At 52.1% G+C, this 277,706-nt stretch overlaps 10 protein-coding genes and 1 long non-coding RNA gene across 23 annotated transcripts in view; 3 read left to right on the plus strand and 8 right to left on the minus strand.

The window, feature by feature from the left end:
- Nucleotides 1-1,530: 1,530 nt before the first annotated feature.
- Nucleotides 1,531-12,539, minus strand: AIF1L (allograft inflammatory factor 1 like). 2 transcript variants are annotated; one of them, XM_068211222.1, is made up of 5 exons: nucleotides 12,391-12,539; nucleotides 7,860-7,926; nucleotides 4,854-4,895; nucleotides 3,527-3,689; nucleotides 1,531-1,866 (listed from the first exon to the last, which is right to left on the minus strand). In XM_068211222.1, the coding sequence occupies exons 1-5, from the start codon at nucleotides 12,466-12,468 to the stop codon at nucleotides 1,779-1,781; spliced, it is 438 nt and encodes a 145-aa protein (XP_068067323.1). In that variant the 5' UTR covers nucleotides 12,469-12,539; the 3' UTR covers nucleotides 1,531-1,778. The 2 variants fall into 2 exon arrangements, with proteins under 2 accessions (XP_068067323.1, XP_068067324.1); XM_068211223.1 differs by lacking the exon at nucleotides 7,860-7,926 and having other exon boundaries at nucleotides 12,391-12,415.
- Nucleotides 12,540-14,072: 1,533 nt separating this feature from the next.
- On the minus strand, nucleotides 14,073-32,244 carry LAMC3 (laminin subunit gamma 3). Of its 3 annotated transcripts, none has more exons than XM_068211226.1 (28): nucleotides 31,578-32,244; nucleotides 27,542-27,846; nucleotides 27,220-27,350; nucleotides 26,171-26,337; nucleotides 25,594-25,782; nucleotides 25,312-25,429; nucleotides 25,133-25,231; nucleotides 24,786-24,922; nucleotides 23,360-23,476; nucleotides 22,859-23,054; nucleotides 22,546-22,658; nucleotides 22,077-22,295; nucleotides 20,452-20,640; nucleotides 20,124-20,369; nucleotides 19,654-19,807; nucleotides 19,403-19,545; nucleotides 19,143-19,321; nucleotides 18,914-19,052; nucleotides 18,296-18,501; nucleotides 17,938-18,014; nucleotides 17,688-17,822; nucleotides 17,258-17,402; nucleotides 16,981-17,139; nucleotides 16,641-16,743; nucleotides 16,340-16,539; nucleotides 16,062-16,208; nucleotides 15,767-15,866; nucleotides 14,073-15,129 (listed from the first exon to the last, which is right to left on the minus strand). In XM_068211226.1, exons 1-28 carry the CDS (start codon nucleotides 31,948-31,950, stop codon nucleotides 14,885-14,887), a joined length of 4,731 nt encoding a protein of 1,576 aa, XP_068067327.1. In that variant the 5' UTR covers nucleotides 31,951-32,244; the 3' UTR covers nucleotides 14,073-14,884. The 3 variants fall into 3 exon arrangements, with proteins under 3 accessions (XP_068067327.1, XP_068067325.1, XP_068067326.1); XM_068211224.1 differs by having other exon boundaries at nucleotides 16,981-17,166; XM_068211225.1 differs by having other exon boundaries at nucleotides 16,981-17,142; nucleotides 31,578-32,243.
- A 12,073-nt stretch (nucleotides 32,245-44,317) lies between these two features.
- FIBCD1 (fibrinogen C domain containing 1) lies at nucleotides 44,318-60,146 on the plus strand. Its single transcript, XM_068211228.1, has 7 exons — nucleotides 44,318-44,529; nucleotides 49,373-49,849; nucleotides 50,744-50,903; nucleotides 51,606-51,742; nucleotides 56,712-56,808; nucleotides 57,008-57,187; nucleotides 57,435-60,146. The coding sequence occupies exons 1-7, from the start codon at nucleotides 44,458-44,460 to the stop codon at nucleotides 57,692-57,694; spliced, it is 1,383 nt and encodes a 460-aa protein (XP_068067329.1). The 5' UTR covers nucleotides 44,318-44,457; the 3' UTR covers nucleotides 57,695-60,146.
- Nucleotides 60,147-62,159: 2,013 nt separating this feature from the next.
- Nucleotides 62,160-62,546, plus strand: QRFP (pyroglutamylated RFamide peptide). The gene has a single exon (XM_068211098.1). It carries the CDS (start codon nucleotides 62,160-62,162, stop codon nucleotides 62,544-62,546), a length of 387 nt encoding a protein of 128 aa, XP_068067199.1.
- A 4,936-nt stretch (nucleotides 62,547-67,482) lies between these two features.
- Nucleotides 67,483-145,333, minus strand: ABL1 (ABL proto-oncogene 1, non-receptor tyrosine kinase). Of its 3 annotated transcripts, XM_068211229.1 has the most exons (12): nucleotides 144,278-145,333; nucleotides 116,831-116,896; nucleotides 90,175-90,348; nucleotides 89,138-89,433; nucleotides 83,785-84,057; nucleotides 79,861-79,945; nucleotides 79,320-79,497; nucleotides 76,972-77,156; nucleotides 74,688-74,840; nucleotides 73,962-74,051; nucleotides 73,499-73,663; nucleotides 67,483-71,151 (listed from the first exon to the last, which is right to left on the minus strand). In XM_068211229.1, exons 1-12 carry the CDS (start codon nucleotides 144,411-144,413, stop codon nucleotides 69,452-69,454), a joined length of 3,501 nt encoding a protein of 1,166 aa, XP_068067330.1. In that variant the 5' UTR covers nucleotides 144,414-145,333; the 3' UTR covers nucleotides 67,483-69,451. The 3 variants fall into 3 exon arrangements, with proteins under 3 accessions (XP_068067330.1, XP_068067331.1, XP_068067332.1); XM_068211230.1 differs by lacking the exon at nucleotides 116,831-116,896 and having other exon boundaries at nucleotides 144,278-145,332; XM_068211231.1 differs by lacking the exons at nucleotides 116,831-116,896; nucleotides 144,278-145,333 and adding an exon at nucleotides 99,503-99,979.
- Nucleotides 89,430-92,418, plus strand: LOC137486179 (uncharacterized). Its single transcript, XR_011005609.1, has 3 exons — nucleotides 89,430-89,772; nucleotides 90,879-91,013; nucleotides 92,355-92,418. It is a non-coding gene; the product is annotated as an uncharacterized lncRNA (long non-coding RNA).
- Nucleotides 145,334-150,379: 5,046 nt separating the features above from the next.
- On the minus strand, nucleotides 150,380-154,560 carry EXOSC2 (exosome component 2). Its single transcript, XM_068211232.1, has 9 exons — nucleotides 154,366-154,560; nucleotides 154,186-154,287; nucleotides 154,066-154,111; nucleotides 153,716-153,805; nucleotides 153,543-153,608; nucleotides 153,328-153,396; nucleotides 152,293-152,469; nucleotides 151,989-152,117; nucleotides 150,380-151,172 (listed from the first exon to the last, which is right to left on the minus strand). Exons 1-9 carry the CDS (start codon nucleotides 154,488-154,490, stop codon nucleotides 151,092-151,094), a joined length of 885 nt encoding a protein of 294 aa, XP_068067333.1. The 5' UTR covers nucleotides 154,491-154,560; the 3' UTR covers nucleotides 150,380-151,091.
- Nucleotides 154,561-156,107: 1,547 nt separating this feature from the next.
- PRDM12 (PR/SET domain 12) lies at nucleotides 156,108-163,722 on the minus strand. The gene is made up of 5 exons (XM_068211233.1): nucleotides 163,455-163,722; nucleotides 162,469-162,659; nucleotides 161,335-161,490; nucleotides 157,955-158,066; nucleotides 156,108-157,032 (listed from the first exon to the last, which is right to left on the minus strand). Exons 1-5 carry the CDS (start codon nucleotides 163,666-163,668, stop codon nucleotides 156,650-156,652), a joined length of 1,056 nt encoding a protein of 351 aa, XP_068067334.1. The 5' UTR covers nucleotides 163,669-163,722; the 3' UTR covers nucleotides 156,108-156,649.
- A 9,835-nt stretch (nucleotides 163,723-173,557) lies between these two features.
- FUBP3 (far upstream element binding protein 3) lies at nucleotides 173,558-213,108 on the minus strand. Of its 6 annotated transcripts, none has more exons than XM_068211236.1 (19): nucleotides 212,944-213,108; nucleotides 205,589-205,694; nucleotides 199,370-199,420; nucleotides 198,863-198,893; nucleotides 197,220-197,269; nucleotides 195,629-195,700; nucleotides 194,869-194,926; nucleotides 192,129-192,291; nucleotides 191,177-191,275; nucleotides 189,138-189,242; nucleotides 188,649-188,751; nucleotides 187,913-188,013; nucleotides 186,568-186,709; nucleotides 181,828-181,988; nucleotides 181,062-181,135; nucleotides 180,490-180,566; nucleotides 176,775-176,846; nucleotides 175,950-176,077; nucleotides 173,558-174,928 (listed from the first exon to the last, which is right to left on the minus strand). In XM_068211236.1, exons 1-19 carry the CDS (start codon nucleotides 213,034-213,036, stop codon nucleotides 174,920-174,922), a joined length of 1,695 nt encoding a protein of 564 aa, XP_068067337.1. In that variant the 5' UTR covers nucleotides 213,037-213,108; the 3' UTR covers nucleotides 173,558-174,919. The 6 variants fall into 6 exon arrangements, with proteins under 6 accessions (XP_068067337.1, XP_068067336.1, XP_068067339.1 ...); XM_068211235.1 differs by having other exon boundaries at nucleotides 198,863-198,896; XM_068211238.1 differs by lacking the exon at nucleotides 199,370-199,420.
- A 12,432-nt stretch (nucleotides 213,109-225,540) lies between these two features.
- Nucleotides 225,541-252,032, minus strand: ASS1 (argininosuccinate synthase 1). 3 transcript variants are annotated; one of them, XM_068211242.1, is made up of 15 exons: nucleotides 251,927-252,032; nucleotides 249,405-249,516; nucleotides 248,870-248,938; nucleotides 248,446-248,634; nucleotides 246,526-246,582; nucleotides 246,037-246,111; nucleotides 243,035-243,105; nucleotides 242,632-242,662; nucleotides 238,585-238,675; nucleotides 236,693-236,777; nucleotides 235,619-235,683; nucleotides 231,587-231,718; nucleotides 227,818-227,974; nucleotides 226,325-226,390; nucleotides 225,541-225,818 (listed from the first exon to the last, which is right to left on the minus strand). In XM_068211242.1, exons 2-15 carry the CDS (start codon nucleotides 249,510-249,512, stop codon nucleotides 225,764-225,766), a joined length of 1,251 nt encoding a protein of 416 aa, XP_068067343.1. In that variant the 5' UTR covers nucleotides 249,513-249,516; nucleotides 251,927-252,032; the 3' UTR covers nucleotides 225,541-225,763. The 3 variants fall into 3 exon arrangements, with proteins under 3 accessions (XP_068067343.1, XP_068067344.1, XP_068067342.1); XM_068211243.1 differs by lacking the exon at nucleotides 251,927-252,032 and adding an exon at nucleotides 250,143-250,263; XM_068211241.1 differs by lacking the exon at nucleotides 251,927-252,032 and adding an exon at nucleotides 249,795-249,926.
- Nucleotides 252,033-253,025: 993 nt separating this feature from the next.
- Nucleotides 253,026-277,706, minus strand: part of HMCN2 (hemicentin 2) — a 33,414-nt gene continuing 8,733 nt past the window's right edge. Inside the window, exons 18-79 of the mRNA XM_068211245.1 lie at nucleotides 277,624-277,706; nucleotides 277,205-277,349; nucleotides 276,967-277,079; nucleotides 276,554-276,710; nucleotides 276,211-276,373; nucleotides 274,778-274,905; nucleotides 274,550-274,658; nucleotides 274,100-274,269; nucleotides 273,421-273,516; nucleotides 273,135-273,311; nucleotides 271,985-272,104; nucleotides 271,660-271,821; nucleotides 271,169-271,450; nucleotides 270,440-270,607; nucleotides 270,166-270,279; nucleotides 269,904-269,990; nucleotides 269,219-269,404; nucleotides 268,653-268,820; nucleotides 268,158-268,271; nucleotides 267,913-268,055; nucleotides 267,609-267,759; nucleotides 267,166-267,384; nucleotides 266,824-266,937; nucleotides 266,571-266,758; nucleotides 266,292-266,388; nucleotides 265,868-266,029; nucleotides 265,359-265,472; nucleotides 265,120-265,251; nucleotides 264,487-264,630; nucleotides 264,227-264,386; nucleotides 263,780-263,904; nucleotides 263,513-263,696; nucleotides 263,265-263,362; nucleotides 262,714-262,986; nucleotides 262,425-262,615; nucleotides 262,268-262,349; nucleotides 261,888-262,024; nucleotides 261,628-261,769; nucleotides 261,296-261,443; nucleotides 260,924-261,051; nucleotides 260,640-260,796; nucleotides 260,418-260,539; nucleotides 260,019-260,183; nucleotides 259,825-259,932; nucleotides 259,613-259,747; nucleotides 259,189-259,323; nucleotides 258,887-259,071; nucleotides 258,383-258,596; nucleotides 258,085-258,219; nucleotides 257,815-258,005; nucleotides 257,646-257,727; nucleotides 257,249-257,518; nucleotides 256,362-256,511; nucleotides 256,011-256,148; nucleotides 255,755-255,870; nucleotides 255,421-255,658; nucleotides 255,243-255,305; nucleotides 255,021-255,149; nucleotides 254,600-254,920; nucleotides 254,262-254,381; nucleotides 253,900-254,026; nucleotides 253,026-253,788 (exon numbers count right to left, since the gene is read on the minus strand). The exon at nucleotides 277,624-277,706 is cut by the window's right edge and continues 42 nt beyond it. Coding sequence (XP_068067346.1) covers nucleotides 253,446-253,788; nucleotides 253,900-254,026; nucleotides 254,262-254,381; nucleotides 254,600-254,920; nucleotides 255,021-255,149; nucleotides 255,243-255,305; nucleotides 255,421-255,658; nucleotides 255,755-255,870; nucleotides 256,011-256,148; nucleotides 256,362-256,511; nucleotides 257,249-257,518; nucleotides 257,646-257,727; nucleotides 257,815-258,005; nucleotides 258,085-258,219; nucleotides 258,383-258,596; nucleotides 258,887-259,071; nucleotides 259,189-259,323; nucleotides 259,613-259,747; nucleotides 259,825-259,932; nucleotides 260,019-260,183; nucleotides 260,418-260,539; nucleotides 260,640-260,796; nucleotides 260,924-261,051; nucleotides 261,296-261,443; nucleotides 261,628-261,769; nucleotides 261,888-262,024; nucleotides 262,268-262,349; nucleotides 262,425-262,615; nucleotides 262,714-262,986; nucleotides 263,265-263,362; nucleotides 263,513-263,696; nucleotides 263,780-263,904; nucleotides 264,227-264,386; nucleotides 264,487-264,630; nucleotides 265,120-265,251; nucleotides 265,359-265,472; nucleotides 265,868-266,029; nucleotides 266,292-266,388; nucleotides 266,571-266,758; nucleotides 266,824-266,937; nucleotides 267,166-267,384; nucleotides 267,609-267,759; nucleotides 267,913-268,055; nucleotides 268,158-268,271; nucleotides 268,653-268,820; nucleotides 269,219-269,404; nucleotides 269,904-269,990; nucleotides 270,166-270,279; nucleotides 270,440-270,607; nucleotides 271,169-271,450; nucleotides 271,660-271,821; nucleotides 271,985-272,104; nucleotides 273,135-273,311; nucleotides 273,421-273,516; nucleotides 274,100-274,269; nucleotides 274,550-274,658; nucleotides 274,778-274,905; nucleotides 276,211-276,373; nucleotides 276,554-276,710; nucleotides 276,967-277,079; nucleotides 277,205-277,349; nucleotides 277,624-277,706 — 9,518 coding nt within the window. The 3' untranslated portion in view covers nucleotides 253,026-253,445. The remainder of the gene's footprint in view (nucleotides 253,789-253,899; nucleotides 254,027-254,261; nucleotides 254,382-254,599; nucleotides 254,921-255,020; nucleotides 255,150-255,242; nucleotides 255,306-255,420; nucleotides 255,659-255,754; nucleotides 255,871-256,010; nucleotides 256,149-256,361; nucleotides 256,512-257,248; nucleotides 257,519-257,645; nucleotides 257,728-257,814; nucleotides 258,006-258,084; nucleotides 258,220-258,382; nucleotides 258,597-258,886; nucleotides 259,072-259,188; nucleotides 259,324-259,612; nucleotides 259,748-259,824; nucleotides 259,933-260,018; nucleotides 260,184-260,417; nucleotides 260,540-260,639; nucleotides 260,797-260,923; nucleotides 261,052-261,295; nucleotides 261,444-261,627; nucleotides 261,770-261,887; nucleotides 262,025-262,267; nucleotides 262,350-262,424; nucleotides 262,616-262,713; nucleotides 262,987-263,264; nucleotides 263,363-263,512; nucleotides 263,697-263,779; nucleotides 263,905-264,226; nucleotides 264,387-264,486; nucleotides 264,631-265,119; nucleotides 265,252-265,358; nucleotides 265,473-265,867; nucleotides 266,030-266,291; nucleotides 266,389-266,570; nucleotides 266,759-266,823; nucleotides 266,938-267,165; nucleotides 267,385-267,608; nucleotides 267,760-267,912; nucleotides 268,056-268,157; nucleotides 268,272-268,652; nucleotides 268,821-269,218; nucleotides 269,405-269,903; nucleotides 269,991-270,165; nucleotides 270,280-270,439; nucleotides 270,608-271,168; nucleotides 271,451-271,659; nucleotides 271,822-271,984; nucleotides 272,105-273,134; nucleotides 273,312-273,420; nucleotides 273,517-274,099; nucleotides 274,270-274,549; nucleotides 274,659-274,777; nucleotides 274,906-276,210; nucleotides 276,374-276,553; nucleotides 276,711-276,966; nucleotides 277,080-277,204; nucleotides 277,350-277,623) is intronic.

Consider the following 277,706-nt stretch of genomic DNA (forward strand, 5'->3'; position numbering starts at 1 on the left):
TCTCCCCTTTTGATAATTCACATCAGACAAGAACCTTGGGCAATTGCTTCAAGAAGAGAGAGAACAATAAAAAAAATACCTCCTTCAAGAGAAGCATTGCAAGTGCCTGCTCTCTTAAGGAATAAACAAGTTATTCCTTAAAACAAGCACCTGCTCTTTTTTAGTAAGCAAAAAAGAAAGAGCCAGCTTTCAGGAGGTGGCCTCTGTATTTCATCACACAAACTCCATGGCTTTCACTCAGTCATTACTGATAAAGATCAGATCAAGACAGTCCCAACCTATCTCCAGGATCTGTTTAAGGGTTTATATTAACAGACCTGGAAACCAGCTCCCTTAATCTTCAACCAGTCATATGGACCAAGCTTCAGTGGTGATAACAGTAAACACTGACACGCTGTGTAGCTTCAAAAGATTTATTTTCAGTCCTTGAAGTAGACTGGTGCTGCTTTTGCTCATAATTTTTCTCTCCGTTACAGTTTTGGTTTTCACACAAACAGTGGTGAGAATGTTTTTGTTGCTTTTTTAAAAAAATTATTTAAAAGTGCAGCCTTTGGCAGGAACAATCAGCCTAGTAGAGTTAATAATTTGTATTTCCTTTAAAAAAATGTACTTACTAAAGAATGATTTTTAAAAAGTTAAAAGCTGTCAAGAATATTTAAGAAAAGTGTAGGGAAAGGCCAAAGAGCAAACACCTGGATTCCAGAAACTGTGTATGGAACAAAAATCACCACAGTACCCAGAGTGTGGATAGCACAGTCCCAGCTCATATTCCATATTTACAGCCCTTCTTATTTTGCAGATTTTAGGGCTTATCCATCAGGGAAATGGATAGGCCCAGGGGACCAGGCTGAAACACATACAGGGAGGTCTGCAAAAATCAGAGGGACAGAGAAGCTGCCTGAGGACAGATCCTCATCTGCAACTGCTCTGGCCGGGCTCAGTTTGGTGACTCAGTTTCCTTTCACCTGGAGGTTTCACTTGCCCCAGGAATCCTGTGGGGCTGCAAAGGCATCACAGCTTGTTTCTGGACTCCATGGATGGGACAGACAATCACCTGCCCAGAGGTTACACTCCTGGTCGGACTCAAGTCGTGATTTATCAGGAAGGGGGGTCCCCAAGGTGGCATTAACCATCCTCACTTGCAGTGGCTGGTGTTGGACCCCGAGATCTGCCCGCAGGATGAGCCCCCCGAGCAGACAGAAACTGTCCCCACTCCAATCTGCGCAGGCAGATCTCTGTGTCCAAGCACATTCCCACATTCCCCATATGATCAAGCAGATGTGGGAGCCTGATTTGCATTTTGGGGAGGTCAGGAGGGGAAGAACTAAGTCCAAAGTAGGAACAGGAGGATGGAGCAGAGAAGGCACTTATTTCTTTGCACCCAAGAAGCCGCTCTCAGGGGCTTTGTCCATGTCTGGCAGTAGGGACCATTAGGAACCTGTCATGGCAAGCACAGCTCTGAATCCATACGCTGGGAACAAAGTAGCTCCTCGTCTGAGAAATGCAGGAAGGGCAGAAGAAAGAGTAAAATCACACAATATTTTTTGTTCTTTTTGGTCTCACATTACACTTGGTGCTACAGCTTCTGTCTAACAGATCAAGTTGGCTAAGGGATGCAGCAGAAAGACACGAGTTGGGGGTCTCCAGCTTCCCTTGCTGTTCCTCTAAGGCAGGTTAGCTGAAAACTAGGACTGTCCACAGTAAAGAGTAACAAAGCACAGGTAACCTCAGTTACAGACCAGCAAAGCAAACAGTGCCCATTTTACAGCCTGTCCTCTTCAAGGGAGGCTGGCTATGTCTCTCTCTGGAGGTGGACCTGAAGGTTTTGGGTTGCTTTCATTGGCTTTTCCTTCAAACATCATGACCCTGCAAAACAAAACAGATATTACCAATTTTTAAAAAAGCAAATGTATATTTATCCATCATTGGGGGTGGCATTCTCTGCTGAAAAAGAGCATCTGGCTCCTCTACAAAGAGCAGATAATTAACAAAGCAGAGAAAGCCAACAGAGGGCAGTGCTGCCAGGCTGGCTTTTCCAGCAGCTACCAGGAGTGGGTTCCCAAAGTCTCTGCCGGTTTTCCTCTCAGAGCCCAGAGGATTAGCGCATTTTATTTAGACAGCCACTTCCGAAATCCCCTGGGCACACACTGCATGCCAAGTGTTCCTGATGCGTAAAAGCAAATACCACTCCTGGCCCACCTTGCACATAACCACACAACAGAACACTCAGAAGCCAACACCGAGCAAGCAACAGCAATTACAGCCAGGGGAGAGAGCAAAAACAAGGAGCAAGGCACTGGCTGTAGGAATCTCAAGCATTTTGCAACCACTAGCACTGTGTTCCTCCCTGAGGACTGCAGCTACGCTGGGAATGCCAGCTGCCTCGATGGATCAAAGGGCTGCACTGCTCTTAGGACGAGTTTTGCATTTCTGCCCCTGCTCTACAGGGTCCAACAGACAATGGGGTGTCTGTTAGCAAGAGAAGGGACCTGTTTGTGAAAGCTGCTGCAGTTGGGAGGAGGGATGGAAGATACAGGATAGGCTGCAGGCTCAGTCTGGTTCTGTGGAGAAAAAGGAGGAGCAGGGATGTCAGAAGACTGTGTCTGCTTGGAAGACAAGCATCACAACAGAGACACAGCTCACAGTGGGGAGAATCTGCCAGCAAACATGTCCCAGCTTAGAGAAACCACGTGAGAGGTGGGTGCAAGATCCTTCCTCCCAACCTGTCGGGAAAGCTGGCTGTGTTTCTAAAGCTGCCTTCAAAAAGGGGTAAGGAGGACGGAGAGGATCAGCTCCTATTCATGGCGGTTTCAGACACAAAAGCACGGCCAGCCTCTGAGCTGTGAAAGGAAATGCCAGCCTTCAACGGGATGGAGATGGAGCCAAGCAAGTGTTTGGAAGCCATTTGTTAGAGCAGCACTTTCAGAGCCCTGTTGAGAGGGCAGAGGGGGCCGTGGGAGGCTAGTGCTGGCATCCTGTACCACAGAAAACCTCTCCCAGCATGAGCCAGCTGTTTTAAGCATGTGTCCCACCTCCATCTACTGCCCATCCCTCCAAGATCAGGCAGGGACAGAGCATCCTGTGGGAAACAGGAGCCAGCACTACTGGTGCTGGCAGGACCATCATTCACTCAAGTCCTGCCACCATCCACAGGGCAAGTTTGTGTCCCCAGAGCCAGCAGGATCCTCAGGGAAGAGACGGGAAGAAGTCCTGCAGTGCTGAATGCCTGCACGCCCTAAGGAAAGGAGGGGGACGGCTCCCATGGAGCACGTGTGAGGAAGCCTGTGCTAACACACAGCAGGCAGCTCTGCTGGGAGCACTTGCCACTGCTCAGCCTCCACCCGAGCTTACACACCCTCTCACGGCACCTTGCAGCCTCCCCTGCACAAGGGTCCTCATCTCCCTCCATGAACACTGAGTGTGCACAGCTCCAGCTCCACCAGACAGAACAGCTTGTGCTTCCCAGCTTCCCACCAGAGCAGCTCGGGTGCTGCTGCTCTCCCCAGCTCCATCCCGGGACACTCACAGTTTCAGCACAGCAGAGCGTTTCCCAAGCATCACGTTGACAAAGTCCTGGTACGAGATGGTGTCGCTGACCCCTCCGGTCACCTCAGAGATCATCCTCTTCAGTTCTAGGTGGGTCTTCGGAGCCCCCAGCTTCTCCATCATCCTTTTGACAGACATCAAATCTACAAGAGCAATCACTGCTGTCAAGGGGTGGCCCCACTGAGCACAACCCTAGGGACAGAGCCATGAGTTCCCACCTGAGACCACCTCACCTGTGGACTCTGTGGCTGACAGCATTAAGCTGTTGCCAAAAGCCACAAGAAGCCTTCCAGCACAGCTCATTGCCACTCTGCCCAGTACAGAGCATCACTTCCCAGTTGGGCAGCTCAAGACAAAAGTATCACACGCTCAGAGAAGAGGGACAACTCCAAGTGCTCCAGAGACACTTGTGGGGACAGTGCTCTCTAGCGCAGATTGTGTTGCCAAGAATCACAAGGATGGGGAGGAGGGAAGCAACACCGGGGTTAAAGCTGGAGACAAACAAGCTGTGGGGAGCAGACGCCCCTGCCCATCGCCGCAGGACATTTCCTCCCTTTGCACTGCTGCCTGCTGAGACCTGCGGCCCCTTCCCTCCCGGAAGCCCTGAGTCAGGCCTCTTCAGCTCCCCACAGGCTTCACTTCAGCTGGAAGCCTTGTGGAGGAGGGGAACAGAGGCAGCCGCCTCCTGGAAGGGCACAGTGCACAAGTGATTATACTTCAGTGTCAGCTCCAGGCCTGCAGGAGGCTGGAACTTTATGTAACTGGTGCTTTCTGAACCCAAAGCAGGGCTGCTCAGCTGAGCCAGACTCACACCCAAGTCTTTTGCTTCTCTCTGCTCCCTTCCTTGCAAAGCAAAGAGCTTCTCTGCACCAGAAGTGCTCATGGATTTATACAGCTCCTGCCTCAAGCCAGGCAAGCCCTAGGACTGTCCAAGCCATGCAGCTTCCCAGCTCTGAATTCCCAGCTCTGCAGTAGAGGATTGAGAAGAAGGCCTCAGTGGAGAAAAAGGGAGAAGAAAAAAAAGCATTTAGAGCAGAAAGAAGTGGAGGAGATAAACAGAACTTCAGGAGAATAGCACTGAGAAGAGCTTAGATCTTGAAATAGGCAAGGAGAGACTGAGGAAGCTGAGAGGCAGGGGCTGGAGAGCCAAGGAAGCCCCTGGCTGGCAATCAAGATACAAGCAGGGCTGGACATAGGAAAAGCCCACAAATTTTCCTCCTCAACACCATGAATGCAGAGGGAAGCAGCAGATTCAGCAGCAGACAGGCTGTGGCTCTTCCAGCCCAGCATCCTTCAGAATCACTCACCAATTTCGCCTTGGTTGTTCAGGTCAAACTCCATGTATTTCTCTGGAAGAGACAGAATTAAGTTACCAGGACTCTAGAGCAGGAGGGTGTGCAGGGCTTTGGAGCACTGCCTGCTTACAGCACTGAAATAAAGCATTTGGTGATAAGATTGATATACTGCTGAATGCAAAGTTCAGAGGGGGGACCATCTCAAGGCCTGGTTTTAGCACTCTTATCTCAACTCTAGGGCTCTAGAGTTAAGTTCTCGGTAATTGTGGCTGCTTTCATTTAAGCTGAAGGAAAACACTGGCATGAGAACAAGGTATCAGCTGGCTATGAACAGCATTAAAAGGTTTCCAGCCAGAAAAACAAAGCTCTGGAACAGGCTCCCAGAAGGAGTAGCAAGGAAAACAAACCCCTGAGCACTCCTGAGATGAAGCTTGATCGGATTAGAAGGGGGATTAAATGACGCAGTTGCCTGCAATAATGAGGGACAGACTCCACAGTGCTCCCGTCACTGTGCTCACTCCCAGAGCAGCACCTGCCAGGAGAGATGCTCAAGGACCACATCAAGAGGGCGAAGCCAAGAACATGCCTGGGCACAGTGATGCTGGAGTAGGTTGTTTGCCCTTCCAGCCTGCTGTCAAACACTGCTGACTTGAGCAACTCCAGTATTGTCAGAGAGAGGCAGAGCCTGCTCCAGAAGGTCTGGTTAGCTTTGCAGGACCAAAACTTGCATGCTGTAACAGGCAGAGCACTGATTTGAGTTAGAAAATTCAGGAATTCAGTCCTGTGCAGCTTCTGCCCTTTGAAGTGGCACACCTGAGCTTCCTACACACCCCCCACCTCTTGATAGCTGTTCCCCATTTAGACTTTAAGCTCTTCAGGCAAGGATTTGTCTGTCTTACAGACCATACAGCTCCCAGCACCACAGGGGGCCCCCCATCACCTCAGCTCTACTAAATGGAAAGAGCAAGATGCCTGCTGGCCCCATCCATCCATGCTGAGCTGGAGAAATCACCCTGCAGTGAGCACTCGCTCACCACAACAGCCTTGGAGGACTCAAATTAACCAAGCCCTTCCAGACTGCTGTTTTGCCCCAGGAAGGAAAATGGAAAAGACCTTTTGCCTCTGCTCTGGGGACACCAGCAGGCATATGAGCATGAACACAGAAGTGGTAGGCTAATTTAAGGAGCCAAAGTGAAGAGTGGTTATTTCACACATCAGAGTCTTCCCAGGACCTGTGCTTCCAAGGGAAATTCTTGGGTTAACTGGACTGATGGGCAGGAGGCAAAGGACTGGCTTGGCTTCACCTGGGTCTCAGCCCATGGATTACTGCTGCCATGAGCTGACCAGGACAGAATATAGAAATACCATGTACAAACCAAAGCTGTTCATGCTTCAGGCTGGAGTAAATGTCTCCCTTCAAGCATCAAGCAACTGATTCTAGAAGAATTTGGGGCTGTAATGCACATGTTTAGGGGCTAGAGTGATGCTTGATGTGGGACTGCCTCTCCAGAATGACCTTGTGCATTTTAACTGCCACCTCCCTTACCAGGATCAGGCACCCCTGCATATGCATGGGGCACAAACCCTGCTCTGCCATGTCCATGCCCAGCCCATGTTTTCTTTTCTTCTGAGCTGACACTTAGCCAACAGTGAAGAGAACAGAAGCAGCTTTACATCAGCCTCAGCTCACACATTTGTGTTTCCCTCCCACCCCAGCAGCAGGGATATAGCGGGGCAAAAACCATGCATGGTCCCTCCCTCAGAAATACGTTTACACAAACACTGCTTGGGGGCTCCATCTTTGCCTCCCCCAGGCTGGGAGGGGGAAGTGGGAAGGGCAGCAGAGAAGAAATATTCCCCCCATCATCACACAATGAGCTGATTGTTGGGGGAGCTGGAGGAGGCCTCGGAGAGAGGGACAGGCCACGGAGACAAACTCACGAGGCAGCAGGAAGAGATGCCAAAGGCTCTCGTTACAGGGAATTCTGCGCCTGTGACCTACAGTTGCAATGTTTGAAGAGCCCCAATTGTGATGGGAAAAAATAATGCGGGGCTGCAGCCAAAAGCCAAAGCTACACAAAAGGCAACACAAAGAGATCGGGGAGCACAGGAGGTTCCTCTGTGCCCAGCAGTGTAAGGGATCACAAAACGCCAGCCAGCTTCTTCCTTGCTGGATTGCAAAGCCAAAATTCAAAGGGAAATAGCAGACAGTGTCTAAAAGGGAAGCAAGGTCAGGTTTTATTTGCTTAGAGCCAGGCTGAGCACAAGCCTCGAGGCAGTGTGACGCAGGCATGTTTTCCCAACTGCCTTCAGCCACTGCTTGGAAAGAAAGTGGGTACACCAGAATAACCCTGCCAGATCTTGTCCTGTAACCAGCTTGGGGACAAGCTCCAGAGGACTCCAGGCTTTTGAACTGTTTCTCTATCCCCCATCCCAGCAAAAGGCCCAAACCTAAGCCCTAGATCTGCTGACCCACTGGAGTCAGGCTTTGGCCAGAACTAGACACATCAGTGCTGTGTTCCCTCTGCTGTTAAGGGGCTGGGAAAGGACTAAAGAAACCTTTGGAGAGAGAAAGTCCCCAACTCCTCCAGAAAGCAGCTGACACTTCTGCTTTGTGGAATGAGGCCCTCCTACTTCCTGGGAAAAAAAAAATAGAGTCCAGCTATTGCATGGTCCATTATGCCAGTTAGCTTGCTGACAGAAACCATCCTCCTTTGCTGCTCCCCAGAGTTTTGCCCACACAGCAGGTTTTGCAGTAACAGCAGCTGCCAGGCAGGATGTCTTTAGGGTGACATGTCTCTGCCCTGCAAGCAGGAGAAGCACAAAGGCTTTTGTGGAAAAAACCTCTCCAGAGAGTTTCACCAAGTCCCACAAGCAAGGGGGAAGGCATCCATGCCAGCTCAGTCACTTGTATTTGGCAGAGAATCTCAGGCTGGTGAGATCCAAGGGCTGAGGAAAATAATCTGGTTCAGAGCAAACAGTAAGGCTCAAAGGACAGGGCGGCCCTCCAGTTCTCACCTTTGAACACCGCCAACTTCTCCTCCAGGTCTTTTTCATCACTGAACTTTGGGTCACAGAGAAACTCCTAAAAACAGAAAAGAAAAAAAAAATATCCTCAAGGTTAAAGATGCAAAGGAAAACACCCTAGAGGGCACCTCCAAAGGCAGCATTAGCCAGAAGATTCTCAATTCCCAGAGAGTCACAGCTGGGCAGCAGCACCAGGAGACTTGAAAATGGGCTGAATCCCTCCACACCTTGTCATTAACATTCCAGTGCAAGGGGAATCCCTCTGATGTTTCAGATTTCCCACCAGCAGCTTGAGGGAGGACTGGACCCCACCTGCCTTTGGAATAACTGCATGAAAGCCCCTGTTCTTGCTCACACAAAGTTTCAGCTCCCCACATCTCTGCTTAAGCACACTTAGCATGTGGATTGGGCACTTATTTCCAGCAAGGGCTCCTAGTCCTTGCAAAAAGCACTCTTATCTGAGATTTCAAACTCTTAGATAAACTCAGAGGGCTTGCAAATAGAGCAGGCAAAGTTTGCAGAATGTCATATGCCCAAAAGGACGGGTATTTTGGGCTTAGGAACTCTCTTACACCAAATATCCATTTTCTCCCTCTACCCTGCTCAGGTTGGAGGGCCTGAATCACTTCTGGTCACTTGTCCCTAGCCCCACCTCAAAAACCTTCAGATACCCAAGAGAACAGACCACAACATGCACATCCAGCTCTTCTGCTGTGCCCTGCCAGCAACACTCCCCACAGCTGTGAGCAGCAGGGCCTTGCTCCTGTCCCTGCCTTCCCACACCGCCCAGCTCCAGCCCAGCACAGCCTAATGACTTGATCTGTGTTCAGCAACAACTCCACATTCTTCAGTGTAGAAATCATTAACATCTGCACAGTTTATGCATGGCCTGTCCAGGACAAACCCCTCGAGGGGTTTAGTGGATGGAGGGCTGAGGCTGTTCCCTACTCTGGGAATGTGTTCCTCACCACTGCTCCCCATGCTCATGGGGAAAGCAGGAGTGGGTCACCAAGAGCCTTGTGTGCTGATCACTGTTGGTAATCCTAATCCTGCTCCTGTGCTCTGGGTCCCACACACTTGGAACTCTCCCTCCTTCCTCACTGGGACAGGGGAGCTTGGACTGCTCAGGGAATCCTCAAATCTTCACTGCCAGTTAACCACTGCTATGGCAAGTCTTTTCCCTGCAGCTGAACTAGAGTTTTGTAGGAAGCCCACTAGGACAGAAGTGACTGCCACCCCCTCCTTCTACCCCAGAAACTCCACATGGGACACCAGAGACTTTGGCCACAAAGCCAGTGTGACACTGGCTTCCCTCATCACCATGGTCACCTACTCATATTGAGAGCTGTGGTGAAAAGCAGCATTTCCAGTTCCTTCCTTTGCTCTCCTTTGCAAACTCAGTTTCATTTAGCTCAGTTATTTCTACCCAGGGGTATCATTTACCAGCCCAACACAAAGGGCCTAATTCAGCTTCAAGACTTGGGCCCAGGCAGCAGCAGGAGTGACCAGAGTAATGTGACCTGCTGCCATCACCACTGAACAGCCTCTGGAGAAGGCAAACATCACTGACAGCCAAAACACCTCCTGGCCACTAGGTCACAGCTTCATTCCTGCCCTGCAGGAGCAGTGAGCAGCTTCCACATCCCAGCAGGACAGGGGATGTGAGGGCAGAGCACAGCATCTCTCTGGGAGCAAGAAGCAGCACAGAAATGGTGAAGACGGAAGGGAATGCATCCATACGTGACGGCTGAGGGACACATGCCCGGGAGCCCACCAGCCCCTGGCAGCGTGACACAAGAGCAGCACAGGTGACACTGCACACAGGATTAGGACTCAGTTCCCTTGTGTTTCAACTGGAGGGGGGCTGGAGAGCCCACCAGCACCACAGCTCTGCTCCAGGTGAAAGGAAGCAACAAGGGGCTGTATTTGAAAGGCATTCCACTCTCCACATTGTGTGTGAGCTGGGCTGTGACTGTGATAAGGAAAACACTCACAATGGCACACAGGAATTCAGTCCCCAGGGCCTGTGACTCAAATTCAGAGTGGCTGAAGTTCCTCCTAGAGCTCTTTGCTTAAGTTCCCATTTTAAGGGGCATGTTCTATTAATAAGAACTACTTTAAAAGGCTCTCCCCCCCTCCTGCCCTGAACAGCCTTTCTTGAGCTGTTGAGAGACTTTTCTAAGCCAATAAACTCAGTCAGACAAGTCCCAGCTACCTGCAACACAACCCGAGCAAAGCCAGATCCATCCTTGCTCCCCAAAAAGGTGACTCCAACTGGCAGGCCAAGCTCTCACTGGGATGTTTAAATGCTGAATGCCAGCCACCCTGCCTGCAGGGGCTGGGAATGGCTGAGGGATGCTCGTGCCTGCCCTTGATGGGAGAAGCAGGCACCTGCTCTCTAACAGGCTGAATTCTTTCCACACAGCCCAGCGCATTAGAGGGTAAAACAAGGTTGAAACTAATCTGTGCTGGATTAGACCTGCCACCTTGATGCACGAGGCTGGACAATGTGATTGCATTGCCCGAAAAGAGGGGAACAACCAAGAGGGGAGCCCAGAAGAGTGGTTCAGGCTGGAAGAGAGAAGCCAGCACTAGGACTCAGCTATCCCTCAGCGACACACGTGCACTCAGTCTACTGCCTGCCAAACCCATATCCCAGAGAGAGCTCTGGGGTAGAAACCAGCCAGGAAAACAGGGCTGGAGGGAGCTAAGTGTTAGGATGAGACAATGAGATTAAGCCTGATAGGAATTTGGCCTGATAGGTTTTATTAGGAGCACTTGACTGTTTTACAGCCTTAGGGCTCTTCAGTGCTGGGGAAACCCCCTCCTTGGCTCCAGCCACAGTATCAGCCCAAGTTTCTGTATCAGCTATTTGTCAGGGAGGTGTGAGGCTGCTTGCTGCACTCCCCCATTGCCACATGGAGCTGGCAAAGCACAGCAGCGTGGGGGTTGCTGCCCAGAGCACATTGGCTTCTGAGGATCCATGGGTATCTGCCACCCGTGCTATCTGCAGCTTGGTTTTGAGCTGCTCAAACCCCATCTCGTAGCGCTGAGCCAGCACACAGGGCAGCAAGGATGCAAACAAGCAGCCCTGTCAGTGGGAAGTCACGCAGCTTGTTTAATTTTTGTCACCCAAACCTCAGCCAACGAAAAGGCCAGAAGTGATGTCAGCTTAGGGAAGAGATAGGGACCTATCCCCTGCGTGGGAACAGCCCCGAGCCTTGGGACACAGCAGTGGCACACCCCCAGCATCCCAGAGAGCACAGCTTCCCAGACTCAGCCCTACAGCTCCTACCAGCTTAAGGATCATGTATCCACCTTGCGCCTTTGTGATGCTGGAGGGCTCTGGGAAAGCAGAAACTGCAGCAGTAGGTACAACACAGTCCCTTGATCTTCAGCCTAAGGGCCAACACCATCTTGGCTAGGGGAGGTATGTTAGACCCATCTGCACGCCTTGGTGCAGGGTGTGCTGTGCCTGCCTTCCAGCAGCAGGTTACAAAGGCTCCTTTTTAACCAAGTGCTCTTATTCTACACCTTATGCCATGACATCTCTTTTCCCACTCTTATTCTGCAGCACATCCTAATTTCTAGTTAATGGAGTAATTTCTAATGACTTAATTCCCTCTCCAGTGACCTAAACTTCACCTCTGCTGTCTCACTGGAGGAGCATATTGCTACTTTTCAGAGCTTAGTCAGTGTGACAACAAGGTGAGCCCATCTCCTCCGGGCTCTCATCTTGTACAGCGATTTGATTTCTGCACTTGTAACACCAAGGTGCCACTAACTAAAGGAGCACCTAGAAGTGCTAGAAATCCCAGCACTGTTTGCTTCAAGGTTAAAACCTTCTTTACACCCTCAGAACTGCTCTTAGCTGGGAGGGATGCCAACACAACTGCCCCCACAACCATGCCAAGCAAGGGACGGGGTAAGCCTGAAGCTCGGGGGAGAGGACCTTGCCTGACCCTGGCATGAAGGGCACGAAGCCCAGTGCACTTCGCACTAATCCAGGAGGTTCCATTCCCCCTGCCCGAGGCTTGTGGGACGTCCAACCATCCTGGGCAACCCATTCAGCCGCCGTAACGAAAAGCTAGGAAGGCTGCAGTCAGCTCTGAGCAGCAGAAACTTCTCAATCCGGGAAGAAAAAGTTGAAGCGCTTGATACAGCAGAGGGGAGGTTGAAGTCCTCCAGGAGAACAATAGTTCCCATTCTTGCTGGAGCACGTTCCCAAAGGGAATGTCATAGCAGCCAGCCCCCGGGCGCCCACCAGCCCCTCGGACCCGCCGATGTGCGATGCACGGAGAGGAAAGAACCGCCTGAGAGGGCAATACCAGCGGATGGAGAGCGATCCCCGTAGAAACCCCGCTTCCTCCTCCGGCCGGATCCCCTCTCCAAAGGAGATTGGGCAGAGGGGTCGGCAGCTCCTCCTGCACCCACCACCCCCCTCCTCCTCCTCTTGCCCCGCCCGCCGCAGCCCCCTCCCCACTCCCCGCGGGGTCGGGTCGGGAGGCGGCCCCAGCCCCACCTTGTTGATCTCCTCCAGCCGCCCGTCCTGCGGGGCCCTCCGCAGCCCCCCGCCGCTCGGCCGGCGCGGAGCCGCCATCGCACCGAGCCACCCCGCGCCCGCCGCCGCCTTAAATAGGGGCGGGCAGGGCCGGGCCGGGCCCTCCGCCCCCCGCCCTTAACCCATTCCCCGCCCCAGCGGGCGGGTGGCGGAGCCCTTGTGCCCCGCGCCGGGAGGGCAGCGTGGTACCCGCGGTGGGCTCGAGGTGCCGAGCACGGGGGGAGGCACCGCCGCCTCTGGGCTTCCCGCAGGAGGGAAGGGACCCGCTCCCTCTGCCCGCACCGACCGCCGGGCGCGACTCCGGGACACCGGGGATCGCTCCGGAGCTGCCCTGGGAGCGGCGTGGCTCCGCCGGTACCGGCGGCAGAGGGACAGGGACGGGACGGTACAGCCGCTTCCAGGCGCTGGATAAACCCTGGAGTGCGAGCAGCGGGAAAAGGGACGGGCCGAGGGACAGTCGCGGCCGAGGTGATGTCCCGGCCATGCGTGTCCCGGCCAGGGTCACACGCCCTCGCGGTGTCAGCCTGACACCTCATGTTAAAATCATGTACTAACGTGGGGTTTAGTGGGAATTTTCAGACATATTCCCCTCACCACCCCAAATGCAGCCGCATTTCAACCCCTGCTCTTTAAAAGCAGCAAACTCGGGTACAGTGTGTTCTGCTGCTGCCACACACCCTGGATGGACAGCTGTGTGTTATATTAAGAATTTTTAATGGATACAGCTCTAGGCAGGTGGCACCACAGAGTTCCAGGAAGAGCAGGAGGCAGCGTGAACCACATCTTCAGCAGCAGGCACACAGCAGAGGCTTGACATTTCTGTAAGAGCAGCAAATTTGTGTGTTCACTGGAGATGTATAATTGTCCTCCCAGAGAGACAGTAAGTGGCCACGGCTCCCTGCCTCTGGCCAAGCCGGATCACGCTGTGCTCTCACCGTTCCATGGTTTTGCTTTCCCAGAGCTGTCCTTGGGCAGCAGCAGGGGAGCCCCTGCCATCACACCCCCACAGCACTGCAGCTCTGGCACCCCACTCCTTGGGCAGCTTTTGTGCAGAATTAGAAGGGTGATGCTTTGTTCTCAGTAGGAGAATCCTGTGTTCCTTCCAGGCCACTGGACCCACCAGAGATGTTGCTGGGGGAATTCAACATCGATGGCAGCAATTTTACATAAATTACACAAGACTTTAGCAAACCTGATTTGCAGCACTGTGAGCAGAAAAAACATAGGTAAAACCGGTTAAAAATGAAGCAAGCACCAGCCTGGGGACTAGTTTCTGGTCTCATGGGAATGACTTCAGCTACCTGGAGTCACGGCACAGCCAGCACAAGGTGGGCTGAGCCAGGACCTGGCTTGTTCTGCAGCCCAGCCCACATGGGAGCACAGGGGAACATAAATGCCTTTCCTTTAAAGGCAATACAGCCACTGACCTCTGCCACCCCGTGGGAGTGACACAGGCAGGAGCGGGTGTCCAGCTGTTCCCCATCCAGCCCACACTGGCTGCACAGCCTGCGGCCATCAGCCAGCTCCTCTCTAGTGGGGCACAGGTGCTCATGTGGGGCTGTGGGTGCTGCTGCTCTGACACCTCCCTTGACGACATCTCTGCCACCCAGCCCCTGGGACTGGCTGGTTTATAGCCAGTGGCTATAAACTGGCTGGTTTATACGCCTGGTGACATTCGGTGAGCCAAGCAGAGCTGGCTGTGTCTTTGTCTTACCCTGGAGCAAGGGAACAGCAAGACCTGAGTTCCTCTCATACTGAAGCAGGCTGAGGATGTCCCCACCTGCCTTTCAGGAACTGGGTGAGGATCCATCTTTGTTTGGTTTTTGCACATTAATTTAGCCCTCCCTGCTGTGAACTCCCTTCCCTTGGGAAGCAGGCAAGCTGTGTGCCCTCCAGCGAGCAGCTCTCTGCCTGGCTTCACCAGGATTCCTCTCTGCACCTCTGTGACCACAGCCCATGAGCATGACACTGCAGGGTGCTGTGCAGCAGGACCAGCTTCCAGCACGTGTGAGAGCCTCTCTCTTCTCCTGGGGCAGGAGGGAGTGCCGGGCAGTACAGCTTGGGTACATTGCATACTTGGTTAGCTGTGCCTGCCCAGTGCGCCGTGCTGCGATGGGAAAGGAGGGATGGAGGAGACCTGTGAGGATTCTTTGTTCACTCTGCAGTGAGAGACCAACCCTGGAATGGCTCCATATCCTGCACAGACACATCGGTGGCCCTGGTAGGTGCGTGTTCCCCCATGCCAAGGACAGAGGTGGTGGCTGGAGTCATGCTGCAGAGTGCTGGAGACATGGAGCCTGAACGGGTGTGGAAAAGGACCAGGGGTGTGATACTGTACGGAGGGCAGTGTGAGGAGCGGTGGGAGGGATTGATGCTGGTGAATGCAGTGTCCTTCCCTCTGCCATTCCCTGTGCAGGATGGGCACAGAGGGCACGTGGCAGCAGCCAGCGACCTGTCACTTCAAGCAGCTCTCAGGGAGGCTCCGCAAAATGTCCTCCAAGTTCTGCTTGTCAGCCCGGATCTCAGCCAAGTCGCTCTCAAATGCTTGGATCTTCTCCTGCTGCTGTGCTGCCTCCTGCTGCAGCCGGCTGAGCTGGCTGGCCAGGGGACCCGGCGTGGCCAGGCGCAGCCACAGCTGCTCCAGCTGCAGCCTCCCCGCGCTCAGCACTGCGTCCACCTCCGTGTCCTGCTCCAGGTTACCTGGGCAAGGGGGGAGAGGACATGGATGAGAGCAGAGAGGTGGACAGGAGATGTTCTGGATGTACTCCGTGGCACCAGACAAACTATAGGGAGCGGGTGCAGCAGGGCATGGAGGCCTTGCAGCTTCTCACTGATCACAGATAAGAAAATGGAACCGTGGCTCCAGGCAGGGCCTGGGCACTTCTCACTCTTATAAATGGGTCATGGTTTCCACCCTTTTGCAAAATTTCTTGGATACAAGAGTCCTGGAATGCTCAGAAATAAACCCGCGTGATAAAAACATGAGCTGGAGCAAGACCAACCAGCAACAAGGAGCAAAGCCAGTCTAGCACAGCCCCCTGTTCCAAAGGGACCTTTGCCAGCCTTGCTCCTCCTGAGGATCCCAAGAGAGATCAGTGTACCCAGAGGAGACATGAGCACACAAATTCAGCAAGCCCCAATTCGTTCTTCATGAGGTTTTCCTCCAGACATGAGCCTTACAAAAGCCTTGCTGAGACCATGGATGATCTGAGCCAAAGAGCACCCAGCTCAGCCTGGATGGCCATCAAGCAGGAGAACCAGTGAGCAGGAGAGCCCTGGCCCCCAAGAGCCCAGCCCTTTCCCTGGAACCTGCACCCCATTTCCCACCAGGTCTCACCTAGGCTGTTCAGCAGGTTGTTCAGGGTCTCTATGTCTGACATGAGCGAGCCCCGGGCTTCCTGGAGACTTTTTGCCATCTCACTCACCTCTGACCCCACCTTCCAACAGAGACAGACACCCAGATCAGGGACATCATTGACCCAAGGGATGGTAGGGAAGATCCCAGGAGCATCCCCAAGGTGTTACCCCGACAGTGGAGCTCCCAAGCCGGGTTGTTTCCCATGCTTTGGGCTGTGGGCAAAGCTGCTTCCATGCTCTGGAGGACACAGCCTGCCCAAGGGAACCCAACTGACCTGCTGTGCTTCCTCCAGGTCTCCTCTGAGCTTCTCAGCAATGTGCTCCTGCCGGGAGAGCTCCCACTGGGTCTCATTGGCACGTGTGGCGAGCTGGCTGGCATATTTGAGGGCCTGTTTGCTCTCCTGCAGCACAGCCCGCGCCCTCTGCAAAGGGACAGAGATGGGAACAGTCACCTGGGGACACGCAGCCCTGTTTGCAGCAGCCTAGGCTCTGTAGGTGACAGATGTCAGCCTGGCCATGCCCAGCAGCTCCACCCCAATCCCTCAGCTCAGACCTTGGCGCTCTCCTCAGAGACTTGCTCAGCCTCCCCAGCTGTCCTCTGGGCTGCAGTGGAGATGGACAGGGAGTTTCCCAGCATCTTCTCTGCCTGTTTAATCTTCCTCTGAGCATCCACCATCACTCTGTCCCTCACAGTGGCCATCCTCCTCCTCAGGGCAGCCTGACTCTTCTGATGCCCCAGCACCTTCTTCATGCCTATAGGAGCAACCTGGCCATCACCAAACTGTCCACTTCTCTTGTTGTCACCTGGTGAGAGCCAGGTTGTGGCTGGAGATGCTCTGACTGGTGCATTTTACCTTCCAAGCTGGCCAGGAGGGACTTGGCATCGGAGAGCACAGCTTTTCCTCGGGAGACAGCCATGGTGGCCATGTCATGGGCAGAGCCAGCCTGGTCCTGCAGCTGGAGAGGAGAAGAGAGGAGGAATGAGGCTGGGGTGCGGGTGAAGAGCTGCACCCAACTGGAAAATGTGGGGTTCAACCTTCTCCTGTTTGGCAGGCAAGATCCTAGGGACATCTGGGAGCCCAAGGGAAGATGTCTTCCAAAACATCCTCTCCCAGCTCCCTTGCTGCAGGCACATTCCCTCCAGTTGCTGGAGCAGCAGGGATGGGGCTCCCCATTCCTGTGAGCAGCAATTACCTGCTTGAAGCTCTGAGTCCTTTGCAGCTCCAGGTGCAATCCAGCTGCCAGTGTGCGGGATGCCTCCACAGCCTGCTGAGCCAACAGCTCCTGGGCTGCTGCTGCCTGCTCCAGCACTGCCAGCTCCTGTTCCAGGTCTCTAGCCTGCATTGGCAGCACCTGCTGCAGGATCAGGAGTGCCAAAGGCTCCATGAGATCATCTCCCAGCTCAGGAGGCGGCACTGGTAAAGCAGGAGGTAGGGATGCCAGCAGGAGCTGTAGCTTGGGTGCTGCTCACCTGCCCCAGAGCAGCCACCTGCAAAAGTCTCTCAGCCAGGTCAGCATGTGCCTGTTCCACGGCTGTCACAGCTCTCCTGGCCTTCACTGCCATCTCTGCCATGCCAGCACCCAGCTCCTCCTGTGCCCGCTGGATTTCCTCATACCTACACGGACAGGACACTCCTGTCAGCTGGGGCCCTCTGGTCCCTTGAAGGATGAAGAGGACAGCTTGGCCCTGGACATGGATATAGCAGGAAATTCTGGGGGCTTTTCCTGAACCCGCCCCCAGCATGAAGCACTCTGTCCCTGTGCTTTACAGCACTGCTGTGCAATGAGTTTGAAGGTGCTCAGCATATGCCTGTTGGGCAGCTGCCAAATCACCACGACCAAGTCCTATAACAGGGACCTGGCCAGAGGAAAGGGGCTGTGGTGCCCTGGCAGCCCCTCACCCAGCCTCCAGTTCGTGCTGCACGTCCCGTGTCGCGTTCCCCTCCAGCAGGTCCCGCAGGAGCTCGGAGCTGGCGTTGGAGGCACGCAGTGCTCTCCTGACCACGGCCTCCACCTGTGCCATGGAGTCTCTGTGGCTGCAAGGACAAGGACACCCAGACAGAGGGAATCAGGATTGGCCTCCTGGCAAAGGAGTGGGCCCCCTGCACCCCCAGCTGGGCTGACAGCTTCCTCTGCCTGTTTAAATCTTACCTCTTGGACAGAGCCTGAGCCTCTAGTGCCCAGTGGCTCCAGTTTGTGGGCTGCTGTGGGATTTCCTGGGGAATTTCCTTGGAATGCAAACAGCAGAGCTGAGACCCTTGCAGGGAGCAGGCACCCCTGGACCCTGCCAGCCCAGCACCACCAAGAACCTCCCAAAGGGCTAGAGCAAGGAAAGTATCTCCTCTTGATTCAGCTGCAAGGAGGGTTATACCCACACGGACCCCAGGCTTTCCCGCTCCCCCACTCTGCTGGTCACATCCCACCCCAACAGTCCTGGGAGGCACATCCCAGTGCCCCCCAGGATTGCCACCACCCCCCTCAGGAGTCCAGGGCCACTGAGAGCCCCCACCGTGGTAGCCAGGGTGTCTGCAGCGTGCAGGATCTCCTGCTGTGCTGACTGCAGCACGGCCCCGATCTCTGAGAGCAGGGTGCAGGTCTTGGGGGGTCCATGGTCAGAGCATCTGGTGGCCTGGCTGGCATTGGTGAGACGGCCTTGTGCAGTGTTCAGTGCCCCTGCCAGCTGCCCCACCTGTACCAAGAGGGTGGCCCAGGCACCTGTGGGCAGCACAAGCATCTCGTTGCCCATTGGGGTTGTTTGGAGCTTCCTGCTTCCCTGTGGAGCTGCCCCATGCCCCAGCCCCTGCCTAACATCTATTAATGAAAGGGGAATACAGTTCCTCTGGGTGCTCAGGAGGGACCCAGGAATTCAGCACCCAAAGGGTACCCATGTGTTGGTGCCCAGCCCCCCGTAATGCCCATCACTGCCTGCTCCAAGACCTCAGTGGTGTGAGCATCCTGCAGTGCTCTGTCCTCCCAAAAATGCATGTCCCCTCCACTGCCCTCCCTCCGGGTCACACCACACTGAGGCCAGCGCTCACCTGAGCCCTCCCTGCACCCACCCAGCATGTCACAGCACCCTGAGGGAGCAGAGGGTGAAATAGGTGGAAGGAAGGAGAGTCCCCTGTACCTCTCAGGAGATGTGGGCTGGGCAGCCCATCTCCACGGGGTGCATCTCCCAGCATGGCAGACTGGCCCGGGTGGGCATCACAGCCTGGCTTCTGCAGCCATTCCTCCATCTCCTGCAGCCTGGCCTTCAGGCGGTCAGCCTGCGGGCAGGACACGGGGGGACATGGGGGGACAGTGAGGCACTGCAGGGGTGGGGTGCTGTGCCTGCCTCAGCAGTGCACAGGCTGTACCTGGTCCTTCACCAGCCCGTAGCAGGCAGGACACTGCTGGCAGCGGGAGCTCAGTGGGTCAAGGAAGAAGTTGGCCTGGCAGCGGTCACACTTGTAGCCCACGAAGCCAGGGTGGCAGAGGCAGGTGCTGTTCTCGTGGCACTGCGGGGTGATGGAGCCCAGCGGGGAGCAGTTGCAGGCTGCAGTGGTGGCAGAAAGGCATCACACTGTGGCTGCCAGCCCTGCTTTAGGGACAAAGATGCAGTGCCCATTCCCATTACCTCGGCAGCCCCTGGCAGAGAAGCCAAAGAAGCCGTGCTGGCATTGATCACATTTCTTCCCTGTGACACCAGGTTGGCAGGAGCACTGCCCCGTCAGCACGTGGCACCTGCTCTCCCGCGACCCTGTTGGGTGGCACTCACAGCTGGCATGAGAAGTGGAGGGTCATGAGCAGGCAATTAACACAGAGAGCAGAGCTGGGAACATGGAGCCACTGCTGTCCCCTGGCAGCCCCATGCCATGCCCCACATACCTCTTGCACCCCACGGTGGGCTCCAGGCCATAGTAGCCGGGCTGGCACTGCCCACAGGCTCTGCCTGTCACGTGTGGGAGGCAGTGGCACTGGCCCGTGCCAGGATCGCAGCCTTCCAGCCTCGGGTCTGAGCCACTGGGGTTGCAATCACAAGCTATGGGAGACAAAATAACCCTTAAATCCCAGCATGGGGCTGGTGGATTGGGCTGCAGGAATGGTGCACTGGGACTGAGCTCCTGACAACGTGGAGAGCCACGTTCCCCCATCAGCCAGGGCTCCAAAGAGTCCCTGCAGGCCGGAGTATCTCTGGGGAAGGATGGCAGTGGAGCAAGAGGGCAAAGGGGAACACGGAGGGGTAACCTGGACTATCCATCAGCCCCTAAACCTGCTGGACATTCCCTTCCACCCTCTGCCTTCACTGCTGGGAGGATTTTGGCTGCAAGTGAGCTCTGCCCAGGGGCTGTACATACGTGCACACTTCCCAGCAGGGCTGGGAGCCAGCGCATCTCCGTAGAAGCCCGGCCGGCACCTCTCGCAGTGGTCGCCCATGGTGTTGTACAGGCAGCGCAGGCATCGGCCAGACACGGGGTCACAGTTCCCCACGGCATTGGGATCCACGTTCCCGTGGCACTGGCAGGGCTCACAGGGATGCACGGGACCTCTCTGCCCCAGGGGGTCCCCGAAAAACCCATCATCACACAGCTCACAGCGTTTTCCTGGGGAAGGTGGAAAGGTGGGGAGGATCCAGCCGTGCCCACGCTGCCCACAGCCCCTGTGCCCAGCCACCCCCAGGCTCACCTCTCTGCCCCGGGGGGCAGTGGGTGCAGACCACCTCCCCACTGCTGGGCACCTCGGTGCAGGGCGAGCGGCCGGGGCAGGGGCAGGGCTTGCAATCATCAGAGCGCCCTACGAAGGGGTTGCCGTAAAAGCCGGGGCTGCAGCGCTCGCAGGAGGGACCCTCTGTGTTGTGCAAGCACTGGCAGTGCCCTGCGGGGAGGAAAATGGAGCTGAGGGTCTGCGAAAACCCAAGCCCGAATAGCAGCAGGGACTGCGGGAGGGATAGAGAGCCCAGCGCTGAGCGTGGCAAGAGGAATGTGCAGCTCCTAGCGAGGGGTTGCACGTCTCCAACCAGTAGTCGGGACATTTTCCCTCCTTGCCCTGTCTTTGGTCGAGGGAGAAGGTTTTGGAGAGGGAGAAAGTTTTGGAGAGGACACGGAGGCCACAGCGACACAGGGACGAGGCAGCGCTGGCACAGACAGCACCATCAGCGTGTGCGGAGGCTGCCGGCGCCTGCCGTAATCCACAACACATTTCTGAGTGTCGAGGCGCGTCCTTTCCAGCCCGGCTTGGAAAACACAAGCAGCCGGCCCGGCACCCACCGGGCAGCATCTCCCCCAGAGCGAGCCGAGCCGGTGAGTCAGCCTTCCGAAATCGGCTGTGAGGAGGAGAGGGAGGAAGAGGAGGAAGAGTGCTCAAGGAACCCCCCACCTCCAGGCAGATGCTCTGCTTCACTGGAGAGAGAGGAGTCGGGGAGGATTTTCCCCCATGTGTTGTGGGGTCGGGTCATACCAGGAAGGCTGCGCAGGAGGGGGTGTTATTCCATTTTCCCCACATCCAGGCAGAGTCAGACGATGGAAAATAGAGAAAAAGCGGGTGGCAGGAAGAAGTGGAAAAACAAACTAAAGGAAGTGCGCAGGCTGGCAGCGCCCAGGCCGGAACATCAAAAGTCTGGCCCCATCCCTGGGGATTGTGCAGTCGGCGGCGCCAGCCCCGGCTCTGCGGGATGAGGGCGGGTTTGCAGAGCTGCCGCTGTGTTTTCGTGGGCAGGGCAGGGGCATTCGCCGAGCACTCTGCCTCCTCCAGCCCTCTCCATCCCTGCCGTACATCATTATTACTCCCCACTGAGGAGAGCCAGCCACCGAGGGGTTGGGCTGGCAGCACAAGAGCTGGCTCCTCTGGTGTCTTTCTTCAAGCCCAGCACCTCTGTGTTTTCCTGCTTTTTTCTCTGCTCAGGTTAACTCTCAGTTTGCAGATTCCAGAGCTGCACCCAGTCCTGCTCTTCTCATCGAGCGGTGAAGCTGCCTGTGAGACTCAGCCTAGCAAAACCCTCTCTGCTGCCCTGGCCCCTGCTCCCCCACTCCTCTGAAGACCAGCACCCTTCCCTTCTCCTCCTTTGAGGTCATAAAGTGTAATGAAAAATGCTCCTCTAATTATAAATTACCACCATTATTGCACTTCATTAATAATCTCTACCTTTGCAGTTATTAACCCTGTCCCTAGAACCACCCAAGCAATTCAACTTGCAAATTTTGGGAACCACAAGCTCACCAATGGTTCCCAGCTTCCCTCAGAACAAGCAAAGGCATGGATTTGTCACCCACGCATGGAGCAACAGGTGAGTGGCGGGGCCGGGGGGTGCACACCTGTGAGGGGGTGGCAGTCCCCGTGCTGGTTGCAGGTGCAGGGCACGCAGCTGACGAAGGGGCCGCCAAATGGGATCTCCCTCTTGAATCCAGGTGCGCAGGACTGGCAGAACTGCCCGGTGTATCCCATGGGACACGTGCACTCCTCCACCCAGCCCGCCCGTGTGCCTGGCCCGGGGCGAGCAGATGTGAGCTGGACCTCGCTCAGGGACAGCCTGCCTGTGAGAGGGAAGAGTGGTGTGGGACTGGGATGGTACATCCCCTGCTCTGCTCTGAAATGCTCCAGACAGGCACAGGAGACCCCAAAATACCTCCTTAAGAGCTCAGGGGTGTTCACAGAGAGGAGGCAGCCCCTGCCCCAAAACACCCCCTTACAATCCCTCTCGTCCTCGACAACCTGATGCTGCTTCGATGTCTCCAGTCCCTCCCCAGCCTGGTCCCCATGGGGATGTTCTGTGGAGCCACCCACCTCTCACGGGGCCGCGGCTCACGCGGAGGCGGAGGGAGGTCAGGTTGGAGAGCAGGCGCTGGAAGCTGAAGGCCGACAGCAAAGGTTCCGCACCCTCCTCTGCCTCGTGCAGCCTGTTGGAGAGGGAGTGGGGGAGGCAGGACAGGGCCAGCCTGAGCCAGCTGCTGCAGGACAGCTCGGCTCCTGGCTGCGACCCGGGCACAGCGCAGTTAAATCCTCAAGGTGGGGCAGAGAGCACTAAAGGGCAGCCCAGACAAATCAGGCACTGAGCCCTAAACCCCACTGAGGCTCCCCAAAACTCCATGATGGGTACCTGAAGGTGACAGCCTGCTTTCCATGCTGGAGCTGGCTCTTGCTGCTGGACATGATGATCTCCATCCCCTCGCCCTCCAGGAGCAGCTGGACCTGGAGCAGGGGCACCCCAGTTTCTGTTCTTGTCCCATTCTCCACTCCCAGCAGCAGGGACAGGAGCTGCCCATAACTGAGGCGCTGGTTCTGCAGAAACTTCTCTGTGAGGGGAGAGAGGAGCACAGTCTGTAGGACATGAAGGCACCAGCCCTGCCAGGACTGCCAGTGCAGTCCTATTCCCACCACCATCATCAGGAGCCACAGTCACCCTCCTAGAGTGATGCCAGCTCCAGCCTGCCCTCCTGGGGTCCTGGTCCACTGTTCCAATACCCCCCACTGTCTTCTGCTACAGAAACACGCTCAGCTCTGGAATGGAGCCCAGTGCCTCCTGCACCAGCAGTGGGACGAGAGCACCAGGGGTTCCTCACGGCAGAGCAGCCCCCCAGGGACCCAGCACACACAGTACCTGGCGCAAGAAAATCCACAGACTCCTCTCCATCCCACTCGGTGATGATCTCCCGGCCAGCCCAGCGCAGAGGCAGGTCTGTGGTGCCTGGAGCTGTGGCAGCCCAGCCCTCCAGCCCTGTGTGACAGGGTACAGTGACAGGGCACAGCTAAGGGAGCCGTGAGTCCCTGCCTGCACAGCACCAGCAGGGTGCTGCTTTCAAGGGCTCTGTCTCTCCTCCTAACACTCTCTCGAGTCTTGGAAGGGGCCAGCACTTTGTAACACCCTGCTCCACTTGGGCTCTGTGTTCTCATGCACTGGAGGGTGGCCTTAACCACCCCCCAACTATTTATTTTCTTAGATTTGGAGGAAATTATTATCTTTAAACTTTTGCCCCCTGCCTGTGCTGCCACTCTAACATTACTGTGGGCTGGTGAGCACAGGAAGCCTGAGAAGAAATGCTGGAGAAGCCCAGAACAGACAGGGCATAGTTGCATTAAGTTGGTTTCCTTAAGAAACCAGTTAAGCTCCCCCCCACTCTGCAGAGTTGGTTATTTCTTCCAGCCCTGCAGGACAAACACTTGGAAATCTCTCAAGTGGGCTGTGCTCTGTTATCAAATCATCCCTGGTTTACACTTTCGCCCAGTTTAAGAAAATTCCATCTGATCCCCCTCTACTGTGGACTGGGGTATGTTTTGGTGAGAGGGGAGTTAGGAGGGTGCTGTGGCTGCATCTCAGCTCAGAAACTGCCAAACCAGTCCCCAAAGGAGCAGCCCCAAATTGGCTGTGTGAAGGGTGGAAAAAAAGACACAGTTTAAAGCCTGGCTCAGTTTCAAGGCCGTGGAAGACATTCCAGCAGCACAGCAATTGGCAATTACGATCCACCCGTGCCTGGCGCATTCGTATCCATCTGGGAACAGGCGAGGCAGAGCGGGGTGCCCGCCGTGGGTGCCCGTTCCTGCGGTGTCCCCGCAGGGGGCTGCACACGCCGGCATGCGCGGCAGATGGCAGGGTTTCCCCGAGCATCCCGCACGCATCCAGCCCTGCCAGCAGCCGGGCAAAAGCACCACATCCCGCCCATCCGACAGGGATTTTTTTTCTCTTTCTGGGCTGATCTTTAATGCTCCTGCAGCCCCTGGTGTGGTGGAATGCACATGCCTGACCCCACAGCGCTCCCTGAGCCATGCACAGCCCCAGGAGCAGGTTGGCTCGGGGGAGTCACGGACACCCCGTCCCCGTGGAGCTGAGGGCAGAAGCTGAGGTTTAACAGTAAAACGGGGGCAAGCCAGAGAAAACCCTCTCCACACATCACCACCAGTTAGCTCCAAAGGGAGGCGCTCAGCCCCGAAGAGGGACATTCATCCACATCCTTCCCAAACATTTTTGGCTGAAATTGGCAGAACAGTGCCCTCCGTTTCACCTGGGGCTGGGGGGAGGGGGTCGTTACCTTGGCTGAAGTCGGAGCGGATGCAGGTCTCCTCGTAGCCATCTGCCGCCCTGCAGGCGCTGGAGTGGCCGTAACAGAAGCAGCTCGTGCAGCCGGTGGGGTTGTGGGGCTGCAGGTTAAACCAGCCCGGCTGGCACCTGGACACGGGGAGGAGACAGGAGTATGTGGCACAGAGCAGGCAGAGCTGCAGGGAACCACGGCAGTGTCTCCGTGTGGGACACTGGTGACAGCTCCTTGTGAGCCCAGTCCCAGTGGTCCAGAGGAATGCAGCCCCACAGCCCTGCCACCAAGTCCAAGACTGGAAAGGGACAATGTTCCTGTCCCCATGCCAGGGCGACGGTGCTCACCTGTTGCACAAGTACCCCTCCACCCTCTCTTTGCACGTGCAGTGCCCCGTGTTGGGGTCGCAGGTGCCCACGCTGCCCGCGGGGTCACAGGTGCAGGGTCTGGGTGGGGTGAGATACAGGCAGGAGGTGAGCCCCGGTTCCATCCCTCTGCTCCTGCCCGGGGCTGGGTTCCTCCTCACCTGCAGCCGCCTTCGCTGAGGCTGTGGTAGCCGTCCTTGCAGCGCTCACACTTCCAGCCCGTCACGTTGGCTTTGCAGACGCAGGTCCCCGAGCTGTCGCACTGGGGCTGCAGGGAACCTGCGGGGACAACCTGAGGCTCAGCCCCAGCCGGGGAGAGACACAGGACGGGGAAGATGGGGAAACCCCGAGCAAAAGAGAATCCACCAAAACCATCCCTCCCAGCAAACTCCGGCTGGGGCAGCAGCAGATTTGCAGCCGGAGCCTGGCACAGCCCCACGCACCTGCGGGGTGGCAGTGGCAGGGCTGGCAGGCTCCCTGCGGCTCCCAGCGGTAGTAGTTCTGCCTGCAGCTCTCGCAGTGGGGCCCGGCCGTGTTGTCGCGGCAGTTGCGGCAGTGTCCCCCGTGCCCGCTGCGCCGGAACAGCTCCCGGTCGTAGAAGCACTCCTCGGAGCGGCCGCTGCAGTTGCAAGCTGGGGGAGAGGCGGGAGGATGGGTGGACACCTGACGGGCACTGGAGGTTACGGCAACCTCCTGTGGGGTCGGAGGAGCCAGAGGGACGCCTTGGCTCAGCAGCGAGAGCTTTCGGCGGTGCTTCTGCCCTTGGAAGTAGAGGTGGGTGCAGCACAATGCACGGAGCAGATGGCTGCACTCGGGGAGTAAAGGGAATGGGAATACCCTGGGGTAAAGGGAATGAGGTGCCGCTGTGAAGAGGAGCCCCGGGGTACAAATCCTCCCTCCTCCGCAAAATGGAGGAGGTGCAGGAAGGGCAGGAGGTGCCAGATGAGCTGATGCAGCACCAGCGCAGCCCATCAGGGCCAGCCACCGCTGTGGCCACGGAGCCACGCGGGGGATACTCACGGAGGCACTCATTGGCAGCCTCGGCCGTGCCCCGCGCCCAGGGCCGGTCCTGGTAGAAGGGCTGGCAGCGCTCGCAGTCGGTGCCGGCCGTGCGGTGCTGGCACACGCACACCATCTGCCCGGCCTCGTCCGGCGCGCACTCGCTGGCGTGGCCGTTGCATTTGCACCTGCGGCGAGACCCCGGCGCGGGGGAGCTGCTCTGAGCACCGCTGTGGGCGGCAGCAGCAGCGGGACGGTGCCCGGGCGGTGCGGTGTGTGACCCTGCTACTGGGCTGGCTGTGGGGTGAGAGCAGCTCAGGCTGTGCTGGCCTTGAGGCCGCCCGTCGTGCTCCCGAGGCTCTCCCAGCCTGGCCAGTCGGGAGGTCACACGCCGAGGATGGCCCGTGCTAACCAGCTCCAGCTGCTGTCCCCGGAGGTGGGACAACAGCTACAGGTCTGCTGGCCGGCTGGGAGCTGTCCCAGCCCTGCTGCCTGGGACAGACAGCTCTCTCCGTGATGGGGAAATGTCCCACTTCCCCCAGCTGGGGAAGGGCATGTGCAGCACAGCCCGCGGGCAGCACCAAGTGGGTGCCACCTGCATCTCTATCCCACATCTGCTGCCCTTTCCTGCTGGCAGCTGTTCCAGCTTCGCTGCCTGTGGTCATGCTTGACCCCAAGCTCCTCCAGCAGCCTCTGCAGCTTCAGGTCATCTTTCCACTAGAACCCCATGGCTCCCCTTTTGCAGTGCCCTGGAACCATCAGGGTCACAGGAGGAGCAGCATGTGCCCCAGTGTCATTAGAAGCCATTGGGCTAGGAGGGAACAAAGCAAATACAGCTGGTGGCACTTGGAGTGGGCTAGTGGGGAAAAGACAATGTTTCTGCACAGCTGGGAGGTCTCCAGGTTTAATCACCCATCTCTGCACTTCCAGCTCCGGTTTACACATGGAGCAAGCCACATCTGATTGGTTTGCCCCAAAATCACAATTAAGACAACACTGAGGTGGGGAGCAGCTGCCTCAGTCCCACAGCCCCAAGAAGATCCCCATATTTCTGCCTGGCTGCTCCTCACCTGCCACCAACAGAGAAGTCAGATATGGCATAGTAGTATGACTGCAACACCTTGGGGTCCTTGAAGATGTCGTCCCCAAATGTGTTGAGCCGGTTCAAGGAGATGAGCAGGTCAGTGACTGTCACCCACTCCTGCAGGGGACATGGGGAAGCAACCTTGGTAGAGAGGTCTGGGCCACCAGCTCCCACCCCAACCGGGACACATCCTGCAGCTTTTCAAGCCGGGATGCAGCGCATTGCCAGCGTTTTTACCCCAGCTGGGTGCAATAATGCCCTTGATCCCAAGGCTCCATGCACCACGCCCCCTCCCACCCTGGTGGCACCTGCAGCGCGGGGCTTCCATCAAAATTGTAGGCGCTGGGCCGTCCCTCCAGGGTGGAGAAGGCCACGTTGCCCCCACTCAGCGGGGAGATGTCGCTGAACTCGTCGCTGCAGAAGGCCACCTGCTCGTCCTCGCCCGGCCGCAGGTACTGCCGTGGCCGCTTCCCGTAGGTCTTCTGGCAGGACGCGCTGTAGAACTGGAAGGGCACCCAGGGCCCCTCGGCGCGGCTGCGCTTGTAGATGGCGAAGCTCTCAGGGCGGCTGGTGTGGAACTTCAGCCGCACGTAGGTGATCTCGTAGGCTTTGCCTGGGGACAGACCCACCATGCTGCGACCCTCTGCCGGCCACCCGATGGGCACCACAGCCTGGATTACCCCAACAGCATCCTGCGGCACCCATCGTAGCTAAAAATGGACAGATCCCCACCATCACCCAGCTGCCCTCAACCAGCTCCTCCTTGGTGCAGCCCAAACCCTGTCCAGGTCCAAGCTGGCTCTCACCCCAATGCAAGGCCCATCCCTTGTGTGGCTGCACTGGGTGGGTTGCATGGAGAGAACTGCCCAAAGAGCAGTTCCAAATCCAGGCTCTATCCAGCAGCTGTGGGGGAGAGTTAGGCCCGCAGCACTGAAAGCATCCCCAGGGCAGTGGTGCTTTAGGGATGGAGAGTTGGAAAGGGTCAAGGTCAATCCCTTCCCAGGGAGCTGCATGCCAGGACCTGGCATCACTTCCATGTTTGCTGGGATGAAGACAAAGAGAGGCCACCAATCCTTGGGGCGTCCGGCAAGCTCTGAAAGAGCTTGAAAGAATTAGCAGAAAGGAAAAGAGAAAACACCAAAGTGAACATCAGACCCATTTAATTGCCAGAGATGAAGGACCAGCTCAAAGCCCGAATTGCTCCATAACAGCACCACTCCTGACAGCACAAAACAATTAGCTGCAAGGTTTTGGCTTTATTTGAAAAGATAATGAGTTGGGAATGTTAGAGGGGTTATTCCAGGACTAGGAAAACAAGCCTTTAATTGGGCCCATATGAATACTGTCGCGTATGTGCTGCGACTTTGCTGCGGGGGAGCCGAGGCAGCCGGCTACCAGCGCTGGGAAAAGCAGCTGCATCCCATCAGGGATGCAGGAAGCGCCCGGCAGAGCGCCTGGAGAGGGGGACAGACCCACTCCTAGCCCACCCGGAGGTGAGGAGGGCCAAGAAGGGGCTGCAGCTGGGCTGTCCCACCCTTGCCTTGTGCTTCTCCCCTCCCCCTGGGACCGCTCCGGGCTGGTGACGGCGGGGGTGCCCCTGTCCTGCACCGCGTCCAGGGGGGACGCCTGCCAGGCGCCGCTTCCCAGACAGCGCGGTCCCAAGGGGGTTGTCTACCAAAAGAGCGAGGTCGGGGCCGTCACCTCCCAGAGCAGTTTCCTCTGGGAGAGGAAGGGAAGGCAGGGCTGTGTCAATAAACTGCCCCTGCCCCAAGTGGCCCCATGCAAGGGGAGGGGATGGCCACACTGGGGGAGCCCCAGTTTGGTGCCTCCAGCTGGGGTGGAGGAGATTCACTTTTCTGAGGAATTTTCATGAGAGGAGAAATTTGGCTGATTAAAAAGCCTGTCTGAGAATTTTCATGTGCTTTTCCCAGACAGGCTTTTTAATCAGCCAGTTTCTCCTAAGGGGAAAAAAAAAAATCCAGAAAATAAACCAGGTTGGTTGTCTCCTCTTTGCTGCTCAGGTGTGACATGTCCCAAAGCCAGATGTGCTGCTGGACAGTGATGCTGGGAAGGGTGCACAGACAGCACCAGGACCCCTGGGTGCTCTCTCAGCTGTGCTGTCATTTGAATAAAGTGTGCACCTGCCTCCCCCTGAGCCCAAACTGCAGCTTGTACTGCTCTGGGGCTCCAAGAAGAGAATTCTGGAGAGGAGGAAAGGAACATGTGGGACAGTCATGTCACCTACATGTCCTGTCATCTCTAGTCCCACAGGAAAATCAGAGTCAGAGTCACAGACACAGATAGTGCCTGATCTAGACACTCCGAAATGAGCCTTTGGCATTCAGATTGCTTCCTGAGGAGCCCTGGTGTCTATTGCCTTTGCAAGCCGCAGATATTTTGGGTTCCTTCCTGACATCTGACAGGGCAAATACAAGAGCTGTGGACACTTGGGATGATCGACCAGATGCAAGCCCACTGCACCATAACAGCATGGCTGGAACCTCACAGGGAGAAGAGATTTAAAGGAGCATAATCTAATTAACGCCAATCAACAACATGCAGGTAAACACGGGTCTTGTCCAAGTCATCCCATGTCTTATTTAATAAGCTCCCCAGGCAACCACGCTGGAGAACTTACAAGAGGTGTGACTGAGCAAGACAGGCAGGCTAGGAGGGCACACTACATGGGATGAAAATCCCAATTATTTGGTAGAGCTCAGGAGCAAGGACTCAGTCCAGGGTGCATTCCAGGGGACAGCAGGGGCCAGTTGGGCTTTTCCTGCTTAACCCTAGTGAAAACAGTAAGGCAGCAATAAAAACATCTGTGGCTGGGACAAGAACAGGGCCTGGCAACTGTGGGAAAGGTCAGACAATGATGTGCCAAGCACCAAGATGGTACTTTTTAGCATGGCAAGGTAAAAGAGCCATGCAGGTAGAAGGGTACAATGGCAGAGGATGCTCCAGCTCACGAAGGGCTATAGGGACAGGCTGGAAGATGAGCTCAGTGCAATGCTTTAGTCCTGGCTGTGTTAACAGAGACAGTCAGAGCAGGGCAATCACAGGCACTGGACTCCACTGGAAACCCGAGTATGGGGCCCAAGAAGAGCCACAGAGGAGCCAGAAAAGAGCTGGAAGAAGGACAGAGAATGGGAAGAGAGCCCCGGGGCATGCAGAGCCCGCACATGTCGCTGTGCCGAGCTGGGACCGGTGGCCACAAAGTCGCCGGCAGCAGCTGGCTCAGCCACACAGGCTGCATTCGGGTGGTCTGTGCCCCGGGTCACCCACCAACGGATGCGGGACAATCTGACAGCCTGCGTTAGGTGGACAAGAGGCCGGCAAATCCCCTCTGTCAGGGCTGGCAGGAGCAGGGAGTGAGGATGGCAGACTCCTCCGGCAGCGCTCCTCGTGCCCGGCGGGGAGCCCGGCCCCAGCCCGGGCACAGGACCAGATGTCCGCCCGCTGGCAGGGGGCTGGGAAAGCAGCGACCTCCACCGAGCCGGGCAGCTCCCCCGTCACTGCCGGGGCAGGCACGGACCCTCCACCGTCACCCCGACCACGCTGGGTCCCACCAGCAGGGCTCGGTGCCGCACCGACACTCAGATGTCCCCTCACCAGCTCCAGCCGCAGCCCCGCCACTACCCGCCTTCGGCATGCAGATGGCAGGAGACTGCAGAGAATGAAGATTTTACAGCGCTGGCCAACAGCCAGGAGAGTTTAGATGGCAGGAAAATGTTATAAAACCTTTTTAAAATGCCAGGCATGCCCCTTGGGTTTAAGTACCCTCCAAGTAGGCGGCTCGCACGGTATTTAAAACACAGAGGGTCGATGCCAGCTGGGGAAACCTACTGGGGTTGCACGGTGTGTCTGGAGCTCGGCACCCTGAGACATACCAGGCACCCTGAGCAACGCAAGGGGGTGAAACAGGAGGGGCTTGGCACCCATGGTAGTCACCCTCCCCGGGCAAGGCTCTCCCAGGATAGGAACCATCTGCCTTATGCTCCGCAGGCTTCCAAAATCAGTGAAAAAAAAAAAAAAAAAGCAGTCCAGGGTGAAGGGGGGAGCAGGCACTCCCGGCACGGCTGGCTGGGTCGCAGCACAGACAGGCACAGCTCCTGGCATCCTGGGGCTCGGCTGACGGACGGGGCAGACCCTCCCCGAGTCCTTTCAATGCTTTTCAGAGAGCAGCTCCCTCCATACACCCCCCAGAAAGCCCAGGGGAGGGTCCTGTACTTAAACCAGCACTGGCAGCAAGAGCTCCAGGGAGCAGGAGCACCCACCCTGATCCCGATGCACCCGCAGCCGCTGCCCTGCCCCGACACCGCCAGGGCTCCTGCTGGCACTTACCCAGGTGCAGGGTGATGTTGACGGAGTTGGGGTACTGGATGCCAAAGGCCATGGACTGGCTCTGCCACCAGGTGCTCTCCTCCTGGCTGTGGAAGTCGGTGAGGAAGGAGGCGTTGTGGTGGCGCCGGGGGTCGGTGGCGTCGCAGCGGTGGCACAGGGCGCTGGCGTGCTGGGCGCCCATGTGCAGGCAATAATCCTCCGGGGGCGACCCGCACGTGTTGGTGGCCTGGACGGCCCGGCCGAAGGCGGCGTTCTCGAAGACGGGCATGCAGCGGCGGGGCTGGCCCCGAGGGTCCCAGCAGGGGGACGAGCCCCCCAGCCCCAGCCCCAGCCCCAGCAGGGCCAGCAGGCAGAGCCCGGGAGGCCGTGCCATGCCGCGGCTCGCCTGGGCGGACTCTGAGCCTCCTCCGGATGGCAGGGCGGCAGCAGGAGGGACGGAACGGGATGGGACGGGACGGGGTGGGATGGGATGGGATGGGACGTGTCCCCCTACCCGGCACCTCCTCTCGCTCCGAGGTCCATCTTGTGGAAGCTGCTGGGAATGTCGAAGTATATGAGGCAGAGCTGTGGAGTTTGGGATCCCCGCAGGACATCCTAGTCCCCAGACCGTGGGGATGGGACCATGCAGTGCTCCATCCCCAAAACAATTCCATCGCTTTGTGGATTGGGGATTTGCATCTTCAGCTGCGTGGGCATAGCTGAGCTTCTCCATTCCTCAGCCCTGGGAATGAGCTTATGGTGCCTTACATGAGGCTTTTTCCTTCAATTGGTAGGGGTCACCACTATTTTTGCAGCCCCAAAATCAAGAAGGGTTTAGGGAAAGGCTTTGAAACAGATTCACTTTGAAGCACCTTTTCCCCGCACTGATTTATGGGGGGCATTGACTGCTCTCCCACTTACACCAGCCTGCCTGGGTTGTGGGTCTGTGACACCTCAACTCCTCCACACCAGCACCCTCGAGTGGGGGTCCCATCCCTGCCGGTTGCCACGAGCCAGCCCAGTCCTCTGGACCCAAGTGAGGGCACATTCCTGTGGAGGCATCTCCACGGGGTGGCAAAACCAGATCATCACCAGACCTCATTAGCAGCTCGCAGCTAATGCTAATTATAGTCTGTGCCAGGAGAATCCCTCTGGGGACCATGGCACCCTCTAGATTTGACCCGTGGTGGCAGGAGGGTGACAGCAAACAGGGAGAGAGGCAGCCTGGCACGATGCCATGCCCCTGGGCAAACCCTGACCCACACCTCACAGGGGCTGTATTTGCAAAAGTGGGATGCACAGGGGAGCTCTGCCTCTGACCCCCACACCACTTCACTGAGCTGCCCACAGGGGCTCTGGAAACTTAGTACTCATTTATAATTTAAGCTCCCTTCCTACCCCTTCCCTTCTACTCTTATTTATTTTATTCTCCTTCCCCGTACACACTGCGGGAGAAGCACCAGAGGGGAGCTGTGAATCAGAGTCCTGGGCAGCAGCTCCCGCAGCAGCGCCGTTTCAAAGGCCCATTATCATATATTGACCCAGGCTCTGACAGCCAGAGCCAGCTCCTCTGGGAAGGCGGAATTTCCCAGCATCCAGGAGCTGTGCAGCAGCTGCCTGGGAGTGGGCGGCCAGTGGGAAACCCACTGTCAACCTCCAGGGCGAAAGAGAAGGGTTTGCAGCTCAATAATTGCCCCGCGCGTTTCCACCACTGGTTTTAATGGGATTTGCATCCTGCAGAGGTGAGGTTTTCCATGTGTTTTGCTTTTCCCGTGGTACTGAGGCTGTAAGCTCTGGACAGGAGATAGAATCATAAAATACTCTGACTTGGAAGAGACCCAAAAGCATAATCGAGCCCAACTCTTAAATGAATGACCCATATGGGGATTGAACCTGTGACCTTGGCACTATTAACACCATGCCCTAGCCAAATCTTTTGTGTCAAGGGTTTGCCTCCTCCTCCTTGGGATGCAACTCACATCCCTGAGAGGATTTGCCTGCCCCTGTTACAGAGGGGTGCACATTAGAGAGTGATGACAGCACACAACCAGGGCTCAGGGTGCTGATGAGTATCCCAGTCTCACCTCCTCCTCCAGCACAGCCCACTGGGCGTGAGGGGATGGCCCACGGGGCCAGAGCTCGATGGGAATTGGTGGTGACACTGCTGTGCTCAGCAGTGGGGATGCTGCAGCTGGGGTGGGAACTCCACATTCCCAGATGGATTCAGCTGTACCCCCGTCTGGATAAGCCAGGCTCCTGCCAGGTGGTGGGCACAAGTTTGCTCCTTGCCCAAGGAGATGCCCTACACTTGCTGTGGTCCACTGGTAACAAAGCCCAACCTCACCTGAAGTCCTCTGTACCTGGAGAGACTTCACCCAATGCTCCAGGACTTTGATCCAAGCACTTCAGGGATGTGGTGACCAAGGCTGTGATGACACCAACCTGTCCAGGAGCCTTCTTCTGCCCCAACACAGACCTGGGACCCTGCAAGGGTTAAAAGCCGTGGAGGCGGAGAGGAGAAAATGTTCTTCTGATTTGCTTAATGAACGTTAATTAAGAAGACAGAAGATAGCAGATTCCTTCAGGGTAGAGATGAAAGGCCCGTTAATTAAATCTGGAGAGCAGGAACAGGGCCAACTGATCCTCCTCCTGATCAGACCTGACAAGGCAGGCGCGGGGCAGGAGCGAGGTGTGCCAGATCCCACAGCCCCTCATGTCCCACAGCCCAGCTCCAGGCTGCCAGCACGGCCAGGTTTTGACAGGGTGCGTGGGACTGGGTGCCACTTACCTGCCTCCAGCACCCGTGAGGCTGAGGGTGGCCCCATCCACCCCCTGGAGCTGGGGTGAGAGCTGTGTCACTGCCCCAGGCTCCACTGCACTCCTAGAGTGGTTCTGAGAAAGGGACACCCCTTAGTTTCCAGCAGGACCTTCTCCCAAAGGGATGAGCTGACCTTGCTGGTGGAGGGGAAACACAGGATGGCCAGGTCCATCCTGAGGAAGAGGAAGAAGAAGGTTTGGTCACCAAGCTTGGTGGTTTGCCCCAAGTCCCACCATCCACAGGAGCTGGCCACAGGTTACATGGGAGAGGGTCAGGAAGGCACTGACCACCACCTTGTGCCATGGAGGGACAGGCCTCTGAGATGGACACCTGCCTGTGCTTCAGCACACACACTGCCTCACCTTCCTGGAACAGGCAGCTCCTACCACCAGTGATTTGCCAAAAATGGCTTTTCTGCCTGTAGCTGAGACCTGGGGCACAGTAACAGGATTCTGCTGGCAGCCTGCTGCCTCCATGCTCTCCTCCAGCTTTCAGCACAGGCTTATTTTTAAAAGCAGAGCAGTTGAGCATCCCAAATCACAGCCCAAAACCCACAGCAGTCCTACCTGGCCTTCCCTGACACTGTGTCCAGTTCTCTCTCCCACTGCATCCCTCGTCCTGGGACTGGAGCAGGGGTTGGAGGCAGGCTGAGCTGCGGGATGCCACGAGCATTTCAATGAGCACAGAACATGCTCTGCCGCTCTCCCAGCACACACAGCCCTGTGAGGGGGGACAGCTGGGGTGACAGGGTGCTCCTTGTCACAAACAGCAGCCCCTTGGGCAGAGAGCAGGCAAGGGCAGCTGCCAGCGCACCCCCCAGCTCTGCTGACCACGGAGTGAAGACCCCATCTTCAGTGTAGTGGCAAACTGAACCTGCAGTGTAAATAACGGCTGGAGCATCTCTCGTGTGCACTGGCTTATTTTGTAAACCTGAACTTTGCAAAATGTCACAAAATGGAGAAACGAGAGGCCTGGGATGAGTAAATCTCTATTAGAAATTCCCTGGGATGGCAGCAGTCATGTTCTCGCTCAATGATGGCACATTCCAGCTCAGCCCGGCTTGGGGAGCGGGGTCGCGCGTGGCGCTGATTGCGGAAAGTATTTAATTAACACTGCCGTAAATGCAGCGCCGGAGATGCCAGGCAGACCACGGCGGGCCACAATGCTGCTGAGCTGCAGGAAGTTTTGCCAAGGCTGACAGGAGATGAGGGAGGCCAGAGAAAATCCAGTAGATTTTGCTCCCTGCTTTGCCACAGCCCTCAAGGGGCAAGGGGAGGATGGGACAGTAACACTGTCAGGATGTCCCCTGAGCAAGAAGGCTCCACCGTCAGTGCCCAGACGAGTGGGGAAACCCCATAACGGGTAAAGGAGCTCTCTCCCAAAGCAATTGTCAGGACACACATCACCGTCCTCTTCCCCGATGCACAAATGGTCTAAAGTCACCTTTTCAGAGATAATCATTCCCAAATTCTCTCAATACCTGGCAGACAGTGAAAATAGGAACATCTCAGCTTCACTCGTGCATGACCACAAGCTCATCATCTCACTGATGAGCTGAACTACTCCAGATCTGACCCAACTCAAGGACACGGGGTGACAGCCAAGCCGTCACTGTCCCCAGGACACACATTTCACCCATTGCATTGGGCTCAGGAGGTCGGGGACCATGGCAGGAGGAAGCGCCAGGTCAGAGCAGGACCAGCCAGTTTCAGGCACAGCCAAAAAGGACCTTTTCTCGCCCGAGCTCATCAGCAGCTTAATGACACTGGCTAAAAAGCTTCAGAGTCCCTAATCGCTCATCATATTACGGCTGCTCACAAGTGAGGCCAACCAGTACAAACCTCCTTGAAGCCTTTCTAATTAACGAGCAGAGGCTTAGGCTCTCCCAGCCCAAAAGCAGGATCTCAGCTAAAACCAGCAGCCTCCTGTTAGCCCCAGTTCCCTTGGTAAACCCCTTTAATGGGCTTGTCAGCATCACCTGAGGCCACCTCATGGGCTAACAAGGCACATCTGTCTGTGTGTTCCCCCCTGCCTCTCTGCTGTGGATGGGGAGATGTCCGTCCGTCCATCCATCCATCCATCCATCCATCCATCCATCCATCCATCCATCCATCCATCCCCACGGTGGCAGGAGCCATGGCATGTTCCTGCCATGGCTGTCCCTAATCCTCTGCTGGATCCCTGGATATGTCCCTTGCCTACCCCATCCATGAGGTGCTGGATTTCCCCTTCACCAGGAGGGAGGGTGACAGCTGAGCAGGAGCAGATGCCACCAGATGGTCACCACAATGAGACACCCAGCTAAACCAGTAACTGGGAGGACACTGGAGCCCCTCATTTGCTGTGTGACTCCCTGTACTGGTCCCAAGGGGACTGAGCTCAGAATGGTGGCACTGAGCTGCTGCCCACAAAGCCGCCAGGACCTTTGCAGCACTGGAGCGCCTGCACTGGCACTGCCACAAAGGTTTGTGGCCACAGCCACAGCCTGGGCTGTCCCCTGAGAGTGGCTGAGCACTCACACCTCATCACAGAGATTGTTTCTCAGGGGGCTTTGGAAAATCAGGCTCGGAAAGCACTTAAGAACTTTTTAAGCCTGCTTTCCCACAGCCCCCCAGAGCCAGTGATGAGTGGTGAGTGCTCAGCCACTCTGCCAGGGGCTGCCTCCCCCCTCCCTCCCACTCCCATCAATCAGAGGTGCCCCAATATGCTCTGTGACAAATAAAAGTTGTGATACCTTTGACTTTAAAGTAGGAGAAATAACTCCTCTGTAACGTGATCTACCGTGTCTTTATATCCCCAAGCGTGTCGCCCTGGACTGGGGCTGGGGCTCTGATTTAATATTCTCATGGAAACCGGTGCCCTCATCCAATTACCACGGGGATTTCGGTGCAGGCAGCAGCTGAGCCACCGATAGCCCCCGGCACGGGAATGAGCCCCACAGGGGACCAGGCCCACGGTGACCTCACCGGGGTCATCCCAAAAGTGCTGCAGGAGGTCCCGAGTTAATTTGGCACTCCCAGATAGCGGCTGTGCCAAGGACTGGGTTAGACTGGGAAGCACTGGTGGGAACTGGGAGAGCAAAGGAAAAACAAAGCCTCGCTCCAGGCGGCGGCAGAGAGCTCTGTGGGAAGCATCCCTGGAGATTTCCACTTACCGCCGGAATAAAATCCTTCTGCTTCGAACTGGAATGCCTGCTGCTCTGCATCCCCCTCCAGCCACGGAGGCTGGATGCTCCCTGGTAATCCTGCATCATTTATTTTCATTGGCTGACAGAAAAAAGTGCCGTCAGAAAAGCGATGTTAGCTATGCGGGCTGGCATAGAAAATGTTGCTTTAATTGTATTTTATTTGGCAATAAGAAAAGAGAAGCAAGAACAAACCCTCGAGATATCCCCTCTCTCCCCCCATTTAAAATTTCAATTTGGTAATTTTATGACAATGTTTCTGATAAAACCCAACAAAGCACATTAAAGTGAGAGAAGTGATTTATCCTTTTCAGTGGCACGTGATCTTTGGATACATTTCCCAGCCTATATATATTGACAGTTAAAAAAACCAAAACCCAAACAAACTTGTTTGGCTTTTTTTCCATGTCAGCTGTTATTTTTCAACCATAAACCCTACTATTTTACTATTTTATTTTAAACCCCACCAGCCCTGGTCTCCTGCTTTCTGATCTCTAAAGGCAAAACCAGGGAAGCATTGGACATCCCATCTGAAAAAACCATCATGGAGCAGCCCCACTTCCTTCAGCCCAGGCCTGGCCATCACACCATGTCCTGCTGTGATTTTACACTTTCAAGACCATTTTCTTTGAAAATTTCCCTTCCATCCTATCCTCAAAGAAACTGTGTCATTGATTTACTGTTGAAATTGGAGGAAGAGGCTGGCTCGTGCTCAGCCTCTCCTGATGCCGATGCCAGCTGGGAGCTGCACGGGCTGGCCATAATTTGGGGGTTCCCTGACCTTTTCCCAGCATCTCCACAAGTCAGGAGGATAAAACCTTCAAAACGAACGTGACATTTAGAAACCAAACCACCAATACATAAACCTGAGGTTTTCTCTGTGCCACCTGGAATCAAACACTCTGAGTCTTGGCTAACCAGCCCTGTTCTCCCACCCAGCCAAGCATCCTGAGCTTCCTTCCAGCATCCTGCAGATTTATTTGTTGCATAAATCCCTGCTCCCACCCAAGTGTGGCAGCGACGCCTGCAAAGCACCGGGTGTTCCACACAGCGTGGGGGGGGCTTGGGAAGGGGTTAATGGGTGGGCACAGGCAGAGCTGGGGAGTTGCTAGGAGACTTGGGGCTTTGGGATGCTGGATGTGATGCTCAGCCAATGGAGAAGTCCTCTGAGGAGTAAATCTGCTAATTTGGGCATCGTTGGGGGCTAGGGGTGGATGTGGGTGCTGAGCGGAGCTGACCCTGACCCCCTCCTCGCAGCCCCACACTGATGCTTCCCCATCCTGCTCCTGTGGTTTTGATTAAACCGCTGAATTAATCTCGCAATAAACTCAGCTGCTATTGTAGTTTGCTTTGGGATTCATCATCGCTTTCACAGCAAATACAGCAATTAAACAGAGAGGTCTTGGTAGCTCAGGAGGGAAAGCTGGGCTCCCCCAGGCTGATGTTTGGGATTGGGGTACCCAGGTCCCCCCGGGTTAGTTTTCACCAGCCCAAAGCCCTTTCTGGAGGCTGCTGAGAGCAAGGGGAGCTGGAGGAGGCACCACTGCCCCCCCTCACCTGCATATGCTCCTCCAGATGGCCCAGGCTGCTGCTCTCCATGTGGGAAAAGGTTTTAAATTAAAATCTTCCCTGTGTTTTTTGGCGATTTTTGGCTGGATTTCTTTCCCCTGATTTTCCAGCTCTCCAGCCCATTTGCCATCATTAAGTGCAGATGGAGTGGCAGCACGGTGGAGTTGGGTGGGTGGGCACAGGGGGGTCTCCAGCCAGGGCTTAGACCCACAGAGACAGCTGTGCACCCCACAGTGAGCCCCTCTCAGGCTGGGGTCAGCCCTATCTCTCCACAGCCCTCCTTGGCTGTCAGGAAACTGATTTGTTCCTTTCTGGAGATCCCTGCCGACCCCCACAACCAGCCCCTCTCATCAGCACCAAGGTCCCCTTGTGACCGTCCCCTGCCCTGCCAAAAGGGCAGGAGAGCTCCTTCAGAAGCCCAGCACTCTGGATATCCATCCCAGTGGGGTCTGACCTGGCTCTGTTCCAAACCAGAACCTTTTCCAACCCATCAGCTGCTCATGTTGACCCTCTCACCAAGTGCAGAGATGGGATGGGACAAGAGAGAGGGATGGGATGGGATGGGATGGGATGGGATAGGATGGGATGGGATGGGATAGGATGGGATGGGATGGATGCAGCTTTCCTGCTATCCATAAGCCTGGCAGAGGAGCAAGACACACACCAGGGCAGGATCCGGCCCCTCCAGGGACTCTGGGATGCCAACTTTTCACAGAAACAGCGGATTACAGCACATCAGCTCCAATCAATACTCTGCCGTGGCAGAAAGCAAAGGGAAAAGAGGAACAAAAAGAGGTTTCTCATTTGCGGGGGATTTGGGGCTTTTGTTGTGTTTGGAGGGAGGAGGGGAAAAAAAGCTTGAGAAAGGGCTGGGAGGGAAGAGCAGCACTCACCCCTCTGAGACACTGCTGCAGGGGGGGAGCCTCTGAAACACTCGGGGTGCCAGGGAGAGCATGTGGGCATGGGGTGGCATTGGGATGGGAGCAGGGTGGGCGTGGGGTGCTCCATCTCCACCTGGCACAGAGGGTTCCATTCTTTCCTCCCCAGACCATGGCATCTGCAGAAAAAGGGGCAAAAGTGGAGGATAGGGTTTGGCAGAGGGGAGAGAGGAGAAAAGAGGCTCAGTCCTGGTCTGGTCCTGCTGAGATCCTCACAAAGTACAACCAAGCTTGGGGATGCTCTAGACAAAATGGGGGCATTAAAGGAGGGTTTTTGGAAACCCAAATATCTTGCAGGGAGAAGAACAGACATGATGCCACTGACCCCGTGTGGGCGGCAGCCCAAGACCTCTTTGTGGGTGGTTTGTCTCATTGTCTGAGCCATCGATTCCTGCCATGGAAGAAAGGCCCTGACACAGCGAGCGGTGTCCTGCCGTGTCACTCAGCGATGGACAGAGCACTCAGCCCTTGGGAGAGAAGCTCCTTCCCTGGCAGCCAAAACGGCCCTTCCTGCTGAACGAGGGGGACAGGGGAGCCTGCACAGGGCAGTGCTGGGAACAGGAGCTGGGGACACCTTGGGCTGCCCTGCTCCTCTGTTGTAGATGTCGGTGAACCCAATGGGAAGAATGATGATGTCTGACTTATTTCGGAAGGCTGAATGAATTTATTATAATTATGCTATGATACATTAATATACTACATAAAAGAGGATACTAAAAACTACATGCTACTCTGTCTATCTTAACTAACTCACCTCACAACTCATGACCCTGTTCTCCAGAATCCAGACACAGGTGGATCTCATTGGCCATCAGGCCCAAACAATCCACCGTGATCCAACCAGGCATTCGCTCTAGGTAAACAATTCTCCAAACACATTCCACAAGAGAAAAACAAGCAGCAGAAATAGAAATTGTTTTCTCTTTCACTTCTCTCTGTGCACCTTTATAAAAATCTTGAGAGAGAGAGAAATGTGCTTGCTACACTCCTCTGCAGGGACCCCCACGGCAGCCAAACTCCCAGCAGGGAGAGCAGCCAGCGGGGACCCGGGCGGGCTTTTGTCACTCCGGGCCAGTGGCCTGGTGAAGGACCAGCGAAGGACCATCCGGGCACCGCAGCTCTCTCCCACGGCTGCTTGGGATGAGGCTCACGCGCCTCCTCTGCATTCTGCGCTCTCGCCGGCGCGGGGACGAAGAGCTTTGAAGGAGCTGCCCTTTCATTATTAATATGATGATGATGTCTGACGCCGTGCATGTGCAGCGACGGCTCTGCCTCCCCTGGCTCCCTGCCAAGGAAAGCACACGCTGTTCCCGGGGGAGGGCTCGGTGTGTCCCCCCCCTCCCCAGCCCTTCCCCAGCCCCGGCACCGTGTCCCGGACAGTCCTGCCCCGCACAGCCCCTCTCTGGGCTGGACCCACGGGACATCGGCGTTCTCAACGGCTCTGGCACCCTGGGGATGCACACCTGAGCACAAGGACGGTAAAGTGCCACCCTCTTGTCCCACTCTCTGTAGTGTCCTGTCCCCACGGGGCGCACAGCGCTGACCCGCGCCCAGCCTCTGCCCGACACCCCACTGCAACTCTGCTCGCTGTCTTGGACCACAACGTAGAAGAGAGTGTCTGAAATGTTTTAAAAGACTCTGTTTAGCGCTTGGGTCTGATCCTGTGTTGCTTCAGTCGTTTTCTTCCCCCAGGCCAAGCCGGGACCCGGGGGCAGTGCGGGCAGAGCCGGCTTCGGGAGGGGAATCGCTGCCTGGAGCCGCAACTCCCAGCAGGACCCGCAGCCTCCCGGCATCCTCACATCAAACCTCTCCCCGTTTTTGCCCTCGGGCCACAGCCTGAGACATGAATCATCCTCTCCGATGCCTATCGATCCGGGCTGGGCTGCTGGCAGAGCCCCCTCGTCACCCCCTCCCCTGTTAGCCCGGGGGGAGGGTCTGTGCCCATCATCGGTGCTCGGCCACCACCGTGTGCCCAAGACAAGGTGCAGCCTGAGCACCCAATCCCTCCCGACACAGCCTGTGGAGCTGGGCCCAGGGCTGTGGGTCTCAGCTGGCCGTGGATGCCCCTTCCAATGTCCCAGTTCCACAGCTACAGCCGGACCCTATGACAGGTAACAGGAGGTGACACAGCTCAACGTAAGTCAGTGATGAGCCAGGCCAGTGTCCCTGCTGGCCCCTGGTCCGGGCAGGGCTCACCCTGAGCATCACTCAAGCTCCCAAAAACACGGACCCCTCTGCCAGGGTGGCAACCTCCATCCCGCTCACCGCATTGCTTGGAGACCGGCAACTGGGGCAGCGCTGGGACCGAGCCGGACCCCGCACCCTCGCAGGCACCCCTGTGTCAGGGTGCGGTGGGGACACCCCACACATGGCAGGGCTGCGAGGGGCCAGCCCTGCTGGCACAGCCCGGCCAGCGGGCTCCCAGGCATCCCATCCTGCACCACCTCCACGATTCGGCTGTGGCTTATGTCAAGGTATGTTGGATTGCAAATGAACCGTCAGCCCGCTGCACGGTCCCGGCTCCATCTGCAGAAAATGAGTTGCTGGACTTGGAGAGTGTCCAGTTGTGCAGCTCGGCGTGCCTAACGCCCAGGGCTGACAAGCCACTGAATCACTCCTCCCCGCGCTGCCAGGCCACATGAAGCCAAGATGCATTTCTTTTTAATGATAAGTTTTTATTGTTTGGAGTTCAGCTTAAACTGCTTCCCGGGGGCCAGCGCCTCCTGCTTCCAGCACGGGCGAGTGGAGCGGGGAGCTGAGCCCGGCTGGTGTGGGCACACAGAGCACCAGTGGAACGAGCTGGCCGGTCTCGGCTGCAAAGGGAAGTCCTTGAAAACCGTCCATGGGGAAGGAGCTGGGCTGCCAGCCACGAGCATCGCCCGGTAAATCCACACAAAACATCTCTGCAGCCAAAGGCAGGATTTGCACCTGGCCGGGAGACAATGCACACACCCCACACACACACAGGTACCGACGGCTTGAGGCAGCGCCTGTGCTCCCCTCCCCGCCCCAGAGAGCTCTTGGGGAATATTTGCCAGCCCATCATGCATCCAGCTGTTCCCAAAATAGGGCGTGTGCCCTGGAGAGAAGCTGCTTAAACCCTGAGTCCACCACACACGCAACCTGCCACCCCTGTGTCACACCTGCCCCCACAGGCAGGCAGCTCCCACCCCAGTGAAGCCACATGGGAGCTGCTGGGAGGTCGCGACCGGGGCTGAGCTCCAGGGACAGAGACCCGGAGGGGTTTGGGGGGTGCCGCCTGCCCAGGGGACAGCCTCATGCTGCAGGACAAGGGGCTGCAGGGCTGCCCCGGAGGTTTCCCAGGGGATTCTCAGCCTGGAGAGAGAACTCAGCCTCCCCCCAGCCGGATTGAAGCAGCGCTGAGCCATCGCTGCTCTCACGATGCTCCTCTGAACCTCTCAGCAACGCTCCTGCCCGCAGGTCAGACAAGTGGCAAATAAAAGATTTACGGGAGGTGCGGCAAAGCTATGGGAAGGAAAACCACATCCACACGGGAGTGGTGGCCCATCAGGCCGGGAGGGAGCCCTGGCACGCAGGGCCAGCACCACGGCTTTGGGCTGGGAACGCTGGGGCTTGGGCATCGCTGTGACCCTGGAGGGGGTGGGAGCGGCTGCTGCCTCGCCCCGCCAGCAGCAGCTTCCCAGAGCGCGCTGGGATTTGCTCAGAGAGCCTCCCAGCACTTTGGCTACCCTTGGGCACAAAGGCTGGGGGGGTGGCGATGGCAATGCCACCCTCTCCGCCTCCCCCGCCCAGCACCCTGCCCATCTCTGCCCACCGATGGGACTGAGCCTCACCAGCTTGGGGTGTTCCACTGGAGGCTGTAGGGGCGTATCTCTGGGAAGGGGGTGAGCGGGTTCCGGGGGCACCCCCCGCTCTCCCTCCCGGGCCCCTGCGGCACCCCTGATCCCGCTGGTACCAGCCCCTGCCTTACCTGCTGCAGCTCCTCCAGCTGCGCTGCCACATCTGGGCAGCTGCGGAGCCCGGGGCTGGAGGGGGGGGTGGTTCGGCTCCGGGTCCGGAATGATTGGGGCGACCGGGGGGCGGCGGGCGGTGCTGGGGGGGGCGGGGAGATCCCCCAGGGCATCACCGGGCGGGGTGCCCGGAGCGGGGCCGGGGGAGCCCCGGGGGGGATCGGGGCGGGCGGGGAGGGAAGATCCACCCCCGTGTCCGTGCCCGTGTCCTCCCTCCCTCCTCTTCCTCCCTCCCTCCTCCTCCTCCTCCTCCTCCTCCTCCGCCGCCGCCGCCGCCGCCCGTCCTCCGCCGCGGCCAGCCGGGCAGCGCGGGCGGGCCGGGGGCTGCGCCGCCGGGGAGGAGGTTTGGGGGGGCTTGTGGGGGTCCGGGCACTTACTTGGGCTGGAAGTTGGCGGCGCGATGGGGAACGAGCGTTGGAAAACCGTGGGAGGAGCCTCGCAACTTGAGGATGGGCAGCAGGAGAAATCACAGGTACGGGGCGGGGGGCGAGGGGGGCAGGGGGGGGTCAACCAGCCCGGGGGTCCCAGCGACCCCCCAGTGTCCCCAGCGAGCTTTTCTCCCGACGAACCCCAGCGTGGCGAGCTGCCCCCCTGTCCCCCCCCCGTGCTGCCCCCCGGGCTGCACCTCCTCACCCCCTCCCAATTAATGTGTTTATTAACCTGCGGCCAGGGCTCCCTCCCAGCCCCGGGGCTGCCCCGGCCGGGCAGCGGGCGATGCTCCGGGGCTGCCACACGCCTCTGCTGAACCGCTACACGCTCTAAACTGCTTAAATAACCCTTTAAAAGGGATTTGGGCATCTCAGCTCCGCGCTGCAGCCGGAGCCATCCCTCCCGGTTCGGAGGCTCCCGGCCGCTCGACCGGCTCCTAACGTCCAGGAGCCCCGCTGGGTTTTGGGGGGAGGCCGGCGTTGCGGCGGGGTGCGGTGGAGCGGCGGCAGAGCCTGCGGTGACACGCGGGGGATCCGGCACGTGCCGGAGCCTGTTTGCACATCCCGCTGCACGTGTGCCAGCTCCGCCAGCCCGGCGTGGCCGGCCGCCAGCCACCGGGCACGGCCGAGCAGGGAGGCAGCCCGAGAAACCCAGGACGGTTCGGCTTGGAAGGGGCATTAAAGATTACCCAGTCGCAACCCCCCTGCCACGGGCAGGGACACCTTCCACTAGATCAGGTTGCTCAAACCCCCATCCAGCCTGGCCCTGGACACTTGTAGGGATAGGCACCGGCATGGATGCACGCTGAGCGCGGGCAGGGTGGGAAGAAGGAGTGCGGACTATGGGCAAACGTGTCTGCGAAGAGCTGGAGGACAGCAAATCTCCAGCGAGCCTGTGAGTGAAGGGAAGGGGCCGAGAGCTGGCAGTGCTGCCCTACCTCGGAGCCCAGGAGCTGGGCAAGGCTAGGGGGAGCAGCCGTGAGACACGCTCGACCCCAGGTCCGCCACTTTCCTGTCCCCTGACACCCGCAGCAAGGCAAGAGAGGGGCTTCTGCCTGACTTCTCCCTTCCGCGCCTCACTGGAGAGGGGCTGCGCAGCCCGGGAGACCCCTGACCCCCCGAGAGGCAGATCAGCCTGCCCTTCCCTCCCTGGAGAGCTCCCTCCCTGTGCACAGCCCCTGCATGCAGGGATTCGGGCAGTGCCATCCGTTCGGAGCTGCCATCCCCCCGGTTTTGCGGCCCCGAGGGCGACTCGGGCAGGATGCATCCAGCCCCACCGCCCGTGGGGGGCTGGACAACGCAGCGCGGAGCTGGATGGTTCACGGTGGGTTTCAAAGGATGCACAGAGTTTGCCGTGCAGCCGGTGCTGCGGTCCCAGCTCCCGCAAGCTCCGGTGGAATCCCATCCCAGCCCGCCTGCGTGCTCACCCACAGAGCGCTCGCCATCCTTCCCGTCCTCTCTCCTCTCCTCTTCCCCATCCGCAGAGTGTGGCGTGCCGTGGGAGCGGTCGCAGGCAGGCTCTGGGTGACGGAGGAGAGCAGGAAAACGGGAGCGGGATTCAGTTCACCCGCTCCGTGCCCGCGGGGAGCGCGGGCGGCGCCTGGGACACAGCCCCGGCCCAGGGCGAGGGGACGGGGGCTGCGGCCCCCAGCCAGGCGGAGCAGCAGGGCGGGATGGGCAGCGAGGGTGGAGAGGGACGGAGCAGTGGAACAGAGCAAGGATGCAAACTGAGCTGCTCAGGCAGCTCTGAATGAGCGATAGCTTCGGGGTGGGGGACGGACCCTCGCTGCCCTGGGGCGTCTGCAGCGCTGGGTGGACCCGGGCAGGGAGGTGCTGGTACCTGGACTAAAGTTTGCACCAGCAGCTGAGCCTGGGTGATGCAAACCACAGTGTCCACTTGCCTGGGAAGCAGAGCACAGGTTCTGGTTCGTCCCTGGCTGAGGGCACAGCCCAGGGGCAGAGCAGCCCGGCTGCAGGACCGCTGCCTCCCATCCCACAGCAGCGCTTGTCTGCTGAGCTGGAGAGGAGCAGGGATTTTGGCAGGAGCAAAGGGGACCTCCTCATCTCAAAGCATCTCCCAGGGCAGAGCTCAACCTCTCCTGCCACGACTCTCCATCCATGCTCTCCAGGGACCACCCACCTCTGGGTGCCCTGGGGACAAGCCAGTTGGTGTCCTTCCCGTCCCACAGGCTGCATGTGCTGGAGCTGCTTGTCCCCATCCCTGAACAGCCAGTCTGGCTGGCTGAGTGGGCTGGGGGCTGATTCGAGGGTCCTGAGGGTTCCAGAGCTGCTCACAAAGTGTGGCTGGGTCACCAAGGACCCAGCCCCCATGGGTGACCAAGCGTAGATCTACTGCCTGTGCCAGTGCAGGGCTTGGACAGCCCGACTCACCAGGGACACAACCATCCCTTAGGTCCTACCTGAAGGCCCCTCCCAGTCTCCAGAGCAGGTTTGCAAGTGAAGATCTGCTCATCCCAAGCACCACTCAGTTTCACAGCTTCTGCTCTCCTTAGGAAGGAGACACTGGGACCTCCAGCCCAATGGATATCCCCAGGGGAACATCGATAACCAGGGCAGGGGGATGTCTTACGGCTGTCCAAAAGTCTTGGCAAGAATTCCAGGAGCTTGAGGCCATGGAACAGACAGCAGGAACCCTAGGGATCATGAGAGCTGTGGTCATGGTGAGGCAGGAGCGTGTGGCAGGGGGTATCTGCAGGGTCCCATACCAGAGCTGGGCACGCTGCTGCAGTGCTGCTTTGCTGGAGGGGCTTGGGGGGACCCCCACTCCAGTTTGGAGTGCTGCTGGTGCCACTGGCTGAGTTTGCCTCCTCTCCCCACTGCAGGTTGCCAGGTAACACAACCTGCCAGCAAAATGCCGTGGGACTCCTGAAGCTGCCGCCACTCAGGATCTTGCAGTCGCAAGCAGAGGGGATCACTTTGGAAGGGGATTGGCCCCCAGTTCCTGTTGCCAGAGGGAGGGCAGTGATTCTGGGGCTTGAAGGCTGGAAAACAGCTGGATACAGCTCCCAGTGTGGTGGTACACCTGGGCAGAGCTGCAAGATTTTGGTGTGTTACAGCCCAGCTGGGATTTGTGTGCTGGGATTTGTGGGATTTCCCAGCCGGGAAGTGGAGCCTCGTTCATTCTGTTCTGGGAGCTCTCATTGCCCAGAGGGGACCCTCGGGCTCTGCAGCTCCTCCATGTGCCCCTCCAGCTGGGCATGGCAGCATCGTGGGGAGCAGCAGCAGCAGCGCGGGAGGGCACAAAGTCCTGGAGATGAGGGTGCTGTCACAGCCAGGACAACCACAGGGACAGGGTCCCTGCTCACCCTGTAGATCCCAAACCACCAGACATTGGCCCTTGGTCAGCAGCCATCCCTCCTGTCACTTCTGTGCTTGCAGGGTGCTGAGAGGCCCAGCTAAGCCCAGGTCCTGGGTGTCCACACAAGGATCTGAGCAATGGGCATCTCCCACCTCTGCCTGCCACCATCCTGCTGCTCCTGGGTGTCCCCGGTGCCCCCAAGTCAGGGCTCTGTGTCTGCACACACCAGGCAAACTCCTCAACCCCCTGCTTGCCCAGAGTTTCCCTTATTGCCTTTGACATCTCCTTTTAACCTGTGCCAAGGGGCTGAGCCTGGGGTTGTCTCCTCACAGAGCTCCCTGCAGGTGGCTTCCCAGTCAGTCCAGTGCTGTTTGCATCTGCAGCCTCACTCCATGGAGAGGGGGAGGAACCCAGAGCATACCCGGGGGCTGGTGGGGCATCCCCAGCCCCCCAGCCAGCCCCGCTGCAGCTGGGGTCACCTTAATGCAAATGGTTGTGTGAGATGGAATGAAATGAAGGGTGCTTGAAGGAAGGTGTCACTCCAGATAGATGTGCACGGGAGGGGACAGGGCCTGGGAAATCTTTGCAGATGCAGCAATTTTCCCCTCGTTTCTGGGGAAAATAGTCTTTGTCTCTCTGAATCTGCAGTTTGCTGCCAGCCCTGCAATTCCTTGTGACAGCTGCGGCCAGGGTCAGGGGAAAATCACAGCCTCTGTCCTGCAGGTGTAACGAGCAGGGGAGGTGGAGGGAGACCAGGAGCCGATGGGATTGGGGCGCAGCTCACCCGCTCTGCACTGACTGTGCTGGCACTTCAGGCTTTGCAGGGAGAAAAGGCTCTTGGTGGGCATGGAGCAGGTCCCACGGGCTGAGCTGATGGGTCTGAACAGCAGCAGAGCTGCCAGAGGGTCTGGGGGGGTCAGAGACCTTTCCCACAGCAACTCTCCCTTGCCGGGAGGCTCTGGGACGGATCCAAAGGCTTTGGGAGCAGCTCTGCCCTCTCCAGCAGGAAATGAGGTGACAAGGGAGATGAAGATAAGTTGCCTGCCATAGCTGAGAGCTGCCCTCTGCAGAGCAGGTCCCCACGATACTCAGGGCAACGTGACCCCAGCACTGACCCACAGCTACCCTTGCTGCTCTTCCTGCGGTCCCTGCTGTGAGGGACACGATGTGTTTTCCCTTCTTCTCCCCACGTTTGTGCCCTGAGCAGCAGGGAGCCCCCCACACATCTCCCGGGGAGCCAGGGCTGCTCCAGCCGAGGATCACTGCTGTAAATAAAACATGCCAGCGGGAGCCGGCGGCTGCCGTGCCTTCGCTCTCGTTATTATTTCATACCCCGCTCCCAGGCGGGCTTGGCTGCTCTGCTCGCTCGGTGTTCGCCCGTGGCCTCTGTGTCCCTGCCAGAGCCGCAGGGCTCCCTGGGGTCCCCACCCTCCCTCCTCTGCCGCCACCCACCCCCACGGCCAATGTCATTGCCAGACCCCAAAGCCCGTGCAGAGCCTACCTCTGGGGTGAAGGGGATGGGGCTGTCCAGAGGGGTGCTGATGGCGTGTCTGTGTCTCTGCCCGCAGAGGATGAGCTGTGGCTACATCCTGTGCACCGTCCTGCTCTCGGTGGCCGTGCTCCTGGCGGTGACAGTCACGGGAGCCATCCTCTTCATGAACCACTACCACACGCCCGTCACCGAGTCGCCCCCTGTCATCAGCACCAACCCCGAGGAGGCCAACGCGCTGGTGACCATCGAGAAAGCCGACAGCTCCCGCATCAACATCTTCATCGACCCCAACTGCCCCAGCGCTGCCGGCACCCTGGGCCGCATGGAGGGGCTGCAGACCTCCCTGCTGCGCGCCGTCACCGACCACGACGCCGAGGCCAAGGCCACCAAGAGTCAGCAGAAGGCCCTGCTGGTCACCGTGGCGGACGAGGTGGCCAAGCTGCTGACCCACGCCGTGCAGCTGCGTGCCGACTGCGACGGCCTCAAGAAGGGGCACAGCGCCATGGGGCAGGAGCTCAGCAACCTGCAGGGAGAGCAGGGCAGGCTCATCCAGGTGAGCCGGGGCTGGCAGTGCCAGGCAGGGCTCCCTGGGGATGGAACTCCCTGTCCCAATGTCCCTGGGGGCTTGGCTGCTCGCAGCCCCTGCCCACAGCATCCAGGGAAGAGCTCTAGGAGAAGGAGCTGAGGTTGAAGGCGAGTGCTTGGGAATTGGAAGCTGGGAAGTCTCTCTGCCAAACCACCCCAGTGCCAGTGAGCCAGGTGTGCAGCCTCCCACACTGTGGGTGTCCCAGTTCCAGGTCCAGTTTCAGAGCTCCAGTCAGAGCCAAGCACAACACAGAACCTTTCCAAGGGCAGTTCATGCAGCAATCAGTCCCCTCTCTTTACAGTCCCCAAAATCTCCCAGCCAATGAGCTGTTTGAAATGCTTACCTGAGTATGCCAGGGGTCTGCCAGGTGTCGTAGCAAGATCCAGGGCATGGCTGGGTGTTCCATGCCTGACCCTTCTGGTACTCAACTCCCTCTGCCCAGAGCTGCTTGTTTCTCGCTGCTTCGCTTCTCTCCCCATCCTGATGCTCTGCCACAGCCACCTTGTGTCACTGTCCCAGCCTGGGTCACCTCAGGGAACGATAAGAGCTGGCGGCTGCCTCAGGACACGGCTATTCCTGCCGCCTCCGTCATCCTGTCCTTTGCCCAGAGATGCTCTTTATCCCATGGGATTGCAGCACCAATGCACCCAGGTTTGGGGATTTCTCCTCCCTGGTGCTTATCTGGACCCTGACCCCTGCCAAAAAGCAACAGAGATGTTTAATGGGATCTGCTGTGGATTTATGTCCCCACCAGCCCATACCCTGGCATTGCTGAGCAGAGTGGTCAAGGGGCTGGGATGCGGAAGGGATTTAACCATTTAACCACAATTCAGTGTCCCCCTGTGTGTGCCCTGCCCACAGCTGCTCTCAGAGAGCCAGACCAACATGGCTCGGCTGGTGAGCTCTGTCAGTGACGTCCTGGACACGCTGCAGAAGGAGCGCGGTGGGGCCCGGCCCCGGCTCAAGGCTGACCTGCAGCGAGCTCCGGCCAGGGGAGCACGGCCCCGGGGCTGCTCCAACGGTGAGTGCCATCCCTGCCGGTCCCTGGGGAGAGGGATGTGCCTGGGGCCGCTCCTGGGAGGGAGAAACCACCCAGCATGGGGCGAACCATCCTGGAGAAGGGATTTAATACAGTGCAGGGGCTGCCAAGGAGGTGGAGAAGGAGGGAGATGGAAAGGTGTGTCCTGGAAGGCGGAGTTCTCACCGTGCAGCTCCCAGTTGTCCATAAACCAGCCCAAGAGCCCCTTCACACCCCTGCAAACCCATCTGCTCCCACAGAGGGTAGCAGGGACACAGGCAGAGCATTCACCTCCATCGGGTGTGGAGGGTGGCCCTGCATGGATAAACAGTCACATTCCTCAGCCTTGGGTTGAGATGCAGCTGAGTGAGCCTGTCCTGGAGCTGGGAGCACGTGCCCACAGCCTCCCTGGGCACCGGCTCCCCCTTGTCCCCATCTGGGTCCCAGCTCACCCTTGCCATCTCACAGGGACATGAGGTCAGTCCCTGCCAGCTGCTGGGGAGTCCCCACGGTGGTGGCATCCCCCTTGGCACTGCTCGCCCTGAGCATCGGAGGAGAAGGGAGGGAAAGAGCAAAGTAGCACCAAGCTGGCAACTAGAGCTGGAAGCAAGGCTGGGAGCCTGGAAGAAATGGCAAGACATTAAATTAGACCATTAATTAACCAGCTTTCCCCTCGTCCCACCCCATCCCAATGGCACGCTGCAGGCTCCCGGCCCCGAGACTGCTTTGACGTCTATGCGAGTGGACAGCAGGAGGATGGCATTTACTCCATCTTCCCCACCCACTACCCTGACGGCTTCCAGGTCTACTGTGACATGACAACGGACGGGGGCGGCTGGACGGTGAGCTGCCACCGAGCTGGGGACACTGGGTGATAGCACCACTGGCCACGGGCTGGCCCTGTGCCGGGCTGCGGGGCGTGGGAGATGTCACTTTGGACACTTGGAGGTGTCATCAGGAGAGGCAATACATGCCAAGGGGGCCTGGCTGTGCACCCAGAGCTTCCCAGTGGTGCCAGGCAGAACCCTGAGCTGGAGCCCAGTGCCTGCCCTGGACTGGGGAGCGTGGCCGGAGCTGGAGGGGCTTTCAGGCAGGGAGTTGGATGCCACCTCTGGAATTCGTCCTTCTCAGCAGGGCACAGTGTGGTCGGGGCACAGTGTGGCTGTGCTTTCCTCGTGGACCCAGTGAGGTGGTGCTGGGGTTCAGGGCAGACCCCAAACCCGCACGTTTGGCCTCATCTAAGGCCGGGGTGCCTGGGGCACCTCGGGTGCTCTGCTGATTCACTCCCTGTCCGATTCACTCTGCCACGGCGGCCGCGATGAGCCCGTAATCCCGGCAATGGGGGTGGGGAGCAGGGGCTGGGGGACACGGCTCTGCCAGCCCCCAGCCTGCAGCCCCCCACTGCCCCAGGGAGCAGATGGGTGTAAGCAGCTCCCCCTACCCTGGAGGGCACCACTTGGCGTGCCAGTAGGACAGAGAGGGGGTCCCAGGAGGTGGTGGGGTCTCACCAGGAGGGGTGGGCAGGCAGCCTCTGCCCTGAGGACACGCTGGGTGAGCCGAGCTGGCCAGCACCCCTCCAGCTGGGTGCTCTAGGAAACAAATCCCCACGATCTGATTCCCCTAAGCAGCTTTGAACAGGGCCAGGAGGGAGCTTAGCCCCCCTGCCCTCAGGGGCTGATGAGCCTTCGACCTCTGAGAGCCCACCCTGGGCAGGAGGAACCTGTGGTGTCCGGGTGGCTGGCATCTGCAGCTCCAGTGGGGAAACTGAGGCACATCACAGCCAGGGACCTCAGTTCTCGGGGGCCTACAGAGGGGAGAGGGGGACCCTTCTGGCTCCCCAAGGTGCGGAGGGTCCTTGCAAACCCCATGCACAGTCTGTACAGCCTCCACCAGCCCCAGCCAAGCCTGAAGAGCAGCCCAAGGTGATTAGCGAGACGCTCAGAGGCTTATTTAAAGCTGCTGCAGGCGGGAGGGCTCGGGCTGGGCTGGGGAGGGGGCACAGTGAGTGATTCTAAGCCCAGCAGCACCGGGAGGGTCTGGGACTGGAGTGGCACAGACACCTCGGCTCTGCCCTGTCGTGATGGGGCCAGGAGCCAAACCAGGCGTTGGATCCCAGCGACCCAGAGACAGCCAGAGCTGGGCTGAGGGTGCACACCCCGGGTTCTTGGGGCTGCTCTGCAGCAGAGGGTCCCAAACGTGCCTCCTGTCCCTTGGGTGCAGGGATTGTCTCAGCCATCTCCGGGGGCTGGGGGTGTGGGGGCACTGGCTGATCCAGGCTCCAGGTAAGCCATGGCACAGCTGGGTGCCGTGGGGCAGAGCCTGGGAAATTTCCCTTCCCTTCCCTTCCCTTCCCTTCCCTTCCCTTCCCTTCCCTTCCCTTCCCTTCCCTTCCCTTCCCTTCCCTTCCCTTCCCTTCCCTTCCCTTCCCTTCCCTTCCCTTCCCTTCCCTTCCTCTCCTCCTCTCTGGAGCGATTACTCCTGACATTTGGGTTTATTTGCATGTGGGTGGGTGGGTGGAAGCGATGGCAGCAGCTGAATCAATTTTGACTCGGGAGCTTGGGAGCTGCTGAGCTCAGCTTTAGGCTGCCTGGACAGCTCAGAGGCCATGGGGACGGGGGCAGGGGGACGAGTTCAGGACCTCGCTGTCCCCAAAGCATGATCCACAGAGGCAGCTCCCTGTCCCCGTCCTGGGGAAGGCTGAGCAAGGCACGGCTGTTTTGTGCCCCCTGGGTCCAGCCCACCAGCAGCGGGGCCACGTTTGCTGCTGCTGGGGATGTGGATCCGGGACAGTGCCCACCGGTGCTGATGGGAGCATCTGTATCCTGTGCCCAGCCCTGCCTGGGATTGCAGTGAGTGCCCTGTGACTGCCCAGCCCAGCTCTGCCCCTGACACTCGCCTCTGGCTCTTTCTTAAAGTGATAATGGCATGCTAGAGGTTAAGGGAGGCTCAGCATCACAGGAGGGCTCAAAAAGTTGTCTTTTCATATGATGTTGTCTTCAGAATGTCTTTGGAAATGCCCCACACTCCTCCCAGTGCCCCCGAGCCTCCATTGCTCCTCATTTGGGGCAAAATCCCCTGGGATCAGCACCTCAGCTCCATGAGCAGCAGTGCTCTGTGTGCCTCAGCATCACCTCCATGTACAGTGTGTGCTGGGAAATGGTGGGAAAGCCAAAGAATGCAGAAGAAAGGGCTGTGCCAGCAGGATGAGGGCTGTGGTGACATAAAGTGACAGCTTCCAGCTTCAGGGGTACCTGCTGTGCTGGGACACTGGTGGGGACAGCCTCACCAGCCTGTTCATCCCCCGCTGGAGGGGTCCTGGAGAGGGACGGGCCTGAGCAGACACTGGGCATTGACACTGGGCTGGGGTAAACCACAGGCAGGGGCTGAGAGGAGCCACAGGAACACGTTCTGTTCCCACAGGAGGTGGCTTATGTGTCACCACAAACAGGGACAAGACAATTCTGCTGGCAGGGCCAGGCAGGAGCAGCTCCTGGGACGGGCAGTGCTGCCAGCTGTGGTGCTCACAGGCTGTCCCACGGGACTGGCTCTGCACTGCTCAGAGCTTTCTCCCTGGCTGAGCCCAAAGATGGTCTCCCTGCTGTGACAGGGCTCAGAGGACACCTTGGGGACAGGGCTGTGGGGTCTCTGCCACAGCTGCCAAAACTGGACCAGGAGCCTGAGCTCTGTGGTGGTGGAGAAGATGTGGCTGAGCATGTCCCCAGACTGGGCGTTTCAAGCCCACCAGGAGTTTGGTGGAGCTGAGGGAGAGGAAGCTGCCATGGCAGGCACAGGTGGGTGCTCCCACTTTTCTCTGCTTTTAACCCACTTTTCTGGGTTTGTGGCTTTGCAGGAGCCTGTCCCTGCCTCACAGGGGCAACTGGAGGAGGCAGAGAATGAGGGAGATAAATATTTCAGCCTTGCCTTTAAAGAAAGGAGGGAAATCCTTTTTGCTTAAGAGGGGGGTGATGCATATTTGATGAGGAGGAAAAGAGCAGCGAGGCAGGGCTGGGAGCACGATGAGCCTGCGGGTCACTGGTGCACCCAGCATTCCCAGCACTCCCAGAGGGTGATCAGGAGGCTCCCACAGCTCTGCCTGCACGTGGTGGGCGCACAGAAGAGGCACAGAAGGGACAGTGCATGAGAGATGATGAGGATGGAGCAGGAGACTTGGGAGGACACAGGATCTCCAGCACTCACCAGCAACCGACCTGGTTTCAAGCCCCCTTGGGACTGAGCCTGGTGGGCAGTGGGGCTCTGAAGGCTTCACCTGGGGTGATTCCTGAGCCGTGTCAAGGCTCAGGCAGTGAAGCCCTGTCCCACTCGCTTCCCCGGGCACCACTCAGGCAATTGGCCTGTTTACAACTGTGGGTCAAAGCCGATTAAGAGGCAGCCCTGGTGCTGCAGCCACCGCCTTCCTCACACGCCAGCGACGGAGCCGATGGTGGCTGGGGAAAATCAGCTTCGGGCCCCTGTCCAGCCACGCTGTCCCCCTTTCCCAGCAAGCCTGAAGAAAGCCCCTTTAAATGGGCTTAACCACAGCTTCTCAAGTGCTCAACGCGGGGATAAAAATTAAGGCTCTAATTCTAGAAGGTAAGTACAGCAGGATCAGAGCTGTGCCATGCCGAGGAGTGTGCCGGAGCCTCGGCCAGCACACCCAGCCCCAAAAATGCCCATCTGTGGAAGGGCAAACAGTGAGAGGTTCACAAGGTGGTTCAGCTTCACATGCCAGGATGAAACCCTGTGCGGGAGGGCAGAAGCAGCCAGGGGGAGCAAAGCATGGTGACTTTCCAGCCGACTTCAGGGCTCATCCACATTCCCCAGTCCTGGGATGCTGGAAGCTCGGCTCGGCAGCACAGCCCAGCTCTGAAGATGGGGTGCTCTGGCCCCTGGGCTGCCAGAGCCTGGGAGGGTTCTGCCTAAATCACCGAGCGCCCCAGCTGTCCCCACCACGGCCTCGGGAGCGCAGAGCTTGGAGGGAGTGGGGCAGGCTTGCTCAGCCAACTTTAATGCAATTAATCCAGGGCTGGAGGCTTAATTAAGTTCAAATGGTCGGGCATGAAGCAGCATTTTCTGGATCGCTGTCAATAAATCAAACCCAAAACTATGGATAAAAGGGGATGAAACACGCAGGGCACACGCGCTGATGAGCAGATGGGAGAGGAAAAGGGAAAGGCTCCGAGCAGAAAAGCTGCGTTGAGCCCTGGGATCTGGCTGGGATCTGGGGGCTCTGCAGGGGTCAGGGCACTCAGTGCCCTACAGTTAATTTCTCTGGGAGACTGATGAGGCTGTCACAGAGATGATGTTTTATAATGGGGCGCCTGCCCAGGAAAGCAAGGAGATCCAGGAGGAAGAAATCAGCCCCGCTGGGTTTTTACACGGTTCTGAGCACCCACGGTTGGAAGGAGAGCTCACAGCGAGCCGGGCAGCCCCTGCTGCAGGACAGACCTTGGGTCGTGCCCTCCGTGTCTCTGCTCCCATGTGCAGGAGCAGTTGTAGGGTGTCCCGCTCCAGGGACGCCCGACAACTTCCCAAGGAGCTTCAGGTTTCCTGAGCTCTGCTCACATTTCAGACAGAGGATCCTGTGAAGGGCTTTACCTGAACCGGCTCACCCACCCCTAGGATCGAGCATTTCCCCGGGGAGCTCTCCCCAGCATCCCAGTGTAATCACTGAGCCGACAGGGTTTAATTTGTGCCGGTGTCTAATTAGGCAGTGGCAGGGAGAGCTGGGCAGCACGGTGGGGAGCGGAGGGGCTGCCTGGGGCACGCAGGCTGGGAGCAGCCCCACAGCTGATGCTCTTTGTGTGTCCCCAGGTGTTCCAGCGGCGGGAGGACGGCTCTGTGAACTTTTTCCGTGGCTGGGAAGCCTACAGGGACGGCTTCGGGAAGCTGACAGGAGAGCACTGGTTAGGTGTGTGGGGCTGGCAGTGCTCCGTCCTGGGCAGGCTGGCAAAGCCTGCGCTTCCCTGGGGAGGTCGGGGGTTTCTTTGTGATGGAGGGGACACTGAGGCCCCCCCTGCACAGCACCCATGTCCTGAGAGTGATGGTCTGGACCCCCGGGCACCCCATCCCCACCGGGTGCCCACACTCACCCCCTTTCCCTCTGCCAGGGCTGAAGAGGATCCACCTGCTGACGGTGCAGGGCAGCTACGAGCTCCGCATCGACCTGGAGGACTTTGACAACGGCACCGCCTTCGCCCACTATGGCAGCTTCGGCGTGGGGCTCTTCTCTGTGGACCCCGAGGAGGACGGGTACCCCATCACCATCGCCGACTACTCAGGGACAGCAGGTAGGGCAGCGGGATGGGGGCACACACGTGGGCCCATGGGCACCAAGCCCCCTTGCTGGGCTGTTCCAGTGTCCTCTGGCAGCAGCACTGGCTGCATCCCTGCGGCCTCGGGGAGCTGGAGGCGGGGAAAGGTTGGGCATCTGCTGGAGGAGCCCCACTGTAGGATCCCCACTGGGGTGCCCAGGGGAGCCCCACGGGGCAGGGCAGGGCAGGAAGTGCCCATCAGGACTCCTTTCCCCTGGGACAGGTGACTCCTTCCTGAAGCACAACGGGATGAAGTTCACCACCAAGGACCTGGACAACGACCACTCGGAGAACAACTGCGCCGCTTTCTACCACGGCGCCTGGTGGTACCGCAACTGCCACACCTCCAACCTCAACGGGCAGTACCTCAAGGGCCACCACAGCTCCTACGCCGACGGCATCGAGTGGTCCTCCTGGACCGGCTGGCAGTATTCCCTCAAGTTCACCGAGATGAAGATCCGGCCCATCCGGGAGGAGAATTAGCTGATGGCATCAGCCCCCCCACACCGTGCCCAGTCCCCTGCCCTTCCCCAGCACCCTGCAGACCCACTCCCTCAGCTGCCATCCTCCCCATCCTCTCTGAGGGCTCGCCCACCTCTGAGGGGCCCCTGGGGAGCATCTGCTGCCAGTGAGGGTGACTTTGGCTCCTGGGCACCCACAGATGTTGCCAGACCTTTGCTTCCCACTGCCGTGGCTCCCCTGCAGCCAGAACGGGTGTCCTGGCCAGAGTGTGACCCACGGCCTGCGCTTGTGGCTGGGGCAGAGAGGATGCAGGTATTTGGGCAGAGGTGCCCAGCAGGGTCCTGCAAGGAAGGAAAAGAGCTGCCTGGAGGGAAGGAAGGAAGGAGGGAGGGAGGTATGCAGCAGCCCAGGCAGGCTGAGCACCTCTAGCCACCTCTGCTCTGGGCACTGACACCTGGCAGTGGGCTTGCCAAGCTGGCAAGGGATTGGGGGCACCTGTCATGGGGAACTGCAGGCCCCCAAAACCCCCAGGACTGGGATGAGGCTGCTGCTTCACAGCTCCAGCTCCCCCATGGTGCTACTGGTGATGGGGAGGGCTCAGCTGGGTCAGCCTGACCGTGCCAGCAATTCCTTCTCTGGACTGCAGAACGCTCTCCTCTGCCCCTGCAGGAGCAACGCAGCTGGGGAGGGATGACCACCAGCTCCTTAGTCCCCTTTGTCCCTGTCCTGACTCCTGGAGCCTCTCAGCAGGTCAGGACACCCCAAAGTGAGCCAGATCAGCGCTGCAAGGACGCACACCCAGAACCGAGCACGGCATGGAGCTGTTTAGGCAGTGCTGGGGACACAGGGAGCACAACAAGGAACAGGAGGAGGCAAGGAAGGCTCACTTCCCAACACAGCTCTGCCTGCATTTCACAGCCCCTCCCTCCCAACTAGACTCACTCAGATTCACATCGGACTTTTGCCATCCAAAAGCTGCGACCTTTCCCCAGACCCTTCGGGCAGCTCAGCCACATCTCCCAGTGAGCCCCCTCTGCTCGCTGCTGGCCTGGGCACCCACGTTCATTTTCACCCCGGCTGAGCTGCGGCACTGGCTCGGCACCTGCAGATATCCAAAGCCTTTCATTTCCTCAAATCCCGTTAAGGTTTTGCAAAAAAGAAGCCCCGAGTGGTGCTTAGCATCTGCAGGGCCCTGATAACCGGGCAGCAGCAGCAGCAGCTGGCCCAAGCAGGAGCTGCCATGGGCTGTGGGACTGATGTCTCCTGCTGGCTCCCTGGAAGGACTCAAATGGGGGATTTTGTCAAAAAAAAAAAAAAATATGAGAACCAAATGTGAGCAGGCTCTGGACCGAGAGGAGACGGGACACACGGAACCCTGCCACCTTTTACATCATTCTCTGCCTTCTCTGCCTGTGCTACAACACAGCCCTGCCCCAAGAAACACCATCAGAGAGATGGAGGGACTGAGGAGGGGAGGAAAACTGCCCCTGTCTCCATTTCCAGGGGAGCTTAAGGCACGGGGAGATCAAAGGCTCATCTTCCCAACTGTGCCAGGTTTGTACTTCCCTCTGAGATTCTTCTTTTTTTAAGCCTTCCCCACCCCGCATCTTGTGCTGGACAAGATCTCTCACCTGCTGGGTGAGTGGCTGTCTGCCTGCCTGACAGAGAAATGCACAAACGATGCATTGGGATCACCACAGCTTTTTACTCTGCCAGAGAGATTCTTCAGAGCCCTCAGGTGAGGATGAGCTCTGAGTGAAGGGCACTCAGCTCCACGCACTCCATCCATGCCCAGAGCAGCTGGTCAGGCCGGCTTTCTGGAACGATGGGAACTGGGGGAACTCAGCAGTGGCATTTCATCAGCACAAGAGCAGGAGCCCTGACAGCTTCCAAGGCGCTTCCTGTATTCCACTGAGCCTTTCTGGAAAGGATCCTGCTGGCACCCATATTTACTTTTCGATAGTTATTTTGGTGGGTTAGCTGTAGCTGGGTTTTCTGCTGCTTTGGGCAGGAATGCACATGGAACCATGTGCTGGGTGGGAAGGCTCATCCCCCCCAGACCCCTCCACTGGTGTTCTGCCCTGCCAGGGAGGGGACATTGTACGTTGGTTTATTGGTAGCACATCCTTGTGTAACTGCCTGTGTCTCCCAGGACCCCCCAGAGATTTGTTTTGATTTGCACGAGAGGTATTTAATCCATGCCAAGACGCAGGATTTCCCAGGATTATTCCCAAGAGCTCACGCATTGCTCCGTGGCCCTGGATTAGGTTAAACCCATCCGTGGTGACACCTGCCTGGAAAGGGGTGGGCAGGGGTGACCGGGGGTCTGGGATGTGGCCATGGACCTTCCCAGAGAAGCCCTGGGCCAGGCCGTGGTGTGTAGCAGTGCTGTGAAGTCTAGGTCGTGTGTGAGTGTGTCCAACGCTGTACATGTGGACTTTCTAAACTCCTTAATAAAAGGATCTCATCGTTACCCACCGTGTGACAGCCGTGACAGCGCGGGGACACGGCCGGAGGGACCAGCTGTGGTGACAGCAAAGGGAGTGACACTGAATCACTGCAGCTCCTCGCCGTGCTGGGGGATGGCTCCTTCCCTGTGCCAGGCTCATGGCATCCTTGGGAACTCACCCACCACACTGAAACCACCCAGCAAAACAAGAGCTGGGGAGACACAGGGGGCTGAGGAGCCTTCCCAGGGCTCCAGCCCAAAACCAGGCCCTGCAAGACCTTGGGGTGGCCCCAGGACTGGGACTGGGAGGGTGGCAGATGTCTGTGCCAAGGGGACCTGCTCTGATGGACAGAGCACTGAGCGATGCCCCCAGTCCCTCCCTGCTGCCCACTGCCACAGCCCAGGACAGACCTGGAGGGGACAGCAGGGTGCCTCGGGGACCACGTTCCAGCACTGGTGCCTGTGTGTGTTGACCAGGGAGGGTGGGAGCACGTGGGCATGTCCATGTGGGGCCAGGCCCTGGGCAGGTTTGGGGGTGCAGGGGTCTCCAGTGGTGCCTGTGCGCACAAACGGATGGGTGGGACCCCCAACAGCTGCACACAAGGACATACCAGCCAGATGAGGGGGACACACTTGTGGCCCCAGATGAGACCCTCCATCCCAGCAGCATCCCTGACAGCTGCCAGGGACACAAGGCCAGCTCCCAGCTGCTCCTCCACACGAGGTGGCGCGTTAATGAGCGATGTTGCTGTGTTCCCATTGTGGCAGCTCCACCAGCTCCTGTCCCCTCCCCGAGGATCCCACCCTCCTCTCTCTGTGGCCGCATGCCCAAGGGGTGACATGGCAATCAGCACTCGTGGCTATTTAATGGCCCAGGGCGGGCTGGCCACTCATCTGGACACAGGGCGGGCAGAGAGGTGCCAGGGCTGGCAGCACTGGGCAGCACCGAGGTGCAGAGGTAAGTGACCGGTGTCCGTGTGTCTGTCTGTCCGTCCCTGCCTTACACCCATGCCTCGACGGGCAGCACAGCCGAGGAGGAGTCAAAGGCTGGTGGGAAGCAGCTGAGGACCCACCAGCACCCCCAGACCCCAGGATGGGACTCAGCAATTTGGCTCCATGACGGGCAAGGGGGTGGGAAAAGGGAGAAAGCAGAACAGAGACAAGGTGTGAAAAAGGTAGGGGTGAAGCCCGAAGTGAAACCTCCTGGCTAAGGGGTGTTAGGAAGGGCAGGCAGGGGCTTGAGTGTACCTGGCTCTGGTGCAGGAGTGAGAAACAGCCCCCTTGGGCAAGTGTGGAGCGGACAGCCTGGCCCCCAGCACCTGCAGCAGCTTCTAAGGCAATATCTCCAGATAATAATAATAATAATAATAATAATAATAATAATAATAATAATAATAATAATAATACAACCCGTTTCCTCTTTCTGAGCCTTTGTGGGAGGAGGAAGGGAGGCCGAGCAGCCCTGTCCCTGCTGAGGGTCACCCCCTGCCTGCGGCACCGCACGAGGCTCAGGACTTCACTCCCTTCTGCTCTGCTCAGACCCCTCTCCAGAGCAGCTCCGAGCCCCATCAAGCACAGGGATAAAGCCGAGCACCTTCCTCTGCCCCTGTGCCACCCAGGCACAGCGGGCAGGAGCCGCTCGTGGTGATGCTCCCGCCGTGCCTCCAAGAGCAGCGGGCAGCTCCGGAGCCCATCGCCCTGCCCGGCTCTCAGCCCCCAGCCCTGCATTCGGCTGGAAGCAGCGGAGCAGCTGCCAGGCTGCAATTTGTGAGCGCGGACCTGCTGCCCATGCAGGGCAGCAGCTCTCAAGGAGGCAGGGGGGAGCTCAGACCCTCTCTGGGGCTGGGTGCTGGTGTGGAGGCTGCAGAAGGAGCAGTGGGAGCTCGGGGGGTTCGAGCAGGGGCGGCAGGGCTGGTTTGGGGGTGCTGCAGCGGGGATGGGGAACTGCCCGGGGCGGCCCGTGCTGCTGCCTCAGCCGCTGCCCGAGGATGCTCGCTGCTCCACTGACACTCCTTCCCCTTCCTGTGCTTCCCCCAGATGAGAGCACCCTACTCGCTGTCCTGCCTCTTCCTCCTGAGCCTGGGAGCCTGCTTCCCTGCCGGCGAGCGGTGGGAGCCGGGAGACCCCGGGGAAGCGGCTCTGCTCGGTCCCGGCTGGCAAACGGCGGCGGAGGGCCGGGGTCCCGGCTGGAGGGCAGGGGCACAGCGGAGGAGAAGCCAGGAGCTGGATGCGCTGCTGAGCATCGCCCGGGAGCTGCGGGGATACGGCACGGCCGGGGCCGAGCAGCGGCCGGGCGGGCGAGGGGGCCCCGAGCTGCTGCCCATGGGAGGGGAGAAGCGCAGCGGCACCCTGGGGAACCTGGCAGAGGAGCTCAACGGCTACAACAGGAAAAAAGGGGGCTTCACCTTCCGCTTTGGGAGATGAGAGCTTGGACTCGATTCCTCACCTCCTGCGGGTCACCCTGTCCCGTCCTTCCCCTCCGTCTCACCTGGGCTTGCTCGGACAGAAGGGTATTGGGGGGTTTTGCTGCTGGGGTTGCCTTGGGGAGGGGGGGACGCTGCGTTTGCTCCACTCCAGCTCTGCTCTAGATCTCCCATCCCTGTTCCCGTCCGATGCAACGGAAGAAGAGGAGGGTGCCTTAAGGAGAAATCACCAAATCCCTTCCCTGATCACACACAGCTTTTGCTGGGGCACAGGGAGAGGGCCTGGTGCTGGGTCTCCAGCGCTGACTGAGAGCAGGGGTGGCACAACGGGACGGGCAGTGCCAGTAGGGCCAGGCAGCAAGGCTGGAGGGTTACAGCAGGATAGGTGTGGTGCTGATAGTCCCCAGAGACTGTCTGCAGTCCAGGGCCAGCCGTCAGGGAGGAGAGGGTCCCTCAGAGCTCTCCACAGAGCTGCTGCTCTCCTGCCTATTAAGGAAAAGTCCCTCGGGCAGCAAATTCTGCTTGGTGTCAAGATGCCTCTTACACGAGGCAGCTCCTGCCTGCAAAACCAGGACAGAGCAGCAGGGTTCGAGAAAATCTTGTCCTTAGCAACCCCTGGTGTGAGCACAGAAGCCTGCCCTGGCACCACCAGCCCTGCCACAGCCCCACCGCCCTGCTCATGTCCCAGACTCCTCACCAGGGCAAGATAGTGATGCCTGACCTTCAACGTCCTTGTCACCACCCCAGCTCCTGCTGACAGCCTGGCCCTTCCCAATCCCTTCCTGGCCTTGTCACCACCTAATCCCAGCTGTAGCTCCTGTAGAACTTGGGTGCAGAAGGACTGAAACAAGAACTTCTGCACCTACCAGGACCACTGAGAGGTGCTCAGTGTCACTGGTGCTCCAGGCACCAGTGGTGCAGCTTTGGGAACCATTAGCCCCAAAAGCCAGCACAGGAAGAGCCCCACTGCCCAGCCACTGCCTTCCCCTCTTTTGGGCAGATTTAGCTCTGCCAATCCCAGTGTTTTCTCTGTGCCTGCCAGAGGTACCAGCAATCAGAGCTCTAACTACCTGCTGCAGGCGCTAACAGCAACTTACACACTGAGCCACTGCTGATATTTCATTGTAGGCACAAAAATGAGCCTGGAGATGATTTGCAAGCGCTGAATTGCACCCTCAAAAATCAGAGACCGTGGCAGGACTTGGCTGGGGGAGTAAAAAGATTTTAAAGAAACCTAAATCAGGCTGCAAGAGGTGCATTGTAATATCCATCAAGCAGACAGACCACTTAATGCAGTGCTGCGTGAGCCGTTCTGGCAGCAGGAGCAGTGACTGTGGCTGAATGGAGGAGCTGGAACCCAGGGGAAAACAGTCGTGGGAGAGCAGGTCCAGGAAGCAATGGAGGCACAGGACCAGGCTCATCCAGGTCTGCAGGGACACAGTCAATGCCAGGGTTTGGCCCTCAGGAGTGGACGGCGATGGCTGCGAAGGTGAGGATGGGCATCTCCTTCCCCTGCAGCCCTGAGCGTCTCGCACTGGGGAGCCCAGCAGCGACGGCTGACGGCTGAGCCTGCACAGACCCGCACCCCAGGCACCCCCAAACCCATCTCCATCCCTCCCCATTCCTGCCCCACCAAAGGCCCCCTGTTTGGATCGGGACGCAGGCGCTGCGCTCGCATCACGCAGCGGAGACGGAGCTTTATCGATGTTTCTATGGCAACGACTTCCCCCTACCCCTTTCTTTGGAGTGTTCAAACCATCAATAAACATGCACTGATCAATTTTACCCTGCCCTGGAGTCGGGGGGAGGGATGGAAGGGAGGAAGGGGGAAGAGTTTTGGAGTAACTCTGGGTTAGTGAGGGCCGGTAAATCCCCGGCTTTGCTGTGATGGATCATTGCAGGGGAAAGTGGCACTGACTGCTGCAGGAAGGGAAAGGAAACCTGCTGGGCAGTGCTGCGGGGATGCCTGGGCTCCTGCACTCAAGTCCCAGAGAGGAACAGGCTCAGAACAGCCTCATAAAAGCTCTCAGATAACGAGGCTTTGATTGATGTGCAATAACCTCTGTAGAACTCACTGAAAATTGGAGCACTTACCTGGCAGGTGGGACAGAGTTGGGCTCAGCTCCCACGCCTCAGGGCTCCTTGATGGGCAACTTGGTGCCAGCAGGGCAATGCCATCACTCTCCTCACCCTCTGCCAGGAAAGGGGCTCCTGCCAGGCTGTGATATGGGGCAGGTGAGGGGCCATGGCATCCCTGAACTCCCCTGAGCACACCTCAGGGTGCCTGGGAAGAGGCAGCATTCCAGGCTCTTGATTACTGCTCCTTGGTGATTAATGCTGGGGAGGGGAGGTAAAAGTGAATGGAAAATAACTGCCAGGATCCTGGGGGTGTGGCTGGGAGGAAGGAGGGGGAACATGCCAAGAATGACCCCTGAGGGGCTGGAAAGCCCACCTCTGCACACTGGATATGCTATCTCCCACCCAGCTCCCATAGGAAGCTACACCTCTGCCCAGTTCCTCTCCTCCTGATGCGGGGAGCAGCCCCCGAGGGGACACCCAGATCCGGAACATCTCTGGGAGGTGGAGAGCTCAGAACCCAGCCACCCACCAATCCATAAGGAGTTGGCTCAAACAGGCCCTGGATTCCTCTACCCGTGGCCAGTGGACCGAGACAGCAGCGCAGGCATTGCCACCACTGCTGGGATTGTCCATGAGACACCCTGCTAACCCTCCCTGCCCAGGCACAACCCTTGGTCCTCCCCTGGCCTCTGCTCGTCGGCTCCTCGCCCATGGGCTGCCCCTCACTGTTCCCCCACCCCAGACAGAGCTGCAGCACTACCAACACACACGACAGGAACAGCAAATCCCAGAAACCCAAAGGAACCTCTGCAGAGGAAGAGCCTGGATTAATTGCATCCCAGGGACTCATGAAGGGGCTCTGCGTATCATAACTGGGTCATGCAGGCTGCAGGAGCACAGGTGGGACCTTTACAGCAGAATAGATGCTAGGACAAACACAGAACCCTCAGCGAGGGGGTGATTGCTGGGAAATCGTTCAGCACGGCCTGGTTTGCAGGTCAGCTTTCTGCTGAGCTGGATCTACCACTGAGCAGCACCACCAGGGAGGACAGCTCTGAGCTCGGCCTCAGCACTGAAATGACTGAGGGCTGTCCCTCACCCACAGCTTCAGGGGCATTGGCACTGCCAAGGCATCAGGACTGACCAGGAATTGACCCAGGAGCATCACTCTCAGCAGCCCACCCAGGCCAGGTCTCACCCTCGGACAAAGAGTGTGTCCCACTCTGCTGCCAGCCTGCTTTTAGATGCACAGGTGATGACAGGAACCCTCTCCTCAGAGATGACACCGTGCTTAGGTGCATTTTCTTCTATTTCCAATTGTGGAAGGATGAATGTCAGCCAAGGGAGACGCTGTGGGCTGTCCCTGACCATCCTGGGGGACAGGCAGTGGTCTGGCACACCTGAAAACACCACTGGCCCAGCCAGGCCATCACACCAGCCTGACCATAAAAACTCGGAGTTTGTAAGAAAAAGAGTCAGCATAAAACACTGACCACATTTTACATCTCGTGACAAGCAACTTCTCAACAAAAAGCAAGACGACATTAAAGGAAAACTTAAAAGAGTGAACATTGTAATTTCAAAGACACGAAAACCAAAACAAAACCACAAACACAGCTGTTTTTCCCCCAGAGCACTCTCACTTTCAAGCTCAATAGCCTTGAAAATTGGAGCAATCAAACTGTTAAATGCATCGATCTGTTAAATCAACTCCTACTGTACTCAGCTAAATTTAGCCTTTAATCCCCTCTCTCTCACTCCCAACACCAAAGATCCAGGGGCTTTCCCCAGCCAGGTCAACCAGCCTCTGCCTTCCCACGACACCATGGACCGGTCCCTAAGCCAGCAAGGGATGGAAATCACCAGGAGTGATAACATTTAGGGGCAGGTGAAGCTTCTCCATCTTCCCTCAGGCCACAGCTACTCACCATATTCAAGTCTGGACGCTGACCTTTGCCAGGGTGTTGGTCAGTCCCACCCAGGACTCCCAGGGTGCTGCGGCCCCGCTCACTGCAGACCCCTTTGCTGTGCCTGTGCCTTGCCAAGTGCAGGCCATTCATTTTCTTTCTATTCACCAGTGCATCCTCCTGCTTCTCCTTCACCTTCTTCAGCCTCACCAGCAGCCCAATGCAGTTGCTGTGACAGCAGGCCAAGGTTTCCCACCAGCCTTGTGCCCCCAGCCCAGATCCCGGTGCCAGGACCCACAGATTTCACCAGGGACTTACTGAGGGGATTAGAAATGCAGAGAACTGGCTTACAACCCTAAAACATCATTGTGGAACTGTGGGAGCTCAGGCACACCACACACTGCCACCTGCCCTTGCTTCCTTCTCATCCTTTTTTAGTCTTTAGCCTCTTCATTAATCAAAGCAGTGGCTGGTTTTAGAGGCTGCTCAGTACCTGGAAACGTCGCCCCCACCTCAAGTTTTACTAGAAAGGCTGAAGAGAAACAGAAAAGAAGAATAAGCAACCAGAAATGACAGAGGGAACTGTATGAGGAGAGAAACTCATGGGTCATTTCATAGCAGAGGAGGAGGAGGAAAACACAACAGCAGCTGAATTATAGAACACAAACTATTAACAGAGGAAAAGTTTAGTCAAATCTCTGATATAAATCTCCTTGAGGACAACAGCAGAGAAGGGGTGATGACACAGTCTTACTCTGTGCATCTCTTTTCTCTCCTGACTTTTCAGAGCCAGATCAAAGGAACATGGGAAGGGGCTGCTGGCCTGGCTCTGACCATCCCACTGTGCTGAAGGGTCACAATGAACCACCCAAACAGGGAACTCCTGGTTTTGGATCAGGAGTCTTAGGGGAGTCAACTGACTTGGAAAAGCCTCACCAACAGACAAACAAAGAGTTTTCCTCAACATTGATTTATTTTTAAATATACTAGGCAAGAGAGACTGGAATAAAAAACAAATCAAAAAAATGGAAATAGAGAAAGAGAGAAGAATTGAAAGTCATGTACAAAAACAATCTGTACTGGACTAAATTAAAGGGGAAATGACCCCCTTAAGTATCACAGAGATGAAGGACAGAGCTATTTACACACTGTAAAAAAGACAAGTCTACAAAAGTGTGTAATAACAAGATACAAATGTATAATATAGTGGCACAATATGTTATCAAAGTAAAAACAGTACCTCCAGGAAAGAGACAATTCAAGGGTTGGGTTTTTTCTTACAATTTTAAAGGCAGCCTGTGGCAGAAGTGTGTATTTTCTTTTGAACATTTGTCACATGTTAAGTCATGGCTGTTTGTGAGGGTGAGAAGTGGCATGAACACACATGAGTGAACTACTAGAAATCATATACAAAACAAACAGTTCCAAAGAGAACAGCATAAAATACAATTGAAGGCAATTAGTGTTTAAGATACACAAGAGGGGTCACGAGTTACAGGGGAACAGAAAATGGGAAACGTGTTTTTCTCCTGGTTGGAACTGTTAAGAGGAGTTAAATTGCACTGTTAATAGCCCTAAACTTTGTTCTTTCACTAGTGCCATGAGTCACAATTAGTTCCCAGCATCAACTGAGAAGGTCACAGGACCTTGGCAAGGAAGGCCAGGAGTCTTGCTGTCAGGATGTTGTGGCAGTTTCCTCGGGAGATGCACCCCAGAGAGATGTCTGCAGTCTCCACAGATCCTTGTTTGATGCTGGATGGAACCATGCTGGCATGAAGGCAGGACTGCTTTTAACCCCGGAGTACTGGCACTGGAGCTCCTCTCAGGGGGTTCCAGTGGCACAGAAGAGCAGGCACCACAGCCCCCCAAAGGGGGCTCTGCAGGAGAGGGCTCTGCCCTCTGCAGGAGGGCAGGGGCCAGGCTCCATCTCCCTTCACAAAACAAACTGCTGGAAATTCAACTGCAGACACAGCAGCTCTCACCCACTGCCATGTGCAGGCTCAGCCAGAACAGCTGCTGGAGGCACAGTGGTGCCTCAGAACTCACCCCGAGCCAGCTCTTCCCACCGCCATCCTCCCACCTGCAACCCCCACCCCGAAGACCAGCCTGATTCGTGTCAGACATCACCAGAGTGCCACATCCTCCTCCAGACCTTCTCCAGGCCCGTTCTGTTGCCGAGGGAGATCCACAAAAAGGCTTCTGGGCTGTGACATCAGCAGGTGCTGCCTCCAACACTGGAGCTCAACAACACTGAGAAACTACTGAAAACACAGAAAGGAAGGGTAGCAGGTGGAATCAGAGGAAGAATTTGGGCAATCATCACTTGTAGCATACTGTCATTAAAAAACCTTACATTAATAATTTCCCCCCCTTCCCTCCCAAGCACCAAATCTGTTGCATTAGTGTCAGGTAAATGTCAGACTTGGTCCAGGTCCATGTGCTGGGCAAACTCTCCCAAGAAATGCAGTGGGTATATTGCTATCCAAACACTCATCCTCATGTACAGGAGGGCAGAGGGGGGGACAAAAATGCAGTACAAAGTCCTCCTGAGGAGGATGTCATCTCAGTGTCCACCAGTCTGGCTTCAGTCTCAACGGTTTGTCCAGAACAATAAAATATTAATAAAAAGGCATGGTGTGACATCAGCATTTAGACTTGTAGTCCACAAGGCAAGAACTCCACAGATAAGACGATTACAAGTATATGAAACACAGGGAATCTGAGTTCAGAGGGTGGGAAGTGAACCCAGCCCTGCCCTTTGGAGCTGGGGCGTCCATTCACAGTCTGCGTCCTTGGCACAGCCCTCACCCGAACGCCCCGCTCCTTTGTCAGTCCACACGTTACTCTCTCCACAGCTGGCTTTGGCCCATTGTGATTGATTGACTGATTCACTTGTTAAGTTTTTCAGCCTGGTTTCTTGCTACCTCTGAACAATGTCGCTGATTTCTTTCACCGAGCTGAGCAGTTTGCTAAAGTCCTGGGTGGCCGCAGGGCCGCTGCCGGCGGTCGCGGGGCAGATCTGAAGCTCCCGTAGGTTGTTCTCCAGCTTATTGATGGCCTCCCGAAAGGCAAATTTGTTCCTCATCTGCTGAATGGAGTCCACGTAGCTCACGCAGAAGGTGTAGAGGTTCTTGCCAGCCTCCAGGACGGCGCTGTGGCTGGCCATTTGCTCAGAGTTCTTGCTGATGGCGAGCCGTAGAGCCTCGGTGCTTTCCAACACCACCCCTTTGGTGATGGTGCCACTGGCAATCCTCTCCGGGGGCTGCCGGGTCTTCCGCAGTGAGACCCTGGTGGATATGAGGGGGATGAAGGCTGTGGATGACGTCTGGTCCCCGCCTGGGGCAGAGGGTATGGATGAGGAAGAGGCAGCTGGGGGTGCTGTGCTCAGCAGCAGCTTTGTAGAGGACTGTGGCTTTGGTACAGAGGGGATCCCCAGCTTTTTCACACCTTCCCCTGACTGGTTTGGCTTGACAGCATCACTGCTTGCAGCCTCTCCAACCTGAGTCAACTGTTTGGATTTCGGCCCAGACACCACATCTGCTGCTGCTTCATGGCTGGGACTGTGAGAAACCTTCCCAGGCTTGGCAATGGAGGATGAAGACAGTGGGAGAGGAGGGGCTGGTTTCAGCTTCGATAGCTTCCCTTTGTCCTTCCCTGCCGACTCTGAGGTCTGCTTGAGCCTCCTCAGGCGTGGCTCCTCAGAGGAAGCTTTGCTGGCCCCCACAAACGCAGCAGGGTTGGGTTTGGTGGCAGAACCTTGGTCCATCATCACAGTGGTACCTAAGGCACTGGATTTGACTCCATCATCCTTGTGGAGCCCGCTGGAGGAAGGAGGGGCAGCAGGCTGCCTACGGCCAAGTTTTGGTGTCAGGGTGGGAGGACTGGAACCAGGGCTTGACTCTGCATCTTTGAACACATCATCAGCAGTCTCTTCATTCTTCTTAAGCAGCCGTGGAGGAGGGGTCACTGTTCCCCTGACAGCAATGTCAGCCTTGGCCTCGTTCGCCCGCTTCCGAGGCAATGCTGGCTTCTCGCTTTTGTGGCCCCCGAAAGTGGAGGAATCAAACTGGCGTCCCGTGGACTGCAAATCTCGAGGCAGAGTCACGGATTTCCACTCTGTGTCCTTCGCTCCATGGGGCACACAGGAGGCTGAGCAGGACCTCAAGAAACGCTTGCTGGAGTTGGAACTGCTCTCCTCCTCACCAGCCACCCCTCGACTGCTGCTCATCGTGCTGGACTTCTTCCGTAAGTGGGGAGATAAGAACCCAGAGTTCCCAGCCACAACCCCGTTGGTGACACCAGCCCCATTGCTCGGGCTCTGGAACTTGGAGGGCTCAGCTGTGTCTGCAGGGGGGGCAATGAAAGCTCCGTTGCCAGCATCCTTACACTCCTCCTCCCCGCCCGCCCTGCGCTCCGAGTGTCCGTCCATCTCCCTGAAGGAGCTGCTCCGTTTCGGAGGGGTAGGGGCAGTCTTCTTCTTCTTCTTGATCAGGGCACTGAAGAGGTTGTGCTTTTTGTCTTTTGGAAGCAGCCGCTCATCTTCATTCAAACTGCTCTCCAGGGCCACCCTCTCCTTCCGTGGGAGCAAGGGAGAAACAGCAGGTTCGTGATCCAGGAGGTCTGCAAGGGAAAAGGAAAGTTTTCTGAGCATTGCTCAAAGAGCCAGAATAACCCATTTTCTTACAGGATCAAACCAGTGCAGCACCTCCAAAAGGTGCAGGTTCTCTAAACAGACACAACTTCAGAGCAGAAATAAAGCAAGCGCAGCCACACTCAAGCCTAGACTAAACGTGGTCCATGATCCTGCATCCATTCATTCCTGAGGTGGCTGCCAAACTACCTTCCCTGTGGGTTTCTGACTGGAAGAGCAACATACAAACACTACGTGTTTGTGTTCAGATTCGGTTCCTCACATCTGGAGATTTGTCTAAACTTCACACTGTGAAGAAGATAAATAGGAAGAAGCCTCTGCTTTAGTCCCTGTGCTATTGCTGTCTTTTGAATCGCTGACCCTCTGAATTAATAAGGCACCTCTGTAACCCACCTCCATCCCCAGGCTCCTCGTTCATTTTCCTGATGTCATCCTTTGTGGGGACTGTTTCATGAGCAGAAATGGAGATCAAGATATGACACTTCAGGTTGTACCACTGTGAAGATGCTCAGCTTTGTACAGCAACAGAGAAAAGGGGCAGTGCCAGCCTCCTTCAGCAGCACTGCTGCAGAGGGAAGCAATGGGGTGACCCTCTCTCCACTTACAAGCAGTACTTAAAAATGAATAATGGTTTATAATAAATTCATAGAGAGTCCTGAAGGTCTCTGTGTTTGACTGACAGAGGGGCTCGTTCCTGGGCCAGGCACTCCAATGGCATTCTAATCCAAAGGAGGAATGCCTGCAGGGCAGCATATACATTTACAGCTTGACTAGGCAGCAAGAAGGGAGATGAAGCACAGTCATAAGGAAGGATGCTTCTTAGTCACAAATTGGTGATCATCATGCTATGGGTAGGATTTTGGCTGAGGAATGGATTTTGGTTGAGGGGAGTGAATTTGAAAAAAAAAAAAATTTGTGTATTTTGAGAGAAATGTTTGAGGACATGTTTGCACAGGAACACTGCAGTTGCACCATTCCTATGGGAATCAGGGGGACCTGGACAGCCAGAAGAGCCAGACCATGGCCTTACTGAGTACAGACACAGTAGATGTGCAGAAATCCAGAAAAAACTAGCAGCTTGCACTAAGGATCAGCTTCCAGCTGCTGGACTTGCTATGGAAACACTGACAATTGGAAGGGAAACTGCAATAAAACTTTATCATGAAAAAATTTCTTCCACAGTAAAGAATGAAATTATTCCCAGCATAATGTTAAAATCATATTATGCCTGCTGTACTTTAATTTCTCAAAGCTCTCAAGTATTTAAATGAAATTATTTTAACTTCAAAAGCTTGTAATAATAGGCAATTATATTTCCTATATATGGTAAATAACCTTCCTTCCTGAGTCACTGATACTTTCTTTTTCCAACATTTTAAATCCCCTCATTTTCCCCTCCCTCTGCCCTGATGTACTTTGGTTACTGAAACATGTACCACTGGGTGAATCTGACATTACACAAAAGAGGTCAGTCACATCAATGGTCAGAAGAGGCAGCCTCAACAGGAGCTGGAAAAAACCCCACTGCATTTCATTTTACATTCTTGTTTTTCAAGCATAGTGCTAGACACAAATCTCCTGTACTCATTCAGCCTTTTACCACTGCTTTTATTACCTTGGAATGGAAGGTAAGTGCCTGAAAAAACTGATTGGAAGTTTAATTTTATGGAAGAGTCTGTAAATACCTTTTTGTCCCTTGCTGAAATTATATTTGGTGCCTGCCAAGAGTAATACTCTTCTGTGCTGCAAGCACAAATCTGGTAGGATGGAACAGTGAAGAAACCTCCCTTATGAGGCTTGCTAAACCCAAGCTATCACCCTGCTTTAAATTATGCAGTGTGGTAGTGTAAAGTGGCTTGAACACAGCAGATTACCCAACACTCAGATGCAGTGGGAGATCCCACTGATAGCTCCTGCCAGGGAATGGGAAGAGGATATAATCAGAGAGCTCTGTGCTCAGGCTCTGGTCTTTAGGGAGCTGCAGGCAACAGCCATTAAGTTAAAAGAACTCCAAGGGCTTCTCTAAGCAACAGCAGGGAGATCACCAGTCCCTCAGCCAGTTAAGGACTCACACTCCCAGCTGCTGTGTATATCTGGCTCCAGAATTAACAACCCACCTTTGCAAAAACTAATAAAAGGAGTTCTGGACCCAGGACAGCAAACTCAGCAGCCTGTCACCCAGAAACACAGCCCTGGTACAGAGAGATGGCACCTATGATTAGGCACAGCTTTGCCTACGTGAGGGCCTGGAGCTAGATGTGCATTTTGTTTCCCCCTGTATTTCCTGAAGGAATAATGACTTTAATTAAAACCTACCACATTCCCCCTGGCCTCGAGCATGTGCAGTCTCCAAGCCCTCGTTGGCATCTTTGCTTTCGGCAGCTCTCCTCGATGTTCGCGTTTTGGTTGGCAACTCTGGGGCTTGCAGGAAATTGCTCACGACACTCCTCATGCCCTTCTTTCCCAATTCCTTCTCCACCTCTGCAATGCACAGAAGAAAAACAATCACTGCAATCAACTGAAGATAAAAAACTATCGCTCTGTTCGGAATTAACAGCACAAAAGAAAAGCAAACAACACAAAACTGGGGTTCCTTGGAGTTGTTCAGCCATTTGGCCCTTTAAAATGAAATCTCTGCCCAGAAAAAAATAACCTCATGTACACAAATATCTGACTGAGTTTCACTGCAAAGCAGTCTATGAATAACAGCAGAGTTAAGGATGCAGTCAGCCCTTTCCTCACCCCTGGAATTGCTGGTCCAAGGGGGACCCAGACCTACCATCAGATATGCTGGATTCCTGAAACATCGTTTCAAAGGCCTGATGGATCTCAGCAAAGGATGGTCTGTCAGAAGGACTCCACTGCCAGCCTGGAAAAAAGCACACCACCACTCAAATCTTCCCTCCAGCAGCAGACACTCAGTACCCTGCACCAGGAGGAGCCAGAAATCACAGTTCCCTTCCAATACACTGAGATAAAATACTGACATGAAAATCTGATTTACAGGGTGCTGAGTGTCTGCAACCACTTTGGCTCAGTGACAGCGGCAGACACCCAGCATTCCCTAAATCAGGTTTTGGTGTCAGTGTGTGACAGTAGGTGCTGAGCACTGCTGGGGAAGAGTGCAGGGCACTGAGTCACATACCAAAAGGCCACAGTGAAGAGTCACAGTCAGTCCTGCAAAAAGCCAAATGAAGCTCCTGCTTCATCCCTGGAGCACAAGCTTTTCTTTAAGTTGCCAGGAAAAAGGAGACAAAGGAAGCATTGAGATCCACAACAAATCTCCTCTCTGGGCCTGTGGGCTCCCAGTAGAGATGAACAGCTGGTTTCATAGCATGTTCATCCTCTAGAAAAAACAGTTTTAACCAAACACTTCCACAGAGCACTGCACCTTCCCTGATACTGGCAGGGGGTTCTCATGCCTTGTGGTACATAGCCAGACCCCTGCACTTTTATTGCACCCTTGCAGAGCTAAAAAGCATGTGCAGGGCTAAGAAACACTTACATGCTCTCATGAGCTCATAAACTTTCTCAGGACAGCCTTCAGGACGCTCCATACGATAGTCCTTCTCCAACAGCTCATAGACTTGAGACAGGTCAATCCCAGGGTAAGGGGACATACCATAGGTTGCAATTTCCCACAGCAGAACACCAAAGGCTGCAGTAGAGCAGGAGAGAGAAGAAAAAAAAAAAAAAAAAAAAGAGAGAGGAAAAAAAATCAATAAGCTTTGTTTTCTTCTTGAATTTGAGAGGATGTTTAGTGGGAGTCATCACTAAACAGTGCTGCACACTTAGACCAGCCCTGGGTGGCTCAGATCCCATGCTCAGCAGCAGCTTAAATGTTAAAGAAGCGTAACAAGCCTCTCCGTCAGCACAGACAAGTCTCCTGCGATATGACAGGGTAGAATTAGACTAATTTTCAATGTATCAGTTGTCTCAAACCTGAACGCCTTGAGATCCTTCAAGTCCTATTAGAGGCACAATTAAGAGACTTCACAGTGGATTAGCTGAAACTGCTTCACTGCTGCACTGCAGTTGCTCCCTCAGTGCGACAGCTCCTCTCATTTGCAACCTCTCCCTGGAGGACTCGCACATTTTAATAGCTCAGTGTTTTTGGGGTGCCCTTGTTTAGCTGCAGTGTGGTCTGGAAGGGGAATCTGGGAGGCAGCAGTGAGAGGAAAGTTTCAGCAGTTGCTACCAATGAGATACGGTGAGGGTGAGACATTTTGGGCCCAGGGAAAGCTGAATAGGAAAAGGGAGAGCACAAAAAGGGTCTTGGAACAGGCATTCAAGTGGCAGCAGTCAGTGGGGATGCAGGTCAGCAGCAGGGTCAGGCAGCTAACCCAGGAGTCAGGCACACAGAATAAACCCAACACCAGTTCAACAACCTGCATGTAATTAGTTCAGTCACCCTATTCTGTTCTTAACCTGAAGAGAAAGCGATTACAATTCTGCATAAGTAAGGAAATCACATCACATTACATGGCAACGCCACCAAGGGCAATTTACATTAGACATTTCTGTGCACAATTTTCTTTGATTGCTGTCTTGAGGCACTGAGGTGAAAACATCTAAACCCTGGCGTGCCCAGCAGCAGCCCTGGCCTCCGGGGACAGCTGATCTCTGATGAGATCCCAAAGTCCACTGCCCCAGCTCTGCTTCCCGAGGTTATTAACCCTAAATAAAGATACCCCACATTCCTTTGGGATCTTTTCTCCCCCGTGCACTCTGCTATTGAAAGCACCAGGGATCCTGCAGCCACCACAACAGTACAGCAACATCCTAAGACTGTGGCAGACACTCAACAGCCAACACCACACGGAAACACAAAGCAGCAGGAACACCTTGGTCAGCAATCACATACTCCTTGGAAGGCTGTTTTGGCTTTTCCTCCTCCATCTACAAAACATTTTACATCAGCCATCTACCTAAAAGTTTCTTCAACATTAAACCTTTCTCTGCACATTTCCCCTCTAAACTGCAGAAAACTTCACCTCTGCTTCACTTCTCTCTGTTGGTTTATACATAGAAAATGCTCAGGATATCATTTTTCCAAGTGCCTTTGGGACCACATTCCACAAACTTCTATCTCATGTCACTGGGCACTTTTGAGAATTTGACCAACAGCTATTGTAGAGATATAAAATCCAAAGAAACGTACTGATAAAAGTACAATGAGATTTTCTGTGGTCAGATTTGATACAATATAGCTCAATTTAGCTAAGTCTACTCTTATCACCAGCACTTCAGGGCTCTTCAATAACCATTTGTCATCAAATTTTCCCTCTGCTTCTCCTCATCTCATTCCAAAGATTATTCCTTTAAAATGCAGAAAGACGAGCTTGGAGCTATCACTAGACAGATACACACTTTTTTTTTTTCCCCTAACATAAAATGAACCTAAAAAGATTCTTTACTCCTTAAAGTACTTAGAAAGTTTTTGGCTATATAATAATGTATCACTTCATAGTCCTATGCCAGAACTCCGTCAAGGCAGTAGCACTGGTGCTCTTCAGTCCCATTTCATACATTTCTTTTAACATTACACTACCCTTTACTTTTCATATTTGCCAACAACTCAAATATATAAAATCAGGTGGGCATTCTCTGTGCTCTGCTGAGACTGCCCAAGCAGAGATTAGTTCCTGCACTCTTGACAAGCTCACAGAACATTGTGGCTCAAACCAGGGAACCTCCTGCTCCCTCCTGAATGTTCCACAACAGCCTCATTTCACAGCTCTGGAAAAGAAGACTATCATCTGCATTAATTTGCCCATGCAAATTCTTACCCCAGACGTCGGATTTGATGGAGAACTTGTTGTAGGCCAGGCTTTCTGGTGCAGTCCACTTGATAGGGAATTTTGCTCCGGCATGGGCTGTGTAGGTGTCACCCGTCATTAACCTGCTCAGGCCAAAGTCTGCCACCTTCACCAAGTGGTTCTCCCCTACAAGGCAGTTCCTGGCAGCAAGGTCCCTAAAAAGAAGACCAAAAATAGGCAATGAGAAGTCTTTACCATCTCACTTTTAGTGATAGCAAGGAAGCCTGCTGTTCCCGAAGAAACCTGGGCCTGTGTGATTATTTTGATCCAAATATTACACAGAAATTCTGGAGTTACATGCACACACACAAGAAGGAAAGTTATTTTCCATTCCGTCTTCGTAAGACTGTCATCCGAATTTTTTTTTTCCTTCTAATTTGAAGTGAGAGCTTCAAGAAGCCCCCTCACTTTCAATAAAAGCTGCCACCCTCAGGATAAAAATATTTCAAAGAAATGTCAGTGCTCAACTTATCAATAGCTGGGGATGAGCACTGAATAAACTGAGTTTCAATTCCTCACTTCTTGCCCACTTCTGCAGCACTTCAGTCACCCCAGCCAACACCAGTTGTTCTCCAGAACTCCTTTTCCAGTCCTTGCTTAAGCACCAGGATGAGCTCTCAGCCCTGCTCTTCCTCCTCCCAGGTGTACCACCTTTCACAACACAACCTGTTCACAACCAGCATTTGGCCTTTGCAAACCTGCTGGAGCCTCTGCTATCAGTGCTGGCATTTTCAAAGGACTGGGCAAGAAGCAGATTTAACTTTTTCTCCACATTCTTTTTTTTCCACCACTGGCCTCACCCTGGCAGGTGAGAGATGTGCACGTTGTATTTGTGACTTCCCTGGCTTGTACATGCTGTTTGCATCCTTGGAAATGCTTCAGGAGGATAAAAATGTAAAGCACAGAAGCACATTTCTCCTAATATTAGGTTTTGTTAAAAACACTTTTCCAGATTATGTCACATTGAACTAAAAATTGATTGTGCCAGGAAGCTCCTGTGAGATCTTTAGATATGAGGCAGACACTGCTGTTTCTTGTTGCTTGTTCTGCTCAACTGGAATAAATTAAAAAACAGAAAAAAGTACATCTTACTGGATGCCCATTTAAATTTCATAGTGTTTTTGAATGTACCTTCTTATCAATGCTGATTACTACAATGTCTATCTAAATAAAAGCTCCTCTCCATAATCAAATTCCTCCTCCTTCCTGATTCATTAAATGAGGTCAGAGCCCAGCATTTGAATCCATGGATGTGAATTGTGACAACACTCCTCAAGTAATTGGGTAGGTGGTTATGGGGGTGGCTGATAAGGAAAAATGCTACTATTTATTTTAGATAAATGGGTCATCAAAAGTAAGAGGAAATTAAATGAATGGCAGAGAAGACAAATGAGATTCACACAAAGGAGTTTTTAAAGTTTACTTCCTGTGGGCTGAAGGGACAAAATCCTTTCAACAGAGCAAATCAAAGGCTGGAAATTTTAATTGGCAGCATCACTGTTCAATTTATTGACCGATAGCAGCATTTAACCAGGCCTTTCAAGCAGCAAAGGCAACTCATGGCTTAGAAGAGCACCTAGAACTTTACACACGATCTTCATATTTGTCTCCATGAAAAAAAACACATGCTAATTCCATATTCCAGTTAATTGGGCAGGAAAGGTCACGCTACGACACTGAGAGCATCTTGTACAAAGCTCAGGCACTCTCGAGCCCTGGCGCAGGATGTGTCATTACATTGCCAGGAGCCCATTTCTGCAGACAAGGAACGCAAAGCTCCAGCCATAATTGCAGCACACTTTAAAGGTCAGAGTCCCTGAGACTTTAAAGACAGCAGAGATGCTTATTAAAGTGAATACACAATCTGGACAATAGCATGGAACAATCCCTGCAGTGGAAAACAAAGTGAACCTAACAAGAAAGAACGGGGGCTGGGGCGGTGCTCGGAGGGCGATTCTGCTGCGGGGACCTGCACACATCCAGCATCACCAACTGCAGCTGGTTTGAAAGGCTGTTAGAAACAAGGAAGTGGCTTATCTGATCCATTAAAAGTCCATTACTTTGGCTTAAATTCACATTTCAGGCCTTGCCCAAAACATTTAAGTACTCATGTGTCTTTCACCTGCATCTACTTCAAAGGCAAGAGAAAAACCCTGAGAGAAAACCCATCCTTTAGACAGGTTAATAGACTGTGCCAGATTTGCACTAGTGTGTTAAATACATGACACCAATCAATGCCGTGATAGACCGAAAGGGAGGAAAACACATCAAGGATTATTCTGTGCTGAAGATTCAAGGGTGTTCACTGTCCTTCCTACCTGTGGATGAAGTTTTTCTTCTCCAGGTACTCCATGGCTGAAGAGATCTGAGTTGCCATGTACAGCAGCACCACAGCATTCACCTCCTGCCTGTTACACTCCCGCAGGTAATCCAGCAGGTTCCCATACGTCATGAACTCTGTGATGATGTAGAAAGGAGGTTCCCGTGTGCACACCCCTGGGGAACAACGTAAAGTTGACAGTGAATGTTGGAGAATATCAGTGAATCTTCAAGTTTCATCCTCGAAGGCAATTTCTACCTCCAGAAGGCAGAAAAATGGGGCTCGTGGAAAGAATGGATTCTGCTTGGAAGTGGTTAATAGAGGAGCTTAATTTTCTGCTTCAGCCCCTGGCAAATTAAACATTAGGGAGACGAGATCATTAAAAATCATGTATTAGTGGTACAAATTGTGAATTTTGCCAGACAATAAGTGTCTGTATTTAAAGCCTTGGTATGGTAAGCAGCTTATCTGCTCCTTAACATCCATATCACTGCACAAGGGTTTAGTTCAAATCCCTCTGCTTGGTATTTATCACTTACCTAATAATTGCACCAAGTTCGGATGCTTGATCTCCTTCATTACTGCAGCTTCTTTCAAGAACTCTTCCACCTCCATGGTATCCTCCTGCAGAACAATGGCAAAGCTTTGGCAAAGGCAGTGTACACAAAGGAGAAACAGATTTTTGTATGAGGACACAAAAAGAACTGCAAACTGACGCCACAGTTCTCACACAGTAATTTTTCCCCGTAGCCACAACACAAAGCCAGGGAGTTACAAACATTAATTTTTTGTATGATTTTAAAAATATATATTTTTGTCATTTTCATACTAGCTGAGCTTGCTGGGGCAAGAAAATCCATATCCCTTTTGTGAAGGGTTTCTCACAGAGCGCTTGGGAGCTGAAAAGGAAAATCAAGCTTGTTCCTAACAGAAAGAAAAAATAACATGAAATAAAAAAGTACCGAAAAGGAACAAGAACGAACATAAAAGAAAGGATACACCACAATCAAATGCTTGAGAGGCTGCTGAAAGGCAGGCCCTTGTGTTCACTGAGCAGGTACAAGAAATCCCCTCTCCAAGTCAGGGAGGCACAACCGATGGCAGCCATGATGTGACTGAAAACCTAAGGTTTCACAGATTCATTTCTGGCATTTAGAGCCTGACCCACGACGTATCCATTCTGGGTAGACGTGTCACTACCAATTTGTTGGGCACCATAAAGTTGGTTTGGCACAGCACAAAACCAAGGAAGATACAATCTTGCTCAAAAGACATATTTTTCTGAAGCAGATACGCCCCAAATGGCCGGAAGGTCATTTCAAAGTGGTGCAAAAATACAGATCTATTCCTAAAGCAATGTTTCTTTCTATATCCATATTTTTTTCAATGATGGATTAATGTTGACAGGCTACATGGACAAAGTGTTTTAGGGAAGGATTGGAAAGGATTTACTGCTGCTGGTGAGAACGATAACAGTGGGCTGCCACTGTGAGATCCAGCCAGCTCCCTGCTCTGCACTTAGCACTGAGAACATTTTTCCAAGACTTCCATTCAATCATTTACTATTCATTGCCAATTAGCTTGATTGACAGCTGCGATTTGCTCAACACACTGTCAAAACTAATAGTCCAAAGGTCCTTGTGAGCAGAACCTTAAACTATTCTCTTTGGCAAAGGAAACTGGGTTAATAATCCAGGTTGCAAAATTATCCTAAATGTGCCTTTGTCCTATTCATGCTACACAAACCTTGGAAGGTTTGTCCTTTGCATAGCTGCTCCACAGTTTGAAATTTCTTACCTCTCAGTGACCATATTAATAGGAAGGACACATACAGAGAACCACTGTAGCAATGACCTCTCTGCAAATCTGATCTCGTGGAAAGGACCAAGCTTTAACTGGCTTCCAGCTCTCACTATACTAAACCATGGCAGAAATAAAACAGTTTTGGCTGTCCAGCATTTTCCCAGCACAGCACAGGGCCATGCCATGGCATTAAGGGACACCAGGGTTACGTGCTGCCTAATTTAAAACACAGGCTTCTCTGCCAGGGAAAAAATAAAGGAGAGAGGAAAAAAAAAAAAAAAAAAAACAACAAAAGAAAAAGTAGAAGGAGTCCTAGGGGCAGCAGAGCTGAGGTGAGCAGTAAGAAATGTGCTGAGCTGACCAGCTCACAGCAGCTCAGCCATTAAATGGCCCTCAGAAGAACCAGCTGTGGCCAGAGCCACAACCGGATGCACTTGGTCCACTGCAGGTCACAGAGCTCCGTGCCCCTGCAGCCACTGCCTCGTGCTCCTGTCCAATTTGAGGGCAAAAACACAAATTCAGAGCGTGTCATGTTATAACAGCCCCTGATAGGTACTGTGTCCTGTGCAACTCACAGAGCTGCCAGGGATGGATTTTAACAGGCAACATCTCATAACCAAAACATGGTCTTGCCCTCTCCAGTTAAGCACTGAGGAACAGCGTGTGCTGCTTCCATCGCTTCTTCTCCAGTTCTGTGCCAGCCATGAGCTATCTTTAGACACTTGACAGAAAACTGAACAACAAATGGGTGTTCATAAGCATCATTATTCAAAAAGATACTGGAAGGACTTTTTTCCTCCTCTCCCTTTTAGTCTTTGCTCTCCCTTTATCTTTCTTATAGAGATATCTGAGGTAGAGGGGGAAGGAGTAAGAAGAATCATACAAAGTTTTGAAAAACGTTCTCTCAAAGGAAAATAAAATGAGTCATCCAAAGATTCAGGCAGAAGCTGCAAAAGGCTTGTTTTTCCCAGTAGAAATGGGATATAAATGTGATTTTAAAATGTTTCCCAAAACTTTGAAGAAAGCTGTAATCCCACCTGTCAGGCAGTAGACTAATGGATTTAAAGAAGGTGGATTATAAATTTGCTTTTAAGGATGGTTTTAGCGTACATAATTGCAGGTTGAAGTGTTTCTCAACTCTCTTCCTGGTTGTTCTTACACTCCCCAGTGGAACATGCTGCTCCATACTACATTATGAACCACTTTTAGTCATGTTTCATTAAATATTTATTTATTTGAAATAGCCATGGTCTGTATTAAGGTTTCTCCTTTGCACAAACAGATTTGATGGGATAACATGCAGCTTGTCTTTGTTGATGGGTTTTAGGGAGAAGAGAATGAAAGCAACAACTTCAGCTTGGAGCAAGATGGGAAGTCTGAAAGCATCAGGAATCCTCACACTGCAACCAGCAGCAGGAAGATGTTACTGCAAGCCGTGCTGCAGGGAAAAGCTGAGCTCTCCTCAGTGTGAGCAGGTGTTTTGCTGAACCTGGTCACATCCCAGCTCACCTGCACCGCGGCGCTCCCAGCAATCCCGAGCAGGGACAACACTAGATGTCACTCGCTCCCTGTGCAAGCTGCACTTGGACTCCCCCGCCGGGAGCAGCAGCAGGAACCTCCAGAGTACAGAAAAGGCCAAAATGAAAATACTTTCTGCAGCCATGACAACCCAGAAGTACTGAGGCAGCCGCTGCTCAGAGAGCGAGGAAGAAATATTTTCCCCAAATCAAGGAAAAGTTCTTCCCCTCATATTGAAGCATCTACAAATTCTCTCCACTTCAAAATTTCCATTGCAAAAAAACCAAAAAGAAACAAACGAAACCCTCGGTTCTGTTTGTTTCTGCAAGACCAAACCACGTCCCCATTCGAGGAGAGAGAACATGGTGTCAAGTTTGCATAAACTCCTATTAAGCAATCAAATGCAATGCGTGCAGATGGTGCCAAAAGATCTCAAGACAGTTTTATAAACATAGATGAATTAAGAAATGACCTTATGAACTCACAGAGCACTATTTGCATTTCAAGAGACAAGGAAACTAAGACGCAGAAATCAGGGAGCAGAGCCAGAAACAGAACTGATTATCCAGTTCTTCATTAAAGCCACTTATGAATTTTAATATACCTTAGCTTGCATACCATTTTTCCTCCTCTTGTGTCTTTTGATAAGAAGCAGCTGTGAACAGTTGCTTAAGACTTCCAGGTACACAGGGAGCTTGTCTTTTGGGAAAGATGCCACATAAGACAGAAAATCAAAACATGGAAAGCCTCCCTCAAGCACAACCTTTGAATTTTATGCTGACTGACTCACAATCCACAGTTTTCTTTAATACACCAGCTTGTGCTGGTGTGAAATGCATCCGTGAAGAGCTCACCTTTACCACACCCTGAACACGAGACACCGCGGCACTGCTTACTTTTCTAAGGTTTCATCCATTCTCCAGTAAAAATTGTGCTGTTAACATCCTCCTTTGTTTAGATACGAGTGTTATCAGTATCACATAAAGTGTAAGAGGATCAAACTCTTAAAAATACTCCATTTCCAGCCTAGAGCACTCAAAGGGAGGGCCACCACCAACACAAACACAACTAGAACCGAAGGCAGGCAGCCAGCCTGAACACGCTCCCAGCTGAATGGGGAATGCTCAGAGATTGAGTCCTACCTTGAGAGTTTTCACAGCCACTGTCAGGTTGTACTTCTTCCAGACTCCTTCATACACCTCTCCATACTGGCCTCCACCCAGCTTGTGCTTCATGGTGATGTCGGTGCGCTCGATCTCCCACTTGTCGTAGTTGGGGGACACGCCGTAGATGGTGGGCTTGTTGCGCTTGGGGGCCGGGTAGTGCAGCGTGGTGATGAGCCCATCTGCCACGGTGGAGTGGTGATGGACCAGCTCTGCCAAGGTGTTGAAGCGGCTCTCTGAAGACACATAGAGCTGGGAACCAAAGGGGAAGGGAAAAGCTCGTTCAGGTAATGCCCCTCAGAGAGCTCGTACACAGGAACTGCATCACAGAATTGTGAAAGCCAAGTGTGGTGTTGCCTCTACTTGAGCCATGGAACTGTGAGCTCCAGAAGCTCTGTAACCAGCTCCAGAGCCCAGAACAATCAATGCACACATGGGAAAGGCATGGATTCAGGAGAAAATTACATGCACTTTGCCAAAACAACAGGGCAGAAATGGTTGCAAATAGCACTAGAATGGCATGCTGTTGCTTGAGATGTCTTTTTTCAAAAGTCTGGTCAGTGGGACATTTCCTGGAGAGTATGGAGGGGTTGTCACCCTCAGCGTCTTGACTTCACTATTACTGTTTTGGTTATGACGGTTTCATCTGCCTAAATTCTCCCTGAAGCATCACTGGCACAACAGAGTTTTCCCTGCTTTAGGCCTGAGCTTCTGCAGAGGTTTAGCAGGAAGGCAGGAGCTGGTTTGCTCCATCCCTGTGAAGGGCACTGATCGATAGCACAGAAGGAAAATCATTACCGCTGAATGAAAGCCTGCTGCGAGGCACGATAACCCATATTTGTTACCTTCTTAACATTTATACAGAAGATCCATTTTAAGCCTAAAATCCTGCTAAAGATAACAGACAACTGACTCCCTCCCACCAGAGCAGTGTTTCCAGTTTTCATCCTCAAGCCCAGTCTTCTGCCAGGCAAAGTGAAAAAACCTAGAAATTTAATTATTTGAAAAGTGCTGGTTACACCTGAAGGAGACAGGGAGAAATCTTTGTATCAACATGCATTTTGCATCATAGTCTAGGCTATAACACAGAAGATGGAAGAGCTCCATTTCTCACAAAGGATCAAGGTTTGGCAAGGGACAAGCTTGAAGGAAGAGCAGCACCATATTAGGCCACCCAAATTCCTGTCCCCTCCACACAGAGCTAGTCTTACAGCTCACATCACATGCCAAGAGCTATGATCAAACTTCCCAAATGCTTCTGACATGCTGGATGTACACTCAACAGTTTCTGCATGTGCACTAGCCACCTGTTTGGGATTTCAGGAGGCTGGGAAGTTGATGGGGCTGCCAGGCATCCAAAAATCCCAGACTTAGGGTAAAATTCTGCTTCTTCCACCTAGACAGAATATTTGGATGGAAAAAGAAAATCCATCTGTGAAGCTCCAACAATAAGAGAGTATCACCAACAAAAAAGGGAGCTGCGTGTGCAATAGAAAAAAATGTTTGCAGGAAGGGACAAAACCACCCTCAAACTTGATTAGTCTTTTTAATGAAGACTGAAAAATAATGGCAACCTCCTGGGGAGCTTGTTCACAACTCTCTACCAGAATGAATCAGATATTCTTTTGAAATCTCATTTCAACACTATGGCTAAAAAATCCCCCTCAAACAAAAAACCCTACAAAAACCTACAACACTTTTCATGATCAAACAGATGCAATCACCTTAAAACCAGATGTTCTCAGAACAGAAAAGTGACAACATAAGAGGCTGTTACACCTGCTTGGTGTGAGTGACCAAGCATTAGCCAGTACAACCACAGCTGAGAACAAGCTATGCCTGCTTGGGAACGACTTGAAGTACTTGCAGTGGTATGAGCAGTTCCCATGTTACACTGAGAATTAACATCTAAAAATATGGATGTAGAAAAAGCTGAACTCCAGGATTACTTGGAAGTATTAGAGAGGCATGGAGAAGGAAGCTCCCCCATGGTTTTATGACAAGTTATATATCATGAAAATTAGAGATATCTGTATTTAGTGTGACAGATTGTAAGATCCTGTTACAGAAGGAGAAGGAAGCTAAATAAATGGCCAAAGATTTCAGAGAAAAGCTGTAGCAGATGAGGACAGAACAGGACTGCCCTGTCCAGGCCACAAGAACAACACTCCATGCCTTAACACTCGTGAAGTTTTCCATTTACATTAAGATAAATGTCCACCAGTAAATGTGTTTAATCTGTAGGCAGATGTTTTTTCTAACCTCTCACTGAAAACCATGTGGTGCTACTGACTTGTACTGTCGCAGAGGTAACAGACCCAGCACCTGAGTTTTGTAGGGACTCAAGTTTGCTTCCTGGCTATGTTGTTGACACATTCTTTGGTCAATTTTTGTTTAGCAAACAAACCATAAACACCAGTCCTTTTTCAAGAGGCTCTGCTTGCACAAATGGGCTGCTCATCTGCACTTCTGCCACCACACCACATCTCTTTTTCCTGGCTGGGGTATTTTGTACAGGTGGTTAAACTGGCCCATGCTAACCTCAGCACATCCTGAATCCAGTGGCACTCCTGCTCCCCCCACTCAGCAGACAAAACTGAATATCCACACCAAAAAATCCAAGATGATTCAAATCTGCATCCAATTCAGTCACTGGAGGCTCCAGGAGACTCAAGCAGGACCCCAGTCCTGTTTCCTTCCTGCTGAGGACAGCAGGATTTGAAGAACTGGCTGGACAAGGCTATTTATTCTGTTGGGTTTCTCAATAGGTTTTCCCTCAAGTACTATCAAGTCAGGAAAACCAAGTCCTCTGTACCATGGAAGTGGTTTACCAGATGACTGGCTGCACTGTGCCAGCCAAATCAAGAAAGGTCACTTTTAATACCTTAAAAAAACCCCAACCAACAAAACAAAACATTAGAGGATGGTCCAAAATGGTATGACCCATTAAAGTGGGATATAAAGAAAAAATTCCCAGAGGAATTTTTTTGAAGTTGATGAATGCCAATGCATTCAATATCATTTGTATTAAAATTAAGATGTACAAACCTCTGATCTCTCTAGTCCCTTCAATTTTCCCCCAGGAAAAAGTCTGGGTAAGGCTTTGAAATGCAGGACACACCACTGTGCTGAGCAGCAGCTGCTCCACATGCTTCTCTAATACCTCTTTCTCCCAAAGTGTGTTCTGTCAAGCACAGGATATGATCCCACCAAAGCCATTCATCCTTACTGCAGCACTGGGAGATATTAAATTCCCTGGACATGTTGACTAAGGATACAGCAGGCTGGGAGGGCCCCAGGTGCTCAGGGCAGTGAAGGTAAGAGCTTTCATGCAGCACGGCCATGATCTGCTGCGAAGCCGGTAATAAATAGAGCGCGACACGAGCAGCTCAGAGCGGGACCTGCTCCAGCAGCCTCCATTCTGCAGAGGGACAAACAGGGATATTGGCTGTTTCTCATCCCAGCTCCTCAGCTTTGACAGCCAGGGACAGGGTTCTGGAAGAGCACAGTGTCCCCAGCCCAGCAGCACATCTGCCGCTAAGATGTCGCAATTCACTGCCCGGCTCGTTAACGCAAATTGAAACCGATGAGGTTTAACACGCCAGGCTGCGAACTGTAGCACATGATGCATGGACATGGCAAACTGCCCCTCCTGCAGGGATGCTGGCACTTGGCACAGCATCAGGAAGACTGTGGCTACCTCTCTGCTTGATCCTACAATGCCCAAAAGCCACAGGTCTTGGTCACTGCTGCTGCTCAACTTTGTATTTCCAAGTAGCATGAGCTGCAGATCTCCTTTAGTGAATTGTTCCAACCTGCATTTTTTCTCAAAAACACCAATGCAAGCAACTTTGTGGAAAACGAACAGTTAACCTGGCTAACACAGACCTGAATGGATTACTGGAGTTCTGCAGAACTGTTTTTCTGGGATAAAAACAGCTCTGCTAGGATGAAAGACTTCATATGCCAAACTCTATTAGAGCTCAAATGGAGAACATGTGCTATCTCCTCACGGACACATGCTTATTTACACCAACCCAAGGAGCCTTCGGTTCAAAACGTTCACATGTGAGCGCTGCTCATCTGCCAGCATCTATGGGAATAGAAGGAATATCCTCTACAGAGACAGGAGGAGGAATGATATTCCAGACTGCCATGTAGTCCTTCAAGTATGGTGCATGTCAGCACTTCACAGAGCTGATGCTGACCACAGAGTGTGTTTCCATGGGAGGGAGAAGGAAGAATCAAAATGCCGTAAGTTGGAAATATGTTGCCTTAAATAACATGGTCAGAACTGTCTCAATTACAACCCATTTGCTAAAGCAGACAAAAAAATATTTCATCGCTGAATAAAATCTGGTTATCTTATTGGAGGTTTTAGAGTGCTGAGTCTGATCAATAGGAAACACGGTGTACTGGTTCCCTGTATTTTCATACTAAAGATTTTGCTGCCAGTATTGCTGTAAAAAGAGTAAAGCTCTCACAGGACAAAGGAAAATTGGGCACAGTGGGCTGCTGCTATACTTGATTACTTTTATTTTCTTATTTTGAAGAAATCTAATGGCATTGAATCTGTCATCTATTAGATGCTGGCAAGAAGAGCCTCAGCAGCCATGCTCCAGACCCACACTTCGACTTCTGCACAGGATCTAAAGAGACACTGCTTAAAATAGATTTGTTGAAAAACAACATTTTCCAAATTCCAATGCCAGTAGCAATGTTTCCATGAAATCAAAACAAAAACCTGTGGAAAACTACACTTTTATGCTAACATTCCTCTGCAGCATCCACAAAGCACAGCATTGCACCACTGCTACAGCACACAACAATCTAGGGAAAAAATGAAGGAACTGGGGACAAAGCCCATATAAAAGTGAAAGTGCCTACCCGTCTCCAATGATCGCGCTGAAATACTGTAGAGAAATCAAAACAGTAGTTAAAAATACTGCAGAATACCTCAGAAAGCATTCTGTCCCTAATATTTATAAGATTATTAGCAACAGGCGATGACTTTTCTGATTTGACAGTCAGGGATTATCTTTTGAACATAAGGGACAACAATTCTCAGAATCTCTTATTAACGATCTATTTGATTCTGCTCTGATCTAACTCTACTATTTTCTCCCTTAAAGAAAGGGATATAATGTTCCTGCTGATCCGTATTACACGGTTTGCTAAAGGAACAGAATCGTTTTGTCCCAGCCATGTCAGAATCTCACAGTTTACTGTAACCACAGACGACGAGCCCTGTGACCAGAGCTCAGAACCGCTCCTTTCGCGTGCTACTGCTCCACCAAGTACCCCAGCAAGGATTGCACAGCCTGGAGCCTACCTTGCCGTCGGAGGCAGTGTTGATCCTGTAGTGGTAGACCCTGCCCTCGTAGCGCAGGGAGATGGATCTCTGGCCGGGGCTGCTCTCGCTCTCCCGCACCAGGAAGCTGCCGTTGATGCCGCTGCTCAGCAGGTACTCGGCGGCGTTCCGCGACACCGGCCCGTGGTACCACGAGTGCTTCTCCAAGCTGTTCACGGGCGTGATGTAATTGCTGGGGACCCAGCCCTGCCCGTTCTTGGTCTGCGCCTCGCACCACTCCCCATTGTGATTGTAGCCCAGCACGCGGAGCTTTTCACCTTGGGGAAAAGAAAATGGATTTAGGCACGGCAAGCCTGGGAGTTGAGGACAAAGGTAAGTTCTTTCTGCCTAACAGATCATTAAATAATCTCCTATAAGAATAGGTATCTGACTCAGCAGGGAGCATGTGTTTCTCTTCAAGCTTGAGTGGACCTCTCTAAGCCAAATAAAGTCACATGCTTCAGATTTTTAGGCTCTCCTGCAGTTCTGCACCAGCTCCAATACTGCTCAAGTTTAAAAAATGAATCCAGCAAATTTTATTTGAACTGAGTTGGCTTGTTGGAGCTAGGAAAGAACTGGAGTGGATAAACAATAAAAAAATAATTTCAATTAGGAAGGTAAGTAGATGTGACTTGGAGTACATACAGTGTTTTCTTTCTCAATCCTTCTGGTCCTTATATCTGTACAGTCATTTTTCAAACAGGGACTGTGTTTTGAGAACTGTGAAAATAAGAGGCCAGCCTCCAAAATCAGCTTAGCTTAATTTCTCAGTTCAAATTCTTGATCCTAATGGAGAATTTAGTTTTGACAAACGGTTTCTTGCCCAATGCAATAAAAAAAAAACAGTTATCACCTTTAAAATGGTCATGACTTTGTGAAATATTTGTATTTGTTTAAGATGATTTCCCACAGTAAAAAACATTCCATAGGGTTTGGTGTAAAACTTAATTATTTCACAGCGACTTTCCTTCCTACACCTTCTCCCACACTCCCAGTGGAATTCTGGCCAGTGACCTTACCTTTAGTTATGCTGAGAGTGTTGTCCCCACTTGCCACAAAATCATACAGTGCAACAAAGAGGTGGGGGTCATTTTCACTAGGGCAGGAGAGAAGGTTTTCCTTGGAGTTCCAGCGAGCTGCTTCACTCAGACCCTGCGGCTCAAAGTCTGACACTACCGGTCTCTGAAGGGCTTCTGGAGGAGAAAGAGGAAGAGAAAAGAAAAAGCAGGTTCATTTTGGCTGATAAAAGCCATCTGGCCAACCCACACACTCTGACTTTCTAAGCTGCATTGTTTCAGGACACGTGTGCTCCTCGTGCGTCAGAGGATATGGACAGTGCCTTAATGCAGATCTCCTGCCACACAGGCAAGACATTCTTGTTCCAGAGCTGTCCCCAGTCCTCCCAGAGCCCCCAGCTCCTGTCTCTCATGAAATACAGGAAAGGGAAAGCCCCTCTCCATCCCTCCAGTAAATGCAGCTCACGTAGGCTGTTTGCTGCCTGTAAATCCTTTGGCTCACACCTAAGTGCTGGAATGGTTAGATTTGAAAACAAACCCAAGACCTTTAAAAGGTAAATCCCTTAATTATCCTATAAATGAAATGGCTAGAACATGCAGCAAATGGAGCCATTTATAAGACATGGTGAGATTTATAAGACATGGTATTTAAGAAGGAGTTAGGTCTTTCTGGTCTTCACAGTTTTTTAAATAATTTCTTATTTGAGGACAAGGCAGTATTTTTTTGTTGTCCTCCCTCCTGCCCATCACTCAAACCACAGCAGTGCTGAGCATACTTCTACATTTTTAGGAACCCTAAGACAACTCCAAAGACAGAGATTCCTGAAAACTGAGCTTTACAGGTGAGCAAAAACCAACCTTCAAAGTTTTTTATACACTGCAGCACATTAGGCATGCAATATTCAGTAAGTATCAGGCAAGTCCCAATACACCAGGGAATTTTAGTGCAGTTGTTCCTGCAAATCCTTCACTTTGGAGCATGACTGTGGAGTTTGGAGCAGAAATGTTCCAGATAGTTGTGCCCCCTCACTCTTTAACACGCTACCCCCAGATGTGCTGGCAGCACCATGCCTGACTGTACTGGCACAGGGCCAGAACAATAAGTTGTGAAACTTTGTATTTTGAAGGGTCATTCTCCATCTGGATGAGTTTGTTGAGCGAGGTCACAGAGTTGCACACAAACCACTGCGTCAGTGCGGCTCTGGGGACAGGAAACACGGCACTGTCACAGCAGCCCCTTGCCCCATGGAACTGCCCTTCATTACACAGCACCAGCCCCTGTTTGCTGAACCTCTCTTCTGCACAGACAGGGCTTTGGACACAGAAATTCCATGCCAAGCGTTTCCTAGACTGTCAGGTCACCTGGGAGCACAGAACTCTTTTTATACCTGCAATACTCAGTAGCATTGTGCTGCTATACAGATGCAATCCTGTCAAAGCATGGTTTTAACACTACTGTTTGTTTGGCCTGGAAATTCAGTATAAGCTGCGCCAGTAAACCAGTGAAGAACTGATGCAACTGGCATCAGAAAAGGCATGGAAGTTTAGTGCAGACTGGGACATGCCCAAAATATGTTCCCAGTGGGGAAATGCTAAAAAAAAAAATCCCACCAACCCCCCCAAAATTCAACCCCACAAATCATAACAATACACATTATTTTCTTGTATCATTTTTGATAGTGAAAGTGCAAATAGTAGTGGTGGCCACTATTCACCCAAAGGCAATCTGGCATCCTTGATGTGTTGGTCAGGTGACCACTGGTAAAGGCTCTCTGGGTGGTTATTTATGTACATGAGTATTACTATATTTGTTGGAAAATGTATATGATGTATGTGAGCAAAATAGCAAATACAGACACTGCTGGGTCTGCTTTCCTAGCCAAACTGTAACTGCAGGGAGATATATTTCCACAGTGAATCAAAGCAGTTAAACAATTCCGATTTCTAAATGATTCCACCGTCAGAAAAAGTGGTAGTGTGTTGGGGGTTATCTTAAAGCACCTTGACATCCTGGCTTCCTCTACCTGTATCCTGCAGAATATATTTTAATAGCCTGGGTTTCCCTCAGGAGTGACAATGAGACAAGAAACAGAAAATTCACTTTCAGAAATTAAGCTATAATCATTTTACCATGAAAACACTTTGATCCTGTCAAGCCCATTAAGCTCCCTTATCAAACACAGGGCACTACAGTGATGGGAGATACTCCAAGGAGTTAAACCATCAGTGAACACCTGGAACGGACAGCAGAGCTGCAAGGGGCAGACACAACCTCAGCAAGCAGCAAGCAGCAATGCTGTGAGGCTCTCCCCCAAATATGGGACAAACCAGCACTCGCTGCTCCGTGGGATGGACCATAACCTCCGTTAGGAAGGAAAATGCCTCCCACATGGGGCACTAATTCGACAGGAAGGCAGGAAATCCAAGGCAGGCTCCTCTCCAACTCCAGCACATCGCAGCCCAGTGAGGATGGCTCAGGCACAAACAGGGATGGCGATGCGGGAGCAAAGCCAAGCGCTCCACAAGAATCCCTCCCTCGTGCCCAGGCTGTGGCGAGGCTGGGACTGACTCATTACACATGGATGCCAAGGTATGTGCTTCGATTCAGCTGTGAGACAACACCGTGCCAGTGCCAACAACACCCACGAGTGCGGTACGGAGTCGGGGAAGGCTGGCTTTGCTCGATGGCATTCCTACAGACACCCACTCAGTGATAACACCTGCAAAACCAAGGACCCGCAAGAGCAAGGGCTGTTAAACACACACACGAGAATCTGCTAGGCTGGAAAACCACACCGGTCTCCCAGTGAAACCAGAGGATGCTTCAGACACCCTCTGTCTCTTCCAGTTTGACTCTCCTGTGCAGCCACAGGCACCCCAACAGAGGTGAGGGCTGTGTGTGAACATGCTGAGCAGGAGAGCACGATGGAGACATGCCAGACAACTCTTGGGCTGAGGGGGGCTGGTTTTTCCAGAAGGTAGGAACCCCAAGTTAAGAACTGGGGTGGGGAAGGTGGTGAATGAAGCTTGAAGAGTGTCCAGAAAGGGAGGATGAGGCCCTGAGTCAACACAGAGAAGAGTGTAAAGGAAAGAGCAGAATTGTGGTGACCCGAGTGTAGCTTGATAGACCGTGACAAAACACACTTTTAAAGGTCTGGGCCCCAGGAGGAGACTGTCAGCAGACTGAGGACACAAAACCATGAAGTGAGAGAAGCAGACAGGACATGTCCATCTGGGAGCCACGTACAGCCGGCTGTCAGCAGCGTTTATCCCTCTGAGCTATTCTCCAGCAAATCTGCCCAGACATTCCAGTCCTTCAGAGCAGGAATTAGACATTGCTGTTCCTACATATTGAGAGTCTTTTTCAACACACAGCTTCTTCACCTCCTACTGCTGGTTTTAACTACAATTTTACAGCGCTGCTGAGATCTTCAGTGGGCCAGATTCCTCCTAATAAATCAGCCTGGCTGCTGTACCTACAGGAGGCCATCCTGGCACGGCGATGGGGCAGGAAGCGAGCGTAATTCAATCTGTTATCGCTGCGCTGTCATTCCTTCCACACATCCACTTTGTCTTGTGCTGCATCCCAGCAAGGCTGCAATTTATTACTCTGATCATACCGTGCTCTGGATAACACCTGGGTTCCTGACAGGAGTCCTAAAGCAGTACTGTAATTCAGTTCTCCACTAACAACTAAATGATGACTCTTAATTAAAGTGGTGCAGACTTTGAAATAAGACAACAGCAGCTTGTATTTTGAGGCATTAGCCATAAGAATGTCATCATTTCCTCCCTAAATTAAGTTTTTCCCAGTAGGTATTTATGCTTGCACACTAAAAGGTTTCGTAAGTGTAACTATCTCCTACTCGTTACTGTTCATACAGAGCCATGAATCACTGTTAGGGGCTGTGTGAGAACTCTCAGATATGAACAATTCTGGTCTAGATCAACGCAACTGAATTTCCCTCCCAATGTAAGGGAAGGGCTGGAAAACAGGCAGGAGCACAGAATTACACTTGGCTCCTCCAGAGCTGACTGCGAGGCAGTCCCGAGGGAAGGAGGAGACCTCCTGTCTCCCTACAAAACAAACATCCTGTGGGCTTACAAACTGTGCTGGCATTTTTTCCACAAGGTTTGTAGAGCAAGGGAGTGCAGAACACATCTAGCAATCTCTTTGGGGACACAGCCTATGCCACCTAAGCCTTCTCCTTTCCCTACATTCTCTCTACTCTCCTTTTCCCCTGGAAGAAATTATGATAAATGGCAGAATAGCAAGGCAGAGTTAATATTTCCAAATGTTTCTGACTCTGAGCACATATGATGGAGCAGCTGCCTCTCTGTCTCAATATTCTTCCTTAGTGGCCCTCACAGATTCCCTATGCCTGATGGAATATGGATTTAAATATAAAATTAAAGGACCTGTAAAGCAGATCTTTCGAAAAAGAAGGAGGGATTCATGTTTTATTTCAGACTCATCCCCCTAGTGAAATCAGGCTCAGCCTCTCTCCTTACCCACTCACTGCACAGCCCAGGCCACAGACCCTTCTGCAACAATGGCAATTGCTGGTTTTCCTGCTCTTGGCTGATATTTGGGAAGTCCACCTCCTTAGAGCCAGCATGAGGATAAATACCCCTTTTTAAACGTTGTGTGTTTATACACAGAGAAGAAGTAGTGCAGAAACTGATCCAGCCCCACTCCCCTGAGCTGGGCAGCCTCCCCAGCTGTGCTGCCCTATTTCCCCTTCCCAGCGAGGCACCCTCCTCCTGCTGTGCTCCCTTCACAAGGACACCAGGAATCTCCAGTGCTCCAAATACCGAACACCAAGACTTTCGGATGCCAGCACGAGAACAAAGGCACTCATGGCTCTGGCTGCATTGTCCAGGCTCAAAGAGACCCCCACAGTCAAATGCAGTGTTGGATCTTGTCTGAGCACCCCGGTGATGTGGCATCTCCTACTCCTCCAAGAGATTATTCCATAATTTTGGGGCTTTTTCAGTTTTTTATTTTGTTGGTGGTTGTTTTGTTGGGTTTTTCTTCAAGTTCACTCTTATACAGACCTGCAGGTTCTACCTGAGCTCATTCACTGAGTTTATTCCATTTATAACCCCTTAGTGACATGGCAAACATCATCTTTCTCCAGCCAGCTAATCACAGCTGTAGATGGATGGAATGGAACAGTGGGTATGGCAAAAATTTGAATTTTACTCCCAAATCTGCCACTGAGTTCTGCCTGACCTTAGACAATAAAGTCTGGGAGAGGAAGAGGAAAGAGTAACTAGATTCAAGTGAACTTCAATGACACTTCAGTATTTCTGACAACTTCACTTTTATAGCTTTTGGTTTTGTTTCCTTCCTGAAGGAGCAGAAGTAGGGAAGTCTGCCTGATTCTGAGCCCTGGGCAGGGAAAGCACCAAGCAAGAATCATCAAGATTTACTGTTATATTCCCTTGTTTTATTAAGCAGCCCCACACAAAGCTCAGGGAAGGACTGACATATCTGTGGATGATCACTTTTAAGTCTGAAACCAGTTACAACTTTTCCTATTAAATGATAATCCTTTCCCTCACCACACCCCATGGGAAACTGTAGCAAGCAGCATCAACCAGATTTTTGAACAAATAAGAACCACTAGAACAAGCACATAACAAAGAAGCCACTACAAAGCCAGAAACGTGGATAACAGCAAGAACTCTACTGAGTAGTGCTAGATGAGAGGCCATGAGGTGAAGAGCAGAAAATAGCCAAGGAAGAGAGGAAACAAACACAAGGGAGGCAGCAACTCCAGGTTAATGCATTTTCTCTCCCTAGCAGGGTGACCAAAGCCCTGCCTGCTGATCCCAGTGACATTGGGGCAGAAGAGTCACTGTGCTGCCAATTTAGGTCTGGCTTAACATGTGCCCAAATGCATTACAAAAATCCCTCTCCAGGAACAGGGCAATGGGTACAAGCTGCCACTCCTCCCCAGGCTCGTCTACTCTAGCTGCAACAAGACAAGCTAAAAGAAATAAATTAGGAAGAGTGGGGGAAAAAAAAAAAGTCAGTCTGACAGCTGGCAGGACAGGAGTCTTTTCAGTTAGAAAACAAAAGGACTTCACTAGTGTCCCCAAAATGTTTTATTTTTTAAACTTCACAGAGAACGCTGACAGGTTTTAAGCAAGGCTTTTGCTTTTCAGTGGTAGAGCCAAGCCCAAAAAGGCAGCAAGACTATTCCAGCCCCTATTTGGGACATGGACACATTCTGTTTTCCTGATCAGATTGGCAGCAGTACTCGCTGTGCCTCTTCCCTTCTACTCTTTACCCTTTCTTGGTGTGAAGTGGGTGAGGAATTATTCACTTTGGCAAAGGCAGACAGGAGAAAGTAGATGAGAGAAATTCAAATCTGTCACATTTTAAAATAATATTTACTAGTGGGAACAGAAATGAGGGCAAAGAAATGTCCAGCTCAAACATCAATATGAAAACTGAATCATTGTTAGAACCAGTTTGAACTTATTTTTGATCAAGTTAAGAGAAGATTTCAGCTTTTTCAGGGAGCAGGACAGTCTGCCCTTGCACAGCAGCACACAGCCATGGGCCACAGCACCTGCCAGCCCTCCACACCACACACAGAGCATCTCCAAACAACCCTCGTTCCTGCAAACTAACAGAGCATAAAAGCCTTTCAGAAGGGACCACCATGAAAAGAAAACCACATTTCTGATTACTTGGTTGAAGGACACTTACACCTACACAAGTGTCTGACACCAATCAGCCTTACAGCAAATCCAGACTCAGCATAATATTCTCCAAAAGTGTGTTTAAAAATACAACAAACAGACTTGATTTTGTTCCATCCCATGCTATTCATCAACCAAGAACTGAATTATTTCTGTTAACATATGAATACAAAAATAAAGAATTAAGTAAAATTTCATCTATCCTCCTGGCTGCAACTGGTTTTCCAAGCACCTAATGGACCCTTCAGCCTTTAAGCACTTATGTTTAAGGTTTCCCAGTCTACTACAGTAAAGAAACTTTCAGCTTTCCATGCAACTAAAATAACAACAGCAGAGTTAAATCCTCCAGTGATATCACCATCATCTCATTTATTCTTTCAGAAGCTTCACAGAGGCTGTGGGATGTGCATGGAAATGGACTGGCCATCACAGGCTGTTCACAGGGATCCAGGAGCAACGATCCAGAGTTTCTGACCCTTGACACAACCCTGCCCCTTTCTCGTGATCTGCCAAGCTTAAAATAACAAATCCATACGTAAAAACTTGTTACATTCTTAAGGGCAACACAAGCAAATGGATTTCACTTGTGCTCTTGGAATTCAAGAGTTTGGGACAAGCCACCACCATTCTTTTGGATGAGTCCTCAACGATTATTTCAACCTCATATTAATGTTTATAAGAAAGCTGCCCAGGAAGACACTGAACTTTACAAAGGAGTAACAGAAAATCCTGCTTTTTTAAACTTCTTTTTCCTCAGATGAGTATCTCACCCTGCCCTCCAGGAGTTCCCCAATCAATTATGGAGCTTCTGGGCTGTCTATGTCACAATTACCACAATAAGGTTGCAGTTGCCACATTTGTACACCTTTAACATCCGCTCTGACACTGGCTTTGGGTTTGCCCCATGCTGAGCTGAGACGCGAGACTGAGCTACCTTGAGATCGAGTAAAAGTCATTTCAACACACATTTCTCATTCCATCATAAAAAGCAAATATACAGCCACAGACTCAGGGAAGCAGAAGGTGGAAATACTACAATATTAATTGTGTCCAAAGTTCTTAACTCATACTGCCTATACATCCAAGTCAAACTATGCTCTAATCCTATTATGAAACTGCATTGCAAATTGGGGAGGGGGGGAGTGGTTGTAACGATCACAAAAGAGAAAACTTGCAAAAAGAGTCAGGGCAACACCCTTGTAACATCATCCTTCAGCATTCGTTTCTGCAGAGGGAAATGAGGCCCCAGATGCTCTGCCTGCTCTCCCAGGGCTGTGTTGAAAGATCCAGCAGCACAGACAGGAGGCCCAGCACAGCTTGGGGCTCCTTCTCTGTACACACCCTGAGCAATACCAGAGGCAGGGGACACAGACAGAGGCTTTGTATACTTAAAAGATTGCAGAAGAATTCAGACACATAAAAACATCAAAATTATTCATGCATCTGCCCACCATTTGGTTTCTGAAACTTTAAATAAGCAGAAAAAGTCCTCTGAACACTGTTCTTTGATTTTAGAGAACAGAAAATTCCTCAGAGTCACTGAATGTATCCAATAAATAGACTCTTGATCCAAAACTTCTTCAAGTGAGTTTGCCACGAGCAGCCATTTGTAGATTTTGAGATTCCTAACCCATGAATTTCCGAGGGCCATTTCTGCACTGAATATTTGAGAGCTGAGCAACAGCAACTTGCGATAGGCCCCTGGAAATCAGCTGCTGCCTTCCGTGCCTCTGATTTGATGAGTTAGCACGGTCCCCCTGGCAGGAGGATTATTTTTACTGAAACAACATCCAGCAACACAAAAGAAGTTGAAGGAGCCTGGACCTGTGGGATGGACACAGCCCTGGGAGTGCAGCAAAGAGGCTGAACGGAGGGACCACGACGCTGTTCCAGGCAGGGTGTGAAGCCAAGTCAGGGTGAAAATCTTTCTTGAGGTCACGCCAAGCAAGACCTCAGCCCAAAGTCCCCCCCCACCCAGCGCACTGCCTCTGTCGCTCAAGCTTTCCATCCAAACCAGTTGAGTCCATATGTTTAACATCTCACTGTCGACAAGTAACCACGGGTCTGACTCAAAAGTCACTTTTTAAAAGCAAACATGCAAGAAAATTCAGTTAAACGAATGCCTGTGGAAAGCACACTAAGAAGGGGGATAACCAAAATTGACCAAGGCGTTATGTATTAAGACACGCTGAAAATATTTTACCGATGGACTCATCTAAATTTTCTTGTTGAGTGTGGCGTTGGGTTTTTTCACGTCCAAAATAAGGAAGATTTCCCCCCCGCCCCCCGGAAAAAAAAAAAATAAAGCTGAGGCCTGAAGACAGGGATTTGTTTATGAGCTCGGCAATAAGATCACTTGACATTTTACAACCATAAATGGTAGAGCCGCGCTCCCTCTGTAACTGCATTAATGAAAGGCACCTGGGTCCGCACGCCGCCGACAGCGCTCGCTTCTTCACCCCCGCACGGGAAAGCCCAGCCTGAACCTGGCCAGCTCCAAACATCCCCCCAAACCTGGCCCCAGCTTGCAGCGGAGGGATAAAACTCGTGTCCGGGATGGTGCCGATGGGATGGGGTTGAGCACGTCCCGACCCCGCTCCCTGTGGATACTCACCTTCCAGGTAGCAGCTGGAGGAGGAGGAAAGCCCCTTCTTCGATTTGCAACCCACCAATTTCAAGCAAATCTCCAACATTTTCATTTGTTAGAGTTTGGCTTCGGCTGTCTGTTTTCCCTTCCCCCCCCCCTCCCTTCAGCTTCTTCTATGTGGAATTATCCGTTAGAAGTCTAAAAAAAAAAAAAAACAAAAAAGTCTAAAAAGATCCGGTAAAAGTCTAAAAAAAGTCTAAAACAACATATCCAGGAGAAGCCTAAAACAAAATATCCAGGAAAATTCGACGAAATCCAGCGCTCCGAAACGCATTACAAGGGCGAGCCTGAGAGGCGGAAAATGCAGGGGCCCCGCACCTCCTCTCCCGGGGAGTTAACTCCAGCCATCTTCCCTCCTTCCCAACTCTTTTGGCGGGAGAGAGAGGAAGGGAGGCGGGGGATGGGGGGGAGAATAAAAGAAAAAAGAATACAAGCGGTAAGAAGAAAAAAAAAAAAAAAGAAAGAAAAAAAAGTGAAGCCAACTAAGTTGGGCAGAGTCAGCGGTGCCGGCCGTGCGCGGCAGCCGCCGGGCGCTGCTGGGGCTCCGCTGCCAACAAAGGGCCCCTCACTCCGCCGCCGGCCTCCATGACATCAGGCATCCAGCAACGCCCTCGCTCCTTAACCTCCTCCTGCCTGCGCCTCTCCCAGCGCCGCGGAGGCCGAGGGGGAAGCCAAGAGGTTTGGGGAAGCGGAGGAAAGGCGCGATGCGGGCGCGGCCGAGCCGGCGGGGAAGCGCGGGCGCTCGGCAAAGGCTCCAAAGCGCGTCATTTCACAGCCCATTACGGGGCTGTTCAAACACCGCGCCGGCAGCGGGGACAGGCAACCCGAGAGCGATGCCCATTTGTAACCCGGCACAAAACCGGCGGGGGAGCTGCAGCTCCTGCCCAGGGATCCTGTCTTAGCATCTCTGCGCTAATTGCAGGCACAGGGATTCAGGTTTCGGCTAATGCGGTTACTGCTGCTCCTCTGGCACAAGGGCCCGAAAGTTTTCATTCTCACACTACCTACTATTCTTTTCCCCTGCATGTTTCTCAAGGCTACACACCAATTAATGCTCTCTGCTTAAGCATTTTAATAGATTGTTTTCTGGCATTATTGCGTGTGTCCCATTTAAACAAACATCATTTTTGTTATATATATTTTGTTATGTATCTACCTACCTATCTCTCTCTCTAAAGGAGATAGCATATGGGGTATGTATACAACTGCGGTTGTATAAATTTCCACTCAAAATTCCACTCCAGTATTTCCACTCAAAAATCCCTTTTCACCTCCCAAAGCTTGGGGTGCTTTTGCTGCTTGGAGCAAGAGTTACTCAAGGGTGCAGAGTTCATTAGGGGTGGAAAACACAGAGCTTGGGGAAAAGCTAGGAAGCTGATCCCAGCACAAACCACGCTACAGCATGAGGAGCCCTTGGTGTGTCACACACAGAGTCAACAGAGCAGCAAGTCTTCATTTTTGTCCCTGAAAACTTGCCTTCACATCTGACAGTTTATTTTGGCAAGGTTTCTGACTAGTGCTTGTGCTCTTTTGCCCTCCAACGTTTTCGAACATTGAATACTTTAGGGGAAACTCTGCATGCTTCCAGCATCTGAGGTCTGTGCCTCCGAAACAGCAAACATTGCCCAGACTCTTTAAACATTATTTTACAGCATCACTTTGCCTCAGTATTCTGATCCATGGGGTAAAAACATGAAAGACAGCTGGGAAAAAAATCCTTTATCTCTCAACCCATACTGAACTGCAATAAGAGCATTTGCCTTTTTTTTTTTTTAACTACCACAAGTCACATTTCTAGCAAAGAAATAACAGTAAGGACAGTGTGATGTTGTTCACAGTGCTTTCACCTTTTTCTCAGAAAACATGAACATGGATATTCCCATTTAATACACCAGAAAGCAGGCAGAGAACTTCAGCATTTCCACAATTCAGACAGTTCAGCAAAGAGCTGAGCCTCCCATCCCCACTGCTGGCAGTCTGCATGGACATTGGGAAAACAACAATACAGTTCTCCCCACACTATCCCATCCTCTCTCCACTTCTGGAGAATTTCTATTTTATGGAAGCACCAGAGTTTAAGAGAAACCAACATCTATCTACTTGTTCCTTGCCTGCTTAACAGGGAACTTGTGTGCAACTGCACTGGGGGACAAAAAAAAAAACAGGAAAAAAAGAGGAGTTAAACACAGATTTGGAGGAGAAAGGTTACATAAATCACAGGAGGAGCTCAGTCCTCACGTGTTTCAGCCCAGTGTCTTGTTTAGGGAACCAGGATGAAATGAGGTTTTAAGAGCAGACCAAGCATCCTGCATGCAACTTCTTTTCCATGAGACGAGCATTCCCATCCCTATCCCGCTTCTCCTGCAGCTGTAGGAACACAGAATCCCCAAAGCATTCCCTGCAGTACAAAGGCTGCCCCCCATGAACACCACCCAGCCTTTACAATTAAGGTTAATACAAAGAGTGCCGGCAGAATTAATGCGGATTACATTTCTGATGAACTCCTGGGGTTCTTATTCCTGAAGAAGAATGCCTCATCTCAAATTAAATTAACCCGCTTGCAGAAGAACCTCACTGTAGGAGAAGCACATCCACTTGGGGAGTGAAACACAAAGAGCTATCCGGGATAACTTCCTCTGTAGATAAACAAATTAATTCCCTTTATGCTTCCAGGCAGACACGCTTGTGTGGTCCCTGTGCTACAAACATCATCCTTCAACGTTTCCTCTTCTGTGTCATGGCAAACTGGGCTGTAAATACTTTGAGCAAATACCCTCTGCCATTCCTGAATGCCATGAAATTAACTGGTGATACAGAAATAAAAGTCATACTGGTAAGTGTCACACAACCTCTGCCACTCTTACTGCTGTCAGCTATTAATCCCTCACATTTGTTTGTCATATACACAGCTTAGAACAAGATCAGTCACGAAACGTGTGCAGATTTCTGGACTACAGTGACTGATGCAACCTTCAACTCAGGCTCTCTGCTGCAGAATAGCAAAACAATTTGGTTGGGAGCAGGCTCAGAAGGTCTCCAGCTCCAGCTCCTGCTCAGAGGGAGGCTATCTCCCTACATCAGGATTTTCCAGGCTCTATGCAGGGAAACTTTAACCTAGTCTGCTGGGCAGTTAAACACTCTTTATCCTCTCATACCTACCCAGTTTTGCCTTATTCCAAGTTTTAAGTGTGGCTTCTCCTCCTTTTGCTGTGCACCTCTGAGAAGAGTCTTTCCAGCCACCAGTGGGGTGGTTATGAAAGCTCTGGGACCCCTTCCACCCCCTCTCTCCCTTGGCCCTGGGGGGCAGTGCTGGCTCCAAGCCCCCGCCAGGCTCCCTCCAGGGTCTCGGCATCTGCTACAGGGGAAGGAGCTCCAGATGTGGTTTCACAAGAGCCAAAAAGAGGGAAATAATCACTTCCCTCGACCTGCTGGCTCTGCTCTCATTAATGCAATCCAGTATCCATTAGCCTTTATTGTTCATGCTCCTACAAGAGCATAAGCCTATTTAGCCAACGGCCTTTGTGTTTGAGCTGCTTCTAGCAGACAGATATTTATTCTTTACATTCTTAATGTTACCCAGAATTTGAGGACAGATTTTTATCCACACACAGAGAATGATCACACACACACATGACAGCAGCAGCAAAATGACTGGACTCCATGAACAGAAAGTGAGTTTTGGCATGATCTCACGTGTTAGCAGCTGGAGTGAATTTTGTTGCGATACTGTTAAAAACAGCTTGAGTGTTTGTCACCCATTTAAAATCTGAGCTTAATTTTGTTTTAAAATCCTCTTCTGAAACACGGAAAGTTAACAGAGTTTCAAGAACCAAAGTGTGGGCATTTTTTGATAGGCACATTCAGCTTATTTGGGATGGGAAATGTCACTTGAATTAGAAGTATCACAAACTAGTGATTAAAGCAAAGGAGTAAAGAAGTGTGCCAGAAAAAGAGTAAATTCTTGCTTACAGTTAAAGTTACCTCTTATCATTCTTATCTATAAATGCAGTTGAGAATTTCCCCACAGGTGATAAAGACTCAGTGCCAGCTGTAAAACAGCTTTTTGTCTCTGGAGCAACAAAATGTAGAATCACATAATTTATGAGATGCATTTTTCTTAGTAAGTGGTAAGATTATATGTGATTTGGCACATTCCTAGGTCACTGTTTTTAGGATTAAAAACGCCCATGCCACAGAACACTCCCATGCTACACAGCTCTCTTCTGATGGCATTTTTCACATAGTAGAATAACACATCCTAACACTATTACCTGATAAAAAATGTGTGTGTGTGTGTGTACGTAAATAATCAAAAAAGCTGATGTTGAAATCCATGAATGACCACAGCATGTGCTACAGATGCAGCTGTAAGAAAGATGGGCTTTGATCCGATAGCAAATGCAGCATCCCTGTTTTCCTGGGGGTTCCTGCTTTGTCTGACAGGTTCCAGTTTTCCTTTGGATTTTCAGATCCTCCACTGTTAAACAACTTCATCCACTCTTAGACACAAAGTGCCAAACATTTGGGAAGACAGTGCTATCTATCAGACAGAGAGGACTAGCAGCTGTCAAATCCCGGCTACACAACTCTACCTTCCTGGCACGTGCAGCACAAAAACTCTGGTGGAGTCTTGTAGAGCTGTTTGCAGTGAATACAACTTCAGTGAGTCGAGCATGATGTGTCATGAGAGCTTTGTTATGGTAGAGAAATTCCTCCTGCCAAAGAAAGCATGGCAGAAAGCGAGCCCAAGGTTGGCAGGGTTAGAGGTGAGCGCACATCCCACACCCAGGCACCTCAGATTTAAACAACTGCCTCCTGAGTCGATCACCTCTTAGTCTCAAGTGATTGTTCAGACACCTTGTAGCTACTCCAAAGGACAAGTGAAAACAAGTCTTCCAGGATACTCCAGGATTCTTCACTTCCTTGGCTATGAAAGCACTACACAAGAAGGCAATGACATTTGGGATTTATTTGTAAAATCTGCCATGTAATGAGGAGAGGGTGAGAAAAGTCCTTGCTGGTGTTTTCACACAGAATGTTCTCTACATCAGCCTGGTAAGATCTCCAAGTGAGATTCTCCACAGGAGAAAGCCCAAGCAACCAGGATACTGAGGGATCTACAACTACCACTTATTTGGTGAGCTCTAGGAATCCCACTGGCATTAGGAATGCACACCCAGATAAACAGGGCTCAAGTGGTTTTACCACTCTGCCCAGATGAACCTTTGTGCCAGAGATGTGTGTAAATGCCAGCCTTTCTCCGCCACTGCCCTAACTCAGAACCACTCCACCAGTGCTGCCAGTGTCTCTCTTCCGGATTTTTACATAGAAACCTCTGTCTCTCCTTTTCCAATTCACACACAAAACATTTTTAGAGACCACTGTTCTACCTTCCTGTTTAAGCTCTTCTCAAGATCCAGCTGACATGTTTACAACAGCTAGTTAAAACAGCATGTTAAAAACAAAAGCCTCTTGCTACTACTATGACCATTCTACAATAGGTATTATTGTAAATAAAATAAAAAAAAAAAAACCAAAGTCAAGTAAACACCTGAGGGCAAAGAGTGTTTTTCTTCCTTCAGTCACCATCCAGCACAGCTGGAATAGCCCTGCAAGAGCACTGTACATACAGGGAGATATTAAACACTTCTGGTACTTGGACTTACTAAGTCCCTCTCTCATCAGTAGAAACTTCAAAAAAACCAAGAAAAGCCAGGTTACAAAAAGTCCACTGTACACATCAACAGAAAAGGCAAGGATTCTGCAATAAAGGATGTGCATTTGTTGGTTTTTCTCCTCGATTTAACAGATGTTTGTTATTTGCAATTTTCATGAGTGAAGGAGGTGCCTGGGAAGTGGTGGGATTTCAGAGATGGAATGTTCAACTATTTGAAATTCCTTTCAAGCAACAGAGCAGAATCCTTATTTTTTTAAGGTAGTAACAATACAGAAGGTACTACTAAATTCCTGCAATGGTGATATGTATTCACTGTACTCGTGTAAAAACACAAGACGGATCATGAGCTCCGCAGGGAATTGCTTGGAGTATTATCATTTGAAGCCTGCAAGGTTAAATTCGAGTCCAAAGGGGCTCATCACCCACCACTGAAAAAGTTTTGGGCCTCTTCCACTGAACACTTACTTTATGAAACATCTGCAGTCAAAGAAAAAAAAAAAAGCACAGAAACTTCTTGCATTTTCAGATCTGAAAAAAAATAGTAGTGTACCTTAAAGACACAAAAATGGCATAAATTCCTACTGACTATTAATGACTGAACTTCCATTGTCCAGGCAGTTTATTAAGGTTGCGAAAGAGGGAGCAGGGACTGGAAGTTCCTGTGCATTAGGTAGAATTCCATCAGTTTAGGGATCTTGCTGATCTTCAGTATCTTCTGCCAGCCCAGGGAAGGGAGGAATCACAGACAGCCAGGACACAACCAGAAAACATACATGCTTGGAAAGGACCAGCAAACAAATTTTAGAGAAATATCTTTGCCAAATACTGACTCAGATCATGAGTGGGAGCATTTCCGTATTTCTTTTAAATGAAAAGGCAAGGAGATGCAGATGAGAAAGTCAAGGTAAGAGAAGAGGTTAAAACGAGGAGCTCAGAGGTGATGACTTTGTGGGCTTTTCTTGTGTAAGTCCGAGCACGTCCGCAGGAAGAGCCAGAGGGACCAGTGAGCAGGGCTTAGTCCTGGCAGTAACTAAGTGGTTAATTTCTTCCATTCAAGAGCTGGAAAATCTGCCAAAGCAGAAGAGCAGGCCTCGGAGATCAAGTTACACATGAGGAGGGGGTGGAAGGGGAGAAGAAGAAAAGAAAACAAGTATTACTGAACCATTGCCGCATGAGACCCAGCGGGGATTAGGAGAACACGGAGGAGGAGAGGTTTATCCAGGGCTGGCTGTAAACACAAACCCAATCCATGCCCGCACCTCGCCAGTCCTGAGCCCCGGTCAATGTGGAAAACCTTCTGGGCATCAGCTGTGGAATTCCAGTGATGGGACCAGCTGGATCTCCTTTCTCCTGCTGGCTCTCCCCACCCAGGCAAAGTGGTTGTGCTGCATTTTCTCTCCCAGCTGGAGAGTTAAGGCTGCGGCAGGGATCTATGGATGTGTCCTGCTGCTGCCACAGGTGTGGGAATCACCAAAGGACTTGAAAAGCAAATGGATAAAAGCCACACAGAACAAATAATGATGCACAAATAAACAAATAATCCATCAAACCGAGGAGCAATTCAATTCCTTTGCCTTGAAGTTGATCACACAAAGGGGGTCTCGCAGCAGCATTAACATTTTCACAGCCCTTTCGGGGCAGGTGAAGGGTTCCCTTCCATCATTTCTCTACCCACTCACGTAAGCTTTTTCAGCACTGAATTCAGCAAAGATTATCCTAATTTACTGAAATGCAGAAAATTTCAAGTAACACACGCACACAGCCACCGGAGAATAGGATAAATTTGATTGCAGAGATCATTTTTCTCTAGGGATCTAATATTTGACAGTTAGTGCCTTTGAACACTATCAATATCAATGGGTAGAAACCCTCACAGCATACAGATATTTTGACACAGAAATGAGTGTGCTTTTTTTATCTTCTTTCAAATTAATTTTTTTTAAAAACCAAGAAAAAAAAAACATCAAAAACCCAACCCAAAGCCCCAAACTCCAGCGCCTTCTGCCCAGGAATTCCAGACGTCACTAATTCATCCACAGGGGAATACATATTATTTTGAGAAAGTAGTAGAAGCCCTTTGTAACTATAGAAATAAAAAAGCATCCATATAAGCATAAAATCCACTATATAAAGCCATCTACAGTCACTTGATTTGAATTACTCTACTTATCCATGCTCAGCCTCCCTTAGATGTGCAAGTGTTTGGTGCTCCTTAGCACTAATTGCTTATTATTCCCAGTGTAAGAAAGTAAATATATGCTCCCAGAAAAGAAAAGCTTCCAGTTAATTAGAACTGCCTGCAGCAATGGTTCCCTCCAAACAGTTCAGCATTTTATTTTGTCAGGACACAATATAAGAAGTTTTAAGAGTCCTGCTGGGACTATGACGTAAAGGCAGGACCAGTATTTTTTCCTGTGAAGACTGGGGCTGACAGGAAGAAACTTCAGACAGAAATAAGCTACTTCACCATGAGGAAAGGCAAAAGCAAAATGTATATATACATCTTTGTCCTGGTCCAAGTGAACAGGGATGCAGGAAAAGGGTCTCTAATTTACTCATGCACTGCTGAGCACAGTCGGATGCAGTTCAAGTGCTAAACTCTCACAAAGGTTGAAGACTATTTTCCAATTCCTAAACATAAAAACACATTGAAAGAAGCATTTTAATTTGGATTTTTTTTTAAGCTAGGGAACATTCTCCCTAGGTTGCACCATTAAGACAAAGCAAAAGACTGATGCTGAATTCATAAGGGGCAAAAGTTATTAATCTAAGCTCTTTCAGGATGATTTTTTTTTGGTATGCTTAATCATGCTTGTCATATCTGAATATAGATTTAGAAAATGGTACGAGACTGTACAATACCTCTGCATATTTTCTGCCTTTCCAGGCACAAGTGGAAAGATAAAGGAAGGTGTAAAAAAAAAAAAAATGAGTGCTACTGATCTCCAGTAACCCCAGAAGTTCCTTTCTATTCACTCCCTCTTTACCTGCCCATCATTAATCAGAGCCATTCCCAGAGCAGATATGTTACATGTGGTCTGAGCTGATTCTGTCTGCTCACATACCAGACAGAAAATAGGGAGAAGTGCCAAGTATCAAGGAGTAACAGCCGCTGGCATCCTCCAAGCCATCCCACCCTGCTCCAAAGGGTGAGCTAGACATTTCTGTCATGTCAGGCTCAGCTGAGTCACTTCACTGTTCAGGGAGAGAAAAGGATCTTGAGGATGTGCACAAATATTTAAACAAACAAACACAAAACTAAAAGACCTGTGACTGCTCTGAAAAGTTGCACAATGGAGCAGCAGGGTGGGAAGCAGGAAAGTGCTACAGACAAACACTGAGATGAGTTGGGAAGAAATCCTGCTGACACGGAGTAAGGGGTCTTCAGCCAGTTAACCCCATCTAAACACAGAGTGCCTCAGTCCCAGCTTTCCTGCCTTCTCCCTCTTGCTGGCACTGGTGCTCACCAACCATGTGGTGACCCAGCTCAAGAATGTCAAGAGTCTCCTCAGTGTACACAAATAACAGTGCTGGCATCATGAGGGGGCCAGCAAAGCTGTTCCTCAATTCAAAATACTGAGTAAACCATCTGTATTGACAAGTTGTATAAACAGCTTAATCTTACCAACCTTTCCTACTGAGACAGCTACAAACAAATCCCAAAGAAACAAATACATGAATATAGAACTGGAGCAGCTATAGATGGACTTCATCAATCATTCAGAGACCCTAAAACAGACCACAGTTATTCCATGCTGGGAGACGTGCTTCCACCTGAAATGGAAGTACTTCATCCAGCCTCGAGTAACTGGCTGCACTCCAGTCTGGATCAGGGAATGCAATGCCTCAAATTCCTAGAGAGCTGACAGATACCCAGATATGCAGCAGTGCAGCAATACAGACAAGAGTCCCAGAAAACACAGCTTGGTGAGAAACCTTCTGGAGTAAGAAGTTCCTCTGCAGCTCCACTCTACGCCTCTCCTGATTCTGGGGCTGTTCCATGAAGTTCCAGACAGAAGATAGCACAACTCTGTAATTTAACTCACAGCTTTTCCTACTTCTCACTGATTGCCAGTCCATTCTGAGGTCTCATGCCAGCGATATACAAGTTCCTCTGCCTGCCCAGCCATATTCAGTTACTACAAGAATAAAAACTAAAAAACAGTGACCTAACAAAAGCAGCCTGGAACGTGAGAGAAGGAAGACTCTGGCTTGAACTAACATCAGGCGGGAATACCCAGAGCAAAAATCACTGAACTGGTTTTTGTTAGGCCACACATCCTGATTTCCTCCCTTCCTTGGTGCAGCTCAGTCTTTGCACGTCCAGCATGACCAGAGGATTTTCAGATGGTGAAAGAGCTGCTGTGTTCTCCTAATCCCTCCCTCCCACACGTACAGCAGCCAGGGTGCCAGGAGAACCCATTTTAAAACTAATCTCAAAGTAGAGGAACATTCATAGAAAGAATCAGGACTAGAAATCTTCAGCAGCTCTGGAGTCAAGGGGGATGAAGCAAGGGCAGTGCATGGACAATAGAGGATATTGAAGAGGTGACATAAAAGGATTTTAAGCCACGTAACACACTATTTATAAAATGGAAAAACCCCATAGAACATGTATCTCTCATTTTTTAATTCTACCTGAAGTGTCTATAATGGACATCAGAAGGTCACTGGGAGGATTAGCAGGTTATTGTTTTGGAAAGACAGCTTGGGTCACTTCTACTTACACTGTCACCCCCGAAGTAGGGCCTGGATTTTAAGAAAAAAAAATAATTTTAGGAAAAAAAAAGAAATAAATAAGGGAAAATAAGGGAAAATTAACTATTCTGCTTCATCATATGAATTGACATGCCATAATTTTATTTCCAATTCTTCTTTAGATTTCTCCAATCACTGTGGATAAACAATTACCAGACTCGGCATCTCCATTTTTTTTTCCCCATTTTTTGTAACTACTACAAGCTTTCAAACTACAAATCAGGTCCCAGCCTCAGGACCCACTGCTAGCAGGTACTACACGAATGTGAAACATTCAGTAACACACCCAACACACCAACTTCCACCTTAGAAACCACACTTCTCATGTACTTCAAGGGCACTCACGTTCTTTCCATCAAGTGGGGCTGCCTCTCGTGGCTGTGGCACAGGGCAGGATTTTAAGACTCCTGAGATGGGATCTGAGGGAGGCTTTTCACAGCTCACTCAGGGTGTGCTCAGTATCACCAACACACCCGGCACCACCTGCGAAATGTCTGCACATGCAGAAATTCTAACAGACATGAAAAGGAGATAGTTCCAAGTACAACAGACAATTTTTTCTCCCCTTGCATAGAAACACTTTGTTTGCATCCAAGAGAAAGGAGGTTTTCATGTGTTGGAGCACCAAGAAGCCTATCCTGGGAGGAAAACCAGGTATCCCAGTTGAAAAGCTGTTCCACAGAAATGTGCTGGGACTCCCTGGGGTCTCAGCACAGACAGAGGAGTAACAGAAGCTCAGGGAGCTCGACAGCCTGAGGACAAAAGTGCTCCAAACCACTTCAGTCTTGAAAGCTTGAGGAGTCAACATCGTATTAATCGGAAAATACAAAGGCTTCCACAAATGCCTGTGAACACTGATTACTGCCCTTTTCTGAATCCACTCTCTTCAAGCTTCTTATAATATCATAAGAAAAAGCAAACATGAACAGCAATGAGGAACAGCCTATTCTGAAACCACTTCCAGGAACAGGGATTGTTTAAACAAAATACATTAAGTGAAACCATATGTATTAAGGGTCAAACGCCATCTGAGGCTGAATGTGCAAAAAATAGCCATTTTACAAAATTTGGGCAATTATCTCTTTGTTGTTTTTGTTTTTAATATGAATAATCAGTGTGTCGGAGGTGTTACCAAGGGGGCAAAGCTTGAGGAAGGAATTTAACTCCGCAGCTCCCAAGCTGATGGTGCCAAGAAAATATTCCTGTTAATCCTGGTGCTACCCTCTCCCAGCGTGCTGGGAGGAAGGTTTGCTCAATCCCATGTACAGAGCATCCTCTCCCCAAGCAGTGAGGGGTCCAGGGCAGGGGTCTGGCCTTGGATTGCTCCCCACAGGAGGGTCCTCGTCCTGCTGCCAGACAGTCACTTGATCTGAATCACAAGGGATGCTGCTTTCACAAGACTTGCTGGCAAAAGAGAGGTGACAGAAGAGGCTCAGAGAGGGAAAAATAAGGCAATTTAAAGCTGCAGAGCCATGAAAGATGTGTTTTAAGTCATTTCAGCATGGAGCACTAGTGCTGGAACTCAGAGGGATTCAAAGATGGTTGACCATTGCTAAGGATAAATACTAAGCTAAAATATTCTACATTTATGTGGAGCCTATAAATGGGCATCTTGTATGAGACTGACACATTGTACTGTTTCAAATACACGTTGATCCTTTCCCACCCTAAATCCATCCAACTTATCTGAAACTTTAATCAGAGCAACAGGGGAACCTCAGTGCCTCAAAGCAAAGGGAACAGAGCAGATCTTGGGCACTAAGCTCCCCCAAAGCAAAGGGAATGGAGCAAATCTTGGACACTAAGCTCCTCAAGTATTTATTTAATATAAAGTGCGAACTGGTATCACTATACGAAGGGGTAAAGTGCCACGGAGGGAAACCTGCCCTCAAAGATCCTGCTCGTTGCAACAGCTAGATCTGAGTATGGTCTTAGTCACCTGCTGTGGATTTGATAACATCCAATTAAGTGCAGAAATATTTCCGTATTCATCACTAGTGAAGTCAGACTGCAATCAAATGTTGCAGCTGCAAAGGCTAAAGCTCATTAATCATTTTTTCTGGAAGCCAAGAAGGATGATGATGGAAGGGAAAACTACGATTCATTTGTTTTCAACAAAACTGCCAGCAAGAAGGCCAAAAGAATACCAATTTCTAATTTTTTAAAATTAATATTTACAAGCTAGTATGTTCATGCCTGCCAGCTCTTTAAGTGGACAAGTATTTAATGGATCCAACATAAATGTATATGCCAGTTATCAGAAGGCAAATTGCACAGCTATGATGTAATGAAATAGCTTTGCTTTATGGGAAGGAGGTGACAGGTTTGAAATATGGCTTTAGGTGTAAAAAAAAAAATAGATTTTTCACAGAAGCCACCAAACTGTAATACAATTACTTGCCTAAGTCTAAAATTTTATAGAAATTTAAATTCAACTTTAAAGATATAAATGAATCATCAATTTGCGTTAGGATGGCTGGGGAACCATATCACTCTTCAATCAGCATGAACTAATGAAGCTTTCCTGGTCTGAATAAAACAGCTAAACCGAAGTGCTGAGGTGCATACACATCACAGTCACAAAATGCTTTTATGTTCTTGATAATAAAGTGTCAGAACAGCTCTGAGGGAGCCCAGGGACTGAACTGCCCCTGCTCAAAAAAAGCCAAATGAATGAGAAAAGCCATGTTTTCTCAGTTTTCTTCATTCCTGGCTCTCCAGAAACTCTTTTTTTCTTTATTTACAGAAAAGTCACTCTGGAGGTTCATCTTACCTGTAAAGGGCCATCTTGCTTTGATGCCTCTTACCCTGCCCTGCTCAGATAAACCAACAAAGTTCAGCACCTCAAGTTACTTGGTCCCAGCAGGGAAAGAGCCTTCCTGGAGGGGAGATTTTTTAGGATTTTTTGCTGTGCTCTACTACCTCTGCTGGGAGGAACAGCCTCGTTCTGCTGGTCTGGTAAATGAGGAAAATGGGCTGTCAGTTCTGAACAGAACCAATAGGAAATATATAAGCACAAAACACTGTCTTTGACTTCCCTGCTAGGCCACTTTCCCTCTTTTCTTTGTACTTTTTCCTTCCAGAAACAGACCATAAAGATGAATTCATCTGTGGGTTTGAATGGTTCACACCCCTGAAAGCTTTGAAATTAAACAACCAACACACTAACAGTACCATGACAGACCTTGGCTATTCCATCTACGACAGGAACCAAAAGCATTTTAAGGAGAGTACACCTAATCTCTGAAATGCCCTGCTGTGGATCACTGCTGGGTTTGGAGGAAGGAGGGATCCCATATCCACTTTGTCTAGCTGTAGGTGGACACAAAGAGGAAGAGCGGCATGCACTGACAGCAAACCTCCCCATGGTGGTGACACGGCCCAGCGAGGACCTGGGCACGTCCTTACAAGCCACACTGGGTTCTGTGACAGGACCTGGGGCATCTCCTGGGCCAGATGAGCTGGGCCAAGAGCAATCCCAACACAGCTGCACTGCAGCAACACACAGCTCGTAATGCTGTGGAAATCATCCCAAATCTGAAGGCGGTTGAAAATGTTAAGGAAAAGGAGGAGTAGGGGCCAAACCAAGAGGCTGCCCCCACCTTCCTTCCTGTCCATCCCCATAAGTTATTCATTAACATACCAAAATACACATATCAATAAAGAATTCATGGAGATTCTCTGAATACCAAATTACTGAGCATAATGACAAGGAGAACTTGCTTAACACCCTCTTCCAGTTCCACACCCTGTCCCGGGTGGATCACTCATAAAGCTCCACTTGTATTTTACAGCAGCAAAGTCCTTCCTGAACCCCTTCCTCACCAGTGCCTCTGATGAGTGCAGACTATCTCTAAACAGAGCAGCAGCCACAAATGCTGTATCTTTAAATCCATCCCCATTTCATTTTCCAAGTTTCTGTTTGAGCCGTTACAGCTCCCTCAGGACTCCACTGACTCACTGCATTTTCTGGATGACGCAAGCATGCTCTTCTGCACAGCTTCAAAACAGGCTCCAAACATTTCCAGGCAGAAAGTGGCCACCAAAGAACCATGGAAATTAGGTGTTCTTACTGAGCAGGCATCACTCCATGAAGCAGGGGGCAAACTTCAGTTCCTATCCTTACTGCAAACAGATTAATCACTGGCACTTCTTCCCAGGAATACTTCTAGGAAAGCATAAGTTTCCACTCTGAATCCTGTGGAAAATATTTTGGTCCCGACAGAACACCTACGAACACTGGTCCACCACTTCCTCTGACCCATCCATCTCTGCCTCTATTCCCATGGGATTGCAGTTCCAGCTATATTATTGAGTGCAAACCTCTGCTCTCAAGCTGCACCCTATTTAAAGCACCCTCAAAATTCAAAATCACACTAATTTTTCCCAGCTGATTCCCAGTTTCTTAGTTTTATTTTCCCAGCAAGGGCAGGCAGGTAAAAGAAGAGAAAATCTATTCTAGGAGGGAACGTTTAAGGAACACTCCAACAGGTTAAGCAACCTGAAACCACCATGGGGAGACATGCATGCAAAAAACACTGGATTGGGAAAAGCATTTTCCATGACTCAAAACTGAACTCTGTTTCTCTTCCTTCCTTCACTCAGCTCTTTGTGTTCTCCCAATTACTGCAAGTCAGCAAACAGCCCTTTTATGTACTTTTTTTTTCATACAGGAATGGTAACAAAAGCAAAATAAACACTGGGATTCTGACTGATGTTTGCAGCTTGACAGCAAAGGCAGCTGAAAAATTCTGGTTTCTGCTTGTAGCCTTCAGCTTTTATCCTCTCTGAAAGATTTCACCACGATAAGAGAACTGGAAGTGACATTAAAATGTAAAACTAAATAATGAAGTGGAGAACAAATTCAGAGGGAAAGATGAGTGTCTTGTTTTGTCATCTCCACTAATGTTGGTAACACACATCTTGGGGAAAAGGCCTCCTTGCTGGAGAGCCTGCTCATTCCATTCAAGCCAAGTTAAGGAAGGTAAATGTCTAAGACAAACCTGTTCACACATCACTCTCTAGAGCAGAAAGGCAAAAGCCTTTTGCTAGCAGAGGGTTCCTGATTCCTGCCTCACAGGGAGCACCTAACATTCACTTCCTCACACGGCAGAGTAACGTGTTATCACAAACACTGCAATATCTGAAACCAAGAATATGGAGCACATGAGGAGCTTGGAGCCACCAGGAGAAGAGCAGGCAGCAGAACTGGAGCATGTAGGTGCTAAGAAGTGCAGGATGGCTTCACATGAGCCAAGAGTTCAGAAATAAGTGCCATGGTTCCATTCCTACTCCAAAACAAGGACTTGGAGGGCACCTGCAAAACTTGCTTTAATCCTTATTGTCAGTCATTCATAAAAAGGCATACGAAGCTTCACATTCTCTGTGCAGAAATGGGAGTTTTATGTTGAACCATATGTGAAAAAGATATCTAGTGTTAATATATGCAAACAACTTTATTTAGATATAGATTTTTTAATTAGTATTTGCACTGTCTTGGAAAGAGGATTGAGGATCCTGCCAGTTCTTAACAAAAAGAGCAGATTTTCTGAAGAGGCGAACACACTCTGTTTTACAAACTGTGAACTGAAAATTGCATACAAGGAATGCTTTTGCTCACAATCAAATTGCTGGTCATTTATCACATTTCTACAGCTAACTAAATTTCTTTCTCTAATTTTTTTTGTGTCTTCTGGTTCACTCTTAAAGCAACAGAGGAAAAAAAATGAGCCAGAGTCTTGAGGTGGGATTAATGCATTGGTGTAGGAAATTGGCAAACTTCTAAACTGCTTGAAAGCTCTTTTCTTCCAATCAGACTCAATTGGCAACCCATGAACCAAGGACACGCTAAGGACAGCGATTAGAAAAGCGTCAGGAATTATGATTCAGAGAGGTGAATCACCAGCAGCTCCCCTGGGGGGTGAATTTGGGATAAGCATACCCAAACTGCAGCCCTATGCCAGATTACACAACCCAGGGCAGCAAGCACAGGATCGTTTACTTGGAGACAGAACTCAGGTCCTCGTTCCCAATCCTCTCCCGGCGGAACAGCACACGGCGCCTGCTGCTCTCGCTGGGCTGTTTCCACTTGCAGCCTGAGGTTTCTCCTGCCCAAAGCCCACACACCAGCACAGCCCCACTGCCAAGCACGCCACAGAGCCCTGGCATGGAAGTTGGACTTGATCTTCTCAAGAGCTGCTTGTTATTCAACAGCCACAGATCAGCCAGCTTCACACTCTGACTTCACATGGGAAGAGAGGCAGTGGTCTGTTTAATCCTGGTGTGCTCCGCTCCACTCTTTCCATTCTAGGCTTTACCTTCAGACAGCACAGGCTGTAAGCGTCCCAATACTTCTACCTATAGCAAAAGCACATCCCAAACTCAGCACTAGGCCAAATAATCCATAACACTTTCAGGAAGTTCATTTTGTTCCATGGGAGGCTCTCTGCGTTTTTATGAGTGTGCTTTGAATCACGGGTGTGCAAACAGGGAGAGAAATTCTGCAGCCCATATTTGAAGATAGGCGATGGCTTTTTTTGCTTAAGTAGAAACAGTGGAATTTGGCCTGCAGTGCTTCATCCAAGCAGCCATCTGATCTCATGACTAAGTGCATGCAGAGCAATGGGGGTGGTGGGGAGGAAGAGATGCAGGAAGATGAAGCTCTTCTAGTAAACATGTGAGCTGTCTGGAATCAAGGCTGTGCTATTAAAATGAAGCCACTGCTGATTTTCCAGTATCTTTCCCTCTGTTTATCTCAGTTGCCATGGCTCTCACTTGAATCATCTGCACAAATTGCATACACATGTCCCAGGCCACATTATTTCCACTCTCTCCACAGCTCCAGATCAACTTTCACTCACCTGGCAGCTGCTCGTGCCAAGCAGTGTCATCGTGGCCAGCGATGGAGCACTGTTTCACAGACACCCCTAGTTGGAAAATGATGGCAGTTACTTCAAAAAGGCTGATTAATATTTCAGGAATTGCAGAAAAAGGAGAGAACTCAGAAAAAACGGCCTCATGCTATCCTTCATGACCTGGGTTCCAAGAGAGTTGAGTCTCCAGTGTTGACACAACCAAGAGCTCTTCTGGGGCAGCTGGAGCAGGCCAGCTTTGAGCTGCTGAAGCTGCTCCCCTGCTCCTCCAGTGTATGAGTGAGGTTGAAAGGAATGGAGTCAAAATTCATCTCCCTAGCACATCAAGCTAACTAAATAATCCAGTATATTGTCCTCTGGCTATTGTTCTGTGCCATTTGTCCCAAACTAATGACTTACACGATCCAAAAGCAGGTACCAGACTATGGACAGAGGGTCAGACACTTGGTGCTCTCAGAAATACACTGTATTGTGTTGGAAACTCAGAGCTTAGCAAGGTAACCCTAAAGCATCCTTACACCTGCAGTAAGAAAGATGTATTTTCTGGAAGTTTCTCTTTGCATCAAAGAACAGAAGGGAACCATGCCCTGCCTTAAACGCAGAGCATAAAAACCAAGCTGTACCACTGCTGCCATGTCAAAATTGTGAATACAGGAGATTTCTGCCCCCGCCTCCCACTTACATCCTTTCCAGACCATTAAGAATCAGAAGGCGAGAGCTGAGGCTGTCTGAAAGCAGCAGCTGAGGCAGCACTGCAGACAGGATCCTCTGCCCAGACAGAGGATCTACTGCTGCTGGAGACAGAAAGACGGCTTCGAGAGACTGCTGTCCTCCTGTGTCAGACACAGACAGCAGACACCCACACCACCGGGACAGGCTGCTGCAGCTCAGGTTGCACAAAAACAAGTATCCCTCAGAGTTTGTCTTGGGAATGACTTTTTGTCTGGAACTGAGCAAGATGGAAACATAAGGGGATTGCTGTCGTGGTTCCAGAAGTCTGATTTCTCCTGCTCACCTGCCCTCAGTTAAGGGAAATCTTGCTCGCCCAGCCAGTGCTGAGCAAGTACCTGCAGTCACACAGCTCAGAAACAGCTCTGAGGTATCATGGTGCTGAAAATGGAAAATCATTTTCTTTAGCATCAATGTTCCCACCCTGGGAATTTAATAAACAAGCAAAATATGGCAAGAAAACTTCCACTGTAATGTTTAATCGAAACACTGTAATGTTTTAATCAATGTCTGCATTAAGTGAGGAGCAGGCCCAATGTCAAAATCTCTCTGTTGCCTTCAGCAACTCCATTAAGCGGGTTTATTCTAGAGGAAACTGGCCTTTACCAGGTTTTCTTTCTGTTTTATAATCCTGGGATATAGCTGCAAATTAATAAAAGAACCACTAAAAGGGACATGGTTTGGTTGTGGCCTTGGCAGCACAGGGTTAACAGTTGCACTTGATCTTGGAGGGCTTTTCCAACCTCAACAATTCTATAATTCTGTGAAAAGCACTAGTGCTTTGACTTTACTGGGTGCTTCCACAATTCTGCACTGAACTGAACACAGCACAAATTATCTCACTTTGCAGCACACCAGATTTCAGAACCTAAGAAAATTGATCCCAAATTCTTGAGATTACTGATTTGCTTCAGGACTATAGCTACTAGAAAGGTTCTCCTGGCACCAGCAGCATGAAATCCACTGAAATAGCTTAATACTAGATGGGTTCATGAATGTTTCAACAGGCAAAGTGTTGCCATAGAGCAGCACAAAAAGAGCAAACCTAATTTTTTATTTTATTCTACTGCTCTGAATTTCTGGGAGAACTTTGCCAGATTTGAATGGAAAGAGAAGATAAAGTGGAATGATTCAACGAAGATATTCTGTGGTCAGTCCAGTACAACATAAATGCTCATCTGACCAGCTTCTGCTGTGCAGGAAGATTGACAGATGAGCCTTCCCTGCTTCTCCCTCTATTCCTGGATTAAATTTGGCTGCAAGTTATTAGTTATGGACCAGCTACCACGCAGACACTATGCAGGAAACCTGCCTGAAACATATTTTCTTCACTTGAAAGAAGTCCAGCTAACAGATTGACTGTCTAGAATAAATTAGCAAAAACCTCACCAGCACCAGGATTGTGCCTTTCCATGGAAAGATGAGCAGCATGGCCTGAACAGCCTTTAAGATGCTGCTCACAAGGTGTGAACGTATGGATATGTGTCACCCATGGTGACACCCTGAGACACATTGCAGTGATGGAGACCTGCCATCTACTGCTCCACAAGAAAGCCCTACCAGCACGTGATATTCCAGGGAGTGATATAATGAGAAGTGATAACCTGGTATTTAGAGCAAACTGGCATTGAGAAGCTGAATCCCTGCACTTTCCTTCACATGCAAATAAATCCCTGTAGCCCAGCCTTCTTTACTCTGAGATTTGCTGTGGAGAAACACACTCTGGTCAGTTGAGCTCAAGCCTCCCCTTTAGTGGTGATGATTTTATTTTAAAAGACTGTCACCAAGTGGCAGAGCTCCGAACGGCTGCACGGGGTCAGCAGAGCTGCAAACACACCATCAGCTGGAGCAAGAGAACCAAAAATCCACTGTCCCGAGACATCTCAGCACACTGAGGGGACTGTCAGGCTAGATCATGCAACTAAATCAAAAAAAGCCATGGGAAGAAAAAATTATCTTGGAAGGAAACTTCAAATACTGTGAGGTTTGTTCTGTCAGTATAAAAACCGGTAGATTCAGTTTTTGATTCTTCCCTTTGAAGCACAAAAATCACTGACAACAAAGCCTGATGACACTGTTTCATGTGAAACAGCCACCTTGGGGGCTGTAAAACAAAAAGAAGGAAAGACACAGCCTCCCACTTTAATCTGCAGTTTGAGTCAAAATGCAATGTTTTATACCTGACATGAAGTAATGCAAGTTATTTTTAACTATTATACTTAGTGTTTTCCCAAAGCACTACAAAAAGGCAATTTTTAAGAGTACATACATCTACGCAAAGCAGGCATTTGAGGATTCATCTATTAATCAAGCTGGAGCCTGGCTGGTGGAGCTGTTAGCAAACTGCATTACCACTGCACCCACAGGGATGGGAGACTCCTCAGCTGCACCAGGCACATTGTGATCCATATAGGAAGTACAGGATCGATTTGTTTAATCCCAAACCTGTGAGCAGCCATCTGTACTACAACAGTAGCCAGGCTGTGCTTTTTGTTACTCCTCCAAGCAAAACGCCAGAGTTTCTCTTTTAAATTGCTGTTAATCTTAATTCATTTGAAGATGCCGATTTCTCTACATGTAACTGAAGGTGAGTGAAGACAGGGAAGGGCATTGGCAGGAACCACCAAGATTTACATCAACAACAACAACCAATCTTTGTGGGTTACTGCTGATATACAGACTACATCCAGAGAGCAGAAACCATCAGAGCACAATGATGGAGCAAGTGATACCTAAGCAGTCTCTTGACAACTGCTGTCAGTGCTTTAGAAAGAGCTTTGATGCACCATCATTAAAGCTACATCAGCTCTCTGGGTCTAAACCTGCAGCAAATCACAGAATATTCTGGATTGGAAGGGACCTATAAGGGTCATCAAGCCCTGAAGCTTAGAGATAATTTAGGCTACCTGTGTCTGCTTTCCTGTTAGAAACTTGTTAGTTCTAGTTTATCTGGGGAGTAAACCAAGTGAGTTTACATGGAATTTTCTTTGTACTCTCTATTCATTACCCAGAAATCTAAAACAGTGTTAAAGACATGGGAAGATTTTCAAGAGTAAATTGGAGGTAGTGACTTTCTTGCAAGCCTCCCAACACACAGCTGATGTTTACTTAGGCCTGCTATAGGGTTTTCTCTTCAATCAACGAAGTTTCCAGTCTCTCAGAACTTACAGAAGTTTGTCACATTTCCATCTTCTGTTCCAGGCTGGAATGTCCAGCTGCAATGGGCCTGGATTCACCAGCCACCCACAAAGGAATTGCTCTCAACAGTACAAAGAGAAGACGGTGCCACATTTCCTCTGCAACTGACAGTGTAGTTAAAAACAGCATCACCTGAGAGAGGAAAACATCAAATCTGCAAACTGGAGTCTGTGCTTCTGCTGTAGCTGCACAATGCAGTGAAAAGCACAGTCTGCAGCCTGGTATTCTTACAGCACAACACACCTCCATGCCAGGGCTGAACACAGGTCGATTTAGCTGCCCCTTGGCTGCTTCCAACTGGAGTTGGCTGGCACAGCCACAGGGAACCCATCAGACCCACACTCCAGGGCACTGACACAGACAGGGACATCTGCGGATTCGGGACGTTGGGAGCACCAAAGAACCCAACTCGTCCCACAGAACCCACAAAACAATGATTCCGCTTTACTAATTGCTCTACTCTAGATCTCAAAAACAATGCAAAATAAACAGCTGCCAGCCACTCCCTGAAATAACCCATCATTTCCACCATCTTCCTATCTCTCTCAAAAAAATAAATCCTTCTGCCACAGCAAACTGATCTGCAGGCTTTACAGCTCCTGGAGGAAATCTTGCCTCATGCCTAGAGACCTTTAGAAAAGCACTGGCAGCGGAATAAATTATTTATAGTACTATTTCTGACAATACCATCTCCATAAATGATACAAGATTGAAGGGTTTAAAAATGTGTGCATGTGGCATAGGGCCCAAAGATGTGTCTAACAGAAGTATTGATTAACTCGATTTCTACAGACTCTGTAAACAGTCTGATGAAAACAGAAACTGCAAGTAGATTTTTTTCCCCTTTACTGTAAAGTAGGACAAAGCAATCACCCCACCCATTCAAACTAAGCCAAATAAAAGTGGTTTTGGACATTTACAAAATTATTTTCTCTTTAAAGCAATCCAATCTACATGTTGTTTACCTGATTCTAATTCACTACTTATTCCATTTCCCCAGAATAACTCAGGCAGTTGAGGCTTCTGGCTTGAAGCAAGGTTCCCGCTGTTTACTTAGGTTTTCCAGCTGGGTTGAATGATATGCAAAGAGGTCTGAGGACTTGCTGGAGGTCACACAGAGAGGAAAGTCAGTTGGCTCCGCTGGCATAATAGCCCTGCACTTTTACAGCTCCCAGGACTTTGCTCTAAGCACCAGGCTAACCTTCTCATCAAAAGATACTAAATCTGTTCTCAACATTTCAAATATTCCCCGGTTCTTAGGAAAAGGCACTTCCCTCCATAAAGAGTTTGAAGCAACCCTGCTAAAGGGCATGATGAAGATCTGAAGACACTGAGTGCACATGCTCACAATTAGAAAATTCACGGGAAACTGCCACTGTCGAGTTTTCCATTTTCAACAGCAGAATTTCAAACTTACTTAGGCAAGCAATATCGAAGAAAGGAAACTGCAGGGGATGTTTAAATAGAGCCTCCCTAAATATTTTGTTTAAAGGAACTATTTTCATTTTGGCTAGGATTTATAGGGTGAAGCATCCCAGGCAATCCATAATGGCCATAACCATTCAATTCATCCATTCTGGACTTCCTGCACAGCCAAGGACAATCCAATGAATTCCCTGATGCCTCTGATCCTGCAGAGCCACAAGGAAGGTAGGGAGTACACCCTGAGGTTTTCTCACCCCTACAATTCCACCAGGATAAACTGCTCTGCTAAGCAGCTCTGGAGCACTGGAATGGCTGCAGAGCTTTTGATTTGTGATATTTGGTGGTGGTGTCCCAGAGCAGCACCAGGGACACCAACCACTGGAAGAGCAATCCACCTCTCTTGTGCCACTGTCAATGTGCTTGACATAAACAACCCCCTCTGAAATACTGACAAGACAAAAGCAAGGGCTGTAAACTCCTATTTGAACACAGCACTGACACTAAGAGAGATTAACAATGATATTTTGAAGAAAAGGCATTTTGCTAGCAATTCAACACCCACTCCCATCCATTGGGGCAGAACCATTACAATCCATTCTCCAAGAACTGCAGGGCCCTCCAGCAAAAGACCTTCCACTTCATTGTTTCACCCCAATAGGCCTCCTGCCCTTCAACATTTATACTTCTGCCATCTAAAACCCACTTAATTTCACTTCCAAGCTCTTCAAATTCATGCCCTGATGTTCCTCAGCTCCTCTTCTCTTCCATCCCAGAATAATTCAAGCATCTGTACTTCTGAGATCTGCTCTGCCAGCTCAGCTGTTCTAATGCCCTCTGGCTCCAGCGTGGATCCTCAGCCCTTTCTTTTTCTCCTCCAGTGCCCCCATATTGCATCAGCTCCCATTTCTCAGTTTAGTATTCTTTAAACTTTCTTCTTCTTTTCAACCTTCACAGTTTATTCTCTTTATTTTCTCCCAGCGTTCCTCACTCTATTCTCCTAACGGACATCTCCAATTAAACCTTAATTATATCTCGTACCAGCAGCAGCTCTCAGGCTGATGAGCACGCTCTAGAAGAAAACCCAAGGCAAAAGGTCTTGCCTGTTAGACGCTTTGCTGTAATCCAAAGGTCACACGTACAGACACATAACCCAGTAATTTACACTTACCCCAGCATTACAGATTTCTTTTCCTGCTCAAATTACTTTGGAAGAGGTTACCCTACCCTTAACAAGGTTAAGTATCTTTGCATGGTTGAAGACTGCACACGTCTAAAGTTTGGCAAGCTGTGTTGCTGGGACAGCAGTGCTGGCTGGCTGGTTTAGTCACAGGATGACTTTTCTAGGTGCCATCCCCTCCTGTCCCAGCATTCCTGCTGTGCCATGGTGGGCTCAGACCCTGAGCTGGTCTCTAGGCTCCAGGCACACAGTTAAGCAGGATTCAAGTCTGGCTCTGGGGTTACCACCGTTCTCCAGCCTGACCATGAACCAGCCAGGACAGGGGGTGGGGATGGAGAAGCCAAGTTATGCCAGGAATGAGCCCGGGGAATGCAGCAGAGGTCACATTGCAGAGCGGGTACCGACACATGCCGCTCGTTCCGGCCCGCAGCTCGCTGGAACTCCTGGATGGAGGGCTCTCCCAAAGCCTGGGAAACTGGCAGTGGGCGATGACCTGCACCCACTGGATCCTCATCCTGCTTAGCATATGCCAAATACAATAAGATGCATTAAGGCAAGTCTTTGCTCTACCCAGCGCATGATGTGATTGGCAGAATAACCTTTTTTGCCCCTCTAATTCTGCTGATAGTATGTAATTCTGTCCATCCCTTTAGCCTTAGCCAAATATTTATGTCAAGCTGGGAAAAAAATGCCAGGCACAGAGCAGGAGGCGGAGGGAAAGCAATCTAGAAAAGGCTTATAAACCAATTTCAGTGCATAAAAGAACTCACTTCTCTGCAGTCACACTCAGATTAACAATCAGGTCCCTATGCTGGCCATTCCTTTTTTTAATTAACCTTCAACAGTTTAAACAGCCCAAGACAACACTATTAGATGATCAATAAACCTAGGTGCTAATTCCATACACACAACACAAATGTTTTCCTGGGTTCGGAGAAAACCTCAGTTGCTTGTTAGACACAGCAACTGCCTGGTAGTGGGGGGCAGATGGACCTTAAAGTACTAATGATCCCACACACTCATGGACACTCCAGCCTGCCTGAACTGCATTCAATTCTTCAGTCACACTGCTGCTCCCAGGCAGGGATCTAACACATACATCACTTTTAACACTTAGCCGTTCTGGTTGAATGGGAAAATTCATTATTCATTTAATTCTAAGTAACAGCCAAATGGCCCAATCATCAGCAGAGTGCCCCAATGCTGTGCCAACACAGACGAGGAACAGCTTCTCTCTGATGCAAAGGGCTCAGCGCTGTAGCTCTTGGGGTAAGAAAATGCCATAATTTTCTTAGGAGCTTCAAAAGCAAAAGCAAAGCCATAAATTATTTTCTAATTGTTTAGCAGTGAACAAAGGCAAAATGGGCCTGCTGTGTCACAACTCTTCCAAAGGCGCACGTGAATAAACAGGACTGCTGGAAGCCTAACAAACTGACAGCCCATCCCAGGGAATACAAAGAGGAATGTATGCCTAAACACTGTCTTTCAGCAAGACTGTAATCAAAGGAAAAAGAAGCATGTATGATAAGAAAGATTCCTGGTGGTTCTGGCACAGTAATTATTCTCTATGTAATTGGGAAGTTTGGAAACACTTGACTACGCTGTTCTGATGGCATACTTTCAAAAAACACTAAAAACCCAAATGGAGTAGTTCAAACAGCAAACAAGGCCCCAAAGCAGTTACTAAACCAAAGCACTACAGACTGACAAGGAAAAAACCCTGCACACTTCTTCACATCTTCTGCACTATGAATGAAGAGAAAATGGAAGCCTGTACAGATACGTGGTATTAGCCTGTCCACGGGACACAGGTATAACTATTACAAGTTGAAATACTCAGCTTGCTTTTATGAAGGAGTCAAACAAAAGGGTAGAGAGGGGTGCTCCAGCTGCACATCTCAGCAGGGACAGGACTAGGCAATGTGACACCACCAGGTAGTGTGGCCCTGTGAGGAGCCCAGGAGGTCTGCACTTGATGGCTTTGAAACTGATCCATAAGCTCTGCTAGGTTTACAGGAAATCAAAGAGGCAGAAAGATCATGGAAACAGGAAAAAAAAATCAGGAAGAGCAATAATACCAGTCAAAACAAGTGAGTAATAGAAAGAGAGGAGGATAAACTGGCCTTCTTCCTAGACAAGTAGGAAGATCTTGGGGAAAATCTTCTTAGAACTATGGGAGTACCATTTCAAAATCCTACCAAAAGATAGCATGTCCTGGGAAAATGATGTTCTCCTTACAAGAAGATGAATCCAATCAAAATTGCTCCTGAAAACCCAGGCAGGGATCATGGGGCACTCCTGTACTGCCCATCAGCTCTCCCTAGGGACAGCTGCCTGCAGGGAAAGGATTTACCTTGGTACAAATCACCTGTGCAAAGGAAAGGCAGCACAGGCTATGCACACAGGGTTTGGGGTTAAATACAAGTTAATACTGTTTATCTGAACCAGGCTAGAGGCAGCTGTTGGATATAATGAGATTGTGACGGAAAGAAATGCACAGCCTGAACTTCTAAGCCATAAAACTGAGCTAAGCCAACAATTCATTAGTTACTTTTCTTTAAACTGGTGGGGGGGGATAAATATCTACTGAAATGTGAGCTAGGTATTTCTCAGATGCATGGGAATAAAATCTCCTGCAAGGTATTATTAATGCTTATTATGTAGGTTGGTACAACATCGTTTATCACTGGCTATCTTCAACAGGCTCGACACCCCAGGCTGAATTAGCCTGGAGTTTTCCAAAAAACAAAACATGAGGGTGGCACAGCCTGAAGGGGATCTCCCCAGGCAGAGCTGTGCCACTGCTCCAGCAGTGAAGTCTGCAGGCTGGCACTCTACAGATTGACACCCACAAAGCCCTCAGAATGCCTCCACATGCAGGAGTATATCGGTGAAAGGAAAAGAAATGCATGCAGCCCCTTTCATCAGTCATGTTGACAAATCAGAAATAACTCAAGATATCTTAATTACAAACCCCAAAATTCACTTTTGTGGTTCTCTGGGAGTTGTCGGAAGGCAATCAATCCTTCAAGAGAAAGGAATGAGCTGGTTCAGGTTCTTAGAGATGGTAAAGGGGCCACAAATGCTGATTTTAAGGCGATAAAAACATTTTAATTAATCATTCCTAAGAACATTTTTTTTTCCTACAGTGTTATTTTATTTTAAAGATGTTTGCTGTCCTGTAATAACTGAAATAAAGAGATCGCCCTGAATTTTCCCACTAGCACCCACAAGCCCTCAAGTAGCTATTCCAAACCATACAACTGAGTTATTAAACCAACAGTCACAGCACATTTAAGAGCTTCTTGCATAAAAGCCCTACTGAAGGCAGTTCTGCAGGGGGACCCTGCATGTTGACCCCAGGCAGACGTGGCTTCCCTGGCCTGAAATGGAGAGGTCTGGCATAAAAAGGTGTTTTGTCCAGGAGGCAGAGAAACCCCCCCACCCAAAACACACCTCCCACAAACAGCCCTACATCAGCCAGCTTTGTACCAGCAGTGCTTTAAGGCATTCACAGAGTGAAACAGCCATAGGAAAGCCTGCTCAAGCCTCCCTAGAGCAAAAAGGGATTCCAGACGCCCAGGAAAGAGCTAATATAAACTGTAAAACTAATTTCAGCTTCGAACAGAGAGATGGCCCTTCTCTATCTCTCTAATTGAGCAGGAGAGCAGCCACCGGGGCAGGAGAGGAACCCTGCTCTTGTGCTCCCAGAGAAAGGTAATGACAGGATGGCAGAGCCTTTCTATCGGCTCCCCAGACTGCCAGAGCACCATTCATCAGGAGAACGGGCCAGGAGAACAATCAGAAATCCATTAGCAAGCTGCGGCTCCGCCTCAGCTCCTGATCAAATGTCACAGCGCTGAATGGCTTCTGTTGCTCCAGAGGACAGAAGGAGCAGGGAATTGTTCCAAGGCGATAAAGATATTATTACAAATTTTAGCTTATGTTACAATTATTAGCTTATATACGAAGGGCAAGCATTTGCAATCTACGTTGTGCCTTTAAGCAAGTCTCTCAAATCCGGGACAAAAGCTTCCAAAGTAATTAAAATGGAAAGAGATCTCCTCCAGTAGCAGCAACTGGCACCACAAGGAAAGCAGTGGGGGAGAAGGAAAAGCTGGAGGTGGAGGGAGCATTGCTGGATGGATGTGATCCGTGCTTTTACTGCCTCTATCCAGCGGTATTGCAACTAGGATGCAGAAATACCTAGGAAACTTACAAGAAATAGCAGCGTTGGTAATTCTTGCTATTGACTAGCAGGGGAGTGACCCCACAGGAATAAATCAGCTCATCAGCAGCGTTTCACCCTGCTCTTCTGCAGGTTCAGTCCTGCTCTAAGGAACACTTCACTGTCCACCTATCACAGCAGGAGACAGAGCCAAAAACAATCAGCTCAAAATCTACCCGAGTTATTTCTTCCTTCAGATGAAGGGTGGTCATCAGGCCATTTAAAAAGCAATGCAAATAACCAGGTTCATAAATACGTTTATCCATTAAGGAGTCTGCACCATGTCTCTGCAATGTTATTTACATGTCTGAAAGCTGCTATCCAAGCTATTATCCAGCACAGAGACTAGAAAAAGATATTCTGTGTGTATTAGCAGCATATTGAAATGATTTCTGCAGATTCTTTCCATTCAGATACTGTTGATGCTTGAAATATAATGAGGGGTCTTAAACAGGAAACTTGCATTTATACTATAAGCAGGGAAAAAGCAATAATTAAAAAAAAATAGGAATTCTCCAGTGCAAATATTTCCAATTGCAAACTGATTCTCATTATCATTCATCTGCCAGAAAACCAAATTAAAATATCAATCAAATGTAGTGATCCAGGTAAAAGTCTTAGACTGCATCTCTGGTTCAATAACTGCAATTATTGTGTCACTGTTCTCAACTCGTTGAGCTTCTCAAATGAGATCAGAAATGACTACAGAAAAATAAAAAAAAAAACAACAAAATCTCAAAAAAATCTCTCATCCACAAGACCTGAATTACATTTCAACAATGACATTTTTGTCTCCAAAACAGGTAACAGCAAAATGAAAACAAGGTTGTCAGCACTGCCAATATGAAACATTAGGAAACATTAGCCATAAAAACTGCTACTGTAGAGTTTTGATTTGCTTTATTTACTAGAACTTTTCTTTTTTTTTCCAAAAGAGAATCAGTCTGAGGCTTTGAAGTGTGTGAAAATGACGAGTCAGTATCAGATCCTGGAGGAGGAAAGGCTGCTGAGCACAGCTGAGAGACACTTACTGTGACACTGCAAGCCCACCGTGGGTACAGTGTTTGTTTTACACCAGGGTACGGAGCTGTCACGAGTTACACACAGGAGCAGATCTTAAAGCTCTGCTTGTTTTCCACCAAGACAAGAGGAAATGCATACCCAGCAAAAGAGCACTTGGATCCACATGAGTCCCAGCAACTTTCCTTCATCTGCGTGGATCAGATCACACACATAAAAATTAAAATACTGTCAAATAATGGAAAGTACTAGAACTAGTGGCAAAACTCTTCCTGTAATGTGCAACTCCAGGTCTGTCTGTAGTCCCGGTGCTTTACAAGTTGAGATTTCCTAAGGAAATTCCCTACAGCAATGCCTCCAATATTATCTTTATTCTGGAAAAGCCATTTAGGGGTACTCAGACTCTGATCTCTCCTATGGCAACTGTCAGCTGAGCATCAATCTCCTTTAAAACAACAGTTAAGAACCAATGGAGGAGGGATGATTTCCTTACTGGCACAAGGTCTGTGTTTGCCCCATAGCCCATCCTGGCAGGGATCAGCCATCACAGGCATCCAAGGACTCTGGTGTGGCTGCTACCAGATGAGATGAGCTATTAGTAATGGCCCAGTTCCTACAGGACAGATGTCCTCCCTGCAGTCCATAAGCACAGCCATCAGCCTTGCTGACAGCATCAGCAGCTGGGGAAGTAGGCAGGACACACCAAAATGCCCTTTCTCTCCCTAAAATGCCCAGAACCCTTCCCACGGCACCATAACCACGCTCTCACTGTCACTGCCTGTAGATCTTCAGGGACTCTTCTGCCAGGGGTATCAAACCGACAACTTTTGAAGTGCTACGTTCATGTAAATAAGTAGTTTTTCTAAGAACGAATTAGTTGAGCATATTCTATGAAGTTATTTCATTTGTTTTTGCTCCTGTTCATTTATTCCAATCTGCTGCACCTTCCCTTGGAGAGGTTATTAAACGCTCTGCTAATGGGCACCAGCACTCGTTTAATTCTTTCTAATGAACGTATGAGTGAGTAGCGGAAGCTATTATGTAGGGCTTAATAAAGGGCGGGAAGGAATTTCCTAAAATTTATTGCCACAGGCTGCTGCTTGAAGATAAAATAAATGGTAATTGCCTGGAACAGGAAAGAGGAGGATGATAAAATGTCCCCAGACATGAGGTAAAAAAAATACCAAATGCTCCGAACCAAAATCTCAAAGCCCAAAGGATCATGAAGGCAAGATGGCCTCCTCCAGCTTCAGCTTTTTGATAATCCTTAAGACTTTTCCTTTGAATAGGGATGCTGAAGGATGAACTCGATCTCAGCTGGAATGGTTCTTTTATGACATAGAAAAGACATATATAAAAAAAATGCATTAATTCTGACTGCATCTTATGAAAAAAATATCTGTAGGAAAGAGACAATGTAGAGCAAATGGAAGGACAATGTTTCTGGACTATTGAGTCCAGCAATACAATCTTCCCTAAAATACAGGCTTTGCAGAATGGAGGAGACACACATAACATTTTGCTACAATTATGTTCTTTCTTTCCCATTGCTGTGTTGGTCAGGGTTCATGGAAGAAGAGAAATTGCTGAGACGTAAACCTGTGCATTGTTTCTTCAATTTCTGCGACTGTTTGTTAAAAGAAATAAAAATCTACAGGCTGGATGAGAAAAAACATCTGAACTGGACGTCCCAAGTGTCTGTCCTGCTCCAAAGTGCTGCAATCACACTGCCAACCTCCCAGCAAGCTCCAGGTCAGGCCTCAACAACTGGCAAGAACAAAGTGGAAATCTAAGTCCCATCCCCTGTAATTGCCATGTAGGAGAAAAACACAGGTTTTCAAAACAAAGCTTCTTGTTATAGCTCACAACAACCTCCTGTCCACATAATCCTTCAGGCTTCATTCAGACAGCATGATCCAGTCATACAGATGAGTTTGGCTAAAAGCTTTGATCCATGTCATCAAGAAAGCTAAAAAGCAAGTATCCCAAGAACAAGCTTGATTTTCTGGTTCCACTGAGCTGTTGGAGGTGGAATTTTGCACCTTAGAGACTGCAAAAACTGCTCTCTACCATCAGGCTGTTCAGGAGTTGCACCAACTTGCATGTTTAAAATTACAGAAGCAGTGATCAATAGTTCAAGGGTCGCAGGCTGTGGTGGGAAAGGAAAGCAGGGATGTTTGGATGTCACCTTATTCCAAATGCCACCAGCCTTTCAAGTCCAGATGTCCCAAAAAGGACACTGCCAATCTCTAAGGACCATCTTCCCAAAATGCAGCAAGAAAGAACAAGTATAGAAAGATGCCAAAATATCAATTTGAGTGGGCAAAGCAGACATCTCCTTTTACTTAAAGGGGCAGAAAGAAAGAAATACTATTTTCAATAGCAAGATAATATAGCCAAGAACTTCAAAGCTGACCTGAGAAGAAAAGCAAGATTAGGTTTGCTCTTTTTTGCTGCTTTGGGCAGACAAAGCCCCTCTCTGAACACCACTGTTTTTCATGCCAGCTTTGACCATCTTAAAACCAGGAAAAAAAGAGGATAAAACCCAATTTTTCTTTCTTAAATCCTTGGCAGGTCACCTGCAGGAGCAGGCCAACAGCTTTTCCAGCAAGCAGTAAGAAATTATTACTTCCTTTCTAAACAAGGATTTCAGTTGCTTCAGTTCAACAGCAGGATTTCCATAGTCTTACACAATACAAAGCAATCACTCAACCTGCAAGAGCATCCAATTTGAAAATGGAGAGTTGTTTCTCCAAGAGAAAAAGCAACAATTTGATAGAGACATAGAAAGCTAACAGCAACCAACCCCCCAAAATAATAAAAACAAATAATAATAAACAGCTTTCGCACACTGGAAGACAAAAGGTGAGCAGTTGCAAGATGAGTGTAAAATATCAGGGATATACAACACAGATTTTCAAAGGATCAAATTTGGGTGGCTATAGGATAGGCATCTACTAGAGGCACTATCCAGGAAGAGTTTAATCTTCCCCCACTCCAATGAATAAATCAAAGCCAAATAAACATGCACAGCATTCCATGTTGGCATCAATACCTCTACAAAAGGCAGAGCTTCCAATTTAAACCAGCAAACACAAAATATTCCATCTCTGAGGACCTCCAAGCACTTCTACACTTTCAACCCTCTTCCCCTCCTATGAAGAAATCTTATTACCGATTTATATGGATTACAGAGCAAGAAGTTGCAGCTTTTTGATGATAAAGTACATGAAGATAAAGGATCTGGTTTTGACTAAGGAACAATCCAAGCAGGTACTTGTTAACTATCTGTGATGCTTTTCCCTGCTACAAGGAATAACACAGGACTTCATCTGCCTCAGCACCAGTGCATCCCTGGAATCACTGCCTGCACAAACCTCAATTACCCAGCCTGAAAATATACGTTTTACTTATCCAAGGACAAGCCAGCACGGAGGAGAAATGATTGGAAAAAAATCTCAATTATTCTTTGCAACGTAACATTGATGTCAGATGCAAAGAACAAAGCTGCTTTTCCTCCTGTATTATTTGGTCTGGTTTTGGTAGCACCTCGCTACTGTGAGCAAGGGCCAGATGTGGGAGGAAGAGTGGAGGTGGCACAAGGAAAAGCAGGATCCTAAGTCCCTGTTGTGGTTTATCTGCGGTGTCACAGTAACAGGAGCTCTGTCACCCAGGCTGGCTCGCAGCCGCCCCCGCAGCAGGAGGTGGCACAAGAGCCCCAGAGAAGCCGTGAACATTTCCATGGCTCTCCTCCCCCATCCCTGCTATCTGCTTCTGCTTTTACTTGTGCATCTCATAAAACACCCCCAGGCCAACCCCTGGCAAGGCCAGCTCCTCAAGCCAAAGCTTCATAAAACGTCCCAGGTATGATCCCAGGCTAAAAGCAATTCCCTCACCACAGCTGCAAACCTTGGATGCTCGCTCAGATTGACATGTCAGTCCCTGAAATCAAGAGTCATGATTTGTACTCCAGAGGAGTGATTTGTACTCCAGAGGAGTCAGAAGCGCTGCATGGCACAAGGAGGTGAATTCCAACATCTCTGGCTTGTTTGGACAGGAGCTGCATTCACACAGCTCGGCCCCACCACAATATGGAGTCAAGGTGTAGGTGCACTGACAGAACTCCTCAGCAAAAGCTCTCTCACAGGCCTCCTCCACCCCTTTTTTGCCTAGAGTATTACACTCTGATTGGTTTTTTAAATACCTTTTTTAATGGGGAGAGAGGCACAAGGGGAAACATCCTACATAATCTAACCCAGTTTGTTGTAGTCTAAAAGAAATCCATTTGTTCAGCTTTGCATTCAGCATCCTTGTGATAATATTTTTTAATAGCACTGCTTATTTGGATCCATTTTAAATAAATCATAATTTGGTTACAAATCAGGAATGCACTCTGCAATTGCCTTTTGAGTGTGAGTCCTCTCAGGTAAGACCTCACTCTGCAGAGCTCCCCTGGACTCATCCCTTATGGACACCTCCACATGGCTGACCAAGGGTGCAAACAGAACACACTGCAGCAAGATAGAGAACTCAAATCCAAGTGTGATTGTGCAAGACTATAGTAAAGAGTTCTTGCAGTAGAAGCACCTTTACTTGCACAGGGTTAGTTTTACTCCTAAAAATTTTAGAAGTTACTACATTTTTAAAATTCAGCTGCTAGCAATTCCAAATTGAGAATCATAAAAAGTACTGTATTAATAATTGAAATGTAAAATGCCTGTTTGATTCACTCCAGCCCTCAGTCCCCCTCCCTGCAGGGCTTGTTTGCCTTAGGGGAGCATTTCACAAGCAGCACATCAACTTTCTGAAACACGACTTCAGCAGATGAAAGCCTCGTAACCACAGAAGAGCCACCTTCCTTCTAAATCTGGAATTTTAAAAACTGTGATATCCATGGAGCAGTTTAAAGGTAGAACGGCCAAGACATTTCAGCTCAACCAAGCACCTTGGCTACCGCATGGTGTAGTTTTTTTGGAAGTGGCTGAGTGGTGATCTCCCCATTTCAGCCACAACATCCACCCTTTATCTCTGGGCAGACAAAGTTCTGCCACCGCCGCGTGACTCAGGGCTCTGGGGTGACGAGGCGCCCTCAGCACTGGGTGATTCAAGAGTGTCCATGGCCATGAAATGTGTCTCATTCCAGGGGCTGCACATCATCCCACTCCCTGTCCTGCTGAAGCCCACCACTTCCTAATTTGGGAACGCTGCAGAGATGACGGAGATGTCTGAGCTGCAAAGCAATGGCTCTGCTGGTGTCTGAGACTTTCACCTCAGTGTTTTTAATGCCTCTCTGGTTAGGCAGGACTAAATGATGTGGGCATGGCCAACACAATGCAATATTCACTTTTTTGGAGAAAAGCAGCCCAAGTTAGCAAATCAGAGCAAAAACACCTCACTGGATTTGTGCTACTTATTCCTCCTACGAGTGGAATGCAAATATTTCAGGTTAACATTTCATGGTTCTTTGAATCTTTACCTGATAATAAATGCAGGGCTGTTCTATTTTCATTTAATGTTTTTCAAATCCTGTGTTTTTAACCACAATTACAAAGCCATGCTGCTGCTCAGTGAAGTTCCCAATTCCTCTCAGGAGAGGTCGGCTTATCAACATTGCAGCAGGTCTTCAGTGAAATGTCATGCACTGCCTTTGCTTTGCAGAGGCAAAACTGCAGTCACCAAGATGATTATATTAGCATTTCAAGCTAGCATTTGCCTCCAAAAATCACACCTTTATTATTCTAATTTTTCCTTTTGCTTGGCTCAAAATATTACCTACTTACAAGGTAGCTCAGTACATTTTGCTAACTAGGATTTGCTTCAGGATTTGGCCTTCTCCAGACTCAGTGCTACTGCAAGTCCAGAATTAACTCCCAGATTATGTCTCCAAGTTGTATTTTACAAGCACAACAACCCACACCACATCTGGTGGTGTACCTGTGGTCATGAAAAGCCTTTTTTATCCCACTTTTCAGCAAGAGCAAGGTTAAAACCACCAGCAGTTCTCACAGTGAGGGCTAAATTAGACTGAAGTTTCCCCAACACTTTCTTTTTCCCAATGACATGGAATTTGAAAGGTTGAGCAATACTTACACTGTCTGATGTGATCACCTCATAACAATGATTACTACTTAATACCTGAAACATGATAGCACCTTGACATCCACCCTCAGCGTGGGAGGCACTATTTAGACATAACAGACAATCTGCAGAGCCCAGGGAAATTACAGCTTCTATATGAACATCAACAGTATCAAATGATGGGAAGAGCTTTGTGTTCCCTCCAGTTCATTTCCTGTAAAGGACATCTATTTTCTATTAAATAGCTGCACGTTGAGGAAAAAAAAAAAAAAAGAATGTATATAGCAAACACATTTAGTGCAATCCATCAATAAGTCTTGTAGGAAGTAATGGTTTGATTGCAGAGACTTTTAAATGCAGCTTCTTATCCATCCAGCTAAATATATTAAAGAAGAAACAACAGCTTGGCATTTATTCAAAACTTTTCATTTGAGCTTTCCTAAGTTATTTGCAAGCATTAAGGTGTAGCCAGACAACAACAGCTCTAATAGCTGTTCCAGTAATTCAGGCTAAAATGGGATACAGTTTTTAAATGAACATTATGTGTTGTCAGACTTATATCAGGAATGAAAAGAACTTGGAGCAAATAAAAATAATAAAAATAAAACCTCATTCACACATCCATATTTATAGCTTAAACTATTTTGCTAGATGCACTAAATCTTCTTCGTTATTATAAAATTCTCTCACCCAAAACAGATTTGAGTAAAATAGAGTATTACTAGATTACAGCTTTGCTTTTGTAAGCATTGTTATGACTTCATAACAATTTAACTCCACCGTTACCTCTGTGAGAGCAATTCTGTCATTCAGACAACACCAACTGTGTAAATAAGTGTCACAGGCTGAATTTGTTTCCAGATATTCCCTGAGCATCCTTGCCATAAAAAGCTTATGTTCACAAATGTTGAACTCAATGCTACAAGAGGATTTAGCAAATCAGTTTCTATACTATGAGGAATCTAATATTTAATATTAATATTAGGAAAGGATTTATATTTTTTTAAAGTCACTGCAGCACAACAAAAGAAGCAGGGGAATTAGACCAATTGCAGAAGACATCAATGAGTGAAAAGGAATGCAGAACTATTTCTTTTCTTTTTTAAACACAGAACGGGCTGAAATGGAGCTTGAGAAGATGTGGGAGCAAGATTTTCCCATTAACAGTGAAAGCAAATATCACCTACTAAGCTTTTTTCCATCAGCAACACAAAGATTACAGGTTCTAGTAGAATCTAAAAAGACCTGACAGCCACTATTTCTGAAATCCACAGTTGTCACTTCTGACCCTGGTTCTCACCATTAAACTTTTGTTCATTTCCAAGACGATTCTCACTGCAGGGATTGTTTTAATCAGAGAAGTTAGTGAAGAGTCACAGAAGACATCTGGTGGCCAGTGCCCCAAATGACAATTTCATTTGCTTTACACCTTTGAAATAAACCTTAAATTTTAATTAAGTAAATAATTTTAAACACTTTAAATTAATTAAATAATTTCACTCACAAAAACCCAAGTGAAAACAGTTGTGTTTACTGCACAGCAGCCCTGTGACATCCCTCTGTGGTCAGGAACTGAGAACTTGGGAACAGCCCCACACCAGGTATGTTAAATGAGGCTGAACCTAACAAGCAGCCTTTGAATTTAGGCAACTCGAACACAAATGACACAGCAAACATCTCCTGAAAGCCTGAGGAATTTCCTATTTAAAGTTTCCATGTCCTTATCCCACTGCCATTCACACATTCAGCCTCTGGAAAAACAACCTCGTTTATTCTGGGAACACACACACAAAGAAAAGGCCATGAAACAGCCATCAGTTCCCCCAGGTGTGGTGTGGCAGGAGATCAGCTCACTGACAGAGCCCATGTGAGTGTGTTTTGGATTCTGGATGTGCAGAGCAAGTGAAATTTCCTCCTCTGCAGCATCAGCTTGACGGGAAGCACAGGGAACAAGCCCAGGTCACTCTGTACTTCCAGTAGAGATGGACATTGGACAGGGAACAAACAGCAGGTCAGACAGCGGGGGAATCCTGTCCTCCAGCGAGCCTTGCCATCCAAAACCCAGGTATTTAACAGGCAGCAGAGTATGTAATTCAATATAGTCTTCATTACACATTATTCCCAGTTTCTGAGGCCATCACTCCCTCTTTGATGCAAATGTGGAGTGCAAACCACAGCAGACGAAGGTCCAGCTTTTTACTATTTCATGAGCTCTAAGGAGAGACTGGAGCAAATAACATTTGCTACTGCTCAGACAGCACTTCAAAGGAGGAATCTACAGGGAGGCAGACTGGACACAGCTCAGGCCCTGGGAAGACGTGGCAGGAATAAGGTAGGAACTGAAGTCAGCCCAAATGATAAATGCACCAGAATGCCTTAGAAAAGCAGCACTAATGGATAAGCAGCTTCTCAAGGCAGGCAACATGTAGCAATATTGATTCTTTAATACACACAATGAAACCAAAGTCTTAATGATTAATAATCTGTTGTGAAACTCTATTCATTAGGTAAAAACAGTGCTCAGAAATGACACAACATAAATCAGGCAGTCTCCTCACTCATGAAAGAATGATGAGCTTGCTCGCATCCATGTAAATTAGCAGCAATCACTCTGCATAAAAGCAAGCTCCTGCTTTTCACAACCCAGCTGGTAACAGCCAGGAAAAAAATGCTGGGGAAAAAGAAAACACACATGAAAAAAACCCTAAATCTAATTTCAACACTAATTTCAGAGAGTACTTAAGCAAAAACTAAAGCAAGCTGGTGTTCAGAACACACAAGGAAATGTGTAGAAAGGGACTCCTCCCAGAGCACAACACACCATTTTAGCAGAATTATATCAAATTTTGCCATAAGTGTGATGAAACTTCCAGCCATCTCACAAAAATTTATGCTTAATATCTAAGTGCAACACTGGCATTAAACACAGAAATTTAAAGAAAGACCAGAGTTAAGAACTAACTAAGAACTAATTTAGTTAAAAACTAAGGAAAGACATTGCCTTAGGCAGCTTTACTCACTAAAACTGAATGTTCATTACCTTTTTACCCAAGAATCCTCCTTAAACCAATTAAATGGACACTCTGGCAAGCTGATTAATAACCTCTACAAAGTGTTTAGATTGATCTTCAATCAACATAGAGCAGAGTAAGAGCTGACTGATAAAAGAGTCACAGAAGCAAAGAAGCAAGAATCCCTCTCGCTTCTGCTGGAACTGCTCTGATGTTCCTACAGCAAAGGACTTCTGGGATTCACAACAGACCTTTTATGAGCAGACTAACTCCTTCTCACAAGAATGGCACAGCGTGGCTGAACTGAGAGAACGCTGCTGGGTGCAGACACTGGTGCTGCTCACACAGCTCTTAATAGCCACTGCAGAGAGAAGGCAGCCCCTTCCCCCTGCCTAAGGATAAGGAAAGCAAAGTCCATCTGCAAAAATACTCCAGAAGGTCACTAGTGTTTCAAACACTTCCTTTAGTCTTTGTAAATGCAAATCAGAGTGTTTTATACAGCTGAAAGAGATGGCACCTGCAACACACCCAATGTCCACCCACACAGTACCACAGCCATCCAGGTTTTAAACCTTACAGGGTGCATCAAGTACACGGATGGAGCTGCAGGAATGTCCTGGCAATGCTGAAATATTCCAAACAGCCTGAAACTCACGGCAGGGTGCTCTGAACCTTTAGTGAACACAACACTGGTATCAGCCAGGTGTTAAGAGCTGGACTAAGTCCTGCAGCTCTGCATCCCCACTGCCTGATGTCAGCTAAAAGCATTCCTCACTTGGCACCTGCCAAGGCTCTGGTTACACTCCCATCCACACCAGGGCTATCAAAACACTCTCCCAATTATTTCTTGTCTGCTTTATCACAGTTCCTACAAGCACAGATGGAAACCCATCCCTGTTGTTCCAAGGCACAACCCAACAGCATCACCACCCTAAAGTGACAGTCAACAGGGCAAGACTTTCCAAAGCCATTTTCACCTTTCTGCACCCTCATGATTTGCCACAGAGCCTAACACTGAGTGCACCAGGGATGAAACTCAGAACTCTCAGCAACAGGACTGTGTCAACTCCTCACTTTCAAGCTTAAGACTTAAACTTTCCAATGTAAAATACTGCGAGTTTGATGGTAAATATTGAAGTTTGCTGAAAGAGATGATCGCCTACAAGGGAAGATTTCTATCCTAATACCCTGTAGCCTTCTCTTGCCTCCCTGTCCTGATTTCCTACCACAGCCTTCCTATTAAAATTTGTAAATAGGAATGCAGAACTAGCATAATCTGTTAATGAAAGTCTGGCATATGAGCAACTGATACCTATTTGTCATGAAGGAGATCAACTGCTTAAACATGGCAAGTTATCAAAGATTAGTCAGTGCACAAAACAGAACTGCTTTTGCCCAGGAAAGGGATTAGCCTTTCCCCATCATCATCATCATCCACCTCGGCCTGTGGAAAAGCAGTTTAGAAAGTCTTAGGTCTCTTTCCATACATATTCCAACCATAGATCAAGTTTTGTGGAAGAGCTTCTTAGCATAACCTAGTAGTATTTGATAATTGGAACAAGAAAAAAAAATACAGCAACTGATTTTTATGATGAAAAGGGATACAGTCAGAGGCAGTAAACAAATCTGCATTCAGCATGCAGCAGATGTCAGCATTAACCAGGCTAATACTGAGTGAAGTTGGATTCATAAGCAATGATCCCAAAAGCTGGAGATAAGTCTCTCCTAATAGAGATGGAAATTGAAATTTGGGAGCTGCCAAATCTCCAGCCTAACAACAAAGAAAGTTTTGTCAGTTCAGAATGAAAACCTGAAATACTGAAGGCAGACTAAAAAATGGCTTCCAATTAGGCCGGTGCTAATGATCCAGTTTCAGGTGAATGGTCTAAAGTGGAGTCAGGAGTAATAAAGCAGTTTCTTTGAAGTCTCAGGTTTTGCAGTTGGTGAAGCAGAGATAAAGTATAAAAATTCCCTGAGGTACAATGGAAAGAGATAAATGGAGGGGGTTTAAGTACATGGGTTTGAAGAAACAGTTCTAGTATGGAAGGAGTCTCATTTAAATCATTTCCATGTATGGGCAATTGATTAGCTAATAAATGTATATTGCATATAAGGAAGACATATTGAGCTCCCCTGTAGGATAAAGGATAATGAGTACAAAAATCAGACCTTGAAGATAATCTTGTTCCAAAACCCTGCCATGGGCAGGGACACCTTCCACTACCCCAAGTTGCTCCAAGCCCTGTCCAGCCTGGCCTTGGACACTTCCAGGGATCCAGGGGCAGCCACAGCTTCTTTGGGAACCTGTGCCAAGGCCTGCCCACCCGCACAGGGAAGGAATTATTCTGTATATCTAATCTACCCTCGGTTTGAAGCCATTCCCTGTGTCCTGTCACCCTTGTCCAAAGTCCCTCTCCAGCTCTCTTGGAGCCCCTTTAGGCACTGGAAGGAGCTCTGAGCTCTACCTGGAGCTCCCTCTGAGATGAACACCCCCAGCTGTCTCCAGAGCACGAGGGCTCCAGCCCTTGGAGTATCTCCATGGTCTTTGGACTCTTTCCAACAGCTCCATGTCCTTCCCATGCTGGAGACAGCACTGCAGGTGGCATCTCAGCACAGTGGGGTAGAGGGGGGAGAATCTCCCCCCTTGCCCTGCTGCTCACACTGTGGGATGAGCCCAGGATATGCTTAGAACTGATTATAACGTAATTTACTCATTTTCACAAGTACTTGAAACATGAAACTTAACAGCATAAAACAAGATAGATTATTAAACATATAGACCCTTAACATTTATTTTTAATTGATAATGTAGGAAATGGTACTTTTAATTGTTGGGATTTTTCCTCACAGTGAATTGTATAGGGCACATCTCCAACTGGCAGCTGTGGCAAGCTGGTGCTATAGATCCATTTTGCACAATTGCTTCCTAATTAAAGCAGTAAAACTTTCAGCACCCTTGTAAGAAAAAGAATTCAGATCTAATATGACAGAGACTGTAGTTGGCTGACTTCAACTATATTCAGCACTAAATGTTTAAGAAAAATGGATCAAGTTCTGCACTTTATCTCTCTTTACAAATGAGGTAAACAGCTCATTTAAGCTTCCCTATCACTCACCTGCTGGAAGGGAAACTCTAAGGCCACATTTTATCACTATGAAAGACTATGAAAAGGCCATTTTTGTTTGAGTGCTTTATCAATCTCTTCCTCATCTCAGCATCACGTATGTAATGATTAGAGTTCATTTTTTAAGACTTCAAGCGCTGCTTTTGCTTGAAGATACTGTTCTACCAACATGCTTTAGGGGATCTGCTCATCATTCAGCACAGCAACACCTCCACAAGACAGTCAGAGAAGGTGTGGTGTTTGCCAATCGCTCCAGTCAGCTCCTGCCAACTGTGGGATCACAGCTGAGCCCTCTGAGAACACACCTTTCTTTTCAGAAAGTTTGAGTTTTGTCGAAATTAACATTCTGGAAAGGCACAAGATACACTAGTGTGCAAATTTCAAGGTGCACTGACAGTGTCTTTCCCCTTAACTGTCTACTGGCCACACTTTTTTCTCAGCTGGATAGCCCCAAAAAGCAGTCACTATAGACTCAATTCTCACCACGAAAAGCAGAGAGAAAGAAGCAAACTTTGCCTTTATAATTCCTCTCAAGTTCAAGCTTGCAAGCAAACTGTGAGCTGGAGTAATCTGCATCAGAGTGAAATTTGTAAAATCCCAGCAAGGGCTACTCTGCTGCCCAGGGTAACGACACGAGCATGAACTCCAGCTTGTAAAACACCCTCAGTGGGGAAAGTAACAGCACAAAGAGAGAAGCCCAAAACTTGCCCATAGATTACTTTTTTCCCCCTTAAGGCACTCCTCAATTGTCAGCTCATGACAAAATTTAGAGCCTTTCTGCATTATTCTCACAGAACATTTGAGTACCAGCAGAGTTGATTTCTGGCCAGTTGCCTCCTTGGCTTTTCAGAAGCCTCTCGATGCGTTGCTTTGGGTGCTACGGAGAGTGCGACGACTGAGAAACAGAATTGCTTTCCTGAAAGTTTTGCCTTACACTGTTAGTATCTGATAATATTCACTAACCCTTTCAGCCAAAACTTGGTACCACTGAAACAATCCAGATCTTTCACTAAGTGCCTGCTGAAGGAGCCTCAGTAGAACTTCTCAGGTAATGGTCCCACCAAAACAAGATCATTAATACCTTTATAAAAACATAATCCTTCTGTTTGTTTTATCATGGGCTTTAATACACAAGAACTTCAGACAAGTACATTTAAGAATTCACCTGTCTCTAGGGGTTTAAGTGGCCCACCATGGAGTTTCTCCTTAAGCATTTCTTAGTTATGAAAAGCCAGAAACACAATTTTCCTGGGGCAAACCAGTTCCCACAGTGCAACAGAGAAACCAGATGCAGTGTTTGGTATTTAGAAGAAACTGTGTAATGATGTACTGAAAGGGAAAGGTGCAAATATTTAAGCCCTGAAAAAAAACACCAATCTTATTTTTGTGAACTACAGCCCATAGCACAATAACTGAATAGGACTGAAGGCATGAAATACTGATCTGTTCATTAATTATAAAGTATGTCAGTCTATGTATTTCAAAGGCAAATTACTGAAAGGAAAAGGAAGAACTTTCTAAAATATACTTTGCTCCCTCTTAATTTGTCCAGATTTTTAATATGTCATTTTTCAGGACAGGAGCAGCCCAAACTCAGAAGAGAGCTGAATAAACAACAGTGGTACTGCCTTCTACTGCCAGGACTTGGAAGAACCTTTTCATCCACTCAAAGGAAGAAACTTTTCCTCATGAGTATAAGCGAGGCTGATCTTTTGCAGTTCTCTCAACAGATGTCCTAGCCCTGATGTCCCCTTTCAAGTTTATTCTTTTCTAAATCAAGACACCAAGGTCTCTCGTGGACATATGGCACATGGACATTAGAGATGCCATTTTTCCTCGTGAATGTGCTGGGATCTGCTGACCTCAGGTCACACTGGCAAGAAGTTACCATCTGCCTATTGCTGTTAAGATGATCAAAAAAGAACGTTTCTGGCTTTTCTGCCACAGCAGAACACCAAAGGGACTAAGAACATGGTATTGCTTGCAGCAAGTGCTCTGGCTGTATCTCAACTGACCTTGAAACTCTGTCCCAAGTAGTAAAAGCAGGAACCAAACTGGGGGTGGAGGAGAGGGTATATCACAGGACTGAAAGCAAGGCAAAATCCAGCAGCAGGTTTAACATCAGAGAGCCAAGTTTGCCCTGATATTCTCTAACCTTCCCTTAACTACCTCAAGTTTCTTCAGTGCACAAACATTGTATGGGAAAATAAAACACTGAAGTAACTCAAAACAGTATTTCAGCAGGGCAGTACAAACATGGGATCTCTGTGTGTTTGTTGAACACTGCAGAGAATTCCTTGGGCCCTTCTAGAAACACAGAATGAGAAAAAGTTAGAAAGCAAAACCCTCGAAATGTAAGAACAAATCAAAACTTTTCCTCTAACTAGATTGTGTTCTCAGACAGCAAATATTTCAATTTTTAGTTCTATAAACATTACAGATGCAGTTTTGTTTTGTTCACAGATAAACTTCCTCTACAGGACAAAACTGTTGCAGAAGCTTTGTCAAAATCACATTCTCCAGCCAAAGACAGCAGCCAGCAGCACGTCACCTCAAAGAACATTAGAATTTTAAAAGTGTTGTGCAAAACCAAGGATTACTCCAGAGTTTAAGCAAAAACAATTAATTTCTGCACCTCACTTCAGTAGGGATGCCTTCGGTTTACAGTTTCTTTGGTTTTGGGAGGGGGATGTTTGGTTGGTTTTTGTTGTTTAAGGAAGAATTTGATGCAGTCATCCAATCTGAGTCCTTCTGAGGACTATTGAGTTTTTAATTTGGCTTCTTTCCTGAGATTCTGAACTCCCCCCATACTTTGGGCAGCAAGTGACAAAAGAAGGCCAGTGACAAGGTTGCTCTACCCCAAACTTTAGGCCTCTAGCACTTCAATCCATCACAGCACAGGATGAAGGTTTAACCAGCTCTGAGAAACTACTAAGCAAAGGTGTTTTAAATGCCACAACAAATTCTTTTCACAACAGCAGTAAGCTCACAAACTTTCCAAAATAAGGGTTTTTTTTCCCTTCCAAGTAGCAAAGTCCCTTCAGTAAAGATAATTAAAGAACACCTGTCACTGACCACAGCATCACCACTGGCTGAGGCTGGTTTGAATAATGACACAGACACCTCAAAAAGGATCAAACATTTTCCTAGATTTCAAACCAGAACATAACCAAGGCAGAAATGAGAAACTTGTACAATGTTAAAAAGTTACTTCCTTGCATTTCACCTCTAGCTGTACAATAACCTCACCCCAGGTTTCAAGCAATCTGAACCATGTATTTTCTTAATATACAATCACAGAAGATTTGCATTAAGCAGCAAGGGAAAGAAAACAAGACTTCCATAAAGCACATGTCTGTATCTGCTACATGGTCCTGGATAAATCCATATTATATGTAGCTCAGCAAACCAAAATTAAACCAAATACCAAGAGAAACTTCTCACCATGTTCCACGAAGACGTTGCAGTGTGGGCCCGCATGCCTGGATGACTCCTTCTTCCCTGCTCCTTTGATGAAGTGCAGGGCAGGCAGACTTGGCCTCCTTTGGTCCCCAAGAACTTTTCCAGGCTGCTGCCCCATAAAGTAACTATGGGCAGCCTTTCCCAGGACGAGAAGTTTTCGAAGAAGTCCGTGATCCCTGATCTTCCAGGCTGGGAAGGAGTTTTGAAGGAGAAGGTATTTAGGTGGGTGCACTGGCTGCACTCACAGTGGGATAAAGTCACTTGAGGTCAAGAATTAAGACAAATTCCTCCAATTCTCCTGAAGACAGCAACAAGGCTCCTTAGGTGACTTTATGAAAAAAAAAAAAAAAAAAAAGAAAAAAAAACCAAACAAACAAAACAAACGAGTAGAAGTTCCAACCGCTCAGCAATGACCAAGCATTACCAAAGTTTCAAGTTGCCATATGTAGTGTGTCTTCCACCGGGTAAAGGAGAATTAATTAGTTCATCTCACAAGCAAGAAACCACACATGGGCTCACCCAGGGCAGGAAACAGCCATTCCCACCACAACTAGTGTCAAGGTTTCTTTTTTTTTTCCTCCTTTTCTTTTGCATAGCATTGAGTTGGCGAAGGCCAAAGAGCCACGGATTTGGCTTCAAGTATCGCTGAAGTCCAGCAGGGTCAGGTGCGCTGGAACCATGTCAGCTCTCCAGGCGAAGCAGCAGCTCCGGGTGGGCTCCGCACGCTCCCTGGGCTGCAGGGATGGGACGGGGGCTCCTCGGTCACCGGGCTTCGGCTCCTTCCACCGCCGCTACCTCGGGGCCGGGGGGCCCGCCGGGGCCATGGCGGCGTCGGAGCAGCGCTGGGGCGGCCGGGCCGGCGCCCCGTGCCCGCTGCCTCAGGCGGAGCCGGGCGCGGGGCTGCGAGGCCGGGGAGCTCCGGGAGGCCGGTTCCTGCCCAGCGGCCGGGCCAGGGCAGGCGGGGGGGACCGCGCCGGCCGCATCCCCGGGCGGCGGCAGCGGGGCCGGGCGGGCGGAGCGGGGCGAGGGGCCGCGGGTACCCCGGGGCTGCGGGACTGGCGGGGGGCGGCAGAGGCGGCGAGGGAGATCCCGGAACCCCCGGGCCGGCGGGCGGGCGGTCACATCCCCTTCCGGCCCCTCCTCCTCCGCCGCCCCCGCCTCCCGCCCGGCGCTGCCCGATCCCGGCCCCGCTCCCGGCTCCGGGGACCGGCCGGCCGGCGGAGGGCCGCGGGGAGTTCCCGGGAGAAGCCTCTGAGGAGCGTGGCCGGCAGGGCGAGGGAGGGGATCCTCCCTTTACGCTGCCCTGGTGAGGCACACCTGGAGTGCTGTGCCCAGTGCTGGGCACCTCAGGACGAGATGGACGAGGAGCTGCTGGAGAGGGTCCTGCGGAGGGCGCCCAGAGGATTTGCGGCTGGAGCGTGTCTCCGATGAGGAGACGCTGCGGAGCCGGGCCGGGTTAGTCTGGAGAAGGGAAGGCTGAGAGGGGATCTCTGCAATCCATGTCAGTATCTCCCCGGCGTGTCCGAGGATGGTGCCAGGCTCTCTTCAGTGGTGCCCGGTGACGGGATGAGGAGCAATGGCCATAAACTAAAACACCAGAAGTTTCCTCCATCATGAGGAAGAACTTCTTTAGGTTGAGGGTGGCAGAGCTCTGGAACAGATGCCCAGAAAGGGCGTGGACTCTCCCATTCTAGGGATATTCCAAAGCCACCTGGGCACGTTCCTGTGTTACCTGCTCCAGGTGACCCTGCCCTGGCAGGGGAGTTGGACAGGCTGATCTCCAGAGATTCCATCCGACCCCAACTAATCTATGATTCTGTGAAAAAAAACCTGTGAAAAGGCCCAAAAAACTCATGTGAAATCCCTTACCCTTTAAAAGGGCCAGCCAAGTTGTTTTCCCACAGATCTGACCCTGCAGGGGTCTCAGAGCCTCTGGCCAGCTCTGGATCCTGGATGCTTGCAGAGATGGACAGGGAAGAAGAGATCCTTACTGGCTGAGCTGTGTGTACAGCCAGGAATCTGTCACCCTGCTTGCACAAAGGACTTCACTTCCTTATGAATGCTCTCAGCATACACAGACCTCGATACCAAAACCAGCCATAGAGTCCAGTGACAATTGAAAAAATATTTTATTGACCTGTTTTTGTGCACCATTTGGTACAAAGATGGATTTAAAGTCCTGAATTCTTCAGCAGGCACTGAGAGTTCCCTGAGCTAAAGAGCAGACCACGGTGCTGAAGATATTTAGTTTTTCATACATTCTCCAGTTCACCTTGGGAATATAAGAGGGTCAAGGCAGCAGCTTGAGGTCAGAGTGTTTTGGTCAAAGGTCTGTGGTTGCTCCCACTCGACAACAGGAGAACACACAATTGCAGTTCTGTGCCGTAGCCTCCTGTTCAGGGCAACCATCTGGACACAGAGCAGCTTGTTTATACTGACTCCTCCCTTGTGACAAATCCAAACACACTCCATGTCTCCTATGCCATATTCAAGGTCTGTGGCAGACCTGCATTTTTCATCTTCTAACAATAGCATCCAAAATGTAGCACTTCATACAGCCCTGCGGGATCCTCCATCTCTGCTGTGCCAGGCTGCTCCTGCATCACTAATTCTTAGTTAGGAGACTGAGCTCAAACCATTTCTATTGGATTTCTCCATCAATTGCTCAGTTTGCAGATACTGAGACTGGTTGTGCTGCACACACGCCCACACAGGAGAGAGAAATTCTCATGCTGAGACAAATCCAGGGTCACATCTGTTGAACTCTGCAGAATTTCTCCAGGTTTATCTCAGTAATGGAGATCAGCTCCTCACCAGGATGATACAACCACTGCTCAGCTCCCACAGATTGAAGGAAAGTGAGGAAATGAAGCTGTCAGCACAGGCCAAGCAGCCCAAGAGAAATTTGTTACAAAACCCAATACTCTCTTCTGGGTCTGACTGGAGCATCCTGGATAATCTCTCTTACCGTGGCAGGGCTGAAGCAGAGTAAACTCCAGAAGACAACCACAATAGTCAGAAAAACCTTCACCAAATTAAGCAGAAGTCATTGTAAATATGCAGGACCTCATAGAATCACAGAACTGTTTGGGTTGGAAGGGACCCTAAAGACCATCATGTTCCACCCCCTGCCACAGGCAGGGACATCTACTAGACCAGGTTGCTCCAAGCCCCATCCAACCTGTCCTTGAACACTTCCAGGGCTGTGCTGTGGACAGTACAGGTTGTAAATATGCTCTTCCCTGGTTTGCCTGAGATCTGTGCAGATGAATGCATTTACTTTTTATTTAACAGACCAGGTGAGTTTATCATTCAGGCCAACAGGCAGTTATTCCTTCTGATGCTGTGCAATCATAAGCAGCAAAGTGGGGCAGGTTCTTTGCCAGCAGTTCCCAGCCTTCCACTCAGCAGTTTCTCCAAAAGCATTTCCTGTTTCCCAGGGCACTGCTGTAGTTAATGTGGGACAATACACAGGCAGATGAGTCAGCTGGTCACTCCCAAATGTCATAGCAGGAGATACCTGCCTTCTTCCCCTTCCTGAAGGGTGTTACATGTTCTGGACCCAACCCTGCTGCCAGTTTTTGTGAACATGACTCTCATGTTAAACTTGGAAGCTGCCCAGTAGATTCAGAAATTGTTAGAGAAGACAGAGACAGAAAGTGGTGTGAATACAGAATAAGTGAAAAAAAAAAAAAAAAGCTACAGAGTGTTTTTTTCAGTCAAGCCTGTGTACATCCTACCATTTTTTTTTTGCAAAGAGATATGTCAGTACTTTTTCTGTTTACCTCCCATTAAGTGTGGGTTCTCACCCAACAGCTGCAGTGACATTTTCTCCATAACAATATCTTTAAAACTCAACCTCTTCACCAAATAATAAAACTTAGCATGTTAATTAACAGTCCTCAGGAACCTGAGAGAACCATTTCAAGATGTCTCTAATCTCAGTGGGATTTCAGTCTCTTCTCAGGTCTGTGCAAAGCTTTTTATTTGTACCACTCTCAGCTGAACAGCAAAACTGCACGGATGGTACAGAAGTAATGCAATAAGCAGCAGTAATTGGATTAATAACCCATTAGCACAAATTTAAAATCTCAGTGGTTATTCCTAGGAGAAAAGGAATTCTTCCTATTAGTATGTGAACACTGGCCCCAAGAAACAAGAAAATTCTTTTTGCAGATGAGTGATGTTGTGTTCTCATTCCTACAGGCAACACTCACCAGCAAGGGAACTAGTTACCAACTCCATTTCTGAGCACAACTGCACCATGTATTAACCCTGGAGGAGGCAACCCAGGAGGTGCTACAGCTGCTTTACAGTGTCAGACACTGGTGAACAAAGAAATTAGGTTGGGCTGAGCTGTTTTAATGCCTGCATGGGCCTTTTAGTTCCCCATATAAAAATGAACACTTATTAGGTTTTTACCACCCTGTTTTCAACTACTTTTTTTTTTTTTTCTTAAACCAGAGAAGCCATAGTTTCTTCCCTTTCACCCTTCCTGCTTAGAAGTTGCCCAGCAAAATCTCACAGACTATTTCAAGAATTTAAGGGGACACTGCTGTTGCTGGCTTGTTATTACCTGCTGCTGCAGAGCTGTGCTGGATGGGAACTGCCAGCAATGATCTTGCTGAATCCATGTTACAGAATTTAGGTCTTGGCACAGCACTGGCTGAATGTGGAGAGATCAGTAATTACCCCTCATGGTCACTGGGGAAAATACTGAGAACTTTGGTTCCCTCCCATCAGGAAAGATCCACAACCAAACCTCAGCAGCTGGTGTTCTTGGGTTTAAAAACAAAAGTACCAGGTATTCAGGAGTAAGGGAACTGGTTAAGTCACATGCCCCCCGCCCCCCATTTAACACATCATTAATGCCAAAATATCAGGAATCCTGCAGCAAGCAGGAGGAATCAGAAAGCCGAGAGCTAAAGCAGTCCAGATCTTGAGTTGTTTTTTAGCAGAAATCCCTGAATCTCCCCCTGTGGTAACAAGATAAACAGCTGCTAAATTACAGCATTGGTGGGGGGAAAAGTACTTTAAATGCAGATTGCTAAAGCTTTTTGAACCAGTCTTGTCCATGGAGGTGTTATGTGGCTACCAGCAGCCTCATGCAGACCTGAAAGTGTCAGCATCAAGCCTTGGTTTTCAAATTCCCCCAGTCATCTTGAGGATGTGATTGTTGCGACACTTTGTAGGAAATCCCCTTAAAACTCAAAAATAACAATTCCCAGGTCTTATGTGGAGCATTCCAGTGATACCCCCGACAAGTTCAGTACTATTCTCAGAAGCAGCACGGGCAGTCGTGCAGAAGCAGAACGGATTAGCCATGTCCTTGCTTGTCCTTAGCCCCATTATGCTTTAGGATTTGGGCAGCAGCGCTGGTGGCAGCCGTCCAGGCCCTGCTGTTTGGCAGGGCAGCGAGGCGGAGCTGCTGGCCAAGGGAAGTGCCACAAACGCGATCCAAAGGTGCCATCTAGTGCCTGCTCGGGACCACAGGGAAAGCAGCCCAAGCAACGAAGGGGATTTCTAGAGTGCGAATTTGCAACGTGCAGTTGGATTCAGGGACAACTGGGATAGGTGTTTTATCATCCTTTTTAAGAATTACAGTGCTGTGGTGCGAGGATATATTTGCAATACAAATAGAATACATATATAATAAAGCAGCTGTAATATAGCACCCGGAGCTGAGAGGATTCTCCAGGGAAAGCCTCACTTTCTTCACAGAGAACGTGACTGACTGCCTGCCAACACTTGGCTCAACATGTCCACCTCTAACCACCGGCCTGAAGATCTTCACCAGTGTCATACTGGGCTCCCTGTCATCCCCCAGTCACCTCTGCTTGACTCCAAGGGATCCTGCAGGGAGGCAGTGCTTGGAAAGCCACTTTGAACACCAGGCAATCCTTACAGAGGACCCTGTAAGGGCTGAAGAGGAAGGTCAAGTCCTGCTGGGATGAAGGGCAACAACTAGAAGAGAAATAAGACAGTGTAACCATTCCAAGTGTCCTAGCACAAGGAAACTTGAGCCAACCACAGCTCTTAAGCTAGGCTAAAAACAAGCCAATGCACACGCTGCTGAAGGACTGATTTGTTTCAAAAAATTTATTGAAATGTAAAATACCTAATACAAAACCATATTGGTGCCTCCTCAGAAGAGAAGCTCACCTCTCAGGCATAAAAAAAAAGACCAGTAGGATACACACAAACCAGGACATTGTTTGTCCACAGCTCCTGGCTCATATGGACAGAGACAGCCACATCCCATCTCATACCCCTGAGACATTCAAGTCATCAACAGCCAGACCCAAACTGTGGTTAGCAAGGCTGTGGATACTCCTGTTCTCTAAACACATGTGCCTGGATTTACATTCTTAAAAACAAGGGCTCTCAGTCAGGGGACAGACTGGCAGATCTGTTTCACAAGTAAATTAAAATCCAAATCATCTTCTGGGGAGAGAGAAACATCACAAAGCAAATCCCTTCCTCTCTGTCATTCTGCACAAAGTTCTGGGGCATTAGACACAGCAACAGGTATTAGGAGACATGTCCCAGTTGCATCTGATCTTTATAAAGGTCAGATATCAATTTTTCAGGCCGTTGCACTAAAAGGCTATTGTACTTAAGTACTACTTTGTACTAAAAGGACACAGGAGATATCCTAGGAGTGAGGAATTTTGGTGGTTTCTGAAGTGTGGAATGAATGTTGGGGACTAGAACACTGAAAAAGAACATATAATACTGAGAATCAAAGCTGCCATGCTGGGATTTCAAATGACTGCTCCTGGCCATGTGCCCTATCCTATCCCTCCGAATCCAGCAGCCTCTGTCGAGCTTCCAGAACGATCTCCTCTGTCACCTCTGGTTTGAGAATGTCCTTGATCTGCAGTGGAAAGAAGAGCAATATGAGCACCAGGAATCAACAACTACTTCTGCCCTCTGTGGGAAGACAAAGGTCCCTGACACATGGCAGCAACCAGCAAGGGAGTTTAGTGGGTTGTGGTGAAAATAGACCTATGGCAGAGGGTCCAAGGCATAATTAACTTTGCCAGTTGTGGATTCTTACAGAGACCAGAGGAAATCAAAGGAGAGGCTACTAACCCTCCTCATCTTCCCTGAAGGCCACACACTGTATTTGGGAAGGGCACAGTTATACTTCAAAAGAACACCTCATTGGAAATGCAAGCAGAATTCAGATCTTATTTATTTCTGGGAAGAGAATTGCCCTTGATTGTGCTGGCAGGAATCACAGTGAAAAGCTGTACAGCAAGAGGTCAAAGGGAGGCAGTCTTCCAGAGTGCAGGATGTGGATACAGACATGAGCCTGCTCTCTGTACAATACATGACATTTACTTTTTCATTGCTTCATAAAATGCACTGTACCCTCATACAATGCCAAATTTAATACTTTTCACAGGAATTAAAGGGTCCATAATCCCAGCAAGGGATACACAACATCTATCAAAAAAGGGACTGATCTCTCTTTAGGAATAGTTAGACTTTGCCAGAGGCAGAACCTTTCAAACTATTCCTTGAAACTGTGCAAATAACTTATGTTGTGCAGAAGAGGAGAGTTCATACTGTCACTCACTACAGGATGCTTTGGTAAGATGAAAGGAAACTCTGACTTCAGCAGCAACTGATGCAGCCTTTCTGTTCCCTCCCCTCAGTGTGGAATGAACACTACTGGTTCCTGTACCTGATGAGGAAGGGATGCTTCATAGCAATACAGGATGCTGGTGTCAAAGAGCATAATCTTGTGAGTAACCAGAGCCATGATGCAGTTTCGGAGCCGTGAGATCACCTCCCGGTCAGACAAGGGAACTGGCTGAGGAAGGACAGAGTAAAAGGGATGAATGCACAGGGAAATAATGCAAGTAAAAAAGCCTTGCTGTGAACCTAACACAAGATCCTGAAAGTCTCAGGTTACTCATGTGCCTCTGACTATGTCAGACTAAAAACCTTCACTGGCAGAAGAAGGCTCACGTTCCCTGAACACTCACCTCCAAGTTGGCCGTGTAGCCTCCGGCCTCGTCATCCTTCTGCTCCGGAGTTGGGTAGATCCAGATGAAGCCATTGTTGCCAAGGATCACGGATGCACCACAGGGCAGGTCATGGAAATGAGTCTTCTGGCGTTTCACAAGGGAGGGAGAGACCTGAACCAGCACACCCTGGGCAAGCTGGAGAGCAAACCACGAGGCTCAGTGTGAGAGACATCATGACCCGCCACAGATAACACCAAGTCACTGATACACTCTCACTCCATTCCTGGCCTAGGAACAACTCTGTTTTAACACCTTTTCCTGTGAAACAGTGAATATAAAACCTGCCTGCCTCTGGGAGCGCTGGCAGGATTAGCTAATGCCTGTGCAGCCCTTTGAAGATGAAGAATACTCTAAGTGCTTAGCACAAATGTTAATAATATCTTGATCGTAACTACACATCAACCATCCCTGCAGAAAAATGAGGAGTCAGAGGCCCAATTTAGCAGAACACTTTCTCTGGTAATCCAATCACTGTCCTTCACCCTTTGTGCAATAAGCACACTTCCCTTTCATCTTTTAAGTGCTAATACCCTTGGTCTGGTAATCCCAAACTGCAGCCTACGCTCCAACGGCCCCTTGGCTTATTTCAATGCACAAAACCAGAGATAAATGCCAACTGTGTAAAGCCTAAAATAGAGCCCTGGGGAGAGGAACAAGTCACAGGGGCAACAGCCAGCAGAAGAGGAGTGAGGAGATCTCTCCCCAGGATTTAAATCCCAAGTGGCTAGTGGGGGAAACAGAACTAGCAGGCTGAAACTGTGGACAGGGAGAGCAGTGGATCAAAGGGCAACTCAAGGACACCTCCTTTGCTTCAGGGAAACTCTGCTTGGTGGTCCCATGGAAGAGCTGAGAGTCTTCCTGTCCTGCAGGAATGGGTTATAACAACATCCTGCTCTACTTCAGAGCTTTTCTCTTAAAAAAGCCTCCAAAAAGCCTTATACAAGTCAGCTGGTGCAGAATTATCCCAGGATCAAGGGCTTTGGAATAACTCACCTTCCCATACTTCAGACTCCGGGTGTGCAGCGATACAGCCCCATCAGAAAATATAGACTGGACTTCTGCCTGTCGGTGCCACTTAAGGAAACAGGGTCCCTAGGGCTGCCCAGTGCCACCCCAGCATAGCTCTCACCCCCAGCCTGGCCAGCCAAGCTCTCCCTGTTCTTCCCATGCCCTTGGCTCTTCTGGCAATGGGAGCAGCAGAAGGATACACTGATGAGATCCCCTTCCTGCAGGTAGTCCCTCATTGCAAGCTCATCTTCTGCTGATTTCCTTCTCTGAAACATCACAAGAAAAGTTACGTGTATCCCAGAACGAGAAAACATCCATCATTGTGGGGGACCTTGAGAAGCCATGCAAAACACAACCAGCATGCAAAACTCACCAGCTCCCCACCAGGTAAATTTATAGATGACAGCAACAGGACTGAATCCAGCCTGGAATTTGTTTCCACTTTCCATCGCTTCTGCTGAACCTAAGGGGAAAAAAAAGCACCCAAACTTACAGGTACACACTCAAAAACTGAATGGGAGCTGCAGCTCACCGAGCTGCAGGAGGGGACAGCTCTGCTGGCTTCTTCCAGCCTCCTCCCGGTTAAAATCCACACGCTCCCAGCACCCTGCGCAGGGACACTGATGTGCGTCAGCGTTTTGGGATCCCGGGAAGCGCTTGGAGTCGGACTGAGCCACGACCACCCTCCTCCTCCACGGCACCGCGACAAACACGGGGCTTTACCTCCGTAATCCTGCCGACCACGATGTCGCCGATCTCGCCGTTGTACCTGCACGGAGAGCGGCGGTCACACACCTCACCGTGCCGAGCCGGGCCCCGCCGCCGGCCCGCGCCCGCGCTCACCTGGCCTTCAGCGCCCTGACACACACCAGCTTGTTCACCCTCTCCACCACGCCGGCCACCGAGGCGATCAGCTTGTCGTCCTCCACATAAGTGCCGTGGCCCCTGCGGAGAGACAGCGGCTACCACCTAAGCACAGCCCGAAGCCGCGCCGCCGCGCCGCCGCCGCGCCGCTGCCCGCACCTCATGTATCCCGTGTCCGTGGTGATCGTGTCCCCCGGTGCCACCAGGTGCTTCTCGCCGCCCCGGGGCGCGCTGGAATCCAGGGGCGCGCGGGCCGCCGGCAGCCTCATGGTGACCGCCGCCATCTTGGCCCCGCCGCACGCGCCTTCCGCCCGCCATGTTGGCTGCTGGCGAAAGCGCGCCTGAGGGCGCGGGCGCCGCCATCTTGAGTGAGGGCGGCAGGGGCGGTGACTGGGCAGCCATGTTTGTTCCTGGCAGCGAAGGGCCTCTCGGGCTTCGTTCCGGTGGAGCCCAAGGGAGGCCGCGGCCATCTTTAGTGCGGGCACGCCTCCCCCGGCAGTGACCCGCTCCCTCAGAACCCGCCTGGCAAACGCGGGGGTCGCCACGGGCCTGCCCCGGGGCTCACCGGGCCCCAGAGCCCGGGCCCGGCTGCAGTGCTGCGGGTCGAGGCGAGGAGCAGCACCCCCAGTTCGGGTGCCCCTCACACAAGGTGTCCCCCTGAGGGCCATCCTCTGACGCCCTCCCCAGATGGCCGGTGCTCACGCTTTGGCTAAAACATCCCCGCGGGACTCGGGACTGAGCCCTTCCCCTCGGCGGAGCTGTGCCAGCACGAACCGATACATGGAAAAGTTTCATCTGTTCAAGTACCGGTTAGTGTCTCAGGGCTGAGGAAACGCCACGGGAAAAGCAGCCCGCGGTGACCGTCAGCAAAGAGAGTCGCTTCCTTCCAGCAGGGCTTGCACCTGTACCCATCACGGCCGAAATGTGGGCCCTAATTCATGGAATGTGTCAAAGGATGTCAAGTAGCTGTGGCTTCAAAGAGGGACTCTACAAGTTCACAAGAACAGGGACTGGCACGGTGGAATCAGTACATACCACCCACTCCAGAGTGAGCCAGCCCTTACCCCAGCTTCCAGACCAGAACAAAAAGGCTTTTTTTAGCCAAAACCTGTTTTTTTTTTCCCCTCCCAGGTGCACTTTTTGGTCCAACAGATGACACCACATCTCCTCATTCACAGATTGTTGTGGTAGGTAAGACCTTCGCTCATCCCAATACCCACATCCTTCCCCTGGCACATAAAATAAAGCTCTCCATGCAGTCCCTCTTCTAAATGATAAATGTTCCAAGTAATTTTTATTTAGAATACAAGAGAGGTACAAATGTATTTACACTGTGTACATATACAATCAAATAATATATAATATCAAAGTCTTGTAAATAATGTTTACATAAATATTTACAAAGTTAAAGTGACAGGTTTTTTTTTTTTATGTTGTTTTTGTTTATTTTCTTCTGGAAGTGAAACACGGTTTGTGAGGACTTTATACATCTCAGACTTATAATTAATATTAGAATACCTTCTTTTAAAATTTATGATACACAGCCCTCCTCCGCAGTGTGGGGACTCCAGAGGGCGCTTAGAGTTGTCCTTGGGGACAGGGACAGAGCTGGCCCGGGGACAGGTTTTCTCTGTCCCCAGAGGGCAGTAGCTGTTCCAACCAAAATGTTCCCTCACAGCTGGGAAAGGGATGGGGAGAAGAGCTGCCAGTGCTGGAACAGGCACAGCCTGGCAGAGCTCAGGGTCCCCACACAACCTGCCTGTGGATGGGCATTCCCAGCTGGCGCGGTGTCCCCGCGGCACGTGGCCTGTCCCCTCTGCCCACAGCACGGCTTGGAGCGGTGACAGGCCCCACTAGAGCGCTCTGGCTGGAGCAGGGCGGGCAGAGGCGGCTCGGGTGCACGAAGATGCGAATGTTCACTAACTCGGGGCTCCCGAGGAGGGAAAGGTGTCCCTTGGAAGGAGCCACCGGGACCAAAGCCACTCCCAGGGCAAACAGGTGTGACTGCGGTGGCCACATCAGGGCTGTGCCAACCTTTCAGTGGGGCACATGTCTGCTAGAGCAGAGGAGGACGGATCAGAGGAATTTTTCTTTCTACCAAATTATCTGTAAAATCCTCCATGACTCCTCCAGGCCCAGCTTTTCGGCTCTCCCAGTCCTCCCCCAGTGCGCTGGCAAACCCACACAGGACATCCCACTGCATCCCTTCTCCCCTGCCAACCCCAGCGACCACCAGCCACATCTCCCTGGGGATGATCCCCCACAACTCAGCTGCAGAGCCGGGGGTTCCCCTCCTGCCGACCCCCTGCAGTCAGCGATGCCCAAAAACAACCCAACACTACTCCGAGACACAAAGCAGCTCAGCCAAGGGTCACCCCCCCTGTTCATTGCATGTCTCAGCATCAGTCTTTGCTGTCCCAAATCCTGCTGCCGTACCGGGGCTTCACAGCACCATGGTGGGGATGTGATGGGCCAGGGAGGCAGGGTGGGGCACGGGCAGGGCAGGCGAGTGGGCCTGCAGGGAGGCATTGGGGGGCCGGTGGCGGGCACTTTTCTGGTGCGCCCGCAGCCCTGCGAGCTGTGAATAGGCACTTTGGCAAACCTGGCACTTGTAGGGCCGCTCGCCCGTGTGCAAGCGGACGTGGTTGCGGAGGGTGGAGGACTGGCTGAAGCGGCGGTTGCAGAAGCGGCACACGAAGGGCTTGTCCAGGGTGTGGATGCGCATGTGGGAGCGCAGGTTGCTGCGGGAGTTGAAGCCGCGGTGGCAGATCACGCAGCGCATGCGCCCCGTCGTGCTGGCCCCCGTCTCCACCGCGTGGAAATCCTCTGGGGACGACAGGAGATAGTCAGGCGCTGCCCTCCAGCACAGCAGCTCACCCCACCCCAAGTCCCTGGGGTGCTGGGTGCTCTGGAAAGCCCCCAGTGCCTTCTTGCTGGCTCCCTGCTGCTGAGGTCACCTATCCTGGGCAAACTGGCATCCAGGCTGGCTCTTAGGATTTTGGGATGCAGCCAGTGCTGGGAATGAGCAGCCAGATTTAGTTGAGGGGAATGTTCAAGCTGAGCTGAATGAATCCCTTATAAATGGACACAAAACCAGTTTTCTTCTCCCTGGGCTGCAGTAGAGCTGGAGGAGGTGGGTGCAGGAACTCTCAGGAACCCCCAGTCACACTGTCCAGCCCCTGCCCCAGTCCCAGCTTCTCCCCTCGCTCTGCTGGGCTCAGACATGGCTCTCTCAGAGTGGCAAGCAGAGTCAGGGAGCACAGAAGTGGCTCCAAACACAGCCTGAGCTCTGCTGTACCACAGAGAAGCACCTCAGGGAGCCACTGAGACAAGCGGAGAGCAGAAGCTCAAGGAGAGAAAGCCCTCCTGTGTTGGTGATTAAGATCCCTTAAATGCAGAGTGGGAGTGTAGAGGCTGCATCCCCTTGGTGTTTCACTGAGTGTTGGGGCTGCCTTGCACTCACACCCTGCGCTGCTCCTCCCTGCCTGGCTGGGTCAGGCAGCAACTGCCAGCGCCCCACCAGCAACAGCTGCGGGCAAGCTGGCCTGGAGGCATCGCCCTGAATGACTGAGGATCTGCTCAAGCTGTGTGAATCATTTCATAGTCCCTGTGCTTGTCCACAGAGAACTGGGATATCTGACGTACCACTGGGATGTCCCTGCCTTGTGCCCGCCCAACAGCCTCAGAGCTGGGCACAGGGTGAACAGGCAGGGGTGCTGCACCCCTGGCTCTTTCTGATGTTACCTACCATGTTTGTTCTTCTTCTGCTCCTCTTCCAGCCCTGGCACACCTGGGATGCCCAGGAAGGTGTTGTGGGAGTTCCCATACCAGACCAGCAGCTCTTGGTCTGGAGGAATCATCTAGAAAGAGAGATAAAGAAAGGGTTGTTGGGAGGGGCGATGAACATCCATCCCTGTGCTGATCCATTCAGACCTACTCTGGCTGTGCCCCATTTCTGTGAGATCCTGATGCCATCTGGGACCTGCCAGCTGACCCCAACACCCACAGGCGGGCACAGAACAGCCCAGGATGTAGCACTGGAGGTGATGGCACAGCTCAGCACCAGCACAAACCACTCCAGGCTCTCCCCCAGGCTGGGATACAAGCATATGGGACATGGAGCCCCCGCTCAGGACTCCAGCAGAGCATTTTATCTTTGGACAGAGCCATCAGTACCCTCCAGCTGCAGGGCACAGCAGCACCTCCCACCCACCCCTGCTGGGGCTGATTTTAGAAGGTGGAAATGCAGATCTGCCAGCAAAGGGCTCATCAGCCTGCGGAGCAGAGGAGAGCTCGGAGCTGCTGTCAGAGACCGTGGCTCAGATGTGAAACGCTGCTTATATCCCCACCAAAGCTGCAGTGCCTGCAACAGCCCAAGGACAGCTGCAGGAGCAGGGCAGGGGTTTTGCATCATCCACGCTCCCGTTTCCCTGCAGTGATGGCACTTCTCCTGTCCCTGCTGTTCCTGTTCTGTTCCTGCATGGCCGGGGCAAGCGGCCAGGAAACGCTGCTCAAGGCTCCCCTCGTGCAGCAGCCGTGGCTGGAAAGATGGATCCTCTCAGACCAGTTCAAACAGCACTAATAACATCTTTTTTTTTTTTTAATTATGTGTTTTCCCTAGCAGTCCCTACTGTTAAGTATCTGATTAATAAATAGGAATGTCCTGTGTTTTGGAGGATCGTTTTTCTGTACACTGAGCATGTTAGATCCAAGTAAAGCATCATCCACATGAAACACAGATGCTAAGTTCAATCACCTCAGCATTGAAAATATGTTGAATTTAAAGCATCTGAAATCAATAGGAATTTGACTTCATATCTTTGTCCATCTGCATAAAGACCTCACTGGGCTGCAGAGGAGGAATTTGGGAGGCAAAGGAAGCTGATATCCTTTTGCATCCCAAGCTGATGACACTATTTACTCTTAACAGAAAAATTAGTCATTTTTAATACAAGCAAATAAAATATTGCTGAAAGGATAAAACAAACTACATGGGTGCATACATGGGTGTGTTTTTTTTTCTGCTGAAGCTGCTGCAGCCACACCAGCAGCAGGTGAGCACCCATGTGCATACATCCCAAAGCAAATTCAAATTGCCCCCCAGGAATCCTGTGGCCTTCACATCAAAGGCCAAAACTTTCTGCCTTTGCTTTATTTTCCAGCAGCAGCAACTTGGTATTGCTGAGAAAGAGGATGGGAAAAACAAATCAGCAAATAAGTGCAGGAACAGGCAAAATGCATTAAAATATCTAAGGTAAATAGGAAAAAAAAGCACCAAATCAGTCTGGTTTTTTGGCATGTAGGTGAGAAATGCATCCAAAGAGATGGATTCCCTGGCTGGGAATCCCCCAGGGCAGGTAGGGGATGGAGGGTGACAATGGCTATGCATGGACACCTCTGGTGCTGAGCAGGGCAGCAGGTTGGTGTGTGCATGCCCTGCCGAGCTTCGGGAGCAGTGTGACAGCAGGGACCCTTCATACCCACCTCCTCCCACACATCACTTGGGGTTCAGCACTCTCAACATCTCAAATTCACTGCTTGTGCCAAGGGAATTAAATTCATCCTGCTCCACTGCTCACTGCTTCAGCCCCTGGAGCAAGCCTACAGCTGGATCATGGCTGTACCCAAATATTCGCTCACCCACCTCCTTGTCTGTGCCTGCACAAGGTGTAAAAAACACAGCTGTGTTCCTAATTACACCATGGCTGCCTGGAATTATTTTACTTATTTGCATAATTTAAGAACAGTAGTAAAAAGTACTTAAGATGCTGTCACAACAGGCACAGCTGCCTACAGGAATATCAGGTCTTAAAACCAGAAACACCTGAAGCCTGTTGTCCAGCATGAGAACAGCAGGGAAGTGCTTGGAGCTCATGGGAAAGGTGGCAGAGCCCAAAGGGTACACAGGACTCTCCAGCAGGAGGAGAGAATATCTGATCCTCTTCCTACCCACCTATTCTCCTTTGCCACCCCACGGCAGCAATCCCTAACCCAGCCCTGCTGCTTGCTCAGTGCAGGGTGGGCTGTGGTCCTGTGCCATGGAACATTTGAGTTTGTGCTCCTCCGTGAGCCAGTGCAGGAGCCTGGACAGATCCGGAGAGCTGCCCGTGCCCACAGAGCCAGCAGGCACTCGTGGTCATTCCCAGCTGAGACCCTCTCCCACTGCAAACGCTCCTCAGGTGAGACTCTGAACCCGATACTGGAGGGGCACAATCCCACACTGCTGGTCTGGGATGGACTGGGACGTGTCCCCTCTTGTGACTCTTTAAGCCAAAGCTGCTGCACAGGGCCATCTCCCGAAGCCACCACATTTCTCCACCTGCAATAGCGTTGGATTATGGGGACACTGCCCGTAAGCAGGGCTGGTCCCCACCATCCCCCCGCTCTGTCCCTGTGTGATTTGTATGCACGTCACCAATAATGCCAGGGAGCCAGACACCCACTTCCATCCCAGAGCCTCCTGTAGGGAGCTGTGGGCACCCTTCAGCCATCACCCCACTGCACGGCAGCCTGTGCCACCCCAGGACCCTGCCCCTGCTCCTGTGCCACACCAGCACAGACCAGCACTTCATGCAGGAGCACAGGGATGAGGAGGCAGGAAGAGCCCCTTCCCCACAGTGTAAAGCCCGGGGCACAACTGCACCAGCACCACTCCCTGTCCTCTCTGTGGCTCCCTGCACAGCCAGAGTGATGCCCAGGCAAAGCAGTGTGGAGTCAGGCACAGCCTGTGCTCAGCACCTGGGTTTCACAGAACCCCCCAAACTTTACCCTGCTATAAAGGAGCAGACTCTGCACAAAATCACACTTTTTCAATACAGCGTCCAAGCTCTGTCCTTACCCAAAGCCCCATATGGGCCAGAATTGCAGCTCTTTTCATGCTTTACACCCCAAACAAGGATCTACTCTCGCCCTGTTCAACACACATCACTCCATGAGCCCACAGAAAGGGGGCAGAGAGGAGAAGGGACCTTTGCTACTCCCTGAAGCCCATGCAATGGCCCTTCCCTATGGTTTCTAGCTCTGCTGGTGGATCTGAGTGCCAAGGATGGAAAAGCTGCCGTGTCCTTCCACAGACACCCCACCAACAACCCAAAGAACAAGGGAGGGAGAGTCTTCAGCCCCACTTACCTCAATGGCCTTGTAGAAGATGCTGTTCCCGATCTGGACCACCTCGAGGTTCTGCTCCTGCTCGTTCCGTGCACATTTGATGTAGGTCATCCAGCTGCGGTGATCCTCCTGGCTGGCGTCGATGAAGTACCGCACTGTGCCGTCCTCGTTGAAGACCTGCGAGGGCAGAGAGCGCTTGGTAGCAATGCTGCCCACAGTGGGCTGAGCCCCTCCACCTCCTGCCTCTGGGATAAAGCCCCTGGACAGGGACAAGCTCAAAGCCAGCACAGCCTCAGGGCTGAGATCCTGACAGCAGCCGGGAGATGCTGGACCCTTCCTGCTTCTGGTGCTGGACTGCGGCGGGGCTGTGAAATGTGCCCTGCTCTCACTGGCGTGGCTGGTTCTGCCAGCCCCTATGTCCCTGGATAACCCAACTCCCTTCCTCAGTCTCCCTTCTCATCAGAGCCCCACCAGCAGCTCAGCCCTAGAGGAAGGGGCTGTTCAGCATCCTGCAGCTGCCATGGGAGCGGGAGAATCCCTGGGTGGAGGGGGAAGGTGCATGCCAGGCCTGGAAAGATGCTTAGCCAGAAAAGATGAGGCAAGTTCCTGATAGGCATAAAATTATAATAATAATTAACAATAGTTAAGAAGTGCAACTCTGAGTCAAACAAATCAAAAAATAGGAAAACCCTCCCTACTGGCTGTGCATTGGTGCACAATGTCCTGGGATCTCAGATCCCCCCAAACTCCACAGTTTCATTTGGGATTAACCTCACCAGGGCCGGGGCAAAGCAGGCAACAAGGGACAGGGCAGAGTTGTTTTTGTCCACTGTGGCTAGTGCAGGCGGCAACCAGTCGGGTGTTCCACCAGGACAGGATGGGCAGAGCAGGGCAGGGTGTGATCCGCCTGCACGGGACACGAGCATCAGCGTTTGGGGGCTCCTCTGTGGGCTGGCTGCACCCCGAGGGCTGAGGAAACCTCGTCCTTCTCCTGCAAGTGGTTCCTAAACCCACCTGCCCAGATATTTGCATGAATAGGGAAACTGAGGCACAAGGATGGTGCTCGATGGTGCCCAAGCACGGCACAGAGCCCCAGCACCCCATTCCTGCTTCTCCCCAGACCAGCCCGGGCTCGGGGTTCAGGGTGTTCGTTACCTCCCACATGAGGTTGTTGTTCTTGCACAGGTCCACATGTTCGGGGGAGATGACCCTGCCCGTGAACGGCCCCATCTCGGTGCCAGCCTTGATCCAAGTCTTGGAGAAGATGCCGAGCCCTTCCCCGGGGATGGAGCTCTGGGCGATTATCACTTCCGACGGCAGCACCAGGCTGGAGAGCTTCTGCACCTCTGCGAGGGGGGAGACCAGCTCAGAAAGGGACAGCGGTGGGGGAGAAGGGGGAGACCGGGGGCGGCGGGGACCCCGCCCAACCCCGGCCCCAGCCCAGACCCCGGGGCTGAGCCTTTTAAACGCCCAACCGGGCTCCCACAAAGCGGTACAAGGTTCCCCCGGGGCATTGAGGAGGTACCTGGGAAAAGCATCCCGGGCTGGGCGAGGGAGCGGGGCTGGGAAAGGAGGTTAAATGGTGTCTATTTCAGCCCATCCAGCAATTTGTCATGCTGTTAAAGTGATCTGCATTCATTAAACTCAACTAGAAAGAAATTGCTAATTCTAAATTCATTAGTCCTTTAGGAATGCTGTAGCGGTACATTGTGCCTGAATGGCGCGAGGGCTTGTTTAAAAGGGCCCAGGAATTCCTCTTACAAAATGGGGAGATGAGATGGTTGACATATCGTGAATGGAAATGGAATTAGCCTTCATGGTAAATTAAGAGAGGAACAGAAATCCGAGAGGGGGAAAAGGGAGCTGGGACGCCCCGGCGATGCCGGGGCGAGAGAAAAGATATTGTCCCGGGCGGCTGAATGCGGGACGGCCCCGGCCCCCCCAGCCCGCGGTTTAAGTGGGAACTTTCTCAGGTCAAGCCCAAGTTAACCAAATGAATTTAAAGCCCTTTTTCCCCAGTCCCACGCCTGGGGAGAGCGGGGCGCCGGGACCGCATCCCGCCGCCGGACTCCGGGAGCCGGCCCGGGGCCGATGGGGGAAACCGAGAGGATCGGGGAGGGTCCGGGGGGGGGGTCACTCACCTCCGGAGAAGGACTGAGCCAGGACTTCGGCCGTGAAGGCTGTCTTGGGGCTGCTCTTCTCCTCGAAGAGCTGCTCGCCCAGGACGTTTCTCCAGCGGCCGTAGAGGAAGCTGTGCAGGATGTCGGAGGTGATCACCTCGGCCAGCGAGAGCCCCTGCGGCTTCAGCCCAGGCTTGAGGACCAGGGCCTCGGCGGGCAGCACCGAGCCCATCATGGGGGCGAGGCGGCGGGGCCGAGCGCGACGGGGCCGGGCGCGACGGGCGGTGGGCGGCGGGCTGGGCTCCGTTCGGCTCGGCGGCTCCCGCCCGGCTATATATGAGCTTCATTGACCCTCCTAATTGGTTATTAATGACCTCCCTGACGTTGGCGGAGAGACTGGGGCTGCCGGAGCGAGGCGAGCCGTCGGAGCCCCCCCCCTCCCATCTCCTCCTTCCCTCCCCTCCCGGGGGTGGGGTGGCTGGAGGGAGGGAGGGGCACGGCGAGCGCACACACACACACACACACACACACACACACACACACACATACACACACACGCACACATACATACACACACACAAACACGCAAACACACACAGAGGATACACACACCGACATACACCCACCGATAGACACACGCACCCGCTCGGCCCCCTGCACCTCCCGGCCCGGGCAAACCCAAACCCGGGCACCTGCGGCCGGGCACGGCAGAACAGCAGCGGAACGGGCAGAAATGTCCCCGCCAGTGTCCCACGGACGGGGCGCACCCTCGGGCACGGTCCCGCTCCCCACCTGGCCCCCGCGCTCGTTTTGGAACTGAAACGCTGCGCTTTGGGGCCATTGAACACCACAACGAAATCGGCGGCCCCGAGCCCGACAGCTCCCGGTGCTCTGCGGCGTTTGGCCCTCGCAGCCCCGGGGGAACGGGCTGAGGCTCCCGCAGTTGGTCCCGACCGTGCTCGGCTCTCCGCTGCCCCCCGCATCCCCGGCTTTCCCAGCCGGGACCGGCAGCACCGGGAGGCTCCGGCGCTGCTCCCCCAAATGCCGGGAGAGGATTCCCAAGCACCGGGAGGGTCCCGGGACCGATCCCCGCTTGACCCTAAGGCAGGGCTCACCCGGCTGCCGCCACCAGCCCGGCCGGTCCCCAACGCCACATCCCCGCGGGAATTGTGCCCAGGTGTGGACTGGGGACCGCTCGTGGATCCCCGGTCTCCCTGCAATAGCAACCATGCCCTGCCGTGTCCCCCCAGGGCCGGACCCGCGCCCCGGGGAGGCTGCAGCATCTCCGGGGCTCTGCCGCCGCATCGCCCCTGTCCCCGCGCCCGAAGGCATCCCCCGGCCAGCCACGGCGCCCATCCCCGCCCTGCCGAGCCCTGGGGAGCTCCGCAGCCACCTCTGCTCCCCAGCAAGGTGGCATCAGAGCGGTGCCCCCAAACCCAGCGCTCCCCTCGGGGCCCGAGCTTTGCCGGCTCAGTAAAGGGTTAAACTTTCCCGGATTTAAACCTAGTCCTGCTGTGTCGGAGCTTAGAGCCCTCTCCTTAGCCTTGTTCTTTTGATTTTCATGGGGACGAGGGGCTGTAAGGGGCTGCGGGGAGAAGGCTGGGCCCCCAAGGTCCTCAGGCGCTCAAAGGCCGGTTCCCGCACCCCGGAGTCCCGGCAAGCCCCGCCGGGTCTCACCCGGCGCCCGGAGCAGCAGCCAAGCACAGCCCAAACCCCCAGCCTATCCCCTGGGTGGGTGTCTTATAGGGTGAAACTGTGGAGTGTCTTCCGGCCTGGGTGAAATGATGCTACAACGTATGTGCAATTATTTCTATTAATCTAATCAAGAAGCAACGCAGATGTCAGGAACCCACCCAAACCTGCGCTTGCTTTCGGGTCTTAGCCCGGCGAGAGGCCGCGCTGTCCTGGAAAGGAGAGGTTAACAACCTGCCAGGGATTTGTTGGGGGTTTAATAAACATTAAAAAAAAAAAAGTTTATTTTATTTTTCTGGACTTTGGCTAGAGGAGCCGTCAGAATATTTCAGCCTTGCTAAACATAACGCATCAGGTGGAAAGGTTCCCAACACCGGCTCCCTCCAGCCGCCGAGGCAAGCCAGTCATCGGATTGCTTTTTTTTTTTTTTTTTCCTTCCCCGTTTCCCCAGGAAAACCCTTCAACCTTCAAGTTATCCCGGGACAAAAAAATAATAGATGCTCTTGAACCCCCTGCGGCTCCGGTGCGGACTGCGCCGAACCCCGCTCCCGGCTGCGGGGGCTCGGCGGTGCGGGGGGGCAGTGGTAGAAAAAGGTGAAAAAAAAATTCTTCCATTTTCTGCGTGGTTTTAAATATCCCCAGCTGTTTCCCAAAGCTTCTTCCCGGTCCTAGGAAGGTGCTTTGCTGTGTGTTCCCCCCCGCCCCTACCCCCTACTCATTTCTCTTTTTTAATATCGCAGCTATCCCTCCTTTTTAACATTTAAGAGGAAACAAGTTTAATATTCATGGCTGTTAATAGAGAAGGGCCATTATCGCCGCCCCATTGTTCTGAGCCCCGCACAATGCTGCTTGTATTTTCATGTGTATATTCCCAAAGTTCCTTCTGAGCGTTTAGTGAGCACTTTAATATTCATGGGTGTTAATAGAGAAGCCCTCAGTATATTGGCATATTGTTGGGAGGTGTACATATTGGTCTGACTCTGAATAGCCACAGTCCTCTTTTCTTTTGCTCTGTTTTGCAGGGTTGATGGGCCAGGAGTAAATGGGCATTTTTCCCCCCCGTCTCCCCCTTACAGAGAGAACATCTTTATTCCAGTCCCAGACTTTCTGGTTTCCCATTCAGGACCCTCAGAAATAATGTCAGGCAGAAGAAAAGTGGAGCAAATCAATCTTTCATGGTCTTTTTGAGACCAATTTGACATCCATGGACTCTTCTTTTCTTTCACAGCCTACAAGGGGATGGTCAGGATCTGGACAAGGTTGGGGTCTGATGAGGGGAGACATGGGATCATAATGCAGCAAAGAGAGAAAAGAAAAGCAAAACAAGAAAAGATTGCAGGGATGGGGTGATGGAGGAAAAATGAGGGTGAATGACAGTGCAAGAAAGGAGATTAGAGCCCAGCAGCTGCTTTTTGGGGGGCGGGGGGGAGGGGGGAGCTCTCTCCCCTCTTCCAGCCCTTCGCATGAATAGGATTTGAACAGAGCGGAGATTGATTTATAGTTATTGCAGTTGAACATTTATTGCTCTTAAAGAGTGGCGGGGAGAAAAGAGAGAAAAGGGGTTTGAAAAGCTCCTTTCTGTATTAAAGAGGTATCAAATGAAGACTGCTGAGATAATATACAGTGGCCAATGGGAATTTGATTTGCTTTAAAATTTAACTCTTGTGGGGCCGCTGGCGATGGAGCCGGGATGCGGGGATGGAGCCGCCGCTGCCCCGGGCCGGTGCAGCCGCGATCCTTTCCTCAAACCCCGCATTCGCTGCCCGGCTTCGCTGCAAAGATCTGCGGCGGCTCCTGTGCGGCGGGGAAGGGCTGCAGCGCGGAAGGGGGATTAGTGCTTCGTTAGTACAATTTTGTATTATTTTCTTTTTTTTTTTTTTTCCCGTAGAGGGTAGAACTCAGGAGGGATGCAGAGCTACGAAAATAACCGGCGCAGGGAAGAGCCCTTTTCGAAGATGAGTTTTTCTTGCCCTAAAACTGGAGGTTTCTCCTCTCCGGCAGCAGAAACGCGATCGCAGCCGAGTCCCCTCGGGCGCAGAAAGGAGCCCATTGTTCAATGGGGAGAAATACATTTTTAGCGGTGATTGAAAGCTCCCCTCTCGTTTGAACTTTAGAAGAAAGTCCCTGGCAGGGAAGAGCATCCCCCTCCCTCTGCCCCAACATCTGTTTGGAGCAATCCAGGCTCTAGGGCAGAGCCGGGCTCTGCCCCCTCCCAAAGTCATTAAAAAGATATTAGTTGAGCTGAGAAAAGTCCAGCGCAGCCCCCGATCTGGGGTGGGGTGGGCTGGTATGTGTCATTAAAAACGATTTTGGATTTGCCAGCGCTAATACGAGGCGAAGGGACCATGGGGTCTGAGTTCAAAAGCCCCCTGGCCCCGGCCTCCCCGCCGCGCCCTGCCCGCTGCCCGATGTCCCGGTGCCCGGTGCCGGCGCAGGGCGGCCCGGCCGACCCCATCACCTGCTCCGTGCGCCCCCCGAGCGCCGGGAAAGGGCGACGGCGGAGAGCCGGGCTGGGAGCCGAGGCGGTCAGCTGCTCCGGCCGCAACCTCCGCGCCTCCACGGGCTGCAAATGCCCCGGGAGCCGGAGGGAAAGGGGGGCAGGAGGGATCATCGCACCCCTGCGGGAGCCGGGGGAGCCGGGGCAGGAGGGATCATCGCACCCCTGCGGCTGCCGCAGGAGCCAGGCGCCTCCGAAGTTGCTAAATGTGTCATTTATTAAAGCATTCAGGGGGCTTTTCTTTGGCGTTTGCTTGCAAACTCACAAAGGCCGAGCTGCTGTTTGGGGGTCTTTTCTGATGGAAAAAGGGCTCGGAGACCCCCGGCACAAAAGAAATCCTGGCAGTGCTTTCAATGGCCAGGACTCAATGAGGGGGACCCTGCGCGGAGCGGGCGGGGGCGAGGGGCCGCCCGGTGCTGCCTGAAAGGCAGGCCTGAATGTAATGGGGAGATCTGCGTTTATTTGTTGGGATCACATTTAATTAGCTTAGTACAACCCTTGAAAGACAAAGGGACCTCAATCTGGATCCAATCTGAAGCTCGTTTGGAGAGCGAGGGCTCCTGGAAAAGTCAAAAGAGAGAAAGGAGAAAGAAAAGGGAGGCTGGGAGAGAAAGGGGCTGGGGGCCCAGCCAGGTGACTGGCACGCGTGAAACAAGGGGGCCTTTTGGGCACAAGGCAGGGCTCAAAAGGGAGGGAGGAAAATAGCCTCTTCCTCAGGTTTTACCTACTTAAACCCCCTGAAGGGGCTGGAGCTGAAAAGCGTCAATGGGGGCTAAGGAGGCTGCAAAGCAAACAGCAGCACTGGAGAGGGGCTCCGGCCCTGCCGCCGCAGCAGTTGGTGACACTCGGTTATGGGAATGTGCCCAAATGTTACCTGCGCCCGGGAACGCTCCCGCCGGCGGAGCAGGGAGTGCAGGAGGACAAGGCGAGGACAAGGACATGCCCAGGGCGAGCCTGGGCTGAGGGGGGCCGGCGGATCCTTCTCATGCTCCCTCTGTAGGGTGGGACTTCCCACCTGTGCCTTCACCCGCCCCACGCAGCACCCCTGCACCATCACTTGGGGAGCTCCATCACGGGCCAGAGAGGCCGTGGCTGGGCTGGGACACCGAGGAGGGTGCACCCATGGGTGCAGCCCTTGCTTCAGAGCATCCCCCGGCATCCCCCATCCCAGTGCCAACACAGGGCACATGCAGGTGCGCGGTGAGGAGGATGCGCTGCCACCTGCCCAGGGGCAAAAAGAGAGCGACCATCCCCAGGGTGCCACATCCATGGACGGACCTGAATGGCCCCTTGTTTCCCTCCAAACCGCGCCCTGCTAACCTGTCCCTGCTGCCCTCCGAGAGGCTGGGAGCAGTGGGGAGGGGTCGGGTGCTCCCGAGCAGTGCCCAGCGGCTCCGGGCACGGAGGGTTTGGCGCGGTGAAGCCGCGACCCTCCCGGCAAACGCTCCGGCACAGGGCACGGCAGCCCCTCGGAGCCGCGGGCTGATTGCGCTGCTCGGGGAAGGAGCTTTAGGGCATTATTTGCCTCCATTTCACTCTGCGGGAGGCCGCGGAGCCGAGCAGAGATGCTGAGTGCTCTCCCCTGCGCTCCCGCTCGCTTCCTTGCCTTTCTTTTCCCCCTTGCTTTCTTTAAGTATTATTTCCAGGATTGTTTCGGCGAGGGTGGCACGGCACGCAGGAGCAAGAGGAAGAAAATCACCTTCCCAGCTGTGTCCGAGCTCAAGCGGCCTCGAAAGGGAACGCGGCTGTGGCGAATCGCGGTGGCGACTCCTCGGCCACCACCGCGGCTCGGCAGCAGGGGCCGGTGGCACGGGGTGGCCGGAGGCACAGAGGGGGGATGTGGACCGCAAAGACAGGAGAATCTCTGCGCGTTTTCTTCCCTCCTGGCAGCGATCTGGGGATGGGACAGTCACAGCCCGTCGATGTATCTCCCGCATCCCACCCGCGTCTGTTCCACATCCCATCCCCTCCTGCAGCATCAGCTCCAATCCAGCTGCGGGCTGTGAGCCGGAGTGGGGACTGCGCTGAGACATCAGCCGGGAGAGGTGCCCGAGGGGACAGTGTGTGGGGCTGTGCGTGAGCCCCACTGCTCCCCCTGCCCTGCTCTGCTGCCCACAGCCAGGACCACGCCGGCCGAGCCTCTCCAGCAGCTGCCAAAGCCACGGGCCGGCTGCACCAGGGGAATGGCAGGAGCCGGCTGCGGGAGATGGCAGCTGAGGCTGGCAGGACCAGGATCTCAGCACCCAGCCACAGCTCCCCTGCTCCAGGGCTGGGCAGCGCCCCAGGGCCGGGGCCGCGGGGCTGGACGAGCCCTGGCACAGGCGAGGTGGAGGACAGGGGTGGGTGACGGGGATGGGGCTGCCCGGCGGACGGGTGACCCCGGCGTGGGGCTGAGGAGCCCTCCGGCAGCTCCTGCCCTTCACCAGCCCTATTTCCCCCAAAACAAACAGAGCAGCAGCTCCGGCCTCCCCGTGTAACGACTCCACGGCAGCAAAGTTTAATATTCCCTGGCGAATGGTCCCAACAAGGAGGCCGCGCTGAGTGACGGCTCCCACAAAGGGCAGGGAGCGTCTAATCCCCGGGACCGCGGCACCTGCACCCCGGCCCGGCCGGGATTAAAGAGGAGCAAGCCAGGCTCTGCAAAGATCAGAGGCTTCATTAGAGCGGCCTTGAAATAGGATTTCCTCAAGTGATAAGGGGCAGGGTAGGAAGATAATCTGGGGGGCTGTTGGTACCTGTCCCCACATCACCCCCAGGGATGCTCTTTTGGGTCACCTGCCTTGTACGTGGTGCCCCAGAGCTGGAGGGAAGTGGCAGGGCAGATCTGCCACCCACTGTCCCAAATCCTTCATCCCAGGAATGGCTGGTTCTCCTCTGCCATCTTCCTCCATCCCCAGCACTCACTGCGGAGCCACCCAGATACGGGTGGGGCTCGCTGCCCTCCCACTACCCTTGGCTCCGGGGGCCGCTGTCTCCTCCTGCCAGCAGACCCGGGAGCTGTGGCTCTTTTAACTCATCTTCACATGGCATAACAACAATTTCTGCTCATTTCCACCATTAAAATTCTTGAAAGTTTCTTTTGTGTCTTTTCCGGCCTTGTGAGAGCAGAGAAACGTTGCCTGCCCATGGGCACCCTGCACTGCTGCTACCCACAGCAAATCCAGTGAAAAAACCTCCAAACCAGCCAAATGAAGGAAAAACTGCTCCCTACACGGAGTAAACACCCACGTGCTCCGTGATAGGATACACTGGCACCGCAAGATTCCGATTCCTCACCCTGCACCACAATCCTCTTGAAAATCCCCCTGAGAGTGGGAGGAACCAGGTGGGTTTAGGGGAGAAGCAGCAGTGCAGGTGGCACCTTGTGCACATCCACATCCTGTTGGAAAGCTCCATGTTAAACACCAGGAGCGAGAGCCCTGACCACGCTGCCCATTACTGTAAATACAGCGTTCCTTTAATGCAATTAAATATTAAATACTTGGAGAAGGGGGAAAAAAGGTCCCACATCTTGTATCTTTCAACAGTAATTTCAGTCTAACTCACAATGGCCATAATGTAGTTTGTTCTCAAATCATGAAAAATTAAAGAAAGTATTTCAGACTTTCTCAAAGTCTCCCACTCCTAAAAGAGCCGTTCCTGTTCAGGCTCACCAAATACAGAGCAGGGGAGAGCATCAGGGTCATCCTGGACTCAGTGAGATGCTTTAGTGACAGGGTTTTTAGGGCTGCTGCTCAGAAAGGGTTTGCAGAAGGACCACAGTTAATGCCTGCTCAGGATTCAGGCTCTGCCCGCAGAGTGGGGTGGGTGCTGCCAGCATGGGGGGTCCCGTGGGACACGGTCCTGACACCCCCACACACCCAGCAAAGCTGTGCTGCTGGGCAGAAGTGGGATGGATTAATTCTGGGGGGAGCAGAGCCATCGTGTGCCTGAGCCAGGGACTCTGGAAAGGGATTGAGGATTTTTGTCAAAGGTAGGAAAGAACAGGGGCTGGGCACCTCCTGCCAGGGCCATTGACTCCAGTCCCCCACTTCCCAAACGCCACACTCTGGAGGCTGAGCCTTCCCCAAACAGAAGGTCTTCTCATGGGATCACCTCACTGCCCCTCAGGATTCTGTCCTGGCATGGCCCCGTGCTGGGCTCTGGCTCCCTGTGAGGAGGAAAAGGCTGCACCATCCCCATCACCATTCATGGACCCCAAAGTCCCAAATGTGTCCCACTTGCCAGCTCCTGCCCAGCCCTCCAGGACTGCTCCTGCTCCATGCAGCATCCAGATCCTACCAAAGGGACAGACAAACCTTCCCTACCTCAAAACCCGGTGCAGCTGGGGCTTAATCCACATTACCTGGGGTTAAATTTGCCCAGAGCTGAGCAGTTTTGGTTCCTCTCCTGGGCACCAACATTTGGCTTTGAAGGCACCGCAGCAACTTCTGGGCTGCACCACACACCTGAGCCAGCACAGGAGGAGCTGCCTGCAGACCCCAGAGTGAAAGGTGAGGGGGCTGTCCAGCCCTGGGCTGGGAGTGACCATCAGACCAGTCCCAGAACGCCCTGGATGGACAGAGACCAGGAAAGCAGCAGGGCTGGAGGAGAGCTTGGGCTTGGAGGAACCCAGAGGCCACCAGCTCCTCATGAAGTGCTGAGGCATCTCTGCCTCAAACCCTGCCCCTCTCCAGCCCATCATGGACTCAACAACAGCTCAGCATCCACGGCCTCTCCGCCCAGAGCAGGCAGCAATAATGGAAAACAAATTGGTGAACTTGGGAACGTTTCAAGCACTTCATCCTTCCAGGACACCAGACTGCTGATGAAACCCCAGCTTTGCAGGCACCATCTTAATGACAAGCCAAATTTCAAAGGCTTGCAAACTATTTCTTGTGCTGCTGCCCCACCCCCTCAATAAAAGGTTGCATCAGAAAGAGATATTTCCATAATTTATAGTAGGGGCATTTCACTGGGGAGACTCACTCATCTGTACTTACAGATACATTTAAGAAAATGCATCCTCCCACAATCCTGCGCCATTTACGACTATTGGCACAATCTGTAATCCTCAGTCTTCAATTAAGGGACACCTTAGGGTTCATTATCACACAATTGCTCCCTGTGAACCATGCCAAATGCTGTTTTGGCACAGAGCTTGGAAGATGAATTAGAAGGAAGTCTTCTCGGTAATGCCCGCTCCCAATTCCCATCAGCAGCCTTTATGCCCTCCTCTAGCCATTTTTTCCCCCCTCTCCCCTCTTTCCAAGTGGCTTTTACTATCCCATCTTTCAATGTCTCTCTTGATTCTCTGGAGGTATATTTAGAGATGCTACATCTCCTTTTCTTCCGGCTCTCAATGTGCCTCCCGCTCCCGGCTTTGCAGATGGGATCTTCTTTCTTCCCTTCCCCCGTCACAAACCCCCACGGCTGCCTGGGAGCAGGGGATGGAGCTGCCTGAGGTCGGAGGAGCTCAGAACTCACATTTTACAAGAAAGGGACCCCTGAAGGAGCTATGGTTATTGCCAAACTTGGCCTGGGCACAACTAATGCCCTTATCACATCCGATAACGGATGCCTGGAGCCACGTCCCTCCCATCCCTCTCGTCAGCGCTGCTCCAGCAGCCCCCTTGCAGGGATGGATCCTGATGGATTCAGCCACAAAGCTGGGGAAGAGCAACAAGTCCAGAGCATTAAAACCAGGGGCTGCCAACTCCTCAGCAGTGAAACCCTTACAGGGCTGCAGAGGAAAGCTCCCGGCGTTCACCCAGACCCTTCTGGCCCTAACGGCAGCAATCACAGAAACTTCCAGGGAATCCTCGGTGTCACAGCACCGGGGGGATGTGACAGTGACAGTTTCTCCAGAATTACTGCTGATGCTGCCCTCAGTGACACCCCAAACTCCCCGGGATGCAGCGGAGAGGGAACAACAGAGTCCAAGAGACGGGAAATGCTTGGTCCACAAGACACCTTGTGGAAATTTTATTATATAGAGTGTAAAATGCAACTGTCAGTCAAATAAAAAGAACACTTTTTTTTTTTTAAAACACCATGCTCAACATTATCCAATCGTGGTTCTTTATAGTTAGACATTTCAAGCATAAGGAAAAATAAGGAAAGAACCCAAGAACAGTAAATTCAGTACATTTAAAAACGGAATGTCCCGCAGGGCAATTAAAAATGCAAGAAAAAATAGCTTCAATTCCGTTTTTCCTTTAAAAATACACTGTTATCTGTACAAGAAACACTACAGTAAACATCAGAAATCATATTATCCCTTTTATTAAATCAAAATTATTTAGAGCATACTGTGGTTAATACTAGATTCATTTATTTCTCTAGGTAATTTGACAAATATTAGATAAGAAAATATTTAAAAGAAACGAAAAAGCAGAAAACACCTTGGAATTAAAAAATAGTTACTAACTTTTATACGGTTTTATGTTCCACAGTGTTTGTTAAAGGTACTAATAGCAGATTCATTTTAATATTAAAAATAACAGTATTTATATTTCTGAGAGCATAGAAGTTTTTTTTCATTTCTTTTTTTTTTTGTTTTTCTTTTTTTTAACAAGCTTGGAGGTCTTAGATACATAAATGCAACTAGCAATGGAGACATGAAAACATGTATTGCTAAAAAAATTAACACGTTTTTATATTACCCCTTTAGACTCTAGAAATTATACAAACCCTACAAAATGCCCCCCCGAACTTGCAAACAGTAACTGTTTCAAATACAGAAATCATATCATTAATTACAATACATATCATAGTTCAGTTTTTTAAAAATGCAATAAAATCAAAGACAGCCAAGATACAAGAAATTAGAAGTAAAACATTTAATGAATTTACATATTTAAGAATATTTAAATACTGTTTAAATTTTTTTTTTCTTTTTAAGATTTGTTACATACCACCTAAGACTTCCAAGCCACTCTTTCTGTTCCAACAGAAAAGATCGAAAATTAAAAGGAAAAAAAAAAAAAAACCACACAAAAAAACCCACATGTTGAAATGTCACAGCTCTGGGGTACGTTTTGGCGCCTGCAAATTCTCTGGCTTCTCTCCAAAAAGAATCCCGGAGGTTTTTTTCTTAATATAAATTTGGAAACAAAATTACCAGCATGTCCATATGTTTAGTACATTACTAATAGTTCCTGATTCTTAGAAAAGTTCAGTATAGATTATCCTACAGCTAGTGTTTCACAAACAGAAAAGTCTTCATCAAAATGTTGCAAATCTAGAAACCTCTGTTACAAAAAGGTTTTCTTCCACAACGATTCCAAGGAAAAAAAATTGCCACGAGGACCTTGTTCTACTGCTCCTGGAAAGAGAGAGAGAGAGGAGGGAAAAGGAAAAGTTACTGAGCAGCAGGAAATTATCCAAGCTGCCGAGCCCTCCTCCCCCAGCACAGGTCTGTCCCCGCTGCAGCTGAGCGGGAAACAGCTCAAAGGATGCTCCGAGCTGCCACCAGAGCCCTCTGCCCTAACGCTGTCCCAGAGCTCTCCTGCCCCTCACCAAACAAGATCTCTCTTTTTAGCAGGGCAGGCTCGGGGAGGAATGAAGAGAAGCCCTTTCATCGCCGCGTCCAGGTCACACTTGGCCAGCGCCCGCGGCGAGCGCCGGCGCCCGGCTCCACCTCGCCGGTGTCAGCAGGGAGAGAAGGGGAGAGCAGCTGCTGGGGGCTGGCATCCACAGCAGCCTCTGCTCCCGGGAGCCAGAGCTAAATGTGGAGCTGTGGGGACAAGTGTCAGACCACAGCGAGGTGCCCCTGTGCTGTGCACAAACTTTTTGCCGCTTTGTTTGCTCCATGAAGCACCGAGTGTGATCAGGATAGATCTCACACAACTCTCCAGTGCACTGAGTAACAGCTGAGGGGAGATTTTACTCAAAAGCAGGTTAATACAAATTATTTTTCTATGGTTTTGGTCTCTTTTGAGTCAGGGAGCTGGTGAACACACAGCTCCTGTCCCAGCATGAGGAAAGACAGCGCCTGCACTCACAGTTCTGGGATGCATCAGTGCTGTGCTGCCTCACCAGCCTGGTTTCATCATTCCTTTTACTTTAATTCCTCAAAGTCAAACAACTGCCTGGGGACTATAAGGAAAGGCTCTCAGGAGAGACAAATAACCTCCCAGTCCTCTCCCAAAAAACCCCTCACCCACCCTGTACACGAAAATAAGACTTCAATGTTGAGGCAACACTTCTGTGATCACTTCCTCAGCCACAAAACATCTCTGTTTCACCATGTGAGCCTGAAGGAGAGTCCCTACACTAGGGCAAGGCCGATATACCCAATTGCCCAAGAGAAGGAGCAGAGGGGTTTGGGGAAGGTGAATACAGACCTGGCTGTGGGCCTGAGCCTGCCCTAGTGTCTGCCCGTAGTAGGCAGCCTGCTGTCGGTAATACTCTGCCCAAGCCATCGTGTAGTCCGGCTGGGAACTTGCCTGAGAAGCAGCACTGGCAGCATGACCTGAAGGGGAAGAAGAAAAAAGGGAGAGATAAGCAATTCCAGAAGTCCAAGCCCAGGCTTAGGATCTCCTTTTGCCAAGCTTAAAGAAGAGCCAGCCCCCTTCCAGCTGCTGCAGACACCTGACAGAGCGACACGGGCTCTGCTGCGTGGGATGGCAGGATGGGCTCCAAGCTGGACTGTGAGGGACAAGCCAAGAGCAGGCAGAAAGCACCCAGAGCATTCCTGCAGGGACAGGCTGACAGCCTGCACACCCCTCATCCTCAAAGGCGCAAAGCCTCCAGCAGCTCCATGTCACAGCAAGTCCAGAGGTTGGGATCATGCACTCTGTAACATGGTGGAGAGAGCCAGGCCTGTGACCTTCCATGAGCTCTCCTACCCTCTCACAACCCAGCTCCAGCTTTCTGGATTTTGCCAGCAGCACTTCCTGCATGCTCTGTGTTTCCCCAGGCTGGCTGGCTGCAAGCAGGGGCACGAGGGGACCCGGGCTCAGTGGGAGCTGCTCTCCCGAGACGCGGCAGCACAACCGAGAGCTTTCCGTGGGAGCACTACATGCACCATCACCAACAGGGCAGGACCAGAGGGCATCTGCAAAGGACTGGAAGCTAAAAATGGCAGGGATGGAGATGCAAGTCATTGGATTAGAGTTAACTCCTTGTAACAAGAGCTGATTCATCTCCAGTAAGCCTGTTTCACTCACTCTGTTTTTTGAAATACTCCTCCCATGCTTTGCTGTAATCGGGATGGCTGTTCTGCTGCTGGCTCTGTTGGCCTGTGCAAAGATGACAACAAGGGGCACGTCAGTATGGAACAGGTGACAGTTTCCAGCCAGTGACATCTACCTCTCTACTAGACAGGCCCTGGGTCTACCCCAGCTGCCCAGACTTGACACTTCAGCTTCCACTTTTCTACAGTGCTGGGCCTCTTCAGTTCAGGGGAAGCTGAGGAAAAGCTTAAATTCCTGATCTCACCTCATCTGCTGAAGGGCATGAAGCCAAATGTCACCCTGCTGGGACCTGCTCAAGCCAAAGCACGTCGCTGGGAGCTGCCCAGTCTGCAGTCAGCCACCCTGGGCTCCCAGTCTGCTTGCACTCAGTGCAGGAGAGCTGAGACGCCCGACACAGCTGAGATCTGTCACTTCCACAGAGCTGCCAAGGGAACGGCCGTGTTTTGAGTCACCTCATTTGTTTCTCAAGGGCTGAATCCTTCACCCCCGCTCTTCTCAGTGGAGCAGAGCTGAGGGAGCCCTGTGAGCGATGCCCCTCCATACACCCTGCACACACACGAGCCTCCATGACCTGCTCAACTCCGGGGCAGCCACTCAGCTCCCGACTCCTGAAGGTGCCATGAGCCCTGCCCAGGGGGCACAGCCAGCTCCACTGCCCAGGGGGCACAGCCCAGGCATCACTGAAGAGGCAGCCATAACATCCCAAACAGCTACAGCTGGCTCCTGGTGTCATCTCCAGGCTCCTACACTGCTCCAAGGGAAACTGTGCCAGTGCCTCCTCACGGATCCCAAACCTTGGGCTCCACCCAGCACAGACTGCCCATCTCTGAAGCACTAAGACACCTTCAACCCAGCACATCCAAGTGCTACAGCAGGGAGAGCCCGGCCAGCCGGGACAGAGGAAGGATACCTGCCCTTCCCACGCTTCCCGGGATCCCAGCGGGAGCACACAGCCCTCAGTGACACACAGGACAAACAAGCAGCAAACACAGCAACTGGGAGCTGCAGACAGGCACAGCAGGCGTGGGGAGCACGAGCCACTGGGGACAGAGAGAGGCAAGGACAGAGGACACGCGTGGAGCAGAGCCCTTCCCATCCCGTCCCAGCTCCATGCGCAGCCCAGCCCCGACGCCGGCCCAAGAGGGGCTTTGAAGTGGGGGGAAGGGGGGAAATAATACACTGCAAGTGTGAAGTGGGTGGAGGGAACAGGGCAGCAGTGTCCTGTCCAGGGGCATAAAAGCGGGTTAAAAGACTTGACCAACGCTACAAGTCAGGACCTTTTCTGGCAGAGGTCAAGGCTGCCTCAACTGTCCACCTGCTAATGCCAACAAAGGACCTCCTTCAATGCCTTTTCTTCTCGGAGAATTACAGTCCACAGCAGGCTGAAAGGACACGCAGCTAAATGCATTTCACAGCAAAATGTTTCCCCAGCCAGTTAATTTATTTAAGATGGGGGAAGTAATTAAAATCTAAATACATGTGTAGGGGGTGGGGGTCTGCCCCTCCTCCCACAAGGAGGGCACTCGAGGCTGTCCCCAGGACGCTGGCGCTGTGACAGGGCTGACAGAGCTGTGACACACAGGCTGCAGCACTCGGGCAAGGGACCCTGCACAAGGCTGTTTTCAAACTAAACAACAATCCTCCTACGCCTTGGTGAGCTCCACCTGGGCACCACTGCAGCAGTGAAGAGTGGTGAAGGTTCTTAAAGCATTATGTGTGTGTCCTCTCTCCTCACCCAGCCTGCCTTCAGTGTGCCTGGCTACAAACAGGAACAGTGTCCTAAGCACACACAGAACTAGGGAGCCAACATTTCCCATCAGGTTCACCTGCAGAAATTAAACTCCTGCCTCCAAAAGGCAGCAGTGTTGGACTAAACCCACACGGGGAAGGACAATGGCAAGGCAGGAAGCTCCAGAGGTTTTGGGAGCCACCTGAAACCTGACAGTGAAAAACTGTACTGGAGTATGAGCTGCATTATTGGTCATCAGGGGGCTCAAGGGGGCTGTGCTTCCTGCACCAGGCTCCAAAGCCAGGAGGGGTGAGCCTGAGACATGATTATCTGCTGCAGGGAGGGAGATCCTTCCTTCCTTCCCCAGCAACTGGTGGGCAGCATGAGGGGATGTTTCAGGAAGGTGAGGAAGAAGTTAAGTTACCAAGGTGAGTTTCTAAAGGCACACTGCAAGGCAAAGAGCAATGCAATTTTGTAAGCATTTATTCCAAGGCTCTATGGAAGATAAAAGTTAAATATTTTTGTGGAGCTTTCCCTGCTGCACCAACTGCTCTGCTTCCCAAAGCTCAGGGAAGTTCAGAGCCCTTGGGGATGCAAAGCAAAGGAGCAGAGTAACAATTTTTCCTGTAAAACAAGTTAGTGAGAAAATACTCTTCTTCAGTACCATACTATTCCACTCCTGTACAGAAGAAAAGTCCACTGAAGCCCACCACTGCATTTTAATGTGCTGAAACCAGAACAACTGCTGACCTTCTCCAAGACCCTAGAACTCCAAGGGAAAGTCCTCATTTCTGGACTGTAACTGCTAAGAGGGAGGACTCATCCAGAGTTTAACACACACTTTAACACTAGGGTTCCCATGTGCCACCACAGCACACATTTCAGAAGTGCAGCAAGTTAACAAAGCAACACTGAGGTTTCCAAATTTCACATATTCACAATGTCATAAACACTCAAAGGTGATCAGTGCTACAGGGAATCACAAGGGCAATTGCAGGCACTGTCCCTGCAACGATTCCTCTACCTCAGGCACTGAAAATTTATACCAAAGTTCAAAACCTGCTTCATTGCTAAATCAGCCTAAGCAGTGAAAAGCATCTGCCATTAAACCCCTCTGAAATGACCCCCTCACGCACCTTCTGGTGCTTAGCTTTAGTTTAATGAGACCAGACCATTTAAAACTCATATTTCTTAAAATACTGTGACTGCAAGGGTCCTTTGGACATTACCACCATCACATGAGCTTTTAGATTACCAAGCAGACATGAATCTGCTCTGTTCAGGCAGGGCAAACTATTCCTCAGCTCTTGGAGACACAGGATGATGCAGCTACAGCATCACCACCAGCATTTACTACTTGAATTATTCTGAAAAGGTGACTCCCCATTCCAAACTGCTCAATTTTGACTCAACAGACTTTCAGGAAAAAATGGCCAGTACAGGAACCCTGCATAACCTTCCTTCCATTTCCTGCATCCCTCTCCCCCGTTGTTCCATCAGTCTGGAATTTGAGCAGTGAGAAAAGCTTGTAAGGAATAATTAAATAAGAAAATAAAGAAGAAATTATAAGGTCAAGAACAAAGAGATGAGAGGGATCAGCACCAGCCTGTTAGGGGGAAGCGTGGTTAGCAAGTGCTTGCCTGGAGAATCCTGGGAGAAGAGAGCCACAGGCAGGAATGTTTCTGTTAAGAGAGGAACAGACAGCAAGGACACCAAGTTTCTACTCAAAGAGCAGAAAGAGGCAATAAGCACTTAAGCACACAAAAAGCAAAAGTTTTCCATGGCCTTCAGCTTGTTCTGAGCTCAACCACCACCATGTGCCTCCACACACCTCTTCTGCTCAGGAAATCCTCTGCTGTTTTCACACACGTGGTCTCATGGGTGAACCTGCCTTTTGCAGGCACAAAGAGACTTCAAAGGGAACACCAACCCTTCTCCAACCCAGGTCCTGGCACTTACTTGGGACTTGCTGTCCAGGCTGCTGCCACGTCTGGTAGGTACTGCCCCAGCCCTGCGTCATGAACGCCTGAGGACCACTGCAGAGGACAAAAAGCCATGCTCAAGTAAACAATAAAATACTTACCAGGCCACAGACATGAAGCTGCCCAGAGAAGAGAAGTTGTCACTTATAGTCAGCAGCTGCTGGTCAAACAGGCAACATGGGAGCAAAAGGAAAGCTGTGCAGGTGTGAACTGCTATGTCCTGCCTTGGTATCAATCTGTTCATGAAGCCAAGGTGAAGATACACCACACTGAACAGCACTCCTTGTGCTCTATGCAGTTCAGGCTTCTTTCCATGCTCTCACTGCACTAGAGATAGGAATTTTGGAGATGCCAATACCTACCTGTGTATCATTTAATAGATGAAATCTTTTCTGTAGTCAAGTTTAAAGGATTGAGCTCACTTGCTGCTCAATCTTTAAAAGGCTCCACTCATAGCCCACCCCTTCAGGGCCCTCCACCCTTCTCCCAGCACTTTCTAGCTCCCAGCCATTCCCCCCAGCCCATGGGTGAGGAGATGCAGAAGCTTACTTTTGATGAGGTGTAGCAGGTGCTTGGCTGAATGGACTTTGACCAAATCCTCCAGGTCCACCCATGCTGGTACCCTGTCACAGAATCCACAAATATTTAATACCAGCTCCAAGTATGGGGTGGAGGCAGCTACTATGAGTAGTAAGAAAGGAGGGAAGACAGACTGGGACACACGGATCCTGAGGTTGGTGTCAAGCCTTCTCCTCTCAAACAATTCAGCATGAAGGCAGCTTTTCAGCTTTGGCATGCCCCAGTTCAGTATCTTCCATACTTTTTTACCAAAGTCTCCCCATTCAGTAGTACTGCAGCCTGACTATATTAAGCTTCAATACCACAGCACTGCATTAAGTGTAAGATAAGTCATCCTGAACTTACTGAGCAAGGAGTTGAGTGTTTTACTTCCAGGACGATGCTGCCAGGACTGTGTCATTCTCACACAGTGACACTATTGTCTTCCTTTCAAAAAATCTCCTTTGACAGCCTTTTCATACCTTATTATTGCTGTTCTCCCCTCTCATATAGCTGTATACACTACCCAGGATTATGTCAACAGTCAAATCCTTCTGGGACCACAGCAAAAATTAACCAAATGGATGCTGGAGGGCCATCAAGTTCAAGCCAGCTGCTAAGAGGCAAATGGTTTTGAAGCTGAATAATGCAAGCACGTACATTCTGTGCCATCCTGGGAGGTCAGGCCTAGAGGAACCCAAGAGTGACAACAGCATGTCTGAAAGGGACAGAGCAAGAGAGCAGAGATGGAACTTACACCAACTTTCTCATCTATGAGATGCCTAGCGAGCTCGATTTGCTGGGGGACCCCTCTGATTGTGAATATTCTTACGCCAGGGTCTGTGTTTGGGGGTGGGTTTCTCTGCAGCTCCACGTGTGCTCCTGACTGCTGATTTATGCTCTTGATGTTCTCACCACCTGAAGAGAAGAAAGCCAAGACATAAGGAGGGATATCCAGCATATCTTTCCATAAAATCAAAATCAGGTCCTGGGAATGGATTACAGTTTCAGTCACTTTCTGTGTGCCTTGGGAGAGGTGAGCTGAGGATGGCAACAGCAAAAAAAACCTGCAGTACCTGAGCTCATGCTGCTCCTTTAATCTGCTTCACAAGCATAACCTGAAACCTTGAGCTACTGTAACAGTTTTTGGGGTCATGGATGATGCTGCTTAAAGAACACACAAGCCCCGCTAAGTGCCCATTGCCAGGCTCCCAGCAAGATGCAGCGTGACTGGGATACACTTTGACAAACAGATCCAAACCTGCACTGACTGAATTCCATTGCTTTTGCACAGCTGTTCAAATCCTCTAGGAAATGAAGGTCACCTGCAATCTAAACATACTGTGTTTTCTTCTTTTCCATCACTTAAGCAAAAAGCCACCAGCCACATGACAAAGCTTAAACCTTCTCCCAAGCATGAGCTATTTGATAGGTTATTGCCTTAAAGCAGCCTCTGCTTACAAGGTTTGCTATTCACCCTGAGCCACACATCCCTCCACAGCCAAAGCAGCACACGATTCCAGGCTGTCTCCTGCTATTTCAGAGTTAGCTCTGCATGCAGGGAACATGTCTGGCTCGTTTGCCATCTGGATGCACAAGAGCACAGGAGTGCTTCCAGCAGGATGCAGCAGGGCCAGTCAAAGTGGATCCGATTTCCTCAAGACCTGCTAGGTCCTGGTCTCTTCATGAAATTTGCTTAACAAAAGCCTCGGCCAATGTTACAATGGTTCAATTATTCTTTTGGAAGCTCACACAACTTACAGACCAGCTCCACTCAACTGGAGAAATTAAAGGGTGTGGGGAAGGAAGGGGTTTTACAACTTTTAAATCACAAACCAAAAAAATCACCAGCTCAAAGGATAGACAGCAAGCAGTACAGAGAGCAAAGGAAACTAACCAGAGATTTTTGTTTGGTTTTCATTAAAAAGAACCTCCAAAAAAATAAATGCCTCAGTTTTGCTCCCATTTCCATCTCTATACATCCAGCACAATTTCAAAACAAACTGTGGATGTTGCAGACACTTGTTCATTTCATTGTAATGGACTCGTGACCTTTTTAACATTTTAAAGCCTTCTTGGGGAAGGGAGGAGGAAAAGTTGCCAAAGGGCAATTAACTCTTTCTAAATGAATTTTTGAAGATGCATTTAACAAAAGATAATCATGTCACATCCCCGGGCAGACAACAGGGATTGTACTGTGCAGCCAAAAGGCAACCCACTTACTTTCAGTCAAGCATGGGAAAGGAGTAAGATGAAGTTTCAAAACCAAGAGGGTTTTTTTTTTTGTGTCATGCTTTTGTCTGATGCAGATTTGTTTGAAGCTCTGTTTTTTACATATCGAGGTGAGATCTGAATCAACAGCCATTTCATCTGCTCAGTGAAAACAGAGGACCCTTTCAGGCAACACAATTTGAAGGAGTGGCACAACTTCTTTACTGGGTGACAGAGGCACAACCCGAGGTTGCTACTTGCACTGCAGACTAGTTTCTCCTTCCAAAAGGGGATTAAAAATCGAAGCATTCTCAAACTGGAAGCAAGGAGAATACAGATTTCAAATCATTGTCCCATTTAGCATTCAGCACCAAGCCTGTGGCTGTTGGGCCTGTTCCTACAGCAGCTCCCTCCCATACCACACAGCAGAATTAAGTTAGCTGCCTCTCCAAGTTTGATGGGAGACTCCAAGCTCCTACTCCCACACCAGAAGGACTCAGTGCCCTTGTCTTCTTCACCCTGCAGCCTGGTACATGTGGAAGCGCTCCCTCCCAGCCAAGCTACCCCAAGCCAGCCTCCAGAACATGCAACGCAGTGACGCAGCCGCCGGTGCCGGAAGGAGATCTCCTCCCCACGGCGAGGTGACCGCTCGGCACATGGTGGCTGTCTATAGAGCATTCATCCCCTCCATTCTTCCACCTGATGGGGGGCAGGAGCGATCCAGGAGCGGCCTCCCGGCTGGATGTGAAATCCTAAAGCAATTAATCAAACCTGCTCAAAGGGCGAGCTGACAAGAGCCGGGCCGGCCGCGGTATCTGTCAGGATTGCCGTATTTATCATGGAAATCCAGGGGGGCCCAGGGAGTCAGCGGCTGTTTCCAAGCACCACCAAACACAGACAGACTTTGACATGTGTATGGTGCTCGCCTCCACCCTTCCTCAGGGCCTTTGGGAAAGAAAAGCTGCACCTACCCACCCTCCAGGGGAAAAAGGCATGAGCAGGATCTGTAGGGAGCCCCACCAGCTCCTAAAAGCTCATGCTCCCAAGCTGAGATGTCCACAAGAAAAAGGCACCAGATTTGTCATGTATGCTGCAGAAATTGAGCTGAGAAACTTCCCAGCCTCCCTCTTTTTCTTGCTTCTTGAGTGGTCACTTGGAGCTGGGAGCACAGGAGCAGTTACCAGGTCAGATCACACACACCACACCTGGGGTCAGCACTCTTTGCTTGGGTGCTGATCTTGAGACCAAGTTGATGGCCCAGAGTCCTTATCCAGACTTCACAGAGAAGGCCAACAGCTCCATCCTGTATCACAGCAAGGAAAAACACCCAACAGCTGGAAACTGCTCAGAAACTGTCAGGGAGTGCAAAGGTTTTGTAATTGGTCACTGTTAAGAAAACCCCACTAAGATCCCCTCTGCCCTGCACTGCCCCACAGGCAGCGGGGATGGAAATAACAAGAACCGCCTGTTTTGCATCAACGTGTGGAGAGTGTAGCACATCCATGCTGGTCCAGACCCCAAAAGGCAATGCTACAGCCATCAGTCACTTGACAAAAGTGAAGGCTGCAGCAGCCTAAAAGCACAGGCACTGTGAGAACACCGATTACAAGGCGGTATTACAATGCTACCAGCACTCAAATCACCATACAACTAGTAATTAGTCACTCCAGAAAGCTTCTGATCTGGCCAAGTAAGAATCCCTATTTTGCTGTTGTGGAAACAAAGGTAAAAAGCCACCCTTCACCCCCCAGTGAGGCTGTGCCAGGCCCTGCACTTGAATGCTGGGACATTCACTCCACTACCTGCATTTATCTTTTCAGCACACAGTGCTCTCTGTAGTCACAAATGCCCCACTTCAGTGCACTGCTGAAAAACAAGTGACCTTTTCTGATCCTTTATTAAAGATGACTAATGGATATAGCAATAAAGTTTCATTATAATTTGATTTTTCTGTTCATGTAAGTCTCACTCATGGGCTTAAAATTTACTTTGTTTGATCTTTTGGCCAACTGGACTGTTCAGTGAGGACAAGCATAATCACTGCAATTTCTGCATAATGGGAAAAGCAGGTGGTTTTTCATACTGAAAAAAGTTTTCAGGTTTGTGAACAGGCTTGTGGCAAAAAACAACATCTGAAAACAATTCCAGCTACAGGGCTGACCTGCCCATGTCCCTGGTCATCCAACAGGGCAGGAGCTCAGGGTGCTGTGGGGACAGGCCCATGGCAGGGAGCAGCAGGGATGTGCAGGAGGGAAAGAGGCCACAACAAGTTTCACCACAAGCTCCCTCTTGCCAGGAACACTCTAAGCCACTGAAACCTGGCCCAATGCCCTCAAGTCTCTGCCTCCTTTTCTGCTGTAGCTTATCTATTCCAATTCTATTTCTGCTGAGGCTGAAAGCCAGCTGTGATTACTTAAATACTAGTTCAGGCATATGTCATCCTTTCTGAAATAAGCAGATAGAAAAATGAAACACTGCCTTGGATAGGTCAGTACATTAGCTCAGACACATCACAGCAGTTCAGAGCTAGAGAGCTTGTCTGCTCCTGGCTCTACCCTAAATCCTGCCACTGCCCCACATGCAGCTCCTGCTCTGTGACAAACTAAGTCTGCTGCTGATGCTCAGTTTCATAACATCACAGGGTTGTCCTGATTGAGAGGATGACTCCCCATTAATCTCATTAACATGGAGAGATCCACTGGCTAAGCAGCCAAGGGTCCTCCACGGCAGTGGAACACGCTCAGCCAAGTGGCACAAGGTGCACCAGGCTTCTGTGCCAGGTCAGGTGCCAGCAGAGGCAGAGAAATCCTCCTACTTCACTTCATTCATCACACACTTCAGGGGCTGGAAGCAGCTCCTGTTATTACTACACTCAGAGACCTTCCATTTCCTCACACAGCACTCGCAGAAATCCAGCAGGATGAAATTACTGTTCTGCTTGTCCCTGATAAACTGTCCTTCAAACGAATTCTCTGTAAAAAGAATCCACAAATGAACCTGCCTTTTCTCAGCCAGCTGCTTGTTATAAAACAAGCTTATCTGACAGCTCTGCATTAAAAGCCTCTCTTACAGCCTGTGAACAAGGGCCTGGAGAACACAGTTATGAGTGAGAACACCACAAAGAAAACAGCCACAAGCACTTACAGCTTATTCCTATGCTGCATTCACTGGGCACTAAACACTACAACCACAGAAAACCCCAAAGCTTCACTGTCAGGCAGCAAGAACACGACCATCCTGAGAGACAAGGATTGCAAGCTGTGGTATTTGGAATCACCAAACCCACCTTTGCCTATGACCAGGCCACACTTGTCAGCTGGAACAGTGTAGGTGATTTCCTGCACGCCCCCAGGTGTTCCAACACTCCAGTCCCCACGGCCACGACCTCTTCCTCGGGCAATAGCCAAGTTTCCAAAGCCGTCTCGTTCCTTAGAAGGCAAAACATGTGCATCAGTGCTTTTATGCTGGCACCAATACACATTAAAAACAAAATAAAGCCAGGTCAGTTAAACTGCCTTATAATCAATGGCATTGAATTGAGATATTCCTGGACCTCAGCTTCACATTCAAGGTTTTGAAGCACTTTAGAAAGATGCCAAGTAATGTAGGTTACAGTCGCCTTCCTGATTCAGGAAGATATTTTTATTTTTAAATGCATGCCTTTACATCTGCTGAAATACACCTATAAATAAGCATCAATTACTAAAGGACTTTCAGTTTGTGATGGGGGGGTCTCTTTAGAGGAAACAATGGATCTTGGCACTGACACACATAAAAGTTGCTTTCAAACTTTCAAGTGTCACCCTGCTGGAATTACTCAGCAGAAATGCGCATTTTCCAAAACTTCCAAAGGAAGCTTTTAAGTTCAGACACTTAAAGGACATACCCATTTTTGGGTAAGTGATTTTTCCAAAAGCAAATGCCATGGGCAGTCAGCGGCTATCACGACAGACCTCAACATTTAAGTGAATCATTACAGCAAATGAGGAAATCAAGTATTCAAACCAGGTATTGGGGCTAGAAGAGATATCAAGATGGACAAATTACGTTCAGGTTTCTGAAATGGCCTAAAGTTTTAATTCTTTCAAATCCAAAGGGAATATTACAACCTCTTTCAAGAGTCTGCCCTAATACTTCACCCAGCTTTGTACTTCTTGCTCTTGTGTAATGCAATATGTCGGTGTGTCTTAGAGCACAGTGACACAATACCTGAGCCCTCAGCAGACCAAAGGGCTGTGTCCCCACCAGACCAAAGGGCTGAGTCTGAAGATGAGGCACCACTGCGCAGTGGCAGTGCTCTGCTATCTAAACACAGCCCCAGGTCACTGTCTGATGTTTATGGACTCCATTCCATCAGCTTACTGTTCCCAAATTTAACAACTAAACAGGAGATAGATGTGGAGCTATAATGATGCCTCATAAGCCTGGGAATAAAAGACCTTCCCACAGCTCAGTTAGCCCACATTACATTAAAAGAAGTTCCATCATAAACAAACAAACTTCAAATCCAGCAGCTCTGGGCAGCAGCATGTGTGCCCTACCAGGGGAAAACTGAACACTGCTGCTTTTCAGAAGATGGCTTCCATCCCTCCATGCAGCCTACCTTCCCAAAGAGCACTTCCAGAACCCACCTGTGCCGTGAGGATGAGCTCACTGATGATGTGCGCTGCGTGTTGACACCGATCGGGGAGCCCCATGACCTGTGCGACTCTTTCGGCGCTAATCCCATCATCTGTGGAGAGAGGAGGCAAAGACTAAATTAAAAGCAGAAAACATCCACTCGCCAACAAAAGCTTCCTTCCAGCACTGCTGGCAGCATTTTCACACCACACAACTATCCCAGGAGCTACTGCTTCCCTCCACCTTCAGCCCCTCTTCCCTGGACTGCAAGAAGACAAAACCCAGCCCACACTGCAGAGGGAACAACACTCAAAAGAAAACACTTTCAAATGTCAAAAAGCTATGAAAGAGACTGATATAATTTTAAGAGGAAAAAGGCAGCTTTGATAGATGATCAGACAGCCAAGGACCCAGAGAAAGTTACTCAGAATTAATCAACTCCTGATCCCCAAAGGCTTTAATGTCCTGAAGGAGAATTCTTTAACAGGAAATAAAAGATTTTTGTTATTTTATTTATCTGTATAATTACCACTCAAGACATGACTGTTGTGACATCTAATGTTTACAAATGAGCTGTATATAATCTTACTCTCTGAAAACCAGGAAGTGCATGAGGAGGCAGCACATCATATTTAAATGGGTTTCAGAAAGAGACACAATGCACCTGTAAATGAGGAAAGCCTGGCTGCTGGAACCCAAAAGTGGAACACTGGTCAGAAAGCAACGGCTCTCCATCCTCACACAAACCTGGTTTAAATTGAATCCTAACTCCAGCATCATTCTGAATCTTTTTGATCATTTCTCCATTTCTTCCTATCACAATTCCAACAGCATACCTGGGCACAGAGACCTGATGGGAAAGGCAAAGGAGTATGAAAGTGCAGAGAACTAGACTGAATGACTCTGATTTTACAAGGAGATGCTCTTAACTTTGAGGACGGGCCATGTTAGGCAGCTCCAGGCTACAGAACCGCATCGCTTGAGGAAAAACACGTGGCCACAAATTCCTTCCCCACTAAATGAACTCTGCACTACAAGAATGCAGCTTAAATTATAAAGTGCCATCTGGGAGTCCACGAGAACTCCTCCTCTTTGCAGAGCCAGACTCAATTCTTCTGGCAAAAAAAGAACACAACACATTTTAAAAAAAGCTTACAGGTTACAAGTGCAGTTGGATGACTCCCCCCAGTACCCATCCCACAGGGAGGTTAGCAGAGCACTGTGAAGGAAACGTACCTCTATGCTGCCTCCTCCCATTCTAGCACTGAAATCACTGCGTACGCCTCGGAAGTCTGCCTGATCTTTCTCTCGGATGATCTCCAGTACCATTTCCCTCGCTTGCTACATGGGGAAAGAAGTTACAGTTAGCTTCAAATTATTCTGCTTGCCCTCCTGGTGTTAGGGCCTCAACAGTGGGTAAATGGTCAGGCTTTGGGCAGAGGATCTTCATCTGCTGAACAGGAACAGCAGTCTGATTTAGCATTTCTTTTACCACAGTCTGTTCTTGATGGCATCTTCTATGTCTGATAAAACCTGCTAGGTGCACAAGATGGCAGTTTCTTGGGTGCAATTGCTTCCTCCTGTCTTTCAAAAAGGTCCTTTAACTTTTAAAATATCGTTGATTTTTTTTGTTGTTTTTAAATTAAAGGAAGTGGATGCCCTTTCCTACTGACAGAACTGAAACCAATACAGTAAAGTAGAAGCTGTTGGCAGCATGGCAGAGACCATGCCCACTAAGTGCTACAGAGCACATACGAAGGAGGCTGCTGGGCAGCACTGAGCTTACTGACTCTGAGAAGTTAAACCCAAGTCTGCAGCAATCCAGCAAGACATTTTCTGAGACAAACGGATATTTTTCCCTACCTACTCAAGGCCATTCACAAGCCTGCGTGCAGCCCAGCTAGTGAAAGTCTACCCTGGAAATTTGCCAGCAGTATTCACCAACAAAATCAAACAAGCCTATATGTCAAACCCCAGCATTTGTTTCTATCTACTACCAGTCAAGCTTTTGACATCTTGGGTCTATCTCCAAGCTTGAGGACAGTGGTGAATCTCTCTCCTTTCATTTTTACATATTTCTCCATGTCCTCAAAGTATTTTTAACAGAAAGAAACAACTCAAAGACATTTCAGAGATGCCAAGACAGAAATATGGGTGATGGAGAGATTTCAGAAGGATTTGAGGGAGTTAAGAAACACTGTTGCAGCATCCACAGAATCCCACCAAACCCAAGGATTCATCACACTTCTTAAACACTTCCTAAGTGTGCTCAGCTTTAAGTGCCTCAAAGATCTTCCAGCCTGTGCAGTCTCCATGTTTCCTTGAATGGAAGATGTGACAACAGCAAATCCTGCACAGCAGAAGCCACCTGGGAAGTGGCAGCACTGAGAGTATGGTTTGGTTAAAAGTAGCCAGACTGTCTTTAATCTCCTTTTGCACAGCTATATCTCCATAGTAAGAATTTCAGGGGTAAAAAATAATTAACTCTAACACTTGCAATAAGAGTTTTGACAAATACTACCCAAACACTATGCCTGAGCAACATCAACTGTGTCAGCAATTTATGATTAGGGAGATCCTATGAAACAGAACTACTTCTATTGGAGACAGGAATGCTAAGCTAGATTTAAGTACTTAGCAAGGTATGAAAGGCACTTGCTGAGAAGTGGAACATGCTGTGGCTAAACTTTAATGCTCTAATTCAGGTGCTCCCATCACACTGCAGTCCCCCAGCCTCCAGCTGATGGGTTTTTTTTTTTCCAAACCACAGGTACATCCACATCTGCAGAACTCTGACACAAGGAGACTGAGGCACCAATATTAAGCAAACCCCTTGGTTTCAGGAGTTGTTGTGGGATTGGTTTTTAATTACCTGCGTCGATTGGCTGTCTGAGGTAGTTTTGTGAAAGGTTCACTGTCTCAAAGGTGTGGTTCAGTCAGTCACTAAGAACCCATTTGCTTGAGTGACACACAGCTCTCATTTTTTTGTCACACAGACTGGAAAGCATTTCAAAACTACTTTCTCCAAACCCTCCCCCTCATCTGTACTCCTACCCAAGTGCAGTATTTATATGGAGTGACAGCTCCTAAGTTATGCTGTAAAACAAACTGCTCTGGTGTTTTAACTTGCTCTACTCAACCTTACAGAACAAATAAAACCAGGAAAGATTATTACATTTACAGTTGGATTTGACTCCATTAGGTGCTCACAAATACACTCAGGTTTGAATTTCTCCTCAGTTCTCTTGGGCAATCAGTTTGCTTTTGTTACATACCTGTACTTTAAATGCATCTCCAGTAATACGGAGAGGTTTATCTGCTCCAGTAGGCAAAGGACCATCTTGGATCATAATCATTTTCACACCTGTTCGCTCCTGAAGAAAAAGCACAGAGCAATTTTCTAAGCAGAGTCCCTAAAACAAGGGACTAGATTTTGGTTACTAAACATTATGAAGGTCAAGCCAGCACCATTACAGAATGCACAAATTCAGGAACAGTCCCAGAGTGTAAAGGACTGCCAGAAACTACACTGCCCCTGAGGGTCTCAATTAGCTGAAATCCTTGCAAGAACAACCCCCTCCACCTCAACTACTGACTTTCCAGCCCTTTCCAAAATCTGTAGCTGTCTGTATGTAACAGTTAAGTGACCAGCCTCCAAACTATATGACAGAGGTCTAATAAGGGCACTCAAAACCCTTCCATTTTTGACCCTAGGTGTTTTGCTGTAACCCTCTATTCTTTAAAAACTCGTACCAGATGGAGGAATAAAGAACGTCCAGGAACACAGTTTATACATAACACAACACTTAATTAGAAAGGGGTGGGATGAGAAAAAAAGATGACATATGGCAGCTTTACCACAGATCAGCAACAAAAGAGAAGCAGAGCACTCTACAAGAGCATGGCTGGCATTAAAAATACTGCAGAGCAGAGCAGACATGGCCCTTCCTTGGCTACAGGGATCCCCTCCTAAACAGCACACACCAAGTGTTATCTACAGCACACGGGTTCCTGTCACAGTTCTGGCAAAACTCCACTACTTGTGTAGCTGGGGACACGCTGATTTTGTAACACAAGATTGGATTTGAGTCCAATCTCCGAAGGCAGAAGAGTGGTCCCTGCTGGAGAAGGTTAGAGCATTCAAGGCTCTCCATGTCAGCCTGTTCCAGTGGATCTAGAGAAGCTGCAGTAGGGAAGAGAGCCCTAAAGGAAATGCATCTTGCGCACCTGCAACTGTTTTATTGTTTCACCTCCTTTGCCGATGACTAGACCCACTTTGGATGCCGGGATCAAAATCTCCTGAATGGTACTGTTGCCATCAACATCGTTGTGAAAACCAGGTCCGTTCCGACAGCGATCTACAATCTGCCCCAGAAGCCGTTTTGCTTGTCTTTGGAAAAGAATCGAGGGAAACAACCATTAGACAACATTGCTCCACGTGACCAAGAGACCAGGAACCATCGGAATGGAGAGCGATCGGGGAGAGGAGAAGTGGAAAGATGGAGGAAACCATAGTCAGCACAATGTTTGCCCTTTTTTTTTTTTTAACTCTTTGATGTCTATTTTCCCCTATCATGATTACTTATAAGCAGTTTGATTTTTGAAGGGGAAGAGAAAAGGAAGAGCAGCAGCATGCTCTGACCTCTTAGGAAGTTAAGGACAATAGCTGAACTACAGCATTTGGGATGCTAACTTTTAATTAAGATGCTCTAGGTTTTACCTTTTCTAACACATATACAATAATAAAACTCAAGCTATGGTCTCCTTCTCAGTCAAGACAAAAAGACACACACTGCTCTGATACTAACACAGCCCATGGATTAACCATTCTCTGATCAGTCACAGGCAACTGCTTTGCTCTTCTCTACCTGCTCTTACCAGCAGCACCAGAACACTGTCCTAACACAGCCTCTGCTCCAAGCAGTAGGTGCTGAAGCTACACCACGAAGCAAGGCAGGGATATTGCAGCAGCCACCAGTGAAAGACTGGGTTCTTCTACTCCTGGTGAGAAGAGACACACAAAGAAGCATTTGGGAGATTAAAGATCCCTTCTCTAAAATCTTTAGCATGTCAGAGGTAACTGGCAGGGTTTCCTTTCATCTTGAAGACTCCTATACCAGCACATCCCATTCCTGCCCTTGTCCCACAACCCTTCTGAAAGCAGAAGAAATTCACTGGTTCCCTGTACAGACTAATGCAGCATCTTCCCCTCTCTCCACTTCACACCAAGCCATATCAGGCACCCTAAGGATGACTGACCTCTCTGGAGATTTGAAGAACCAGTACAAACTCATCCCTTCAAGCAGACATTCCCCCAAGGCAGCTCAGGGGGTGGTGCTCTGAGGCTGCACTCAGAGCAGAGCATTGCTTGTCCTTGACTTTCTCACAATGAAAGGGAAAAGGTGGAATTTCTGGAAGCCTGCTTCAAATGTTCTGGAAAAGTCTTAGGAGGTTTTCTTCATCGGCCTTCATACTTTGTGCAAAGTTCTTTTAGTGACAATATAGAGACCACAACAGTTAATACATAACATATTTCAGATGAGAAAGGGTCACTTGGAAATTAACCCTACTAGTTTGTCACTGGACATAACTAATGAAAACATTCCTCACAAAACCTTTCTCAATGAAGTCTGACACTTAGAATGGTTTCCTTACTTCATTTTCTTTTCCTACAAGTAGCCTGAAAAAACAAGTTCAAACAACCAATTTGTCAAGAATTTTACCACAAAAGTAAATTAAATTTCACTTAATTCCATGTCCATGTTCTGTTTTACAAATTCAATAGTCTCACTTTTAAGATTTACTCATATTTTATTTAAAGACAGCCTTGGACATGAGTACATTTAACTGCTTATTTCCGAACCACGAAGTCTTAACTACACCTCTCCCCCATTTTCCCACAACTGCATCTCATGAAGCATCCCAGCTTTTTACTATTTTGCTCTTGTTCTTAAATATCCTTTGCTAAAGGGAGAAAACCACTTCAATATCAGCAAGAATATACTGCCTGGCCTATGAGTTTGCCAATTATATTTATTTGGGCTCACTGCTTGCAGTATTATGGCAGAATAAGGAGATTTAAGTACCCTTAGATCTCTTTAGGAATGGAAGAATGATGAGTGTCTTCTCTTTAGAGAGACAGTCTTTGCACCAATGTATTTTCAAACGCAACTCAAAGATTTCCAGATGGATTTTAAAAAACCCACCTACCCAAAGGCTGGGGAGAGAAAGAGCAGCTCCATATGTTAAGTGTGTTCCTGTAAGCCTGAGGATCCTGGATCCAGTTCCAGCAGGAGGTCCTCAACTGGTTTGTGAGAGTCTCAAACTCAGCTCCTGGGAAGGGGGAGGGAGGAAACACTGTCCCTAAAGTTTCTATAGGTCTAAAGATAGAAATCCCTGCTGGCTGGCCACGTGTCTCTACCATGCAAGGAGCAGAATCATGACTTGGGTTCAGTCCTTTGCTTCTTGTTGGCAGCAGTGCAGAGACAAGCACCCAGTGGGCCTCATGCTGCTCTGCAACAACACCAACACCTCCAGGGAATCCTGGAGTGGCACCCACAGGCTTTGGAGGCCTCATGCAGCCCTTCTTCAGCTGGAAGGATGCTCATCTCAATAAGAGTAGGGAAGTGAAGGGGAGAAGAGAAATGCCCTTCAACAGCTTAGCTCAGTATCCTGGAAAGCTGCAGTTACTAAACTGCATCCTAGGCGCCCTAAGAGCAACCTCACCCTGAAGAGGGGAATTCCAAGGAAATTTCTGCAGAGGAGTCAAACTGCAAGTGGAAAAAACAGCCTCTGAGGTGCACAGTTTAAAGCATCAGACCAAGAGGTTCTATGCTCCAGAGACCCTCAAGTTTCTCTAGGCCAACATTTGCTGGTGTGGCTAATAACCAAGTAGCACCACTGACAGAGCACAGCATTAGGGAGAAGAGAAAGAAGGAAAAAGGAGAGAAATTAAATCAGAACTCACTCAATGCTCTCCGGTGTCCCAGTGAGTACACAGGGCCTCTCGGCCATCCCACCACTGTCTGCAAAGGAAACAAGGAGAAAACTTGTGATACATGGAATTAAAAATGTGGCAGCTATTTCAGTGACCATGAAGCACCAATGGAAGCACCACCCACCTGCACACACAGCATGCTAGAGAATTCAAAGACATCCAGGATCAACATATTTTAAGTGATTTACTGGATGTCTGCATTCTTTTAAAGCCTTCCCCACCAATTAAAGTGAGGGGGAAAACTCAGATAACATTGATTAACAGTTCCCTGCACAGGACTGCAGCACAGTCTTCCCCAAAGCAAACTGGCACCAAATGATCCCATTTGGACAAATGGTCTCATTTTTATGATGCAAAGCAAGCTGTATGGAGAGCTGCTGCCAAGCCTCCTGAAATGTCTGCTGCCATGAGCTGGAGCTGACCAGATCAGTCAGAGGCAAACCACAGAGCTGAACAAAGTGAGAAAACTCAACAGCTTCAGGACTAAGCACAACACTGATTCATTTACTCTGCAACCATCTGCTGGTTGGAGTCGGTTCCCTCACTGTTCCATTCCCCAAACCACCTCACCAACCTGTTTTCTACCCTGGTTGGGAGGTGGGTCCCACAACAGCTCTCTCATGGCTGCCTGTATCCACGTTAATGGTGTTAACACATCCTGAGCGTGGAAAGTGCCTGTCAACCCTTTGCCATTAAAACCTGTTCACCCATCAAACAAAGAGGGGCTTACCTGGAGCAATTTGAATTTTGCAGCCAGACTCTATCTGAATCCGTGAGATCTGTTCGCCTCCCCTGCCGATTACTGAAATGAGTTCAACAAGCATCAGAACAAACTGTTTTTCCTGGAAACTGCAGAACACCTTCCCCCTTTTACTCCACTGCAGCTTTCTATAAAGGAACAGTTTGACTCCAGGATTGCAGAAGAGGCATCCACAGCATGACCAAACTTATCATAGCAGAAAAACATTAAAATACTGCTAAACATTATTCTATTTGCTTGGAAAAACAAAACAAAAAAGCCTGTCTTGCACAGGAATGGAAAGAAATAAAACATGAAAGAAATAAGGCACTAGTGTGGGTGATGCTACGAGAGTAATTGAAGTACATCTTGTTCAGCCTGAACCAATAAGCCTGTTATCTGGGGTACTAAAAAAGGCAAAGACTTGTTTCTTTGTAATTCCTATTTTACTGCCATTTTTGAATGGACATGCTATTTGGCTGTCTGCACTCAGAACCACATCCTGAAACGCTCTATCAACCTCCAGGGAACACAAATATCCCTCTCCCTTAACTCTCAGAGTTGATACACTGCTGTTTCACAACAAGAAACCCAGAGCACAGACTGTGCCAATCACCATTCCTACCATTCCCAGACTGCAAAACCAGCAAAGCTGTCAAGTCACCCAGCTATTCCTGGCTCAGGATGCTCCCAAAGCAGCATCTCAGCTGTGGGGCTGCATCCCCCCGTACCCATCTGCCCCCTGACCCAGGGTGTGACACAGAGATGATGCCTGTGAGCTCCCCTCTCCCAGGGCCAACATCCTCCATGTGCAGCATGGAAATGAAGAGGTCTGGCAGGAGAGGAGGGAGCCTCTCCTCTGCAGGAATTTGACTTCCAGTCTTGCAGTGTCTTTAGAGTCGGGACAAAACTTGGCGCGCTATGGGGTAATTAGCACGGCCTGTTATTTTCCTCTTTACTCTCCATATATCAAATTGGAAGGGATACACAGAGACCCAGCAGTGGAAGAGTCTATGCAATCACTGCAGTAACACATCAGCAGGAGGTGCCATTGAAAGCCAGAGTAATGATCATTAAGAGGAAGAGAGAAATTAGGATCAAGCTTGAAAGAGAACAGCATCAGGAATGCAAATCTATGAAAAACTCTGGTCTCATTGTTTCCCTGCAGCAAATGTGTGAGGAATTTAAAACTCTGTTTAACTTGCCTTTGGTCAACTCATATTTTAACATTTAAATGTTGTTTTCCTTCCTCTCCTCTCACAGTTTTGCATACTCAAAGTAAAATGTTGCAATGGAGGGAAATAAATTCACTTTTGACTTGTTTATGCACTGTGCTATAGGAATTTAAAAGAGAAAAATCACTAAATTGCCCAGTAACTTGTACCAAACATTCTTGTTCTTATTACTGGTACACCAAGCTTTTCCATGAAGTTTGCATCTGGATTTTAAACACAGATCCTCTGTTCCCCATGAAGACAGCATTAAACAAGACTTATCCAAGGCTAATAAGCACAAAAACTTGTGTCAGAATCAATAGCATTCCTGCACAGGAAACACATCAAGAAGCATCAAAAGTACTTACTAAATCCAACCATTTTATCAGGCACTTTGAACTCTTCTGTTATTACAGCCCTAAAAAAAAAAAAAAAAAAAAAAAAAAAAAAAAAAAAAAAAAAAAAGAAGAAAACTCCATCAAAGTCATTACAAAGAACAATTTGGAAGAAACTACAGCCCTGCCACGGAGCCTGGGCTCAGCACAGGGGTTGTGCACACAAATAAAAGCATATCACTGTCAAAACTATTTGTTTTGGAAAGGACCTCTCATGGTCACACAATTCCTCCTATGCTGGATCCATTTCCAGTCTATCTCAGGTATCTTGAATGAAGCTGATGGAAGAAGCTCTTTCTGTCATTCTTGCTCCAGACAGATTTAACAAAAAAAGCACAAAGTGTCCTTATCATTGAGCCTGGACCTTCCAAGCAGCAGTGTCTCTCCAGTGCTTCTGGATATTCTCTTCCCAGAAGACACCAACCAAAGCCAGCCTTGACATGAAATCCCCCTTCTGATATTCACAGGTTTGGTGTTTTGGGACTCTTTTTTCACCTTCTTGTCCTTATAATTATTTTCCTTGGAATTAATAAAGACTGTCTTCAATTATCCTCTGAATTCTTATTATCTCAAGACTTTCATACCTATTGCTCTTTGGACATTTTCAATGTGTCTGCTTCAAAACAAATCACTCAAAGCAGTTTCCTAAGACCTGACCATAGTAAGTAGAAAGGAATTAACTTGCATTGTTCTTTGTTTAGCTTTTTATGTCTTGTAGAAAACACAACACCATGAACATGGAATTTCCACATATGCATTACAATTTGCTCAGCATCTCAAAAGCAATGAAACACCTGCACAGTGAGTTCAATGCAGATTTTGTAAGGAGGTATATTAAAATATTACCATTTTTTTTGCTTTAGATCAGTTAGGAAAGGTGTAAAATACACACTAGACTTGATTAGCTAAGTTGCAGATTAAGTACTAACACTGCCTACCCCTTTCTAGGATTCTCTAGAAGGACATTAGCTTTAACTTAACCATTAAAAATTTAAGGTTCTACAGCCTTCATATGCACATTGTTTGTGCTTTCTGCTGAGGCCCCAAACAGCTGGTTAGGATGGAAATGCACTACTATTCACCTTCAGGCTAATCCAGCTTTAGAAATGTTTTTCCCTTCAAAGCAACGCAGAAAACTCTCAAGAGCAGGATTTGAGAAAAACTGAGAATTTTACATTTTTATTGGCTGCTGAGACATGTCGGATGACAACTCATACTGCTTCAGTCTTCCCAAACCACCTTTGACAAAGGAGTCATCCCAGGTCATATTACACCAACAAAATAAATAACAACAACAACAACAGTAACATGTGTCTGATACTTCCACCTTTTACCAAAATGCCAGACCTTTTTTCACTTTTTCTGTCTTGCCCCTGCCAGGGCAGGGGAAGGGAAGGGAATTAATTTTTTTTGGTCATGCAGATTTGCAGAGACTAAATCCAAGTTTCACATCAACTCCTCTTTTTTCATCAGAACAAACAACCCAGGCTGTAGAAAACCCAAGCTGACAGTTTTTCCACATTCTCAACCTCTGACTTCCTAACACTACTACAGATGGTGGATCAATAAACAATTAGAATTGATCAATAAATAATAAAACATAACCCACTGCTTACCTTTGATGTACCAAGGCCCCTAACTGGTTACCTACTGTGGCAGAGAGAGAAAAAAGGGAAAAAAATCAAAGCATTAGCACGGATAAACTAACTTCATCCCTATAGAAAAAGTTCTTACCGTTTCATCAAAAAAGAAAGAAAAGCAAAACAGTAATTTAGGTTCAGTGGCTGAAATGAATGCGTTATGTGCTACAAAACAGGAGGGGATTTCTTGATCAACACACACCACAGCCCAGTGTCCAGCTGAACACAGGATAGGGAATTGATCCGTGTCTCCCCATGCTGAGAGTCATGGGAGAAAATCCTGCCTGCCCAAATCCAAATCCCTGCAACTAACCTTCCCCCCTTCCCAAATTAAGCCCAAAGTAGTAAAAAAAGGGAAAAGGGGGGAGGGAGGAGGAGGGAGAGAAATCTGAAGGAGACCAGTGTGTATTAATAAACAAGAATAAAAGCCAAGCAGCCTCAGAGATTCCCTCAGTCCAAGCATTAGACACCGCTGGCACATACTTCTCTCTGTGTCTCTGATCTGTGCTCCATGGAGCCCACTTACACGGAGACCTGTTAAAGGAATAGGGCTGTTAAGTAACCTCGTGGCACCCAAAGTGTTTCAACTCAACAAAACACATGTTCTTGAACACATTCCAGGCATTTCTGCCATGCTAGCTGGTGGTTCATCTATGATTAGCAATTATCTCCCTACTGACAACCCTGAGACAGACTTCTCCCCCCAGCCCCAACAGATCAGATCTTTCTTCCAAATGTTAATGGGGAAAATATCATTAGACCAACTCATGCAAAGTAGGAACACGAGCCCTGCTGGGCTTCCTACTGGACTTTGCCTGCAGCAAACCAGCTAAAAACCAGACCATTTGGTGCTAACAACCAGTTGAAAGATTATATTGCATGCCTGGAGGGCACAGAACAAAACAAATGAAACTGGCCAACATGTGAGCTGTGATAATAAAGATGCTGTTTCAAACTACCTTGCAGCAAGCTGCACATTCTTTGACCTGAAATAAATTGGCAATCAGCTGGCAGGGATAGAAAGTGGATGCATCCCACACTCTCTAAATCTGGAAGAAAAATGCATCAAGCTTGTGCCCAAAACACTTTACTGAAAGAATACAGACAAAGAGAGTCAATAGTGTATTTCTGCTGTCAATACCTCTATGATAGTTCAGGACCAAAATATTGACAATGTATCTATTTTATTACTCTCTCCAGCTCAGTGATAAGACAACTGCTGTGTTAATTGACTCACTTAGATTTGTCTTTGCATATTCTCACCCTGAATATGAAAAGCTCTAATTTGATAATTGTGAATTTTGCAGTTGAAAATGATGGTGATGTAATGGGAAATATTTGCTCTGGCTGATAAGCTCCTACCACAGAGCTGAGCCAATACAACCAAACTCAGAATATTTCAACTCCACGCAGTAGGTCTGGTGGTATTGGTGTAGTGTGGGGTTGCCACAGCCAAGGCCACTCATTATCAAGATGCCAGAAAGAGTGGTTTTAACTCGGCAAAGCCTGTATTTAAATCTCTACTTCGCATTTCAATTCACCAGAACAGCTCTCTTAGCAATCTGTTCCGCTGCGGCCGCTGCCCACAAATTATGAGACAGATACATATCCTATAATCAACTCCCCAAGTTCACACAAGGAAGGGAAGAGCCTTCATTTTGTAACACAATCCTACACTTGAAAAAGTCAGCTTCTGAAGGGAAACCTGTGCGAGCACAGGAAGTTAAACCAGTCAGGGAATTAATGCTTTAGATGCAGGTAGCAGTGTCTCTCCAACCCATTCTGAGTTGCAGAATCCAAACAGAGTAAGCCATTCACCCCACAGGGAGGTATCAGCATTAATGAACGTTTATTGTACAAATTAGTATGGAAAAATTATGCCACAATAATTTATGTGAGAGACCATTCCTTCTGCAGTTCACAGGTAACTTCTCAAAAAACTGAGATTGAAGGCAAATGGAGAGAAATGGAAATTATTTACTTCAAGTCAGTTATGATTTCTCTCTGTTTTGGGGGGGAAAATGATGTGGCTCCCAGTGCCAACAACCTAAAGGTCCATTCCTTCTCCAACATGTCCATTTTTCTCTGAAAAACAGGGACTAATAGAGAGGCAGGGCCGGGGCAGCCACAATACTGAAAGCTGATGCACCATTCCACTGTCTACCTTCACACCAAGGAGGGGGCTGAACTCTGACAAGCCACATACATATTTTCCCCTTTTACATCTATTCAGTACAATTTAACTGTAACTGCAGTCATTTTACTGCAAATAAGGAAAAATACTGAATAAAATCAGCACAATTCCCTATTAATGGCACCTGCTGGTTGATAACTCTTCATTCTGCTTTACGCTTCACCTTAACTGAATTCTACCTAACAGACACTCAAAACAAATGTGGATTTTTCTTCCACCCCACAAAACAGAGCAGTGCCTCCCACTAAATTAATGTGCATGATAGGAATATACAATCGCTTCAGGAATGTCTTCATGGCTAGAATAAAATCAGAGCGACACATCCCCTTGAGAGCAGTGGAACAGGGCTGCTTTTCATACTTAAGAGTCAAAATGGGATCATCATAAATTTTAGAAAGCTACAAAGATTGTTACCCTAATTCTCCATCATTACATATTGAGAGATTTTTCTTGACTTAAATAGTCAAACCCTAATAATTTTTGTGTGTGACTTCACTGCAAATCTTTGGAGGTTTTCCCCCCTCCCTTAAATCACCTTATTTAAAAAAGTGGCCACCTGTAAAGTTACAATTTTGAAGAATAGTGGCATTTTGTGTATTAAACAAAATATTTTGCCAAGAGATCTGGATTTTGCCCTGGTCCTACTGCTGCAGATGTGTCAGCATCAGTACTGACTTTCATCAGCAGTAAGACAGGGATCTAATTCCCTTCTGCCCATCACTATTTTCATTGAAAACACATTGGAGGAAAAGAATAAAGTACTCTGTACAGAAGGATCATGTCGTGTTTGAGCCCTTGGTTCTACTACAATCAAATTTTATTAACAGAACAGGTCGTCTTCAGATCTGGATGTACCACAGGAGCTTCATGAGGAGAGGGAAGTGGAGAGAGGGGGATGTGAGGCTTCTTCATGGTCTCTCACCTTTGTTTTCCCAGACTCAAAGGGTGCCCCAGCCTTCAGCTGTAATGCTGCTGCTTAATCCTATGGATCTCACAGGACACTCCTTTAAAGGAGCCCAAAGCAGGGCAAACAAAGGGGAATGTTCTGTCCGTCAGTCTCTTTGCAGCAGACTAGATCCCTCCTTCCTTTGAACAAAAGGAGGCTGCTTCTTTAATGGTTATTTAGCATTAAACAAACTTATTAATCTGTGCTGATAATTAGAGGGACCTTTTAATTAGAATAGAGGCCAGGGGCAGCAGTTGGCCCTTAACAGGTGGGCTGGGGTCTGTCCTCAGCAGCAGCCACAGGCAAGATGCCACCAGGTCTCTCTGCAGTTCAGACTCACCTGTCCCCAGAGCTCCCCTTCACTTAGAAACGTTAACCCCTGCAAATGGCCACAGAAATGCCAGCTGTCACTTCCCAGGAGCAGTACAAATAAACCTAATCTGTTCCCTGCACTACAGCTGTTTTCAGGATTACTTTCAAGTTGTTTCCAGAAAGGGGGGAAGAAAGAAGCCAGGGAAAAGAGAAATAATCGGTCTCCAGCTCCATCTGACACCAATGAGCCAGGTTTCCAGGGTTGATCCTGCTGCTCCTCAGTTCAGATGAGGGTTATGTTAAGGGAAGTGCAAAAAAGCACGCACGCATCCTGGATTCCGACACTATGATAAATCTGTTTTTCCTGGAAATGCTTGAAAAGCAGCTGAATTTGTTTTGATCAACACACTGACACCTGCCTTAAGACCACTTCCTCAGCTGGCATCAGGCAGCCACAGCAGCAGCTGTTTACAAAAACAGATGGGAAGAATGAGATTGTCCTGAAAGACAGACAGTTCTCCTGTCACCTTAAATACTTCCTCTGGAGACAATTTTTTCAGCAGTATTAGGAACAGTGATAATTTCCCAAGAGCTGCATGGGGATAAGGAAGAGTGAGACCTGCACTCAGCTGTGAGCATGCAGTGTACAGGGAAATTTCCCACCAGATTTGTTTCCAACCCATCCAGAGCAGGAGAATGTATCCTAATCCACTATAAAACGCACAATAACATTTCTAGAGCATGTGTAACAACATAATCACTTTTTGACAACAACATCTCCAAACTGTGCTTCCCAGACAAGCAAAAAATAGAGAGAAGTGTGGGCATGAAATTCCAACACCATTTGTTTCCAGCTAACAGAGAACTAAAAAAAAAATCATCCAAATAGAAGCCCTTTCCTAATTTAAGTGTCCTATTAAAAACAACTTTCTTCTTCCAGAAGTTTAAAGCTAAAGCTTCATTACAGACATTTAACTACATGGCAGCAAGAACAGGTAGTCCAAGACTAAGATATGGATCACACCACAAAGAGATACAGAGCAAGAAGCACACACAGCTTCAGGAGTTGCTTTGCCAGGCTGCAGGTAAAGAACAGCACAGGAGGATCCCACATGTAGGGGAGAACTCATTACACAGCTGCATCTCAGTACAGGACTTACTAATACCATTAGAAATAAAATCCAACATGACCCAAGCTGAAAGAAGTGCTACAACCCTTATCCCTACCCTGACAATTCCTACTTCTTTGTCAAATTCCAGCCCTTTAAAATATTACTTCTGTCATTTCTCTTCTCCTCAAAGACCTCACAGACCAGATTTCTGGGAGGGGAGTTGGACAAAGTTGTGGTGTTATATTTTCGTTAAATGGTATGCTCTGTGTCACCGAAACGCGCCGCTACACAAAGTTATATACAGATGTGTATGAACAACCCAAGGGCAAACAGCATTGGAGCTAGTTTAAAAACAATTACAAACAAGGTCCAGTGCTGAGGACAGGGTGAGCAGAACAACTGCTGATCCAGGAGTCAGGAACAGCCACTCTGGGAGGCTCTCCCAGGAACAACACCCACTCCATGGAGTTATCTACACAAGATACCAGCACTAATGCACTTTTCCAGCCCAGACTGCTACTGTATTGACACGGTCTGTGTCAACACAAACAAGGCTCACCAAGTTCTAGGGCTTGTCAGTACAAGTTTAAGCACAAAGTCCAACCTGTCACTAAAGCACTACGACCAATTCACGTGTTACGAGTTCCTAAAACCCATTTTGTCAAGCGGTCAGATCTCCAGTTCAGTCTGATGAATCAATGAAAAACACAGGCAGGACAAATGCTGTGAATGACTGGTTCCCAGAAGGCTATTTTTATTCCTTTTCACACACAGCCACGTCCCTAAGCTCAGAGCTGTTCAGCATTCCCCAACACTGCCCAGCACCTTTGCCTGCAGAACCAGTCCACACCAGCAATGCCAGACCTCTGGCTTCTCAACAAAAGGATGCTCCAGTCCAAGATACAAAGTGTGGAGGCTCAGCCAGATAAATCCTTTCTCTGCTGAAACCCCAAACCAAAGGAGCAGCAGCAACCTGTTGCTCAAATAGAGCAGAGAACAGAAGTGGGTGGTGGCATGTGTTCAGAAAACAGTAACCTTAGCAAGCCAGAGGCTCCACATGAAAGAAACTTCTCCCCATGCACCAGCATGTTTTTTTCAGACTGAGGAGCAGACGTGCAGTTATTTTCAGCCTTTGTATCAGACAGAAAAAAATTATTTTCAAAATGAAGTGCTAGGCAGCAGGCTGGCTTATCTCCTCAGTACTCCTGAACATATTCATGGGGGAAGAGAATCACCCTGCAGGGCTACGAGTGTCCGGAAAAATACCAGAGGAAATAGCAAAAAGGAAGACATAGCCATGCTTTTTATTTCTTCACAAGAAAAGGTGAGCTCTTTGCATCTATCGAGCAGCAGATAATACAGTTTAAACACTTGTAACAATGCATATAAGATTTAAAACCTAAAAAACACTTGTTCTAACATTTCTGTTGCTCCCACCAAACGTAAGAAACTAGTGGCTTATTTTATAATTCTAACAATTCATACAATATTGACTTATGACAGTTACCAGTTATGGTCCATGCAATAAACTATCCTTTGGCTACAGCCGATTTTAAATTCTTCAGAGATTTTAGAATTTTCATTTAATAATGGAGAAAGCAAAGCTAAATACTGGAAGTTTCCTTCCAACTTGCATCATCTTACATAAATACCTTTTCTCCTTAAAATTCAAGTAAAAAGCAACCAGAACTTGACAGCAACTCAGCTCCTGGGCTGTGTTGGAAACAGATGGAAAGGAACACTTGTAATACTGTCCCTACACATTACCTGCTCTCAGAAAATAAATGCCATCAGGGAAGAACATGTACTGTGTATGGCTGGTGCTCTATATGTGGGCTCCAGAACAGGCCCAATTAACAAATCCTCCTCCCTCCCTCAACTACCACAGACCAAAGATTTAAATGACACAGTTTGTTTGCTGATTCCCAAAGGTCACAAACTAACAAAGAATTGCTTCACATTAATACTAATGCCTAAGAACACTGTGCAAGCTAGGTGAGAGTCAACAGCACAGGGCATCGTGTATAAAATGTCTATACACAGAAAGCTGCATTTTCCATCCTTAAAACAGACAACTGCCTCCATAGATGAATTTCAGGAGCTGCATCCACAAGACTGACTAATCACAGCCAGCTTACCTCCATCATCCAGGGGCCGTTTCTGCACTCCATAACCGTAGACTGACGGGTCCACGAGTGTTGTAGAATTATTCAAGTGAGGAATATCTCCAATTTTAGCAGCAATCTATAAAAAGGGGATAAAAGCATTATCAGCCACCACCACAACTAAACAAGTTGTGTTTTTTCAAGTAAAAACCACAACTTTGGTTTTGTTTCTCCAAGTAAAGCATTGACCCCAGGCCAATCTTCTCTCAGGTGTTTACTATACAGGTGGATTTGTAACAAGGTGCTTCATTTGTAAAGCAAACAATTTTCTGCTTGCTTTTAATATTTGCTTAATTAAGACCACATTCACCCAGTTCCTCTTCCTGATCATAAGTAGCCCTGGAACATTATATTCAGGATTATTTGCTCGATGGACAGCTGACAAGCTAAATCTTGCTAAGAGGAGGGTTCAAACTAACCCACCAACTTTGTCCTGGAGAAGCTGTCACCACCAGAGCTGTGTGGGAGGACATGTGCTTCCTACTGCATCCATGCAGATCCAGACACACAGAAATGCACAGTCACACATCCATGGGGGAGCAGAGGGAGAGAGTGGAAACACACAGCACAAGGACAGGTTTAGGGAACTCCCTGTCAAAGAGACTGGATCACTCTTGTTTACTGAGTGAGGAATAAGCCAGTGGGCAAACTATCAGTCCAGAACTAGTTTCCATTTCCTGCAGTGGTCAGTACAGCACAAACACAACTAATGCTGTCTGTGCCTCTGCTTCCAAGCCTTCCAGAGGGGAAACTGCCATTCCCTGCTGAGCCAGGATACAAGGAGTTTATTCAGAGGAAAGAGGAGACAGTCAGGTATCACAGTAAGGGGACTAAGGTAAGCAAATAAACTGACACACACATCTAAACATCACTTAATACAAGTGAAAAGTTAAGATCATCTCTAGTGACATTTGGGGGACAGCTGTACAGGTGGGTGCTGACAGCAAAAGCTCTTCTAGCTGCTCTCTGAGCTGAGAAATCCACCCTAGAAACACCCAGGTGCATCCCCTAGGTGATGCACCTCAGTTACACCCTCCCAGGACAGGCAAACTGCAGTCTCACAGCTCCCTTTGCCTACATAAAGTATTTTGCTGTAATAAACAAGCACAGAACAAAGCAGTTACAGAACAATTAAAGTACACTGTATGCTACAACACTTGCTGCCTTTTCCAGCAAAAATAAAATAATTTAATAAAATCTTTACCAAGAGACTGATCAGGAACAGGAGCAGATGAAAGAGCATTTTACACAGATATGATTTAATGACCAATACATCTAAAGACTTCTAAAATTTGCATTTCACTGCAACAGAAAGACATCTACAGCAGCTCTGGTTGTTGACACTATCTTCTGCTGCAGCGAAACAAACAACTGCCCAAGATGCAGAACCACAGGGTACTGGAAAAAAGCTATTTGAAATAATATTCAAAGACTGAGGGCACTGCTTTTAGAAAGAGAACAGGAAACATTTTGTTCAATGCCTTCCAAGAAAAGGGCCCCAAGTTTGGACCATTTTCTCCTTATAGTCCATTCTGTCCTGTCTCCTTTTAGAAAGTCAGAAAGTTTGTTGTGTCAGAAATGTCAGAGCTAGAGAATAAAATCTTCCACTGGTACCAGCTGCAATCCTGTAGTGAAGCTTTCATGCCAAGCATTTTGTACATCAACATCTCCAATAAGTCCCCAGACAGCTGGTTCAGAAGGCATTAACACACCTTGTCCTCTCCAGGAGGAAGGGCCAGGTGATGCTTTACTCTTTTGTTAAATGTTGTACTGCATCCATGGATTCAGCCCTTTGCCCTTTCCCCTCATGTTTGGGATGGAGAGAATTTTAATGAAATACAAAGAGCAGGAATGTTTTCTGACTACTTCAATGCTGAAATATAAATTTGAAAATATATTGTACAGTAATCTATTGACAGCTTTCATATAGTAACTTACAACATAGACCAAAAGGAACAGTGTCAGGTCTCACACACCCTGACATATTTTGGGACATTTGATTTCAACACCCCCTTCAAGAACTCTCTCTGTCAGTAGTTATTTACCATGACTTATAAGATATGGATGACCCTTTAGAGGTAAAATCACTCAGCACACACTCCAGGAAAAGAAAAAAAAAACAGTCTGTGGATAGCAGAAGCTGGCTTAGGGAAGGAAGGCAGCCTGAAGTACAAAGGTGTTCAGGACCAGCCTGCTGGCATCAAAGCTGTCTACCCCCACCTCAGGGGAGCTTTGTGAACCCCTACTCACACTGAGCACACAATGATCACCCTGGCACAGCATCCTCCAAGTAAAGGGCAAAGCAAGAGTGTTAAAGCAATTTTTACATTATCAGCTTTTAGGATATTTTCCTTCCCCCATCCTCCTTTATTTAAACTTGTATCCTTATCTCTAAAGCCTCCCAGCTGCCACTGGATTACAGGCAGACAATGGTGCCACCTCACCACAGCAGGAAAATACACCCTGCAAAATGAAGAGCTGAGCTTTTAAAGTAGATGTAGCAGCTAAAAGACATTTTAACATCTCATGTTCAAATGGGAAGCTCAGTTTTTATGACAGGTTCAGCAGGAAGGTAAGCACAAAAATTAGGACATGGCAAAAGCAAGCAGACCTAGCCCTTATCTGCCTCAATGACCTTGAGTAATGTACTGCTGTTAGCCACTGCTTTTGTCCTGCTCTATGTCAGCCTTAGGTTTTTTTCCTCCTTTTTTCTTCCCCTTAAACCCAATGCATCCATTTTATCCAGCTCTGAAATACACGGGGGGAAAAGCATCACTGTTTCTGCACCTAAATTCCCCAAATAAAGCTCTCCAACAAAGACTTTAAAGGACAACACAAATCCCAGCTGCAAATTGCACTGATAAAGCCAAGAAAAACAAATTAATCCAAGAAATTGTGTGGGAGATACAAGCTTTCCTATACCTTGCACTTCTGTTCTCCTATACATTTAACAGCCAGAAAAATGACAATACAAAATACAGAATAATACAAAACCACTTCTAAATATGAAGCGTCTTTGCTAGGCACACTCAAACACCAATATCTGCAGAATTCAGCTTTCAAGAGAACAGGCCCAGCTTCTAGGAAAAACCTCTCCATGGTGCCCTGCAAAGAACAGCAACAGATAAAATCACCAATTCTAGGTATTAACAGGATAAAAAACCCAATAAGGCACTGTCATCTGACCTTTCAGACTATTCTGGTCCTTGTGCTGCTCCTCCCATTCACTCAGCAGAACACTTGAGTTGGGGTGACAGACATTTCTCCAGAGTTCTGCAGAAAGCAGTGAAACCATCCACAGCCATTTAAACTTTATGTCACAGGTGGTTTTCCTAAATACCAGAGTAATTGGCAAAGCCTAAATTTATCTGAGGATGACCTGAAAAAGGACTCTGCAAGGGGGTAAAGAAAAGTTTGTCCAAGACCCCTCCATTACCACGGAAATTAAAGTTAGAGCCTGATAGAGAGGGATTTCAAACACAGCCTGTTGACTCCCAGTCAGTCTCAGGATATTCCCCATTTTCGAGGTAGCCAGGATGGCACATCACAGGCTCACCAAGCCTCAGCCTCTCCTCTCCAGAGCATTCCCAGAACCCCCAGCAAGACACTTTGGTCAATAAGAACAAAACTTAAGGATGGTCAGAGAAATTCACTTTAGTCCAAAGTACAAGCAGCTCTGCTTATTTTCTGATCTCACTATTCAAAAGGGGGGCAAACATTCTCTCTCTCCCCCCAAAATGCCACAAAAAAGCCAGCCTGAGAGCAGCTGCACAGATCTGTCCCCACCTAAGAGCCACCAATCCACTTGAGAATGGTGCAGAAGATGCAGGACAGAGCAAATGAAAGTCCCAGCAGAGCCTTGAAAAAGTAATTATTCATAAATCCCAAATATTTCAGAGTCCAGAAAAAAATCCAGGCAAGTCCAGCACAAATGCTGAAAGCAATGCAAGGCAACTTCTTTCAAATATATTCCAGGTTTCTATTTTATATTCCATAATCATCTCACATCCCAGTGGCTCTGAGGAATGCAGCTACTTTCCTTTACTCAGGGAAGTCTTCCTTGTCCTGAAGTTATGTCCTTGTTTAGATATTCAGAAGCAAGCACTGTATTCCACAACCTGATTGTAATGTTGTGGCTCTCATGAGAACTGAACTTTGTAAATTTGATTACTGGTCTTATATGTGACACAAAACCTTGAGAGACTCAAACATCAAGCTAGGGATGACCAAACCATAAATACCAAGGCTGAATTTCTTTCCTCTGCTCCCTCATTCCCTTAGAGCAAAAGGAATAATCCAAAAAGGCCAAAACCAGAACAAAAGCTGTACCAGATCACAGACAATGAGGTGCACCAGCTCAGACAAATGCAACACCCTTGGTGAAAGCTGTGCCATCACCTCCAGAGAAATATTAGGTGTAGCTGCCTTTTCATTTTCCCCTGATTCTCAGCCAGGAAGTTCCATCACAGATTGCTTGGGTGGTGAGGCAAACATCCATCACCTGAGCATCGAAGAGCATTTTCAGTAACATTTGGCAACGAGTCACTAGTGACAATCTAGTTCTGTGCAAGAGAAGACCACCTGCTCTCTTACCCAGCCTCTACAGGAATCGATTAAATCAAGTACTTTCACAGGGGAAGGAAACATTTTAGCCCTCCACCAGCTCTTTTCATCCCACAAACACTAACAGAAAAAAATAATATTCAACAGGCAGCAAACAACTCACTGCACAAAAATGTAGGGCACTGCTCTCCCACAAACACGTGCAGAGCCCACATTTCCCAATGCACTTGTTTCCAGGGTGAGAGACAGCCAGAAGGTTGCTGCTGGAATCTTCCAGTTTTAGGCTCACGGAAACCCAGCACGTACAGAATAATTGCAGCAAGCATAATGAACTTAAGAACAGCAAAAGCAAGTAAGTGACCACAGCCAGGGCACAGAATTATTTACTATTTATTATTCCATCTCCCTCATGCATGGGTGGGGGCCTCACAGACTCCCCCTACAAACATGATGACAGCTCCAGTTCAGATCCGTTTGCAGTTTGTGCTGTGTTTGAGCCCAGGATGCTCTGAGGCATCACCCTTTATCCTGCTACTGATCACCAGTGGTGTACACAGAGAAGGGTTAAGCACAGAAGGGTTTGGGGTGGAAGGGACCTCAAAGACCATCCAGTTCCACCTGAGGGTCACCTTCCACCATCCCAGGTTGCTCCAAGCCTTGTCCAACCTGGCCTTGGACACTTCCAGGGATGGGGCAGCCACAGCTTCTCTGGGCAAGCTGTGCCAGGGCCTCACCACTCCTACAAGGAAGAATTTTTCCCTAACACCTAACCTAAACATCCCCTCTTTCAGTTTGAACCCATTCTCCCTTGTCCTGTCACTACAGTTCCTGATGGAAGAGTCCAGTGCCTCTCCAGCTTCCCTGCAGCCCCTTCAGATCCCAGAAGATGCTGTGGTGTCCCCATTCAACCTTCTCTTCTCCAGGCTGAACAGCCCCAGCTCCTTCAGTCTGGCTCCATAGGGCAGGTGCTCCAGACCCCTGATCAACTTCATGGCCTCTTCTGGACTTGAAACACTCACAAAATAATTTCAACAACCTGCACTTCAACAGCAAATCATTATTTTCTTTAACATAAATGGGTTATTCAACTGCTAACAGGTGGCAGCATTATCAGATATTTAAATAAGATGTTTCTGCAAGGAGAGGCCTTCAGTAAGATAGAATCAGGTCAAGACAAGCACAGCTGCAGCACCTCTCAATTGAACTGCATCAAGCACAAAACCCTGTCTGGGTGCTCAGACACCACATTACCAGGACAGGGCACTTTCCCAGTGACTGAAAGAGGCAAGGCCTGGCTCGCCCTGGAGCAGCTCACACCTGAGCAGCCTGTGCTGAGGAGGAAATGAATGGCCCCAGAGCAGGTCCTGGTGTCCTGGGAGGTGCAGGGTGTGGATCTACACCACCAGGTGCCTCTGTGCAGGTCACTGCAGGCTGCACAGAACAGGGACTGGCTGCCACACTGATTGCCAGGTGAGCTGAGAGTGAGGGGAGAGCACCTCAGTTCCACTACGGAGAGCACTTGAGAGGTCTTAGGGTCCAGCTTAGTTTCCTCAGAAGCTTGTCAGTGAAAGGACAAGGCTGGGCAACAGAAGGGGATTTCTCCCACCTGGCCTGTAAAACTGGAGAGAATAAAGTCAGAGCCTTTGAGCACCTGGTGGGCTCTGGTCCTGGCACTCAGCTGTGTTACAGCTCCTTAATGTGCATTCACCAAGCACAAGTACAACTTGCTCAGAGATGAAACAAACACCTGAGACAGACCTGCAACAGGAGATGTGAAGAACAGCCACAGCATCCGTGCTGTGAGCAGCAGCTTCTTGTTGTGCAGCCACTTTCCACAAACCAAGGAGCACACAAACACCTGGAATATCCTGTACTGAAGGCAAGGGTGTTGATTCCTGCAGGGCTGGGCACTTTCACTGAAACCTCCCATTTCAGCACTGTGCGAACACATGGATTCCTCTGGGGAGCACCTCGCTCCCCCCTCCTTCTCTCCCTGGAGAGAATGCCAAGCTCCTGCTCTAACAAGGTCCATATTCACAGAATCAATTGGCTTGGAAAAGACCTCTGAGGCCATGGAGTCCAACCCGTGACTGATCACCACCTTGTCAATCAGAGGATGGCACTGAGTACCACACCCAGGGTTCCCTTAAACACCCCCAGGGATGGGTACTCCACCAGCCGCAGGGCAGCCCATTCCGATGTCCAATTACCCTTTCTGTGAAGGAATTCCACCCAGTGTCCAACCTAAACCTCCCCTGGCATAGCTTAAGACTGAGCGCCCTTGTCCTGTCGCTGGTTGCCTGGGAGACGACTCCGACCCGCACCTGGGGCCAGCCTCCTTTCAGAGAGCTGTACACTGAGACAGTCCCCCCCGAGCCTCCTCTTCTCCGGGCTGAGTGGCCCCAGCTCCCTCCGCCGCTCTTCTCGGGACACACACCCCAGACCCTTCCCCAGCTTCGCTGCCGACCTCTGGCCGAGCTGTGGCTCAGCACCGTGTGAAACCCGCACCAGCACCGGCTCACCCCCAGCCACTGCCCGGGCCGGAGCCTGCGGGCCGCCCCTCCCGCACAGCAGCGCTGCTGCCCTGTCACCAACCACGGCCGCGACTGTCAGAGTCCCGCCGCCCCCTCAGGCACTGCCCCGGGGCTCCGCTCTCCCGGCAGAGGGGCAGCGGGGCCGCGGCCGTGCCCCGCCTCCGCTCCGCGGCCTAGCGGCGCCCCGCGGCCTCATCCCGCCCGCCCCCGGCCCGCCGGCCGGCGCCTCACCTGCCGGGCACGGTGCAGAGCGTCCACGAAACCCTCGGGCTTGATCCCCACGGGCGCCGCGCTCTGGCTCTGCCCCTGCGCCAGCTCCGCCATGGCCCGCGCCCGTCCCGCCGCTCCGCCCGGGGCCCGCGCCCGGAAAGGGAAGGAGCCCCCCGCTTCCGCCGGAAGTGCGCCGGGGGGGCGGGGCCGGGGGGGGCTCGCGCCGCGGGGCGGGACCGCTCGCGCGCCGTGGGGTGGGGATGGGGGCGATGGGCGGGGCCAGGACAGGCCACGCCCCCAGGGACCCCGCCCTCGGGACGGGCCCGGGGACACGGCGGGGACACGGCGGGGACACGGCGGGGACACGGCGGGGACACGGCGGGAACACGGCGGGGACACGGCGGGAACACGGCGGGGACGCGGCGGGGACACGGCGGGGACGCGGCGGGGACACGGCGGGCACCGGCAGCGCCGCTGCCCCGGACCCTGCTCTGCCCCTGCCACCCCCTCCCCGCCTGTGCCAGCCCGGCCCAGCCCGTCCCCGCCTGTGACATCCCGTTCCTGACCGTGCCATCCCATCCCCGCCTGTGACATCCCGTTCCTGACCGTGCCATCCCATCCCCGCCTGTGACATCCCGTTCCTGACCGTGCCATCCCATCCCCGCCTGTGACATCCCGTTCCTGACCGTGCCATCCCATCCCCGCCTGTGACATCCCGTTCCTGACCGTGCCATCCCATCCCCGCCTGTGACATCCCCTTCCTGACCGTGCCATCCCATCCCTGGCCCTACCCGTGCCATTCCATCCCTACCTCTGGCCATCCTCTACCAGCTCATGCAATCCTCTCTGTGCCATCCCATCCCTGCCCGTGCCATCCCATCCCTGCCCGTGCCATCCCATGCCAGGCTGTGCCATCCCCTCCATCCCTACTGTGGTGTCCCACCAGAACCCTCACTTAACCCTTCCCTGGAACACCTCTCCCCCAGTGCCCATTCCCAGCTTGGTTTGGTCCAAGTGTTTGAGGGCCGTGTTCCTGATTCACATGGCCATGGTTGGACACTGCCATGGTGTTGGTGGCACTTTTCACAAAGATTCTGGGCATCGAGTGCTCTGGGGAGCTCTGCCAAGAGCTGGAGCTCTGGAGGTGCCCCCAAGTCTGGTCCGGCACCCAGTCACATCATTCCTGCCAGAGTGGAGCAGCAGGAGTCTCTGGGATGATGCAAGGACCAGATAGTCAAGGATTAATGCAAAGAACATGCAAAGCTTGTTCCTTGAGCAGGGCCCTTCCTGCTGCTTTTTGTGAGTGTCATTTTTGGGTGATACCTCCCAAAACACAGCCTGTGCCCAGCTCCTGGCCTGGCTGGGTTTGCACACTGAGCCTGGAGTAGTCCAAGGTTCCCACAGCCCATTTCCCAAAGCCCTGAGTATGAAATTCAAAACCTGAGGGATGTCCCACAGAGCTCTGCGCTCCTCCTTCGCTGGTTCTTGCTCTTTCCAGTTCTGTGCATGCCATTTGTGCCTACGTGAGTAGGCAGGAATTGCTGAGCTGATGGAATCATCTGGTGGGAAGGGAACACCTTCTTCTTCACTGGGGTGCAGAGTCTGCCCTGGTCACCTCCTCACATCAGTGGGCTGGTGGCCCCCAGCCTTTCCTCCTCTCAGAAGTTGGGATCATGTTCTTAGAGCAAAAAGTCCATTTGTTTTAGGAAAAGGGACACAGCCCATGGGGAAAGGATTTTAACCACAGAATGGGTTGGGTTGGGGGGACTTTAAAGCTCTGCTGGTTCCACCTCCCTGCCTTGGGCAGGGACACCTCCCATTAAACCAGGCTGTTCAGAGCTCCATCCAGCCTGGTCTGGAGCACCTCATCACCTGAGATGGTCACCACAGCCATCCCTTCATCTTCTGAACATGATGGAGGCAACATCTCCAGCCACGCCTCGGGCTTTACTTGTTCCTCTCTTGGAAACAGCCCACAGACTTTGGATTCAGGGAATTTTCCCCTCCTGACTCTGGCTGGGAAGACCCAAAGTGCTTGGCACCAGCCTCTCCCCAGCGGCCCCTTTCCCCAGGCACCTCCTGGGTGGGAGGTCACCCCAACTGCCCACTTGGCTCTCAGGGGTGCCCTGTTCTGAGCAGGATCCACCCTGTGACCCTCCAGCTGAGGCCAATCGCAAAGTGGCTGCAAAGGTGACCAAACCTGAAGCACAAAGCCACCAGAACTGGGACAGCAGCAGGGACAAGCTGGAACCTTCCCTACCAGACCCAGAGTGGTGCTCAGGGCTGTGAGAGCTGAATTTTGGGAGCCTCAAGCCCTAGTGCCAGATGGAAAATCCTCCTTGGCACTGGGCAGGACCAGCTGAAGGACCAGACCGCTGGGAGGATGACAGCCAGCCTCAGCGCTGGAGCTGGCAAGAAGAAGACATCAGGCAGTGATTGAAAAGAGGGAAATTACAGGCCTTAAACACTTCCAGAAACAAATTTCTGATGTAAATCTTCCTTTTGAGGAATTAAGAAGAAAAAAAAAAAAAAAAAAAAGGCAAGGGAGTGATTCTACGCCTCCATCCCCCGGCTCCCCCCGCCCGAGGCACACACACACCTTTGCACACACACGCGCTGAAATTAGTTGTGACAGCTGAAATTCTCCACTCATCGGATGCTGTTTGACAGGGTACTTAAAAAAGGAGGAGGGAAGGGGAAAAAAAAAAAAAAAAAAAAAAAGGAAAAGAAGAAAAGGGAAAGTGGTTTGGTGTCGCACGGGGGAAGCAGGAGGGGGGTGATGTGCTGGGGGGTTTCAAGTGATACAAGACGCATAATTCAGGCTTCTTGGATTGCAAAAGCTCCTCTTACCTAAAGGGCCTGCTGCCTTTATTTTTATCCAAATGGCTCAATTACTGCAAAGCCCCACAGAGAAAATTATGGATGTTTGCCTCTATTTTTCTCCCCTTGTCTCGACAACTGTAGATATTTTGTTTTCCTTCTTTCCATCTCTTTTTTTCTCTTTTTTTTTTTTTTTCCCCTCCCTTGCGGTGGTGGTGGTGGTTGTTGTGGGGGGTAGAAGGTGGCTGGGAATGAGGATGGGGAGATGTGGGGGACCTGGGGTGAGGGGTGGGGTGCTGCCATGTGGTGGCCCTGCCACCATCACACACCGTGGTGCTCTCTCCATCTCCCCTGTGTCACCTCGCACCTCTGGCTCCTCGCATCCCCTCCTTCCCCACAGCCCCCACTCTTCTCCCTTCCTCCAGCCCCCTCTCCCTCTCTTCTCCCCCACCTCCCTCCTCTCCTTCCCCCTGCTCTCCTCCCCACCACCCCCTCCCTGTTCCTCTCAAAGCCACCATAATAGCAGCTTGTTTGGCACTTCACTTGGTCTCAATGAGAAAATTCCCCTCTCTCCCTCTCTTTGCCTTCGTTATTTCCAAACCCTGCAATAGCTCCTTTGCTCAGGGCTGCGGGAAGTGCCCATTTTTCAACATTTTTCTTTGGCTTATGTTTGTCATCCTCTGAATTACCGCACCGGGGAGTCCAGTCAGCCCGACACCGGGCCCTGCTATTCACACCTCTCCTGCTCCTTGAGATCATGTAGGGAGAAATTAGTTATTTATTTCGAGCACCACTGCAATGCACTTCCCCACACAAGTGTTTGTTTTGATCCCCTGCTGGAAAAGGAGGCTCCACCGGGAGCGACGGCGCCACAGCAGCGCCGGGTCCGGTTGGAGATTTGGTGAGGGCAGGGCAGGGTGTGGGAAGACCCAAGGATTCCCAGGAAATCTGTGAACACAGAGATCCCCCCCATGGTCCCCCACCATGCTGAGCTGCCTTTCTGCAGGTGCTGAGAGTTTCCAGGTGATCTTGCCCCATCTGGAAATGTGTCTGTCCGTGGTTTTATCTCTGGGTCAGACACTGGCCTGGCACCAGAGGAACATCCCAACCCGAGGTGGCCATGACTGCAGCAGGCAGTGTGACCCAGGAGCCTCTGCCAAACGCTGAAAGATTGGACAGATTTTGTGGCTGGAAGAAGAAACTCTGTTCTGACACAGCTCACGCCGCTGGTCGTGGTGCCCAGCCCCGTTCACCACCCGCTGTTCTGCCCAGAGCAGGGCCAGCCCTGCATCAGCAGCCAGCCTGCTGTACGAGGGCAGCACGGACTGGGAAACATTCCCCAGCTCAGAGATAGCCCCAGACGATGGGAGAAGGGAAGGACCCTGCCATCCTTGGAGATTGTGATCCACCTCCTCTCCTCCCTGTGCCAAGGTCAGGAGCCAGTGAGTTCCCACTGCAGACCCAGCTGGCCTCGCTGCGGCTCCGTAGTGAGGATGCTGCCAATGCTCCTGAGCCCCTCTCCCTGTGGAGATGCCGTGGCCAGGTACAGGCAGCACTGGCACTGGCGCTGGCACCAGCCGGCTGCAGGGAAGGGGCCCAGGGAGCTGCAGCTTTAAAGAAAGAAGAGGAGCAGCAGGAGGACGAAAATGCAAAATTGGCCCAGTGGGTAGACCTGCTATTTAAGTGCAGTTGAGAAAGGAGCAGGAGGAATTACAGGAGAAATGATAGTGTCCTGACAGCTGCCATTTCCCACCACCAGTCTCCCCTAATGGAGTCCTAATGTAGTGGTGGGCTCTTCGCTGACAGCCCAGCCCGAGACAGGGCTCGTCTTTGTGCTGGTGACAGATGGGACAGTCCGGCAACAAACCTGTAATCCTCTGATTCCTGCCGCCGCTGGCTCCGCTTAACCCCTTCCTTCCCCAGCACCCGCGCTCTGCCAGGTGTGTGCTTGGTGTGGGGTCCAACCAGCCCACAGGGTCCCCCATGGCAAAGCAAGGGAATGGGAATGGGAATTCGAGGCAGCTGCCTGCATCTCCCGCCTCATCTCCAGCCTGGTCACCGAGCTGGAGCTGGCGGCAGCACGAGTCCCTGTGGGTCGCTCGGCCCCTGCCCTGTGCCAATTAACTGCGCAGGTGAATGTGGGCAGGTGAGCACGGGCAGGTGTGCTCAGCGCTCGCAGGGACGGCTCTAGGCTGCCTGCCCAGCACAGCGCCCACAGGGAGCCTTCCCACTACCTGGCACTGTTTCTGAACCTCCTTTCCTGCCTCAAATTAGCCCCAAACGCGGGTGTGATTGGGTGGCTGTAAGATAAAAGGTGTGACAGCTCTCCCGCCCCCAGAGCAGGCGGCAGTGAATGCAGCTGCTCCTGTCCTGCTCCCCAGGATACCGCGGGTGGCAGCAGGAGAAGCTGTCCATGTTTTTCTGCAGAAAAATAAATTCAGCTACTGCACATACTCGTCTCTCTCTGGAGGGGGATGGCTGGGTCTCCTGGTTGCAGAGGTGGAGATGAACCATCCTCTGATCTCTTTCCCATATCCCAAAGGGCCCAAAGGATTCCTCAGGAGGCTTTTTTGGATACTTCTCCATTAGGCAAAGGTCCAAGCCTCTCTACCTTCCCTTCCTGCATTGAAGCCTCTCTCACTTGCACCCTCTCTGCTCTGCATCAAGCACCTGAATCTCCATCCCCTCCAGTGAAACCCGCTGGCATCCCTCTAAGCTGCAACAAAGCTCTCTCCCATCAGCATGGGGCAGCCAGCTCCTCTGGCCTTCAGCTGCAGAGTCATCAGCCCAGAATCACAGCCATGGAGCTAAAAGCCACCTGTCTGGCAGGGTGGCACCCATCTCACCCCTGCCAGAGCTCCCATTCCACTGCAGCTGCCTGCTGCCTTCCTGCCCACTTTCCTTCCCAGGACGGAATTAGCAGGTAGGACAGAGTCCAGGGAGCTCTGCTGCATCCATCTGCTCATCCAGGCTGCTGCAGAGTGAGGGCTGAGCTGAGCCCCACTCCTGGCTCTGTGACCATCCTCTCCAGGCTGTGGGGAATGGAAACATCCCAATCCCATATCCCTGCCCCACCACACCCTGCAGAGCAGCTGAGCCCCCCAGGGCCAATCCTGGTGGACACTGAGGGTTCCCATCACCCTCGGGTTTTTGGGAAGCCGTGCTCCCTGGCAGCATTAGGCCCTCCTTGGCAGGAAAGCGCAGTGCGGCGCGCACGGGTCCTCGGCACAATTAGCCAACAAGTGGCTGTTTTGTGAGGGATTGTTGCTGATGTGTTTTAAGTGGCTTTCTGAGTGGAAAATGTGAGGCGCTGGAGAGGCCAGCAGACAAAGAGGGGGATGCATTAGGTTTTATTGGTCTGCTTCGCACACATCTGACATCACTCCATGGAGCAAGTTCTGCCTGGCTTTAGGGAAAATGAAAAATAAAGCAAGAAAAGGCAGCCGAGGGTACAGGGGCGGGGGAGCGCCAGTGATTCAAGCAGGCAAGTGGGGGCTTAATAGCAGGAGACACTGGAGCAAACTGTGTCAACCAGATGGGACCCGGGTGCCGCGGGAGGAGAGGGGAATTAGCCAACCCGCGCTTTGTTCCCGCAGAAAGCGCGGCCCTCTCCCCCCAGGAGCTGCCTACATGTGATATAATACAGCCCCTTTCAGCCGCTAAGCTGGCCAAGGACAAAAGTCACCAATAAATAGCGAGAGGGCGAGGCTGAAAGCAAAAGGCAGAGTTGCCAAGAGCTCCCCGCTTTTCTCCTCGGGCTGCCCGAGCTGCTGGGCATCTGCCCCGGCTGCCGGCGCAGGAACTGTGGGCATGGCCGTGGAGGTGCTGGGGATGATTCTGTGCGACGGGAGGGGTTCTGGAGATATGGTGCCTTCAGCAAGGGTGGTGGAGCCTGTGGGGTGGTGCTGGAGTGTTGGCTTTGCCTTGATTCCCCAAGCCAAGCCATAAAAGGAAGAGCCCTCATGCCTTGGGCATCCCCCAGTGTGCAGCAAGGAGGGCTGGAGGCTGCTGTCCCGGCCAGGTCTCTCACTGCTTGGACTTATTAAGTTGATGATCATCCTTTACTGTCACTTCCAGGCTTCTATAAAAACAGCATCAAGTAGAACAGTTCAAAAATCTCTTATCCAGGCCCAAACACCACGAGCAAGAAGCAGACCCTCCAAAGCAGCCCCACTTCTGCTGAGCAGTGGGGCTTGAAGGCTGACGCCATCCCAGCTCCTCAGGTTTTGAATGCAAAGATATCCCAACCACTGTGCCCCAGTGCAGAGCGTGAGACCCATAAACTGGAAAGAGGAGACCCCAAACATCTCTGGTCTGAGCTCCACTCCTGATTTAGGGTATTCCTCCCTTCCCAATACCCAGAAATGCCCCAGCCCAGCCAAGCATTAAACCAGCCGTGGGGCTGTGCAAACAAGCAGAATCCCCTCATGCCCTCCTTCCCCTGGAGGGATCTTCCTTGCCCTTGCAGAAATATTGATCCAGATAAACCAGGGAGACACATTAGGTGCCTCGAGGAGGGTCAGGAGATCAGCGGCTCAGCTGGGCCGCTGCTGCCCACGGGGTCCAGCCATGCAGGACCAGGATGGGCAAGGGGAGAACTGAGGGCCTTGGGAAACCCCTTATGCCATGGAAGGGGCCAGGGCCAAAGTGCTTTAGCCAAGGGGAGGTAAAACAAATCGATGAGGGGCCACCGTGACACGCTGACCCTGGCGCTGAGCCGTGGTTTTAACGCATGACAGTAAATCTGGGCGGGGGGCTCAGAGGCAGATGGCTGGAGGGGGAGGTGAGAGAGGGGTCTTACTGGTGGGACAAGGGAAGGGCAGGAGCTCCCAAACTGAGCAGAGGCCAGCAAAGCCCCCAGGGAAGGAAGAGGAGGTGGGAGAGGGGAGCTTGGTCGCTGACACGGGGATGGGTGATGCCTCTGCCATGACCAGGGTGCTGCTCATAGCCAAGGATCACTCTTGGTGGTCCCTTCCTGCTGCTGCACCTGCCCGGTCCAGACCAGAGGGCTGTGGGGTGCCTGAGCCCAGACACCTCGAGGCTTGCTCCAAACCCGTTTCCAGATGAGGAGAAGCATCCCTGCTCAATGGAAGTCTCCGTTTCCAGCCCTCATCTCCTCACTCCCACCCCCCTGCCGAAGCCAGAGCAGAGGGCAGAAAGGCACCAACGGCTGCAGATCCTGTTACCTGCTGCCAACAAAACCTACCTGTCCCTTCCCAGCCACTCCCCCTGCCCCTTTCCGGGGGGACAGAGCAGAAGGATCCCCTGGCCCTCCCTGAGCATCGTCGGGTCGTTGCCTGCCACGATCGAGTGACCAGATGGACGGTGGGCTCAGAGCGCAGCCTCCTCTGTGGGTCCCTTGTCCCTCCTGGAGCCGGCTGAGCTTTGACGCTCTGTCCCCCCGGGGCAGCCTTTGTCAGGGGCGTGCAGAAGGGCCCCTGTGTCCCTCTGATCCGGCCCCACAGCAGCGTGTCCCCAGCCGGAGCATAAAGCTGGCTTTCAGGGACCCGGCGTTGGGAAACTCCTGGGGAAGAAGCAAGGGAGCTTCTTGTCAAACGGGGAGACAAAGCCACCTTGTTAAGGGGTTTACAAAGGCGACCATCTCCCCCTTGCCTGGGAAGCTCAGGACCAGCGACTCCCAACCTCACCGGGGGGACGGCTTTCCCTTGGAGGGATGGGAACATTTAACAGCCGTGCTGTGCTGCAGCCCTGTGACCTGTGTGCAGAGCCCAGGGCGCCTTCTGTGCTCCCATGAACCACTCGAAGCCACATCTCCAAAGGAAAATGGGAACCAGCCACCCATTGTGGGGGATCCTGTGGTTTTCCCAAGAGTGCACTGCTGCTACCAGTGTCCCTGCTGAGGGGACATGATCCAGGGCTAGGGAATGCCATCTGCACAAAATGATGTGACACTGGGTAGCATGAGAGGATTTTCTCTCCCTCCTTTGGGAGAAGTGGTCTGGGGTTCCCTCCTACACACCCCACAGATGGGAGATGGAGCCTCAGGAAAGGATGTGATACGGACACAGTCCCACAGGGCACAGCCACACAAGGCCTCCAGCCTCCCTGCTTCCCTCCTGCAAAATATCATGTATTTTCCTTGCATGGACCCAGTGATACATTTCTTTGCCCAACAAAATACAATTTAAGCAAAAACACAGCAGCCCCACAGCTGCTCTATCTCTCCAGGAATTTTCTCTTAAAATCCATCTACACTCACTGTCTTTTGCAGGAAAAATCCCTGCCCCAATAAGGTTAGCACAACCTTTGGCATGACTTTTGTGGACTCTGATGGTCACTCAGCCTCTGATGGGCCCCCACCAATTTACAGCCCACCCCATTTTACAGCCCACATCTGGGGGCTCCACACACCATGGCCATGTCTGAGCCACCAGGATGTGCTGCCCACACCTGTGCATTGTTCTGAGCTGTTCTTGGCAATTCCTGCTAAAATCCACATGCATATAAAACCTCACCCCTGGTAATTACCTCTGCCTTCAGAGAAATGGGAAAATGGATTATGCCATTGGTATGCAGAAGGATGTGATAGTCAGGGATGGCTGGTCAGCTTAAAAAAACAGAACCCCCTGGGCCCAGAGCCCATCTGGGCGTGATGCACAATGGGAAGGGGAAGGGAAGACCTGGCTCTGCTGCAATCCTGAGGGATGGGCAAAACAAGACAAGTTTCAGGTGAGGAGTCTCACCAAGAGGCAAATGTGATGCCAAAGAAGCCAAATTAACAGCAAGAAACTGCCACCCTTGCTCCTCCCTGCCTCCCTCCCATGCATGCAGGTGGCAATTTGGGAGTCCACATCTCTCCTGGCACAATCCTCACATCCTTCCCCTCTTCTCCCTGGGGAACTGCCACCTCTGGAGAACACTTCACCTTCTCTTCTTTGACCCAGCATCTGTGAACTGCTGTGTGGTGACACCAGGGGTGCCAGTTCTTCACTGGGAAGCCCCAGCCACAGCTCTGTGCCCCATGAAGCCAGGCTGGAGGCTGCTCTCCTTCCCCAGGACAGCAGTAAATTGGAGTGCTACAGCTTTAAAGAAGTGTGTCTGCTCCTTGGCAGGGCTGGTGGCAGCGGGGAGAGCCAGAGGACACCTGCGGAGATCCTGTACAGCTGGGGAAGATTAGCCTTTTCCACTAGACAAGACCCATTACCATGTTCCAATATACCATCACTTCCGCTAGGAGAGCCTGCAGATGAGATATCGATTGCAGTGACCCCGGCCAAACCCTTCACCAGAGCCTGGGAGGGCGGCAGAGCAGCCCCATGGCAGAGCCCGTGGTGCAAAGAGGGGATGCACTTTCCCAAAGGCATCCCCAGGGACCCGAGGGTGGCAAAGGGCTGCCTCAGAGCTGGAGTGATGGGTGATGCTGTGGGGGGATGCACAGAAGAGCTTCAAAGCCCAGCAGTGACCCAGGTCCTTTCCCTGGGTCACTCTGGCTCTTTCCAGTGCAGCTCTGCCCCGGGAACGGGGAGCCCCCAGCCCATCTTCACTGCCCTCAGAGCCAGGTGGGTGTTGCAGAAACAAGCTTTTCACCTTGAAAGGCCAAAATATTCCCCCAAAAACATCTCTGCTGGGGAGTTCCAGCTGGTTCAAGAGGTGCTCACAGAGTGCTCCTCACCCACTGTTTTTCCCTCCTGGCAGTCCCAGTGCCTGAAATACCTCCCTGAGATACAACAGGGTGGAAGGACACTGAGAAACTGAGAAACCACCAGATCTTGAAAACTGGAAGGGCTGATTGCAATTAAGGTAGCAAGGTAATTAAGTGATGTCTGCCTCGCAGCATCCTATCACTGCAGCCTCAACAGGAAGCGCAGGCACTTTGGTGGGTGTCCTCTATCATTTGAAACCATGATTTCTGTGAGTTTTTCCCTTCTCCAAGACTCACACTGGGTTTGACTTGGCTTTTTGAATACACTGAGCTCTGCCTTACCAGCACAATCCACTTGCAGCCCAGTTGGAAGCAGCAGCTGGAAGCTGACATGTGATACTCCTCCAAGGCTGATGTGTCATGTCCATCATTGCCTCTGAGAGCATCCCTGTGCTTCCCGAGGAGCTGGAGCTGCCATGTTGGGCATCCTCTACCCCGAGCCAAAAACCTCACTGGATGCTCCAGTGGGTGCAGAGAGACAGGATCCCCTCGGATCTGGTCTCTGGTGTGAGTGCTGGAGGATATTCCAGGACTGGGAGTTAAACGGCTCTTTCCAGGTGATGATTTAAGCACCCAGCTGGCCCCATGAGCCCTCACAGAGCTTTTCCAGAATTTCTCAAGCTTTGGGGCACAAGAAGCTTCCACCGAGGCACTTTGTTTTGTTGTTGTTTTGTTTGGGTTTTCCTCCCCAAATAAAAGACGTCAGCTCCCCATTGCACCAAGTAATTTCAAACTCCACTTTTCCAATGGGGTACCCTACCAGAGTCAAGGATGGGCATGGAAGGGAACTCTCACAGCTTCCAGGGCTACTCGCTGTCCCATGGGCCAGCACAGCATCCATCCCTGGTGTGTGGAAGGGAAGCAGCTCTGTTCCCGTGGTTTTGTGGATGATTCCTCAGGTGAGGTTCCAAACCCTTCCCCCACCTGAGAATGGGCTGCTGTGGGATGAAAAGGGCAGGCTCAACACAGGGCACCCAGCCAGGGTGGCTGGTCAGCACAACCTGCTGGCCACCAGCCCCACTGAGGACTTATGCAGGACCCCAGATGCAGCTGCACTTGCAGCATTGGACTTGCTGCTGAAAGCAGTGGGATTAAGGGAATGGGGTGGCCCTGCAGAGCATCCCCACCTCCCCAGAGCCCACAGGGGTTGGACAGGCTCCACCAGCTCAGAAAACCATTTCTCTCCCCTCTCCTGACAGCCCTCTGCTGCTTTCTCCTCCCAAGATGGTCGCTGCCAGTAATAGCAGGGAAATTCACATCCAAGCTGGGAAAATAACATGTTATTTTCCCAGCTGTGATGTCAGAGCTTGTCACACTTGCTGGCTTGGCAGCAGGGTGGGCAGGGCACGCTTGGACATCCCCAGATGGCCACTTGGCCTGACTGAACTGTAGGGGCTACTAAAATGTACCCCTTTTTGGTGGCAGCTCTGCTTTTGCTCCCCAAACACGTTGGGAAGCTGCACATGGCTGCTGCTGGGATGGGGCTGCCCAGCTCCCTGGTTGGTGCTCCCAAGCACCGTGGTTGGTGCACCCCAGTTCCAGGGAGCATCTCTGCTCCTGTCCTGGGGACACCCAATGTGGGGACATCCCAACCCATGTCCTTCCCCAGTCTCAGCAGTGCTGAGCACCAGCACAGCCAGAGTGTTTGCACGGTTAGGAAATCCAGTCCTTTCCTCTTTCCTTTCTCTCTGCTCCCACCACAGCTCCAGGCTTCCCTCACCGAGCCATCCCTGCGTCCCAGCCAGGTGTGCAGCCTGAACATCGGGACCACAGGGACCTGCGCTGCTCCAGGCGCCCTGGGAGAGGGACGCGCTGCCCAGCCCGGAGCGAGCACTCCTTTCCTCCTCACCTGCTGCGACACCATCAGAGGATATTCCCTGCACTTTAGTCTTTCCCGAGTCTGCTCTTTAAAACTCACCAAAATGCAGCAGAAAGGATCGAGCCCTGTTGACCCTTAACCACCTAGCCCATCCCTGCTCCCCACCTTCCCCACAAGGTACCACAACCCCCCACGTCCTTCGCAGCCACTTCATCCATCACCAACTTCACAAAGCGGGGCTGGGGGAAGCGCTGGGCCAGAGGAGCAAACAAACGAGGCAGGAATAAAGCCCGGCTCTCAATGCCGGACCCCGCGCGTGGCTGGGGGTTTATTTCTTTCCCCACTTCTCCTCCGATGGACAAACCTCTTCTTTTTCCCCCCTCTGATTGCATTTCACTTGCAGCCCCGTAACAAAGCCGTCACCTCCGCCGCCACTCCGCTCCAGGGAGACGAGTTACAATTACAAATTGCCACCACAATTAGTGCTACTTCTTAGAGGAATTAGAAAGGGGAGCGGGAGGCTCGCGTGCGATTGATTGCTATTCATCCTGCTTTACGGTGACCTTGCTCTGGAGACGATGATATTCCTTCAGCCTGGAAACCGGGATTTGAAAAAAAAAATTAATTGTAAATTAACAGTAAGAACACACATTTCCTTTCAATTAATTTAAGCAGAATGAGGGGGCGTGAAGAGCAGGCGTTTGTTAAGGCCTGTACAGTTTAATTATTTTTTTTTCCCCCCACGAGATAATGTAATTAATCTTAGAGGAGTCGGGGGGACACGGAGGATCGGGGAGAACAAAGCAGTTAACAGGCAACGGAAAAATTAAGAGCCCATTATGTAAATGCGGCGTGTTTTACAGCCCTGGAGTTGGGAGGGGTCTGAGAAATAAGTAAAATTACGAGGCTGGCTGTGCTGGGCAAGGCTGCAATTAAGCAGGGCTGGTACCGGCAGGGCTGGTGGCCCCCCACTGTTCAGGGGGAGCTTGCAAAGGGGGCTTGGTTCACCCCCAGAGCCTGAGTGAGGACAGGGGAGAGCCCCCCATGGAGAGGGATGGAGTTTCCCCCCATGGGGGAGGGTCCCACTCCACCCCACAGACCTGAGGGAGTTGATGTTGATGAAGCCGGTGGCGTCGGCGGGCTCGTAGTCCCCTTGCACGTTCATGCTGCGGAGAGAAAGGCACTGTCACTGCCATGGGACTCCCAGGGGAATCAGGGCTGCCCTCTGGGAAGGGAGAAGATGTGGGGGAGCCCAGAGCTGGCTGCTTTCTCCTGCTGCTGCCCCCCTCATCCGCTGGTGGCTGCGGGGGCTCAGGTCAGGTCCCTGCCAGCCCCTGGGGAAGGGGCACATGGCTCAGCCATGCCCAGGCTCCACAGGCCCTGCCAGAGACACAGCGCCAGAATTCCCTCTTTGATCCCTCACGTGCATCATCACCCTTCCTCCTCGTGCTCTGGCACTGCCCAGGGATGCTCACCCTGTCCCAGAGTAATCCTACAGGTATGGCTCTAGAAAAGGGATGGGATCCTGGGCAGGAGACACTGCCCCAGGCACAAACAGGACTCCAGGAAGGGACAGCCCCACACGGGTGTGGGGGTTTATGGACCTGGCAGCCGATTCCTCCGTGCAACACTGAGCACATCCCCTTTCCCAAGGCAGCAGCCACCCACTGAATCCCAGCTCCAACAGTTTCCTACATCCCCAAAACACACGGCTCATTTCCCAGAAACCACAAACCATAAAGGAGGAAGTGGAGGGAAATAAAGAAGAAAAAATAAAAAAGAGTTTACAACGATTTTACCTCCCCTGACGGGCTACAGAAAAACCTCTGTGCTTTTATTTTTGCTCATTCGAGTGGTTCTGACCTGCTCTATAATTACGTTACTTTCTACCTACTGTGCAGAGGCATTTCCACACAGCTCTGCCTCTCACAGCTTTCTCTCGGGTTCCTGTGACGCCGTCACTCAAAGGCTTTCAAACCAGCGATGTAGAAATCAAAAAGAAAAGGAAAATGGTTGGAGACGCAGGGAGAATAAGTGCCCCTGCTTTTCTCTCCCTCTCTCTTTTTCCTCCGTCCCACCCCCCTCCATCCTCCTTTTTTTTCTTCCCTCTTTTTTTTTTCTTTTTTTTTTTTTAATACTTTATTCATTTAATCTCTCCAAGTGAGAGTGCAAAGCATAATGAAGGGTTGGGACGGATTATTAGGAGCTGTTGATTTTGAGGGGGAGGGAAGGGGGGAAAAAAAGCCAGAGAAGAGAAAGAGAGAAGATAATTTGACTCCGACTGATCTAAACTCATTCGGGTGTATTTATGGCTTATAAAGTGTTTAGAGAGATTGAAAGGAGTTGAGGGAGGGCTGAGGGGGGAAGCGAGCAAGCGAGAAAACAACACGAAGAAAAAGGGAAAAGCCAGAGGGGGAAAAAACCAATATTGACTTGAAAACATGGCTCATGCTCCGGCCGGATGCTGGGCTGGGCCCGTGGTGTCACCTGTGCCACTGGGAATGGAACAGGATGGAGTGGGATGGGATGGGATGGGATGGGATGGGATGGGATGCCCACTGTCACCACTCCTGCCCACCCTGGCCCCACTCACCTCACCAGCTCCTCATTGTAGAGCGACCGTGGGGACTCCCTGCCCAGGATGTAGACCTGGCCCTTGAAGACGGACAGGCGCACGGTGCCCACCACGGGCTCCTGCGAGCGCCCGATGCACTCCCGCAGGAACTCGCACTCAGGGCTGTGCCAGAAGCCTGAGGACAGGAGATGGGATCAGCAAGGGGCTTAGGGAAAGCCAGTAGGGTCTGGTACCCCAGGGCAGCCTAGGGTGGTCCCCAGGCTAAGTCTTACAAGGCAGATCCTGGGTAATTTCCAGGGGAAGGGATGCAATTGCAGGACTGGGTGAGGAAATGAGATGCTGGGACACACAGGCTGAGCCATGAGGGATGGAGAGCTCAGGTGTTTCCCTTCATCCCCGGTAGCCTTCAGGATGGGAGAACAAACTAGAACTAGGCCATGGGGCCATCCTTGTTCCAGCTCTGCTGGGCAGGGGTGATCATGCAAATGAAAAGATTTGTTAAGTAGGTATGGAATAGCCACTCAAAACTCACCATCTTGGGAAGGCCAGGTGGAGACAGAGAGATGGACACAGAAATGGGGGAGGATCAGCTCCCAGCCCCCCAAGAAAGGGATGAGCCATTCTCCCCTGGGATGGGCAGAGTAGGAGTCTGCCCCAAAGGGCCAGCCCCAGTCTGTGGACTGTGCTCAGGGGGATGCAGCCCCACAGGAATACTTCACCCCCCAGCACCCTCAGCAATGGGGGTCCCAGTGGGACAGTCACCCCAGCAGTTCCCATCCCCCATCCCAGAGGGGTGCAGAGCAGTGCTCCCCCCAGCTCACACAGCCTGGGCTGGCACTGGGGCTGCAGAGGGCCGTGCTTTGGGGCACAGGTGTCTCGACAGCCCCAAGTGAGCTCTCCACCTTCCCAACCCCCACAAGGTCAGCGAGGCTCAGCTTGCCCCTGCTGCCACTCATGGGGAAGTTTGACTTGTCCCCACTGTGGTCCCAGCACGAGGAGCTGGTGGGACACAGGGAAGCAGTGCTGGCACCCCAGAAAACTCCATCTAACCCCAACCAGCCTGCCTCTGCTCTGGCTCCAGTGGGGACAGCAGCCCCGGGCAACCCAAATGCCCTGAGCTGAAGCCCAGGCTGGGTGTTGGGGTGATGTGCAGTCACACCCCGGCCCCCCAAAACACATCCTGAGGGTACTGCAGGTGCATGGAGGGGCCGTGGCCCTGCCTGCCACCCCCACGCCCCTCCAGTCCCTGAGCGGGGTTATTAGCCAGGGAGTCCTCGGAGACCCGGAATAAAGCCTGGGAGATGTAGAAGGAGATAGAGGTGGAGAAAGAAAGAGCCCATTCACCGCCCTCCAGTCATGCCCCGGTTTTATCTCTCCCATCTCGCACCGGTGCCCTCTCACCTTTCCCTTCCCAGCTGGGCTCTGGGGCCGAAGCCATTAAAGAAACAAATAATTTCTTTTGTTGTTTGGCCTCACCAGCCCCCGAGCAGGGCCGTATCCTGCAGCCTCGTCCCCGGGGTCTGTGTGGCACACAAGGCACAGCACCGTGGTCCTGCAGCCCCTCACCACCAAACCCGCCTCCCTGAACTGACCCCCTCAGCTGCTCCATCCCGGCATGGCCAGGGGGTTTGGGCACCCCTTCCCTGAAATCAGCACTGCCATGCCAGTAGCAACCCCGGCTCCAGGCAAATACACTCATTTTTTTGGTATCCACCCTCCAAGTACAACTCTTCAAATAGCAGGATTGGTATAAAAATCCCCGTAAAAATAAACCCCAGACGCACTAAAATAATAACCAGCTGCTTAAATCCTGACTCTGACAGCTCCAGGTGGGAGGAAGCATCCCCCCCTCCCGACCCCCCACTGCAGACACTGGAAGCGATCCCCCTTAATGACCTTCCCACCATCCTGCCCTAATCACGGCGCAGGCAGGGGGACAATGGCATTTCCGCACCTGGAAAGGACGGGAACTGGCTTCAAAGCCACCCCTCCACAATGGGATCAATAGGAACAGAGGGAAGATAAACACTAATTCTCCTAAAACCAGGACTAGCTACAATAATGAGGTGTTAAAGGAAGGCGAGCTTGAAAGCCTGGCCTCCGGCACGGGGACCCACGGGTGCTTCTTGCACCCTGCTGGGGTTGCTCCTTGGATTCAGGATTGGCTGGCAGGGAAGTCTAGGACCAAGCTGGGAATCCCTGGGGATTCGACATGTGGAGCCAGGGAAATATCAGCCTCTGCCTGGCAGATGTGGGGAGGGAGAATTTAAACCATGATTCCCTGAGTGGCTTTTTAACCTGGTGGCTGCACAACAAGTGAGTGGTTAGGGATAAACAAACAAACAGGTTTATGCCTGAACTACCAAAAAAAAAAAATAGTCAAAAGAAAGGCAGGCCAGGTCAAAGTCTAATAAAAATGGCTAGAGGCAAGAGTGGCACTAGAGAATGAATTAGGGCAGGGGCTGTGATCCAAGAGGAAGGTGACAAAGGCTCTCCCAGCCCCTGTCAGGGCCCTAAAATGTGATTTAAACAGCAAAGGGGCTCAGGCATTAAATGCCAGTTCCTGAGGAAGATTGAAGAGGGAATGTCCTTGGAGGGGAAGGTGACAAGCACTGGCTCCAGAAATTGCAGGGGAGAAAAGCCTGACCCAGTCCTGATCTGCTGCTGCCCAAAGCCTGAGCTCCCAGGATCAGGTTATTCCCAGGGTATCTTCCCATGGAAGACCCCACAGGAATCATCCCAGCCCTTGTGTTAGAGACACCTGAAGTGATGGGAGGAGGAGCTGGGAGGCTGAAAACCAGGGCCTGTCAATGACAAATGTTTGGCCACGGCAGGAATCTCCTGGTGTGGGGCCTCCAGGGGTGACAGCTCTGAGCCGAGCACCCAGGTGTGGGCAGTGGGGTTTTGAGCCTGCTTAGGGCATTCTGGGCTAATCCTTCTTCCTTCAGCTGAGCACCAGAGACTGGGCCGGGGTGGATCCATGGGGCAGCCCCCAGGGCAGTGCTGGTTCTCCTCCCAGGGCGCCAGGCCAGGGAGCTGTTCCTGAGGCACAGGGGAAACGCTGAGCTGCGACCCCTCAAACTCAACCCACGCTCTGGGGCCGCGGCTGCTCCACAGGAGGAAGGACACAGGGCTTCACTGCTGTCCTTCACTGCCGGGGTGAGCCACTGTCCTCTCGTTCCTTATGGCTCCCAGCCCTCTCCAGGCAGTGCTGTCCTGTCCCAGACCGGGAGCCCCAACCCGCAGTGCCCCTGTGTGGGCTGTGCACCACATAGCACAGCCAGGACCCTCCATCCCTCCAGAGTCCCCTGTGCCACACTGCCAGGGCACAGGGACAGCTCTCCAGCTCCAAATGCCGTGGCAGGGGTTGAAGTTTAAAGTTTGGGTGCCCCATATCCCAGTGTGCATGAGGCAAAGGCAGAGGTGGAAGGGGTTGGAGGTGAGAGCTGGGGAAAGGTGACGTGAGAGTGGGCAAAAGGATGGTGAATGACATCCAAATGTGCTGGTTGGGATGAAGTGGTGGCACTGGGCTGGGAGAGCTGCCATGAGCAAGCCCTTATGGAATATGGCATTGTCTCCCAAAGGCAGGCACGGAATTCCCTGGGCAGGAAAGCAGGCACAGTGTGGGGTTTTGCTCAGCCCAAACCCACCTTTCTCCCCAGGAGCGGCCCCAAAACCCACACCTCTATTTTACAACCAATGGGACCTGCAACCTCCAGCAGCAAGCAGGGAGGATGAGGAGGAAGGCTGGGAGGATGCTGCTGTGGCAGGACTGGACTGCACCTACCGTTGTACACCAGCTCTGAGAATTTCAAGGAGAGTCCCTGCTTGATTTTCCTCACTTCCCGGTCCATGGTGAAGGCCTCGATATCTAAATGTGCATGGTATAGGATCGTTCCTGCTGGGGTCTCATAGATACCTAGCCATTTTTCCAGGCAGGGGGAAAAGCAGAAAAAGAGAGAGAAACGAATGAGACCAAAACTGTCAGCAAATGACAAAAAATAATGACTTGGCTGACAGAAGGAGCCGTGGTCGAGCGCATTCAGTCTCAGCTCGCTGTAAAATGCATCTGTCATTATATTCATGCTGGGGCCGAGACAGTCCACTCCGCACCTTGCGGAGAAAATTTCTAGATTCCCCTCTTTGAAGAGGCACTCTGACGAGGCTAAATGACAGGGTTTGGGAACCGATCCCCCCACCCATCCGTGCCCAACGGTCTGCAGCTGAAAACCTGTAATTAGCAGAACGAGCGGGGCACAGGCATGGGGAGCGCCGGGCCTGCAGTACCCTCCTCTCCCTGCGCATCCGCTGGGAGGCAATGAGGCTACCCAGGGGCTGGGAGGGCAACCTCCTTTGGGGTTGGCAGGGCCCCCCCAGTCCCTTCCTGCTGCCCCCCCACCCCAGTGCACAAGGCCTGGGGATGGAGGATGCTTAATTATTTTGGCAAGCTGCTCCTTTGTTCTAGCCGTTCAAGGCTTGTTTTGTGCATGGTGTGGTTATTTGGTGTTTAATTACGAGTACGGCCATGCGGTTCTCCCGTCCATGGTGGATGCAGGTGGAAATATTGTGGGGAAATGCTGAGCTGGTCTGGCTGTGAATACGTGATGGGAAAGGCTGTGAGCTGTCCACAGCCAGGGCTGCTCCATCAGCACGTCCCTGTCCCCTGCCTGCCTACAGGGATGGTCCCTTTCCAGTGCTGGGCATCTGCTGTGGTGCAGTCATGGGAATGGCAAAGGGCACAAAGGAACCCTGTAGGAAGTTGCCCCCACTGAAGGGGATGTGTCCCCAACCAGCCCCAGCCCCAAGAGAGGCTGAGGGGAGCCCACAGGGCTCAGAACTTGCCCAGGCTCTGCTCTCTCAGTGCCCTGGAGAGTGGCACAGGCTCAGCATGTCCTGTGCCAGTGTGGCCACAGTCCCACAGGCACAGCAGGAGCCTCAAGCGCAGCAGCCCAAGGCTCTTCCATCAGACCTCATCCCAAACGGTGCCCATGATTTCAGCATCCTACAGGCACAGACCACAGTCTGACTGTCCCAAAGGAGAGCCAACCCCTCCTCTCCAGCCACGCCAGTGATGGTGCAGCCCAGTCCCTGGGGCAGCTCAGGTGTTCACCAAACATCCATTCCCTCAGGATGTGGGAGCAGACAGCCAAGTTAACACCAAACCCCAGCTGTCCCCATGGGCACAGCAGTGACACAGGGCACAGGGAGCTGCTCTGTGTCCCCTCCAGCCCCTGACTGTGGAGCTGAGCCCACCACTAACACAATTAATATAATTACAATTAATGCAATTAATATTCCCTCTCCTTCCCCTTAGGAGATGTTAAAGTCAGTTTGGGATGAAGGTTTGGCTACATGCCTTGACCACCACCTCCTGCTCATTTGGGGGTGCTGGGAGACAGGACCAGAGCGTGTCAGCTGGGGCAGAGGGGAGGGCAGCTGACAGCCACTCTCCAGCCTCACCACTGCCGAGGAGACAAGAGACACCTTCAAAGTGACACTCGCACAATCTCCAAGTGTCTATTTTCCTCTCCCCATGTTTACAGGAAAAAGACAGAGGTGTCAGCACTGCAGCCCAACGATGTTTCAATCACCCCATAATTACTGCTAAGGAAGGGGGGACCGGAGCAGGGGGGACATGGAGGGAGGCAGCGAAGGAGACAGCTGCCGCTACTTAAAATTTTCTAATTTGTAACCTCGGCTGTCACTTCACCTCCATCCGAGCAATTCTGCTGCGCTGAGTGCAGGCTGTCACTCCCGACGTCATCCGCGGGACAGGAAGGGATGCGGCGCCTTCCCGAGGGGAAGGGCACGGTGATGCTGTGCCCACGGGAAAACGCTGCCCAAATTTCTACCCCTGGTCCGGGGCTGAGCCACGAGGCCGAGTTTGGCCTGGTATGTGTTCGTTGCAGGGAAGGGGTTTTCCACTTTCCTCCTCCATCAGCTCAGCGCATCCAGAGGAGGAAAGGGAAAAAGGACAAGAGAGCCAAGGGGAGGAAAAGCCCCAGCCGCCGGCAGCGCTCGGCTTTTGGCAGCGGCCGTCCCCCTCCTTCCCTCTTCCTCCCCACTGATTTCATTTACTTCACGTAATTAGCCCCCCTTCGGAGTTAAAAAGATAATTTGATAATGAGGATGTGAACGGGAGGGAGAGGCAGGGCCGTGCCCCCGCTGCAGCCGCAGCCCCCGGCCGAGCCGGGCCCCCCGAGCGGCTGGAGCGGCGCTCCCTGGCACCCTGTAATTAGCCACCCTCCTCCCACTAAAACAAAAACGGCAAAACCGAGTTAATAGGGCTTAAAAGGCTGGTGCGAGTGCGTTCCATGCGCCCCTCGCCCATTAGGCCTTAACGAAGTCCAATTAGGAGCTTAGTAAAAATCAATGCAAATGAATTTTTCCTCTTCTCTGACTTCCTGGCAGTGGGAGATGAGGAAGAGGAGGCACCTTCGCTGCCACCTCCACCACAGGGACGGTTCTGGCCATGCTGCTGCCTGTGCCTCAGTTTCCCCTGCAGAACCCCAAATCTGCGGGGCAACCGCACACTGCTGGGGTTTAAAGGATTGTCTCCAGTCCCAGCTCCCATCTCCTGCACCACTGATCCTAAATCCATTTGGGGTCCAAAATGCTCCAGGCAGCGGTGGGGTCACCCTGAGCTCCGAAGCCCTGGGAGAGAGCAGTGCCCACAGCACCCTCCTGTTCTGGCCTGCTCCCATCCCAGCTCTCCCTCTCTCCTGCAGCACATCCCACAGAGCAGATTTCTGGAGGGGTTCTCTTAATCCCAAAAAGCCAAACAGGGGCAGGAACATGCTCAAAGCAAGGGGAGAGACTTCCCCAAGGTCTCATCCCTGTGGTGCTGCCCCAGACCCCCCGGTCCTGCAGCACAGGAACGCGGCAGCGATCGCTCGGCGATGTCACACGGGAGACAGACATGACAGTTAAATGGGGTTTAGAGAAATTATTAAATGCTGGAAGGGTCACTAGAGCGTGTCAGCAGCTCTTAAAAAAATAAAATAGATTTTGACAAATTACTCAGCATCCTGCATGCAAATGCACAGGCTGGCACGTGCGGGTCGGGGTTAGGTTTTTTTTCTTCCTTCTTTTGGTTTTAATATGATTATTCAGACTCAGATCAAATGATTTGAGGTTTTGTTTCTTGCCCTGTGGTGGGGAGGAACACTGCAGGCTTAGTCTTACCAAAATATTTGCTGTTGTCCTGCACAGAGGGCAAGTTTAAAGAAAGGAAGCATCTAATAAAGTATTAATGAGATTTAAAACAAAAGAGTTGGAGCAAGGAGTTGGGACATGATGCTGAGCCACCTCCATACTTAGTTTTGCACAGGGCAGCTTGCTGCCTCCAGAGGTTTCCAATGAAATTGAGCCCAATGTAAGATCAATATTAGAAGACATGGACTCAAAAATGTGTGGATAAATCAAATATTTGCTTAAAAAAAAAAATCAAAACAGTAATTTGCATCAGCTTCCTGTGGTTTGTACAGGTACTGGAAAGTCTGACAGCATCCAGGACTCTCCATGAGCATATCCCCACACAAACCCACAGCCTGGTGTGTGTGCTGTGGGGACAGGTGTCACCTGGAGGCACTGGGACCCCCGGGCTGGTACCAGCAGTGGCAGCTGCTGTCATTAGAGAGCAGCAAGGAGTCCCTGTCACGGGGAAATCTCTGCCAAAAGCTGATGGGGAGGGAAAGGCTGAGGGCTGCTGGTGCGACCTGAACCAAAGCACCCCAGGATTACTGAGCACCCACCGTGGTTTTCCCACTTTTTTTTTTTTTTTTTTTGGTCTTTTCAGGGCAGGGCGGGGCAGGCTCACCTCTGGACTTCATCCCAACAAAGCGGTTCTCCACGATGTCGATGCGCCCAACCCCATGCTTGCCCCTGTGAAGAGAAGGGAGGTTGTAGCAGTCCCAGCCCTGCAGTGGGACACAGGTGGGTCAGAGGGGTGGACAATGGGGAAAAAACCCAAATTTCAGCAGGCCAGCCTCTGGCCAGCACTGCTGACCATCAGTAGGGACCCCAGATAAGGCAGGTGACAAGGAAATGGATTTTTCTCCCCACCAGTCTCTCACTTGTCACTGGGGCCACCAGTACTGCAGGCAGCCCTGGCACTTAGGCCACTGGAAAATAAACTGGGCAAGGAGACCAGGACACGACATAGCTGTACTCCCAAAGTTCTTTTAAAACCACTTATTAACCATTTCAAAAGTGAACAAAGTGGAAAAGTTCATTCCCATTCACCACCAGGAGGATAAAGGCACAGAGGAGGATGGCCAGGGACTGGGTGGCACTTGGGAGGAATGGGTGCCCTTGTGGGTGCCCTCATGGGTGCTGCTGTATTTTTGGGAAGACTCCTGAGGATGGTTCTGTGCCAGCAGCAGCAGAAACCAGGCATGGGGCGCCAAATGGAAAAAAAAAACCCAAGGGAGCTGCTGCTGTGGACACAGGAATAGAAAAGGGCAATGAACCTGGCCAGCAGCATGCCCCAAAAAAGTCAACTCTCCACACAAAAAGGACACTGAGCTCTCTCAGGGAGATAGGGCAAGGCAAGATGTGGGAACAGGGGGTCCAGGACTGACCTGAGACAAGAAGTCAAGGGTGCCCTGCAGTGGGCAGGGCAGCTGGGCACAGAGGCAGCCCAGAGAACTTTTTAATCCTCCTCACGCCCAGTGAGCAAAACCCTGAGGTATTTATACCCTTGTGCTCCTGGCCTTGGCGCCCAGCTCTGCTTGCTGGCATTTATGGCACAACTGGGACCATCGCAGCGCTGGCCACCGTCCCTGGGCTCATCGGGACGTGTCTGCTGTGAGCATCCTGCTCCCACCCCACGCTGGCTGCCCTGGGGACGCTGCCCTTGTCCCCACTGCCGGCCGGACAGGGTGGCACTCACGCGATGTCGTTCAGGTACACAAAGAGCTCCAGGGCCGAGGAACGAGTGGCTCCGTCCCCAGTGTTGGTGACCTTCACTGGGACACCTGCAGAGGCGGGGAGAGAGGATGGGCAGGATCAGCCAGTGTCAGGATCCCCCCGGAACATCATCCCGTGGGCGTTAAATAGATGTGACAGATATGAACTCTAAATAACTTCTTAAAAAGGCATATCCAAGCTGGTGCGAGGGGGAGGCGAGGGGAGGGGGACCCACCTCGGGAGAGGAGCGAAATAAATAAATAAAAAAGGCCATAAAAACGTCACCCCCTCCTTTTCCTCTCTCTCCTCCCTCTCTTTTTTTTTAGGGCCTGTGAAATTGCAACCAGGCCCTTAACTAATTGAATTTCACGCTCCGCAATTGTCTTACAGCGCAGCACCTTCTGTCCCACCAGCCCTTGCTGGGGAGGGGGGACAGAGTGACAAATGTGTGCCCCCCCTCCTCCCCTCGCCAGCATGGGGGGTGTCTGGGGGGGACCCCCACACCGGGGCACGGCTGCTCGCACACGCACGCACACGCACCCCGCGGCGGGGTGCTCCCTGCCATGAATTAATTATTGCACCTTTTCTTCCCCCCCCACCCTTAATCTTAATTTTTTTTTTTTTTTTTTAAGGGCAGCGGGCAGGAGCAAAGCAGAGCGGGGTGGTGGAGGAGGGGGGATGCTGAATAGAAAGAGGCATTTTTCTTTAGCGGTGTGAAATGAGCAATAAATGTATTAGGAAGCTGACAAGGGGGCTGCGGAGCCCACAAAGAAAAGCGGTGCGGAGTTGGAGGCTAATCCCCCCTCCATCTGCCCTCCTCATTACCATTTAACGCACTATCAGTTGCCAATCAGCCTCAATGCCTCCCTTTCTAGTCTTTATTATATAGGCGCCCGCAAGAGCCCTGTCTAGTGATGGGGGCTGTCAGCTCCCCCCCACTGCCCCCCCTTAAACCCCCTATTTTCCAGGGGTTTATAAACTCAGTTGTAAATTGCTATTAAATGTAAACTCGCGGCAATAATGAACCTTAAGCTGCTTCTCGGCTCGGGCCCCCCCACCCCGCGCCCTCCCCTCGCCCCGGCTCTTTCTCTCCGCATCCTCCACCGGGATATTGGCCGGGGTCCGCTCGGCGAAGAGCCGACGTTGTCGGGGCTGTTGTTGCTGAAAGCTGCTTAGCCTTTGAAATAGTTAATAATTAGATTAAAACTTCAAATAAATTAACTAGGGGCTGAATGGGCTGTCGGGAGGGGGGCTGCTCCTTGCAGGGGGACCATTATAATGGAACAGGGAGGCTGGCGGTGGGGAGGGGGTGTCCCCTCCCAGCAGGGTCTCCCCCAGCCTGTGCTGGGCTCGCCACTGCTGCCAGGATGGATGGTGGCACGGGGATGGCTGTGGCTGGCAGAGGTGGAGATGCTGCCCAGTGTCCCCTGGTCAGTGCTGGCTCTGGGGCTGGGCCCTGCCGTGTGTCCCCAGGGATGCCATGGAGCATCCCTGTCTCCTTCGTGAGAGCATCACCAGCCAAATCCTGCTGAGCGGCTCCCAAGCTGTCACCCCGGCCAGCATCACCTGCATGCCCTCAGAGCCACCTGCAGGAGGGGGGACCCTGTGCTCACTGCACCTTGATGGCAGGTGAGGGAGCTCAGACCCCTTTCCACTCGCATCCCAGAAAGCCCCCGAGATCTAAGCAGACCCGCTGCACACCTCAGAGAGCCCTGGTGTGCTGCAGGCACCATCCTCAGCCCCGGTGTCACGAGTCAGGGCCCACCCATCTGCCCCCACCCTGGGGATGCTCCCAGCTGCCAGAGAAGCCCAGTCCTGGCTGGGAAGTGGGGTTTGTCTTGGGGGCCCAGGGCCTGGCAGCAAGGAGGCTCTTACCCCGCTCAAACTGGATCTCCAGCACGTCTGGGGTGTTGGGAGAGTTGGCCGGATCACAGGTCTTGGTGTAGAGCCCGGGAGGAGCCTGGTTCTGCAGGGAGAGGGTGAGAAGAGGGGCAGTCAGTGACATTGCCATGGCCAACACTGCTGGCAGCCACAGCCCTGGAGTGCAATCCCCATCCCAAAGCACATCCCCTTCCCGGGGGTGCATCCCCCATCCCAAAGCACATCCCCTTCCCGGGGGTGCATCCCCCATCCCAAAGCACATCCCCTTCCCGGGGGTGCATCCCCCATCCCAAAGCACATCCCCCATCCCAAAGCACATCCCCTTCCCGGGGGTGCGTCCCCCATCCCAAAGCACATCCCCCATCCCAAAGCACATCCCCTTCCCGGGGGTGCATCCCCCATCCCAAAGCACATCCCCTTCCCGGGGGTGCATCCCCCATCCCAAAGCACATCCCCTTCCCGGGGGTGCGTCCCCCATCCCAAAGCACATCCCCTTCCCGGGGGTGCATCCCCCATCCCAAAGCACATCCCCTTCCCGGGGGTGCATCCCCCATCCCAAAGCACAGGACCAGCACGGCGCAGCACCGACGCTTACCGGGGGCCCTGGGAACAAAGGGGTTGGCAGAATCAGCCAATTTTTCCCCTCAACTTGTTCTCATCTTTTCCTCCAACGCCCCCACAGCTGGAGGCGGGATGGCTGAGGAGAAGCAAGTCAGGCAGGGAAAAGCAGGACGCTGGCAGCGAGCGGCGGGGCGGGCGGGTGCCCGCACGTCCCCGCACCGCGGCCGGGCTTATTCAGCACTGACCGAAAAAACTAATGAGGATGCCTGACCCCAGCAGGTGCTCCCGGCACACCGGCTCTTTCATGGTGTCCCCGGGGTTAATACACACGGGGGAAAATAGAGCAGCAAAGCAAAAACCCATTTCAGAGCACATCAACCTTTATGTATATTTTTTTTTTTTCCCCCTGAGATTTATAGGGAAGAGGCATCTTATCTCCATCAGAGCCAGGCCAGCAGAGGCTCGGGTGCCGATGGTGAATTGCTGCAATTGAAGTGCGTGCCAGAAGAAGCGGGGGGGTGGAGGGGCGGGAAATGTAATATAAAAAAGCTTTCCGTCCCGGAGAACAAATGCTTTGCAATTTCACATGGCCCCTCAGCACTCACCCATGATGCGACTGCACAGGCTGACCCCAAAATACTTTCAGATCTGTGTTTGTAAACTCCTGCCTCCAGACGGCCTCCCCACCCAGCCACAGCTCCAGGAGGTGGAGGGGGAATGGAGGCACAGAGCGCCCAGGGCACTGCAGCACCATGGAGAGTCACGCACCCTTTTAAAAGGTGGCAAACTGGTGTTTCCCCACTAAACCCAGCTGGACAGAGCTGGAGCTCTGGGTATCTCTGGCTAGAGGGGCCCTGCCTGCACCCAACCACCCAATGCCTAGCCCACGCTCTCCCTGTTCCTCTTTTTCTTTTATAAGCACAGTTCTTCTGTTCACTTAATCAAATCATGGAATAGTTTGGGATGACCTTTAAATGTCCCTTTTCCTCCCTTCTCTTGCATTCCAGCAAGGAAAAAAAATGATAAGGTATAAAGCAAGTTAGGAAAAAAAGCCCCATAATAATCCAACCAAAAGTGATCACTTAAAAAAAAATAAGCTTTTTAAATGGAAATAATTTCTCTACAGAAGAAGTTTTCATCTAAAATTTTTGTCCAAATATATTTATATTTGCTGAACCACTGCCAGCACCTGAGGGAACCCCACACAGCTGCAAGCACCCCATCCCACCCTCCACACTGGGGGGGAACCCCTGCCTCACCCCAAACCTCGGGGTGCACATCCCAACACCAGCCACAGCCGAATCCTGGGAATACAGACATAGCTACCCAAACACTCACTGCAGCGAACCCCTCCTCAGCTCCCATTTAATGTCATTTTTGTCCCTTTCCCTCGTTTTAAGGGACAGGCGTTGGCAGGCAGGCGCATCTCCCCCATGCCCCCACGCACAGATTACACGGGCTGTGGATTTCAATTTTACATCGTCTGGCCTTTCCTAGCCCTGATCACACTTATTAACTAGATGAACCTGTGAGAGATGATGAAAAACTTTGAGTTCAAAAGGGAAAGGTGCAGGGGGGTGGGAGAAAAAATACCGGAAAGTATTAAAAACTCTTTACTAAACATTGGAAGTCAAAGTCAGGTAGTTTCCAATTTTCCGAGCCAACTATGAAAACCCCTATTAAATAAAATAACTAAATAGAAATAAAAAGTGACATTTGGCTTGCATTCCATCATTACGGTGTGAGTCTGTCCTCTTTTTATTCTCTCTCCTAAAAGCACAGTTCAAATGACAAATAGTTTGTTGCAGTGTATCAATGCCTTCTATTTATCCCTCCCCGCAGGGGGGCTAGTCCTGCAATGTCATCTTTAAAGGGAAGAGAGGAAAAAAAAAAAAAGGGGGGGGGAAGGGAAAAAAAAGGGAAGAGTGTGTGGAAAGTGAGAGAGGGAGGGGGGAAGAAAGAAGCAAGAAAAACGGGGCAAGAAGAGAAGAAATTGGAAGCAAATGGTCCATGAAGTAAACCATGATGCAGAGCTATCGATGCCGCAAATGGTTTATTCATCCGGCTGATATTGTTGTGCCCGGGACTGAATGAACTCTTTCAGAGTGCCATATGAAGTTAAAGCAAGTAAATTTCTATCTTTCTCCACATTAGCTGCCTCATTGCCCTTCAATCGGGCCTCACAGAGGCAGAAAATAGCTCAACCATCTGCTTTCAAATCCCTGCGTTTGGCAGGTCCCGGGGGTTTGGGGAGGGGAGCCCGCCGTGCCTGGCACCCCGGATCTTGCCACGGCCACCTTGTGCCCAGCACCGCTTCCCGGGCCGGGAAGGGGACAGCGGTGACAGTGACAGCAGTGACACCGCGCTCCAGGAAGCCACCTCCCAGCGCTGTCACAGGGTGAGGTGCCCGAGCAGGGGATGCTCGGGGATGGGGTCAGGGCACTGCTCAGCCCGGATTTCCAAGCGGGGTTTGGGAAGGGAACGGGCTTGGCAGAGCCTGGGGAGCGCGGGAGGAGAGGAGAGGTGCTGGGTGCGGCGGGCTGGGTCAGGATGGGCGCGGGTCAGTCCCGTGCCACCTTCAGCTAAAGCCGTGAGCAGCCATCCCGGTGCCAACCACGCTCCGTGAGGAGGACACCCCACGGGAGCCCGGCTCTGCGAAGCCTGACCCACAGACACCCCTCTGGAGGGCACCAGAGGAGGAGCGGGACCCCCTCTCCACCTTCCTCTCCACCTTCCTCTCCCTCCTCCCCGCCGCAGGCACGCGTCAGCCCCGCTGCGGGAGCCGGCTGCGGGCACGGAGCTCCAGCGGCTCCGCTCCCTGTGCGCTTGCCTTCCCCTCCTCTCCCCGGGCTGTCTAATTAGGGCTGATGGATAGTTTAAATAGATAGTTTAAATAGCGGCCGGGCGCGGTGACCCGCTGGAGCGTGAACGGCGCAGGCAGGGCCAGCAGGACGGCGGGCACGGCTCGGAGTTGGCCGGAGATGTGGCGCTGTCACCGGCAGCGCCCTGCCCCAAGTCCCTGTTGGTAGCCAGAGCTGGTGGCCCCATGGGTGCCCACAGGGTCTCCAACACCGTCCAACGGGAGGTTTTACCCCACACCCCCATGGAGAGCGGGCTGGCAAAGCAAGGAGGGCTGAGCGAGCTGCAGGCACGGGCAGGGGACCCGAGCTGCAGGGGACACGCCGAACCTCTGCCACCCGCCACCAGCTCTGACTCTCACCAGCACCGCGTCTGTCTAATTGCTCCTTTAACGCTGGCCCGCGACACTGTCCCCTCCGCTGTCACCCTGAAACCGTGCCCTGCCCTGTTCAAGCTGGCGACAATTAATGTGCCGGGGGAGGCGGAGGGGCCGGGGCGGCGGCAGAGCCCCCCCCGCACACACGGACGGCCCCGCCGTGAAATTTCCAATTAGGCTGCAAATACACGAGACGCCCCCGGCCCCGTGGCTGCCGTGCTGGCAGGGTGGCTGTGATCGATTACCTTGGGGTTCTCCAGGATCCCGGCTTCGTAGCTGCAGCAGGCAGGAGAGGAGAGAGAAGTCACTGCAGCACCTGCAACTTGCAACCCCAAAACCCACCCTATGGGATGAGACACCCGCTCCCACCCACCCCACGAGGATGGACATTATGAACACGTTAAGGATTTCCAGAGCATTTTAGCAGCAACCCTGAAAGGAGAGCCAGGCTTCAGAGAGTTCGGGAGATGAATGCTGCCCCTTGGAATGTGGACAACTAGATAGAAAGGGAGGGTGGAGGGTTTGGTGTCACCCATGGTCAGCATGTGATGGGGCAGCCTGGGATGTGCAAAGGGCTGCTCTGGACATGTAGGTTGGAAGGGACTGGGGCTCCAGATCCCAGGTCTTCACCTCATAGGAACTCCCCACCTGATGTGCATTAGGTTCTCATCCATGCTCCAGGGAGTCTGAGGTGTCACAGGCACTGGGATCCCATGTTTCTGCCAAGAAAGGGATAGTAGGGGTGAGACAGCCTGTAGGGAAAGCCAACCCTCATCCATGCTGGTTCCCAGCAGGATCAGCCCCAGAAGCACAAAGGCACAGCCCACGGCCACCAGCAGGGCAGCACAGAGTGAGGTGGACTCCCATGTCCCTGAGACCCTGAGCAACATCAGCTCCCACCACAAAGGCCACCTCAACAGGGACATCAGGGACACAGTGTGGCTGGGCTGGGGGAGAATGGCCATCCCAGCCTTGCCACAGGCTGAGAAGTGGTCCCAGAGCACCCTGTGAACCCCAGAGATGGGGACACCAGCACAGATGTCTGCTTTTCCCAGCTCCAGGGTCAGGACGGTGCAATGCTCTCAGGTATGTGGTGGGATTGTTGAGATGTTCTTTGCAGGGCCAGGAGCTGAACTCAATGACACTGTGGATCCCTTCCAACTCAAAATGTTCCATGATTCTATGATTCGCCCAGCCAGGCTTCTCAGAAAGGGGAGGTGACACAGGGATCTGAGTCCCCAAACCCACAGGATGCCCTAGACCCTAAAGAGGACAAATGCTCTGTCATGAGGGGACAGCAGCACATCCTCACAGCCTCATGCAAACACATGGTGAAGTAGAGACATCCCAAACAGACTCAGTGTCCCTCTGAGCCCAGGCACCTCGAGCGTGCCATGCCCAGGGACGTGTGGCCCCACAGCAGCTGCCAGCCCAGCACGATGTGCAGCACCAAGCCCGGCTCCCTAACAAGGTCACCAGCGTGCCATTTATCCCCTGACATTTCAATGGGGGAAATTGCCTGTGAAAACGAGGTGAATACGTGGGGGAATTAGCAGGAGAGGAGACGGCAGCGGGCTGACAACTGGAGCCAGTGGGGACGTCACCCACCCTGCCAGGACACCGAGCCACAATGTGCTGGCTGTGGGATGGCCATGGCAAGACAGGGATGGGGACAGAGGCTCCCACTGAGCCTTGATGTGTCTGTACAGCCCGTGCTCTGCTGGGCAGCTCTGGCATTTCAGTGTCACCACAGCAGGGACATCAGTCAGGGCTCAGCTGGGGACAGGGGAGCAAGGGCTGAGTGGACATTTCTTGTTTGCCAGGAACAGGGGAAGGAAATGCTCGTGGTTGTTGCACCACAACCCTCAAACCATCACCTGAGGTGGGAACAGGGTTCTGAGATCTCCTAATGCTGCAGAGGGACTGACTCTCAGCCCTGCTCCTGAGGGGACATGGCCTCAGGCTCATGGGTTCTGATTTGCTGGTTCCCCACCACAATTCCAGCAGAGGGCCTGCTGAGACCCCCCCCCCCATTATCCAATCTAGACCTCCTCTGGCACAACTTAAGGCCATTTCCTCTTGCCCTATCTTGTATTTGTGAGAAGAGACCCACCATTGGCACACCCATCTCACCTGGGGTGTACAGATCCATCTTTCAGACCTGAATGACCAGTGACCTTGAGCTGGCTTGTGCCCTCAGCCAGCCCTCTCCTGCCTCTGCCTCCTCCTGGCAGCTGGGGAAGCCAGTGTTCCTCAGCCCATCCTCACCCCATTTCAAAGAGGATCCTCCAAATCCAGACGAAATATCTACAGAGCCTAGGCAGCCTTTGCTGGAGCCAAAGGTGCCAGCACCAGAGAGGGATTTTGTTCTCAGCTTCACCTGGCTCTGCCTGTGGCAGCATCCAGGAGGGTTTGGCCACTCTCATTAAGATGTGTGAGAATGAAGCAGCCACTGGCACAGATGTGCTGCCAGAGCAAGGCTGGCTTCAGCCCCTGGGCAGCAAATCCATGGAAAGAGCCGTGCCACAGTGAAACAGAGCCTCACTTTCCCTGGCACCAATGGAGCCCCAAAGATCATAATTTTCTAATTCCCCCAGCACCAAGGTGAGCACATGCATGTGCTCAAGGGACCTGGCCATGCATCTCCATCTCCTTAGGGTGAAAAAGAAGGGAAACTACCTTTTTTTTTTTTTTTTGGAACAGATAACCAAAGACTGAAAAGTACTTAAACCCTCACCCCACAACCTTTTGCTCTTGGAATGGGGCCCCAATCCATTTCATTTCCCTTTCCCACCCCCTTCCAAACAAACAAAACAATCCCCACAACCAAACAAAACCCCCAAACCCAAAACACATGTTCCATTTTCCATATAATAAAACCGCGGCGCTCTTAATAACTCCCCTATTTGACAATTTGTTTGGCAACATATGGAAAGCTCTCGTAAACTCTCCCCTTCATAATACAGCGGCAGATGGCAAACACAATCCTCAACACACCGCTCTCTCTCGGCAGCCCTAATGGGCTCGGAGGGCTCCTCACCCCACACCACATCCCTCCAGCTCCACACCTCGCCTTCCCAGAGATTACCCAGGCAGTTTCGGTGGCAGCTATTTAAAAACTGAAGCAATTTTCTGGTTTATGCACAGAGCCGACTTTTCCCTTTTGATTGATTGAGCCGAGTTGTCAAGCATTTCCATGAAGTCGCTAAAAAAGAAAGGTACCCTGGTGGGCACATAAAAACCTGATGCAAAACTTCTAATATGTTTTATTGTAACTTGTACTTCAAAAAGGAAGGGACAACAAAGGTGAATGTGTTTGCTTTGTCTGTTACACAAGTCAGTGAGCTGGGACCCGTTTCTTTGGAAAGCAGGTTGCAACTAATAGCCAGGTAATTATGGGGCTTTTAGAAAGGAAGGAGGAAAAAAAAAAATAGAGGAAAGGGGGCTGGGGGGAACTCTGAGCAGGAAGCTCCTAAGTGGTGCTGCAGGGATGTTGTGCAGGGTGTGCTGCTGGCACCTGCCAAGTCATGGTAAGCATCCTGTGATCCATGGTCACTCCAAGAATCCCACGGCTACCCCGAGCTTTCACAGCCACTCTGAGCACATCTGCTGCCCTGGGCATCTTGTGGCTACCCCACAGCAGCTCCTACCTTGGCATAATCCATCAGCTCACGGCGTCCAGGAAAGCGTTGGTAAAACTCGGGCAGCCTCCACGGTGCAACAACCTGGCAGGAGAGCAGGAGCATGAGATGAGCAGCCCTATTGTAGCCCCTGGGAGCCAAGACCCACAGGGCATTGGTCCCCCAGATGAAATTTAATCTCCCAGCACAAGGTGGGAGTAAACCAAACCCCGACCCTAACCAGGCACTGCATGCAAAGGGAAACAGGCAGCATCGATTATCCAGCAGCTGCCTTGGTACTGTTTCCTCTGTGGCCTCGTGGTGTTTGGGGTAAAAATAGGTCAATTAAGGATCATTACAGCCCCCTGAAATGCCAAAACGTCGCTGCGTGCAGCTGGTGGCTTGTTAAAGTGAGGCAGGGCCGTTTGCATCGGTGTTAAAACAGAATTCCCACCAGCTGCAGAGGGGCCAGGAGCCCGGCAGTGGGGAGGCAGGGGATTTGGGTTTTGGGGGCCTTACCTTGATCTTGGGACACAGAGCATAGCAGCTGAGCTCAAACCGAACCTGGTCGTTGCCCTGAAACAGGAAAGGGAGGTGCTGAGGGGTCACCCCAGCCCAGGGTGTGACAACACACACACACACACACTCAGCCTCTGAGGAGCTGCTTGGCTCCAGTCACAGCTCCCCTGGTGGGGCTGGAAACCTTGGGCACAGAGGGCAAGGATCCTCTGCCCCATGGGATCATTCCTGGTCCATCTCCACGGCTGGTTGGAACCCCAAGCCACCTTTCCTGTAGCTCCTGACAGCTGTGTGTTCAAACCAGATTTGGGTATTTTTCCCCCCAAAGACATCAAAGGACAAAGAAGGAAGAGGGCAAGGTGGGGGTAAGACCACAGTGAGCAGAGGGATGCAGCAGCTCATAATTAAATAGCTCACAACCTCCCTTTACCTTAATTGGCCCTTGCTGATTAGATCCCACTTAATGAGACCAGGTAGCTGGGAAGGGGCAAGGAGCAATAGGAAGGCTAGGAATTACGAACATTTCCAAGGGAATAGCACTCACTGAAACCTATTTTCCACCCTCACCAAGGGGTGCAAGGACCCCCACTTCCCTGCCAAGGGCCTGGAGGATACATTTACACCGGGCTGGGCATTCCCAGAGGACTATTACACACAGGCAAGTACATCCAGCCGAGCTCTCGTTTCCCTCACGGCCCAGGGCTCGTCCATCTGCTCGGCAGCGGGCACACCCCAGATGGTCCCATTTAAGGCTCCGCAGCCGGGTCGAGTTACCGGCAGCCAGTCCCTGCCTGTGCCCGCGGCTTAATGGCTTGGGGAGTGCAGCCACCGAGGGTGCTCCGGCCAGCAGGGATGGCTGGTGGCACCTGGGAGCAGAGGGGACACCATGGCGTTGGGAATGTGTTACTCCAGCGCGCCTTTGAGCGGGAGCTTTGAAGAAAAGCTCGCTGGGGATGGATAAGATGGACAGAAAGGGGTGCAGGGACCCGGTTGCAGCAGGAGAGAGAGAAATTCTGGTCATTTAGCCCCCCAGCTGCCCCTCTGCCCCAGCTCCTGGGTGCTGGAGTCTCCTGGCTGCCTTTAACATCCCCTTTCTAGCAGAGTCCCCACCGTGGGGACCCCCGAACCCATTGCGATCCCCCCAGGGAGTCACCTCGCCTTAGCCCAAGGCACGGGCTGTGGGAAGAGGAGAAGGAGGCACCCGGCAAGTCCTGGGTTCACCCACTGAGCCCTCACCTGCCCCAGGTGTCCCCGCGCCGGGCGGGGCAGCGGCTGGAGGTGCCGGGGGTGACCCACGGACACGTCTCATAGGTCCCACGCCCCCACCACGATCCTCGAGGGGGATTCCCCCTCTCCGGGAAGGGGATTGCACCGAGCATCCCTTTTCCACGGTCTCTGGCTGCCTCTAGCGGCAAAGTGTCCTCCCTGCGGCCAGGGGGGACAGGGACCAGAACAACCGGGATAAGGACAGGGACAGCCGGGATAGGGACAGGAATGGGGACAGCGACCGGGAGAGCCAGGAATGGGGACAGGGACCGGGAGAGCCAGAACTGGGGACAGGAGTAGGGACAGAGTCTGGGACAGTCGCACCTATTCCAGGATGCCCCTAACCATGCCGGGTTGTGCTGGCTCAGTCTCAGCCGGCTCCTGGCCCGGGAAGCCTCAGCATTCTGAAATTGCTGCCAGACAGACAGTGTTCAGCTGTGACTCCAGCCTTCCCAGCAGCGAGACGGAACCGAAATTGGGCACAGAAATCCCAGAAGCGAGGAGGAAGTGTTGAAACACGGTTGAGTTTTGCACAGTCCCCACAAAACACCCTGTGCGCCCCTCCTGGCACGCACAGCTTGGCCTGCAGACCGAGCAGCTCCCCCATCCAAGCACCTCAAGCCATCCCTGCCTGGTGCCCGTGTCCCCCCTCACCTTGCCCGTGGCCCCGTGGGCGACATACTGGGCTCCCTCCTGCTGGGCGATGTCCACGAGCCCGCGGGCGATGCAGGGCCGTGCCAGGGCTGTGCCCAGCAGGTACCGATCCTCGTAGAGCGCGTTGGCCTGGACTGCCGGCCAGATGAACTTCTCCACGAACTCCCTGCTGACGTCCTCGATGTAAACCTGCCAGCAGAGGGACCCCATAGAAGGGTTGCTACAGGGGAAACCCACTCCTCTGGAGCTTTAGGAACAGCGCAGCAAAAAGTCTCTTTGCCTCTCTTTTCCTAAATGTCGTTAAAAGGCTTTGGGGCAAAACCTCTGGAGAAGGGATTGCTCATTGGCACAATCCCCTCTCCGGGGTGTGTGACACCCCAGGGTTCACCCCCATGGTGGGGAACAAGTGGAGGGACACTGTTACCTTCTTGGCCCCCAGTGCCAGCGCTTTCTTTCGTGCTGCCTCAAAATCTTCCTTCTGCCCAATGTTGGCCTGGAAAGCAGTGAAAAAAAGACTCGCTGTGAAACAAGACTGAAAAACCCAGAGCAAGCCCAGTTTGGCATAGGGCATCCTGCATGGCATGACAGAGTCTGTGGTGGCTGGGCTTGAGGACACCCAGGATGGGCAGGAGGAGAGTTCCACCCCTTGAGGTGGATATCTCAGGGCCATGCTCCACTCTGCCAAGCCCCCTTGGCTTTGCCCTGATTCCCTGCCTTCATTAGCAGAGGGTCATTAGCTGGCAGGGACAAGCTGTGCCACACAGGGCTGGCACTCATCAGAGCAGCAGTGAGCTGGGCCATGGTTAACCAGTGCGAGCAGGGTCACCACCACAGCACACACACACAGAGCAGGACCCCCATTGCTCACCCAAGCCCCCCCAGACCAATGGCCCAGCACCCCCTGCACCCCCAGTCCCCAGGGACAGGGTTCCTGTGACAGGGCCCAGCGCAGAGCTCACCAGGTAGGCAACAACGTCGTAGCCCTGCTCCTTCAGCCACACCAGGATGCAGGAGGTGTCGAGCCCTCCGCTGTAGGCCAGGACCACTGTGCCCTTGGACTGAGCCATGGTGCTGCCAAAGCAAAGGAAAAGGGGGTCATGAAGCCCCTGCCCTTACTGCGGCCATCAGGCACGGCACCAGGAAGGATCAGCTAAAGCAAGAGCCTTCCCCGGCTGCAGGGAGCCAGGGCAGGGCTGGGGGCGAGAGGAAAAGCCACAGCACTTGTGACCATGGCCAGGTTGTGGCTCTCAGCCAGGGAGGACACCCTGCCTGTGCACCAACCTGTGCACCCTAAGGTGGCTGGACAACGGAGGAGCCCAGGGCAGCCAGGAGGGCAGCTTTGCTCTTACCTTTCCTCCATGCTGGCAGCCCCAGCACAGCCTGCCCCACGCTCTGCACGTGCCCTGCAGTGCTGGGGAGCCAGGGCTCAGGCGCAGGCACCCGGCCGTGGCAGAGGCACAGCTCAGTGCCTTGCTCTGGCACAACCCAGCACGTCCCAGCCGTCTGCAGAGCTGCCACAGGCTCAGCTCCCAGTGCCCATCAGGACCAGCAATGGCTGGGGGGCTTGGCAGCATCCCCTAGAGCCCAGCCCAGCCCCAAGTCTAATTAATGCTTACGGGACATTTGTTCTAATTGTGCTGCACAATTGTGTTTTCTGCCAGCATCAAACACCTGAGTGGGGATTCAGCACCCCTCACCCTCCAGCCAAGGATATCCAGGACTTCAGCCAACAACAGGAGGTGATGAAGGACGCAGCAGCCTGGATCTCAGGGGAGGGTTGGGGGTCCCAGGCAGGAAGGGGCTCCAGACTGTCCCTGCAGTCCCCGGGCCAGACTGTGAATCCCAGGGCCCCACGAAGAGACGATGCCAGCTGACCCTTGGTCGGGGGAGGCAGACGTGGAGCCGGCCAAGCCCTGTCCTGAGCAACTTTCACACTGCTGCTGCCAAGTCAGCACAATCCTGCTCCTGCAGGCCGGGAAGGCGCCGTGCCTGCCGCTCCGGGCTGGCCCACCCAGCACCGATCCCAGCGGGATGCGGTTATCCCGGGGCGTGCCCCAGCACCACGGTGCTGCCAGCGCGGTGCAGAGCCAGCATCCCACGGGGTAAGGCTTGGAGCCAGCCAGAGGCAGCTCTGCCCTGCTTCTGCCGGCTTCTTGCTGAGGAACAAAGGGGTCTGGCAGCCCCGTACCCTTCCCTCCGGCTCCCCGAGCCTGCCCGTGCCCGTCGGGTTGCCACGCAGGCAGCACCCGGTACCCAGGCTTGTGCAAGCAGCATTTCCCTGCTCGTTCCCCGTGGCTGTGCCAAGCTGGGTCCCTGCCCAGCGAGCTCCAGCCGTCCCTTCCTCACCGGGGCATTTACGGGAAGGCACTCGCAGTTCCCAAAACGGCCCAGCCCAACCCTGACGCTGCGCCTGCCGCTCCTTTTGAGACAACTTCCCTCCTTTAGTCCCAAACTCATCCTCGCCGTGGCCACCAGCATCGCTGTTGTGGATGCCAGCCTGAGTAAGCACCTCCGAGACCAGCCACACTCGCTCTACAAGTGGCCCAGCAGGGCGATAGGGAAATGCCTCCAACTTTTGCCTGCTCAGACGCGTCCCGGTGTCGCAATGCCCGAGGGGCCTGGGGGCACTTTGTCCTGGAGACGCATCCTGCATCCCAGAAAGGAGGTGGGACCAGCAGCGTTGCCAGCTCTGGAAGCACGGCTCGTGCCAAACCCGCCTGCCCAGGAAGGGAGAGCCCCGAAGTTTCAACGCTCGGTGGCAATAAATCAGAGCAAACAAAGCTCGCTGAAGGGAAACGCGGCGGGACTTTCTCAGCCCTTATTATTATTCTGTAGCAATTTCCGTGTGAGCTGGGGCAGGGATTTGACTGGAGAGTCTGGGGCTGCCCTACACCAAAGGAACACCGCGCTTTCGGTTTTAAAACCAAGAAATAAACAGAAAGAGGGATGAGAATAAAAAGGCTGAAACTTTGGTGAAGAGAAGAACTGTCTTTGCCAGCCGGGCTGCTGCCTGTGGGCTGGGATGGAGCAGGCAGGAGGGGCAAGGACAGGGGCAAAGGCAGGCAGGAGGGACAGGAACAGCCTTGCCAGCAGCATGTTCTCAGTGCTGCTGGGGTTTTCTTCAGCATCACTCCTCCACCTCGTGGAGGTCCCATCCTGCCCCCCAAAATCCCCAGAGGGGAGACGGCACGAGGTGGTACCGGCTGAGGTCTCAATTCCCCTCCCTAAGGGTGGCCAAGGGGACCCTCAAGGAAATGGGACTCATTTGGAAACTCCCCGCCCATCCCAAACTGAGCTAGGAAGGGCTTTACTGCAGTCTGCACCGCGCTGGGAAGGGGCTGGCACCTCACTGCCCTGCTCCAACACCCAGGGGAGGGGGACACCTGTGGGTGTGTGGAAATGGGACAGACAGGATGGGGGGACATCCCCCAAGGCAAAGGTCCTCCTTTCCCCTCTCCCCCCATGCCGTGCCCACACTCACGCACTCCCGGTGTCCGGCTGCCCTCGGTGCTCTGGCCCGGTGCCTGGAGCATCCTCCCCCTCCTCCTGCTCCTTTATACCGGGCGCAGGCAGGCGGAGCCGCCGCAGGACAGTCCCCCCTTGGGCACCGGCCCCGGGAGAGGCCCTGCGCTCCTCCTGCCCCGCAGAACAGGGGGAGAAGCTGTCCCCGGGCCGGGATGGAACCAGTGCCCAGCCCCAACCCCTGCATGGCCGCTCTGGGTGCTGTCACAGCTCTCCCCCGGCTCCTGCCCTCCTCAGCAACCTCCACAGAGCACCCACGGGTGTCATTGCCCCTGGGGGACTCCACGGAGTCACCTGCCCCCGAGGAGTGGGACGATGGGGGCAGAGGAGAGATGGCACTCTGCAGCACCTGACTTTCCTCCCCAGACCAGCAAGGAGGGGGAAGGGTGGATATATTTGAGCCTCCATCAGGAGGCAATGCAGGAGCCAGGGTGGGCAGGAGGGGACAGGGCAGAGGGCTGTCCAGGGGGCCAAACTCACCTTTCCCCCCTCACACAACCCCAGAGCACCCCAGACCCACAGCAGACCTGGCTTTGGAGTACAGGAAAGCTCCATCCCAAAGGACAGAGATTTTGAGGGGAATCTCAGACAGGTGCAGCAAGAGCCAGCTCCAGTGACAGGATCTGACCACGGAAGGTGCACGGCCACCATCAGCCTCTATGGCCCAGCCCTGGTGGCTGTGGGCTCATGTCTCCTGGGGCCAGCAGCCCACATCCCACAGCATCAGCTAGGACTGAAACAGTGTTTAGGGAGCAGCCTCCATGTTCACCATGCGCAGAGTGGCCACGTCCTGCTCTTGCTGCTTGAGGGGTTTGACACCGGGGCAGGATTGAACCTTCAGGGGCTGGACATTGGCCTTTTGGCATTGCTACATCCAGACATCCTCCCTTTTATGGTCCAAGGCCAGGCAGGGAGGTGTCCAAAGCCCTGGGAATTCTCCCACACACAGGAGGAAGCTGCCTTCTTCAGGCACAGCTAATATTTAGCCACAAAACATAAATCAATAAGACTGCACAGAGACCAAGTGGATTAAAACAAACAAACAAACAAACAAACAAAAAGACTATTTCAATTTAATAATGGTTAATGCTGGGGTGTCCCACACTCTCCCCAGCCCAGGGAATCCCTCCCTGTACCCTGGTGGGACCCTCGCTGGCCACTGTCACCCCGTTCATCTTCCCACCCCCCACATTAAGGGACTGATAGCAGCCAAGGCCATCCAGAGCTGTGTTTGTTCTGGGATCTGGGACCTGATTGCAGGAGGTTGGTGGGACATCTTATCCCCCCGGGATCCTGTCTCTCCTGTTGAGTCAGGGCCCGGCCCTGGGTGAAAGGAACACAGCTGAGAGACAAGGGGGTGTCTGGGAGGGACAGAAGAGGTACAAGCTCAGCGTTCCCTGAGCCACGTGCCCCACCGATGGGGTGGGGAGGGACAGGAGGAGAAATGACCCTGCGTCCCCTCCTGTCCCTGGGCTGTGTCAGTAAGGGTAGGGCGAGACAGAGATGAGGAGGAGGAAGATGCTGGGTGCTCGCTGCCCATCTGGGACCAGCGCCTGCACCTTGAGCCGGTGGGTGCCGGGCTCCCGCAGCGGCCGCAGCGTGGAGATGATGCCCTGGCCCTGCTCGGTGCGGAGGGCGAAGGGGCTCTCGGTGTCCTGCTCCAGCAGCCTGAAGACGGGGCGGTGGCGCAGGGCGGAGGCTGGGGTGAGGTGCACCACGTCCCGGCGGGCAGCGATGCCGAGGGGCAGGGGGAGCAGCTGGTACTGCAGCGTTGGGGGGCCGGCCGGGCCGCAGAACGGGGGGCAGCGACCCACACACAGCCTGCACGACGGATGGGGAATGTGGGATGTGGTGGGTGCCGGAGAGTGGACAGGACACGCGGGGTCATGGTGAGATGGGCAGAGCGGGATGGGCACTCCCAGCACGACTCACCCCGGGCTGGAGCCTCTCCGGTACCCAGCTGGGCACGGCACATCCATGCACCGGGCACCTCCACGGGTGTTGAAGCACATCTGGCTCGAGCCACACTGGATTGTGCCCTCCGTGCACTCATCCACATCTGCAGGGAGAGAGGGGACAGGTCTGAGGGTGCTGGGGTGGCTGAGATGGGGGCTCAATCCCCCGTCCTCCCACATCTGCCTGGACACTGAGGCAGTGAGACATGAGGACTCAGACTGTGGAGAGCTGAGGCTGGAAACAGCCATCCCGAGAAAGGAGAAAGACTTGTGGCCCCAAAAAGATGACACCCAGGGCACCATGGGGACGGGTCACCCCCCTGGAACCCCTGCACTGACCGTGGCAGGTCTTCCCATTGGACAGCAGCCGGTAGCCAGTGGGGCAGAGGCAGCGGTAGCTGCCCAGGCTGTTCCTGCACTCGTGCTGGCACTGGTTCAGTGTCTGACACTCATCGAGATCTGTGGGATGAGAGGGGTAAAGGCAAGAGGGGAGGATCAGACCCCTCTGGTGCTACTGCCTTGGGCCAGCCTGGCTCTCACCTCCCCTTCCCAGCAGAGCAAAGACCACAGGGTGCAAACAAAGTGGTGGACTGGGCAGCAAGAAGGACACGAGGTACCTTTTGGGGACAGAATAGTCTCTGAACTCCCCTCAACACCCTTCCCCAGAGCACGCTCACCAGTGCAGGTGCCATTCCTCCTGATGTAGCCCGTGGGGCAGGGGGGGCCCCAGGCACCCATCCCTGCATCCTTGGCCACGCGGCGCAGGGCGAGCTGGGTGTAGAAGGATCGTCCCCGTGGGTGGCTGCTCGGCCCCTGCCGGCGCAGGAGAGTGTCCCGGGGCACGCTGCTCGCTGTGTCCCCTCCCTCCGTCCCTGCTGTGCCACACCGTCCGCCTGGCAGCACGGTCTTGCCAGCGGGGCACAGGCACTCGTAGGAGCCCCGCAGGTTGCGGCACTCGAAGGCACACGGTGGGGGGAAATTCAGGCACTCGTTGACATCTGGGGGAGGAAAGAGGTGGGGAGCTGCAGCTGGATGGGGGAACCTGAGGCTGGAACAGGGCAGGGGCGTGACCATGGACCCTGAGAGCCCAGCTCGTACCCAAGCATGGCCAGCCAGTGCCCAGCGTGCGGTAGCCAGGAGGGCAGGAGCAGCTGTAGGAGCCGGCGGCGTTCTGGCAGATCTGGTTGTAGCGGCAGGCATGGGACCCCTCGGTGCATTCATCAACATCTGGGGAGCAGAGAGAGGACAGGGTTGGGGGGACAGGGAAGTGGCACCAGGTGCTCCTTGCCGCCCTCATGCCCCCTCAGGAAGGGGCCGTACCCATGCAGTACAGCTGCCCAGGGTCTGGGATGAATCCCAGTGGGCACTGGTCTCTATCAGCACCTGTGAATTGAGCAGAGAGAATGTGACATGTCACTGCAGGGACATGGCCTTTGCACCCTCACAGACACCCAGAACAACAGATCTCCATCCCCGTGCTGGGGACTCCCCTGGTTACCCGCATCAAGCGAGGCTCGGAGCTGGAAGCGGAGCTCCTGTTTGGCTGGGTCATAGGAGGCTGTGATGGCTCTGGCCCGGAGGTGCTGCACCCGGGGGGGCTGTGGCCCCACGGGGGGGTCGAACACGACGGTGTGATTGCAGTGGGCACGGATGAGGCGCCCATCCTGCAGGAAGCTCTGGACCGAGCCCCCGGAGAGCTGCCCCGCGCCCGTCCGCACGTAGCGCTCGCTGAAGTCCTGGGGAGAGGCAGGGAGGGGGGTCAGGCCATGGACTCCCCATGCTCCCGGCATGGGAATCGTGGTTCCCATGGGAATAACGAGCACTGCCAGCACCTGCAGCACGGCATCGCCAAAGCTCTCCGGCACGGAGCCGCTGATGACGCTGTCCAGCCGCAGAGCGCCGGCGTCACCCGCGCCCCGGGCGAGGTGGGTGACCCGCAGGAGCTCCCCTGCAAGGAGGGGACGGTGATCAGCACCCCACAGCACCCCCACACACAGCTCCACTCCTGGATCAGGGATGGCGCCTGGGGGAGAGGAAGGCTGCGCTTCCCCAGGAGCTGAGCAGGCTGTCCTGTCAGAAACCCCTCACCTGTGGCAAAGTGCAGCAGTGACTCGTGCTGGAAGGTGCCCTGCGTGAGCAGGAAGCCGTTCTGGGCTGCCCCACTGGCGTGTGCCAAGGAGCAGTAAATGGGGGCGATGATGGTCACCAACACCCGCATCAGCGGCCCTGGGAATGGGGAAGAAAGGGAGTCACCATGGAGCCAGCACCCTCCTGGGGGGGCACGCAAGCTGTCCCACCCCTCCTTGCCCACAGTGAAAGGTTTGGGGGAAACAAGGTTTGCTTTTAGGGGAAAAAAAGAAATAAAACCCTTTCCCCTAAGAGTTACATCTGACAGAGGTCAAAACTCTCACAAGGGTGCGGGTAGAAATGTCCACCCACCTATGGCAGGTGGAATGCTTCCAATGCTGCTCTGGAGGGCGGCGGTGCTGGACTGAGAGTCACCCAGCACGCTGGCATCAAGGGTGGAGACACCGAGCTTGTGGCCATTGATGACACCGACCAGGCTGCCCCGCACCTGGTGCAGCTCCCCTGGGGCAAATGGGATGGGGTCAGGCAGCAACACTGGGACTGCACTCCCTTGCCTGACTCCCCTCTTACTAACTTGCATGTCAAAAAAAGCTTGTTTTCTGGAGGTGAAAGCAGCCAGAGCAAGGCAGGCAGTGTCCCTGCCTGGCTGCAGCACAGTCTCCAGAGACCCCATGGCTCCAGGCACAGCGCTATGTTGACAAGGGATGTTGTGAGTGTGGCCCTGTGCCTCATCACACCAACAGGCACTGACACCCCCAAACCCTGCTCTGTATCAACCTCAAGGTCCTGGCATAGCCCCAGGCTTTTATTTGCTTCTCCGGCGTGCCTGGCGGCGAAATGCCACCAGCCACACAAGGGCACACAGGGCACCTGGCACTTCCTCCAGCCTGGCTCTCTGCTCCCGAGGGGCAGCAGGAAAGGATGTGTCTGTGCATTCAGCAGTGCCCCAGGGAGAGGGGAATTTAATCATGGGCAACTAAGGCAGGAAGGCCGAGGAGAGGCAAGTGAGGGCTGGCACGCGGTGGCTGCTTGGGACAGGGTCTGCTTGGGCTCAGGCCTCCAGCTGAGCAGGGCACGAGAGGAGAGGAGAGGAGAGGAGAGGACAAAGCAGAGTATGAGTCACAGGGGCTAGAACAAGCAAGGCAATGTCACACCACACCACCACGCTGGAGGTCTTACCCCGGGTGTAACAGCCCTGCAGGCAGCCCCAGCCCCCCGGGCCAGGGGCAGACACCCACCTCGGACATCCAGGGAGGTGTGAGCCACAGCAGAGCCCAGGGCATTGCGGGCGAGGCAGGAGTAGCTGCCGGCGTCACGGTGGGTAACAGAGGGCAGGAACAGGGTGGCATTGGGCAGGACACGAGCGTGGGGACCCTCGGGCAGTGGCTCCCCGTCCCGCTGCCACTCCACGGAGGGTGTGGGCTCCCCTGACACGACACAGTGCAGCAGCACCTGCTGCCCAGCATGGACCCTCACCTCTGCAGGTGTCACTGTCACCACAGGGGCACCTGGGCAGGGAAAGGGATGCAGGTAGTGATGCAGCATTCCCCACGGAGCAGGGGCAGTTGAGGGGCTGAGAGGTGACATGGTTTGCAAACCATTAAAAGAAGGGTACAAGAGGGGACCAGCACTCACTCTGCAGAACGAGGGTGACAACTTTTGCTGCTGTGCCCACATCATTCTCCGCCACACACCGGTACTGCCCTACATCGGTGCTCTAGAAGGACCAACAGCATCAGCACAGCATTTTGCTTTGCCAGGAAAGCACTCTGAAATGTGCCACCACCCCCCAGGCCCTGCTCACCCCCACAGCACGGATGGCCAGGGAGCCATTCTGCAGCTGGTGCAGGCGCCCACGGGCCGCCACCGGCACCCCATCCTTGCTCCAGCGGATGAGGGGCTCAGGGTGACCCTGGGCGTGGCAGTCGAGGACGGCATCACCTCCGGAGTGCTCCACCTGGTAGGTGCTGGCGTCTCCCTGTATGACGGGTGCCTCTGGGGGAGGGAAATGGGTGGCAGAGGAGGTGGGCTGGCCGGGCACTAAAAATGCGGGTGTTTCCCTGCCGGCACCTACCTCTGACTGAGACGAGGACAGTGGCCCTGATGGCCCCGGCGCTGTTCTCGGCGTGGCAGAAGTAGGTCCCGCTGTCCGTGGGTGTGGCTGCCTCCCGCCGCAGGATGCTCTGCCCGCTGTGCCCCGACGCGCCATCTGCGGGGTGCAAACCCCCAAAAAGGGTGGTTGGCCATCAGCTGGTTACAACCCCGCACGGCCAGACGTGCTGGCACCCCGGGGATCCTGAAAGGTGGGACAAGGGTGGCACCAGGATCGCAACGTCCCCCACGTTCAGCATCCTCTGCCCCTGCCCAGGTACCAGTGACGAGCTGCCCGTTGGCCATCCAGGAGACGCGGGGCTGGGGGCTGCCCACTGCGGCACACACCAGCTCCAGCCTCTCGCCCCGGCTCAGGGTGATGTCTGTGGGCAGGTGGGTGAAGGTGGGCAGGGTGTGGATGGAGAGGGAGAGCCGGCGAACGGCCCTCCCAGCAGAGTTCACCGCGGTGCAGGAGTAGCTCCCAGCATCCCCTTCCTGTATGAGGATGAGAGGGAGTCATCTTGACTGTGGGCTCCAGCTGCAGCCCTGGCTCGCTGAGCTACAGCTCTGCTGGTTCTTGTTCATCTAAACAGTCACGGTTTGGACAGAGACACTTTTTCCAGCGCACATTAGCAACCTCACACTGCCCCAACCCTCCAGCCTGTGGCACAGGACTGCACGGGGCTCTCCGTCTGCCAGATGTATCCACAATCAGCCAAAAGCTCTTCCGCAGCAGGAGACACTTGTTCCTCATCACTCCAACCTCACAGTGGCCCAGTGCTCACCTGGACATCCCGCAGCAGCAGCTCCCCGGAGGGCAGGATCGTGGCCTTCCCGGCCGGCACCAGCGCTCCCTCCCGGCTCCAGGACACGCGAGGCTCGGGCACACCGCGGGCGGCGCAGGGCAGCAGCACCTCCAGCCCCTCCAGGACCGCCAGCTCCAGCGGGCCGGCAGCAATGATGGGGGGCACTGGATGGGGCAGAAGGGCAGGGACTTGCTCACAGCTTGGCAGCCACGTTTTGCTGAGAGGTGCTGGGGAGGGGCTGAGCAGAGGGGGGAGCCCCGGGGCTCTGATGGCTGCTGTACCTTGCACAATGAGCCTGGTCCTCCCCGCAGCGGTGCCCGAGGGGTTGCGAGCCATGCACAGGTAGGTACCTGCGTCCTCTGGGACTGCTCGGAGGAGACGGAGCTGCCCGTTGGGGAGCACCTTCAGCCCAGACCCTGGCAGAAATGGACAGGATGGGGCAGCACAGCTGAGCCAAGGCACAGATGGATGATGTGCAGGGACTGCTTCCCCTACAGAGTGCCTCTTCCCAGGGAGTCTCCATGGAACAACTCCAGCGGCCTCCACACCCACCTAGGACAGCAGCCAGCAGCCAGGAGGACCCACGCACAGTGACACCCCACACCCTGCCGGGGTGCCTACAAACCCCTGGCACCTAAATCTCCCCCTAGGTAAAGGCTGGCAGGTAACGTGGGCTCTGCCAGTCCCCAGCTCACTCCTGCTCACCTCCAGTGATGCCAATGCCATCCTTTTGCCAGGTGATCTCCGGCCGGGGGACGCCTGTGGCCTCACAGGACAGCACCACACTGGTGTTGACCATCACCATCACCATGCCAGGCAGGGGCTTCAAGGCAGGGGGCTCTGTGAAGGGCAGGGAAGTGCTACCCTGGGAAGAGGGCGCAGGACCCGCAGCAGCAGGACCCTGGAGCTGGTTTTACCGTGCACTGTGAGCCAGAGGTGCTTCCGGGCCGTGCCCGCGGCGCTCCGAGCCGTGCAGGTGTAGCGGCCGGAGTGTGCAGGCAGCGCCTGCCGGATCTCCAGGGCTCCTGGAAAACAGCAGGCAGAGGGGAGGCGGCGGCAGGGCTGGCAGGGACCCCTGTCCTCACCCGGGCCGTGCTGCCCCGTGCTGTACCTCTGGGCAGGACGCGGTAGCCCCTTCCTCTGCTGCCCAGCTGAGCCCCCCCCTTGCTCCATGACACCGCCGGGGGGGGCACGCCCGAGGCGTAGCAGGTGAGGACTGCAGGGGATAGCCGGGTGACAACCACATCCGTAAGGTCATCAGCGATGGTGGGGGGCACTGGAGAAAAGAGGGAGGGAGGTGAGCAGGGCTGTATGGCAAATGTCGAAGAGGATTCTGTCCCTGCTCATATGGGCACGAGTATTTCTCTTCCCCTCTTGTCCATCCCCAAGCCCAGCTCTTGAGTGGGCACCCAACCCAGTGCACGGCTGGAGCACACCCATGTCACAGCCGAGGTGGTGACAGATCCTGGGAAAGCCACTCTCAGCAAGACCCCCAGCCCCAGGAGCTCACCGTGGACAGACACGAGGAAGGCCTTTCGAGCCTCCCCAGCAGCATTGGTGGCGATGCACTCAAACCGGCCCTCGTCCCGGGGAGCAGGGCTGGAGATGAGCAGTGACCCTAAGGACTGCAAACTGTGCGGGCAGAGCACGCATCAGGATCACCTCTGTCCCCCAGGGAGCAGCAGGAGGGGCAAACCCCACCCTACAGGGGAACCCTTTGGTGTACAGGTACCTGTAGGTGCCAGGTGAGAAGTGCAGGTTCAGGGGATGACCATCCTTCTCCCACCTGATGTGGGGCTCGGGAGACCCCCAGGCGTCACAGCCCAGCGTGGCTGGCTGCTGAGCCAGCAGGGTGAGGTTGGAGGGCCCAGGCGTGATGGCAGGAGGGACTGTGGGAGGGCATGGCAGCCATGAGCAGAGGACAGTAGCACATCATTGCGCTGATGAGGGCAGCCCAGCAGTGCGGGGTTGTAGGAGGGTGAGCCCAGGAGGGATCCATCTGACTCTCCTGCTTACCCAGGATGTGGAGGTCCAGGCCCCGCCGGTCAGAGCCAGCAGGGCTGGATGCCATGCAGAGGTAATGGCCCAAATCCTGGACCTGGACAGGGTCAATTTGCAGAGAGCCACCTGGCAGGAGCTGCAGTCTAAGGAGGGAGAGCAGGTGAACGCTGTGGGGGCTCTGCATGGCCAGGCTGCATCACACAGGGAGCAGGGGTTGGGAAGGTGACAAGTGCCATTGCAGCCACGTGCAGCTCTTGCCCACTAAGCTGGTGTGAGGACAGAGCACAGCCTTTCACAGGGTGACTGGCACACTAATCACCTGTTGCTGTGGAGGGTGGCATGATCTGAGCGCCAGCTCTCAGTGCCACCAACCACAGAGCCTCATACCTGTCACTCCCGGGCAGGGGCAGGAGCTGGCCGTCCTTGCGCCACGTCACCCGGGGCACGGGCCACCCCTCTGCCCGGCACGGCAGCACGGCCGAGGTGTTCAGCAGCACCTTCACCTCCTCGGGGCCCACCTGGATCTCCGGGGCCACTGCAGCAGCACCCAGAGTGTGGGGTAAGGCTCAGGGATGGAGGACGCTAGCCCAGAGCAGCACTGGGGGCTGGGTGTTGCCCAGCCCTGCCATCCCATCACCCGACCATAAGACAGCCTATGACATCCCACATGTTGGATTTAACCGGGAAGGAGCCGGCACTCAGGGCAGGGCAGCACTCACCGTGAACCTGCACCCTGGCGCGCGGGCCGGTGTCCCCGGGGGCGCGGGTGGCCCTGCAGCTGTACTCGCCGCCGTCCGCCGCAGCCACCGCCAGGACCTGCAGGAAACGCCCCTGGGCCAGGACCTGCCTGCGGGCATCGTCCTAAAACCGCCGGGACCCCCGTCAGCAGCCACCCAGCATCACCCCCAGCACCAGCCCATGCTGCTGGTGACGGTGGCCAGGCCCTGACCATGACCGTCCCTGGTCCTGTCACAGGTACCTGCAGCAGGGAGCCCTCCCGGTGCCACTCGATGTTGGGGTGGGGCTCAGCACCCTCTGGGCACTCCAGGAGGAGCTGCCCCCCTGGCACAGCCGTGATGATGGGGATCTCCCCGGCGCTCGCCATGCTGGGGGGTGCTGTGGGACGTGGGCCAGGGGAGTCAGGATGTGCCACATGGGCTGGACGGCCCCGTCCCTGTCCCCATAAGCCATGCATAGGCCCCTACTCTGCAGGACCATCACTGTGCTCCAGATCCCTCTTGTGGCGCCCACACCAATCCCATAAAAGGAGGTTCTGGCTCTCTGGTCCTCCAAGGGTTGGACCATCCTGCAGCCCCCCCTGCTAGCCCTCTCCTCACTGCACTGCTGGGATCACACTACCTTGGATGCTGACATGGAAGCTCCTGCTGTCCTCCCCTGCAGGGCTAGTGGCCAGGCAGGTGTACAAGCCAGCATCAGCCACCTGCACAGCCAGGAGAGGGAAAAATTGAAGCACAAAAAGAAAACCCAGGCAGGGAGAAAAAAGTGGAACTCCTACCTCAATGCTGTCAATGTGGAGGGTGCTCTCATTCCCTGACACGAGCGAGGGCCCTGCCAGGAGCCGTCCATCCTTCTCCCAGGTGACAGTAGGCATGGGGACACCTGTCACCACACATGTGAGCCCTAGAGGGGTGCCCACAGCGATGGATATCTCCGTGGGATGGGACCCAGCCTCGACACGGGGTGGCTCTGCAAGGCACACAGCAAGGCAGGAGGGCTCATCCCCTCATTGCTCCCAAAAAGTTGGCTAAGCTGCCCTTCTGAAATCCCAGAGGGATGACACGCACCCATCACCACGAGGTGGAAGGCTTTGCTGACCTCTCCCACTTCATTCACCACCAGGCATGAGTAAATGCCTGCATCAGCCAGTGTCACGGCCACCAGGCTCAGCTGTGGGCCACCAGGCACCTGGGCACTCTGTTGCCCCAGGGGCTCTCCATTCTTCAGCCAGGTCATTGATGGTGCTGGGGACCCGGTGGCTTTGCAGGTGAAAGTGACATCGGAGCCCTCAACCACCATCTGCTCCTCACTGCTCTCGGGGCTGTCCAGGACAGGGGGCACTGGGGAGAAAAGTCAGGTCCCCAGACACGGGGGTGGGTTTGGCCACTCCCTGGTGTTCTGCGAGCCGCCAGAGGCGGCTCGGCCCTCCTGCAGGATGCTCTGGGACTGCTCTCAGGCTGGTCCTGCTTTGCTCCATCGTGTCCAAGCCCACCCCAGCAGTGGAGGAATGGCTCAAGACCCTGCTTGGGGATGGGTGCAATGCACAGTGTGTGCTCTGCCGACAAAAGCAGTGTCCAGGTGGCCCCTGCTGTGCCCGCCCCACCCCCCTGCCCTGTACCCTGTATCTGCAGGACGAAGCTGCGATCGGCCACTCCTGCCCGGCTGGAGACAATGCAGGTGTAGAGTCCAGCATCGGAGAGCTGTGCCTGGGAGATCCTGACCCGTGGGATGGGACACGGGCATGGGGAGGACAGGTCAGCTCCGGGTGACCCCCTGCTCCCCAAGGTGACACTCGGCCACTTCAGGGAGCAGCAGCGCCCTTCTCCAAACCCTGTGGCTGACCATTGCTCCAGGGTCACTTCTCACCGGAGGATGTGCCCTGCCGAGAGCAGGGTGACATGAGGGGACAGGCGGAGGGGCAGCCCATCCTTCAGCCAGCTGACGTGCAGCGGAGGAGACCCCCGTGCCCAGCACTCCAGTGTCACCACGGCGGACAGCACGCCACGGACCACCTCCGAGTCATCGGCACCCCTCTCGATGGTGGGAGGGACTGGCGAGGGGACAGAGGGGCTGCTGGGGCTGTCGGGGTGGGGGTGGCCCCGGCGCTGCCCAGCAGGTCCCAGCCCTGCTCACCCAGCACGTTCAGCGTGTGCAGCCGCGTGTCCTCGCCCAGGCTGTTCCGGGCCAGGCACGTGTAAGCTCCGGAGTCGGCAGCTCGCAGCCCCTCGAGGAGCAGGGCGCTGCCATCCGGGGACACCCTGCGTGGGGAGGGTGGGATAGTGACCCGTGTGCTCATCCCGAACGTGCCCATGGGGCAGAAGTGCTCTGTGCTCAGTTTATGGCCAAGGATGAGGATTCTGGGGCACATTTAAGGTCAGGGCATCACCTGGGACCCTGCCAGGGTGACAGTGACCATCCCAGACTCCGAAGTTTACCCCAGGATGACATTCTCTCAGCAAAGAGCCGGGATGAGCGCATCCCAGGCCAAGCAACAGGAAGAAGCAGCACAGCTCAACCTGCCTTGCCAAGCGATTTTGTACGTGGGGCCACTGAGTCCCGGGGGTGTCCCCCCAGACTCACCGGGCGTGTGAGGGGGGCTGCAGCCCCAGGGGCTGCCCGTCCTTCAGCCAGGAGATGTGGGGGGTGGGCTGCCCCTCTGCCCGGCACTCCAGCCTCACCCTGCTGCCCTCCAGCACGCTGTGCTCACTGGGGTCCCCTGCACTGCTGATCTGGGGGGCCACTGCACCGAGGAGAGAGGGAGGCTGAGGAAGAGGAGGGGGAGGAAGGCTCACCTCTGAGGCAGAGCCCACAGGGAGCAGGCTGCCTCGGGGAAGCCCTACCTCGCACCAGCACCATGAAGTCCTTGCGTGTCTCGGCCCCCGGGCCCTGTGCCAGGCAGGTGTATCGGCCCTGGTGGAAGGGCTGGAGGGGGCTGAGCAGGAGCTGGGCCCCCCCGGACACCACACCCTGCTCTGGGTTCATCTCTGCAAGGAGACAGGGGGAAGGGGGCTGAGCAGTGCTCCTCCACTGAGCCCTCCCCCAAGATCATTGTCTGCTTCCCTCTTCCCCCCCCCCGGACCCAGGTTTGGGGACACTGTTAAAGCAAAGCAGGGTTTTTGCAGAGTTCACTGCTGGAGCTTTACAGGAGAAAAGAGACACTGGTTTGGGGGCAAACTCCTGTCCCAGCAAGCACCCCAAGGGCTGGTACCCAGAGAGCTCAGCCCCTGAATATCCCTCCATCACATCTTGTGCCCACATCCCATTGCTTCGAGCTTCAGGAATGAACCTGAGGTCTCTTGAAAGCGTGCAGGGAAAAGGCCAGACCCTTCATGCTCTGTGTACCCTCCCTGTGCAGCCCTGAGGGTCTCTTGCAGCAGGGTTAGAAGTTGGGAAACTGAGGCAGGACTGCTTGGAGGGCAGCAGCAGCGAGGCTGGGGGTGGCAGCCTGGCCCAGCACTCCCCTGCACACACACCCAGCGGGCGCCCGTCCTTCAGCCAGGTGACAGTGGGCACTGCCACACCAGTGACGTGGCAGGTCAGGACGAGGGGTGTCCCCATGTCAGCTTCAAGCGTCTCCTGCTGTGGCTCCTGGATGCCTGTGGGCTCTGAGGAGGATGAGCAGGGACAGGGTGTGTGAGGCAGACCAGGGCTCACTGTCAGCTCCTCAGCGTGTGCTCGGGGGACAGCTCCTGGCTGAGCCCTCACCGCTTACCATGGATGGTGAGGATGAAGTTTTTCTGATCCTGGCTGGCCACGTTCAGTGCCATGCACGTGTATGTGCCCGAGCTGGAGAGCTGCAGGTGAGGGAGCTGCAGCACCCTAGAGCCTGGAAGAAGTGGAGAGCAGGGAATCAGGACAGCCTGGAGCAGTACCAGGTCTGGGCCATTATACCAGCAAGCTGACTGATCCCCCAGCACCTGGCCAAGCTCCATGCAAAAGGAGTTTGGCCATGGAATTCCCATCTTTGAGGTCCAAAGCCTTGCTGTGCCCCACAGGAAAGGGCACTGAGCTCCCAGGAAGCAGCAGCATGGAGTTCTGCAGGATGCAGCCCTTGGTCCTCTCCAGAGGGGATCACTCAGCAGTGTGTCATTAGTGTGTCATACAGCCCAAAGGCTGAGCTCGGGACCCACACGTGGCATCCAGAAAAGGGGGATTAGGGCACCTAGAGCTCACTGTCAAGAGCTGGGGCACAGGCAATGATTCTGGCTCATCCCAACATACCTCGGGTGACAGTCACCTCCTCTCCGAGCCGCAGGACGTGGCCATCCTTGTACCAGGTGATCTCTGCAGCGGGGTGGGAGTGGATGTCACACACGAGTGAGACGCTGCCATTGACAATGCCATCGACGTTTTCAGGGTCTGAACCCACACTCCAGGGAGCTTCTGCTCCAGTGCGCCCAAAAGACAGTGCCAAAGGGGAGCCATCACTGTGGAGGCCTCCCCAGGAGGAAACACTGAGCAGGGTTTCCAAGCCCCTCGCCTGCTCGGAGCCCGTGGCACCTCAACCTCCTCGCACAGGGCGAGCGTGACCAGCACAAGGAGGCAGAGGCAGCCATGCAGTGCCAGAGCCAAAGGAAACTCCAATTGGCGGAGAAAGAGGAGGAGGGCAGTAAATCAGTGAGCCAGGGGAGGGGAGATGCCTTACCCTGCACAGCGAGGGCAAAGTGCTTCTCGGCTGACCCGGCTGGGTTCTCAGCCATGCACGTGTAACTCCCGGTGTCACCCGCCTCCACCATTGCCACCTGCAGAGGGGGAGCAGAGCACCACTGAGGGCTGACCCCAGCTGGGGAGATGCTGGGGCTTCCTTGGGGGCCTTGGTGAGACCAGGGCAGCCTCCTTTGGGATGAAAGAATGCCCCATCCCCTCCATCCACTGTCTCCTGTGTCTCTCCCCAACACAGCCACCTGCTCAGGGGAACACCAACCTGCAGGACTGTTCCACCCTCCAGGAGCTGGTGCCGTGGGCCAGCCTCTATGGGGAGATCATTCCAGAGCCAGGACACTGTGGGCTCTGGGTGCCCAGTAGCTTCACACTCAAAGCGGACAGTGCCATTGATGGTGGCCGTCACCTCCTCCACCGGGTTTTCTGTGCCACCACGGATGGCTGGGGCAGCTGGAAGCAGGTGGTTATGGGGCTGCCATGTGCCTCAGTCCAATGTCCCCTGTCCCTGTACTCACTCAGCACCTCCAGCTCGTAGTGCAGGCGGTCCCGCCCCACAGCGTTGGCCGCCTCGCAGGTGTACCTGCCCCTGTCCTCCTCCTGCACCGCCTGCAGCTGCAGCACCCGGCCCCCTGTGACACAGGACAGGGTCGGGGCAGGGCACAGGGAAGGGTCTGTGGGATATCCCCCAGCCCTGCCCTGCACAGAGCCCTGCACAGCCCCAGTGACGGTGTGTGTGGTGGCAGGAGGAAGGGGACAGGATCCATCCTCCTCCATGCTGTGGATGCTCTCAACCCACAAGGCTGCTGCAGGACCACCCCCAGGCCCCACAGTGGGGGTTCACACCCACTACCCATTACCTTGCAGCATCAGCACCCCCGGGCCAGGGGAGAGGGGCTCCCCATCCTTGTACCAGGTGAGCTGGGGGGGTGGGATGGCACTGGTGTCACAGTAGAGGGCGGTGGGCTGGCCAAGGACAGCCTGTCGGTGCTCTGTCACCTCCCCATCCTGGTCTTCCTCCCGATAGAAGATCTCAAGGGCTTCTTTGGGGCTTGTTTGCTGCTGGAAGACGGGGGGCACTGCGGGGACAGGTTGTGGTCAGCTGTGGGAACAGGGACATTGACCCCCGTGTGCACCCACAGCATCTGCCCTCACTGGAGATGAAGAGATCTTTGTTGTTTTCCAGAATGCTTGAAATTTTTTTCCTGCTCACCGTTCTCTGTGCCCTCAAGTGACCCTGAGGACCCCTGCTCTTGCTGAGACACCCCCTGCTCTGGGTGCTGGCTCTCTGTCCAGGGCTCACCTTGGACGTGCACGATGAAGTCCCTGTCATCTTCACCCACAGCATTGGTGGCCACGCAGGTGTAGTGCCCCGAATCCGAGACACCAGCTGCTTGGATCTGGAGGACCTGCCCCTCACTGAGGATCTGGAGGTGTTCGGAGCTTGCCAGGAGCTGAAGGGAAGAAAGAGAAGGGCAGGAGGAGGACTACACACCCAGGAGTGGGGCAGAGCCCAGCCAGCCATACAAACAGTATCTTCCCAGTCCATCCAGCTGGGAGAGTCCCCAAACCCAGCAGCTCCTCCCTGGTCCCAGCTGGGACCTCACCTGCTTATCCTTGTACCAGCGGATGGTCGGCTCAGGCACAGCCCAGGTCTCGCACTCCAGCACCACTGTGCTGTTCACCCTGGTTTTCACCTCTTTCATGGCAAATTCCCCCAAAGAATCCTCTCTGGCAATCCAAGGAGGAACTAGTGGGGAAAGGCAAAGGGAAGCAAAAAGAAGCAGCACTGGCTCGGTTACAGTGGTGGGGTCACTGCAGGAATTAGGAAGGACGTGGGGATCTCCCTCACCCAGAACCTTCACAGCGTAGTTCTTCACAGCCTCCCCATCTTCGCTGGCCACGACGCAGCTGTAGGTGCCCGTGTCCTCCTCCTGGGCGTTCAGGATCTGCAGCCCTTGGCCACCTGGGCAAAGGGGGTCTCCTGAGAGGGTTGCTGCTCACAGCCACAGCTCTCTCCCCCCATGCAGCACCTGAAGGCATCTTTAGGGACCTGCTGGGCACCTGCAAGCCTGGCTGGAGGGGGTCTAATGCTCTTCTAGAGCCCAGTCCCAGGCTTATAAAAACCAGCACTGAGGAGGCTTGTTATAATCACAGGATGCAGCACGTGGAAGAGCAGCATGCAGCTGACCCCTGAGCCCTCAGGTCCTGCAGGATGAGGATTTCTCACCATCCCACTGTGCTGGATGCCAGCCACACCAAGAAAAGGCCCCACTCCCACTCCCCAGGGCATACACAGCAAGGGGCCACCACAGTCATGCAGAGCCAGTGGACAGCAGCACGGTACCAGGGAGCAGGAGGACATTTCTAGATGCTTTGAGAGGAACCTCGTCCTTGAGCCAGGTGATGTTGGGAGATGGGTATGGCAGGGCCTCACAGACCAGGGAGATGGGGTTGTTGATGATCACTGTCACTTCTTCTGCAGCAGCATCATCTTGAGCAAAGGTGGGACTGGCTGCAGAGACGTGGTTGGTTGTTAGATCAGCACTAGCACACACTTAGGCTTTCCAGTGCTTCATCCCCTCCCCACAGAGAGTACGATCCAAGTTCAGGGAGTTGGATTTGACACAGCCTGTGCCAACTTCAGACTCTGCCCTGTCCTGCTGCCCTCCAAAACCACAGAGATCCAGAAGACACATCCCCCCTTCCACAAGCCACCACCACAGATGGATCCTGCACCAAACAGGTGCTTTCTGCTCCTCCAAGAGATCTCACAAGGGCTTTAGGACAGGCCCATGCCATGCTTTGGCTGCAGGACTAAAGGATCCTCCCTACCTACTTGGGGCAGGCCATTTAAGGCCACTAAGTCTGCTCACACCTGAGACCCTGCCTCCGTCCAAAGGCATCTCTTACCCAAAACATCCAGCAGGTAATGCTTGGTCTGATTTGCCACAGAGTTGGAGGCCACGCAGGAGTAGTGACCAGCATGGGCCAGGGAGGCGTGGGGGATGTGGAACAAGGAGCCATCAGGGGAGATGGAGAAGGTGCCAGGGAGAGGGTGGTTGTCTTTCAGCCAGGTGATCTTAGGTTGTGGGTTGCCTGTGAGGGATGGAAAATGGGTTTTGGCCTTTGTGTGAAGTTTTTCCATGTGTGAGCACAGCCTGGCTGGGATCACTGTCAGAGCTTTTCTGGAAAGCAGGGACATCATCCCAAATTTGAATTATCATGATCTGGATCAGGATTTTAGAAGCTGCTGGATGAGCCAGCAAGAAGAAAGAGAACTGTCCTGAGTGGGAGGTGATTAATTATTCCCATCACTAAAGGAGAAATGAGATTAGAGGAATTTTAGCTCCATTTGGGAAAGATTGGATCTTACATTGTGGAACAGGCTCCCCATGTGGGCGTCCCCTCCGCAGCGCTTCCCGGACAGCCCAACTGCAGAGCCAGGAACCATCCCACAAGAGCTCTGCGGCCGATTTCAGCTGTTTTCATGTCTCTGACTGGAACCATCCGTTTGTTCCACACCCCAAAGTGAGACTCAGGTCTGCCCCTGAGCCCCCCTTGCTCACGCCACCTCCCTTCCCCACTTGATGCTCACCTGAAGCCAGGCAGGACCAGGTGACAGGGTGGCCCTCGGGCACCTTGAAGGTGTGTTCTTCACCCGCGTTCTCAATGTGGGGAGGAACTAGGAACACAAGCCCCCAGGGCCTTCAGCAGCTGGCCAGCTCGGCCTCTGAGCTCACACCCTAAGGACTCCAGCACACCCAGCATGTCCAGTCTTAACTCATGTCTGTTCCTGCAAGGGTGGAGCTCTGAAACCCCAGCAGGAATCCTGCAGCAGACAGAAGACCCCTCCTTACCTAGGACCTCCACGTAGAAATGCCTCCGGGCCTCCCCAGCTACGTTGCTGGCCAGGCAGGAATAGTGACCACCATCCTGGGCTCGTGCACGGGTGAGCCTGAGCAGCCAGCCCCCTGGAAGGACAGAGCCAGAGAGGTCTCAGGGCCCTGATCCAGGTACCAGCACATCCCAACTGTGCTCCTGTGGGGCTGTAGCTCCACCATGAGTTTGAACTCATCAGTGTAGGGGCAAAACATGTTCTCAAAGCACTTTCACAACAGCCAGACCTCTGACCTGAAAGCACGTGTGTGTGCTCACTGGGGGTGACAGGAGAGCCATCCCAGAACCAGGTGACGCTGGGTTGGGGAATGCCAGTGGCCTCACAGGTCAGCGTCAGGGATCCTTGCAGGGAAACACTGACATTGGTTGTCAGTCCTGATCCTCGAATGAACTCAGGAGGAACTGGGGATGCAGAAGATGATGGACACCAATTTGCAGAGCAGCCAGGACATCAAAGGAGCAAAGCAAAGAGGGGAGAAGCGGGTGAAGCTGTTTTTTCCCACCTTCTTGCTTTGTACAGCTTTAGGACACGAGCCAGAAGGACCATTAATATTACCTGGAGATGGTGACTTTAAAGGTGTTACGGGACAGGTGACCCACAGCAAACATGTGCCACTTACCTGCACACCTGAGCCCAGGCTTACAGGTTCACACTGGGATGGCCACCTGAGCCACCTCAGACCTTTTATAACTCAAGTGACTTTGACCCATGAGGTCCCCAAGTCCTTGGGTAGTAGAGGACTTTATATGAGATGATCTGCTGTGATGGCTCTGGAAAGAAACTCCTACATGGTGGACACGGTTATGCAGCTATTCCTGAAGCATAACCCTGCTGACCCTGGGACCTGCTACATGCTGGATTGTCCAGCATCTGCTCCACATTAAGTTACTCCACATCACCACCCTCCTCATCCTTCCTGCATCCACACAACCCCAGCCACCAGGCCCATCCCACGTCCTTACCATGCACCACAACATCAAACTCCCTCTGCTCCTGTCCCTCTGCATTGGCAGCCAGGCAAGTGTAGTGTCCAGCATGGGCCACCTCTGCCCTGGGGATGTGCAGCCGCCTCCCTTGCTCCGTAAGCAGGAGCCCGTCCCCAGCAGCCACGGGCTGCCCGTCCTTCACCCACGTCACCCACGGTGGTGGTGTCCCCATGGCCTCGCACTCCAGGACCGTCTCGCCACCCTCGATGACAGAAACCCTCCTCGGGGCATTGCTGCTGCCCTGGACCCTTGGCAGTGCTGCGGGCAGAGGGACACAGGGAGGAGGGGATGTGCAGCAGCTCCCTCAGCCGTGCACAAGTGGACGGGCAAAGCTGAGCCAGGTAGCAGCATCCCTTCCAAATATCCAAGGCACCAGACAATGGCTTTAGAGTCCAGCTGGACCTTGCATTGAGAGAAGTCACACCACCTCCACCCGCCCCTACAGGTCTCTGGTGCCCCACGCTCACCGTGCACCTCCAGGTGATGCTCCTTGCTGCTGCTGCCAGCAGCATTCCTGCACTCGCAGGTGTATGTCCCCTGGTCCAGCAGCTGTACCTTCTCCATGTACACCACGTTCCCTCCTGGGGACACCAGCTTTGGGCTCCCTGGCTGGGTGGAGAGGGGTTCACCTGCCCAGGGAAGGGGACAGCAGCTTCCCCTCAGGCTCCCAGCAGGACAAATTTCCACCCACAAGCTGGATTCTGCTCAACAAAAAGCGCTCCTTGCTCCAAGGAGACCAACAGCTGGGTCAACCCATGTGGGGAGAGATGAGGCTGAGGAACAGGGCCCTACCGTCCTTCCACCAGCTCAGGGTGGGCAGGGGGATCCCACGGCACTCGCAGGCCAGCTGGACAGATTGTCCCTCTAGCACGGACACGGCCTCGGGCTCTGGCGAGGACAAGGATGGAGGCACTGCAGGGATGAGAGGAGCAGCTCATTGATGGCACTGGACAAGAGGAGAAGGGCAGCTTGGAGCTCCATCCTGCTGGATACACACCCCCTGCAGGGTGCCACAAAAACCCCAGTGACATTCCCCTGCCCTGGCTTCATGTGGAAACAATAATCTTGTCTCTCCAGCCAAGTGAGGGATTCTTTTAATTACATGTGGCCAACAGCAGAGGATGACCAAGCATCCCACAAACAGGCCAAGGTCAGGTTGGCCAGACACAGCCTTATTAGGCAGCCCTGCTCACTGAGAAGGTTACCCAACTCTTTCCATTATCAGATGATGTTCTCAGCTGCTCATAGATACAGCTGGCTGGAAAATGGTAACTCCTTCCCATGAGGGATATCAGTTTAGAGAAGAAAAGCCTCAACACCCAGAAACCCTTGAAAAACAAAAACAGAAGAACCCAAACAATCCACCCGAGCCAGGACGGCAGACGTGCAAACATTTCCCTGGGAAGAGATTGCAGGAACAAGCCCAGAGCAGGAGAACTGGATCTTCTCCATGTCCTGGCCACCTGCCTGCAGGACTTCCACCAGCTAGAGCATCCCTGAGAAAAGCCAGGGCCTGGCTCAGCCCCCGGAGCTGTGGACATGCTGAGTGGTCTGGGAAGCTGCAGGGATGCTTGGATCAAGTGAGAAAAAAGTGACCAGTGCCTGTCTTGGCAGCAGCCCAGGACTCACCACTGAGTCCAGGGGGACAGAAATGTCACCGGGCACACGGGGTGCAGAAGAGACAGGGTGGGTAGGTGACCCCGTAATGGGGACCTGGCAATACCCATCCATGGGGCCATGGCTTTCCAGGATATAATTTGGGATGAACACAGGGGATTGCATGACTGGAATTGCAAATGAAGCAGAGGACAGGGTTCTGCTAGAGCCATCTTCCAGGGATGTATTCTGAGGGCTGGGACAACCCCACTGATCCCACACACTCACACAAGATATTCCAAGGGGGGGAAGCCCCCATCTCTCAGGAAAGCACAGCTGCACTCACCGGTGACCTGCAGGCTGTACCAGAGCTCAGCCACTCCGGCCACGTTGGAAGCCACGCAGCGGTAGCTGCCACCATCGGAGAGCCGGGCACGGGGGATCTCCAGGCGCTTCCCATCCCTGGACAGGGTCAGCGCTGCTCCGGCTGAGAGCTGCTCGTGCCCCTTGTACCAGGTGATGTCTGCAAGGAAGCAGAGAGCTGAGCTGTGGAGAGCAATGCTGCTGCCCCTCTCACCCAGGGAAAAACCCAGGGATTCACGAGCAGGAGCCGAGGGACAGGATTGACTCACCGGGAGCAGGCAGCCCCGAGGCCAGGCATTCCAGGGATGCCGAGCTGTTCTCCGGGATGGCCAGATCCACGGCGCTGGGTTCGATGCTTGGAGGCACTGCAACCCAGCACCCACTGTCAGCGGCTCTGTGTGGCCCGGGCTGTCTGCAGCCACCGCAGGGCAGGGCCCTGGGGCACAGACAGGCTCACCAATGGCTCTTGGCACACTCCGAGTCCTGGCAGAGCCACAGCTGGGGGCCACAGCTCGGTCCCCACTCTGGGAGGGGACCACATCACCCCAGGTTGCCACTACTGCTCCCCAAACCAGCCAGAGGTTTGGTCCCTGCCCCTGAATGAGACATTCATTCTCCCCAGGCAGGGATCTCTGTTCCCTGCCTGGTTTCTCACCTGGCACCTTCAGAGTCCCATCCTGCTGGTGGAGGGGAAATGGGAAAATGCTGTTCCTCCAGCAGGGGAAATGCTGTTCCACCAGCAGGGGACACCAGTCAAGGATTTACTGTGGTGCCAGTGGCCACCACGACCTCTCAACTTCATTGACAAAGGACAAGATCCCAAGGAACCAAGCCAGTGACCCTTCACCTACTGAAAAACTGGGCCAAGAGCTCCCGCCCCTTTGGGCAGCCACGTTCTTCCCAACGTGTGGGATGGATAGCCCATCTCACCCCGGACGCTGCGCTCACCATGCACTGAAACCTGCACCTCTGCCTGGGCCAGCCCTGCCCAGTTGCTGCCCTGGCAGACGTAGAGCCCTTGGTGACCAAGCCCCACACGGGTGACCAGCAGAGTGCCACCGTCCTCGGACACCACGACACCATCCTGCCCATCCAGCGGGTGCCCATCCTTCAGCCACCTGCGAGCAAGGGGACAGGCAGCAAGTCCTGGCTCTGTCCTGCCACCACACATGCCCTGTCTCTGCACACCAACAGGGTGAACAGTGGGATGCTGGCAGCAAACACTGTCCCCTTGTCACCTGGAATGGGGCTGGCAGTGCCAGCAGAGGACTGTTGAGAAGAGGGCACCAGGGACAAGGAGAAGGAATGGATGCCTCCACCCTAAGGGACACCCAAAGCCAGAGGGCCCTACCACCCATCCTGGGAGCACAGTGAGCTTCACCACTCTGCAGCACTCACTGGATCTGGGGTGGGGGCATGCCCATGGTGTGACAGTGAATCCTCAGGGAGGTGTTGGCAACAGCTATCAGGTGCCTTTCCCCATCACCAATCCACAGCTGGGGGGGAGCTGAGGGGAGAGGGGACCTCAGGCTGTGACCACCCTTGGACCCTGGCACAGGGACGTGACACAGCCAAGGATTTGGAGGGAGCAGGAGCCCAGTGGCACATGGGGAGGGGTGTTTGAACCTTGGACGTGCAGGCTGTAGCTGAGCGAGGCGTTCCCCGCGGCGTTCGTGGCCGTGCAGGTGTAGAGGCCGGTGTCCGTCACCTGGGGCTCGGCCAGGTGGAGGGATCCTGAAGGGAGGACACTGAACCTTGGGGGAGAAGAAACAGAAAAGCTGGATGGGAGAAACATCCATCACCCAACCCTGAGCAGGAGCTGAGGGCTGAGAGCTCACCATCACCTTGGGACAGCCAAGAGAAGGTCTCCGTGGCCACCTCCCATTCAAAGAGGGTGGCACAGCTGCCCACGGGGGCAAATCCCCTTTGCTCAGCCCCTGCACGAGCTCAGCACGAGGCAGCACGTGAGCCCAGGGGGATGAAGGAGGACAAGGGTCCCCCCAGAGCACAGTCCTGCAGCTGGAGCTGGCCACGCTCTCATTCCCAGCCCCATCTGTGCTCCACAGACATAACATCATCTCAGCCCACGGCTGCAGATTCCTCCTCGTGTGCTCCCATAAATCACCCAGCATGGACAAGCCAGCTGAGATGTGGGGAGCAGCACAGGTCAGCCAGGAACAACCACGACAAATCAGATACAAACAACAAGGCAATGCAGCCCCCAAGAAGAGCAAAATCAAGATGCCCTCCTGCTTCCCCAGGCCACAGCAATCCTCAGGTAGAGGTAAGAAGTGTTCAACCCCAAGACCAGGGCCCATGGCTTTAGGGGGTCTCTTCCAACATGGTGATAACATATGGAAAAAACACTGCTTGACCAAGACACCAGTTAACCTGAAGAATGGTTGGATATGTGTTTATCCTCGCCCATCAAATCACATTAACTGATTGTCTCGTGGCTGTCATCAGCTTCAATACCATCAACAAATTGAGTTGTCCCTCCAGAAGTCACTCACTGAAACAAAACTGGCCTAAAACCCCACATCCCAGGGCAGACAAAGCCACTGCTGGGCTAAAAACTCTGTTTGTGCCAAACCTCATCCCAAGAAACATCAGGCCCTGGTCCAACACTTCCCGTGGGGATCCACCATCCCCAGGCACATCCTTGACCTTGTGACAGCACAAAGCAGGAATGTGCACGAGGGCAGACAGACATCAGGGCGAGGAGCTGCACTGCAGTTGCCTTTCCTTCCCAACCCCAGCCCCGTGTCCAGGGTAGGCACATGAATGACTGGATGCAGCTGCTTGGTCCATGAATGATTGGATGCAGCTGCTTGGTCCCAGATTTTTGGAAGATGGAAGAAAAGCCTGGTGCTCTCCAAGGAGAGCAGAGCTAATGCAGTACTGCTCGGCTGCCTCAGCTCCTGTATTGCCCACAGGATGCCAGGGGTGCCCTTCACATCCCCCTGCCAAGCAGCTCAGTCCCTTCATAGACCTGACATCCCTCTGAAGAGACAAAATCCCAGGAGCTGGTGGCCCCCAGCACCCACAGCCCTCCTTACCTCGTGGTGGTGAGAGGCAGGGACTGGTGCTCCCGGCTCCACATCACCAAGGGAGGGGGATATCCTTGGACCTCGCAGGGCAGGGTGGTCTCCTGCCCCAGCACAGCCAGGATGGGGACAGGCTCCAATGCCTGTGATCTGTTCATGCTGATCCTGGGCTTCGCTGGATGGAGAGAGAGCACAGCTGGTGCAGGGACACTTCAGGTGCCCCACAGCCCTCATCACTTCTCTTCCCATCCTGCAAATCCATCTGGCACCTGGATTGGTGCTTCAAGGAAGCCAAGAGCATTCCCAGGTCATTCTGTCCCTGCCAGTCCCCTCTGGAGCTGTCCTGAACACTCACTGCTGATGGAGAGCTGCATCTCCCGGCTGGAGAATCCTGCTGCGTTGGTGGCTGTGCAGAAGTAGGTGCCAGCATCCCCAGGGGATGATGAAGGGATCAGGAGGGTCCCATTGGGTTCAAGTTGGTAATGTGGGCTCAGTGAAATGGGCTCTGTGCCCTACAGAGGAAAGGGAAGGGAGGAAGGCAGAGATTCTCCCATGAGCTCAACACACCAAAGGCAACAAGAGAACTCTGGACACATCAGAGCAAGCCATGCCCTGGTCCCAGCTTCCCAGGGCACTTGGTGCCACCTCCCCAGGCAGCCACAGCCACACTGGAGAGCTACGCCCCCTTCAAACACATTACCCTGAACCCGAGGGTGGCCCCAGCTGGGCTGGCAGGGGCACAGCAGCCTGCCTGTCCCTGTCCCCTACCTTTGCCCAGGTGACAGTAGGAGGGGGCACGCCGGTGGCATTGCAGGGCAGGGTGACAGCCGCTCCCTCGGTGGCAGTGACGAGAACAGGGCCAGGCTCGATGCTGGGAGGAACTGGGAAGGAAGAGAAGCCCCTCATCCTCCATGGCCAGGGCCACGTCCACCATGGAGAGCAGAGCACAGAGAGCACCTGCCCCGTGTCACTGCCGGGTGGGGACACCCAGCTCCCTGTCACTCACCGTGGATGACCAGGGACACGTCCTGCCTGTGCGAGCCGAGGGCATTGGTCACCTCACAGGTGAATGTTCCTGCATCCCCCTGTGATGCCTGGTCCACGTGCAGGCTCCCATCAGCCCGGATGGAATAGCGGTCACCTGGGGCTACCTGGACATGGGCAGAGAGCAGAAAGCAGGACAGATGGCAGGGTCAAACACCAACACATCCCTGCATCTTTGGGGCACATCCAGAAATGAATCCTTGAGCAACATCCTGATGTGGAGATAAACCCACGTTGCCTTCCCAGCACAAATGCTCCACTGGATTCATTCTCCATCAGCTTTCACCCCAAAGGTTGGGGGACCCATCCTGTAGTGAAGCCCCACCAGAGGGTGGGTGTCCACCCACCCACCCACCATCCCAGCAGGCATGGAAGTCTCACCATCTGCCCATCCTTCAGCCAGCGGCGGGCTGGGAACGGGCTCCCAGCCAGGATCACACAGGGCAGGGACACGGGCTGGCCTG

This window comes from Anomalospiza imberbis, chromosome 21 (genome assembly GCF_031753505.1).
Source record: "Anomalospiza imberbis isolate Cuckoo-Finch-1a 21T00152 chromosome 21, ASM3175350v1, whole genome shotgun sequence".
Lineage (NCBI taxonomy): Eukaryota > Metazoa > Chordata > Aves > Passeriformes > Viduidae > Anomalospiza > Anomalospiza imberbis.

Bases quoted from the DNA above. Each gene is read 5' to 3' on its own strand.
- ASS1 (XM_068211241.1), bottom strand. The intron at 235,684-236,692 runs GTGAGTGCCACC...TTCTCTTCACAG, and splicing joins GTGTACCTGAACGACATCGC to GGGCAAGCATGGGGTTGGGC. The intron at 231,719-235,618 runs GTGAGCCTGCCC...AAAAATGGCTAG, and splicing joins TGTTGGGATGAAGTCCAGAG to GTATCTATGAGACCCCAGCA.
- AIF1L (XM_068211222.1), bottom strand. From the start codon at position 12,468: ATGGCGGCTCCGCGCCGGCCGAGCGGCGGGGGGCTGCGGAGGGCCCCG. The intron at 7,927-12,390 runs GTGGGGCTGGGG...TTCTGTTTTTAG, and splicing joins GGCTGGAGGAGATCAACAAG to GAGTTTCTCTGTGACCCAAA. The intron at 4,896-7,859 runs GTGAGAACTGGA...TGTCTCTTCCAG, and splicing joins GAAGTTGGCGGTGTTCAAAG to AGAAATACATGGAGTTTGAC.
- ABL1 (XM_068211229.1), bottom strand. From the start codon at position 144,413: ATGGGGCAGCAGCCTGGAAAAGTTCTTGGGGACCAAAGGAGGCCAAGT. The intron at 116,897-144,277 runs GTGAGAAGTTTC...TTTTCCAACTAG, and splicing joins CAACGTCTTCGTGGAACATG to GGGTGTCTGTGAAACAGTGC. The intron at 84,058-89,137 runs GTAGGCTCCAGG...TTTGGTTCCCAG, and splicing joins ACACTGCCTCCGACGGCAAG to CTCTATGTGTCTTCAGAGAG.
- LAMC3 (XM_068211224.1), bottom strand. From the start codon at position 31,950: ATGGCACGGCCTCCCGGGCTCTGCCTGCTGGCCCTGCTGGGGCTGGGG. The intron at 25,430-25,593 runs GTGCGTGGGGCT...TTGTCCCCGCAG, and splicing joins CTGCCACTGCCACCCCGCAG to GTTCCCTGCAGCCCCAGTGC. The intron at 15,867-16,061 runs GTCAGTTGGGTT...CTCTGTTGGAAG, and splicing joins ACCTGGAGGAAGCACAGCAG to GTGGGGTCAGAGGTGAGTGA.
- EXOSC2 (XM_068211232.1), bottom strand. From the start codon at position 154,490: ATGGCGGCGGTCACCATGAGGCTGCCGGCGGCCCGCGCGCCCCTGGAT. The intron at 154,288-154,365 runs GTGCGGGCAGCG...GTCTCTCCGCAG, and splicing joins ACGGACACGGGATACATGAG to GGGCCACGGCACTTATGTGG. The intron at 153,609-153,715 runs GTGAGTTTTGCA...GTGATGTTTCAG, and splicing joins ATTTACCTGGTGGGGAGCTG to AGAAGGAAATCAGCAGAAGA.
- PRDM12 (XM_068211233.1), bottom strand. From the start codon at position 163,668: ATGATGGGCTCGGTGCTGCCCGCCGAGGCCCTGGTCCTCAAGCCTGGG. The intron at 161,491-162,468 runs GTAACGAACACC...CTGCCCTCGCAG, and splicing joins ACAACAACCTCATGTGGGAG to GTCTTCAACGAGGACGGCAC. The intron at 158,067-161,334 runs GTAAGTGGGGCT...CTCTCTTTCTAG, and splicing joins TCTTCTACAAGGCCATTGAG to ATGATTCCTCCAGACCAAGA.
- FIBCD1 (XM_068211228.1), top strand. From the start codon at position 44,458: ATGGGGAACGAGCGTTGGAAAACCGTGGGAGGAGCCTCGCAACTTGAG. The intron at 44,530-49,372 runs GTACGGGGCGGG...CTCTGCCCGCAG, and splicing joins GGCAGCAGGAGAAATCACAG to AGGATGAGCTGTGGCTACAT. The intron at 57,188-57,434 runs GTAGGGCAGCGG...CCCCTGGGACAG, and splicing joins CGACTACTCAGGGACAGCAG to GTGACTCCTTCCTGAAGCAC.
- QRFP (XM_068211098.1), top strand. From the start codon at position 62,160: ATGAGAGCACCCTACTCGCTGTCCTGCCTCTTCCTCCTGAGCCTGGGA.
- FUBP3 (XM_068211235.1), bottom strand. From the start codon at position 213,036: ATGGCGGAGCTGGCGCAGGGGCAGAGCCAGAGCGCGGCGCCCGTGGGG. The intron at 191,276-192,128 runs GTGCGCAAGATG...CTTTTTCTTCAG, and splicing joins AAACAATAAAACAGTTGCAG to GAGCGAACAGGTGTGAAAAT. The intron at 181,989-186,567 runs GTGGGTTTGGTG...TCTTCTCTTCAG, and splicing joins TGGCCTGGTCATAGGCAAAG to GTGGTGAGAACATCAAGAGC.